This window comes from Columba livia, chromosome 1 (genome assembly GCF_036013475.1).
Source record: "Columba livia isolate bColLiv1 breed racing homer chromosome 1, bColLiv1.pat.W.v2, whole genome shotgun sequence".
In the NCBI taxonomy this organism is placed as follows: Eukaryota; Metazoa; Chordata; class Aves; order Columbiformes; family Columbidae; genus Columba; species Columba livia.
In genome coordinates, this window is record NC_088602.1 from 33,929,871 (window position 1) to 34,147,641 (window position 217,771).

The 217,771-nt window shown below is 39.5% G+C and overlaps 1 protein-coding gene across 6 annotated transcripts; it reads right to left on the reverse strand.

Moving 5' to 3' along the window:
• Positions 1 to 13,202: 13,202 nt before the first annotated feature.
• On the reverse strand, positions 13,203 to 185,694 carry DGKH (diacylglycerol kinase eta). 6 transcript variants are annotated; one of them, XM_065054598.1, is made up of 31 exons: positions 185,372 to 185,694; positions 178,053 to 178,235; positions 97,102 to 97,212; positions 94,848 to 94,928; positions 78,342 to 78,446; positions 77,881 to 78,013; positions 71,715 to 71,821; positions 70,496 to 70,621; positions 68,484 to 68,586; positions 66,642 to 66,804; positions 64,738 to 64,846; positions 64,296 to 64,435; positions 62,124 to 62,208; positions 60,510 to 60,595; positions 58,963 to 59,062; positions 57,418 to 57,694; positions 56,824 to 56,952; positions 52,361 to 52,495; positions 50,644 to 50,761; positions 49,793 to 49,903; positions 49,544 to 49,640; positions 47,026 to 47,133; positions 43,852 to 43,965; positions 43,432 to 43,566; positions 41,443 to 41,609; positions 39,410 to 39,515; positions 37,757 to 37,849; positions 31,721 to 31,840; positions 31,242 to 31,350; positions 29,713 to 29,843; positions 13,203 to 23,640 (listed from the first exon to the last, which is right to left on the reverse strand). In XM_065054598.1, the coding sequence occupies exons 1-31, from the start codon at positions 185,426 to 185,428 to the stop codon at positions 23,551 to 23,553; spliced, it is 3,729 nt and encodes a 1,242-aa protein (XP_064910670.1). In that variant the 5' UTR covers positions 185,429 to 185,694; the 3' UTR covers positions 13,203 to 23,550. The 6 variants fall into 6 exon arrangements, with proteins under 6 accessions (XP_064910670.1, XP_064910678.1, XP_064910685.1 ...); XM_065054606.1 differs by lacking the exon at positions 29,713 to 29,843 and having other exon boundaries at positions 185,372 to 185,692; XM_065054613.1 differs by lacking the exons at positions 178,053 to 178,235; positions 185,372 to 185,694 and adding an exon at positions 154,738 to 178,041.
• Between the last annotated feature and the right edge of the window lie 32,077 nt (positions 185,695 to 217,771).

The window sequence follows — 217,771 nt, forward strand, 5'->3', positions numbered from 1 at the left end:
ACAGATAAGTTCTCAGAGCCAATTTACTAGGCTTTTTAATGCAAAATGGAAAGTGTCACAAACGAACCTTATGAAAAGATGTGTTGTACTGCATAGGGATGGTTTCAGATGCAATGAGATTCTTACCCAAAGCCTTGGAAGGCTCTCTGGATTCACATCCTCTCTGTGCATTGTGTTTATTTAGAGGATGCGATAACACCGTCGCTACATTACACAAGAGTGTACAATAATAAGTGGAGCTGGCTGGGAAGCAAAATTTTTATTCTACAGGAAATTCCAGCTTGTCAATATTTTGTTTCATGGAGTGCTGGAACAAAACACATTGGCTCTGCAGCCTTTCTGGCAAAAATGGGACAATCTGTTTCTTTGCCAGCTGACAAGTCTGGGGAGCCAAGAAAGCAACTGAGCAGTCGGCATATTGCCAGGGAGCTAAATAGCTGGTCAGCTGAGCTACAGGGAGCAGCCAGCTTGCTTGGATTTCTGGCCAGCAACCACAACCAAATCGTGGCTTAAGCTTCTGTAGAAAGTTATAATGGACAATCCAGCGATTCCAATGCCAATCTGTTCAATTAGGGAATGTTCAAACACCCTCTCAATAACTGACTACTGTCAGAAAAGAATGTAACTCTACTGCACTTTGGATTCCTGATGGATTTATTCAGTTTCTGCCTTGTGATTTACGCTCACATTTATTGCTAGAATGAGGTGATTAAATCAATGATTTTTTTCTTAAGGATCAGAGATGATACCCAAGCCCATAAGGGAGTTTTCAGGGTGTCTGTCACTGGTAGTTTTATGACTATTGTTGTTTAAACAGTCTTGAATGCCAACAGTACCTAATAGTATCTGCTTGTGTATGCCTGCTAAGCAGCTGGTACAGTTACTGTAGACAGTACACTATTAGATTGAAATAAATTCTTCTGTCTGATTTCAGATAACACACAGTCTCTTTGTCTTCAGTCCGTACTTGTGAGTGAATTTAAGTTAGGATAAAATTGCCAAAAATGCAGTAATGAGGCAAATATATCTTCTGAACTAGGTAAAATATACTGATCTTTACTGGGTGTTCGATAATGTTGAGGTCAGCACCAACACAGAGAGCACCCTTCTTTGTGAGAACTAGCTGTGCTTAAGTGCTAGGTTTGCTGAATGTAACCTTAGGTATTACGGCAGAATTCTGGCATTTTTACAGTTATCTTTCCCTTTTGGTGTTTTTTGGAAAAGATATTGGACAAGTTTGTAAACAGAATTGTATCTTTGTGTTCCTGCAGTTTATGATTATGGTATTGTCATAAAAGACTGCTTTTTTTCAAATGTTTAAGTAATTTCTGTTGCAGGGTAAATCTCTTAGTTTCATAAATCTGCAGATAGTGTATACTCTGTACTCTTCTCTCATTTGTTAGCAGCCAGTTGATGCATATACTTCCTGTTTAAAGCCCAGAGATGTCATATGCCATCATTACTTCAACTGCAGTAACTCCAGGGAACAATGAATTCCCTTGTAAATGCTTAGTGGTAATTAAATTTTCTGCAACTTCATCTGTTTAAGTAGTCTCTAATACTCCTGCTGTGAAATCAGAGGAACAACAGATGCTCTACTGAGCTACGTTTCAAATCTTCTTCCTGCTGCATGTAAATAAACCTTTTATTTTCTCTCTCAAATTCAAGTACTGCAGAGATGCTACAGCAGTCTTAGTGAATCCCATCCTCTAACCATTTGGATTCCAAATGAATTTTGTGGTAGTTGCTCTGCTTTTCATTGACCTTTATGTTTTCTATGCATGGCCCAGTTTATTGCTGTTTTTACAGAGCTTACTCTTGAACTGGAAATCGTTTGCACTGTGAGTCTTTTCCTACAATGAAAATAGTTTAATGTACTGTTTGTGGTGTGCTGCTTCATTTCTGGTGGATTTGTTATGCAGTTTGCTGTGCAGTGCTGCAATGTATCTGAAAATGTGCTCTTCATCTCAGATGCAATAACTTGAGCATATGTTTAAGGTTTCAGTCAGTCTTAATCAATATATCTGTTTAGATTGCCTGGTTTTATGTTCCACACACAAGTAACTGCTGCCATGTGTCATTTAAGTCTCTCTGATTCTTAATTTCCTCAGTGTTGCCACATACTCAGAGATTACTTCATTTCCTCCCTGATTCAGTATCTAAAAGAAATGCTCTTTAAACACGAGTGCATTTTAATGAAAGTGTTATTGTCTTTTCCATCAAAATATTGAAGGGAAACTACCAAATCCTTACAAGCACTTGGTGGCATCTTTTCAGCAATAATAGAAGTATTCATAGCTTCTCCCAAACATCATTTTCAGTTCTCTCTCTCTCTCTCAAAAAAAAGAAAGAAACTAGGAGTGACGAGGAATCAGTCACTTAAGAGAAGCTGGGAGTGCCTCACTCCTCCATCCACGTGGTTGTATGGAAGTTCACTGTCTTACAAAGAGCCCCAAAAAGGCTTGTGTCATAGAGAGGGAATTATTACCTTGGGAGGCTGGCATTGTGAAAAATGGACGCTGTAACATGCCCTTTGAGGACCTCTTTGCAAATTCCTGTTTGAAGGTGGAAAATTTGGGCCAAAATGAAACAAATCATAGAAATGCCTGAAAGAAAGACTGTGAGTTCTTCCCTACTGCTGTAAGGTTTCTGACTGACTGTTTCCGAGCTACCCTTGCTGAAGGGTATTTCATTTTCCCAATAAATCTTTTCCAGGAGGAAGCTCAGAAGAGTTACCTTTACATGGCCTGTTGAGAACCAAATAAGTTAAATTTTTCAGTTGTCGCTGAAGATGATCAGAGCAGAAATGTAGAATATAAACAATGTCTGAAATGTCTTTCCAGAATACATCTTGTTTAGCTGAATGATCAGGAGTGATGATTATACCACGTACTCCTGGTGTACAGCATCTGGATTCTGTTGGGTCAATAATGAAATGGGCAGGGTAATGATAAACCACACCTGAGTCTAAAGAGGAATGATTTTTAAAAACTCTGCTTCTGGGGGTATGTGGATAATGATCACAGTAATGTCTATAATATTCTGTCATTAAGTCAAGGTGCAGCTTGAAAAAAAGCAAGCGTGGCACTTTCTGGAAGAAGTAGCTCCATGATTTTGCTTTGACCAGTAAGACATGAGCAGAATGTAGCTTCTAAGAACAAGTCTTCCTATTTCTTTTTTGCAAAAATGTGACATACAGAAAATGCATTATCTGTTGGCAGAGCAACACAAACGTTCTACACTATTAACAATAGTTATACGTCCCTTGATTATGACAGTAAATTTTCAAGAGTCAAATGTAGCTTAAAATTATACATCCTGGTAAGACCATGTACTACTGGGTACTTTAGACCATATACCAATTATCTATTCGTTATTATTTTGATTAACAAAAATAAATCTTAAGTTTGTTGAAAGTCTCTTCTTTGTGGCAACTGATGCCTTAAAGCCATGGAAATATATATATTAAAAACCTAAAATGTTTTTCAGTGCTGAAAAGGGAATAACCCATTGTCTGCTTGCTCAGTTTTAAGAAACTGCATGAGGAATATTTGAAAATGTAATAACGTCTATTAAAATTGTTTGAGTAATTTGTCATAAATTAAAACTGATAAGACACAGTGCTATCCATAAATGAACGGAAAATGAGAATTTATATTTGCTTTCAGATAATTGCCCAGGTCACATCCTGCGTAATAAAGCAGATGTGCTATAGATAAGTCAGAATTTGATCCTGAAAGCTGTATTGTAAAAGTGTTACTTTTTTTTTTTTCCTTATCTGCCCGCAAAGTTTCCAGAATTACCAGCAGCTTTTCATTTCATCAGCTTTGAATACATGGAAATGTCGAGGCCTGTCCCTGGAAGATGGTTATCTTGAGAGATTGCGGTCAAAAGGTTCCTTAAGTGTTTTCCTGCTACTAAAAGTTAGGTAAGGATTTTATGTTCTTTAGGGGCACTGAAGGTGTGGTACAGGAAGGAAAATAGTGGCTGAAACCTCTATAATTGTAATATTTCTTTGCTTTCTGCTAAAATGTCTATGATAGTCATAAGTGTAGGACCGTCTCATCCTTTACGAGCTGAAGTTAATAGTATAATAAAGTCACTGAAGGGTAAGTTACGATAATGTACTGATAATGGATTCTTTAGTAATACACCCTTTAAAACACATCATACCAAAGGAGAAAAATTGAAGTGGATTTCATTTCCCCTACAAGCCTTACTTTACCATTTTTATATCAGGAAATGCAGTTACATTAATCTGATTTAGCTTATTCATCAGCAAAATTACGTTGATTTTTCAGGGCATTGAAAGCACTTTTTTTCACTGGTGGAAAACTGTTATGAATGGTTTGTGTGGCGAAGAACTTCAATGTTTCAGAAGAATCACTGTGGAGTTTGCATGGGGCTTTTGTTAGGAAACTGGGTAATGCTTGGTTTTTCGATCCTATTTCTCTCAGGCTCTGGCAAGGCAGGTTTGGCTGAAGGGACACGTTCTTCTCCTGCCCCCTTCATCATCCACAGAGGGGGAACCCTTTGGAGCATTGCAGCTTTGAATGGCTGGTTTTCCTTATCACAAAAATAGAGGGTGTTTTATGAGGCACAAAAGTCCACTCCTGATACACCTGATAGCTAATGTGCCATGGGGAAAGAGCCTAAACCTGAGAAATGGGAAATGTGCCAGGATCTAGATTGTAGCCTCTTTTTTGTTGTTGTTTTTTAATTCAAGGCATTTATTTTGTCCCCTTCTATCTCAGGTGTGCCGGGGGAGGATAATTTTCTATGTAAGTGCACTTGAAAAGACTGCAGAAACCTGATATATATTGATGGTGTTAAGGCAGGTTTTCTAAGTTTCAGGTGTGTAGCTGCTAAGTTTTAAGATACGATTAAAAAAACTGTGATTAATATTTATAGTTAGTTTAAATAGTTAATTGGGACTCAGCATGGCTAAGTGGCATTTCTAAGGGTAGTATATATGTGCATGTGAGAGAAAAATACACACTGTGCTCGGAAGAGTCTCTCATTTGCATTAAAATAAGATAACGTGGGTATTTCCCAGTTGTGTGCTGGAAAGATAACGATGCACACTGCAGGTGAAGGAGGCTCGTCAGAGCTAGGACTGCTGCTCACATTGTTGACTGAGGAAGAGAGTACCATATAGACCGACCATTGTGGTCCCTCAGTCTTCAGAAGCATCTGGGAGAAGTCAGAAAGTAAACCTACAGAAAATGAACTTACAGAAAGTGAATTTAAAGCGACTGTGCACCGCACCTTCCTCCCTCTGTGCTCCAAAGTGCTTCAAAAATTCTCCACACGTAGTGATCTAGGGCAGTCCTGAGGTGGTGGTATACAGACCTTTCGAAAGTACGTCTTGATTCATTAGAAAGAAAAACCTGATTTAAAAATACTAATGTACTGCTAAAGGACTACTGGATCTTTTTGGACTATATTCATTATATGAAAAACTCTCCAACATTTATCTGAAGTGTGATCATGCTCGCCTCTCTTTTCATTCAACAACCTTTTACCATGGATGATACAGAACTAACGCGAGATGATCCTCAGTCAAAAGTAAAGCTCTGCCAACAGGACAAAGCATTTAGGGGCACGATTACAGATATTTTGTCCATCTTTGTACTATTTTCACCAGTCCCCAACTATGTAGTCAGTTTGACATAATAGGTCTCCAAAACACACATGCAGTAGTACGTAGTACAGTTAGCCACATTTCTCTTGAAGCATGCAAAGTTTGCTTTAAAATGCAGAGACTTTCTGTAATTTTCTGAAATTTGTGACCGAAAGAAGCTCATTTAGACCTCTTATTCTATTAAATTTCCTACCACCATGGAAATGTCAACATTTCCATGCCAGATCCAACAGTCCAGCCCATTTTCTGCCTCGGTAGTTAACAAAAGTTGTGCTTCATGAAGATGCATGTTATTCAATGAAAACCAAATATAGAAAACATTTATTTATAACTTCTGACACTTAATAATTTTCTCAAGATTTACAGTCTGAGAGACACAATTTCTACAAATGTTCTTGTTAGGGATACAGATCTGATCTTCTAGCTAGTGTTAAACTTCCTTTTTTTTTAATGAAAGTAGAAGTTCTGCAGTGTCAAATACATTGGCATCCATGCAGGGCTGAATTTAGCTATGCGATACCATATACAGGGCTGAATAGCTCAGTGTTTACAGTTCTTACATATGCACAAAAAGCACCAAACTCACCTCTCGCTTGAAATCACCAAGAGATTTATCCAATTCATCTGATGCAAAATTCAGACAGGATTGAGCATCAGCAGAGTTTAGACACACCATGAAAAGTGCCATAGGATCTTTAGTGACCACACATAGTTGGGTTTTCTCCTTCTTTCTCACTGGGAGGAGGAAGGAAAGCTCCAGCAAAATGCTGGGATGATAAGGTATCATCTTCCTGGGGCACTGGTTATGTGTCAAATCAGCTACAGAATTAGTAACATCATTCCAAGCTGTGCTTTTCAGCTTTCTTTGGAGATGTCACATTTTGGTATGGAAACTACTTAGCTCATGGGTTTTTAATAGCACTTTTAAAGGACTGAGGCTTTTTCTCTTCTCTAGCAGTGCGCTGGTATCATTTTGGAGAAGAAGTTGTCAGTGTTTCTACTTTAATTCTGTTCTTCTCTGTAGAACCAAGTGTGCAGTTTCTGCCAGCTTGCCAGGGGTGGAAGGGTAATATTGTGCTCTCTTTCACTTTTGTCATTCCTCTCTTCTCCCGGTACCACCTCCTCCTCGGGCCAGCCCTGGTGCTAGATCCTTCTGTCCCTCCTTTTAGTTCATGAACTCAGCAGATCCCTACTGCGTTGTATGTTTTGGTCGTGGACTCTTCTTGACCATGTTAGGGAGTTAACACTGGTTGGCAGAGAGGTCTGACAAAAAACAGTGCTGGAGCTAAGTCAGTAGCAGAGAGCAAGACAGAGAACAGGCGTGTGAAATCACGACCTAAAATTTCTGTCCTTTCAAGTTGCACTATAGCATAACGTATAGTATGTCTGGAAAAGCAGGTGAGCAGCTCCCTGGTTTGAAGGGAGTGCAAATGAGGGAGCAAACCAGGCTGTTTGCAGTAGGTTTCTCACTGAGATGGAGCTCTGCAAGCACTAGATGGCCTGCTTTTAAAGGGAATGAGAAATGTCATCTGTTTGTATGCAAGAGAGGATGAAAAAGTACGATTCACACAAGTTAGGCATCTGCTTTATTATAAATCATGCTATTCTGTAGTGAATTCAGGGAATATCAGTTTATTATGGTGCTGTGGAATCACATAATGTACTCACTTCATAAATATTAGAAGTGATTTGTCAGATTGTTTAGATGTAGGATCAAGTTAATAAATGAAAACTATCTGTGTACAGGCTCTTGCTGTACTTTAGTTTAAACTTCTTCTGTAGTGATGTAGTTGAATTACTTCATACTTGCTGACAGATGCAGTTACTGCAGCTCAGCTGATGTGGTATCCTGTGACCTGATCGTGAGTATGAGCCATCGGAGATTATATTTTCAACTCAACAAACAGCAATGGCAGCGGTTAAGGATTAATTCTGTATACCGAATATCATGTCTGTTTTCAAAGTGCATTTCTACATCCCCATACCCAATCCAGACTCAACACATCTGTAATATGACAGTCATATGCGTGAAGGAAGAGTCACCACCAGTGTTTGGTGTTGGATGCCCTCAAAGACACTGAGGGCCAAGATGGAATGGAAGGTAAGAGATGCAGTTGCCCTGCAAGGTGTGGTGTTATCAGCAGGTGTTTTGCTACAGTTTTATATTTGACTATGAAAAGGGGAGAGCAAGAGAAAAAGTAAAGACAGGACTCAGAAGAGAAACTGCATTTTGGCTGAGGTATATGAAAGTCCTGATAGAAGTTATGATTTTTCTTTCTCTAAAAGAGAATGGCTTTCCTTCTATGCCACTAAAAAAAGTCAACGTAAAAAGAAACACTTCAAATATTTTTTGTAGAGGTCTTTAACTGCTAAATAATAATAATAATAATAATAATAATAATAATAATAATAATAAGAAGAAGAAGAAGAAGAAGAAGAAGAAGAAGAAGAAGAAGAGGTCAGTTCCTATTGAAAGGAAACCAGGCTTTGGTGAAAGAGCAAAGGACTCTAACACAAAATTGCAACAGCATTGTTATATGCATGTTATGCTCCATGAGGTGCCAGAAGCACCCAGTGCCCAAGGCTGGGCTGCAGCAGTATTCTAGCATGGCACAGACCCTAAAATTCTCACTTTTCTCTGTTTAATGTGGGAGGTGGGAATCTGACAGCAGCAACAATTGAGTCTGGCAGCCAAAACGGGAACATTAGCGGGTTGGTAAAATGTCATGTAACATCTTTCCAGCACTGCGATTCCTCCCAGGCAAACCCCTTGTGCCAACCCAAAGGGAGCCTGACAGTCACAACGCAAGCAGGTCTGCTGCGGATATGAGTGCTCTTTAAATTGAGGGAAAATATTGTTTCCTTCCACTTCCCCAGGGATTAGTCTGGATATCAGATGCATTTGAATGAGGTATTAGATTAACAGATGTAAAAGAATCAGAAGGGTTTATGTTCCAGCCTTTTCTCCCATTTAATCCAGCAAGGGGAAAAGTCTTTATTAGAAGTCCCAGATTGACTGACCATCTGAGAAAATATAGTACATTGAATCTTGCTTTCAAGATATTTACATCTATCTCAAAATATATACATTTTGAGAGGGGATTTTGCACATAAGAAAAAATGACCTGTTATTCGTCCTGCTGGCAAACTAGCACTTCATCAAACCGTAACTGAGCTTAGTCAGCCATCAGCTATGGTTCTTATTGACTAAGAAATAAATGGTGAATGACTGGCCTGACATAATTAGTCATTATTGTATTTTTCAAGAATTTAGGCTCATTTTCCCAGGCTTCTCTTTCCACAATGTTTGGAAGATTTAATTAATATTCCTATCAATATTTTAAATAGGCTCAAGATAATGGGGATAACAGAGGAATTGTTTTCATGGCTGAGTGACCATAGGGCAATGAAATGATACTGAAAATTTTAAAACCAGAGACATTTGACTTGTAAAGCACGATATACCTTCCTAATACAACTTTGTGAAAGTTTGACATCGAAACTGTAGAATTTATGCTGTTCATTTCTCAATGCTGTTGTGGAACAGGGCTGGCACAGATATTATCTACTCCATCTCCGTTGGTTTAGTTCCTTTCTAAAATCTTTAAGGATCATATTTGATCTTTATTAATATATGTACTCAGTTATCTTCATACGAGATAATAAGATAACAAATGACAGATGTGCCTAACTGGCATCTGGACAATTTCAGATTTCAGCTGGATTTCTTGAGGCAATAGATGCTGTCTGATGCTCTCCCACCTTTAGACCTTGAGTATCCCGTGTGTACCAACACTTCCTTGTGTTTACTGTGTGCAGGTTATCTGAGAGAAGTGGCTCAAAATGTGGTGGCACAGAAGGTGAGGAGAGGAAGCGAGAGAGACCAAGTGACGGAGCAGAATAATGTAATGCTCACCTGCTTGGAGAGCCAGTGCTTAAAGACAAAAAACCCACCTCAGAACATACTGCTTCATTCAAGTGCATGGGTTCTAATTTTAGGGAAGGGTTATCTACACAATTCCAGGTAAAGGCACCCTCCTCTGAACCTGCACTTTGGCTCAGATGAGAAGTTCACCTCAGAACCCACCAGCTCCTGCCAGCGTCTGTAGAAGCTGAGAAAGGAGAAACCATTATGTACCAAGGTCTTTCTGCAGGTACTGTGAAGTAACTTATGAACCTATTATGCTTAAATAAGTGTCTTCCCCCACTCCAAACAATACTTAGAAGCAGCTCTGTGGCTGAGGGAGCTGGGTCTCTTTAGTTTGGAGAAGAGGAGACTGAGGGGTAACCTTATTAATGTTTATAAATATATAAAGGGTGAGTGCCACAAGGATGGAGCCAGGCTCTTCTCGGTGGCAAAAAATGATAGGACAAGGGGTAATGGGATCAAGCTCGAACACAAGAGGTTCCACTTAAATTTGAGAAGAAACTTCTTCTCAGCGAGGGTGCCAGAGCACTGGAACAGGCTGCCCAGGGAGGTTGTGGAGTCTCCTTCCCTGGAGACATTCAAAACCCATCAGGACATGTTCCTGTGCAACCTCACCTGGGTGTTCCTGCTCCAGCAGGGGGATTGGACTAGATGATCTTTTGAGGTCCCTTCCAATCCCAAACATACTGTGATACTGTGATCTTCAACCACTCCTGCATTCATTTTTATTCACCCGAAAATAACCCCGTAGTGTTTCTGATTGACCGAATTGATGTTTTTAAGCAAAGTTAGCTAGAAAATAAGCCAGCAAGCGTAAATCAGAAGCAGGTACTCTTGTTTTGCTTGAAGGCTCCTGCATGAACCTTTGCTGATTTGACCTTCAAGAGAACTGACGGCTTCAGCAGCAGGTTGGAGAAGATGTGGCCAGGAAGCCTCAGCAAAGTGGCATTCCCTCACCGAGAGGGAAAACACACCCTTTGTTGAATAGTTATGCCACTAGCAGATTATTTCCAGGGACAGGGTGTTAGGGGATTCAGAGGTATTAGATGTGTGATTTTTAATTAATGAACTGATTTATCCAGAGTATAGCGTGACTGCCAGGAGAATATCTATCTGCTGTTCCACTGACGTCGCTAGGCAGCAGACAGATTTTTTTTCGGAATGAAATTGAAGAAAGGAAATTGCACTTGGCAACGGGTAATTGGGAAATGACGGCAGGCACCTGAGAAGGGCTTGAAAGCTTTGAGATACGGGAGAGGCAAATAGCAGCAAAAGGGCAGAGTGGAGGAATGAGTTCAGAGGGGCAAGCGCCGGCACAGCTGCGCGCTGCCGTCACAGAAGGGAAATGGAAACTAAAGCCTGAGCAGAAACCTCGGCTGCCCCGACGAGGCATCTGCCACATCCCAGGATGTCCCATTTCATCGCCGTGACATCCATCCATCTCTCCCGCTATAAAAAGAAAGATGCACTTCCGTGTAGATCCCCTGGGTTCGCAGCTAAAAGAGCAGGACTCGGGCCAGCTGCTACTCTCACTCATCTCTCGTGCATTTGGCCGGGACCGAAACTATTGCACCCGACTTAATGTTTTGTCATGTTTAGAGGACAAATTCAATCCGTGATGTTTTCCCGTCATTCGATGGCTGGGGATAATCAAGGCCATGGTTCTGTTCACATAGGTTGTTTTATTCCCTAAAAGTATGCTTATGAATATGATGAGAATTGCAGTTACATAGCTAGAAAATAGCATGTAATAACTCCAGGGGAAATGGTACGAACATCTAAATGCACAAGCAGTTTGGGCTAACACCATACTCCCACAGCTCCTTCCAGGACAGGGGCAGATTTTAATATGAACACAAACTTCTAGTGGCCTGAATGCATAATTTTGAAATAATTTTATTTCCTACTTTTTACGATGCCCACTCTTCTCATATTCTAGTATTAAAATATTCTAATGTTAACATGAAATGAGGGAGCTGCTCATACTGCTGTCAGTTTCAGTTTTACCCTTGTAGTTTGTCACTCCATCCCAACTAAACCTCTTTGTCATTTGCTAATAGATTTTGTATTTTAGACATCCATACAGCCCTTTTTTCAAACAAACAAACAAACAACTGTTCAGGCAAGAGCTCTGTTAGATTTGCTTCTAGGGATTTGCTTTGGGACTTCTAATTTAAACTGTTTCCTGCCTACCACCACCATTTATTTGGATTTTAATGAATTTCATAATGGGAGTTAAATGTTTGTTAGTACAATTTCAAAGTCTTTATCATTAGCAATCCAGTGTCACTGCTATGAACGCATTGATTATGCACCACAAATACTAAAATATATACCATGGTATAAAGTTTGCCCATCTAACCAGACTCCTCTTAAAATTATTAAAAACTTCCCTAACTGTATCTCTCAAGTTAAGGCTTATAATGCAACCATTTTTTTTTTTTTCACATCCTTTGACTTCTTATTCACACTAATCTAACACAGGGGTAAGAAAACCTATGGGAAGCCTATCTTTTGTTAAGTCTTACTGCCAGAAGCGATTTTGGAGAGTTCACAGTATAAATATACCATAGTATTCAGTCTCCCCATATACTGCCGAGTGCCATCCCCAGCGGTGTTCCCTACTTTTACCTCATCAGCTATTTCTCCTGTCTCTCATTTAAGCCAATGCTTTATTTTAACCAGCCATTCAGATACACACTTAAAACACACCCAACTTGATCCTAAGAGATTTGTACACACCTGGAACTCATTGTGTGTTAAAACCACCCGCTCTGACCTTTAAAGAGTCTGGGTTATCCACAAAAATGCCTCTCCCACGTACAGTCACTTCAGGACAACAGGATCCCAACCACAAGATGACTGCTGTCACCAACCGGCTTAGGTTCTTATACACCATATTTTTCTTTCTGTATATGCCATGGATTATAGTTACTTTCGCATCACATCTTGTGTTGGGTACCACCCTGGTAGCTCACTGACCCACAACACTGCAGAATTGCCCTGTCTTCAGGCCCTGGCACGGAGTCAACTCAAATGAGTGTTTATCTGGGTTGGTGTTGGAGAGGTTCAGCAAATACTAGTACGGAAAAATGTGTTTGTTTTACTGCCGCGTGCTTTGGATAAAGGGGCACTACTATATCTTCTGTTTTAACGACTGTTGTTACTATGAATGCAAATATAAATCTACTTTTACATTTAATATGCCATATGCCAGCAAGACCTAGCGGAAGATCCCTGCAAATGTAAACACCTACGTGCACAGTGACCTACTTACAAGTTACGCGTGGGCTTGCACGTAGCCATATAAAGTATGTCTAAAAGCTGTATTCAAAGCCTGCAATTTGAATCCATTTTCAGGCAGTGCGTGGCAGACTGAATAGAGATGATGCCTGACAGTCATTCATCCAAGTTTTATTTAGTTTTAAGATACAGTTTTCTTTTAAGTTACAAAGGCTTACACTGTGCCAATGACTTGCCATTGTCTTGATTTCAATGGAGAATTTTGGTTTGGACTTGATGACATTGATAGCAGCCCACATTTTGAGTGGATAACATTTAAAATTCGGTGTCATGATGTTCAAGGATTTCCACTGACTTCCAGCCACAGAAAAAATTCGAGGACTTACATACATTGAATGCATTCTGTTTATTTGAGAAGGAAGATCTCATACGAGTGCCCATTATGGAAGGCATCTCATCATGTACAATAAAATCAACCATTGCTTCCAGCAGAATACAAAAATACACATCTCAGTGACTTCCATACAATAATAAATATGTAATCATGCATCCAACAATAAAAAGGCACGGAAAACTGGTCACTTAGTAGTCATAAAAATTACTAACTATATTAACAAAGCCACCCAAATTATCTGTACAAGGAAATGTAACAATATATTCCAAAGGTGAAAACACATAAAACATCTTTAAAATAGTATATGCAATAAATACCTCAATTGTTTTTTATATATTAAAAATAAAACTGTGCCATTGTAAACAGTATGTAAACAAACAAAATTCACTGTTCCTTACCATTATTACAAGTAAATAAAGCCAAAAGTTACACCCCTGCTCTGTTAGATATACTTCATTGGCAAGTTTTGTCAGGCAGTTTAAAGGTTTACTCTTTTCTGCAGCAAACAGAGCCCGCTACGTGTGTAATTGTAAGTACTAGAGCAACCACTAAGCTTCAGAACTGACTGCCCAGCATGTGACAGGTCACCAAATAGTCAGATCTGAAACTAGGAAAAGCAATTTTTGCAGTGTTATGGACAAAAGTAATTGATTTAAACTACGTACAACAGTGTCAGTAAAACTGAGCCGCTTATATACCACTGCTTTCCTATAGGTGTCGGGGGGCTGTACAAAGGTAGTAAGCATCCTTACTCCCAGGGGTGGAGAAAGTGAGGCACACAAAGGTGAACTGAGTTGCCCTCAGTCTTGCACCAGCTGCACAGCAGGAAACCAAAGGCAGAATCCAAACCTCCAGCCACTTCCTCCTCATCTCCTCACGTATCCTCTACTCATCCTGGCCTTTCCAACAAGTAACAGTGAGTCCTGAACTCCAGTCCTGATTGTAATTACAGAAAGATAACAAACATGCAAAAGGGAAGTTGTTTGCTCACTTGGGCTCCCGTCTGCTCCCACTAATAAGCACTGAAGTTTGCTGCTGACTGCACAAGAGGAGCTTTTTGACCCCAAATCTGTAATCAGATCCACAGGAGCAGACCAGCGAGCCCAGGCAGAGCCCTGTGTATCCCTCATGAGCCTATGGCTTTTCCCAACTGTTTGGTCTGTTGAGCTCAACAAGCTTTTGGAAAGTTCAACCAAGGTACATGCTTCCTTCCTTATTAGCAAGGGGAAGAGTAGAAATCGAAACATGATCCTTTCTTAAACAAAATTACAGCCAAAGACCCCTGGGACTGGTGGGCATTCTGCATGGACGTTTTCAGAAAGAGCCTCACGGGGGAGCAGGCTGGCTTGCCATTTCGTTAGCTTTTGATAACATTGGCAGAACTACCTCATTTTACAAACCCTGCTGTGTCCCTGGGATGACTACCTATGATGAATACAAACTTATCTGTTCTGGACACATATATTTCAAAGTGCAAGATAGCTCTTTTTTTTTTGAAAGTTATATTTTTAGCCTTAGATGAGGAGATTAAGATGCATCTATTTAGCTGTTTCACAGCCTTGTGTCTTTTTACAGTAAGAATATACTTAGAGCATACACAATTAAAAGATACCCTGGAAAGGGATTTAGGAAGCGCTGCATTACAGTATTTTTCCTCCCTGGTGCTATTAAAGAACTGATCCTTCTGTCCCCTAAACAAGTGATTTCTCTAATATCAAGCAGTTGTCTGATTTGCCTTACCACTTAGTATTTTCATCGTTTTATTTATCCATTAAATATTAAAAGAATCATTCTACAGACTGGCTCTGAAGATACTTCCATGACTTGATGAGAAGTTTAAAGGCATATACTACATAACTTTATTTTTTCTTTCTTCCAATAAGGTACTTTGGGATAAGATACTTCAAGTGTCTCACTCCAGACCTGCAAAGCCAGGTGAGCTGTATGAAATCAGTAGGTATACAAAATAAATGGGACTACTTCTTACTCATCAATAAATAACTCTTCATTTTCACCTGCCACACTGTGTGCCCTTCTTGTGGAGAGAGGTATGAAACGTGATCTGTTTTTAGAAGATTCTGTATTAAATCTTACAAAAGTTATTTTAGAAGGTATTTTCTTAGATATATTCAAGGATCAGACCAATGAAAAATTCTGTACATTCTCTGAGGCATATATTTCCACCTGTGTTGTAATTTGCAGGTTCTGTAGAAAAATTCAAATAGCAATTGCAGATTTCACATTGGGAAAAAATAAATACATTTCACTCATTTAAAAAAAAAAAACAACTATCACAGTAGGAAAATAGCCAGTAAACAACAGATTCGGGTGGGTTTAATCTTGGCTTCAGTGAGATCAAAGGGAGTTTTGCCAAGGATTTCAGCGAAGCCAAAATTTCACCCAGAATTGTATACAATTCTTTAGCTGACAACAATCATAAACATCCTGCAACTCCATTGTATAAGTTAAATATTAATAAGCATCTGTAAACATCCTGCAATTCATCTGATATAAAAAATATTACAATAAAAACAATGCAGCATCTCAAGCATTGTATAGTTTTAAGTTTTTTTGGTTCTACACACAAGTAGGCGTAATTATATTGGGCAAAACCAGGGTATGTATATACATATATATGTACAGGTTTGCACACAACACATACACACTACAAACTAGATACTACATATATACACACATGCACATGTGAATACTGGCAAGAGAACAACATTCATAGGTATGGCATTTGTAAGTCTACTGATGGTCAGTCTGGTGATAGCTTTTAGGCAAGGAAGAGTTACTACCTCCCCAAATCCTCTGTAGGCTTATACATAAATGCTAAAACTAAAATACATGAGCCACCTCCAAGAGGGACTAAAGCGCTGTTTGAAGCTAAGCACATGCCTCAGTCCCAACAGATCTATATGTTTGCAGACAACAAATGTTCCTGTGGAGCGAAAAGGCCCAAGGGGAAACAAAGAGCAGAAACTACTGAGTGTGCAGCAATTTTTACTTAAACCAGTACACCCCTACTACATAATTTCTTTGTCTATTGAACGTGGTTTTGAATTGAGTGGAAAATGTGTGTTTCAGCTTTTTACTACGAAATGCAATTCAGACCCGAATATACGAGTTAGGCAGAAAACTAGATGGTGCCACATCTCTGCAACTCTTCATGTGTACATTATGCATCCACTCATGCAAGAGAGTGGGTGTTACTACAGAATTAACTAACAGCCGTAATTAACCAGTTTAAGTGACAAGCCTGGCTAATGAGAGAAACCACCCATGTTGGGCTGGGATCCTCTCAGGACCTTTAAAATACCTTTAGATTAAATTTTCTTTTTTGAATGCCAAAAAAATACACTGCAAATAAATTCATGCAAGTACATAATGCTTGGCGTTTAAAGATACCCGCTTCTGGATGTATAGTTGTGACAGCGAGAAGTTTTGTTAGTACTAACTGATATGTCTGCTGTCACTGTGAATTAAGCTGCTGGTATCAGAGGTCATTAAATTATTTGTGTGTGATGACAGCAACGAAGGACCAGGTCTCTGGTGCAGAGATCAGACCCTCTTCATCTCTCAGAAGCTCCTCAATGGCTTGTCACGTCCCACCTATCGCACATCTCATCTGCTGTGAACATTATCTCGCCCTTTGATGATCCTCTCAACAGACAAGCTTCAGCAAACTCACTGACTAGGTATACCACTGGCAGCTCTAGGAGGGTCCCATGGTTTAGGTCTTTTAGGATTTAAATGACAGGATGTAAGAGAGTGGCTAATGAAACACATTTGTTCAGGACAGGTTCACAAGCTGTGCACCTTGAGGGGAAAAATAGTAATTTTTGTCATATATGGACAACTGCATTTTTCAAAGTGCAAGTTTTAAGGGGACAGAAATCCAGGACAGAAAGTATAGACACCACAAGTGAACAGATGCCTGTAGAAAATCCTCTGAAATCTGGCTAAGCAGTACAGTCCAAATGCCTATTTCAATATCTAGAGATGGCATCTTGTGAGAGGACGATGACACTAGAAACCTTCCCGGTGAGCACCCGCATGCCTGCGTGCTCGTTGTCAACCTTCACAAACTGTCCCAGGAGAAAAACCTTATATTCTGAAAGTTCTCCTCAAGAGCCCCAGGCCCCGTTTGCCAGCAGACATGCTCTCCCTCCCTGAAAAGCAAAACCGAGCAGCAGCAAGGGTTTTCCTCAACCTCTCCATTCATGTCAGAATTGACTGTAACTGCAAAGAGAATTGTTCCCAAACAGCTTACCTCAGCTAACGCAGGGAGAAAAACCACAGTCACATCTGTAACACTCTCCCTGTTGATGATATTACCACATTATTAATTAAACCAAATTTTTTTCTATGCAATTAATATTTTAGTTTAATAAAAGTAGGACTTAAAATGCTAATTCCCTTTAAATAGCCATAGCAGGGGTTTGAGGCACTGTGGGGATTTTATTTTTGGTTTTTCACACAGTTTGCATCATGAACACACACTACCCAACTTTACTTTTAGTTCATTTCTTCCTGGTTTCATCTTCCAGTTCACATGCTCTAGAATAACATAGTTATACCAGCATCAAACACAGCTTCCTAAAAGAAATCATTGTTTCCAATTAATTGCAGGGGGGATAATGGGGGGTGGAACTAATTACTTTAAACTCACAAATATATTTTTCCAATGTGTTTGTTCCATAGAATAAAATATAGACTAGTCACTTGCATACTTTACATACTTGTCCTACTAATAGCTACTGTAATTTCTAGTATTTTCAAAGTCTTACACAGCTGGTGGAGTTAGCCAAAACACCTCTCTTCCAAAGGGCATTCCACAACTCAAAATCCCCTCAAAGAGCTTTTATTAAAAGCGTTTCTTTCAGCTGGGAGACAGAGTCTTCAACTATATAAAATAAAAGTTTATAATTCTGCCATGTACGTCTATGAATTTTCTGTTGACTGCTCTGAAGGTGGAAGGTCTTTAACCACTGCAGCTAAATTCATTACAATTTGTCCAGGAATACTCTAGGGTCTGTCATTGCCAGCATTTGGCTAGTTTGCCAAAGTGTTAACAATGCTAATATTTTATTTACAGATGATGAGGGGTTGATGTTCTAAGTTTAATTCTACAGACTAAAAGAAACCCCAACCTTTCAAAACCTTTATATTTTGAGTTACAATATTGAGGACAACCACTACTAAGCCTACAGAAGTTGCTATGAATTTTGGTATTAGCTCCAACTGGCTACAGGAATAGTCTCCTGGAAGCCTCCAGATGGCTTCCAAATGGAATAGAATTTCTGAGAAACAGACTGGGCTTCTGTATGGCAGAAATGAGCATTTCAAGTACACAAGCTAACTATTAACAGAGCTATTAAACCCAATGCAACAGTAGTAGAAAAGAACTAGAATTTTTTTTTTTCTTTTTGTAAAAAAGATCATTTTCCACACTATATTCTATATATAAATACAGGAATTTATACAACCAGTAAAGATCTTCTATTGATAATTACCAAATGATGCTTTATCAATCCTGTTGACACTACCATTCATCTCTGAAGAGGCAGCAGAGATATTTTAAGTCCTGTCTCAACTCCTCAGCATCCTCAAGTCATCAAAACCTCCTCCTTTTACTTAAGACAGCAATACAGTCATGTACAGTTCCTGCAAATATTAAATCTTCGCAATTAGAATAAGCAGCATCAAACCTCGATGATATGAAAATCATACCACAAAACATACAATCTATGAAAACAAAATCAAACAAATGGGAGAGCCTGTGGTAGAAATGTGACACTCAGGACACTGCAGCTGAGAGGTACTTTTGTTCTTGGGGTGAAAAAATTATAATTATTCAATTAATTTTCTGTGGCTCTCACACAAGTGACAAGATGATTTCCTGGTTGTAAGCTAAATGTATTGGTCCAGCTCTGTTATCCTCAACAATACGTATCACTGTGACTTTACCTTTCAGAAAGACTTTTTACACTGCTAAGTATTAATTACCAGAGCTGTCAAACCTATATGCAAGAACTTAATACTCAGAGGCACAGAGAGATCAATGGAGAAACAGTAGTAAACATTAGTAATGCAATCATTAAAAGGAAGCATCAAACAAAATGAGATCACTGTGGGGGGTTTTGTCTTATATGCCCATTCTGGAATTATCACTGCATAATATGTAGTTCTATATCTATTTTTAAAGTAGGACTATGGAACATCCTCTCATACTTGCTTTATATATTAATTTTCCATTTCATGTGAAAAAGGTTCCCTGCCAGTCTTCCTGAAAGGAAGATTAGATGCACTGAAAAACACTGATAACTTTACCCTTGAAATAAGATTTGTTCATTATCAAGGCATTATGAAATTTTCTTTAAGTGAATTAGCATCGCTGAGTTCAATTAAAAAGTCAAGATTGGCAGGTTATCTATTTCTTCACAAAAGCCATAGGACTATATGAAATTGGCCATTATAAAAAATTCAATTCTTCTTGTTTGAATTACAATTATACAACATTGCAGGATGAATTTCTTTGGGCAGGGATGGAGAGAGAAAGATTATTTCTATTTATGATTTACAGGATGTTTACTCCAGTCACAGAGTAGGAAATACAGTATTGAAATAGTCTGGGAGGGTTTTTGATCACACGCTTTCCATTTAACTCTTCTTCCATGTTTAAAATATTTTTCTTTGAAAGAATGACATGTTCAGGAATAAAAATAGTGGTAACAGGGAAATACATAAAAATGTATCATAAAGAAAATTTGCAATTGACATCATATAAAATTTTGCATTTTTGAACAAGTTTTTTTTTTTTAATTTTGTAAAAAACCCCCTACAACCATGAGTTTGCCTGATTTCATTCAGTTTCTAAGAAGAAGGCATTAGGCATTATAAAAGCAATACTCGCACAACCTGATTCAGAGGTTGCTACAGCAACTGAATACAGTGAGCTGGAAAAATCCCATTTTGAAAAGGACAAAAGAGAAACATGCATTTAGCAACCTGCTGCCGTTTTAAAACACGCGTTTCTCCTCTTCCTCCTTCTGAGGTGTAGGGCATTTCATCTATGTGAATACCAGCCACTTCAAGAAAATGCTGATTGCTCTGTATTCCTCTCAGATTCCAAGGGATGCGGACTTACCACAGAAATTAAGTGTATTTGGCTACAGGAAAAAAATTCATCCAGTAAAATTTGTCTAGTGATGTTTTGTCTTGATGAATCTAGCATGTCAAATCAGGCTCCACACGATCTACTTGTTGTCTGAAAAACTTTGTACTTCTAGGGGATGTGTTTATCCTATTTTTGTTGAAATGTTGCATTGAAACACTTTAAACATCAGGAGCTGGGACTTTTACAGCATTAAGGAAAAAAGCTCAAACTTGGAAATTACAATAATCAGGAGAGAGTAACATTATTCAAAAGTCTTTCTTTAGAAAAGCCGCGTCACTAAACACAGTTACGACTCATCACCTCTGCAGAAAACCCTACAAAGTATTTTGAGCCTACTTGTCAGATGCATTTGGATTTGATAGCCAACACTAGTCTAAGGCATGGAGTTGCATAAAATTTGCTCTCCTGGGCATCTAATAAATACAGCATAAACAATGCTTACATTTTTTTTTCTACTTTCATGTTTAAAAAAATCTTCTGGTTAGGGCAAATGAAGTTAAATTCTTTGGTGGTCATTTAAAAAAAATGAACTACATAAAGACAATTGATCAGTTGTCCTATACTGAGGTAATTTGAGGAGTGCCATAAGAAAGTTGCATTACAAACAACATTTGTCCATTTTCCCTGCCTAAAAGCAGCTCCCGTTATTAATAGATGCAGCGCAGACCTCTGCAGCAACCTGAAGAGATCTCATTCCATAGCCAATCTGAATGCATTGCATATTGCAAGGCTGAAAGTTGTTAAGAGAGTGTGTCCTACAATCAGAAAAGCAACGAAAGTTCTTCCACATATGGTGTCCTTGAATCAACCAGGAAGATTAACTACATAGGCTACTGGAACACAGATATATAAGAACGCTGCCACACATTAAAATATAGCGTAGCTTACAGAGAAACAAAGAGAAAAGGAAATACAACTCGTGAAGACTTGACAGGTGCCATCTGAACATCACTAAAGGGGTGAATGTCAAGTACATTTAAAAAAAAAAGTAATCTTTCAATTGTTTGCCTAACTTCCCATTGTTTGCATATGCTTTTCATACAACATGTCACTTGGCAAAGGGATTTTAGTTTCTTTTAATGGAAAGCATAATGGAACATAGCCTTTTACTTTTGTTTGTGCACCAGGATAATCAATTATAGTATGTCTACAGAGCTCCCAGTGTGGTGCCTGTTGAACCTACAGCAGCAAGGGCACATGGTACTATAACTGGATATAAATGAAGTTTGTTTTGCTCCTTTTGATTTTCTTTTTCTTGCAATAAAACAGTGAGAGGAATAGATTTTACTTTTCAAGGGACGATTCTCATCTACCTTCCAAGGGATGACTTGCACCATACTCATGCGAAAGGGAAGGCAAAACCAGGATGCAGTACTTGACAGTGGCCCCTTTAAATGGAGAAAATAGGCTTTGGAAAAAACAAATGACACTTTACGCTGCTGCCTACAAGGAAAACATACATAGACATTAAGATACTCTTGAACCTGTAAGAAATGTCAAAGCTACTCAATTAAGTAGAAGTCAAGTGTTCCAATGACACCTTGTCAGGACCAGCAAGGAAACAGCCATTCTGTGCAAGTTTTCTGGCAGGAGATGCAATATAATCTCAAACATTTAAGTAGGGTTTTTTTGTAGATATATGCAAATTATTTTTCTACTAGATTAACATTTTTGTGAAAAATTAACCAGGAAATTCAGTTATGAAGCTATGTTTCATTTAAGTAAACTGTAAATAACCTTATAAACTCTGGTCTAATGCAACTTCTAAACAAAGATGGTTTTCATTTTTTAACCTGTTTACACTCATGGATTACTACCTTGCATGTGATTCATCTTTGCATGCATAGTGTAAAACCTTAGACTTCGTTTTTTAAATGTTTATGATCTACTGATGTAGGAGTGCTGACAAGAAGTGAATCAATGCCTTTGTAAAAAAATGCACACAGAGACTTTTTAAGTTAATAGTTAATTAGCAATGAGTGAAAGCTTACCCCACAAAAATCAAATCAGCTGCTACATTTTAAAACTCTTCTTATGTATGATAAATAAAATGAATCTTCCTGTAAAAAATTTCCATTAATCTTTCAACCTGCTTTTTGAACAATAAATAAAACATTTAGTGCCTAAAAGTTCAAATATGCTACAGATGTTTAAGGTAACTGAATAACTACATTAAAATGCACCATGAGAAAATTCTTTGTTTTCCATGCAGGAAGCCAATTGATATTTTTGTGAGGTACCAGTCTTTCAAAAATACTCATAAGTTAGTTACCTGATATATCTTCTGTACATAGTATATTTAAAAATCTGACTGTACAGTGTTTCAATCATATATAATGCATATAATCTGCTAGATATGGCACAAATGCTAAGTTTCCACACCCACACATCCTTTGCCGTAGAACACATTTTAGGCATAACACAACACTGAAGAATAGAAAAGTGCCTGAAACTGAAAAAAAAAAAAAGACGCTCAAGTAGTAATAAATTAAATCTCATTCAAACAGATATAAAAGTTGTTCAAGTGTTTATAAAGTATCGGATGTGTCATGCAACAGAACAAGAGACGATTCAGGCAGGCACACCATGCATTACAGTTCGCATTCATGGTATCACAAGGTATAACTTCTCTCCCCATTCCTGCGTGGCCGGGGAGCGCTGGTTCCCCGCGGCGCTGCTGGGCTCACCTGGGAAACCTCCAGAACCTCTCGCTCTCCTGCACAGGAGGTTTCATGAAGCTTCGCCTCGGAAGAATAACTGGACAACCTCATGCTGTACAGTGGGATCTTGCTGCAGCGTAAAGAGAGGCATACAGAGCTGCACGTAAGCAAAGCGATCATTTCTTGATTATATTTTCCAGCCAGTGCAGTTCACCATAAACTGATCAATTTACCCAAATGTGCTTATCTGAACTGGCCGAGTTTGCACACCAAGAAGACGTCTTTGCAGAACACATCACCTTTTCCTTTTTTTTTTTGGCACAAATCATTTATACTCTTGCAGCAAGCTCTTCCCCATACAAGACTTCAGAGATCCTAGCCTGTACAAACACACCAGTGCTTATCCTTCCACAGGGTAAACTACAAAGACAGCCAAGTGCCTGCAACAGCTTTGCTCCTCCAGCCACTTTCCCTTCTCTATGGAGAGCACCAGCATAATTACACTTCAGACAAAGGGGTGTTCTTGCCGAGCTCTTTAATTCCCTGCAGAATTCGCTTCATATGACCCACTTTCGTTATCCCCAGGTCCTACAGAAATTCAAAAAAAGAAAGAGAGAAAAAGAACGTTTATTTATAAAAAGGAAAAACACAACGAACCAACCAACAAACCCAGCAAAAACACCCCATTGATTGTGGTCTAGCCATGCAGCAGATGTCTAGAAACGTTTTCACTGCAGTCAACACGAAAACTGGAAAAGATTCTACGCCACTAACAAGTGTTGCCTAACAAAAAAATTTCTTAGAGCATACAATAAATCTCTTTCTTTCTCTGTCAGACAGAAAATTACTTACCTGCAATGATGACAACCCAAGGCACTGCAGTATCTGTCAAAAACATCTTTTGCTTGACTTCTAAGTACAAAAATCTTTCACAATTTCTGGCAAAAAGAACAATCTCCCCCTCCTCTCTAATATAGCAATCGAATGCTATAGTAGGATGTGATGGATTAGAGCTTCTGTCCAGCAATGTCACTTGATCTGAGGCCCTACAATGTGATGTCTGTTTTAATCAACAAACACACATATCCCCAGTTTCTCAAGGGAAAGTGGATGTAACAGCTACAGGCATGTAGGACAACTTTCCTTTAGAGAGCAATAGAAAAGGTAAGTACTTGTTTTTCATTCCAAAAAGGTTTCATCTCCTAACATGGATCTTTCTGATTAGAGAGCTGGAAGAAAAATTCTCAGAAACATGACAGTCACATCCCAAAGGAAAACGTAAAAAGCACAAGTGTAAATCTCCTTGTAGCCACCACTAAAGCAATCACGTCAGCTGAAATGTTTCTAATATAAGTTTCTGGGACCCATCTCCTTATGAGTGATGACAGACAAGAAATGTTTGCAGCAAACCTCTTCCAGCATTAGTAACAACTTTAGCAGCATCCATTTGTCAATTTTGACTGGTCCGATGGCGAGAGGAGCAGAACGGGATGCTCAGCTGCGCTAACGATCCCCAGCTGCGCTAATGAATTTTCAGCTCAGCTTGGTGAAAATCTGCTTCCCTCATCTGTACAACCCAGCTTTGAAAAATGCTTTAAAATCCTTGTGTTAATGATGTTGAGCAAGTGGCAGATTCAAGCACTAGTAATGTGTAGAATAAACCTTACGTAAACAGACTCTGATTAAATAAAAAAAAATATCTATTTTTCTATCATAGACATTCTTTCATTTTAATAGGAAGATTGTACATTACAAAGACATTAAAAGGGAGTGTAATTAAGGAGCCTGACATAGTTTTTCTCATAATGAGTGAAAAATTAAACCATACATAATATTCTGTACATACTCTACACAAAGACTGTATCTACCCTTCTACAGCCACAGAAACCTCAAAATCTGCACTTTATATTACTTAAAAGTGTTAACATGCAATTAATTTTGCATTTCTCCAAAAGAAGAAAAGGGTGGTAAGATGCCCATGAATTAATTCTTTTATTGTAAATGTAGCAAGGCACAGATTAAACAGGTGGGTTAATTTTCAGCGAGTCAAGACTGAATTCTGGTTATGTTAGAGATGAAAAAAAAAAAACTGGTTGTTTCTTCAGTTGAAAACTGTCATTACTATAAATACCTGACCAGCCTTTACAGCCCTCAGGCACAAAGGTGCCAGCATTAAAGAGTTAAAGTTTTGTTCATAAAAGTCCCCAAATCAAGCACTGTTCATAAACCCATCTGAAAAAAGCTTCTGGTTTTCCACACCACATCCATTTATATTTTGTTTCCTCTAATGGTGATCTCACTTATAAAAATATGTAGTACTAATTTTTAAGTTAAGAGAACTGATGTAGGTAGTAGTTGTTAAACTCGTCCCACAATGACAGTAATATTGTTCATTTTAAATTTGGAGAATATTTTCTTTTTTAAGCTAAATTTAATTTTTCCATTAATCCAAAATAGGCATGACTACTGAAACTACTGAAATAGCTTAGTTGCTACATGGAGAAAATTCTACGTAAGGAAAAACCCATAAGGATACTCCCCAAACCGTGAGCAGCCACACGTGTTAAAGGTTAAGAACTTGCAAATTCTTCAGAACAAACATTTTTCACAAGCAGAACTTCTGTTGGACAAGCAACACAGCGAGATGCTGCCGGACTTCAAAGATCAGAGGAAATAGTCATATTCTGAATTTCCAGAAAACTCAGACACTTTTTCCACCAACCTTTACAAAGTATTGTCAACAACGCCTACATTTCAGAGGCGATTTGTGGTTTATTTCCCTTCCAGTTGAAGCTGCTGTAATGTAGATCAGAACAGCAAGTTTCAAGAGCCTCATCACAATTTTTGGGACCCTTTTGGCCCCTCTGCCACACTCCCAGGGAAAAGAAAAACAAAATCAAACCAAACAAAAAGACCACCCAAGATAAACTCTGAATTTTTAAGCTTATGTAATAGTTTGGTTTGGAGGAAATTAAAATTTATACATTCCTGACACTGGATGCTATCTAGTACTGTCAGTTTACTACTGATGCAGCAAAGTTTGCAGAAATTCTCTCATCTCAGACTAAATCAGCAGCATATGATACATCATTCAACAACCAAGATCCTCCAAAGACCTCTGCATTTTCTGAATGCATGAGTTTCATCATGCTCTACATAATCTGTCCATATTTAATTGACAACTAATTAACAAAAATTCAGTTTGACTAAAATATAGCTTTGAGGACAAGACTCTAGCCAGAGTTTGAGGAAGCAAACAGTGCTTTTTCTCCCCAGATATGGCCTTTAGAACTACAGGATCAGCTCTTGTTCTACTCTCCCAACCTACTCTGCCATCTTTAGGCCTTTCAGCAGGTGGGGCTCAAAAAATTCTCAAAAAGAAAAAGAAAGGCTGGGCAAGAAAATTGTTGCAACGGCTTTCAGGAGTTCTTTATCTGCATTATATTATGGTGATTGCCTGTCTGCTTAACTAAGAACCCACTTATTCCAGGTTTGCCCCACAGATTTTGGCCAAGCGTACTCCCAACGCAATACTACCGAACAATTTCTATAAACACTCCTTAACATTAACATCTTCCGTTAACATCTTCTCTACCCTATGTGCATCCCCAGTGTCAAAAGTCATCTAGCACGCTTGAAGTTGAGCAAATCTTACAGAATATTTTCCCTGCAAACACACTACTGCGAAACACAGAGATGAAATGCCCCAGTCCTCAACAGAGACTTCAGCTCAGTGGGCACTGCTCATCAAGCTGACATGAGCCATGGAAGCCCTTTCTTCAAAGAAACCAACGTTGCTATGGAGCTCTAAGGAGATGTCACCCTGCCAAATCCTGGCAAATGTGTTGCAGTTCTGACTATTACTAAGTTGTGCGCATAGGAAAAAGCCAGTATTTATTTCAGAAAAATGAGAGTCTAGTTTTCAATGAGTTTGCTTGTAAAAGGTTAAAAAAAAAATCACGGCAGCCTTTCTTTCTACAATTTCTAGAGCACAGTGCAAAATTCACTGCCCAGTCTTTCCTCAAGGGAAAGATAATCACATGGGTGTAAAAGTCTAAGATTCCCCTAAATAAAATCAGGTGTAGGAGCCTGGATAAAGGGTATTATTGAAGGGGCTGGGTGGAGGGAGGTGCATGGTTCCACTTGGAGGTGCTCTCCATTTGCCAGTTGCCACACACAGAACTAACCAAGAATGGGATCCACAAGCTACACAGAAATATAATTACAGGTGTCCAATTCTTCAGGCAACATATTGATCTATTCCAGTGATGCGTGCAATGGATGAAAGTTTCATCAAATCCTTTTCTGGACTGCTTTTCATCTCTACTTTTGACCACAGAAAGACGGGCCCAGAGGATTCAATTAAAATGGGCAACGATTTTTCCCGTTGTCGACATGAGAAGTAATAGAGGTAAATGTATTGCACATGACTTGAGAGCTTGTGGATCAATGGCGAGCCCATTTAGTCTGGCAGGAGGCACAAGCCTTGCACTGGAGGAGAGGCTGTAGACAGATTATAGCCTGCGAGAGCCCCGACGACTCATCTGCACTCCTCGATAGCTAAAGGAGGAAATATTAACAGGGCGACTTGTGATGTGTTCCTCGTTTCCTAGGAGCCACATTACACACCTTGACAGCAATTCTGGTGAGAAAACTGCAGGCTGCTTGGAGCCATCCTTAACTGGTTCCCCGCACAGATGGTGCCATGGATGTAATGAATGGTGCGAGTGCTAAACTTCGCTATTTTAAATTCAGTATTTCCACACAGAGTGTAAGCCATGCTTGGCCAAAAGCCTGGCCTACCTTACAAGTGGCACTGTATGGGGCGATTCTAGAGCAAGACCTCTGCTAGCACACAGTATACTATACCCATGGCAACCGGTGCAGAGCAACTCCTCGCCCAGCTATGCTGAGCAATTTAAAACCTGTGCACGGGCTTCCAGGCAGCACTATATAGAGGGGACAGTGAAAGTCTGTCTCTGCACAGGCTCTATCTAAGACACTTTTAGATATTCCAGGGCACAGGCCTTTGTGATGGGGTTTTATTTATGCTGAATCAGCATGAGTCTTAGCAACAGGGGTAACAGGTTGATGATAACCCTGATGCAGATATTTCCTTGGTTGAAGTGTCAGTCTTCTGGGCATGTAGTCAAATTGGTACCTGTCAGATGCAAGGCACGGCCAGAAGTTTAACACTGATTTTACCTACCAACATTCATTCCAACAAATTCATCGTCTTGATTTATTTTCAAGATTTCATAACATTTTAGCAAGCCTAGGCATTGTGTGATGCTGAGTTTCCCAGCTGTCACCATTTTAAGTAGTTTTAAATCTCTTCACTGCCCTTCCAGAACAGGGACTTGCGATATCCATCACTGTAACATTGTGGTAGATTGCTTGGGGCAGTTTTCTATTTCTAAATTTTTGTAGGCAAAGACTATCCTGAAACTGTCTCTCTGCATCAGGAACTATCCTGAAAGAAAGGAATCTAACTTCCATGGAAAGAAGCTTAGGTGGTCTAATATAAAAAGGGTAAAATAATACACAAAAGTCAAAGGGATCATCTCAAACACAGCTATTTTCAGGAGCTGCATTCTACTGCAACAGTCACACAAGGCAAGCACTATCTTATAACGTCAGGATTTCATACTATATAAGAAATTCCACCAAAAAGTGGTACAGCTGTATGAAAGTGTTGCTTCTATCTGGCAATTACTGCACAGTGGCTAGAGCAATGACTTTCACTCCAAATGTAAATGTTTGCAATTTATACAACATACTATTTCCTCTCTTAGGTGCTAAAAGCAGTTGCAAAACACATTATCAAGAACTCATTACTACTGAGTTCCTGGAAAAAGTAATGTAATGAATCCCCAAAGATATAGCCTCTATTACATATAATGGACGCACTTAAGTCATTCTTGAAAAGACCAGCAAGCTCAAATAACAGCCTCAGCCTGCTAGGTAACATCTCTCCTGCAAAACTTATAAATCTGACCTCTAAGGAAGTAAGTTGTAGAATTTTTGAGACAATTTTTAAAAAAGTGCTCTTTTTTAAATCTCTACAACTGAAATCAGGCAGAGGTTGACCGGGGATGAGAAAACTTATTGCAAAGGTCTATTTCGACACACAAACGCCAATACCATGTAAGACCAATGCTGCAATTTATTAAGCTGCTTATCTCTCTCACACCCACTATATCCAATATATATACAATAAATCACCTAAAGCAGGTCAGCCCCTTGTAGCTTCTGACCTTGAAGCAGAGAGATTCAAACTTATTATCACCAATTCCAACTGATCCATACTGATCCCGTTTAATGGAAACAGTGAACTCGTGAAGATAACATTATATTACACTGATGTCAGTAAGATATCAAGCGTGCTTTTCCTATGCCTTCTGACATAAACTATAATGCTATCATTCTGAGTAAAGTGCAAAAAAAGGAAATTTCGGTTAACACAGATATTTCTGGTTGCAAGTACAAGTCAGCACTTGAGAAATTCAGGCCAAAGGACAGCGCGTATTAGTTTATTGCATATTTGCACAGTGTAAGCCAAGCTACAAGCACATAACAAGTGCAGGGAAAGAAGAAAAGTTGGTTGTTGTTTTGTCAAAGAAAATGGTCAATAGCAGAAAAGTAGCACAAAGGAAATACCTTAAGATCTCGCCTTTCCAGATGTAAAAGCTCAGAGCCTCGGATGTCATGGCTGATGAAGATTTCTTTGTACTCTCCCAAACTGAGCAGATCCAGCCAAGCAGCAACTTCATCTGTGCCCCATTTTTGAACTACCAAAGTTAAGAGCAAAACCCCCTTAATTTCTACATGCTCAAATGCATCACAAGCAAAGGTTAGGCCAAAGAGAGTGGAAAACAGAGTAGAACTGCCGTGCTAGCAAAGGGAAAGGTTAGAGGTGTAATTTCCACAAAAACTGACAATTTTCTTTTTACATGCAGGTTACAGGTTAGCAGTTAACATGAGAAAGTATCTAAACAAAGTTGGGGTTCTTTGCTTTGCAGCCATGCTTTCAGCTTTACTCCAGTTTCTTCAGTAAAGCCTTCAGTAAACCCTCATGTCCCAACAAATTCACATTAAACCATCTTAGGATCAGTGGCGCAAAGTCTAATGTTGTTCTGCTTTATATATTAATTTATTAGTATCGTCCGGGGAGAGGAGCCTGCAAAAACTAATTAATATGTAAAATTAAAATAGCAACAATACCTCTAATATAGCAATGGCAGCAAGCAAGTCTGGTTTTAATTAACAGTTTATAGAATTCTTAATTAACGCAACTTCATTCTTTAAGCTACTGTGTTACTTAGGCCATTAAGAAGCTCTCTGTAAAACATTGTTCTCTAAGGTTAGTTGCCCACATTAGTCCTAGTAAGACCATATTTATTAAAAAATGGTTATGCTACTTATTGCTACAGTTTTGCAACTTCATTCAATACTGATCAGTTTTACAACGAAGTAAAATCTAAAGTCTAATCTAAAATCTAAAGTCTGATCAACAAGTGCAAGATTTTGCAGATTTTGACCAACTGTCCATTAAAAAGAAAAAGATGTAGAAACAGTTTTAGGACCATCTGATCACTCTTTAACTCCTGGACATAATCTTAAGGAAGTAAGTTCATGGATAAGAGTGGGAAGAGAGGAGAGTGGAGTTTGTTCAACTTCTACTAATTTAAAAAAATCAATATTGACTGTCATGGCTCTTTGTTTGATTTGTCTAACTTGCTGAACTCAAAATCCATCTGAAATTTAAGAATAACTGGTTAATTAAACCAGTGTAATAAAAGCTACTGTGCACCTTCTGAAACTAACCTGAAAAACCTGAACTGGAGCTTCACGGGGGAAAAAATGTGTTTACCTACGACTTGTATTGCTACGTGTTAATCACATGTAACCACCAGCAAAGACACAGGTCGTGTCACATGACGAAACTATCTAAATATTTTCTGAGTAGTTCTTTGGTTCATTTGGAAGTCTTGGGGTCTTACTGAATGCTTTCTAAATGCACTGAAAGAAACCTTCATCCTAATGAAGACGTCAGTTAGCTCAGTTGCTTTTCACTTTGCCTACTCTTAGGTAGAACGCACCATTTCAGCTCTTAGTAAAAAAACCCAAACATAAAATCACATTTTCCCCAAACGCTACTATTTTTCTTGTAATTTCAAAACACATACCAGGCTGAGGGCTGGTCTTATGCTTCTGAACTTTTTCTTTCTTAAACTTTGGCACTATGCGAAACACTGTACTTCTATTGTTTCTTTTAGCATAATCCAGAGAGGGATCCTGCATGAAAGAAGAGGCACAGTTATATTTAATTAACAGAAAACAACAGTGACATTACATGCTTAGTTTGTAATTCATAGTTAATTGAAAAACTAATACAAAATTTTACTTTCATAAAGAGCAACGTCGGGATTTAACTCTATACTTATTTCATATATATGTTTCAAATAACCATTTGAAACTTTTACATTCACAAAAGGGAACAAAACACACAAAAATGCCCTAAGCTTAGAAGCTTGTTCACAGCAGAGAGAGGTTTCAGCATCACTACTGAAATTGTCTCTCCAGATCATGAGGGATTGTAACTTACTCTTCCCTACCAGAAAAAAATAAAGTTCAATTAGAAACAGGAACTATTAATCAAACTCACCTCATCATCATTAGGTTGAAAAACATAATAAAGCCAAGGTATCTCAGCAAGTTTTCTCAACTCTATTTCCACGCTGTGCAAAGCATCAGACAACAGCTCTTCATGGGGAGCTTCTAACTGCTGTTCATAAACAGGCCAGAAAAATAGTATCTTTAGTTTTGTTAACGTATAACATTTAAATTTGGATACGCTGTTACTATACACAAACAGATGACTACTTTGCAGTGAGTGTAAGCAAACAGTGAAAGCAAATAATCTTACCAAATTAAATTTTCCTTCAGAGACACATCAGACCACCCTGACACTACATTTAGTATGGTTCCAACCACAAAGGGATGACTGAGACAGCTGAGTCTCTCGGTCCAGACCAGCTAGACATAGCTGTCAATCACTGTCATCATTCACCACACTCCTGAGACATAGAACCATGGAATCATTTTGGTTGGAAAAGACGTTGAAGATCATTCAGTCCAACTGTTAATCTGTCAAGTCCACCTCTAAACCATGTCCCCAAGTACCTCATTTACACATCTTTTAAACACCTCCAGGGAGTCTTCAGAGAGCAGAAGGTATCACATAACACCAATACAAGAACAGACTAGAAATTGGAAGGAGCAGCACAAGGGGAGTTAAAACCTGACCAGAAAAACAAGAGCCTGGAAAAACTTTGTATGAAAAGCAGTGTGACAAAAAAAAAATTGAATAGAGGGTAGTATGCCTGAGTTATTATTTGCAAATGTCTTCATGGCTCTCTCATGGTCAAATAAGAGGAAATGGATCTTAGCAAAGATGCTCCATTCTCAAAGGCTTCCAGTGGTGACACAGTACCTGCACCACCCCTTCTAAATAGATGAGACATGGAGTGACAGCCACTGCTGCTGGCTGAGGGTGGGAAGAAAAGGGACCAGGCATGGAAGAGGGGCATGACTGCACCCCCAGATGGGAGACAGAAAGCCAAACGCATCAGTAAAGGCCAGAGGAAAAGAAAGTGGAGCACTGTAAAAAACTTAGGACTTGCTGACTTAGGGGAATTTGGCTCTATCAACGCTTTGAGGACCCCATGGGGGTGGTGCCAGTTTTCCTTAAAACCCTGGTCTGAAAACTATTCTGCAGCTGTTGTGTGAGTCAAACATGTGAGAAAAAGGTAAGGCAAACAGCTGACCCCTGGCAAAGCTGTTTTGGGCTTACCTGGGGTTGCTGAAACACCATTTTGGGGTAAAGTTTAACCATGGAACTAGTTGCTTGCAATCACTCATAAAGCAATCTGAACATCTATTTCTCTCTTTGAAGTAAAAGTAGTCCCAAAGCAGTGCAGAATATCCTTTTGAAAGGCTCTAATTAAGCTATATCCTAGTTAATGCATTTTTAAAAAGGAGTTGTAAGAGAATCTTTGATCTCTAGTGCTGGAAAAAGATTCTGACGTTGTTGGGGTTTAGAGATAAATTACAAGCCCCCATTAATTTATCCTACCTAAAAAAAAATATTTCCTTTGCTTCAATCATTTGCATATGCGACCTTCCAAAGGAGAGACCAGCTTTAGTAAGATATTGCTGTTTAGTATAGCGATACTGGAAATATAAGCTCCATCTTGTTATTCTGTTCTTTATTCTAAAGTTCACGGAATTCAGTGCCCATAAGCAGATTGATCTTTCTTTTGCCTTCCTTTTTTTTTTTCAGTTTGAACAGTTCAGTTAATTTGGAGCACAGTGGGAGACCCACTTGTCTTTGAAAAAGTTACAACTTTTCTTGTGTTTTAATTTAAAAAATATTTAAGTCACCTATTTTATATAAATGAACAAAGCAAATAATTCTCTCTTTCTCAACAAGCACTTATCTAATTGCTTGATTCTCAAAGGAAAACATTTCACATGGGGACCAAAAAACTCTTATCTGATGGTGAGGAAGTGTATACCTTGGCAATATTGCTCCTGAAGTATAAGTGACATTCTGTTAAAGGAAGAGTCAGCAATTCAGAGTAAATTCTCTTTCCACAACGCCTTGGAAAAGGTTCATATTTCCAAGGTGGAGATTAACACTATGAACGAAACAATGAAAATAAAGGATTTTTTTTTCAAATCCTTCCCAAAGGAAATTTTTAATATAAAAATATTTTGTTTCAGTGAGCTTGGATAATTTCATTCAGTTGAAATGAAACATTCTGCCATACTTCTCCCTTAAGACACTGGAAAACTGAGCTCTGTTCTAAACTGGAAGTGCTTTCTAAAAACCCAACATTGAAATAGTGTAGTTGGAAAAATATCTAGACAAAAAATAGTATGTTTTATTTTTTACAAACTGTATTTCAGCCATAACCATCTGGGAGATTCCACAAATCAGCTTCATTGTCCCCTGCCATCCTATCACTAAAAATCCTATTTATAGCTAATTCACTATTTGTTTTCATCTAGCTGTTTTATGAACTTTGTTAATCATATCTTACAGAAGGTGGCAGGAATCATAGTTCCCTTGTGTATGTATTTACATTTATTTTGTCTCCTTCAGGACCCATAATAGAAAAACTCAAGAGCCATTAAATGGCAACAAAAAAAAAAAAGCTTACCAAGTAGTATCTATAACAAAGGCATCAATTTACTGCTATCAGGAGCTTTGATCACAGAAAAGAGGGGTGAGGGAGAACTGAAGAGACAAAAAAATAAACAGGAGGATACTAAAGAATGTCTGTCTTTGTCAGATGAGAAAGATAATTTGGAGAACAGTGTATGATGGCAGCGGCTGATGCATCAAGCAAGACCTGACATTTCATGTGTCTCTGTTTTAATCAAGAAAGGGACCAACATGCATGTAGCTTCAGTATTTATAAAATACATGACAATAAGGTTAACCAGGGTGTCTTGTTATTGTGACTGTGAAATACTGTTCTAAACAAGGACAATGTCAAATGAGTGCAATGGACAACTCTGGAAGATTATCTCCTTATCTTCCAAATGGCCTTTTTACTAAAAAATGGGTTTGATGCAGACCCATGAAGACATTTGCACAAACCATAAGGAGAAGCAGAAATAGAACATGTAAAAATCAGAAATGGACAAATGATTCAAATTAAGCTTCAGAGCCTGAACAAGGGACCACCCCCCTTCTAGTACACCCCAGGATGCCATTGGACTTCCTGGCCACAAGGGCACAGTGCTGGCTCATGGTCATCCTGCTGTCCACCAGGACTCCCAGAGGTCCCTTTCCCCTACACTGCCCTCTAACAAGTCATTCCCCAACCTATACTGGAACCTGGGGTTGTTCCTGCCCAGATGCAGGACTCTACACTTGCCCTTGTTATATTTCATTAAATATTTCCCTGACCAACTCTCCAGCCTGTCCAGGTCTCTGGATGGCAGCACAGCCTTCTGGCGTGTCAGCCACTCCTCCCAGCTTGGTGTCATCAGCAAACTTGCTGATAGTACACTCTATGCCGTCATCCAAGTAATTGATGAATATATTGAATAATACTAGCCCCAGTACTGACCCTTGAGGCACTCCACTAGATACTGGCCTCCAACTAGACTTCACCCCAATGACCACAACCCTCTGTCTTCTTCCCTTCAGCCAGTTCGCAGTCCACCTCACTACCAGATCATCCAGACCACACTTCCTCAGTTTAGCAGCAAGTATGCTGTGGGAGACTGTGTCAAATGCTTTACTGAAATCAAGGCAGACCACATCCACTGCTTTGCCATCATGTATTCACCTCATGATGTCCTCGTAAAAGTCTATGAGGTTGGTTAAGCATGACTCCCCCTTGGTGAAGCCATGGTGACTGCCCCTAATGACCCTCTTATCCTTGATATGCCTTGAGATGGCACCAAGGATAAGTTGTTCCATCACTTTCCCAGGGACGGATGTGAGGCTGATTTGTCTGCAGTTACCCGGGTCCTCCTTCTTGCCCTTTTTGAAGACTGGAATGACGTTTGCTTTCCTCCTGTCCTCAGGCACCTCTTCCATTTACCAAGACGCAGCAAAGATGATGGAGAGTGGTCCAGCAATGACCTCAGCCAGCTCCCTCAGCACCCGCGGGAGCATCCCATCCAGACCCAAGGATTTATGGATGTCCAGATTGCATAACTGATCCCTAACCCAACCATCAACTAAGGCAGACTTCTCCATTGTCCTGACTTCCTCTGGGGCCTCAGGGGTACAGGGCTCCTCACGACAGCGTTCGGCAGAGTAGACAGAGACAAAGAAGGCCCTCTGCATCTTCTGTCACCAGGGCACCCATCTCATTCATCAGTGGGCCTACATTGCCTCTAGTGTTAGCTTTATCTGCCATGTATTTGAAGAAGCTCTTTCTATTGTCCTTGACCCTTATCACTAGGTTTATTTCTAAGGAGGCCTTAGCTTTCCTAGTGGCCTCTCTACACCCTCTGACAACAGCCTTATATTCTTCCCAAGTGGCCAGACCCTCCTTCTATGATCTGTAAACTATCCACTTCCACTTGAGTTTGTCCAGCAGTTCCCTGTTTAACCACGCAGGTCTCCTGGCTCCCTTCCTTGACTTCCTACGTGTTGGGATGCTCTGATCTTGTGCCTGGTAGAAACAGTCCCTGAATGCTAACCAACGATCTTGGGCCCCTTTACCTTTAAGTACCCTTGCCCATGGGACTTCCCCTAGCAATCGTTTGAAAAGGCCAAAGTTAGCCCTGCTGAAGTCCAGGGTTGCAATTCTGCTTGCTATTCTGTTCCTGCCACATGAGATCCTGAACTCCACCATCTCATGGTCGCTGCAACCCAGGCAGCCCTCAACCTTTACTGCTTCAACCAGACCCTCCTTGTTAGTGAGGATGAGGTCCAGCAGTGCACCTCTCCTAGTCGGCTCCTCCACCATTTGCATCAGGAAGCTATTGTCAAGGCACTGGAGGAATCTCCTGGACTGCGGCTGGCTGGCTGAGTAGCCCTTCCAGCAAACATCAGGGAAGTTAAAATCCCCCACAGTAACCAGGGCCTGTGACTGTGAGGCTGCTCTTGGCTGTCTGTAGAAGGCCTCATCAACTTCCTCACCCTGATCTGGTGGCCTGTAATAGACACCCACAACAGTATCACCCCTGCCAGCCTGCCCCTTAATTCTCACCCACAGACTCTCAACTTGCTCCTCATCCGCCGCTGGATAGTACTCAATACATTGTACTTGCTCTCTCACGTAAAGAGCAACTCCACCACCACGCCTGGCTGACCTGTCTTTCCTGAGAAGGACAGAGCCATCCATGACCACATTCCAGTCATGTGAGCTGTGCCACCATGCCTCTGTAATTGCCACCAGATCATAATCTCCTGCCGAAACACATGTTTCTAACTCCCTCTGCTTATTCCCCATGCTGCGTGCATTGGTGTACAGGCATTTCAGAGAGCGAGCTGAGCACACAGATTTCACCCTAGGGGTATGGGAGGCGTCCCAGTCTTCATCAATTCTAGAGTGCTTGCCCACTGGTGCAAGCCCAGCTACAGCCCCATCCCCCTTCAAATCTAGTTTAATGCTCTACAAATGAGCCCTGCTAATTCCTGCCCCAGCATCCTTTTGCCCCTGCAAGATAAACCTTTCCCACGCATCACTGTCCAGACTGATGTCTTATAAAACCAGCCGTTATCAAAGAACCCAGAGCCCTGCCTGTAGCACCAGTCTTGTAGCCAAGCATTTATAGACTGAATTCTTCTATTCCATCCCACATTGGCACCCGAAAATGGAAGGAGGGAAGAGAAAATAACTTGCGCCCCAGACTCTTCCAACAACTGTCCCAAGGCCTTGAAATCTTTCTTCATTCCCCTCAGGCTATGGGATGCAGCTTGCTCCCCACCTGTCTGGAAGATCAGTAGTGGGATAGATATCTGAAGTGAGATAAGATAGATGCCAACCTAGGACAAGAATTCATAACTCATTCCAATCCAAACCAGAAATGTAGTGCAATATCCTCCAATCGGCCTTACAGAGCTTCTTGTAGCATGTCATAAATCCTGCGCCAATTTAAAAAATCAGCAAAGAACAAATCAGATAATCTGAATGAAGAAATAAACCCATGTGTTTTGTGACCTTACCAAAGGAACTCTGCCTACTAGCAGAGATTCAGTTTCATTATGTAGGGCCTTCACATTCACAGCTATCTCCATGGCAGTGTTTCTGGTAAGGCTCTAGGGAATAAGAAACATGAAAATTATTTGAAGTGATGCAAGTCAGACTGAGAATAAGTACTCTGGGCTTACAGCACAGATCTTAAGTGTCTTAGAAGGAATACATCAATTTATCTCTACACTGACAACCTCCTCAGCACTGAGAAAACAACAAAAATGTATTATGAATTTATTGTCTTTTCCCCAACTTCATTTAATCTGACCTAATGCAATCCTGAAGATCACCAAGTGACCAGCCACCTGTGAGATGTATTCACGATTTTTATGGATGACAAAGGCCAGCAGAAAAGTTGTGGGCCTCATTTAATGACTGCTGAACCAAATTGTTCACCTTATCCTTAGCAGAAGTAAGCTGTTATCCATATTTCAAGAAGGTTAACTAATATATTTACCATATGAAAATTTAGGTTAGATATAGACAGCCTCTACCTAATTAATCTTTTTTTGTGTTCAAACCCTGAAAACACCCAAATTGTCTAGTGTGAAGAGACAATCCAGGAAACTCATTTCCTCTCATCCCCTTTGCATTCTCTGCATAGTGCCTGGATAACAATTAAGCATGAAAACTTCCACAAGAATTGACCTATATGTAGTAACATTTGTTGAGCCTCTCTCATGCCTCCACTGTGTGTTTGGGGACTTGCCCACATAGTTGTTTGCAAGCAGATGTGAACTTAGCTTACTTTGCCTATTTTTTTTGCTGTTTGCTGGCCCCAGTTTGCTTTATTCATGCTCAGAGCTACATTAGTACACCACCTCACTTGATCTGTTAAGCACTGCTGCTGTATCGCTTTGTGATGATCACCCTTGGCTGTGGACCAACGTTGCAGATGAGCTGAATTCTTGACTGCTTCCAAAAGGCAACAGACACAATCTTTCTGTGCCCCTCGTCTAAACTCCCTATCTCCCTTTGACTGCTCACTTCTCCCTGCAACAACACCCAGAAGGCCCGCATTTTAAGTGTCATTAGTGCCCCTTTCTAAAGTCCCATGTTCGCAAAAGAGAGTATCAGCTGGGGAGGACACTGATGAATGCAGAAACTGCATCTTCTGCCTTTTCAGGTATCACATTGACCTAACATCAGGAGGGGACTCTCCTCTTTAATACTCTTCTGTAAAAAGGCAATTCTCTTAACTACCGTTCCTGGTATTATTAATACATTTCAGAATGATTGAGTATGATCTCTACAAATCCATTAGCTATGGGGTGTTCCTCGGTGCATGTGAAGGGTTGAGATCCCTGTTGCTACACAGAGCAGCACCTTCAAAATCGGAACTTTCCCTTTACTTTCACCTTAGAAAGTGCCAAAAAAGGGGAGAAGATACAGCACCCATTCATCTGTTAGGCAATTTCATTTAAATTTGATCATCTGCATGTATATTTAGGAGCCTTGTTTATCAAAAATTTCAAGAATTATCATCCAACTTTTTTTAATAGGGACACAGAGAGTACAATACAGCTCCCATGTCACAAGCTTATGCAGGCAGATATTATAGCTTATTTCCTTATACAGATACTATAACTTATTTACTTATAAATAAATCTCTGTTCTTCCTTTACCTCAGGAAACCTCGGGTTGGCTTTATTTAATGCATGCGAACACGCATTAACAGCATGAGCAAGCTCCTGCTCCAAGAGGCCATGTATTTTTGCTGCTTCACAGATCCTACAAAAATATTAAAAAAAGAGAGAAATATTTCTTACTCTTTTTAAAGAAAAATTCTGAAGAGTACACAACTTTATCAGATGAGAAAATATCCAAAGATACGTTTCACAAAACACTTTCCAAAAAATACAGTGCTTTATAACAAAAGTTGAAATACAAGTATCTCTTCAAGCAACATGGCACCTCATGTAAATGATATCCATCACACAGAAGACTTATTCTGCTATGAAATACTGAGACACGTTTTTTTGTCTTAGAACACAAATGCTATACCAAAATTGTACCAAAAATGTTGGGGCTTTTAATTTAAATAAACAATAGAGGAAAATCCTGGCACATTAAGATAACTGACTTGAAGTTATTTTAAAAACCATGACACCTTTTTCACAAGGCATATCCTTCAGATGTGACAGTAAAATGGGCTGCAATTATCTGAGATTCTGGGAGGTCCATCTGTAATTACAACCTCAGGATCACCTCTAGAACAGTAAAGTTTTTAAGCTGTCTTGGCTAAACTTCACTTTGGGTAATTTAAAACCTAAATTATTCTTCTATGACTACTAAGTCACCAGTACAGTTTATGAAAAGAATATGTAGTTCTTTAACTCCTTTCTTATCAATGCAACTCAATGGATTCCTTTCAGTCTCCTTCCAGTGGTGCCCAATGATTGATAGGATGAAGGGCAACGGGCACAGACTGAAGCACAGCAGGTTCCATCTGAATATGAGGAGAAACTCCTTTACTTGGAGGGTGCCAGAGCACTGGAACAGGCTGCCCAGAGAGGTTGTGGTGTCTTCTCTGGAGACATTCAAAACCCGCCTGGACACATTCCCGTGTGATCTGCTCTGGTGAACCTGCTTTAACAGATGGGTTGGACTAGGTGATCTCCAGAGGTCCCTTCCAACCCCAACCATTCTGTGATTCTGTGACATACTCCAAGAACTGATCTTGGTGCTTAAGATAATTTGTGATCATAATGAACTGAGTAGCAGCTTTATAAAATGTTCCGATTTTTAAAAAATGCATTTCTTAAAAATTCTAGTGTTTTGTTTGGTTTTGTTTGCTTATTTGTTTGGTTGGTTTGTTCTTTGGTTTTGTTTATTTGTTTGTTGTTGTTTGGTTTTTTAATTTTGTGGGGTGTTTGGTTGGTTGGTTGGTTTTTGTTTTCCCCTGTAGAAAGTTCAAGTGTGTTCTTTATTAAAATACTTGCATCTCAGAAAGAAAGTAGTTCTTGAAAATAAGCAAAGCTGTGGGATCAGTTTTATACGATCGGCACACCATCATCACAGCCCATTTAAGTTACTGAACTGTCCAGGGACAACACAGAGATGAGTATTTTGAGCATTAGGAATGAAACAGAAAGCTGGCAATGTGGGCTCTTTAAATGTTGATGTCTTTACTGTTTACTTGTACAATATTTTAAGAAAACTTTTAGGTTCATTGAAAAATGCTCATCCTTTTGAAATTCTGAGTAACAAGGATTTAAAGAGAAATAAGGTCAGGAGAAGTTAAGGTCAGGTGGATAAATCCATACTTTTGACTTCTAAAGTTGACTTCCAAGGGTTTTTTTTTCAAGAAATATGCATTTGCTTTTGCATCAAATGAGAAGTTACAATCAAAAGCCTCTCTGCAGAGAAGTTTTCCAGTTTTCCATTTCCACTGCTCCTTCGGAAAGTTGGTTTTCATAAGAAGAAAATACGAAAACACACAAAAATAAAATTACAGAAATACCTCAGAAAAGCATACTTAAACAAGTTGAGCCTCAAAAACAAGATAAAATAAAATTGAAAAAATTAAATAACTGATAGAGTGGCTACTAAACATTAATCAGAAAATGGAAAATATACACCTCTATGTATGCATTTGCATGAATAATTCAGTCTTGGTGTACAGGCTGCCAATTCAAACTTATTAATTTTACTGTACCTGGTAATAAGTTCTTCTGCAGCTTGTGAGCACAGCTGGATCTGTGCAACTTCTTCTTCTGCAGCCAACTCAACAGCCTGCTGAGGGTACAAGGGAGATCGAATGACAGGTTTACAGGAATCATACTTCTGTTTGTCTTCCCAAGACTTCAGGGTGTTTTCAAAGGCCTAATCAAAATGAATTATACATTCAGTTCACAGCACTTGGAGTATTCTTACTTATTTTAAAAAATAATTTTATGCACATTTTAATATCTATAAGATTTTAATTAAAATTAATTTAACAAATAACTTTTTAATTTTATACAAATAATACAAGCCCTATAAATCATACAAACTCTACAAATAATGCCATGAAACTCAATATTATTGAAACTTAATATAGAGAAATAGTAACTTCTGAAAGCTCACTTTCTCTCCCTGCTTTATCCTCAGTAAGCGTCTTTCAAAACAACAAAAACACAAAGACAGTGATAACACAAGCATGGATAGTAAGATCTAAATCTGAAAGTAATAAAAGATTCAAACCTGAAAAACGGTGTGAAAAAGGTAACAAATTTACTAAATATAGTTCAAATACCATTAATTGCACCCTAAATTCAGCATCCAGTTACTGGATGGAGAACTGAGGAGCAGTTACACCTTCCACCCAGTAATCCCACACAAGCATGAACTCTCCCTGTAGCTTTTGACTGGGTTGACTGGGCTCTGCTGATGGCTCTTCTGTCTAAGACTGGGTCATGGGGGAGAGGGAGGATTAGTGGGATGGAGAGAGACACAAGAGAAATCTGCAGAAAGTCATTCTGAAAAAAGTTATAGAGCTTTGCTTTCTCTTCCTGAGAAGGAAGGAAAAGAGGGAGGGAGGCAGGAAGAGAGACAGAAGGTGAGAGAGAGAAAGAGAGGAAAAGAGAAGGAAGAGAGGAAAAGAGAAGGAAGGGAGGAAAAGAGAAGGAAGGGAGGAAAAGAGAGAGAAGGGAGGAAAAGGGAGGAAAAGGGAGGAAAAGGGAGGAAAAGGGAGGAAAAGGGAGGAAAAGGGAGGAAAAGGGAGGAAAAGGGAGGAAAAGGGAGGAAAAGGGAGGAAAAGGGAGGAAAAGGGAGGAAAAGGGAGGAAGGGAGGAAGGGAGGAAGGAAGGAAGGAAGAAAAAGAGAGAAAGAGAGAAAGAAAGAGAGAAAGAAAGAAAGAGAGAAAGAAAGAGAGAAAGAAAGAGAGAAAGAAAGAGAGAAAGAAAGAGAGAAAGAAAGAGAGAAAGAAAGAGAGAAAGAAAGAGAGAAAGAAAGAGAGAAAGAAAGAGAGAAAGAAAGAGAGAAAGAAAGAGAGAAAGAAAGAGAGAAAGAAAGAGAGAAAGAAAGAGAGAAAGAAAGAGAGAAAGAAAGAGAGAAAGAAAGAAAGAAAGAAAGAAAGAGAGAAAGAAAGAAAGAAAGAAAGAAAGAAAGAAAGAAAGAGAGAAAGAAAGAAAGAAAGAAAGAAAGAAAGAAAGAAAGAAAGAAAGAAAGAAAGAAAGAAAGAAAGAAAGAAAAAGAAAGAAAGAAAAAGAAAGAAAGAGAAAAAAGAAAAAGAAAGAAAGAAAGAAAGAAAGAAGAGAGAAAAGAGGAAGAGAGGAAGAGAGGGAGGAAGGAAGGAGGGAAGGAGAGAAGGAGGAAAGGAAGGAGGGACGGAGGGAGGGAGGGAGGGAAGGAAGGAAGGAAGAAAGAAAGGAAGGAAGGAAGGAGATAAAATCTTGACCATTCTTACTATACATTAGTAAGAATAGAGGGATAGCACTAATAAAAGTGATAAAAGCTAAGAAAGAGCTCTGTCACTTACACAAAAGAACAATTCTCTATCCAACTTATTGCAGAAATTATATAACTGTAAGTAATTATAGAAGTTATGTAAATAATTAAAAACATTTTTGTAAGCACTGTTTTTTGTTCATGTTGTAACTGAATCAAATTATTACAGAAACCAATGTTAGTGACGGTATCTCATAACACACTTTCTGCAACATACTCTGTCTCGTGTTAGCATCTGAGCTCTGTTTTTATGTATGATCTTAATAACTCCTGGGGGCTGGATCCATGCCTCTCCATCGACTTGCACTGGAACCCCTTCATCACCAAGTATGGTGATCTTCACAGACCGACACTGGAAGAGAACAAACACATTATTTTATAGAGCAATAAATATTAATGAAACTGACGGGCCACCTGAAATATCTTAATTACTAGGAGCTGTGGCTTCCCTCCAGGACTGCGTCAAGGATGAAGTGCTTTTATACTTCATTCATCATGGAAGACAATTTGTTACCCGTTAAAATTAAAACAATGTCAGCGCTTTATTAATGTATAGGGTGGTGGTCATCAAGAGTACCATTGCCAGTGTCCCAAGCTGCTGCCAACCATGTTGTGTGCTTTCAAGTCAGAGACAAACCTGAGCTATCCTGTGGTGCTGCAGTTTGATGACTCTGGACACTGCCATCTGCATGCTGCCAAATACCGCAACAACTTCCAAGATTTTATCATCGAATGATGGAGCCCCAAATATCTGAAAGGAAAAGAAAATATTCCATCTTTGATGGTTAGTCCAGTGCTTAGATTGCCTGCTCAGTGAAACACAGGTTCATTTACAATTTGTTTTCAACATTTAAATACTCTTATTTACTGCAGAATAACTACACGTCCTCTCAAAAGCCATGGGAGTGAGATGCCATAGACAGTAGGCAAATATGATTTTAAAATAGCATTTCAAATATCTGAATGACAGGGCATATTCTTATAAAGGCAGGCTGGCATGTTTCAGCGTGCAGACTAGGAAATGTTTTTCAAGAAAAGATGAAAGGCCGATTCAAATCTCCGCTTGGTTAACATCCTTCGTATCTAAGAGGTGCTTGAAGTTAAGAGGAGTAATGGTGTATTTTTTTCTCAGAAGTGCTTATCTTATATTCTGCATTCTCTGGAAACCAGCATCTGAGTCCACACTCGGCTTTGTTAAGCACAGCTTTCATACTGAAGAGGATCTTGTTTGTGCTGTATACAATTATCCACTGTAAATATGAAAACGGCTTCTGTGTGGCACAAACATCCTGATACCCAGCCAAAACACCAAATTTCCATGAGCTTACACAGAGCGCATGAAGTCTCACAAGTGCCATTGCCAGCTGGTGCCCTGTGGGGGAATTCAGCCACATCATGGGGTAAGTCTTAGGCTTGAGTTCAACTGGGTCTGGCAGGAGGTACCACTCTAAGGTCACTTGACCATTTAATCCCAATATGCAATAGGGAGCAACTAGGGAGAAAAATCATCAGGAAAAATGACTAAGATCTTATTGGGTAGAGAGATCACCTCTCTAGATGGTACTCAGACCATGTCAGCTGGCGTCATGGGCAGAGCGAGCTGCATCAGAGACACCTGAGAGAAGATTTCCTGGAGGTGAGGAATACAAGGGTGCAGATCCAGGACTGTGTAATCTAGATAGTGTCTGCAACAACGGTTCGGGGAGGGTACAGGCTGAAGGACTTTGATCCTTGCTGCCCACCAAGCCAGCAGGAGCCTTCACCTCCGTGCAGTGAGCCCTTGCTCTGGCCGGGAGGCTGAGGAGGCCTTCTCAGGGAAAGGGTTGCACAGCACAGTTGCCATAGTTTGGTGCCACATCCAGGTGGTTTCCCTTCAGAGCATCCCAGGCTTGCGCAGATAGGTCTTGAACAGATCAGTGTCAAAGAATAAAAGGGCAATTTCACTTGGTCTAGCATGTTTTGAAGCAAAAGGTTTCTCCATCTGAGTTTTTCCTATTTCCATGGAACTTTTTCCATTTTCCACATGGGGATGTGAATGTCTTAAAAAGAGCAAGATGGTGATTCTATTATTCTAAGGTACAAAGTATGGAGACTCCTTGATCCAGCTTTAGCACCTATAACTGACATCTACTGGGATAGTTCTGCATGGGTTAAGAAAAAGTAGTTGTACAATTTCATGATATTTTGTGTTTCCATTTTAGCAAAAGGATGGGCAAACCACAACACAATCTGCTGTGTCTCTCCAATAGTAAGGCATATCCGTACTGAAAAACAACCATACTATTTTTATTTATTTATTTTTTTTTTAATATAAAGCCAAATAAGTCTCTAGAGGTCAACATTTAAGAAACAATTCCCTCCTTTTCTGTTGCAGGTCATGTTTCCAGCCCGTCTTCTGGACACTAAAAAGCCATGCCTAAGCAAGCGCTGCTCGAGTTGGTCAGCATGCAACTGCCCTGCTTGGCTCAATTATGTTTCAGGAATAGTTACATCTGTCAAGGCAAGGTCTTTCTTTTGTCCTGATAAGCAGAACCAGCAGCACTTCAGATCACCACCACTTCTGATGATCAGTCACTCAAGACTACACTAAAGCAGTGAATAATGCTCCTAACTCCATCCAGAACAAATGTGTCACTTTGCTGGCACATCTGATCACCAGAAGACTAAGAATATCAGCAAATTTTCTCCAAGACACACACACTTGCTTTGTACTGGTATGACAGCTAGGATAGATCTTCTCTCTCAGTGAGACAGCCCAGGGAGAAAAATAAACTCCTGAACAGGAGCTGAGCAGACGTTAGAGATGCTTTCAAGTTATGAACATGCAGTATATAAAAACTTCAGATATCCATAGCCAAATATAAACACAACTGCCATCCCCTGACAAACACAAAAAATAAGAACAAGACATTGAGGTAAGTTTAAATATTTTTTGTGACTTTTACATATGTGTATGTCTGTGTATATATATGTATAAGGAAAGGCTAATAACTCACAAGAAACCGCAAGCATTTTGGAAAAAAAAATCCTGGATTGTCTACATTAAAATCACAAGCTAATTTGCAACTGCAGTTTTAGGTGATCCAAACCTCATACCCACTAAATCAGGACATGCAGAATTAGGATAATCTGCTAATAATTGCAATAGTCACACTGTGCGTGAAGAGGATGGCAGCAGTAAGACTTCTCCAAGTTGTAAGATATTTAGGTATCCATGTAGCATAACATTTCTTAGGAGATGCGAGGAAGAGGGGGAAAAAGATATCTTAAAATATTTTGGAAGCTCATTGAAAATAATATTTAAAAAACAGATTACCAGTCCCACTAAATTATCAGTCACTAAATGAATCATTCCTCATTTTCTGAATCATCATCCTTAAGTCCAAATCTGAAGAACAGGAGGAAAATTCAGGTATTAACCATGAGTGATTATCCTTGTCCACCTTGCTTATTGTTAGAATATAGCAAACAGAGGAATCTGTGCTTTGAGAAACCTTAGTTACAGGTATTTGTAAAACAATATAGAGAGAAACTATTTGTGTATCTTTTTATAAAATTAGTTTCTAAAAATACTGTCTCATAGAGCCAACAAAAATCATTATGTCTTATTATGAAGTGAACATGACAAAAGACAGTGAAAAACCATAGCATATATTTTCAATTAAAAAAATAAACAAGACAATACAGTTTAACCTCCCTGAATAAGAGTTGCTATCCAAACTATATGCTACTACTATTAAATGCAAAGAGCACTTAATGGTATTTATTGCTGGTTTTGCCCAGAAGGTTACTTTTCTTTAATGTTACTCACATCATCTTCTTTGGTTCCACCCCAGAAATTAGTCCCACCAGCATAGCTGGGAATGTTTAGCACAGCTATGCCCTGCAGACTTGGAAGGGGGATGTACTGTCCGTCACACTGTAATGGATAAAAGCTCATTCAGTATATAAATAATGTGATAAAAGTAATCAGCCATTTTTAACACATGAAGCTTCAACAGAACTGGCAGGGGAGGACAGAGTTGTTAATGGGTTTGACACAAGCCTATTCCACCCATGTTGTGAAGCAGCTCCAATACAAACCTCCATTTTCACATCCCTTATTGTGAAATTCCTCCTGTACTTAGACCATGTTCTGTCTATCAAGGATTAAAAATTGTTTTGCAATGAAAAAAGCTACCTCCCTGAGTGTACACAGTAAGATCACCATGGACATTACAAAAAGCTTCATTTACCCATTCAATGACTAGTTTTCCATCATATATTGGCACTCCTGAAATTGCAATACACTCATCAATTAGGTAAATCCATTGGGGGGGGTGGGGGCGGCAAAATTAAAAAAAATCGAAGACTATTTCTAGCATAGCCACAAAGACGTAGTTAAATGTGTTGTTAGCACTGTATGCTTGGCTTCCTGTAAAAATAACTTCACTCTCCTCCCAAAAGCGCAAAGGTAAATCTAGGACTGACCCCACAGCTGTTACCCTGGTTGTTACTCTGTTGTTGATTTTCTCCTATGACCAACCGTTCAGTCCTTCTTTCCTTCCACTTCATCCTCCAAAACCCATATGCAACTCCCAAATCCTGCTCAACACGATCACAGGATGCTGTAGGTCAATCTCACCCTACTTATGGCCAAGAGTAGATTTACATAATCAGTGAACTTGCTCTTGACTTCCCACAGTACCACTTCCTGCACAGGTGAGCCCAATGATCTCAAACTGCTCCCCTGGGCTAACACGTGCCATCCTGCTTGAAGCAAGTTGGAAATAAAAGGTCATAAATGCAGGCATCACTTTGGGGATCACGAATTTGCAGGTGAAGCTGCCTTTGAAGAAGATTGCTAGATGACCGCTAGTTGCCAGTCCCACAGAAGGATCTTAAAATCATACAAATGAAATGGAAATCCTCAGGAAATAAGGACAAAATCGGTAGCAATTTTATCAGGAGGAGAAAGAGATGCAAAATCATTTCCAGAGTATGCTTAGTGCTCTTTTTATGATTTAATCGCAGCAATAAGACAGAATTTAACATTTTGATAAAAATGTGACAGTATCCAAAATATGCTGTGATATTAATAGATGCTGCACAACCACTTCTATTATAGCAGAGGTCTGCCTCCAGTTCCTGAAATTGATATTTTTAATTTTCCAATACTTTGGACCTCATCACACGTTTTAGCATAAGGCTAATGCTATGCAAGGCAATTTCTACTTCCTGGTTTATTTCCAGAAATATTAAAAAATAATTATAGAAAGGTCAGATTTGAATGCTTTATTGAATCTTATTTGAATCTTAGTGAAAAGATCCTTAAATTAGAATTCTATCTGCAGCATACATAATGTTCTTTCCTGTCATTATATTTGCTAACTACTGCATAATTCTTTGATAATTACTCAATCCTTAGATAACAGCAATCTGCTGCTGCCAGAGAAAATCCTCCTAGATCTCAGAGGAGTGAGAAAGAGTTCCAGTAACTTGAAATTATTCTTCCAACTTAAAAAGCTATCTTCACATAAATATCATGAACTTCCATATGAAATACTTACGATGACATATGTTCTCTGTCAAAATCCAGCCTAGATACTCCTTGGGTGAAAATAACTGTAACTATCCCGTGGCTTTTTTTTTGCATTTGGTAATCATTTAGAGCACCTTCAAGTTCCCAGTATCATGAAGAAAACTTAGATTAAATGGCAGAACTTAAAAGACAAAACCCCCTATGTTTAGATCATTTACACTGCATTTGTAGTTGCTGTGATAAAATCTTACTTCTTTTGTGTGAATGTCTCAAACACCTACTAAAGAACGTCTCTACGGGTGTAGCTGGGCTTCTTGTGGTACACATTCAGAATCTCCTCTCTTCTGTCAGGAATTTTTGACTAAGATGACCTGTGTGTTTTCCCTATATGTGTAATCAAGTTTTCAGATAGTTTAAAGTTAACCTGAAGGATTAAGACTCCTTATCTCTTTCCTTCTGTTTAGTGTATATTTGTTTCCGCTGTCTTTAAAACCTGGTTGCCCCCTTGATGCAGTGAACATCAAGAAACATATCCTACCTAAATGTTTTTTGTTTTTTGTTTTTTTTAAACCCAGTAATTACAAGAAACATTATACTGGCTATTTTGTGATATTTAAGTACTGACATTTTACTCAAAAAAATAAAACCCACCTGGGGAACCACCTTTTACATAGCACATTTTAAAACAGTGCCTTTGAGATCAGCTTGGGTTGACACAATAACTCTGAAAGGTTTCAGGAGGAAGCCCAAATTCTTCACTACACATTGTAGAAGCAAGAAACTAATTCTGCCCATAAATGAAATTTACCTCAAGTTGAACTTTTTGTTCTAAGTTCTTGTAAGTCCTCTGCAGTAGCTCTTTTGTGCCAAGAACTCCATACCACATCATGTTTTTTGTCCGACTTCTGAAAACAAGCAAAACAAGATTCACATGTTGAAATTCAGACATTATTATGCCTTGCATTGGTAGGATGAGAAAAAGTTAAGAAATCCAAATAGAGGCAAGGAAAATAAAATAATCAAAAAGTCTTGGCTTTGTTGCTGACAATTATATTACCTGCACTTTTCAGGGTGCTCTTCTCGTTTGTTATTAAATTCTAGTGAAATTTTTGCATCTAACCCAATTCCAAAGTAGTTGTTCATGACACATTTTTCTGAATACCCCTCCCTGTTAGAAGAAAAGAGATAATTAGGTGTACAGCTGGACAGCACATGGACACACAGAGCTTCGACCAAGATTGCGGCTGGTGTCAGAACAGATACCTCAACCAAGAGATGTCAAGAGATGTTTCCTCTGAGTCTCTCTGAGGAAACCCAACAGCAGTTGAAGAAACTGCTTTAATCTTTACGGGGACACTCTCCTTCCTCCACTATGAAGTGCCCAGAACTGCTTCAACATCTTGCTGGCGGCTGAGGTTGCGTTCAGACCAGCGGTTTGGGCAGGAAAAGCCAGCTCTGAAGGACTGCTGTCCTCCTCCTCTCAGAGCCACTGGGCAACGGGCAAGTGAGCAAATGTCTCCTAAATTTGAGAAGAAACTTCTTCTCAGTGAGGGTGGCAGAGCACTGGAACAGGCTGCCCAGGGAGGTTGTGGAGTCTCCTACTCCGGAGACATTCAAAACCCACCTGGACGCCTTCCTGTGTAACCTCATCTGGGTGTTCCTGCTCCAGCAGGGGGATTGGACTGGATGATCTTTCAAGGTCCCTTCCAATTCCTGACATTCTGTGATTCTGTGATTCTGTGAATTCTGCACTACTCATAACTTAAATGGCACAATCCAGCCTGTTTTCAGAACCTGAGGTCTACTGCCAAACGACAGCAAAACAGAAACTCATAATGGAAAAAAAAAAGATTAAAAAAAGCAAACTAAAGCAAAACAGTAGATTTGGGGAAAAAAATAGTTTCTTACAGTGAATCCGGATCCGGGTCAATAAATGGTGTAGCACCAAATGGATCAATGTTTGCTAGCAACATTTTGCTAATAATTGAACTTCCTGCAATAGAAGCAGCGAGACCAGCCCTCAAGCCTGATTTAAAAGAAAAACAAACAAACAAATTTGTATTTGATAAACAGAGAAACATATTGTCGTAATATAAGCCACATACTGAGAGACACAATATTAAATCTGTACAGGGAATGATTATGATTCTATCTCAGTTTTTCTGTATATCATTTATCTTTCCAGGTCTCTGACTCTCTTGAGCAGAAAGGTGCTTAATACCACCACTGAGAAATTTAAAAAAAAAAAAAAAAAAGAAGGAAAATTCAGGATTTCAGGCCAACACTCACTGGCTGGCATAGTAACCAAATGGGTGATGTAACATCCAAAAAGATTACTGGAACTTTTTATTTAGTTTAATCTTCCTATCCAAACTGTCCGTGATTTTCCTTTGGTCCTTTCTAAGGAATACCCTCACCATTTTTACAACTGGAAGAGTCATAGTTTAACTTAATTTGTGGAAAGGTCACAGCCCTGCCATGCCTACCTTGACTAATAGCAAAACCACTCTACAAAACGCTGTGGAACACATGTAAACAAAGAAAGCACTTTCTAAAAGCTTTCACTTAAATTGACCTAAAGAAAAATATAAGCTCAGTTCGATTATGTTTTAGCTAAACTAATGAAGTTAATTAAAACAGTGGTTTACTGGTGCCTCCTAGTACTAATTGCATTTTGATAAAAGCTGATTTTTTTCAACTGTTTTTACTGCACAGCAGCTTTCTGTAGTTTCAGTTCTCCATTTACTAAGATGTGTCTACAGACTCTTCTTATTCAGATGTTTGAACCTTACATGGCTCTGTCCCTCAGCCCCTCCATAGCCTCCACCGATTAGGATCAATGATAGAACGGGGGCACCAGTGGGTGAAAACTTGGACACGAGCTGGCAGCATGTGCACGCAGCCCAGAATGCCAGCTGTATCCTGGGCTGCATCAAAAGGAGTGTGACCAGCAGGTCGAGGGAGGTGTTTCTGCCCCTCTGCTCTGCTCTGGTGAGACCCCACCTGGAGTCCTGTGTCCAGCTCTGGAGCCTCAGTACAGGAAAGACATGGACCTGTTGGAGAGGGGCCAGAGGAGGGACATGAAAATGGTCAGAGGGCTGGAACAGCTCTGCTGTGAGGACAGACTGAGAGAGTCGGGGTTGTTCAGCCTGGAGAAGGTGCCAGGGAGACCTTACTGCAGCCTTTCAAAATATTGAGCGGGAAGTTGTGCATGCCCCATCACAGGAAGTGTACAAGGTCAGGTTGGACGTAGCTGTGAGCAACCTGATAGTGGTAGGTGTCCCTGCCCAAGTCTGGGATGTTAGACTAGATGATTTTCACATGTCCCTTCCAACTCAAACCACTCTGTGATTCCATGAATCTAAGATCCTGAATTTCATTTTTCATCCTCCAGAATAGAGGAGGATGCTACAATCTGCTACACTTGGTGTTGTGCCACATGATCAGGAATCTTCTACATTCTTCTGCATTTCCTACAACACAAAGATGTGTAGATGTGTATGTCAGTTCAAAGAAATTCAGCGCTCCTGGCATGAAGTCAAAATTGCTACTTGACAGCAAGCAGGGGAAAAAGAGGCAAAATTAAAGTTGTGTGAGGAACAGTAGATTTCAACATCATAATTACCTGGACAGATAATCCTAGTGTTAAGTACTGGGAGGTTTTCTTTGCTTGCAGCCAAAGCTGGAGCAGAGAAAGAGCCTGTTTGAGAATGGATACCTCGGCTTGTACGTCGATCTGGAGATCGTGGTGCAGTTTTCGCTGTGCAGAAGTAAAAGTAATAGCACTAATTAGACCTAATGTGACATTATGAAATACATAGCTTTTATAGCCCTGACAATATTTCAAAAACATTAATTTAATCTGTTACCATTCCATGACAAATGTCCCTTCCCCTCACGCCATAGTTTCTCTTCTAAATACAGGGAAGAAAATTCAGAAACAGGTGAAATGACAAGCACAAATTAAAATGAATAAGTGTGCATGGCATTCAGTATGAGGAGTTTCAAACTTATGGTTCAAGCTACTAGGAAAAACTACCTTATATCCACCTTCAAATGCAATAGTAATCAATGCTGTAGTAAACTTCCGAAAAGCATGTTAATGAAGTAATACGAATTTAAACTTAAATTCAATCTATATTTACTTATAAATATATATATTATACAGTAGATTATTATTTACAACAATTTTAACATAGATAGCTACTCTAACCCACAGACAATGGAAATACCTGATCAACAGCCACACTAATTGCTTCAAGCAGCTAGAATGGCCCCCCTGCCTGCAGCAGGTTTCTGAAAACATCTGACAAAACTTTGGCATCTTTATCTACATCCACATTGAAAACTGCAAGGGAAGGGAAGAAGCCATGTTTGGACATACTTGCCTTCTGCAGTTCAGAGAGATTCTGGGGGACATCAGTTTCCCAGAGGAAACCCAGCAATTCCCAAAATAACTGAAATAACTTATTTGCTAAAATTCTCCAGAAGATGGATCAATAAAACCTCATGACAGATAGCAAGGTGTGGTAGCTGATGTAACTGCTATCCCTGGGGCTGCGTATGGAGGTGACGAAGAAGGACGGGCTTTGCAGAGGGCTGACCTCAGGTGCTGCAATTTACTTTCCTGGCAGACCTTGTTTCACGCAGACTGAGAGAATGAGCCAGTCCTTGCTTTAGCCTGGGGAAGTTAATCTTTGTGAAATTCAGCCCTGTCAGACGTAGCCAGAAATGGGTGCCCCAGGGAAGAAAGTTTGTGTATTAGCAAATGCTTTGCTATAGTATTTCCATGTGTATGTAGAAAGCTTTTGCACACCAGATGACCAGAGACAGACGTTTCTTGGCTACCTCTGCTCACACGTTTAAACTACTTCAGCTTAGGACAATTTCAACTTTGACCACCTGAAGAAGCTCAAAAGAAAAACGGAAATTATTTCAAAGTGATCTGATGTGTTCCTCTCAAAACCCGAAAACTAATTCAGCAAAAATAGAATGATTAGGACTAGCACCAAGAAAACAGAAGAAAAACACCACCACGAATGTGGTGGGGCAGAAAAAATATCCCTTTTTTTGTAGCAGGAGGTGACAGATCAGTTCATCCCAATCATGATAACTCAGCCTGAGAGTAACATGGCTATACTGTGCGAAGCCATTAATGGAAAGAAAATGTGGAGTGGGAAAATCTAGAGACAAAGGTAATAACAAGAACCAGGGTTTAGAAATAGTGTTCAAATCAATTCAGGCCAGGATTTGGGCATTTACTTTTTTTTTTTTTTTTTTAATGATGATAACCTAGCAAGGAACAGTCAACAAAATGGCAAATTCTTTACCCTTTTGTATCCCAGGAATAAGATTACACACCCTTCTGGATGACTTGCTTAAGGCAAACACAAACTATTAGATGCAAGACAGGACTAAGTGGGTGAAATTTTCTGGACTGTTTTATATTAAAGATTTAACAGCTGTATAACAGTCTTAGCAGTTGTCACAAAATTATGACAACCATACAACACAATGACTTGTATCTGTGCACAATAAAACACTGTAATAGTGTTAAAATATGAGAAGGAATAAAAACCACAAGTGATATCTAGCAAGAGTTATTAAATATTTAGAGGAAAGTAATTAACATATAGAAAAATATTATCTTCACCAAATGACCAGGAAGGTCCTTGGAGGGTAAAATATAATATTCAGTACAAAATTAACATCCATTTTTCATAATACTACTGAAAAGTTCACAATGCTATTCACACAGTCTGTTCTCTCTGTACTTGGGAAGAAGGCAGTTACATTAAATAGGAAAATCAACAGAACAGCTGCTCTTTATTTGACAGATGAGACTCACGGGGATAACTGCAATAAAGATAAACTTTTGCTGTTCATGCTCTGATAAAAACAACAGAGCCCTAACGAGTAAAACTGGTGTTTCATTGCAGATAATTGAATTCATGTTTCATGCTTTTTCCCTAAACACCTATCCACTGACAGCTTTAATATGCACTTTATTTCACACATATCAGATGTATGAAGAATCATACAGCTCCCAAATAAATGCAGAAATTGTATTACCAAGAAATAAGGGAGTTTTATATATTTATAAATATGAGAATACATATGTGTATATTTTTATTATATATTTATGGCAATAGGATTGGGTCATCTGTAGGACTGGCATCTTTTACGAGCTACTACTGAAAATGAGCAATATGCATCAATTCCTATAACAAAGGTAAAAGGAGAGGGGCCAAAGAAGAGACAATCATTGATAAAAATCTGAAATCCATTCCTGGAGAAAAGGAAATGTGAGATTCTGAATTAACAGAAGACCCAAGAAACTAAAGACATATTTCTAGGATAGGAGTTACCGACACAGGCATGAGCTTCAGAGCAGAGCCTCAGGAGGACATAATCTCTGGAAGACCTTGGTGTGGGTTAGGGTAACAGAAGGAGATGCAAATCCCAAACAAATTTGCCGACAGCTGCTTCTGCCACAGGAAGTTCCTTGCTAAATATCTAGAATATGGCTTTTGCTGTCCACCGGCTACCACTATTTCTCCGTGACCTGCAGTTTATCTCAAGACCTCACCTGCAGTGCATCACTGTCCAGTTGGGTAACATGGCGAAGACTGGAACTTCCACCTATAGTAAGAAACAGCTTTCCTAATGTTACTATGCAGCTTCAGACCCTTGAATAACCCTGACACGTGAACTATCACTCAGCACAAAAGGCAGCGTTGATGTTAGTGACGGGAAATACCCAAACACAGCCCTCTGGCTGGATTGGCTTGATGACAAAACCAAGCAAGGGAGGATGTAAGTGAGGGTCCTATTTAGACAAATCATCCTTCCTTCTTCTACTGCAGCCACTCACTGGCAGATTTCATAAAGGACACAAAAAGGAGAGATTTCACCCTATCATTTGAATGTGGGAATTAGTACCGTGCTATTTCAGGAGATGACTACACTCTAAATATCATTTTATGCATAGTGACTGAACACTGAATAGACAAAAAAAAAGCTACCTACCTATAAGCTGGTCTAAACTAAAATCACTCTATATTCTAACTGCTTTGTACAATCATTGATACAAATCATACAACTGATCGTTGATACAAATAATACAACTGGGTTCTTTATGTCGCATTTTAAAACCCAGCATGGGCTACCCACACACAAATGCTATTGCTTTTTTTGTGGAGGGCTACCTGCGGAGCCCAACAGTGAGGACAGAACAAGGGTCCCACAGGAAAGCAGAAGCACTCAAACAGCAGCAGCTGATAAAAGTCAATCCGACCAAGGACAGAGCAGGTAGAGGGCTCTTCAACTTGGAAAGCAAGAGCACCTTGGTATAGTGGCTTGCTACAAGGCAGCTGATAGCTGCAAGGAACCAGCTGGACTAGTGACCTGTATTTGGGAAAACAATGCAAGACATTTTTCAAGGGAAGAAGCTCTAGGATACTGAAGACTCTGGTTCAAATTTCTGCTCTGGATTAGACAAATAGAGGAGGTGACCTTAGTACTGCCACGTCTCAGGAGACTTCCATGCTCCAGTTTCTCTTACATTCTTTCCTGCTTTACACCATTCCACTTAATATAAAAGACTTAAATTTCATTCTCTTTGTTCCACTAATTGTCTTAAGGTAAGTTCCCAGCTGAGACATCAGAGTTTCATTGTCAACACAATGAATAAATATGCCTATTTCATACAATTTGAAATGACTGAAAGAAATTCCTGTAATGTACCTTAAAACACCTACGACTGAGACATACTATTGCCACCGTTACACAGGCTCTGGTCCTTGCTCAGGTTCAGGTAGGAAGCTGAATGTAACCACTGGATTAAACGCAAGAACTTCTCCCCGCAACAAATACCTTCTCAGCTTTGTAAATCCATTCTAAAAGACGGTTCATCTCATCTCCTGCATTTTTCCTTCAACTTCTATTTATCTAAAACTCTTAAAATTTATTACTAATTTCCAGTGAAACAACATGCTAGTATTTTTAATTATGGAGCGAACTATGCTCCATAACACAACTATAAGGAGACAGCATAATTTAAGATTATTTTACTCCTAATTTACTCACTTGAAGGGGACTCAAGTTCCTTTGTATCTTCCTCTTTTTCCTCTTCTTTGGATTCATCCAATTCTTTGCTATATTCTAGTGGGGACTGGTTCACTTGTTCTTCACTATGAGCATTCTGCTCATCCACAACTGCTTATTAAAAATAACCAAACAAAACCAAACCAGAACATTTCAAGATATTAAAACAAATTCTGCATAAAAGGTAAATTAGCTTTTTTTTTTTCTTTCCCCTGTAGCTTTAAGTTTAAAAATATTAGCAAAAGATTTCTATTGCCAATTCAGTGAAAGAGAGTCTAGCGATCTTTTGCCCATTGATAACAATTTGCTACCAGAAACTTTAGTTTTGTGGAGGATAATAGTTACAAAAAAAACACACATATGCACACATGTGCATACATATATATGCATATATGCAGACAATCATCAACACCCAAATATGCTGCTTGTCTTTTCCTTGCAGCTTGTAAAAAGCACATTATTTTATCTATGTAAAAATGTAGAAATCAAGCTTAAATAACGAAAATTTATGCCAGTGAAGAAAAAAACCTGCACCGTTATTCTATCAGTAAAGATCAAAATGTTGCTGATGTGCACCTTTTTCTGCTTGTTCAATGATCTGCCTCACCGCCTTCTTCAAGCTGTTTGCCCGGAGCATTAACTGCTCCCTCGGTTTGAAGAGTTTCTGGGTGGAAGACTTTGACACACACTCCACTAATTGCTCTTTACTTTCAGACAGGGATTCTTCACTTGAAAACTCCTCTGCTTCTTCTTCTACAATGGGGGGAGTGATGCCTGGGAGAATGGGAGCAGCCTGGGCTTCTGTGTGAAGAGCCTGGAGCAGTAGGTCTAGCTTCTCATTTAACTCGGTGCACTAAGACAAAGTGAAAAAGAACATAAACACACACAAAAAAAACCCACTGACCCTGTGAACATTTAATGAAATTAAGTATCAGATTATAGGGAGGGATCTAATTTCTCCATGCGGTAGGATTTAAAATTGTCTGTGTCTAATTGTTTATGTAAGATCCAAACCCAGGTTCAACATTTTGGAATATCATGAGTAGGCCTGCATTGTTTTTTGCAGATAGATCTTGTGACACCCGATGAGATGAGAGCAATCATAACAAAAATACCTCTACCCTCACACAAAAATAACACACTGTGCTAATCTCAGCCTGCCATGTAAACAGGGTACAGATTAGATCTTACTCCTCTACCAATGGCCAGCAGCACAGAAAGAACCACGACAAATTTGCCCCTACCATGCATTGTAAGAAATTATGGGTGCTCAGTACCCCAATTTGCAGAGATAACCTACGGCCTAGCTGTTCGACTGAAAACACATAGTGGTTTTGGGCTTGCTTTTTGCAACACAGCTGGACATTTAAGCAAGTGAGCTGTCACAGAGCAAAGAGGCTCAAGCCAGAACCAACCACTGTCAAATACCTCTACCCCTGACTGAGCAGTTGCTCTCTAGGTACACTGGAAGAGAGGTGATCTTCTGTCCTTAAGGGAAAGGAAAACAACACTGTTTGGCCCTGGAACAGTAAAAAAGAAAATTCATTTTCTAAAATGTGCACTGAATAAAAATGTGAACCGGGAACTGCCATTTAGCAAGTACATTTCCTGACTCTGGGATTGTTCATGAAGTTTTTTCTTCTTTTCTTTTCAGCTCACGTAAATTTTGTGCTTCATACCAGATCCTTCTGGGGCTTTTCAGTGCTTTTGCAATATGACCTCTACAATTTACAGCTTAAACCATTATTTTCAACACTGTAATCTCTCTTCCCTTTATTCTCCCAACATATTCTGTCTTCGTTATCCCATTGTTTTCCTGTAGCTCATTTAATCCCTTTCAGAGAAAAGTGTAACTCCTAATGCAAAATTTATCTCTATGTACATTACCATGTACTTTATCCTTTCTGAAGGAAAAAGAAAATGTAAACAGAGTTTATAGAGATCTTATAGTTTAAAGATAGTTTGGAAATGACTGTTCTGTGCACTATGAAGAGAAGATTTTTGAAGTCACTGGTTGAAATGGAAACCAAACTGGGTATCCTGGAGAGGTTTAAAAATTACACACCTATAAGCTATAACACAAAAACACAACTGTAAACCAGAAAATAGTCACTGTCTTACTTTAATGGCCATGGTATCAGCTTCCTCTGCATTTTCCATAGGTTTTTCATAAGTCTTCCCTATTTTGGCAACGAAGTCTTTTACAGTTTCACATAATATTCTTCAAATAAAAACAGGAGAGTGGAGAAATCAAATTAAATTAAGTAGATATATGTTTTGAATACTAAATTCTTATGGCAATTGGTTTATGTGCATATTGCAATACACTGTTCTTGTTGGAAACTGAACTCTGATCAGACTTGCAAAGCAGGTGATACTCCTTTCTATAGCTTGCCAAATTCAGGCAATAAGCTTTGAAACAAAAACCCTTTCCCCCTTCTTACTCCAGCCTTTGCACACATTGTATCTAAGTCTCCTATTTCTAAGAAATGAAATAAACACAACTAATTTTATTCATTCCCTTGCTTGTACACCTTCCAGACCAGAGTTGTTAGCAAACTTGCCTTCACTTTGTTAACTTCAAACAGAGTTTTAAAAGCTCTTGTGGGAAGATGAGGTCTAGAAACCATGGTGCAAATCTACTGACTTTAATGGAGCACATCTTAGATGAAAGCATCTGGCCACACACGTGCCATCGCGCTGCCCTCGCTTTCAAACCAGAGCTGACTACAGAGGCTGCAATGAATTTTCATTGTGTAAATCAGAGAAAGACTTGGGTCTTATTGCCTGCGCTGTAGACAGACAGTAAACTCACTAACAAGGTGTGGATAATTGCTTAGTACTGTTCATTTGGTTGGAAGTTATTTGACAGAAACGAAATAGATTTAACAAGACACAGACATAATGTTGAATTTGGAGTTATGGTAATATCCTGCAGTTTAATTTTCAACATGTGCAATCAATGTATGCTTAAAAATGAAATATTCTTAACTTGGTTTTAGCAGAAAAGAAAAAAGAGACGTGATATTCAGATGTATTTTTGAAGATACTGTCACTGGTCTTTTGCATATCACAAAACACAGAAGTTTCTTCACAGAGAAGATACACACAGAATACTTCTTATTTCAGATGATGTCCAAGATTTGCCAAATAATTATATCTGATTTTTAAGTGTTTCAGTTTTGGGGAATATAAACCTGTTTTCTGAGGCCACTATTTATTGAATTGATATAGACAGAGCTATGACAAAGCTACCTAGCTGAAGTTCTGCTTCACATTGGTAAAGTTGTTTGTCCTCTTAACTATATGGATATGCATAAAATGAAACAGAAAGCAGTTAACATTAAGTAGATACCACATTTGCATTAGTAACAATAAATTTCATATTTAAGCTGCATACTGACTTGGAGTGATTTCAACCAACTTTATATTATTACGTGATTTTAAAATAATGTTGGTGTGTTTACAGTTAACATGTCCATTACAATGGCACCACATAAAAATTCTGCAGAAAAAACATCCTCTCTAAAACATATACATCAAGATAGATTAAGCCAGGCCAGCTGGGCCAGCCATAAGAAAATCAGGCTTACACAGAAGGTTATTATGGTTATGATGTTACACAGGGGATTTATGTCACACATGGTACATAAGACCCATCAACTCACTTGGCAGATGATATGACAACTGAGTGCTGATCAGAATTGAGAATTTTTGCAAGATGAGCAGCAACTGAGTCCTCATAAGCAGATATCTGAAAACAGAGAAAAAATAACTTCAATTTCCATGCATTTCAGCAGTTCAACACCAAGTAGTAAGTTAAAATGCCTCCAAAAATAGCAGGATTTTCATTTCAGACCTAATACAAGGACAAGCGGCTGGCAATGCAGATTCTACCTGCATGCTGTATTTTATGTAGCAGATTTTTAATATTCAAAGTGCCACTGCATCTAAGGACTTGATACACAGTTCTTTTCCTTCTGTAGAGAAAACAGTAAGTTATTTCTAGGCTAAAAGTAGTCCATGAGGCAAAAAAATTCTACCTTCTTTTTAGATTTATCGCAACCAAAATTATTATAATATAATATATTTTATTTCTAAAACAAGCACGGTTTCCATGAAACTTTTTAACAGTTTTGCAATATTAGAGAACATGTAGCCTTGGTCTGACATTGGAAACTGAGCTGTGTACAATGCAACCCCATTAAAATCTCAGCCAGTGGAGCACCAGCCCCTTTGCTTCTCCATATCCAGCAAGCTGTCAAAGGTTATAACCTCTTTCCAAATTAAAATAGCCTGAATCATTAAATTATTCAAGAACTTGCTGATTAATTATTGCTTCTCAAGTATTTTTGAGCTAAAGTTGATTTACATTAACTTTCTAAAGGAATATATTATTTTCTTATCTTCAGTCAGACTTTCCATGCCAGTTAATTCGATTAAAGCATCTACTTCTGCCTCATCGGATAGTACAAGCACAAATCTAGTCTGAAAAACAGACTAAATTTTTCTTTAACGTCACTTATGCTTTTCAGCTCTCTGAAAAAACGAGAATATTGGTTGGTATCACCTGATCTAACTTTTATAAATGGCAAAAAGCTTGCTTCTCTCTCTTTTTTTTTTTCTCTCTCTTTCAGAATACAACCCTCTCCAAAATAGTAGGTTTTTTCAGTGCTTACTCCAAACTCAAGATAGCAAACATTTTGCTTTTACAGCTATTAAAGCATATTTTCATATAATTATATAATTACACTATAAGTAATAGTATCATATAATAACACAATACTCTATCATTAGATATAATAATTATATTCTTATTAAAATAATTATATAAAATACAAGATTTTGTTATATAAGAATAAAATATGATATTATGTCCTTATACATAAGATAATATATAGGCTGTTTCAAAAGATGGACCCAATCTCAGGCAGTGTGTCAATTCAAATTGGTTCCATCTTTTTGAAACATCCTGTATATTTCATATAATATAGAAACTAATATATAAGAGATATTTATATAAAAATATATATTTCAGCAAGAAGTTTTTCTGACCACTCTGCTGAAGACTCCTTACCTTCATTCATTTTTGGCAAATAGTACAGAACTGGAAACCCTGATTATTTGAGATACACACCATGAACAGATATTAACTCAGTTCAGTTAGCAGATCACAAAACATCTGTTTCTATTTTTCATGTGAGTGCTTCAATTATAAATATCATAATCCCAGAAGCTCACAGTTCAGTATATAAAGCAACAAAACAGAAGTAAAGGTTCACCTGGCATTCCTCTGACTCGTCTGCAGTCACTGGAAGAATAGAAGGCTTTGCTGGTAATTTCAGTTCATATGACATTATACTCCACCTAAAAGAAAAATAACAGCTTTAAGTTTCCAAATTATTAGTTTTATCTTTTCTCCAACATAGCAACAAAAAGAAAATTCAATGTCACACAACTGTTTAAAAAAAATAAAACAAAATAAAGCATCTGAATTTTTAATTGTAGCTAACTGAACATGGCTGAAATAATTGAGCCTAAAGATAACAATTGGTTTTATTGGTTTTTTGTTAGTGATTTGATGATGAGCCTTCTTTGTGAGCAAATTGTGGGGCATTCAGTACAGGCAACAAAGATTTTCTAGCAAAACACTGACAGTATAAAAGAATTTGTGCAAACTAATTGCAGAAGTCAAAGGAAAATATATGTATTCCTATGGAAAAAGCTCCAAGGTGACATTAGCTTTTCATCTCAACTAGGGGAGGGAGGCATGAGAACCAAGCAAATGATGAAGTATCTTCATTGACATACACAAATATATATATATATATTTTTTTTTTTCCTCTGGTAAAGGACAGTACTTGACAGCATAGACAGTATTAAACCACTAACAGCAACATCCTTCAAATCCTGCTGAAAAGAACAAGTAGTAGCTGCAGGTGGCCTTGGGAGCAAGTTACAGAAATTACAGCAAAAAAAATGACACTGAGGTCTTTTCAGTAAATAAAAAGACAAACCTGATTTAATCTATGAATCTTTCAAAATACCCAGGCCAACAATTATTTCTAAGGATCAGTAACAAGCATTTCTCTATATCTGTAGAAAAGCTCAAAATAAAACAGGACTTGTTTCTGTATTTTATAAAAACCCTAAAATAAAATCCTCTCTGATCACATTCAAGTGTTTGTACCTAGAACAAGAATAAAAAAACACTTGAGAAAAAGGAACAGAGTATGAAATACCCCTCTCAAAACCAGAGTGTTACACCTTCATTGGAATGACACAACCACCACTCCTCTGACTTTTTCAAAATTGAGATTGCTCCCTTGCTTGGTATTTATTAGTGCACATGGAGTCTGTAAAACTGCCCTAAATGGTTTTGAATCTATACAAGTTCTTAATGCTTACAACTTCTTTTAAGAGGCAGCTCTGCAACTTCATCAGTTATGCAATAAACTGTCTCCTTTTGTTCAACCTGGGGAGGAATAACCCCAGGCACCAGTACAGGTTAGGGGTGGACCTGCTGGAAAGCAGCTTTGCAGAGAAGGACTTGGGAGTTCTGGTCAACAACAGGTTGACCGTGAGTCAACAATGTGCCCTTGTGGCCAAGAAGGTCAATAGTATCCTGAGGTGCATTAAGAAGAGTGCGACCAGCAGGCCGAGAGCAGTTCTCCTCCCCGCCTACTCTGCCCTGGTGAGGCCACATCTGCAGCACTGTGTCCAGTTCTGGGCTCCCCAGTTTAAGAAGGACAAAGAATTACTGGAGGGAGTCCAGCAGAGGGCTACAAAGATGGCCAGGGGCCTGGAGCATCTTTCTGATGAGGAGAGACTGAGAGAGCTGGGTCTGTTCAGCCTGGAGAAGAGAAGACTGAGAGGGGATCTCATCAGTGTTTATAAATATCTCAAGGCTGGGTGTCAAGAGGATGGGACCAGACTCTTTTCAGTGGTGCCCAACAATAGGATGAGGGGCAACAGGTACAGAGTGAAGCACAGGAGGTTCCATCTGAATATGAGGAGAAATTTCTTTACTTTGAAGGTGCCAGAGCACTGGAACAGGCTGTCCAGAGAGGTTGTGGAGTCTCCTTCTCTGAAGACATTCAAAACCCACTTGGACACATTCCTGTGTGATCTGCTCTGGTGAACCTGCTTTAGCAGGTGGGTTGGACTGGATGATCTCCAGAGGTCCCTTCCAACCCCAACCATTCTGTGATTCTGCAATCTGTGGAGAACACACTTCCCAGTTTCACCAACCATTCTCCCCTCTGACTCTTCAGGTAAAAATGCCATTGAAGACATGTCCCCATTACTGTCTTGGCCACCCTCACAACTATCATCTGCACTCTAAAAACCAAAACTGAATGTTAAGTCTCTAGGATGGGTTTAGCCCATCAGAAACCCAGACAAACACAAATTTAATCTCATTGTACATCACGTATATGCACATTTAGGTTTACCTGTCTAACATTTTTGTGCTGGCTCGTTCTAGTTTCTCCAAAATCTGAGGAAGTTGTGTATCATCATCACAGGATCCTCCCCAACCAAGGACACGAGCAAGGTCATTTCCAGTACCAAGGGGTAACACTCCTAACTGACACTGAAACACAACACAGGCACAAATCTACTATTGAAAAGTAGAAATAAAAAGCACAAACTATTACAAATGCTTGTTAGTTCGAGCAACAAATGCTAATTATACAGCGGGTGTTTGAAGCTTTTAAATAAAACTCTACAATCCCAATACAACTTGCCCTGTTTACACCAGTGAAAATTTTCATTGAACAGTAACTGTTGAGTTTGGCCCATAGACAGATACATGACAAAGAACCAAGTCAAGGAAAAGTAAGCATACAAAAGTTTAGTCAGTATAGTCAAGGAAAGTTAAGTATACACACTTGCCTGTTTGTGCAAGCTGAGCTTATCAATTTCTGACAAGACCCAACCCACGCTCCCATCTCCACCACACACGAGAATCCTGAAGTTGTCAAACTTCTGAAATAACCGCAAACTGCAGAGAAAACACAGCCTGTTAGAGCCAGTTACATCCACTAGCGAGAGAGCAGTTAAATTCATTAGCAACCGTTACATGAAAATATGGTGCATGGCACCTTTATGGTGGTTGTTTCGTTGTTCTGGGGCATGTGGATACAACCAATTACTTAAAAAACCTATCTGCAGCCCATCAATCGCTGTATATCTCACTTATACTGACATTTCTGACAAATAACATGCCAAGTTTTACTTAAAAAAAGAATCCTTTGATATTGTTTTCAGGATTTTATTGATATTATTTTTCATATTTTATTAGTATTTTTCTAAACTTTTCTAAGCTATGAAATTGCCACTGCTCTATGCTTCCCATGTCAGACAGAAGCACAAGGCACCAATGGGGAACTTTTCATTAGAAGAGATTAGGACACCACAACAGGACGTGCTCCACAACACGGGTGGGCTTTTGCCAGCATGTGACTAACCAAATGCAAGGATAGTTGGAGGCAATTACTACACATAAGGTGATCATGACAATATAACTCCATATAAGTACTAGAATGTCACATTAGATCCTTAAAGCCATATTCTGCTTTCACTTTCTATGGCTCTTCCTCCTGTTCTCTGACTTTTAACAGCTAAAGGATACAACACTTGGGCATTACAGAAAAGAAGGACAACAGAGACAGAACAAGCAGAAAGGTGAGACACAGAGGAAAGGGGAATGAGATGTGGAGAAACAGCCAAGAGGTAAAAACAACAGGGATTTAAACTTAAAAAAAAACCAACAAAAAACTGGAAAGTAGAAACTCTTAAAATAATAAAGATATTTGTTTTTAATGCATGTTATTTTCCAGAATATGTATAATCACAGAATTATTTATAAAAAACAATGTATTACGTTCAAAAATTTTTGAGGCATTTGTATTTTTTCTAAAGAAAATAATGTCACTTGTATACGGTAGACAGATACCTATTCAGAACTAAAGATGCAGATTTTTAAGGAAAAAAATGTTGATACTAGCACAATTTCTCCTGCCCTGAGAAAAGATAGAAAACCTCTTAAAATTACATTCCCTCAAATGATCCAACTCAACTTTTCAGACCAACTAGAAAAAAGAAGGCATGAATTTGACCTTTATGAATGAGCAAGGATGCTTGGGTTGTGGCCACCACTACACAAATTTCATCCCCATCTCTCCAACAATCAAGCCTTAGATTTCGTAGAATGCCTGATGGTTTTAACTGTATTCTTGTTGCAAATATTGTGAGATACACATTTTCTTGACCATTTGCATATGTTGCCTACAACCATATTTTGAATGTAGTTTTCCGAAGATAAAAGTTTTAGTGTAGTCGTCCCTCAGCCACTGCAGACTCCTCCCCTGACATTTGTGTTCAGCATTCAAAAAGATACAGAGCACATTTAGACAACAGGTTTATTCCATAGCTATTCACAACAAAATTACAGAAAAATCTGAATTACACATATGAAATGGAAGAAAAGCACCCAGGCCATGATTTGTAATGGTTTTGAACATTACCAGATACCAGAAGTCAAAACTAAGCAGAAAAAATTTGGGCCGATGGGGTTTGGTTTTGAATTTTAAAGTGAGCTTTTCTAAAAAGAAAATATTATTCTGAAATCCCTTCACCCACCAGAATTCATCCTGAAATTGTGTTATCTATTAGATTTTAATTAAGTTAAAGCAGATATTGGTGATAGAATTATAGCAACAAGGGACAACACAACACTCTACTTTGCACTAAATTTCCTTGCAGGAATGATGGCTCAAGATTTCCAAGGTCATTACCCTAAGTGAGGTCCTCCATTCATTAAATCGAACACCTGAGCTGGATTTAACGACTGTTTGAATCGACGAAGAAACTTTACTCCCTGATTGTCTCCACTCTTTGAGTTAACAAAAACTAAAAGAGGACTGGCACAGGATGGCGGGCATGTGGCTTTCCAGAAACCTGCGAACATAGTTAGAAAGAATGAAATAAATAAGGCTTTCTAATATGGACAACACAAAAAGAAATCATGGGAAAGAGGAAGAAAGAAATGAAGGACAAAAGCAGTACATTTTATCATGCATATAATTTAAATGTAAACTGAATATTAGCCCTGCAAGGAAAAGATAATTGCTAAAGATTTACCAGTTCATTTTTCTCTCTCTGCTATTTTCAGTACCTAGCTTTAGTAAAATCCTGAAGACAATAGCTTTATTGTTTTTCTGCAGTGAAAAAGGTCAACCTTCTAGAATACTTCTCAAATCGTGTCTTCACAGATTATCACATAATTAAACATATGGTTCAATTACAAGTGTTTGGTATTTATTCTGCTTTTTCTTTAACCTTACTGGGCTGAACTGGATCATTCACGTCTCTATGAACTTTCTAAGACTACTCACAGATTGTAAAAGTTACTGTACTCAGTTGCTCCCAGCTGAGACTTTGCATGAGAATTTTTTTTTACTGAAGTCATACTATTAATTATAATAAAATCATCGAACAATAGACGTTCAGTTGTGATCCAAAGCTTATTGAAGCCAATACAGGTCTTAACTAATGACCGCAGGCTTTCTGTAAAGGCCTTAGTAAATATGGCTAATGAACACTGTTGTCATTAACTTGAGCAGCCCATGGAAGTAGTGGTTTCTTCAAAATCAGACATTACAGGAACACGTTTTGACATTTGTTTCAGGCAATAATAAAATAACCATGCTGGTTTCAGTTGCCTAAAAAAATTACTAAATCTATAAATAAAAAATTGGCATTAAAGAATGATAATTAAAATCCACATTACCATAATGTATAATTTAAAATAAGGTTTGATTATTTAAATGCCAAGAAAAATAATTTCAAATATGGAATAATCTTCCTAGCATGAATAATAAGCAGCATCATGCTCTGCTCTGAGACACCACACAGCAAGTAATGAGACATGAGTGAATACATACAGCATGAACAATCACTTTTACTAACTTCATACAATAAAATTCATTAAATTGTGTTAAAGGTGTTGGTCCACATTTACCATCAACACAAACTATAAATTAAAGCAGTCAGATTTCATGATACTCCTTATTAACTCCACTCCCTGCCTTTACACACCATCTCCCACTGCTCACACATCTCCATCCCGAGCCATCAAAGAGCACCTCCGAGTTCTGAACATTTGCTGTTTTTTTACCAGTGTGTTGCAGGATTCTTACACTGCTTCTAGTTAAAAGCAATTTTAGAGAGGCTATGGAAGCGGTTCCTCTCTTTAGCCTGGTAAAGTAGCTGTTGGATCTGAGCCATTCAGCTAGCTTACCTCTGCAAAGTTACCTATAATCTGAGAACTCCTAGAATGAGGGATGCATGCCAGACAGGCATCAGCCCACTTCATCTGAAGACTCTGGTCATTCACTTGAAAAGTCTCCAAGGGTCATAAATAAAATGGGAGAAAACTTCTAGTGCAGGAACTTCCAAAAACATTTTTAAAAATCATGTCGGTTAAATAATCCTCTAAAAAGCTATATGGAAAATTACACTTTTCTTCAAATTTGAAGACTGCATTCACCTGCTCAGCAGGAGGATTTTAGCCTTTTTTAGTTATACAGGCACTGCAAGTCCAGAGCTACCACTGAACACACTACAATACTACGTACCATCAGAGTCTATACTGTTTAGTGCTGTTGGAGGTATGATCGATACCTTACATTGGCCAAGTGGACATTTACGTGGATATAGATCTTTACAGGCAGTGTGAACCTACGAAACAAACAAAAAGTTATTTACCTACAGCGGAATTTTGATGTGGAAGTATAAGTGATACAGTATTTATGTAACAAAAATAGACTAATTCATAACATCTAGGTCTAGATGGAAGAAGAGCGAGACTGGGAAAAAAAAAAAAAAGTGTTAAACCACGAAGGCTTGTGTGCTGGTTTGACTGAAAATGAGTTAATTTTCTTCATTAAGTTAGAAACCTTTCTTTTTCATAGCTAGCACAGTCATTATTTGGACTTAGTTTGAGAACAAGAAGATAACACGCTGGAACAGAGTTGTTTTTAATTGCTCTGATCTGAGAGCCAAGCATGTTCTGAGCGCTCTGCCCACAGGGGCGAGGCATCGAGGAAGGGGGGCATGGATGGGACAGAGCTTGACTGACATCCAGACTGATCAATAAGAGTATTCCATCCCATTAGCATCATGCTTCATGTTTAAAGGGAGTCGGGATGTTCAGGGCTCTTTCTCGCTTCTTGGCCTTCTTCACTCTTTTTGTCAAAGCCAGGGGAGTTCTGTTTGGGATATTTAGTTTGGCCTTTTACAGTTTTGGAGAGGCCTCTGGGCCTTTCTGCCTTTTTCCTTTTTTCTCTCTTTGGGATCAGCTGTTTGGGACCAGGTGCTGCTTCCTGGGACTGGCTGCTCAGTGTGGATGGAGTTTGTGAGGAATTGCATTGAGTACCTTTTCTTTTATATTCTATATCTATTTTATATATATATTTACTAGTAGTGTATAAGTATTCTGTTATTTTATTAAACTGTGTTTAACTCAGTCCGTTTCTCCCTTCCCTTTCAATTCTCTCCTCTATTTGGAGGGGTGTGGAGAGGGGTGAGTGAGCAGCTATTGGGGTTGTATTGTTAAACCACGACAGCTCGTTACTCATTCCAAAAAACGTAACTTCGGAGTAGTTCACCTTCAGCTACCCCTATTGCACAATTGTCCTTACAAAGGAACCACCTCCATCCACCAGCAAGGGAGCACCAAGTTCCCAGCAGCCAACGTCTGTGCTGGGGCAGCAGGCACATTGTTCACGTGCAAAGCAACAGCCCTGTACATGCCTGGTCCACCTGGATGTTCTGGAAGATGCATCTGCACTAAAGCAAACGCACCTACCGAGCCAGACCAACCCAACAAAGGTGGGTCTCATAAACTATGTATTGGAGAGGCCTCTTCTGTAGTTACTGGAAAAACAGGCACACACAGAGGGTGCTGCATTTCACCTAAATTTCAAATCACTTCTGAAGATGCCAATCGTTTCCCACTGCCTACACATAGAGCCTAAGCAATAAAAAAACTGCTGGCGTTCCACTTCAATAGCCTAGCATATGAAACCCATCTTTTTAGACAAGTTAAAAAAATGAAGAGAAAACTGTATTTGGGGAAAACAGCAATAGCATAGCTATTATAGAATTTCAGTCAGCAACCTACAGAGTGCCCTGAAGAAGAGAACTTCAAGATTTTGCATTAATACAAACATTACTACAATAGTAACAATAAATATCAATAAATATTAATACTAATAATATTGCTAAATATTACTAAAATATTACTACAGCAATATCTATGATAAAAGAGGCATGAAAGTAACATATGATTATCAGGCATAGAGAACAGACATTTGAACCTTCAGTTATCAGTTAGGAGAAGGCAGAGAAAACGCACTGGATGACAACACCTATTAAAGAAAAGCTGCATCTGTGGGCGTATTAAAAATTAACTGAAGTCAGTATGACAGTCATGAGAAATTATGAACGTCAAAGAGATCGGAGTTTGCACAAGCTGCCTGCTCCTACTTAATCCAAAATCACAGTTATGAAATGACAAAACGAAAATAGCGGTGAGCAATACAGCTGGCAAAATCCTCGATGCTTGGACATGGTTCATTGCACCTACCATAGCTTTACACCAAAGGCACTTCCAATCTTGCAGGCGCAAAACACTGCCACAGGTCTTGTCGCAGACTGCACATTTGGCACTGACGGGCAGATTACCCTCTAACCACTGGTGAGGCATAGCTATCTGTGAAGAAAGAGTCATAAAAGTTAAATTCAGAAATAGGAATGAGAGGCTTTTGTCTCTCAAATATAGGTTGATGTAAACTATTTTCTGTAACTCTACCCTTTCACCAAAGAAGCAGGTATGGATGACCAGAGTAAGTGACACTGATGCTCGCAAGGGAACAGTTATGAAGGTGGACTATGGTGGTGTTTCATGTGCTAGGCTAAAAATGTGACAGCTGAAGAAGGGAGACACATCTTCTTCAAGTATTCAAGTTACTATGGTAGCAACTAACCACAGAAAAGGGGCAGTTAAATCTAGAGACCCCGTAATACAAATAAGTACCCATTCTCTTAACGTTGACTACATGACAGAAACCAATTAAAATAACTAAAATTCAGAAGAATAGGCAGGACAGCAGAATAACTATGCAGCTTTATGTATCCCCCCAGTCACCATGACTGGTAGGTAGGTCACTGCTTATAACGCAGTCCCTAAATGCTGTGCAAAGCTTTACTCAGTGCAACCTTTGTCCCAGTCGTACCATGGTCAACTCAGAAATAACCATCTAGGAAGAAGATTCATGCCACTGGTACACACATAGCTGTGTCTGTAAAAATAACCTATCTGTTACAATAAAGCTCTGAAAAGCTTTTGTCATTCCTCCTGTAAATTTTAAAGTTCCTGCTTTCATGAGTAAAACATACCTTCCACAGGTCAGTGAATTCCAAGCAGGCCTCCTGGGGAACAGCTATCAGTAAGGACACAAAATAAATTGCCAAAACAGCGTGGTAACACTATAAAATACCACCTTTGCTTAAGAGCAGTAGGAACTTCTAGGAGCAATTCTCCAGCTTCAGAGTTTCTCTGCATGTGGCCTTTAAAATCTTCTAACACAGCTACAATCTACTGCCCACAGATACTAAAGTTGCCTTGTGAGACAGGAGTGTAACTTTTGTTCTAAATACCATGCTAATCTTTGAAAAGTGTTCAGAAATGTAGCAACCTACCACTAATTTCAATGGATCACATGGCAATATGTTTGTGCTTAGCCTTTTTTCCCCACAAAGAAGAAACAGCTTTGTAAAATACTGTAAATATTAACAGTACTTACACCATCTTCATCTTCAATGATGTCTTTTCCAATTGAGGCTAATGTAGTCCATTTGCAGTTATTTGTTGCTCTGACAGCACACCTTTTATGTGCTTTAAACTTACACACTGGAATACATAAACATGTATACTATGTTATTCCTTGTATTTCAGTGATATGTATCTTTTAAAAAAATAAAAACAGATATTTCATAAAACAGCCAAGTACATGTCACTTACTGATGCACACACAACACAAGCCAACTAGAAGAAAATTCAGTTCATAATCGGTCCAGCTTTAATTCACTAAACTGGGTTTAGAGGCAACAGACACTATATGCAGCCTTTGTAGTTTTTCATACATGCTTCAAAATGGTTAAACATTCAAGGCTTGAGTACCTCCTCAACTTTATAGCTGAGTTACAAGTAGCCAGGCTAAGAGGCTCTGCTAGAAGAAAGGTTAGAAACTCAGCAGCTGAGAAACACACCATTTTGCTTGCTTAGCTGTAGCCCAGAGAAGAGAATGGTTCGGCTGGAAGGGACCTATGATGATCATCTGGTCCAACTGCCTAACCAATTCAGGGCTGACCACAAGTTAAAGCATGTTAAGGGCATTGTTCAAATGCCTCTTAAACAATGACAGGCTTGGGCCATCGGCCACCTCTTTTCTATTCCTCCAGTGACACAACTCAAATACCAAGTTTAAATTTGCAACAAGTTGTAAGAACATGTTTCAAAGAAGTATTTTGCTTCAGGATCTTTGCTTCTTTCCATAAAGAATCCCTTTTAGGCACCATACTATGCCTGTTTTCTCAGAAGCTGAGAAAGCAAAGAGCTGTGTAGTGATTCAGGATGCTGGTAGTTAGAACGTTTTCCAAGAGGTTACATTAAGTGAGGAAGAACCTGAATTCTTACTTGATTATTTATTAAAAATCTACTAATTGCAATATTCAGCACGTCTATAGTACCGCCAGACATTTTGACAAATCTAATAACTTTTTGTATTTTGCTCAACTCAATAAGACTAGTAAATGATATCATATTATACCAAACAGGCCGATGCATACAACTGTGGGTATTTCTCTTACTGGAAGTGCATGACATCATTCTATTTAGAGTGCATTATACAAATTATTTTGGCAAAGACCATTAAAGGTTTATGAGAACTAGCCAGCAGACCAGAAGTAGTAGTCTCTTTTCAAACAAATACTTGACAGGAAACATCCAAAGCTTTGGCCTATTGCTTGCCCACCATTAAAAACATTAAGCCATGGTACAAAAGGTCTTGCAAATCATAAAGCTCTCACCTTAATTCCACTGATACTTTGCCAGACCAATTTAAAAAGTGAACCGAGACTATGTAAGCAGCATTTGAGTTTGAGAACAATCATCCCTGTTCTGGGAGACGTGTGAAAGTATGTGCTTAGCTCGAAAAAAGAGAAGGAAACAGAAAAAGGCGTTTCGTTCCTTTTACACTAATTCCCCTGGTTATTTCAAAGAGTAGCATTCATAGACCTGAAGTGTGCAAATATCCCATATTATTCAACTAACAGGGTAGGCTTACATTTTCAAAACAGCTCAGCATCATACTGTGTGTTTGTCAACCTAAGCTGGTTCCAAACGTCTAAAGGGGTCAGCTCCCACAGAAGCATTGGCCGCATTTTCAAAAGTCTTGGGCCTTGGGCAATTTTGCCACTTGGATGTTTTGGAGAAGATATGTCGCCTTCATATTCATAAATAATATGCACTTGTCTGCCATACAGACCTAAATACAACAAATCAGAGATGCGGGGCAGTAGGAAATCCCAAATGACTACAGCACAGCAAAGTAAGGGAATTTTGAAGTCCTGTTGAGCTAAGGTTCACCTAGACCTCAGGGTCTTGTATTCAGCCTTTGGAGAATACAGAACACTCCTTTCTCCACAGGGAGAAATTCAGACCTGTGATCTGAGGAGTTGCAGCAAGCCACACCACGGATGGCAAGCAAAAGCTAATGCTTCCTTTCTGGGCACAGTATATAACTTACAAATCTTAGGTCAGACTTGCTATAGATCTGCAACACCAACACTATCAAACAACAATTCATGCAACTCTGAGCATTAAACATTATCATAAGCAATGACCTTAAGACACAGATTAAACTTTTGAGCAAAATACATAGCAGTACAGAAGAAATGGGTATAGAAAGAAAAATTTTACATCAAATCTTAACCTTAGTTACCCATACTCTCTAATTTATTTTGTCTCAGATGACACTGCATCCCATTCATGAATCAGTCTGATATCCGAAATCTTTTGAAAAGATGCTGACATACTGCATGATATCAATTGCTACTGTTTTGCCAATAAAAGTTGAAAAAAGAAAAAAAATAGCCAAACTAAATCGAGAATATTTGTAGAACATTATTTTAAATTTATGTAAATGTTTGTAGCTGGAATATCAAGCAAGTCTCCCATAAAGCTAAGAGAACAACCTGACTAGTAAACAGTTGTCACAGTTGGACCAATATCTGCTGTCAGACAGTGATTAAGTCTACAGCTACCATTATCTATAATGAAGAAAAGTCAACATAACTGAACATTATGATGCAATCTCTTGCACTGAAAATATACATATTTGTTCTAAAACACTTAAATGCATAAAAAATGTACCTTTGTTTTCACAGTGTACTGTCAAAATAAGGTTTTGATTTTATACCAATTTAAAGAATGAGGTAAGTGAAGCACAGAGAGATTAATGGCAACATTGACTACTAAGTTTGGCTGTTGATAAGACAATGAAGACTTTTTTTTTTCAATATTTTTTCTTATTTTCTTATTGCTTGACTTCACAATACTAAAATGTTCTTTCAATATTGTTTGTTTGTGCAATTCATCACAGGAGAAAGTATCTCATCTAAACTGCAATCTTCAGCTTATGTGGTATATTTGATAGTCAACAATCAGGATTCAGTCATGATAATAACACTACCTAGGGAAATGCATCTTTGAGAATAATCATGAAGGCAGTGTTCCACTGGCAATGACTTGGATAGAAATGCAATATTAGTACACAGTAATCAAGGCTAAGAGCTTTGAAGAGTTTCTGTAGATAATGATCTATAGCTCTTTACACTTCTTTGCCTAAACACTCCATATATCCCTATGTTTACCTGACAACTCCTATGATTAGATTCATAGGCATACAGCAAGCTAAGCTCTGAATAGAAGAAACCTCTGAGGAGTATCAAGAACAAAAGCCTTACTTATTACAACTGGTTTGGAACAATTTCTGAAGCAAGGCCAAAAAAGATAAGTCCTCTGTCCTAGTAAAGGACACTCTGTGGATGAATGTAGGGGAGATCAGGCCTTTAGAGCTTGCTAGAGGAAAATTTTTGTTTATCAACACAACGTACAGGTAACACTTGAAAAGTAGGTTATCATTTGAGAAGACTCAAAAGAAGGAACTAGTGGGAGGAACAGCATTGCATCTCAAAGGTGTGTATAATTAATTTTTTTTCAAGTCAATGTTTTTTTGAGCAGTAGAAAGAATGAAGCTTGCTTTGGTATGGATTTACATCTTCAGTTTGATATATGTGTCAATTCTTTTACTTATAAAAAAATGCAAGTTCACACCACAGTCTTTTTCCTCGTGAAGGCATTAACAAACCCTCTTTTTCTACTCTGGTTTCCACAAAACTTACAGGAGTATCTTCAAGGTTGCCTGCAATTAATTGGTCAATCTTTGCCAAAGGCTACTGGGAGGAAAAGGGCTCTGAAAACAGAAGGCACACACTGATCTTCTGATGTATCGGAAGCTGCAAAACATCAGCGATGGGATTTATTTCTATTTTGTTGTTACAGTCAAGAATCAGACCACAAAGAGCACAAAGACTCTAAGCTACTTTCAAGATAACTTGTTGTGCCAGTAACCCAAACCACTGAGGAAGAAGAGCTCCAGTATCTCCTGAGAAGAAGCCTGTCATGCTTTTTAATACAAGATACAATAGAGTAGCCTGGGATCAATGACCCCACACATAATTGAATTTAGTATAGATATAAATGGATTTCCAGGGTAAAGCAGTACTGGAAGTTTCAGATACCAGGCATGAATATTTAAACAGGGTTTTTAAAGATGTAATGAGAAAAAGTATCACGAAACATGTCTGGGGAATCTTAAGACTCCATATTTCCACATCGTTTCCTCAAGCAGTGTACATTGCTAACATGGGGTAAGTCGAAAAAATAGATGGTGAAATGCATTAGAAGTGCATAAGACAGAAGTGAGTAAGTATGAACTCAGTCACATAAGAAAGAAGTAGCACCAAACCAAAATACACTTCTTTTATGAAAAAACTAAGGATAGTTAAACACGGGTTTATACAGATATATAGAATCAAGGACAAAGTATGAATATTCCAGTAAAAGAGCCAAACTTGGACTGATTCAGATTAGATGCATAACTAAAGTTCTCCTTTTATTTTTAAAAATATATAAAGATATAAACTAGTAGCTAAAAAGTAAGAGTAGGTAAGCTTATTAATAGATAAAAGAATAGTATCTATATATAAACCAACCCACGTCATACACGTTTACGGAACTGTGAACCAGTGAAAGCAAATCCAAACTACCATCAAGAGCCATTTGTAAACTGCTGAAAGATCTACGGGCATCAGAAATGTAGATAATGTAGATAAAAGTTATGCAGAAAGTTGACAAAGTCCAAATCTGGAAATCAGGGAAACTTCCTCAAAGTGAAGTTAATGCCAACATCTTGGAAATTAAAACCATAGTTAGAAGAAAAATAAGACACTGAAAAAGCAGAAAACTATGAACTATGACCATTACCGCTGATAATCTTACAAGAATAATTCTCACTAAACAACCCTGTAAAATAGCTATAATATTAACTTCAGAAAGGATAAATTCTTTATGAAAAGAAAGAAGTCTTTTCTTTGCCTAAGCAAATATAACTGTATTTGTACAGAGATGCAATACAACTGCATTTTAGTTAAGCACATGATGCTTCTGTCTGCCAATATCAGACACTGAAAATACTATAGTTGCCTTAAAACTGTCCAAGCAACTGAAACACAGTGGAAAACATATACCAGAGAAGCTGGAAGCAACTATGCAATTTCTAATTTCTGTGAAACGGGTTTGTCCCGTTCCTTGGCAACTGCACCGTTAGCTACATTAAAAGCATGGACAATTCAGGACAGTGGGTTAAAGCTTCCTTTGTAAGATTTCCTTAATACACATTATTGTGCTCAGACTTCAGGTATTATAACAGTATCAATAACAGAAATGCATTTGCAGTTAGGTAGCATACATTCGAAAATCAAGTTTAGTGTAAGCAACACTAACTCTTCTCCAGATAGTTAGCTATTTTGGTAAATAAATATCTCCACATTCCATATATATATATTATAAGGTCACACTGATGCTTTATTTTCTGCTGGATTCCAACACAAGTACATTTGTTGCTGCTTTTTCTTGGAGCTCACAGCAGAAAATAAATAAGCTGTTTCAGGTTTATTATAAATACTTGTTTGCAAAAGACCACTTCTCCAGATGAGCCTAATGCTTACCTCCTTTTTCTTTGTGCTGGATTTAATCTGTTAAACCATCAAAACGCAAAGGCATCTACATTTCTACCACTTTGCTGCATGAGAGAATATTTAAAGCAATAAATCTGTCCTCATCTGTCCCACCTGTGCTACAGGATCAGGCAGCAGCAACAGAGCAAATAAGAATTGGAGGGAAAGAAACGTGCTAAACAAAGTGTTAAGAATTTTTATAGATTTTGGGCAGAAACTACCATTATTTTTTTTTCTCTTGAGGAATGCCGATTCTGCAAACCAGTGAAACTACTTTGTTTCACATCTGCATTTTTGAAAGGCAAATCAAAGAAATCCTACATTTTCTTGCAAACCTTCCCCCCAGGCACACACATTCCAAACTGGTCACTGCAGCAGAAGGAACCGTTTTATTGAGAGGAGTTAAAAAAAGGCACCCGGAGCACTAAGAAGGTGCGCTAGACCATTAACAATCCCTCTGCCCAAAAGAAAGTCACTCCAGTGAATAGATTTCTCCCTTCATGCTTTTTTCTCACTCATTATTTTCAGAGTTATTACTTGTCTTAAACTTTCAGCCATCTGTCTACATAGTCATCATTATAAACGGGGGGAAGAAAGCGTTTATTTTACCTTCGCAAGACAGGCCGTGAGAAGTGACTCCAGAGAGGCTCTCTCTACACACGTTACAGAAGGTAGGTCGGGCATGGGAGCAGGCGTACCAGTTATGCATCCCTGAGAAATGTTCCACATTAAACTGTGCGGTCTAGTAAAGGAGAAGTTAAGACAAATTTGCAAGTACAGAACACAGCTACGGTGACTGAAATTACCTACGGTTCCATCTTACTGGAGGCGACAATGCTACAATCACCAGAAGTATTTTTTCAAAGGGTATTTAGCCTGCTCTCCCTCCAAACTTCTAAAGAAAAGTGTGATAATAAGCTCTCATTTCACTAGTAAAGGTCTTAACATGAAGCTTCACTCTGGCATTAGACACACTACTCATGGTAAGGAGGGTGAATACTCCAGTTCTGTGTCCTGTAGCTTGATCTATTCAGCTAGAACAAGTGGCATCAACAGGGATGTCAACTTACCTCATAGTGTTCTCTGGACTGAACGGACTTCAGAGAGCTTATCCAGTCCTCCATTTCTTTTCTGTTCTCAGCACACAATATCAGCCTCCTAAATGGAGTGATTATCTGAAAAAGACAACACATTCCGATTAATACAGGTAATAAAAATCATTATCGACTATAATATTTAACATATTCTTTCTTCCAAGATGATGTAAAGGAATACACACCCTAGGTCACAACATATTAAACACTGAAAAATATTTTCTTTAACACACTACCAACAATGAAGGAGTTTGCTTTTCCTTTTTCAGTTCCCAAGTTCCGAATCAGGCTTCGGTATACGTCTTTCCAAGGTATATTGATCACACCTCCTCTGTCCATACACTGAGATCTACACACTCAAATAGCAAGCACTGAAACTGCTAAAACAACCGTTCTGGAAATTGCTTATTGACTAAGATTGCAATCCTATTTCATAACAGCATTACAGCAACCGCAAGGTCCATTCAAATTGCTAGAGATGAAAATAAATAAAAATCAAAACCCTGTAAGTCTTAAACAACAATAAAAGTTTTCATCATATTTCTCTATCTTGTGTATTGGTACTAAATTTACACAAATTTAAACATAAATAAATTTAAACCAGAACCTTTAAGGTAAAACTCAGTATAGAAACACATACAAAGCTTTCTAAAAAGACACAGAGAACAAAAGCAAACAGCTGAAATTATACCCTACTAGGATGCTTGAATAAATCCCTGGATCAAGTTGATGCTGGGGAGTTTTCAGTGGTCTGAAGTTAGATTCTAGAAATCTGAAAATGGTGTATCTCAGAGGTTCAGAGTATAAGCTGTTTTCCCCTCTCCCTCACCAGCAGAAAAATAATTAAAATAACAGGAAGGCACCAGAAACTATCAGCTAACTCCCACTGAAATTATTTTGAGCACTGCACTAAAATAGACAGCGCAGTTACTTACATACCAAAGAATTTAAAACAAAATCAGTACATGAAATTAAAGAGAAGTTATTTGTTTTGTCATACGAAGTCTGAAAAACAGAATTAAATTCTTTATCTTGCGCATAAATCTATTGCATAGTGGGTACCCCCCACACTTGCAAATTACTTAAGTAGAACAAAGAAAGGACCACCAAAATATGATCATTCTGAGTACTGTTTTAAAAGCTACAGGCTAGGTCTTGTAACAATTGCACGATATTAATAAACACTTATCTACAGCTGCATTTACTTACCCAATCTCTGCCGTAAATAGTCTCTAGCCTTGGTTTGTCCTACCCACTTCTTCATTAAACTGAGCTGCACTTTAACATATCTCAGAGGCAACGTAACAGAAGTGCAGCAAGCTGCAAGTCACATGGAAGAGAAGCAAAAACCCTGTGGGCTTGCCCTTTTTTTTTTTTGATGTACTCACTTCACATGGAATGGAATAATTTCTCTGTTTTCTATTTCCTTCAGTCTTGCTTAAGCTTTTTAATAAGGTTTATTAGTAGCTCTCCGCAGCTCTTCCTAAAGAACAGTTAATGCAAAGAGCAATGCTTCTTTCATTAGTTTGGAGCCAAACAGGCGCTTTATTACTTCAAAATGTTTTTTCTAGGCCAGGTCATCAAATGAAGCCCAGAAAAGCCATTAAATCATAATATAACCCTGGCTCCAATAACAATCAGCATTCTGCTGGAATTTCCAGGTTTCAGTGGACTCAGAAATCTTATTTGGGCAAATACACCCACCAGATTATTTCCTATTATATAGCATGACATTATAATACGGCTTGAGTAAGGTCAAGTCCACCCAAAACTCTGCACTTGATGTCCGTGCTTCCCCAGTCCTCATTACTGATGCCAAGCTGTAACCAGATGTTGTGAAATGCCATTAAGCAACAGCTGCATTTATTGCTGAAGACTCATGGCAATCTCAATCTTTTCAAGTAATATTTATTTATATTACTCATGTCTCTAGTACTACCAGTCACAGAAAGCCCCCATGTGTCCCCTTGACTTTCCTCTCCCAAAATCAAGGCCTTATTTCAGTTGCTGTCACATAGTTTAGTGCCAATGGAGATGCCATTTGGTATCCAAAGCACTGGTGTCGGGCAGGTAAATGTGATAGAGCAGCAGCTACAGATAAGCCAGGTTGGACACCAAAGACCATCTCAAATGGTACTACACACTCATGTACCAGCAACCAAATCACATCAGCAAACATTGTTAATTAATTCATGTAAACATATCAGGAATTCCTGTATCCCCACTTCTTATTAAATTCAGAGCATTATAAACATAATGAAGTCCAGAACATTTCAACAATCTAAAAGTTAAATTATATGCTGATGATCACATGAATGTAGGATGAATTATTATTAGTGCTCTAAAAATAAAGGGGAAATTTGAACGACATACATATTTGTAAATACAGCATCTATAACATCGTGATTAAACTACATGTTTTCTTTGATTTACAATTTTTTACAACAAACTTCAAGAAGGAATACAATAACACAAAAAAAAGACAAAATGCATTATATGCAAAAATATCAACAGTGCTTGAAAGTTTTCTTAAAGAAAAAAAAAGATAAACTAATCAGTCCATTTAGGTTCTCATCTATTTCAGTCTACAAAATCATGGAGAAGATGTACTCTCGTTATTTATTAGATATTTCATGTAACATAAGAATTCAGGGAACCCAGGAAACGATTAGCTAACAACAAGAAGTGCTTTTTCCTAAATGATACGTGTTACTTAGTCTTGAAAAGTATTCCCAAAGGATGCTGACAAGACCAGAACTATAAGCATCTAAAAAGGTATTTGACAAATTCATCATGAATAGATGCATCATATACTGTAAAACACAGTATCTGAAACCTTCAACTTAGCAAGTGCCCAAAATCCAAGAGTGAATGTTGGGACTTTATGCAAGAGGAAGAACTGCTGTACCTGCCTTGCTGCTCATACTCCTGGAGTACCTGCTACTGCTGTTATATGACTTTGATTCCGTATGGCTTTATGAGCTTTATGTGAACTCAGTATAGCTGTTCCCACTTGTCCTAAACAGAGAATGACTTCCTATACCTTCTTATTTGCATTTACACAGAAGGCATGCTTTCTTATGAATGCTTACAGGAAGTTATGATTAACCAACTTCAATGTGATGTTTCAAGTGTTTTCATTAAAGACAGTTGAACCTGTATGCAAACATATTCAAAAGTAAAATGGATTTAATTGTCCTTAAAACTATTTTAGAGTCATGTAAATTTGGATTTCACTACTAATCTTATCTCTTTGCATGCAGGCACATTTAAAATCCAGTATCTTTTCTTCTACTGACTAAAGTCAGTATCTTTTCTTCTATTACTTATTATATTTTTTTTAATTAATGCTTGCTGCCTTAAATATTATTATTTCTATGTCACTCTGAATATGCTAAAACTCTCAACAGACAAGGAGAAATTGTATAATATAATGACAAAGGAAGTGTCACAGGAACCACTGGAAGACCACTGAGGTAACGTAAGAATAAGAAAACTCTTAAATCTTGGAGAAACTCAGGTGCTAATGGTTCACACGCTGACAAAGCAGGAGACAAATCAAGAAGGATGAAGCCAGACAAAAGGCCTTAAAAATAAATAAGTCAAGCAGATTTAATTTAGAAGATTAAGTTACTTTGAAAATTTTCACTGTTGTCAAGTAGCCAAGTAGTCATTGCTGATTTTGGAAGAGAGAGTTACCAAAGCCAGATACTGCAGTATATTGAAAAATAATGAAATTGAGGTAGTGGGAATAAAAAATGCTTTTAATGCAGTAGGCATAGGGAAAGAGTGAGTATATACAGTCCTAAAAGTTGAAGGCGAGCAACACAAGTCCTAAAACATCATAGAGAATTAAGAATGTCTGTATAGGAAGAAAAATGGTCAATTACTGTGATAATGTTCCTGTTCTGTTCAGAAAAATAGGGGACTTTTTGAGTGGCGAATGAAGGAGAGAGCAAGAGGACATTGTTCAGTCTGCCACCACAGAGGTCTTGCCATAAATTGGGATTTTCACACTTGTTGACACTAGGATAATTTGTCTTCTAAAAATACACATATATTCATACATATGTACCTACATATCTGGAAATTACTTTGATGAAAATTACTCAGTCCAGTTTTGGCCCACTACTGCAACTTTTCTCTCAAACAGCACCTATTAGGAACAAGCTTAATATCTTGAAAGGAAATAAAATTGCACCCTGGGCTTTCAGAGGGGATAACTTTACTAAAAACATGCTACATGCCTTCAAACCAATGGTTTTTGATTTATGATTGTAAAATAAAATCACAGAGAGTTCTACTAAAGCCTGCATTTTTTACCATATCAGCAATATATAGGAAAATTTAGTCACCAAAGCTTGGTGGCTACATTTCTGGTTTCCTTTACTGATTTAAAAAAAAAAAATGCAGACACTATAATTGCTAATCAAGAAAATAATGGTCTCCATCTCAGCAGCAACACAGCAGCTACTGTAAAGCACCCTTCTTTCTGCAACATGATATATGCACTACGGCACCTTCTGCTGCTCTAAACTATTATCAGGCATTACACTAATAGCACTTTGTACGGCCGATCTTGAATTGACTTAGTAATGTGGAAACATCACTTAGAATCTGAAACGGGTGGGGAAATGGTCTTCCTGTTCTTTGAACAAATATTTTTAAAATATCTTTCTGGAACTAATGAAGACAGGGTGATAGAGAGAGCACCCTCACCTTAGGGACCGCACCTGATGCCTGGGGTATAAACGTAACAGATTTAATGTTTTGTAAGTTCTCTGTGTTTCTAGACGTAGGAAAGTGAGCTCTGGCAAATACCTTTGCTTTCTGTCTGACCCTCCACTGACCCTCTCCTCAAGCAGCAGGGTTCATATGAATGTGATGGATGGATGTACCTCCATCACAGGGGTGTGGGTGGACTGCTAGGGTCACTGATGTCCCCACATCTACCAGAACTTGTCTGCAAAAATCACAGTGCTAACAGTTGGGCAGCTTCCTACAGTGCTTTAATTTATTGGATCTAGGATACTAAATAAATTATAACGTTATATCACTGTCAATGGTGTAGTTGGTGCTTTATGGTGAATTGTCACTCTTATTTTTCAGGATGAGCTGAGCCAGGCAAAAGTATAAATTACAAAGGGAGCGGAGGATTTAAAAGCAAGGCAAGTAATAAATGGCTATTATATTTGCCTGAGTACAATACAGAATTTATAATCAGAACAATTAGCTCTGTCTATTCCACTAAAACGTTGCTTCCCTCTTCTTGCTGGCCTTCTCCTGTTTCACTGTTGCCAGGCTCACAAGTAATGAAGTAATGTGTGGTTTGGGCCCCCACAATAAAAAAAATCTTAGAAGGGTGAAGGAAAGGCTTAGTCCCACACAGCATCTCCTGCACCAGTACAGCAAGACAAGTGGGCTTAACTAAAAGGCAGGACAAAAGTGGTTACATCACAGAAACAGGTATAAGGTCTACTCTGATTTGACTCTGCAGCAGAATCCAGCCCAGGTAATTTAGGTGGCCGTGCCTTGGACCACATCACCAGCAAAATGAAGGAGCATCTCCCAGAATCCATCCAGGTACATGAAGGACAAGAAAGTGATGACGAGTAGTCAGCATGGATTCACCAAGGGGAAGTCATGCTTGACCAACACGATAGCCTATGATGAAATAGCTAGCTTGGTGGATGAAGGGACAGAGGTGGATATTGTCCACCTTGACTTCACTAAGTCTTTCAGCACTACCCCTTAAGATCCTCATAGAGAAGCTGAAGTATGGGCTAGATGAAAAGACAGTGAGGTGAATGTCTGGGCCCAGAGCGCAGGGATCAGTGCACAAAGTCTAACTGAAGGGCAGTAACTAGTGGTCTACCCCAAAGGCCAGTATTGGGTGCAGCTGCACAAATGACCTGGATGATGGGGCAGAGTGCACCCTCAGCAAGTTTGCTGATGACACAAAACTAGGAAGAGTGGCTGATATGCTGGAGGGCTGTGTTGTCATCCAGAGTGACCTCTGCAGGCTGGAGAAATGGGCCGACAGGAACCTCATGGAGTTGAACAAGAGCAGGGCAAAGTCCTGCACCTGCGGAGAAACAACCCCAGGCACCAGTGTATGCGGAGGGCCACCCAGCTGGAAAGCAGTTTGGCAGAAAAGGACCCGGAGGTCCTGGTGGCTAACAAGATGAAGATGAGGCAGCCATGTGCCACTTCCACAAAGAAGGTGAACGTTATCCTGGGCTGCATTAAGACAAAGCATTGGAGTCAGGCTGAGGGAGGTGATCCTTCCTCTCTGCTCAGCACTGGTGAGGCCACACCTGGAGTGTTGTGTCCAGTCCTGGGTTGCTCAGTAGAAGAGAGACATGGACATACTGGAGAGAGTATAGCAAAGGGCCACAAGGATGATTAAGGGACTTAAGCATCTGACATATGAGGAATGGCTGAGAGAGCTAGGACTGCTAGCCTGGGAAAGTCTCAGGGGGGATCTTATTTATTTTTGTAAATACTTGAAGGGATGGTGCAAAGAGTCAATGGACACAAACTGAAAGAGACTCTGTGTGAACACCAGGAAACACAGATACTGAAAAGCTCTTTGAACCTGGTCCTGAGCAGCTTGCTCTAGGTGGCCCTGCTTCAGCAGGGCCTTGGACCAGATGACCTCCAGAGGTCCCTTCCAACCCCCAAATCACTCCATGATTCTATGAAAACAGAATCCAGGTAAATCAAGTAATCCAGTTAGGACACATCCTAACTGTAAAACAGATGCAAAAATCATCCAGCAAAGGACACTCAGTATTTAAATATAGCAAAAGCAATAAATCATTCTTGTAAAGGTAAACTGGAAACTGCCACATACAGACCAAGGCCTGCACATTAAATTCTTTAAAGTCCTTACATAAAGATTTGTTAAGCACGTTATTTCAGACTGCTGTGCCCTTAGCTCCAGTTTCAGCAGCTCATTACACGTTTATCAGATGGGATGGCTGCTGTGCTTAAAGGAAAACATCTAGTTAAATATTTAATGGCTTTAAGTGCAAAGTTATATAAAATAGAACAGCAAGTGAGTATTTTCTTCTTCTGTAATAACAGATTCCTGTTTAAACATGATCCAGCTGCTGGAAGCCAGGGATCCTTGTTCACTAGAAGCAGGAAATTTATTCAAAGTTTACACCAACGTCCTTGTTTATAAAATTATCCGGTAGACAGGAACTGCACTGAGGGATGATTTTTAAGGTTTCTCCAGGTATTTTAACCACATTGAGAGCAAGAAGAGGAAGAAATGTCAGAGAATACGCAAGTGTAGAACTGCAAGAAGAACGAAATTTGGCAATCTTCTTGAAGTAATACAAAGACCAGTGCTCATGTTCCAAATACCCCAACTGCTTCATCAGTGCTTTACTATCAGTGCAGAAAAGGAAATGAAAGATATTTTAAATGCATTTACTTCTATGCAAATCTTCTTAATGTATTTCATCAATTAAAGAAACTCTCAGAAAACTAAAGGAAGAAATAGACATCTTCTCTGAACTATTTAAAAAAAAATCCTGCTTAAGCTTGAAATCTGTGGAAAACAAGAAGTGTAAACATAACTAGAACAAAAATGTACAATTTAGCTCAGAATGGTCACATTTTTAAGCATCCCCTTTTTTACCTCTTCTGAAAAGTGTTCAGCTTTCTTGTAATAGCTTAATCCCAAGCGATTTATCTATGGATTTTAGCCTCACAGCTGAAATGCTTTATTGCTTTTTCATAATGAAACTTAAAGCTTCAACGTTTCCAGACACTCTAGGGAAAGGGAGACAGCGCATCAAGTCAGAGATAAGGAGCTTAAAACTTGAAAGTCACACCCAAAGCTATTCAAAGAGCTCTCAGCTTCATTACATTTTTCTGTCACTGTCAGAGGGAGGGGGAAACGAGCAAATGCTAAATGGAGGAAAAAGAAATCTAAGTGCATCACAAGTGCACACTAATTGCTTTTGTCTCTCCATTTTTGTTCCCTGAAGCATATTAATTTGCTATTTCAGTTTTGGGGTTTTTTTTCCTAAGCTGCCTGAATATAGAAAAAAAAAAAAGGAGTTGAAAATGGAACTAAATGGAATACAAAGCACTTCCCTCCTCTTTCTGTGGTTTAGGTATTGCTCAGGCTGGGAGCATCGAAAAGCCTTCATCATTTAGAGGCTCATCAGCATCTGTATGAAACAGCAAATGGTTCACAACTAGGAGAAAACTAAAGCCAGCCCAAGACTTAGCTCTGTGTGCAAAGCTGAGTCACGCTGAGGAGCCCAGCACAGGAACTTGAACTGTTTCCAGCAATATTCTATCTCCTGGAGATGACAAGAGGCCTTGAGATCTTCAGGGATGTGGCTCCAGGACCTCTGTCAGCCCGGTGCTAGACTGCAACTGGGGCATGGGGAATGCCTGGAGATGCCATTCCCCCATCTGTGATGGTGCCATGCAATGACCCTTCTGATAACCAAGGGGAAAATTTTAAATACAGCGTATTTGAGAGTGGGATTCACCTCTCAGAGGAAGACACTCTAAGTAAAGACATCTACAAATGTGTCTGCACTCCCACCATCATCGGTGTATACCACTCCCAAAGTTAAGACACAACCAGAATGCAAAGGAAATTTCAAAGTGAAGCCAAGCCAGCCCAGGAAATTATCGTACATCTACAGGATAAATTGCAGGATAAATTTGAGGTAAAATATGCTGAGAGGAATCCTAAAGATAGCACAACAAGCAGTACTTAGCACTTCAGTAATATTTCTTCCGTTTTCCTTCACACAAATAATTTCATAATACTACTGTAAGCTCATAAATAATACCCAGATCACTAATGATAATAACAAAACCAACAATAATAGTAGATATTGTTATTATTTAGTTTAAATTAGTATGCAATTGAGTTAAGATGCACCAATAGCTGAGTTTCATGAGGTTCACACCAGACTCTCTTCAGCTGGGTAAATTTAAGGAGAAACTATTTCAAATTGGTGGTTTATGTAAGTTTATCAAGAAACAGAAGCATGTTTCCAAACACAAATCTATTATTTAGTGACCTGTGGTTTATTAAAGGAAGAAGTCAAGCAAGAGTATCTCTCTTCAAGGGAACATCAGCAGAAACTATGTGCAGAAATTTACTCAAAATACATTTTTATTAAATAAATGAAATTGCATATAGATGCATGCCAGAGTATTCGTACAGAGCAAAACCGAAGGTTTAATCACGCAGTGAAAAAAGTTTGCTTAGCAATATATGAAACCAGGGGAAACCACCCCAAGTCTGAAATAAGCCAAAGCCTTGAAGGTCATTGCTGAGCCCATGATCCTACATGATCCCAGGAGTCTCCCAACACCAGCATGGCCAGATGATTTCACCAAACTACAGAAAGAATAAAGACGGTGAAAGAGAAGCAGCAAAAAGCTCAGAAAAGGCCAGTGCAACCTTTAGGTGACTGGGCTTCCAAAAACACAGACTGAGGTAAAATAGTGACTGAAGGAGGCTTTAGGCTGTGAGTAAGGAAACCATCTCCTGATGTCCACCAAGACCAAACTGCAGTGAAGTGGATTTTGCAAACAAGCGGAACAGCATTAGAGAAATACCTCCACTGGCATCTGTAAGCATTTCTGCAGTTAAATAAAGCTCAAGACCCTGAGCTTTGGGCAAATCAAGAGTCAGTAATAAAACTGAATCGATGTTAGATTATTTAAATAGGAAAGAAACGGTATTAGGATAATTATTCCCAGCTTTGAGACTATCTCTCTCTGTCTCTGATATTCAAAAATACAGAAGACTGGAGTGCCCAAACCTAAAGATGAAAGGTTTTAAATTCCTTTGGGAAAAGGCTCTTTTCCTCTTGATGTGGCTTGGGGAAGGTTAAGCAGTTCTCACATTCCCCAAAGTTCTCATAGTCCCTGAAGAAAAGCCTCAACAACAACTCCAAAAAAAATCTGAGTGGCAAAAAAGGAAGCAAAATATGCCCAAATCCAAAGAAATTTACACTCTCTCTCCAACATACTACAAAAGTCTGGCAACACATTCTCTTTCCTGAGGCCATCATGAATATTAAAAGTTAAGTTTCTATAATCAATTAGAAGTAGCTAATCTCAACAGTGACCAGAGAGCTGACTGATGTTAGAAGCAGCAAGGCTGAAATAAGCTGCTAAAAAACAATATGCCTTCAAGCCCAGCCCTAATATTTGGGCTAATGTTGGACGTTAAAGTCCAACAAATAGCAAGAATTGAGTTTCCAGTACAACTAGACAATTTCCCATTAAAAACAGAGGCTGTACAGGAGGACGCAAAGGTTAAAAGAACTGGTTTATGCTTTAAACTGGTTCCACATAAATTATATACCAGTAAACTTTACATCCCCAGCCAAGATGTAGGATATGCTACATTCAGAAATATGGATAGGAAATAAGGTAATCAGAGTTCTGGAAGAAAACAATATAAACTGGAAGACAACAAGGCACATTTTAACCACAGTTGAAACACAGTTGCTCCAACAGATTATTTGGCCTCACTAATCTATAAGAAGTACCTAACCATCTCAAATTAATAGGTCAAAGGAAAAACAGCCAACCTAAATGTTTAGTTTTTCAAAATCTGTCCCAATTTACAGAGTATCAAGAAAATTGCAGACAACTGGATAAAGATCTTTTTTTTTTGTTTAAAAACATACTAAGCAGAACAGTCTGCTTTCAGGTCAAAGTGAATTGATAAATCTGACCAAAAAAGTGGAAATTAGAGGGAAAAAACCTTTCAACTTTTGGTAACAAAATTACACTCAGGAACTAACTAATGAAATGCTGTGCATGGTTTGTGGGTTTTTTTTCTTTTTATAATATGAAAATAATACTTTAAAACAAAATTTGATCCATTTAATTTGAACTAAGCTAAGTACTTCTGTTCAAAAAAGTTAAAACATCAGTTTGACCCACAATTATTTTTAGTTCAGTCATTGAACCAAAAAGACCGATGATTTTTATGTCCTGATCATGTGATGAGAAGAAAGCTAAAGGACCTTTAAAAAGTAAGGAGGAATAGTATGATTTTTTATATGGGGAAAGATTAATGAATCACAAGCACCTTATTATTCTCTTACAAAATTTTGGGATGAAATTCTTAAACTGGAAGAGAAGCGTAAAGTAGCAATAGGGGAACATTTACAGAAAGAACAAATTTTTGATTACTTAGTTCCCCCCTCTTGATCACCACGGTACTTCAGAATGAGCCAAGCAAGGTATTAAACAGACAGTACAGTGACTTGAAAAAGTTCAGGGTTAGTAAAAACAAAGAAACACACACCCAAGAAAAACCACAGAAGCATAGAAGAAATATTTATGAATTACAGACAGCTCTGAATTAACAGGAAAAGGAACTTGGTATCACTGCAGACGATTAAAAAATGCATAATGTGTCGCTGCTGCAGAAAACAAGCAAAATGTGGGATCCATAGGGAATGTAAATGAGTGTTAACTTAGAAAACAGTCCCGAATATCGGTAATTTGTACTCCCTGAGTGTCAAACTGGTTGCTTCACTTACAAGATGATGCTGCAGAATACTAGTCAGAAGAACTGCAATAATAGGTAAAAGTAAAGAAAAATGTTTACAAATATTGTTTACCTTGGAAAACAGTCAAACTGAAAGGAGCTAATAAAGAATATAGAATAAAGAACAGGCGGTTTATAGGTTTCTGCTGCCTTTGCCTCATAACACTATGTGAGAATACTTAATTAAAGCCTAGCACATTAATAGCTCTGCAACGAAGTATTTTTCCACAGAATAAATAATTAGACTCTAAGGTCTATATGGTCTATAGCATCACTAAAACCAAGAAATCAGCAAAAAATGATGACATTCGACATTTTTGCAAGCATACCCAGAATCCCAGTAATCAATGTTATTGGCTGGAATATAAAGTCTCACTTCCAGACAGTTTCTAATTACTAAGAACTGCAGTAGGCTTTCCAGGACAGCAGATCTGCCTACTGCAGCTTCCTTCCTGTCAAGATGACCACTTTAAGAAGACGCATATTCAACAAAAAGTACTTGATTCAGCACCTGATTCAGAAAGCTAAAAGCAGGGATCGACATTGCAGGTGCCCTGGATGACAAGGCTCCTATCACAGCTAAGACAGAGTAAGTTAATAACCAGTGGAGCCTATACTGAATTGAGCAATTACAGGAATTTACTTTAAAGAACTATTAATCTTATCCTACATATCTAAATGTAGAGGTCTATAAACCCATCACTTAATCCCAGACGAAGTTTGGGCAAGCTGAATCCCTATCATCTAGTATATTAATTCTCATGTTCCTGGATGGCAACTTCCAGAAAAACAGTGAAAGTATTTATTTCCTCTGTTACTCTCAGGTGTAATTAGGTAACAGAATGAATCTGATTTTCACTTTTCTGAATATACATGTAGTACAAAACTGAGATTACGTGGCACGTGTAAAAGCTTAAATTGGACTAGAAGTTGGCCTAATCAAAATCAAATGCCTAAAGACAAATATATGAAGTAATGCCTCAAAGTCAGTATTTCCACCCTGAAAATATTATTTTCCATCATATTTATCACAGAAGAGCATAACTGAATTAAGTGTTTCAAACATCAGTTTGGATGGACTAAACATAGGTGTGGTACATGATGCCTGTGCATTTTACGTGAGACTCTAGGACAGATTTATAATAGCCCAGAACATTTTACACATCCATGTGGCTCAGCAATTGAAAGGCAGCATGTTTAACATCTACAGAGGTTTTTCCTAGCCAAAGTGCATCAGAAGTTCTTCATCATCAAAAGCAAGGCAGAGGTAGAAACCTAAGCCGAAAGCTAACATGTCAAAATTCCCTTTGAAATCACAATTCATTATCACCCTGTTGCCCTGAGGAACTTCATTAATTGAATATGCCTGTTCAAGAATCATTTCAGTATTTAAAAAAACTTCTATCAATTAGAACAAAAGCACGCCACCAATGTTCCACATGCCCATGCCTGCATGCTGGAGAGCACTATTCAGCCTTATTCAGCCTCAAGTCTTGTTTTGAGAACAATAAAGAGATTTTTCTTAATGCACTTGAGACACCAACAAGCCATCTTTCATTCTTGCAAGCCAAAATGCATGAGGAATTACAGCTCTCAGCAGAATTGGTCACTGCCCCATCTGCTTGCGTGCAATAGGGATGGGGTCTGATTCATCCCTGAAGACATAACACGCTGTGCAACTACACTCCTCAGGACGTGCTGAGACAACATAAGCCACCAACTGAGGCCAAATCAAAGCGCTGTCAAAAAAAAAAAACCCAAAAAAACATTCAGCAGATTCCCCAGCATCATGAAGAGGACTCAGTGCTCACTCACAGCACTGAGCTGCAGGCACGGGGAGAGCAAAAGCCCCCATGTGCTCCTGGTGTGGCTGATGGAGGGGGTGATGCACATCTTCCATGGGCTGAATCGCTCTCTTGAACCTCTTCTCCCTCCCACAGGCTTCAGAGATTGGCACCTAAAAAGTCATCGGGAAGAATCTGGCCTTGAGGGTCTCATATGAAGCCTCTGAAGTCAAGGGTCTAGATGAGAATGCTCACAACTACAAAACACCCATCATCTATTAAACATCACTCTACTTGCAAGCTCCTTCACCAGGAACGATTTGCTAGCAATGAGCTCCTTGTTAATTGAAAAGCAATATCATAATCAATAAAAAACTGAAACAGATAAGCTGTTTCAAGTTTAGCAGCTTCTCATTTTAATTAGCAGATATTTATTTATCTCAGCTTTCCCCCGAACCTCAATTTGTTTGTAGTAAGAAAGGAAAAGTATTCTGGTGAGTAAACACTGGTCTTTAGTTACATAAAATACTCTGCAAGCATGTGCATTACAAATAAACTCAACCTTAAATCTGTGCGTTATGACTCATTTTAGGACTTGAGCTTTATCCAAAAAAAGAGCATGGAAAAACTTGACATGCACAGCTCTGTCTCCAAACATACAAACTACCCGGGGCAAAAGAAGGCAAACCAGTAGCTGCCACAAACTGCGGGTGGGAGATTGAGGGGGCAGGGGTAAGTGAAATGATAAAAGGATTTGGGGAAAAAAAAATGTTTAATGTAAATTTTTAAAAGTGTGTTTTCCTGGAAAGATCGTCATTTGGTTTCTATTCCATCTACATAAGTAGGTGTTAAAAATAATCTCTATTGGGACAAAAAACCCAAGAGGACTACATTAGCTACAGAAAGCTAAAGTTAAGGATTTAATTTTTGCTTTTTTAACAAAGAGAGTGTTAACAGAGCACTTATAAAGAAAAACAAGTGATTTTAAGAAAGGTCGGATTATCTTTTTTAAGATGAAAGGAAAATAAAGGAAAATGAAATGTTTCTTTTTATTTATAAGGAGTACTGTTGGAACGCTACACTCCTCCCTCAAAAGCAGTGCAGGCAAGGCCAGAGCTGGATTAACTCACTGAGCTGTGTTGCTGGGAGACTGGGTTAGGCAAACAGAAAGAAAGAAGCCAAAAGATTAAGCGAGATGATGACTATTACCATATTTCACAGTCAAATCAGATGACACTTCAATCCAGGAGAGCTATAAACCCAAATAATTCTTCAAAATTAATTTGAAGACTCCTTAGAGAAAACACTGCTAAAGCTGTAGACCCTGAGATTTTGTTCTCACTACCGTCTTCTACAGGAATCTTTGTACTGGATATAAAAAAAAGTATTTGGTGAAGAATGAGATAATGAGTGGGCCTAAAGGATTATGAAGGACACAAAACACCAAACAATGAAAAGAAGAAGAAAAAAAAAAGAAATAAAAATACCCCAAACCATGCCACTTTTCTTCCCCACAAAAAACTACACCAAGATGAACGTCTTTATTTTATGATTCAGTGATTGGTGGTAATACTTCATAGAGAAGTGTTTTCTTTATTTTCCTTTTCCCGCAGTGGAGGCTGCAGTGAGGGAAGTTTGGGTCTTTAGGGGATGCTAAGCCTTATATCCCATCTTGAACAAGAAGTGACGATCACAATCACTCATCATCTTTGTAGGCCTCATTATTCCTCAGCCATCCCAATGCCTCCACGACAGCTTTACTTCTGGCCAGGAGCAAGGCAGAAGCCGATCTTCTAAGCAACACCAAAAACATCTTTGAAAGGCAAGCTGGCACCTCACACAGCCGCCTCCACGTTTGAGACTTTCTGTCAAATCAGTCTTTTTTATTGTGTTCTTAGTCAGCAAAGAAACTTAGATTGATTTAACAAGCCGGCCTGTCCAGGCCAATGCAAACACATCTTTGAAGTGCTCTTGACTACTTCAGTAGCTGCCTGGGAGGCAGCAGAACAAGGAAGACCTGGTGATGCTTTCAGAAGACTTGCACTAGATGGCCTTGGAGAAGAACACTGGTAACACAGACCACCTGTGATCATTACAATCCTCAGGAAAATGGAAAATGCACATTTTAATAGAGAATAATGGGATTTGCAGGTTAAGAAAGGTGACACCATCGCAGTCAGTGGGATAACACGTAACTTTCGGAAGGAAAATTTTAGCCATGATCTTCCTCATAGCTAGTTCTTGTTCAAAAAAATTTACTTTTCCAGGGTTTAAGAATCAGCAGAGGAACTATGTCAGACATTATCACTTAATTACAACAAAGCAGTTGAACAATAAATGGCAAGACCTGTGTGTGAAACACACTTGTGAACACAGATTTATGAACACTCTTCATTTCTTATACCAGTGTTGGAATCAAGGTATGACTCTGGAGACAGCTTTTCCACGTGACTTGGAAACATACAGGAATATGATTGACAATGAAAACAAAAAAAAACCCACTTCAATATGTCAGAAAAGAAAAAATGTTATTATAAAAAATTAAAACAATAACACAATTACATTTTAATCAATTCAGCATATCACCCTGAAGACAAACTGCAGCATAAAAGTAAGCTGTACTAACGAGTACTAACCAAGTACTAATACTGAATTTTGATAAATTTTTAATGCCTTGTAGGCAGGCTAGCACATCTACTCTTGCAGCTTTACAGTAAATCAATACAGGTGGAAACGTCACTTTTTCTTTTTTATTTCAGAATAGAATAGAATAGAATAGAATAGAATAGAATAGAATAGAATAGAATAGAATAGAATAGAATAGAATAGAATAGAATAGAATAGAATAGAATATTTCAATTGGAAATTACCTACAATGATCATCTAGTTCAACTGCCATTGGATGCTGTACCAGCAACTTTTGAAGCAACTGTTATCTAACACTCTAAATTTTGCTAAAAAAACACAGAGACAAAATTATCAAGAGCTGATGTGATATTGTTGTGATACATAAAGCCATTTTCAAATAAAGGACATTTTATTTCCAAATAAAAATGATAAGTTATTCAGAGGATTCTTGATTTTCTTAGTAACAGTGTATCTAAAGCTTTCAAGATCAGTATTATAATGGTTCCATACCGTGAAGCTGTTGTTGACATTTTTTGTGCTCGATTCAGCTACACTGGCATCTGACAGGTCAACTTCATCAAATATTAGTGACTGTGAATGGAAAAGAACACAAAAACATTAAATATAGTCTGAGTCCACTTTCAGGTATGCTTACAGTCTGTGCTTTCATTTCCTTGTGTCCATTCCAATTGGAAAAGAAAAACAGAAAAAAAAAGTAGTGAAAAAATAGAAAACAACAATGTGATAGAACCTCCTATTACACCCCTAAACACAGTCCTATTTTCTACCTAAATGGTACATGAGAGTGTACAAAGGTGGCTCCGAAGTTATATATATCTTTAAAATCTCTTCTGATGTTGTTGCTTTTTTTTTTTAATAGATGCAGGTCTGCTTTGTAGCATAATTGTTATATCACAGAAAAGAGGTTGACACAGGAATGCGTGCAGGCAGGTTTTGAGCGTCTCCGAAGAAGGAGACTCCACAACCTCTCTGGACAGTCTGTTCCAGTGCTCTGGCACCCTCACAGTAAAGAAGTTTCTCTTCATGTTTATATAGAAGCTCCTGTGCTTCAGTCTGTGCCCGTTGCCCCTCATCCTATTGTTGGGTGCCGCTGAAAAGAGTCTGGTCCCATCCTCTTGACACTCACCCTTGAGATATTTATAACCATTGATGAGATGCCCACTCAGCCTTCTCTTCTCCAGGCTGAACAGACCCAGCTCTCAGTCTAAAAAAAAGATGTTCCAGACCAGTCATCACCTTCGTAGCCCGCCACTGGACTCCCTCCAGTAGTTCTTTGTCCTTCTTAACCTGGGGAGCCCAGAACTGGACACAAATGGATTAACTGCCTACAAATGAATTAACTAGTTTGGGGATGGAACTTTACATTCATGAAGGGGAATCTGTGATACGGCATCCATACAAGAAAATGGAGCTCAAGGGCCTGAAAAGATCCCTTCTACTCCTTCGTTTGATGTTCCAGTAAGAGTAATATATGTCTTCTTTAAACACCCCAGCCTCTGGCAAAGGATTAATTAGGTTCTGTTAAACTCACGTTGGGTCTTGAAGCACAGAAGGGAAGACCAACAAAAACGCGTCCACTTTTTTATAGCCATAGCATGTTCTTCCTCTTCCATGCCATGGGAAGGAGAATGGATGCTGGGGGAGTTTCAGCATTTCTGGATTCAACGCTACAAAGCATTTGTACAACCGCCTACATATTACACCTCCTTTTCTCATCTTCATGGCACAGATGACATTGCCATTCCAAGAGCTCTCATCTGCCATTTATTGAGTCTTTATATAAACTGCTCAGGGTAGCACCATGTGCAGAGAAGTGTGACAACAGAGGTACTTCAGTGCTGCACTCCCTGTAGAGGCGACATTTTCCCTGATTCATCGCAGTCACACTACCACATACCATACAATTTTGGTCATATAGCCCTAGAAAGAGAGGTCTCTATGCCTTAGTACTAGTTTTGTTGAGAAGATTAGGCTATAGAAGTTGACAGGGGACCTGAAGCAATTCACCTACAGCTCCCAGGAGTTGCTGCAACTCCACGGGGTAAAGAGAAGCAATGCCCACGGCTGTGAAACAGCACAATCTGAGCCAGCCCAACAAGCCAAAATGCTCCCAGTCCCTGTCCCAAGGGGGTGGGAGGAAATGCCTTTCAGCAAGAAGACAAGTATTCCCCTCTGCACACCCCCAATTTTCCCACCAAAAAATTTCACTTGTCAGAAGACAGCTTCTTCCCTTCTAAATCAGTTTCGGCAGAAAATCTTCCTGTCTTGGTTTCACATAACCATTTCCATCCCTTTAACAGCAATACGGGTATCAGACTGGAAGAGTTTTAATGGAATCCAGTCTGAGGGACTGAGGGACAGCCGAGCATTATCTACTTTTACTGGGGTTTTTTTATGTTAGATTTGACTGCCTGAGAGCCACCCTGAAAACAAATAAACAAACAAACAAACAAAAACAAAACAACAGCAAAACTACAAGCCACATGCAACTCCTTAAGACTAATTTATTATTTGTCTGAATAGTCCAAAAGGTTAAAGTAATTGTGATAAACTTCACTAAAAAATAGGGAAAGCACTAGTCCTCCTTAGTTAAAGTTAATCTAACATACTATATTTTATATACAGTAGTTTTTAAACAAGACAATCACTAATAAATTGTTACTTTATAATTATTGCACTTAAAAATCTAAACAAAATTGACGTTACAAGCATATGGTGTTGGACGCTATAAGCATAGAATTACCTTTGAATCCTTAGCATAGTAAAGAGTACGTCCTCGAAGTTTGAAATAACGTTTTTTCCACCTCTGAAAAGAACTGGTTTGCTTCAGTAGTAATCCTTCTTTTATACTTGTCTGAAAAATATTAAAATACAGAAGACAAAGTAAATACACATCTAAATAGCTACACATAGAGATGAACATTATGTTTTTAATAATTGATGTTACACCTCATGTAACCATGAATTTACATTGGTTTCTATTTGCATTAAATTGAGACATTCTCTGGACAACTAGAATTTGCATTGCTAGTTTTTAATCAATTACAGTGTTGGCAAAATGCTAATTTTACAACTAAAATGAAAAGGCAGTCGAGAGGCATATAACTGTTGTGAAGATGAACACAAAATAATGCGATTGTTTGGACAGCTGCAAACCCACAAATATTACAGTAAGCAACAACTGATGGCGGCACAATTCAGAAAAGAAAAATCTAAAACCCATCTACACAAGGTCATTTCCAGTCCAGAATCTAATTATGTTGGGGAGAAAAACAATTTCCACATAGGCACTAATTCAAAAAGGTACTTAAATGCGTGTCTGATTCAAGCACATGAATTATGCCTTTGAAGCTGAGGGAATGATCCAGTATGATGCAAGTCATGCACAACTACAAATGCGCTGCAGAATTGAAGCCTTCAGCATGAAATCAGCTTAAAAATAAGAATAATTATTATACGGAAAGTGTGAGAAAAGTACCAGCTACGGATATTTTTACCAGGCAAATATTTTTAGTCAAAAAACGATTTGCTGATCCAAACCTTTCCACTGCAGACTGAACCCTGCCTACATAAAGACCATTTCTTGAAATGAGTAAGACACAAATTAGTATATTTTAAACGTGTATGCTGCTTGTGCCAGCATGTGTGGGATTCATCCAACCCATTACAGAAATTCTCCACTTAATCATATGAAACGACATGACATAGCATACTAATTGTATGAATCTCAAAATTCATTTTCTTCAGCTTTGAAGCACACGAAGGGTATGAGAAAAAAGCAAGAACATTTGGATATTATATTCCAAAATGGTCTCTAGTATTCCAGAATATTTACAATTTGTAGTGTAATAACGAGATGCAAAACATGTAACACAATTTCTAGACAATGTGATATAAACATTTGAAGTTACGCTAGACATTTAGGTCTTGGCTTAACCAAGACCTGACCTAAAGCTCATAAATATAATCTTCTGTTATCAGATGTCCTTAAGTTTAATGAAAGTAATAAAAATACAGAAAAAGCAGAAAGCACTACAATGTTCCTACCGCTCCCCTGAAATTAGAAACATGGCTGTTACATATGCACATCTCACCCTTCACTGAGATACTCGTAACGTCACAGACTAAGAATATGGTGCAACGCTCACAAAGTGATTGAATTAGTGTTCTCAGAAAAGCAGCCAGCTCAGAGGAAACATCACAGCTGAAAGTTTGGAGCTATCTCATTTCCCTTCACATGCTGACAACCCAGAGCAGTGCATAAGGCAAGTGTGGAGTTTTGCATCTGGGCAGGAACAACCCCAGGTTCCAGTATAAGTTGGGGAACGACCTGTTCGACAGCAGCGTAAGGGAAAGGGACCTGCGGGTCCTGGTGGACAGCAGGATGTGCCAGCACTGTGCCCTTGTGGCCAGGAAGGCCAATGGCATCCTGGGGTGTATTAGAAGGGGGGTGGTTAGTAGGTCGAGAGAGGTTCTCCTTCCCATCTACTCTGCCCTGGTGAGACCGCACCTGGAATATTGTGTCCAGTTCTGGGCCCCTCAGTTCCAGAAGGACAGGGAACTGCTGGAGAGAGTCCAGCGCAGGGCAACCAAGATGATTAAGGGAGTGGAGCATCTCCCTTATGAGGAAATGCTGAGGGAGCTGGGTCTCTTTAGCTTGGAGGAGACTGAGGGGTGACCTTATTAATGTTTATAAATATATAAAGGGTGAGTGTCACGAGGATGGAGCCAGGCTCTTCTCAGTGACAACCAATGACAGGACAAGGGGCAATGGGTTCAAACTGGAACACAGGAGGTTCCACTTAAATATGAGAAGAAACTTCTTCTCAGTGAGGGTGCCAGAGCACTGGAACAGGCTGCCCAGGGGGTTTGTGGAATCTCCTTCTCTGGAGACATTCAAAACCTGCCTGGACGCCTTCCTGGGTGTTCCTGCTCTGGCGGGCGGATTGGACTGGATGATCTTTCAGGGTCCCTTCCAATCCCTGACATTCTGTGATTTGATCAGCACCCCTGCTCTAGCTAAGGGGGTAGCACTTCCCAGTGGAAAGGTGCTGTTCAGCACATACCATTTTACTATTACTTGTAATTTTCTGACCAGACCCTAAGAAAAGCTAGTTTTACATGCCATAAATAGATTTAATCAGTTAGTAAATGCATGCACTTATTCAAAACTCGTTGCAGTAGTCAGGCGGCATTTCTGTTTCACAGCACTCTCTTGAGATTTCAGGAGCTCATATACAGAATGGGAGTAAATGACTTGTGTGTTATCAAGGGTCAGAAGACGTAAGAGCAGAGAAAATCAGTTCCAAGGAGACAGTACTTATTCCACATACATGATGGGCAATGACTTATTGGAAAAATTTCCAGAGTGGAAGGGAATCAACATTCCCTAAAATGTACTCTATGTACTAGGAATCTCAGAACATAACTTATACTGAATATTTTCAGGGATTTTAAAATCTGTTCGAAGAACATAAATCTCCCCAAACCTTGAGCTATTACCCACTAAAGAAGAAATTAAGTCTTTCATGTCATTTTCATGCCTATGTAAGCCATTTCCCCCTATTTCTGCTCACTCCTTAAAACACCAGTACCCCTAAAATCAAACCAATAAATTCAAAACTAAATCTATCTTGGAAGTCAGTCCCTTAACACTAACTCCCTAAAGTTGGCAGCAAATAACCATGCAGGCTCTATGGAATGTATTTTTGTATCAAAAGCTTAGAAACAGACTAGGTTAGTAAACATTCCCCCAAGAAATGTAATCACTTCATGAAGTATACATCTGAAGTTTACATTTTACCACCCATAGATATACTGGGCTGAGGTTTCAGCATCTTAAATAGGCAACTCCATGGCTGCAGACATCAAAATTGAGCATGAAGCTTCAGTCCAGCATCCTTAATTAACTTCATTTAGCCTTTAAAATATGCAGAAAACTTCCAGCTGCCAACTGAGTCATTAGATAATCTGCTAATAATGCTTTTCCTGAGTCTACACACAAGTCGCAGCACTTATAGTAATTTGAGATTGGAAGGGACCTCTCCAGTTGAGTTTGGGTCCACATTACTGACTACAACCAGGTCACAGGAAGTTTTTTAAAAACATTGTTCAGGCTATAACTGCACCTTAAGAAAGCAACCAGTACCTTTTCCTTTCCCAACAGCAGTTAAGACAGTGCTCCAAGATCTTGCTGTTCTGAGAAACCTTCTCCTAATTAATCTCAGCTGGACATTAAATCTCAAGCATAAGCAATAATCACTGCCAGTTATATTAACTACTTTCCTACTGTAATTTCAGAGAAACAAAAAGTGCACATCCCACAATCGCATGCTGCTTCTCACACTTACAGAAACACCTCTCATCTGCTTGCCAAAAACTCTGACTTCCCCATACAGCATCTTGTATCACCTAGTAATACAACAACCCTCTGGAAGTACGTGACTATAATGAGAATAGAATAGAATAGAATAGAATAGAATAGAATAGAATAGAATAGAATAGAATAGAATAGAATAGAATAGAATAGAATAGAATAGAATAGAATAGAATAGAATAGAATAGAATAGAATAGAATAGAATAGAATCACTATTATAGAATCACTAGTATAGCATCCCTAACAATCTTCACTACTTTAGCCATTAACAACTAGGAAAATTATTCATAATATTATAATCACAACATCACGGTGCTCCAGAGTGGTATATTTTCCTGAAGAAATCTAATTATAAAAATCACAAACACGTTTCATAAATTAAGAAGGTGTACGTATGTGTTAAATTATCCAAGAATGTTGAATACAACTCTACATCACCATAATCTACATGACAAAAATAAAAGGGATATGTAGCTATTTTGATAACTAAAAAGTGAGAGGCATCTTCTTTTATATCAGATTTTAAAATATTCAGTATATAACACCTGAAAATTCAAAACTAACAGTTTTAATTTCAAAGACAACCAACCCCACTGCCTTACTTCTAATTCAGTCAGTTCATAAAGTCCCACATTTGCACAGAAGTCAATTTTTTTACTTCTGCTGCTACTAAAAAGATCAAAAGAAAGGAGAAAATATTCTGAATCTAGGAAAGTGCCTACAGACGCTTTGCCATTGCCATTATTGGCAATGGCAAACTAAAACATTGAATGATTATTGATAAAACTCTCCCCTCTACTCCTTTTCAGGTATAGAAATGGATGTGTTGCTCAAAATGTGTCAGGAAAGTGAGTGAAGAACACCAGGAAATTTCTGAAAGTGACGAGAATGAAAATGGGATCACGAAAGCCCATAAAACAGGGCACGTCAAATGTAAACAGGAAATTAAGAGGGTGAAGAAGCAATTTAAGATACCTTGCAATGGATGCTCATGCTGAGACTAAAATGTTCTTTAAACACCTTCAAAGATGAAAGACTGCTAGGGGTTTGGTAGGATCATTTTTCAACAGAGGTATGAAAAAGATACTCAAGGATGAGAAGATCACAGCAAAGCAGCTCATAAAATTCTTGACACCTCTCTTTTCCAGTGAGGATGATGAGATGGTATCTCACACAACATGGTCTTCCTAACATCAGAACAGCTACATCAATGTGAAGCTATACATGAAGCTATGAAGATATACAGGAAGTACTAGACTGGCCGAATCACTGTCATGTGGACCTGATGGCACTGACTTCAGGGCCCTGAAGGTCCTGAAAGGACCACTGACACTAACTTTCAATCCTGGTGAGACAGCAGAGTCCACATAAAGGAATAAGATTGCTGACCCCATACACATCCAGTGGGAAAAAGTCAACAGAGCTTTTCCAAAGGAAAGTTCTGCCTTGCTACCTGCAGGGAGTTCAGGGCCTGGAGACAAAGCATGAGGATAAATGAACATCCAGTGGATTTGGATTTTCAGAAAGTGTTTGACAAGGCTTCCCACCGAAAACCACTGAAGAAATTAAGATAGAATGGAATTGGAAAAAAGTTGCTTTCTGTGGACTGGAAGTTGCTTGAGGGATAGGAAGAGCAAGTAGGCCTTAACAGGCACTCTCTCTTCTGGATGAAAAAGTCATAGCAGCAGGGTTCCCAAGGAATCAGTTTCATTCAAATTCAGTGACTCAAAAGAAGGATTACACAATGAAATCTTCATATTTGCTGAAGATACTAAGCTCTTTCAAGGAGTCAAATTCTATGCCAATGGCAAGGAACTCAAAGGATGTTATAAAACTGAACAGGAGCTCAAAGAGGCGGAAGACGAGCTTCAGCCCAGGTAAGATGCTCTGCTTTGGGGAAAACATCTAAACCTCACTAACATTCTCAGATCAACTTTGAACAGAGAAGAGATGTGGGAGTCACAGTTCACAGTTCTCTGTGCTCAACCACGGCCAAAAAAGCCAAAAAACTCTGGCTGTCACCAAGAAAAGTAGCAAAACCAAGGCAGAGGATGTCATTTTGCTACTATATAAAACACTGGTGCAGCAGAAAGTTCTGGTCTCTTCAACTCAAGAAACAGGATTAAGAGAAGGCACAGAGAAGGACGACTCAAATGATTCAGAGTACAGAGCAGCTGCCTTAAAAAGAGACTAAAAAGGCTGGAACTCTGCAGTTTGAAGAGCAGAAGATCGAGGGGATAATAAGATCAAAGTTTATTAAAGCAGAATATGGTGAATGCAGAACTATTTTTCCACCAAATCCCACAATATCTGAACAAGGAGGCATGTGATGAAGCTATATTGAGATTAGCTCAACAAAGCTATAAAGCAGCACATCTTTACACAGCAGGTAGTGACTTTATGAAGGTTGGCTGTCATGAGAGACTGGAGAGGCAGACAGTGTCAGCGAGTACAAAAAAAGGATTAGACAACTGAAGAACAACCACCTCTGTATGTGGCCCTTTTCAATACGCCGTGGAGAAATACTGGAGCACTGAAGGGCAGCCAAGCTCATGTCCTGCTCCTGAGCAGCCTTTCCTGTTCCACTGCTGAGGATGGATTATTGTCTGAATCAGCGAAAAAAAATATAAATCATAGGGTGGATTTTTCCTGCTACATTGACAGTACCACTTTTGCTCTAAAGTCTGATGTTTGTGGTTTTAAATGGATCTAGGCCTTCATTTACCAAAATAATTAATGTTTGGATTGTCGACAGACTGGGCCATTAAAGAAAAAAAAAATTTAAAAAGACTATAGTATTTGATATTGTCTAACGCCCTCCTGTGACTCTTCCTATTCATGTAACTTTATGCAGTGTAGTACCGAAATAAAACCAACCCTCCACTTTTAAGTATTGTGGAAAGTTTGATACATATTCACCAGCTGCAGGGGTATGGCTTTAGGCAGACAGACCCTTCATTACATTACAAGGTAAAGTCTCACAGCTCATATTAACTCAGAGCCCCTCATAATATTCCATGTGTTCAGTAGACTGAAAACTCCTTTTATTATTAAAAAAATCTGACGACCAACCTCCTGGTTTTGATTAAAATTGTGACCTGGGAATTCCAAGTTTGTGATTTTCTTGACAATCTCTGTATAGCAGCTTCCATTACTGTCACTTACGCTGAGGGATTTTTCATTACTTACATCAAAATAAAAATAGATTTTTATCTATCAAGAATAAAAATTTCATCAGCTGCTCAGTGCCAGGTTACATTTTTATTGAATATTCCTGATCATAGTGAAGGGAGCCTGACATCTGAAAATTAAAAGCAAACCAAGAACTACGTTAAACCTATGAATTTATACAGCTAAAAATGGTCAAAATAAATTTGAAAAGCAGGATCATCTTGTTGACTGTGTAACACTGCTTTAATTTCAATAAAGTCTTAATAAAAACAAGTACCATCAAGAAGCGATCGCTTAGTGTAACACATTCAGTGTAACATGATATATTGTGGGGTACATAAAGCACCGTGTTTGCCCCAGACTGCTGCTGCTAGCACATCCTCCACGTTACAAGTACCATTAGTGACAGAGAAATCACCATCAGTAGCAAGCTGCATATGCTCAGTCTGTCATTGGTGATGACAGTTCTCTTTAACTCATTAAAAGAAAAATGTCTAGCTAGCTATGAGAAAACAGCTTCCAAAATCTCAGAATGAAAGTCAGCCACACTGCCCCCACTCCCTACCACAACACTAACCTGTGGTTAAACATCATCATTTTTGTGTAGTAATAAAACAGTATGTTCTTCCAAAGTTATTCTGATATAGCATAATTTTGGGGTCCTTTGTATGGATGAACTCTAGCCTAAATGAAACTGTAATACAAATAAATGCAATTATATGGCTTATGCAGTGCATTTTTTCCTCAGCCTTGTTCTTCCCTATGTTCCCTTCCAGCCTGTGCTGAGGAAACAGATTTTACATTACTGATGTTAAAATAATTACTGCTTCCTCTACATGGAATATATGGCAGTGTAGTAAAACATGCAGCAAATATGAAACTGCAGAGACGTTGCCATAACAAAAATATCTTGGTGGTAAGGTGAAGTCCAATTAGCAGATTGATTTAAAAATAGAGGTTATAACACATACCAAAAATGAATAGGATAGTGATATAAACTTGATACAAGACTGATGGAACAGGCTGCCCAGAGAAGCTGTGGATGCCCCATCCCTGGAAATGTTCAAGGCCAGATTGGATGGGACTTTGAGCAACCTGATCTAGTGGAAGGTGTCCCTGCCCATGGCAGGGGGTGTGGAACTAGATGATCTTTAAGGTCCATTCCAACCCAAACCATTCTATGATCCTATGTTCTCACTCTGTGTTCTCATTAATCAGGGCATGAAACAGCTGTAATACACTGAAAAAGGATAAAACACTTCACAGGACTGTGACTTGGTACCAAAGACTTAAGGGTCTTGGCCTGTATTGTACAACTCTGCCAACTTAGCATTTTACAGCCTCCATTTAGAGCTTCAGTAGGTCTTCTTTTTAAACTACACATGCTTTGAGAAGAGATTTAAAACAACTAAGCCTAACTGATTTTGAAACAGAAGAAAGAAAGGAAGAAAGAAAAAAAAAAGAAAAAAACAAACCCCATGATAAACAGTCAAAGCATTCAGCCGGCAAGATTTTTTTCTTTACCAGACTTCCTTAGGTCTTGGTCTCAACTAAATAAGAAGAGCACTCAGCACACTTCCTAGTCTCTAAAGTATGTGTAGTATAGGTCCAAACCAAATAATTTTGCTGCCTCACACGGCAAAATGTAAAAAAAAAATGCCATTACATTTCCACAGAGAAGACAAAACTGTTCCTCTAGTTCTATCCAGCATTGATATGAAAATTACAATTGATCGGTTACTTAAGGAAATTACAAAATCAGCATATAACAAAAATATATTAAACACCACTACAAACTTTTAAGTAATCCTTTCTTGAAAACAAATTATAAGTTAAACTTGTCATAACAAACCTTCTGTGTTTTACTTCTTCCAGTTCTAATTTTTGCCCCTCCGAGAATGTTTAAACAAATTCCAGTGATGCTGTCAGACGTTGCAGGAGCTACCCTGGGCACAAGAGAGCCTACGCAGAGCAACTTCAAGCTTGCGACTCTCCAGGGAAAACTGGGGAACAACTCATTTCCCTCTGGCTGGCTTTTTCCACACCTCTGCCTTTCACCAATCAAGTTAGGAATGAGAAAAAGCTTTTAACAACAGAATTCACACAAGGCCAGGAATAGTTGTAGAGTAGAGTAGAGTAGAGTAGAGTAGAGTAGAGTAGAGTAGAGTAGAGTAGAGTGTAATGGAATAGAAATAGGAAAGGATAGGATAGGACGGCATGGGACGGCATGGGACGGCATGGGACGGCATGGGACGGGACGGGACGGGACGGGACGGGACGGGACGGGACGGGACGGGAAGGGAAGGGAAGGGAAGGGAAGGAAGGGAAGGGAAGGGAAGGGAAGGGAAGGGAAGGGAAGGGAAGGGAAGGGAAGGGAAGGGAAGGGAAGGGAAGGGAAGGGAAGGGAAGGGAAGGGAAGGGAAGGGAAGGGAAGGGAAGGGAAGGGACGGGAAGGGAAGGGACGGGAAGGAAGGGACGGGAAGGGAAGGGAAGGGAAGGGAAGGGAAGGGAAGGAAGGGAAGGGAAGGGAAGGGAAGGGAAGGGAAGGGAAGGGAAGGGAAGGGAAGGGAAGGGAAGGGAAGGGAAGGAGAAGAGAAGAGAAGAGAAGAGAAGAGAAGAGAAGAGAAGAGAAGAGAAGAGAAGAGAAGAGAAGAGAAGAGAAGAGAAGAGAAGAGAAGAAGAGAAGAGAAGAGAAGAGAAGAGAAGAGAAGAGAAGAGAAGAGAAGAGAAGAGAAGAGAAGAGAAGAGAAGAGAAGAGAAGAGAAGAGAAGAGAAGAGAAGAGAAGAGAAGAGAAGAGAAGAGAAGAGAAGAGAAGAGAAGAGAATAACAGTTCAATTGGAAGAGACCTACAAGCATCACCTACTCCCAAACCTTCAGATTGTAAACAATTTCAGGAAATCACAATATCACACAAACGTGCTTAAAAAGAGCAAGTTCTTAGAATCTTCATATTTATTCACTTATTTGAACAGATGAAAAACGTAAAAATACCATCCCATCCATTCACTTTCTTCACTAAACTACCAGTTATTGTTAGAAAGTGATCCATCATTGCAGTTTTTATCTTACTCAATACTCAAGTCTATAGAAACAAATGGACACCAATTTCACAGACGCTGTAGCCCTGTGATACTCAGATTCCTGATATGTTTACAATTATAGAGAAGTTTATTAACTGAATATCCAAGCATTCTTGAATTTTTATAGTTTTTCTGATTGCTGCAGATACAGAGATTACACGGTTTAATCTAATTCAGTGGCTGCACTCCATTGTAAGTTTATATTGGCCCCAATTTTGTTTTACTGGATGGCAAATAAAATCCTGGATACGCATTAATCATGTTTTGAATTACATTTTCTAGTATTTTTCCACTAACAGTCTTAGCTTAATATTCTACTTTTAGAACAATCACACTAATAAAACCTTTCATTCCATAACAACTCAAAAGCAAGGATCTCTCGCTTACCTATACAGCTTTTTGGGCCTGGAGAGACAAATAGTACTATATTTCCCACTACCATGAAATTAATCTTTAAGTGAGAAGGCTGGGAATCTCATTTGAGTAACGATGGTTAAATTACTACTGAAATAATGCAACAAGGCAAAAAAAAGCAGTTCACAGCAACAGATACTTAGAATAGCTAATGTATTACAGATAGTGAAAAATCCTTTTGATTATCACCAAAGTTATGTAGAGAAAGCAGAGTGGTAGAGAGTGCCACAGAGTGGAAATCTATTCCCAGTCTGACTGCAGATTTTATGTGCGACCTGGGGCAAATCAGCTAATGGGTATTCTTTGGTTTTCACACTTTATTCTCCTTCACAAGAGCCTGGCTGTGATTTCTCACCATTTCATTAAGTGTTTCACTAGAACTGGCAGAAGGCTGGTCCTACTAGTAAAGACCAAGCTGTCAGGGAATAGGTGTGCCTTAGCTTATTGAATTATTAGGTATATTGCTTCTTATCTTGGCCTTCTCCACATTCTTTAGCACCAGGTCCTCTGCCTCAGCAGCAGGCACAGGTTTGCCCCAGTCTTCTTTTCTCTGCCGACGTACCTGTAGAAGACCTTCTTGTTGGCCTTCACATCCTTTCTAGATTCAACTCCAGGTGGGCTTTGGCTTTCCTAACCCCATTCCTGCATGATTGTCTCTCTAAATTCCTTCTGGGTCACCTGCCCCTGCTCCCACCTTTTGTACGCTCCATTCTTATGTCTGAATTTCTTCAGAAGTGCCTTGTTCACCCACACAGACTGCTCGTAAGGTTGCAGGACTATCACAAACAGCCAGATTCCAACTCTCTGTTTTTCACTCTACCTTGTGTTAGTTCTAAAAGTGAAATTTCCTGTAGCAAAAACGCATCTTTTTCCGACATTTGTTTTTTCTGTAATTCCTTACAAACACTATTGAGTTACCCCTTGTACAATTTCTCCCAATCAGGATTTTCTTATACAAAAATCCAGCCGTTCTAGACAACGTCTGGAGCCCAAACTGGCATGAAAAATCCCAGTTCCAGTTACTATATTTTACATAATATGTAGTTTTAAATTTAGTAAGTAACTATTTGATAGCTTGGTGCATCTTGGAGGAGAAAAAAAAAATCCACAAAACACAGATTGTGAGATGTACTATAAAATATACTATATAGCCAAACAGATCTGTACTTTACTTTCCAGGCCACTAACCGTTCTCATAACCTCTGGTAGGTGACTTATTCATTGTATCTCAGCTCTGAACAGGCAGAAAAGGAATAACACTTCTTCACCTCAAAGAGATGCAATGCTCATACATTCACTTGTTTGTGCAGCTACATATAAATATTGCCTGTGTACCTACTGAACCAGCATAACTTTAGTAAAAAGATTATTATTGCAAGAGTACTGCCAAATTCCCCCAAACAGCAAGGCACTTTTAGTAAAGGACAGGGTCTCAGCTGCTTCTTATGCGTCTCATGGTAAAATCCCATTTTCCTTCCCAGTCTTCAGCAGCAACCCCAGTGGAAGCAGAATTCTCACATTACAATCAGAGGAGGAAATTCTCTCTTTTGAGATGAGGAGACTGGAGAGCAGAAGAATAACACACATCGGACCCTCCCTTCCCTCTGTTTACTGATGGGAAATGAGAGTCTGTAATTACTTTTGAATTCAAGTTCCCTTTGTGAGAAGGCTCATTCATGCACATGCTATTTTCTCTCATTCAGAAAACACAACAACGCTGCTTCTCTCCAAACACAAGTCTCTGACCAGAGAGCCACAGATCAGCAATTCTCAGAGTTTAACACAGCCTGGCTTGTGCTTGTCCATCCATCAAGCAACCTCTGGCTCTATAAAGTCTCCAGCTTTTACTCCGTATCCAAACCCTTGAGTTGTGGAATACAACACAACGCCTCACTTTGGTCCAGGGCAAAATCAGGGAGTGAGTCCTCCTCAAACATATTTCTGGGCATGTTCAGGAGAAGGAGGTGACTGGACACAGTTTGCATGGACTTACCAAAGGTAAATCATTCCTGAACATCAAGGAATCTTTTCTAAGACCCCTGCATCAGACAACAGCATTGCACGCACCATTCCACTTGCTATTCAACAGCTCTTATTGCTAAAATATAACAGTTGTAACAGTCACTTGCTATACTTCTTTCCGTGAGTTGAGCACTAAGTATAGACTTGGCCTTTTTAGATTCAAATACCTTGATGGTAATTTTTTCCATTTAAACAAGGTAAGTGGCTATTAACAAAACAGCCCTAGTATAAAACCAAGTAAAAGAAGAAGCATGGAAATAAATGCTCTAGAATAAAACTTTACTATAGTTGTCATTGTGGCATTTTGTTGTTGTTTTGGCTTTTGTTGGTTTTTTGTTTGGTTTTGTCTGGTTTTTGGTTTGGTTTTTGGTTACTGAGAAGAGTAGTTCCCTTATAAATGAGTTCTCAGTTTTATAAAACCTGTCACTTTACATATCCATTGTGTAAGTAGATTTGGCACCTTGAAGGTAGGAGCATTTACATGTTTTACAGAGCGCTTGCTTTCAGATCGTGATGCAAAACCTGCTTTCCAGGGGAGTTAAAAAAGGCAAATCCTATTTCAGCTTAAATAAAACCTCAAAAATATTCTGAAATCTTTGTCTAACAACATATCCTCCATACCCACTAACAAAATCAGAAACTCATAAAGGACCTAGAAGATGCATGAAAAGGTGTCTCTCCTCCAAGGTAATACTAACTGGACACAGATTGCAGAAACAGGTTATCTACCATCTTATTCAGGTGCCCCATTTTTTCACTGGAATTCTTTTTTCTGGCCCATTTGTTGGCAAAAATGCCACTATCATCTAACACCTGCATTAGAAGGAAGAAACACACGAGCAAGGATATGCTGCATCTCATAAGCCTGCTTCATCGCTTCTGTAGAGTTAATCTTCACGTGTTCAGCTCCCAGTCACAGAATCCCTAGACAGAATGATGGGGATCTAAAATCTGGCTTTTCAAATGACCTAACTGTCATTACAAAAATACACCATCCTTCTTTCCTTGCTATTTAAGTGAGGTCTGCATCTGCCTTTGTCAGCCATCCTTAGACTATTCCCATAAGACATTTGCCTAAGATGTTCTTAAAGACCCAAGTTACAGAAATCTTCTACCACTAAAATGTTTTCCCTTGTGTAAAACTCCTTTGTTGCACTTTAAACCCATAAATAGCTGATGTAGGACAATAATATAGATGTAAAATGTCAATAAATGAATTCAAAACTCAAAGGCCATTGCTAATTCATAGTACTTTGTAAGGAGAGATGAAGAACTGCAATCATTTGATAGGATGATTGATTCACTCTTCACTTGGCATGCCCCATCTTTCTTTTGTTAAAAACACACTAACCTTTCATCGGGAGAAAATATTATGAATATGCATATTATTACATGAATAATATGAACGTTATTAAATGAGTCACAAGGTTGTTCTGCTTTTTGACCAAACTAACAAATTTACATCTAGAAGTATTTTTAAACAGAATAAACATGGGGAATCGTAGATGTTTTCCCACAAAGAATCTAGTTTATGAAAATTTTATATCCTGCTATATACTAAGATCAGGTTTAGCAAACAGTCCTCAAGGTAGATATGATGTTGCTGTGTGAAACCTCTCAAGGAAGCACCATTTTCAAGAACATTCAGGAGTGAGAAGCTCTGCTCTCCTCTGGGATGCAGATGGAGTGTCCTGTGTATTTCGCTGGCCTTTCACATAAAAGTGGAAAGCATGGAAAACAGGTTTTAAAAATAGATGTGGTTAATCAGATTTCCTCTTATGTTTCCTTATCATGTTTCTTTGGTATCTACTCTCTTCTTTTTAAAATACTTTTCTTCTCGTAATTGCTTACTTGTGTTTAACATAGGTGCTATAAACTTTTGAGATTCATCCCATTTCGAAGCATTAAGTACTGAAGGAATGTCTGCAGTTGTTATCTTTTCCCTGTGATAAGAGCTTGAGTTTGCCAGGTAAACCCCAGAAAATCTTGCCCGTGCCGCCTGCTGTGCTGTGACAATCACAGAAGGGAAGATGCAGCCACACTTGAGGGCACGGCGCAGCATCTCGGGTTAAGCAGCCAACAACATGAAATCTGAGTTGACACAACAAATTAGGATCTTCAATGACGGAGTCACATGCAACATGTTTCCAGGCCAGTGATTTGGAACAGAAAGGCAGGGTGGCTGTTCATAAGAACCAAAACCACCAAAACATCTGAGCCAGAGCATCCCGTCTCCTTTGCACACTATGGCTGGAGGCTGAGCTACCATAGAACTTTCTCCATGCACGGACTAAGTCGTAGAAAACAAGCCAGAAAGCATTAAAAATGTATTAATCAGATCTAAGCTGCATGATGAAAATTTTAAATCTACAGGATGATCTTCAGTCTCCTTTCAAACTCACTAGGCTTCAAAGAAAAGTCAAAGTAATTATAGCCTTATCCTGTCTTTATTGCATGAAAAATAATTCTAGCTATTTGTTATAATGCTTTACCTTATAAAAAATGAAAACCCCTTTAGATTAAATATTTTAAGAAAAAATAATTAGTCCAAAATCTCATTTGCACAAAGACATCATGAGTTTATTAATTGCTTCCAGACAGTAGCTGGAGGTGCTGATCAGAAGGACCTAGATGAGAGAAAGGTGACAACAAAGTCAAAGTACCTACATCAAGAAAAATTTCTGAGTCATCTGAACTTATCACTCTTCTTTCAACCAGATTCCCGATATGGTCACCTACTAGCAAGAAGTCTGGGAATAAATGTGATTAATACTCCTTTTTTCCTTCCTTTTTTTCATTTTTTTTTTAATTTATTATTATTATTATTTTACACCGAACAGTTTTTATCTGTACACTAAGAATCTAAGGCAAGTTTCAAATCAGTTGTGTTCTCCTTTAGCATCACAGCTACTAGCTGATTTTCAGGTTGCCAGCCGAAAGGTGATTGATAAGTGAGGCTGGTTAACAGCAACCAGAGATTTCAAGAGGCCATTTGATCCAGCTCCATTGAGCAGCAGCCTCTGAGGGTGCTCATTTGCTCTAGAGTTGCTCAAACCAATGGAGGATTACTCATCTAATGACCTTGTAGTTGCTGCTTTCAAAGTGTCATTCAAGACATCAAACAGGTTTTCCAAACACAATATGCACATAGAGTAAAAATGGAAAGCATTTTAACTACACAGGAGAAAATATTTCTCACCAGATTTTCATCTGTAAACTACAAATCGGAATTGCTAAACCCTCGGAGAATTTCACTTGCACTTCAGGAGACTGAGGGGTGACTTCATTAATGTTTATAAATATATAAAGGGTGAGTGTCACGAGGATGGAGCCAGGCTCCATCCAATGATAGGACAAGGGGCAATGGGTATAAACTGGAACACAGGAGGTTCCGCTTAAATATGAGAAGAAACTTCTTCTCAGTGAGGGTGCCAGAGCACTGGAACAGGCTGCCCAGGGAGGTTGTGGAGTCTCCCTCTCTGGAGACATTCAAAACCCGCCTGGACACATTCCTGTGTAACCTCATCTGGGTGTTCCTGCTCCGGCGGGGGGATTGGACTGGATGATCTTTCAAGGTCCCTTCCAATCCCTGACATTCTGTGATTCTGTTATTCAAAATGTAGCTCCATACCCTGAGAAATGGCAGAATACATCAAGGCACGTTCCCTGCCATTAGCAGACATGGTAAATGGCCTGTCAACAGAACACCATGGGTGCCATCACCAACAACAGCCTTAAACCTCTTTATTCTCCACTGGAAGTCACCGTTTAATTTATATACCTGTTAGTTAATGAAGGTCTTAAACTCGCAAGAGAAGCCCGTGGGGGAAAACTCTGGGACAGGCGCTGACAAGCTAACAGATGATGGGAACGGCAGGAGGCCTTGAGGTGGGTTAGTTATTGAAGGCTAATGGCCTCCTCCATCTTCCTCATGCCTGGCCCGTCCAGCTGAACACAGCACCAACCCCTTTAATTAATGGGCCCTGCTAGGAACCAGGTCTTTTGCTTTTTTTTTCTGCTTTAGGAACGGGTTGGGTTATAATTCAGAATGAAAAGGCAGAAGGTTTCTTCATGTGTTTTCTAATATACTTTAAGGATGATGGAATGATTTTTTTTCTGTATTTTTTAAAAATTGGCTGTCCAGTTTTGAGACACAGGTCAAGGTTGCTGTACATTTTTACATTTCTAATACAGGCCATCTTTTATTATTATTATTATTATTATCATCATGATTATTATTATTATTAGTATATTACTCTACCACCTATTTTAAGACTCAACTTGAATGGGGTGGCAGCTCACTGAAAAACCTAACTAAAAATAAATACTCTGACACATAAAGCACAGTGACTGGAGGGAGAAAAGTGTTTTCTTTGGAGGTTGGGGGTTTTTTTTCAAGAAGTTTTATAGTAGTTTTACATCCTGCTGCCTTAATCACCAAAGAGGAATGCAGAGCCTGCTGTGCCTTGGAGCATCTTTTTGGTGCCATTTATATTTGGACCAAAAAGGGGCTGAATCTGGTTCAGGGCATAAAACAAGGAGTTACTATCCCAAAGAGCCTGCAGCTTTAAACAATGAAGATACAAAAGGACGCACTCAGACACCTTATGGAAGGAATACATTAGTTTTTAACTAAGCAGAAACAAAATTTATATTAGTTTGAATACCAAAAGGAGATGAAGGCATTTAAATGGAGGGAGACAAGCGGTGTGATATGTGTGAAATGAGAAAAAGGAACCTTAAAGCAGCACTGGTACAAAGAAAGAACGAGGAAATAAAAATAATTATTAAGTCTAGTATCATTGCCAATGCTGGGAGAAGTCACACAAATCAGCAAGGTTCCCTTGCAGTGTGAGCTTTACATCCTCTGATTTACGGTAACCATTCATATATATTTTAGATAATCAAGGATTATGCACATAAATAATCATACTCATTATGAATAATCAAGGACTGAGAAAAGCTATACTTTGCTACTCTTGTTGAGAAAATGTGCACCAGCATTACCATCAAGAGAGAAGATATCTTTCTGGATAAGCAAATCCCAGCAGTATAGGACAGGAGAGTAATATACAGTACAGCTCACACCTATTGGTAAGCAAAGCAGAATATTCTTATTCTAAGGATATCCAGAAACTGGAAAGCCACCAAAAAACAGTATAATTATAACCAATTTTTAAATTACACTAGCATTTATCTAGTATGAAAGAGAAATAATCTATCAGTAAAGTCCAACTAAAGTATAATTGGATACGTTATCAGAAGAGATATGGGGTAATATGGGTACAGCTTTTTTTTCTTTTCTGTCCTTAAAAATGATTGATGTATTGTTATCTACAAACTAGGAATCTGAATAATAAATGATGGCCACTCACCGCCTTTTTGTGTTTAGTGATGATCGAGACAGGTGCTAGAAACAGATGCACTGGCCTGGCATACCACATGATGCTAAATTATACATACAAGATGCAAGAGAGACTGCCAATTAAATAATCCCAGAAATTACTTGCTATAATTGCACCAACAGCAAGGAAAAAGACAATATGAAAGCTATCTGTATGAAGGAATCACATATTACCTTTCCATGGGACCCACATATAGGTAAGAATATACAATTCCAGTAAGCGAATGAGCTAGTTTTCAATGCAAGACACAAAGACAGCTCCACTAACAACTTGGTACTAATTTTAAGGAATTCTGATAGAATTCAAATGGAATTTAGAATTTAGATATGTCAGTGATGATTTTTACTTTAAAGGTATATCATGAGCCTCCACAAAAATAATTTAATCCTTTAGAGGTTCATTATGAAGCAATAAATCATTATGAAGCAAAGGTTTCCTACAACATTTCAAAAAACCCCACTGTAATTATTTCTGAAATTTATTACGTATTGTCATTACAATAAATTAGGAAACAATACCTTTTTTTCTATCTAATGTGAGCATTTCACACTCTACATAATTAATACTTGGCTATGTATTTTTTCTGAAAAAAGATAATAAGCTGGTTTATAATTAGCGATTTTGCTTTCTACAATGAATAGACAAGTAATACAAATAGTATTTCCACAACTTCCTAGAAGTTATTTGTTGCTTTGAACCAAGCATTTATTTCATTAATGTCTCTGCGTACTTTTCTGGTACTCCTGTTCTTCACAGTGCTCTTTTACACAGCAGGATGTCATGGACACTTCCAAAGCATAGACTGTTTCTGGACATAGAAACTAGTTTGGAAATAAATACAAATATTTTAATACAAAATAGCTGATGCCAAAGAAATCTCATGTTAATCTTTGTATATGTTCCATTTTATGTTTTTCAGGTTACTAAAATGATTGTAGATGCTATACGTGAAATACATAGCTGTTGTTTTTCTAGTCAAGCCGTAAAAGCTGTTGGAAAAGCTAGTTCTTATAGGAACTTCCTAAGTTATCAGCAACCTCGTCACTATACTATGTGAAAAGAAGAACACATTTTGATTTTTATCATCTTCAATACCCTACATCTAATGTCTTGAACAAACATTAAGATAAAAGACAAGCACAGTGTCCTTCCAAAAAGGTAATTTTCTTCTAAATGAAAATAATCCCTGAAAGCTTGCATTCCTTTTTATAAAAATTGGATTATAGCTCATGACCACGTGGGGGTAGTAGCGGGACAGTAATGCTCAGGTACAGTGTCTTGTGCCCAGCAGCACCCAGCAAGGCAAAGTGGCTGTACGGAATAAATGCATTTCTGCAGTGGGTTCTGGATTATTTATAACATACCTACTTTATAGGACATACATACATGTGGCAAACTGCAGGATCAAAATCTGAAATTTGGTAGACTCAGGGAAGATGTGTTTTAAGGCATCCTCTCCTTCTACAATGGATTTGTTTTGGAAAACCAAAACAGTCACAAATTAACATTTAGTGAGAAAACACATAAGACTTTCGGCAGTCACTTACTGAAAGCTGACATTTTCCATCCATAAGTTACAGAGGAGTAAACATTTTTGCCAAGACAAGTCGGTAAATTATCAGTGGTTAGTCACTTCTGGCCTTCAATATAGTTTTGAATTTTATATATGTTAAAAAAGATGCTCAGGCTTTACGCTTATAAAAAGAAAAGTTAATTCCTATTCGCTTTTTAGTGTAAAATAAGGGCAATCTTTTTTCTGATAGTTACATCAGCCGGTATCATAAATAACTCACAAGAGTTGGTCCTGAGAAAGTCCCTTGCCTTTTTTAAGATAGGTATATAAATATTTATTAGATTTGTACTGCACACAAACATAATAGAGGAGAAAAAAAGGCAAAAGTGTTTATTTGCTATATAAGTAGCTATAAGTACATGCAAGATCATACAGTACAGCTAAGCATTATAATAAATTGTGCCATATGATTTGTTCTTACCCCGGCTATGCTGATTCACAGGCTTTTTATTATTTTACTTACATATGTCCTATTTTTGATATGTAGCAACATACATTACAAATATAGATTATTGTTACACATGTAAGGGTCCCAAATGCATTTGATAGCATTCTTATACATGGTTACAGACTGCCAAGAGAATACAAGCAAGAAAAGAGTCTTGAAGTTGGCAAGCCAAGCTGAGCTATAGGCCACCAATTTGTTCCTCTCCAACCTTTTTTTTTCCCCAATGCTTTTGCACATAATACGTCTCAAAGTCAATAAACACCAGCCTTCCTACCGTCTATGTACAGGCAGTGTTTGTACTAAAGTCAAAATAAGTATTGTTAAGGGCTTGCCCAGACTTGAAAGTCGATGCAGATTACGGGAGTGTTTGACACTAAGGCGTAATAGTTGGTCCATAACCCAATGTGCAGTCACTCTCACCCGCAAGCAAAAGCATCACATTCCTGTTTTGCTTAATCCTCAGCTAAAGAACTTCTTTGCTGTCAGGATGATTCATTAAATCAACAGCTATGTCTGAAATAATTCTTCAACAGAGCAAATTCAGCTCTGACAACCCAAGAAAAACACAGGAAGAAAAGAAAAGAAAAAAAGGGTCAGAATGGGGCAAAGCATCTCATGGTAAAAACAGATCAAGTCAGGGTGGACAAGTCAGGGCAGCATCATCTTCAGCAGTTACCGTTAAACATGACAAAATTCAAGAGCATGAAACTTATTCATCACACCAACTCTCTCTGAAGAGGAGGAGGTTGCTTTCCAACAGAATCTTCAACTGCCTGGTTATTACGATGTCATCTCACTTTATCTGAATAATTAAATCATTTTATTATAATAAAATAATTAATATTAATCTATATGATATAACATCACCATTGTAATACATAAGGGTTTCATTTGTTAGTTAATACCCTTTTTCCCAAGCCAGATGCGATAAGCAGTTTGCGTTGGCACAAACATGTAGGTGATTAAAATGCCTGTGTTAAACAGGCTTAAAATGACCATAATTAAAGGGGATTAGAAGCTATCCTTGTTTTTACTTTGTGTGTTTGCTAAATCTTTTACAAAACAGTTGCTTTAATTATAAAATATGGTAAAGAGTCAATTCTTCCCCTTCGTAAAGCTCTCCACAATGCAGCAGCAAAAGACATTCCAAAACAGTAATGAAACAGGAAAAATGCAATTTAAAAGAACAATCTAACAAACAAACAAAACACACCAAAAAACCTCACCACAGAGTGTTTTAAGAATATGACAAGCATCAAAAATGTCTTTGAATTATTTACAGTACTTCTGCCCTTTCATTTGCAACAGTCAAAGCTTGCAGGCGGCAAAAGAAGGTAAGAGGAATAGTGTATTTTTAGGCTGAGCTGCTGCTGTGTAGAAAACTTAACTGACTTGCGTAAGGTCACGGTGAGTCAGCACCAACAGAACAGTGAACTGAAATCCTAATCCCATTCTCAAACTACTGGATTGACTCATTTCCCACATCCAGTTACTCTGCTTATAGTTTATGCAATACCCCGCTCAAATCATGAAGTTGCTTCGGTCAATGGAATTTTTCGTGTTACAGCCCACTCTTGTAAATCAATCAATGAAACATTTCATTACTTTTTAATGAATTTCTGTGATCTCACTCCCCATGTCATATTGTGTATCCTTGCTTAATGCTAGATAAATGAGTCAAGCTGGGCATTCCGCGTGACTAATATAAAAGAGTTTTAATGCATCTTCTTAAGAATATGTACAGGAATATGTCTCTACAAAAAAACCCTGATCACAAAATAAATGAGTCAAAACCCAGATATCATCATATATGTAAAGCAATGCACAATATTGTTCAGGAATCAGCTGCTCTGCCTTAGGGGAAAAAACGAAGAAGTCTGGAAGAAAACCAGCTTAGCCTGGATGTGATTGCTCAAAGCTCCAGTGTTATCTGCTATCCCGTTTCCCCAAAAACAAGACAGAGTCTTATATTAATTTTTGCTCCAAAAGATGCGTTAGGCACTTATTTTCAGAGCCTGTATTATTTTTCCATGAACAGCAATCTACATTTATTCTTGAACAAAAAAAATCAACATTTATTCAAATGTAGTCATGTCACCGCATTCCAGAACATCACCATAACTCTCCAAACCCTGAATTCCATCAAGAATTTCTTGTGACTCTATTTCCTTTTTCCATGTACAGCAATCAACGTTTACTGATATTTATGAACAAAAATCAATATTTATTCAAATACATTCTACTGCCAATTAATATTACTGTTTTACATGTATAACTGCCTGGACACTATTTAAATCGACTTTTTTTATGAATTGCAACTAGGGCTTCTTTTTGGAGCAGGACTTATATTTCAAGCACCCTCAAAAATCATGCTAGGTCTTCTTTTCGGGGAAACAGGGTAACAACGGGGCAGCATCTTACTCTCACACAACCTCCAGCTGTTTTGGACAACATGGATCAAGAGGCTACACAAACACCAAGGGCTTCTCTTCTGCACTTTAGATAAATCTCTAAACTTGCTTGTTTTGAACTTCGTTGAGAGGGGCAAGAGCTGTTTTCCTTGTCAAAAGCTTCAAGGGAGTCAAGAAGAGTGTCATAAATCCATTTCTGTACAGCAAAAGCCACGGAGGTGTCAGGGCCGGGTGAAGGCAACTCCATGGGGTTGGTAGGAACCCAAAGGCCATGCCCAGCCAGGGTAACAAGAACCCAAAGCTTCTCTCTGAAGGGCACCAGGGGGTCAAGCAGCCTTTTCTGGCATTACCTCAAATGCTGGCACTTGCCAGCCATGATCCAGTTTCAAAATTCTCTTTCATCTCTTCCAGAATGAACCAGAAGGAAGGGACACAAAACTCAGTTGTTAATATATTAACTGCTGCATATAGGAAATAGGTGAATTTCTTATCGTTCTGTTGCAATTTCCATAAACCTCCCAAGGCTGTGGCAGCACAGACTATCAGTCACATTATGGGAAGTAGGAAAGATGTGAAATTCTACCCGGAGATAGTCATCACACAAAGATTTCTTAAGCCATACGTTACATTTCTAAAGCAAAAGTCAGATGCACCTGGTTGTGTTAAGCAGTCTGGAAGCTACGTGTGAAGAGCACCCTCATGAATGTGAGGGTCTCTAAAGTACCTGAAAGAGTACAATAACATAGCTAATACGTGTTATTTATTTATCTAATATATTCTAAAATATTTAAAGCGAACCTAGTATGTAAGAAAATTCAAACATACATAAAAGCAAAGAAAGGTAAATAATACAAAAGTTGGAATAGAGAAGAGCAGACAGTGGTTTTGAGGCCACTGGATGCCCTTCCCATACATCACCTCTTCGCTCCTCTGAAGCCACCAAAGTGAAACTTTCTGTTACCAGCTGGAAAATGAGATGCTACCTGAGAGCACACGAGGTATGACGGGCTACTCCTTGAGAAAGGCTGTTAACATATGGAAACTGCAGCAGAAAACATTCAAAATCCAGAAGAAAGAAGAGAAACAGAAGAAAAATGTACTGACAGTTTCCACCAAGGTTTTCAGACAGCGATCTCAAAACCACTCTGGTTTAGTTGCATTAGAAGGTGGTAGAGCTGCCATGACACACGTCTGTATGACAACAGGCTTTCACAGATGCTGTGCAAGTCAGACACATCTATTAGCAAACCGAATTTTTGGCAGCGGAAGTTTTATCAGCTATCTGATGAAGAATAAGCTGTGCTAGGAAAGTATTTCAACAAACTGTACTAGAAAGCTTTTGGTGGTTTAGGTACAGGTTTAGATTCCTGAGGCAAAAATAACAAGAGTAATCCCGCTCCAGCCGCAGGCTCACAATGACACCAGTTTCTCTTGGGTTTCACAGATCCCAAACCTCTGTGCAGATGCACAAACACTGGCTGAACGGATCCTGCAAGAGCACTTGTCTAACCCTAAGTCTGAAGCAATCAAGAAAGTTTTTCTGAACTGTCAAATTCTACAAACTCATGTCAAATCTATGGTAAAGAGATGGTCAGACTGCATACTCCACTCACTTCGTAAAGCTGGACAGAAGGAAGGGTTTCAATTAGTTTAAGCTAGTATCCAAATTTAAGATGTCTATGTTGCATTTCCAGGAGAAAACAACTCAAATGTCAACTGTCCACAAATCTTTAAGAAATGCAATATATTTAACACAAGAATGTGGAAATAATTAACTCTATAAAATGCCAGCCCTGGCTGTGCTCTTTCATGCTGCTTTCTGACACACAGATAGAAACTGAATTAAAGACTACATTATTTAATATAGTGGTAAAACACTCCTTTTGCTTAGCAAATATATGCCTGTTTTAAAAAATAAAGTCACTCAGAGCAGAAAATACCAGTAAACCAAGTATTGATCTGATTACACAATTAATTGTTTGGGCAAGTGTGAAACAAGTCTAAAAATTTATTTATTTCTAATTATGTATCTTGGATTAAAGAAATGTTGGGATTTTTTTTAGAAAATGAAAACTAGGATCAAGATTTACAGATTCAAAAACCCTCCCCACTAAGTAACCTTGGAAAGGCCTTTAACATCTTCCAGCAGCCAAGCTTCCCATAATAAAAAGGGCAGCCAAGGCCTCTGCCACCAGAGAAAGTGAGGAAGTATTAATATTTAGCCTTCGTGTACAGTTGATGTCCACATGTTTTACAGTATGTCAGGTTATTTTCAATGCATCCTGCAATGGATATAACCAAATGATCATTACTCAGAAATTACTACTTTTTGCTTATTAGAAGACCCAGCTTTACAGTCATGACCTCCAGAAGCAGAAGTATTTTCCTTATAACTTCTCCTTCTATGCTTTTCTAACACAGAACACTACCATATATTTTTAAAGGAATGTTCTAAAAATGGGACTATTTGAACCACGAGACTGGTGTGTTTCACAAAGTAATGGAAGATCAGTTTAGTAAGTAGAAAAAAAATCTGACAATATGAGAAGTTTGGGGGTTTTTTTAACTGAAAGGAAATAATTTCAGGAGGATGTAGAAGTGTGATGCAGTGATCACAGTGTAATTTTAATATCTCACTTGTGCAAAATCTCCATGTTCTGGCATATCTCATGTAAAAAGGCTTTTGCACAGTTTTTTTGCTCTTGTTTCTCAGGTACTTCAATAAAGTAGAACCCTGCGCTAGGTAAGGCCAGTTAATAAAAGCCTTCAAGCACGTAGAGAATAGTTTTATTTACACTGATGTGTCATGTCTCAAACTGTAGGATATACAAATCAGTATATTCTATTAACTGCCATGAGAAATTTGCATCTCCATCTACACAACAAAATTATAGGTGCAATACCTTCTTTGCTAAATCGCTTCCTCCAGCTCTGCTTGATCCAGCATAGAGCTAAATCTACTTTTCTCTGCCGAAATAATATCTTCTCAGTTTATCCACTGTCTCTCTCTGCAAGTGAAATGAATGCTAATTTGCAAGGGAAAGGCAGAGGACAACTCCAAGCACATCACATCACTTCATATGAAGTTTGCTGAAAGTATTTTCCAGCAAAGATGACAAGAACAAGGAGAAACTACATTTGAAGTAATTTCACTTTCTCAAATTGCTACGTTACTCATAACAGTAATTTGGAACAGCAGTTCCCTAACACTGCTTTTGCAGATTTTATAAAACTATGTGCCTATGGCACTTGAGGAACCTAAGGACGGATATTACAGGAGCCTACAAATTACAGTCATATTGCAATGCAAAAGACACTTGACAACCACATCCACTGAGCCCTCTCCCGTTGCCTTAGAAAACAGAAAAACAGATGCATGTACTTCCTCTCCTCATGCAAAAACTAACACAGAACCACTCCCTGCTTTACAAACATTTTTTTTGCTGATTAGTTGAGCCAGAGCACACCCAAACTGCAGCCACGCTCCCCCTGGCAGCGCGACCTCTCACAACCTTCCTGGTAGGCTTATGCAACTGGGAAACCAAAAGCAATTCTGTGTAACTTGGCTAATTTCTCCCCATCAGGACATTTTAAATTAAAAGCAAATAACTGTCACCAAATTTAGAATCGGCAGGAAAAAGTGATTCGGAAAATGAGCATAAAAGCACACTGAGAATTCTGAGGGCTCCGACTTTTCTTCCTATTTTTCAAATTCACAAAAGCGATTTGTTTTATTTTAGTTAACTGCTCTTTTCCAGTTGTGAAATAGAGAATACAAGAATTCAGTAAGCTGTTAAAAATGGAAAGGTCTGGATATTAGATGTGCATTTCTGTCACAATTTCAAATGAAACTTTCACCGCACACTTGCATTAATCAGATACTTTATGCCAAATTATGACTTCAATAAACCTTCAGAAATTGCATTTCATTAGTTTTACTTCAACTTCAGAATATCCTTCATCAGAAGACTACTTAAAAGTTAATGTTGTAATAGCTTCCTAAGGAAATACAGTCCTTTTGAACATTTACACCCAGACTCAAAGGCTTAAGTAAAATTCTTATGTATACATGAGGTGAATACAGAGATTAGTTTCAAGCGTCACTGAACTGCAAAAGACGTGGTTTTCGTATGGATCTGTGAGCATGAGCTCTTGGGCACCAGTGACACACATAATGCTTACAAAAATCTTCTAAGCTGCAAACACATCTGCATACAGAGAGGCCACATCTCCATCTCCTCCTTTGTAGGTGGCATCAGGTGACCAGATTTCTTCTAGCATGCTAAAATAATACCTTTGTCACACCTGTCCTTGTCTGGGATCAGCAGATTAAAATCATCCACATAAAGAAGCAGCTGTGGGAATAGGGACAAAAATCATCATCTGTAGACAACTTCATGGGAAGCTTGACAAATTTCATGGACGCTTGAGGAATTTGTAGACAACTTCATGAGATGTTTGAAGAACTGCACACCCTGTACATGTCACTGCTACAGAAAGCAGGGAAATTATGTTTTTAAGGAAGGGATGAAGGGAAAAATCAGAGCCAGAACATTCCTCATCATATCACACACATTGATCCCTCTTCCAAAAAAGCAGATGAACAGGTGAGTACAGTGAGTTTTCTACAGAGCCTAGAAGGCGGAGAATGAAAAGAAAAAGAAAGGCCATCATCTGACTGATTCTAGATAAGTTGATCTCCCCAGGGTAAGAGATAAGATCTCTGGCAAACAGCTAGATTTTGCTATATTTTGCTAAAAATACCAGCTCATTTGAAGCATTGCACAGCTGAAAAATCAAAATGTACTGTGTTTTAAAGTGGAGGTAACTCCAGATACAAGAAACTTTGCTTCACCGCAGTCTGGTTTACTTTATGTCTCCATCTGCTGGTACATCCCATTGCCATGTTAGGTAATTTGGTATTTTAAAATGTTCATTAAAATGTCTTTAAAAATATAATAGGTTGGTGAGCTTTAATTAGGATCAGCAGAATTACAGCTGAAAGTGGGTGGGAAAAGAAGTCCATTAAAGGTTTCACCTCTACAACTGCATTCAACATCACTTCAAATAGAACACTCAAGGATGGATGCCCAGAGCTGAAACAAATACACGGTCTCCAAATGGTTCATTTTTATCACATTTAAGTAATGCTTTATTCTAAAAAGACTAATGAACATGATTTCCTTTGGCCTTAAGAAAAGCTTTCACTTTTGCCATCATTTCTAGTCTGCTATTATTTTCTCACATAGCTCAAAATGATTTAAAGAAAATCCTCACGCTTATACAGCGAATTATCAGAGAATAACGAAACTGAAACTTTTATACACACATACAAAGTAATTGTTTGAAGAGTGACTACGAAGCAACTACGGCTCACTGCTTTACTGTTACCTTAGTACTCGAAAGACAAATAGAAATCCCTGGCTGGTCCCCAAATTGCTCTGTACTCCCACACAAGCTTTGCAAAATCAAACTTATGTCATAAACCTGTTCATAAGCAAGTTCCTGATGGTGTTAAACTGACCTTAGATTCATTGCATCTGAATTTATCGAGCACCTATTTTTGTCATGACCACATTTATAATAATCATATCAGGTTATGGGAGGACAATACATCAGGGGAAAAGGAAAAAGAAATCAATACACTCAATAGATCACATTAATTTATTCAAGGTACCCACTGGAAGCAATGCCAGCTTGCCATAAGCTTTCAGTTGAAGCTGCAACTCCAAAGTTATTAAAAATAACGTTTTCCTTTGGAAAAATTCATTTTCATTTACAAGTAAGTTACTGTAGTTTTGCATTAATACAATTGTTTTACTTCAAATTACTGAAAGACAATATAGGAGGATAATTATTTGGAAACAGACAGAAAGCTAGGCAATTTGTATTTAATATAGTGAAATAACTGGAAATTAAAAAAAAAAAAAAATTTATCTAAATTTGCCTTATCTATATTCAGCTTCTTGTCAGGTTGTAAGATTTGGTTCAATAGTCTTCCTATTAAAAAGGAACTGCAAAGAGGAAAGGGGATTTTAAAGGTCCCATCCTTGAAATATAAGAAGAAAAACATCTATTAAGATAATAATGCATATTATTTCGAACCACACTGAGTGACAAGATAGACAAATAGAGCATCCATTTTTATATTGGAGCCCTCAGTACAGGAAAGACATAGATCTGTTGGAGGGGGTCCAGAGGAGGCCACAAAAATGATCAGAGGGCTGGAACAGCTCTGCTGTGAGGACAGGCTGAGAGAGTTGGGGTTGTTCAGCCTGGAGAAGAGAAGCCTCCAGGGAGATCTTATTGTGGTCTTTCAGTACTTAAAAGGGGCCTGTAAGAAAGACGGGGACAGACTTTTTAGAAGGGCCTGTTATGACAGGACAAGGGGTAATGGTTTTAAGCTAAACAAGGGGAGATTCAGGCTAGATGTGAGGAAGAAATTTTTTACACTGAGGGTGGTGAAACACCAGCCCAGGTTGCCCAGAGAGGTGGCAGATGCCCCATCCCTGGAGACATTCCAGGCCAGGCTGGATGGGGCTCTGAGTCACCTGATCTAGTTGAAGATGCCCCTGGTCATTACAGGGAGCTGGACTAGATGACCTTTGAAGATCCCTTCTAACCCAAACTATTCTATAACTCCATGATATTTTTAAAATAAAATACCCTGTTTCAGTTTCTCCCCAACTAGGCAACAAACAGCTGCTGAAGCCTTTGGAAAAGGCTGATGACATTTAGCTGGACACATTCTTCTCAAAGCACAGCCCAGGGCCAGAGAGGGAAGCATGTGAAAAAACTTTTTTTCTTCTATTTTGTGGTATTTTTAAAGAAACTGAGGCAGGAGGTAGTTTTATTTTAAGATGTGGATCAATCACTCAGTTGGTGAGCTAAAATTTACCAAACCACGAGGCTGCTCATCACCCACCACACAATTTGGATACCCACTTTGCCATCCAGACCCAGCTCACTCAAGCAGTGGTGGGTCCTTCTTTGGTCACAATAAAGTATTTGTGTTCGAAGAGAAAAATGTTTCTTAGCTTCCCCTGCCCCTTTCCCAACATCCCTGCAAGAGTGTACACCAAGACAGGAAAGCCACCTCTGACCAACATCCCAGTTTCTTATCCAATTCTGCGGAAAAGAGGCTTCTGAAGACTAAATATCCCCCCTTGTAAAACAGGGCTTGGAACCAAAAGCTGGGCAAAACCACTTATTCCATCAAGCAGAAGCCACTTTACTGAATTTTTGCAATGCAAATTTCTTATTTCCATCCCATTTACCCAGGAAAAACACCTGCAAGGAAGCCCTGGCTCTATCACGTTGCCACAGCTTTCAGTAGACAAATCAGACAGACAGCAGCCCCTCCACTTTCTCATGTGGGAATGGGAAACTAAAAGTGACTGTTGCTACCCATGCTGAAATTCAGAGGGCTCTGCTTAGCATTAGCTGTCTGCTGCAGAAAACACAATAAGAAGTATAATTGTATTGATTCCTACTCAACTAAAATGCGTACCCTCTGGTAGCTTTACATTAAAAACATGTTACGCCAAAACGTCCGTAGAAGCTTTATAGGGCCAGATTCTTCAAACGTGACTTTCCCTTTTGCAGATATATCTGAGTATGTAGCACATCCACATTTTTTTATTTATGTTTGCAATATTACGGATACAAAGAAAAATAGCAGGTTTACTCTTTGTGTTCAAGCATCAGACTTTTGGTGGCTTGAGGGAAAAATGTGAAAATCTCCAAGTAATTTCTAAAGGGATTCTCGCAAGTAATAACCTCGACAAAAAAAAAAAAAGCCTTATTTCTGAGCATGCATTATGACTTGGTAAAATTAATTACTTTCCTTTTTAACCCGTTAATCATCTGGTTTTCATTCCGGAGGAAGCCCGGAGTTTCATCTTCCTTTGTACTACGACATTAAATCATGAAAATTGCCAGTGGCAAAATAAACACCATAATGCTTCATGTAAGGTTTCCAAGATTCTGGTGGGAGCTCTGTACAGAAGTATTTCTGTACTCTGGGTTACAACATTCTGTTATTTAAATATTAATAAAACAGTGATGTAAACTGCATTAGAAAAGAAAACAAATCTTTTCAATTAAGTTTATTTTTAGAACAGGCCCTAGGATTCCGAATACAGCAGCATTTTCTGAACGCAGTATTTTTCCCTTAAGATTTCTCACTGGCAAGACTCCATAATCTACCCGGTTCGGTGGTGGGAGGTGAACTTTTGTAGAGAGAACAAAGGCAGTTCCAAGGACACCTCAGAACACTTCTAAATGGACAGTCAACACACTCAATAGCTGCTACAAATGTTTAATGCAATGGAAACGGTGATTAGAAGTAAAACTTAAAATTCTCCATGGCATGAAACACAGAGTTATAAGGACTTTTTTCAAGAGCATTTAGTAAACTGAACTCTGACGGATACAACAAAGAATATTAGCTCACAGCACAAGAGAAATGGGGATAAGTGGTGCTCTAACAAACCTAATTTATTCACACGACTGATGCCATCTGGCCTCGACCAGATTGTATTGTCACATCTCTCAATGGAAAAAAGAAATTCAAAAGCTGTTATTTTTAGGGGGAAAAAAAACGTTTCTTTAACGTTTTTGGATAATAGCCAGCAGTACAGGGCTATGTCAAGATGATGGAATAACCCAACCTTACATCTCTGAGCATCATGGTCACAGGAAACAGAGGCCAAGGCTAAAATGTGACCTGTTGTGGGAGGATTTAGTTTAATCTCAGGCTTTAAATTTCTTTTCTTTTTTTTTTTTTGGGGGGGGGGGGCGGATGGGGGGCAAAAAATCGATAGTTAAATACACGGGTCACCACTATATTTGTTTAGTAACCATATATCCACTCACACTCTCCATGCCACATTTCCAGGAGGGGAAGGATGCGCACCTCTCGCATGTGTTCCCCCAACAGATCAGTCAGAAGCGAGATGCAACTTTAAACTTGGTTACCCAAGAAGAGCAAACACCCCCAAGAAACCACCACTCTGTCCATGACCAATTGGCAAAGGCTCTACTGTCGATTTCTTAGAAAGGGGATTTTTTCACTCCTTTGAAAACAACTGCTGCTGACGGACAGCTGGCATTTTAATGTAAGTATTAGTAATGCTTCAAGCTTAATACCAAGCTTTTCAACAGAGGACCTGAAAGTGCATTTACAAATTCATTTAGCACAGGATATGGGGGAGTAGGAACCCCACGGTGTAATTAAGAGAAACTACTGAGTTTGTGCCCCTCGTAGGGTTAAGGTGGAAGGCTGGCAGCTGCCCAAACCCCCACTTCTCCATCCCTCCTCAGCAGCGATGCCTCCGCGCCACTCCCAGTGCCCTGGTAAGCGAAGGTGCACACATGGACAAGCACAAACAGAACGTGGCTTCGTAAGGGGAACCATAAATACTGAGTTCCCAAGGAATGCACAGCGTGTCTAAATACTTCAAAATAAAACCAATCTGTCATTAGCAATCACAAAGTCACAGAATGTCTGGGATTGGAAGGGACCTCGAAAGACCATCTTGTCGAATCCCCCTGCTGGAGCAGGAACACCCAGATGAGGTTACACAGGAAGGCGTCCAGGTGGGTTTTGAATGTCTGCAGAGTAGGAGACTCCACAACCCCCCTGGGCAGCCTGTTCCAGTGCTCTGGCACCCTCACTGAGAAGAAGTTTCTTCTCATATTTAAGTGGAACCTCCTGTGTTCCGGTTTGTACCCATTGCCCCTTGTCTTATCACTGGTTATCACCGAGAAGAGCCTGGCTCCATCCTCCTGACACCCACCCTTTACATATTTATAAACATTAATGAGGTCACCCCTCAGTCTCCTCCAAACTAAAGAGCCCCAGCTCCCTCAGCCTTTCCTCATAAGGGAGATGCTCCACTCCCTTAATCATCTTTGTTGCCCTGCGCTGGACCCTGTCCAGCAGTTCCCTGTCCTTCTGGAACTGAGGGGCCCAGAACTGGACACAATATTCCAGATGTGGTCTCACCAGGGCAGAGTAGAGGGGAAGGAGAACCTCTCTTGACCCACTGACCACCCCCGTTGTAATACACCCCAGGATGCCATTGGCCTTCCTGGCCACAAGGGCACAGTGCTGGCTCATGGTCATCCTGCTGTCCACCAGGATCCCCACGTCCCTTTCCCTTACGCTGCTCTCCAACAGGTCGTTCCCCAAATTATACTGGAACCTGGGGTTGTTCCTACCCAGATGCAAGACTCCGCACTTGCCCTTGTTATATTTCATTACATTTTTCCCTGCCCAACTCTCCAGAATGTAGAGAAGTTTCCTAGCAGACACAATTCTGACATTCTTAAGGGTCAAGCAGGCAAAATGCCAGAGGTGAAGTGAAATAAAGGAAAAATAATTAGAAAAAAAAAAAACAAATCTACCCCCAAATCCCTAAGCACCTCTTAAGTCTATGCAATGCTCATGATTCACATAATCATGCTTCTAATAATAGTGACATGCTGAGGTTTTCTTTCTCAAGTGATAAACTGGGAAAATTATTGGTTCTGGTTACTGTGCACTGGGAAATCCAAGCATGAAAAACAGGTACATAGGGACCTATTGAAAGAATTCATCTTAATGTGGACCTTTTCTTTTTGTGGGTGTACAAATAAAAGGGGAGTTGAACGAAGAGTCAAATTTTTTATAAACAAATTACTTCAGTAAATAAAAATACAGAAAAACCTCATATTTAACAAAACAGAGTGTAATATTCAGGTACCTCACTTGAGGACACTTCTTCCAGGAATTCCAGTTGTCCCACACAGATATATCTGGAAACATTACATCAGTAAAGAGCCGCAGTATTTAACAAGAATCACAATAGTAATAGTAATCCCATTTTGTAAAGGCTAAAGATAGGGATAAATGTCAAAAACAATAACAAACCTAACTTTTATTCATAGGAACTATATAGAAGCAGCGGGATACAGACCACATACCTTAAATGCATACATAACTCTAAGGGGAAGGAAAATAGCAACAGACAAGATACTGGACTTCATCACAGGTCTGGAAGATAAGTGAATAACTAACAAATGTGGGAATATCCAAGAAGGAAGGAGAATTAATATCTCCTCAAAACAATGCCAAAGGCAAGAGCAAAGTTCATATAATTATACTGCAAACAGTCCAAGTCTGGAACACGCTTTAAGACAAACCTCATGTACAGATGACTCCTAAATATTAAAAACTTGAGTGAAGCACTGACTGTCCACCATTAACATTAACTTCAAGACATCCATGTAATAGTCTTCCATATAGTAACACCACAGAAAAGATAACCTGGAGGATCTGAATCTTATACAAGTCTTCAACCTGCAGATGAGTAATAGCCTGAATAACTATGCTATTAAAACAAAAAAAAAAAGAGTATGAGAAAAAAAGAAAGAGTACAGAAAGATGTAAGAGTCCACTGTATGGGTCTGCACTGCCACCCATCCCAATGACATGATTCACCACAGCACAAGAGCAGGTAATGGGGACAAGCAAATTCCACGGCTTCATGACAAACTAGGGAACCATTCTGGAAGGCAAATGAGTTAAGTTCCAGAAGTATTATTTATTTAAATTTCTTAATAGCATAGCAAGAGCACAAGAAGTAAAAAAATATATTTTTACAGTTGTTGAAAGTGTACCTGCTACCTTAACATTTCTATAAATACCACAACTGATGCAGTTACTGTTCTGCACTTTGCAGAGTACAGTGCCTGCTTGCAGTTCCCACCATCAACCAGCACTGAAGATAAATATAGAACACATCCCTACAGATTTTAAATCCCCTTACCCTAAGCACCATACATTTCTAAAATCTATCCATTAAAACACACTGTCCCACACAAGTTTTAATCAATGCCTTCCCTCTGCCCCGCTCACCTCCATCCAGCATGGAGAGGGACATACGAAAGCAAACCCCTCTGAACAGAAACTGCGCTTTTAGGGGAAAGGTACCCAAGAAGTGAAAGCTCTTCTCCCAAGAAAACCAAAACCAAACCCAGAGCATGATCCTGATGAATGAGAAACACCTGCCATAGACATTTAAGCTGACAGAGTAGAAGCTGATTTCTCTGGTTTGGGACAAACCATTTCTGTGAAGTATTTAAGCTCCAAAGCATGGCTGCAAAAAACCAGCACCTGGTTCTTCAGGCTCCTCAGTCTCCAAATAATAAAATACTGTATAGGGGGCTAAAGCTCTGTTTCTACAAGCGTCCAGATTGGGCCCCACTTTCGCAGCAGTGAGTAGTTCAGATGCAACGACACATCAAAACATACTTGGGTTTCTCATAATACCCCACGAGTGTCTGATCTGGCAGGTGCTGTCAACATAAATGTGTGTAAAACCTACACCACACCACCAGGAAAGAGGTTTTCATAAAAGAGCCATCACAATCTCTTCTGCTGAGGAACATACAAAAAGGTTGATGGTCCAAGTAGGTCACAGCTTAAAGTGTTAGCCCACGATGCAAGAAACCTATAACTGCATCCCATTCTTCAGCTGGAAGGGGCCCAAACCCATATATGTCCCTTTTGAAGACAATAACTTCACTAGAAGCTATTCAGCCATGAAACAATGCCATACTTATCTTGCTGAAGGTGCATCGCTTTGCAAAATATAACTAGCAACATTCAAAGGGCTTCCAAAAAACCATGATTCCATGCACCACCAGATACTCCCCCAGAAAGCATCAGACCTAGGTTCTGACCTCTGCTCCGTCAACCATTTATGAAGTCTCTGTCATACAGTCACTGGATAAACACTGCTATCTATTTTTTTTCATTAGATGCATCACTTTGTGGATTTAATACTATGATTTTCAGGCCATAACATTTTAATTATATCTTTTGCCACTTAGCTCTTGCAGGAAGTGAGCATGATGTCTGAAACACAACCAGAGCAAACTCTTAAACCAAAATCTGCATCTCTGACGTTATAAGAAAGCCAGTAATTTCTGCTGGCTTTGTCCTTACTTTCCTTCTATTTCTGCAGAAATATGACCTTGGACTGTATTTTCTATCCAGAATTGGTGGGGCAGTGTTGTAGTACATCCAGACATGCTATTTGACCTCTATTGAATCCACAAACTTTCGCTCTGAAAAAAACAAAAAGCACAGTTTAATTTCCAGAAAAAGAATAATAAAATCTAGTTTTATAGATGTATTTAGACCACAAAATGTTGCAAATTAGCATCTCATTTTTACATCTGTACCTTTTTGAGTCCCCTCTCATTACTGTTCATACGCTGTCAAGAAGCCAATTACCTTAAAATAACCACCAGTACCCAAAAATAACTGGTTTTGAACGTGCAATGCTATATTTGACACTCATTTGCCAATTAATATTCTGGTTTTAGCACATCAGTTTACAACTTTTCAAGTTTATTTTAAGCTCTACAAGTACTTTGGTTGCTGAAATTTCGATTTACTTAAAATTAACTAACACAGAAGTAAACCAAACCCCCTTCTACACAGTTAACGCTCTAATGTCTTGGCTGCAGATAATCCCAGATAGATGCTTCCACGAGTTACTGAGTCACAGCAAGTGAGAGGATTACGTTTGCTCAAGACACAACAAAAGCACATGATATCCTGTGCTATACATCCGGCTACTACAGTTATGAACAGAGAAGCAATTCTGCGTACGGCTGCCAAATGATGCTTTTTTCCAGCATGAGCTCCCAAAAGGTAGCACAGCTTCTTCCTTTCCTGCATCGGTACAGCAGTCCCAAAGGCAAACACGGCAACCTGTTATGCCCAGATCTGATTTAAGGTCCCCTCTCAGGTTAAAAGCAAAAATCCCTTTGTTTTTGATGGAAGGAGGATAAGTTCCCAAAGCACTTGCAGTTCAGCTTCTCTTGTAAGTACCTTTTCAGCCCAGGTCCTACATGGCTTTTCACAGCATCCTATCTCATCTTCCCACTCCCTATCCTCAGCTCAGCTGTACGAACAGAAAAATCCCCAGGCAAAGAGAAAAATCTCCATGCATGTTTGTAATTAAATAGGGTGTGTACTTCATTTAGATGCAAATTTGGGAGCACTCCAGAACTTTATGCTAACTCAGACACACATGAAGAACTAACTGCCTGTGTTACCCCATCTGTTGCCAACTGTACTTTAAAGGAGACCAGAACACTGTTTGGCACATCTCATTTTCTTGTCACCTGAAGTCAGAATCTTTTTTGTTGTTGTTGTTGTTGTTACAAAAAAAAGGCCAAGAGACTAAAACTGTCCATTTGTCTATACTTTGGGACAGGGACTGCTGTTTCAGACAATGGCACAAACATGGGTTTCTTGGCAACTTACTGGTTTGCAAATAGCATTTGTTAAATTATTTGCAGTCTGCAAGAACGGAATCAAAAGGAAGTGTTATGCATTAGACCAATTAATAAATGTAAAAATAACCGTATTTTAAAATAACTTTTTTTACTTTCTTTAAATAAAAGGAGACAGACACACCACACTGTATATTTAATAGTTTACATGTGTTAACTCTTAAGAAGCAAAGTAGTATCTATCTCCTGAAATACATTTTAGTTACTTCTAAACAGTAAGCAACCAAGACTGAAATGTCAATCATAAATATTCTGTAAACACGACTATTCGTTACGTTACTTCATTAACACTTCTGACAGAAAGAAGAAAAAAAAATTAGCACCAAAATACAGTGATACCATTTCGGATGGTGGCATCTTGGCTCTCACTGATATTGTAGACAATAAAATAATGCTCAGAATCAGACTTGATCCAACAGCCCATGAGAATGTCAAACATTTATATGCTATGGCATTTGGTCTTAAAGAACAAACATTTCAAAAACATCCTGTGCAAAATCTAGATTAAGGTTTCAAATTTTGCATCAAGAATTGACTGCAAGTGCAAATAAGGCTTCTGTATTTCACACCTATTTTTCTTATCTTGTGTTCATCACAGTACTTCTAAAAACAATACCTCTTACAAATGCTCACAAGAGCAGCTACATTAGAGTCAGTCTAGGGGTTTCGATGACTCTTCGCTACGTCATCTCACAAAAGAAGAACCTGAAAGACACAGTGGATGAAAATGCAATTTCTACCCTGTCCAATCTTATGTCAAAACTGAAAGTAAATTAACAAGCACAGACTTCTTACGGAATACAGACAGTACTAAAAAACTTATGATTTTTACAAAACACTATAAGACGTCCAGGAAAAACAGTGTGGCAAAGGCGTGACTTGTGAATCAGGGATGGGGACTCAGTGCCCACCTCCCAGAGACTTCCTGATGATTTCACCAGGCAAGTTTCCACTTCTCTTTTATGCCTTCATTTCACAGTTGGAAATAGCAAAAATACTTTTTATTCATAGAAGAGGGAAAAGATACACTTAGTTATTTGGATGATTCATTCAGACACAATAGGCATGAGAGTCATTCTAATATGTCAGAGTAAGTTAGACAGGAAGGAGTTATTGGCAGAAGTTTCAAATAATGCCTATGCAATATCAAATTGTACTGCAATCTATTGGACACTTAGAAGGGAACCATCTATTCTTTTAAAGAGCATTCATATAGGGTTTCCAGAGAAGTGAAAGAACTGTATGGCGTGATGAATTTAACACAGTGTTAATTAAATAGTAATTTGTCCTATTAAATGCTTTTAATATACATCTTCCTAAATAATTTAAGAAAGAGGTTTTATATTTTCTGGAAGCATCTAGAGTCAGTTCAATGCCTGCACAGATGACAACAGCTTCTTAATTTACTTCACCAGCCTACCAATGTGGGAGCATTGCTTACCTTTATGCAAGGGAGAGAGTATGGGACTTTCCAGAGTAGAATACACAGTTTATTTCTAAATATAAAACCTTTCTCTGGGTATGTTTAAAAAACTTTACACAAAGCAGACAATTTTCATCTGAACAGTTTAGACGAAGAGCATGATTTTAGCTGCAGAAACCCTAGAAATAATGTTTTGAGACTGTTTAGATTAATACTTGATAAATTGTTCAAGTCTAATCAGAAATTAAAAGTCATAACGAGTCCAGATAATCTAACCTAGGTAACAAATGGAAGGAAGGTCAGATAGACAGAATCTCAGAACAGAGTTTTAATCCTAAGTAAAGCATCAAGTAACTGATTTAGGGATGTTCCCAGTAGTACTTACAGTTTGAAATAGAGGGCTATCTACAGTTCAAAAGTATGAACACAATCATGCAATTTAACCTGCAACACAGTCATTTGAATTTACTTTTTTTTTTTTTTTTTTACTATAAAACATTGGATTGGATAAAACAGATGTCGTTATATCAATTTTGAAAGCGTATTTTGACACTGAAGGACCTTTGCTGACAATTTCAGCAAAGTAAACGTGTCTGTCTATCTGTCCTCAAGCAACAGTTGGCTATCTGTCGAGTCCTTCAACTATTCATCCTCATACATTTCTGGCTATGTGGACATCCCAGCTTTTTATCTGAATATCACAAAAGTTAGAGAATTTATGAATCATGTTAGGCCATCATGGACCCAACATCAGCTTGCAATTTAAATGCGAGCACAGAATCCGTGACGATTTATAATGCAGAATTCATACACATTGTTGTACTTTTTATTATCTGAGTATTTATTATTTTTATTATCTGAGTTTTTATTATCTGAGCCTTTCGACCACCATGCCATTGGGAAGAAGTGTTTGAAAGTCCATCTGTATTCTGTCCTACTGTGTTGATAAACCTCCAGATCACTGTGTAGGACCAGAGTACTGAAGTGCAGCTCCATGTCAGTAGTTTTCAACCTCTTTTTTACCTGAAGGCCATAAAAACAAAGGTATAGGCATCTCAATACTGTACTACTTTTTAGAAGCTTGTGTCCCTAGACACAAAAATGCCGTTTTTTGAGAAACGCACTACAACAACTAGAAGATAACATTCCAGTTTCCAATATAGCTCTTGAGGCTGCAGTATCTATGAGACAATATACTGTAAAAACATCTCACTGCTCGACCCCCATGTTTTCTGGGAAATTCCCCATCAGTGACAACAACAACAGTAAGATTCTTGGATCTTATCACCAAGGAAAAAAAAAGAGACATAAATCCATGAAGGCCATAAATACAAATGCAAACGCTGGATGATACAACACAGTAGCAGGGGATGAGACTGCGAGGCAGACCATTCATAAAGTTCACACATCAGGCCAAGCGCACTTCTTAACAGTCACCAAACTAATGCCGTAGGATTCTGATTCCATTTTTTAATGAAACCAACTCCAAGTCATGATGTCAGACACTCTCCTGAGAACCAGCATTTCTCTTCTCATAAGACAGGCAGGTGCAAGTAGAATCGGTTTCCAGCTCTCTGTTTCTTTTCCCTACAGATACTGGCCCTTTCTTAAAATCAGGTAAATCATCCATGAAGAATCAAACATGTTCAAAGAATTTATGGGATCTCCAGGGAAGGAGAGAAACTTTGAACAGATGGGTTCCCAAAGCAGAGATAAAAGAACAGATAAGGAGAGATAAGTTAAGGAGAAACAAAAGAACAGATGATTCTCACAGACAGGATTTTTGGAAATGGAGGAGCTTGGCTAACAAGAATATCACATCACTAATAATTGTCACATTCTTTATATGTACTCTTGCAGTCTTGGGTATTTCGATGCTTCTGAGGTATCAGGTATGTCCCTTAATGCTCTCCAAACAAGTCGTCTTCTACAGCTGTGGAAAATAAGAGATTCTCTTTACCCCCTTAGTGCAATCCTGCATTCTTTCAGCACTTTTCCCATTCACAGAAGGCTTTGCCATCATGGATCTAACAGCCACTATATTAGTATATCGACTGTGTGTATTTGGTTTGCATGGCAAGGTTTTGGTGGCAGGGAGCCTACAGGGCTGGCTTCTGTGAGAAGCTGCTAGAAGCTTCCTCCATGTCCCATAGAGCCAATGCCAGCCGCCTCCAAGGTGGACTTGCCGCTGGCCAAGGCTGAGCCCATCAGCAATGGTGGTAGCACCTCTTGGATAACATAGTTAAGAAGGATCAAAAAAACCTGTGCAACTGCAGCCAGAAGAGATGAGCTAGAATATGTGTGAGAGACAACTCTGCAGATGCCGAGGTTGGTGAAGAAGGCGGCAGGAGGTGCTCCAGGCATTGGAGCAGAGGTTCCCCTGCAGCCCATGGTGAAGACCATGGAGGTCAATGGTGGAGCAGATACACACCTGCAGCCTGGGAGGACTCTATGCTGGAGCAGGTTTGCTGGCAGGACTTGTGAACCTGTGGGGAACCCACGCTGGAGCAGTCTGTTCCTGAAGGACTGCAGGCCGTGGAAGAGACTCGTGGCTGGAGAAGCTCATGAAGAACTGTGTAAGTCTCATCTAAAGCATTCCAACTTCACACAATGCACAGGCCAGCAGGGGCAGTGTCGCCAACAAAGCTTCACACACAAGCGAAGCCAGATGTTTCCTGGCATGTGATCCTCAGAAAGAGTCCCTCTGGCTGCTCAAAACATCCACTGAATAGTTCATCACGCTACCCATCTCTCCCAATATGCACAGGCTTGTATTCCTTGCTCTCAGAAAAGCCCTACCAAACCAGAACAAAAAAAACGAAGGCATCCAGGGAAAGGCAGATATTATCCCTCTCTTTAGAGCATGGCCACCAGATACCACAGTTCCCTTTTCAGTTTTGCAAATGTACATTCTGTTCTCATTCCATAACCACTCGTAAAATAGCTGCAGCACCTTTCTCCCACCCATGTGTCCTCCCGAAAAGGCTACAGAAGCAAAATTCTGTACCTACAAGAGAAATCTAAACCACTCAAAGGTTTCACCTTGAGATTCCTTTCCAGGAAAAGACAGGCTGATGGTGCCAATAGACTTCTGTGACAACATGTGTGAGGTTTACACTTTACTACCAACAACCCCCACTTGCTACTCAAGAACAGACAACTGAAAAGGTCTATTGGAAGTCTACACACAGACACAATAAAGAAACTCAGCTTAAAGTGTTCAGCACTATCCAAGTGAAATCAATTAAAAGACAGGCATTCTATACACATGCTCTGGGCTTGAAGTTATCTATTTCAAACTCAATTAAGCTACCAGTATCTCCATTTTCAAATATTTGTCTGTCATTGCCCTTTATTCATGTAATTCTGAGGAAAATCTGCTTTAGTTGATATTTATCCTGGCTAAAAATAAGTGAGCACTTACTTCTCAGCTGTTTCAACCTCTAATTAAAACCAGTTCTACAGCCAGACACAGACACTACGCTAAGAAGAAACAGCCCCAAGTAACACAATTTTCATTGTTAAAGAAAGTGGTTCAAAAGCAATTATATCTTGTCAGCTCTAACAGTTAAACTAACCTCTTCAATGACACCCAGTTATTTTCACACTCAGCATCCTGCTACGAACCAGTAATTACGGCCTATACTTGCTGTCTCCACTGACACTGATTTCCAGCCTACAGAGACATAGGCAAATGAGTTTATAACCTTAAGATAACCAAAGGACACTAAAGAGGTTATTTTTTGCAACATGACATTTATTCCCGAACTTGTTTGACCATTAAACAACAATCATTTCGTCGTTTAATCTGATTCTAAGCAAGACGCTCCTTCAAATGGAAAGTTTTTTCCACTGTATCATTCTTTTCTATTTGCAGCAAGTCATTAAAACAAAATTAATACATGATGAAAAAACTGCAATGAAGGAAAAACAAAAACCTGTAGATCTTATTTTCCTCCAGGGAGATTAAGATTTCTCTTGCTAGAGAAGGCAGAGGAGGGAAAATTAAAGCAGCAGTTGCACAAGTACAGACTCCAAACCCCTTCTCCCACCTTCCCAAAACTGACTGGCAAAAGACATCGGTTCTCAACGCTTCATTGCAGTCTGACAGAATTCACGCCAGAACATCAGCAATCACCTCTGAGAAACGAGGGAGTCAGGGAAGTCTGAATACACCTCAGAAAGACCAAAGATAAAAACATCATCCTTTGAAAAGAGATTAGAGGAAGAGCCAAAGAAAAAATGGCCAGAGTATTTTTTCTAGGAAAAGAGTGAAAAATACAACAGAGTAACAAACCTGCGGGTACAGCAGAAGCAACATGTTCTAAAACTTTTTGACAATCCCTCATGACTTTCTCATCACAAGATACAAAGTTAGTCTTGCATGGTTGTAAAAGTGGCTGGAAAACTTTACTTGGAGAAAATATATATGGAAACACGACATTTAAAAAAAGTAATATAGGTTATTTACAAACTTTATTAAACTGAAGGTCATAATTCAAATACGTGCTCTCACAATAGCAAGCATCAGTGGGCATTTCAACAGATTTTTGAATTAAACATTGCAATTTCAGTAGTAAGTATAAGCAAAATACACTATAGGGTATATAATTCTACGGATTTGCCTGAGAACACAAGGTATTATACAAGCTATGCTTGCAGAGACTGCAATGGAACTTAAGGATAAAAGACTAAAAGAAGGAACTGAAGAGATCGCATGATCCTATTCACGGGCTACGTACAGTTGATTCTTCAGAGACTTGGTGTATTGCATCAACAAAATGTGATACATCACCTGTGATCTGAACTGTTTCCTTTGATGTCCTCTCCTATTTACAGCTGATAACCCAAGCCACGATACAGCTGATTTTACCAAGAACGAGGCTTTTAGTAGTTATTCAAGTGGGAGATTGTTACAGCTACTTTGCACGTCATGTCTGGTCCAGCAATTTTGCCTGAGCAGGATACATTTTCAAAAACTTTGCATCAGGTTATTGGCTAAAAGTTTCATGTGTGTTTGTCGTGTGTATCAAATTTAACACATGTAACTGTTATCAACAGAAGTCTGAAGCCTGTACACTGGAACAAGTTAAGCACTACAGGAATTTTGTGTTCTTGTGGAACAGATCTTCCTGATTTGTCATAAAATCAATTAATTTTATTTTAAAAGAGCTGAAAAATTTGAATAAAGTCCTCCCAATAGGTTACGGTTACCTAAGTTTTCCTGATGCAGCCTTCTATACGAGAGGTCAGGTTATTAAGGAACGAAGGAAAATGTAGAATATTACTAAACAAAAGAAAGCTCTAGGACATCATCTTCGTCCAAAACATATCTCATTAATACACTTGTCTTTTTTCTGTGGCTCAGTGATGTTACCAAGAGTTCAGTTCCAAAGGACCAGCTCCCTTGGTTACCAAACTGCAAGCTCTAAAACTTTTCTGTTCTATCTTTTTGTTTTCCTTTCCCACATCCACACTCTGTAGTTTGCCAACTGCCCTTCAGTGCCCAAATTTCCATTGAAAGGAAGTTCTAACTCAGCCAAGAGAACCGAAAGAATCTGGAGGCTGCACAGATGGGAAATCATTACATGAAAACCGTTAAAGAGAATGACATTAATTGCTCTCTCACTTCCTCTTACAATGAGGATCTCTTCCAGTGTTCAGTTAAGGTGTCACAGACAAGGGCACATCTAAAGAATCAAATTATATTTTAAAACAGATTAAAATGCACTTATCCTCTCAATACAATGTAAAACATACAATTAAACAAAAAATAAACCACCAAGGAAATCAAGAGCCATAAAGACAATATTCCCCTCCCCCACCTGCATCTTTAGGCTTATTATCATTCTTACTACATAATAAGTAACTAAACTCTGAGATACTTATAAACAAATTTAGCCTAATCAAACAATAATCAGCGGTTCAGCAGTCACATAGGTTTGGATATCCATGGAGAACTGCCTCAGAGAACAATTATTCACAGGGCAATGTCCCAAAGAAAGAGATTTCACTAGAAGAGCAGAAAGTGAATTAAATCAGAGCGTGATTTCAAGTACTGAACATCTTTTCCCTTCCATAGAAATTTTCTTTTCTTTTGCTAAGAAAAGAGTTATTTTCTAAGAATAAACTAAACGCAGAGAGAAGAGATGAAACCCACAATACAGGGCACACTCTGGAAAACTAATGACAGCAGTCACATTCTCCAGAAAACTGAGAGTAAAGAGGTCATGATTTTATAACTGGAAGCTGCTCGTCCCTACTAGCAGCAAAGAGTGCTTTTTCTCCCAAGTATTCACCTCAAAACAGGTAATGTCTTCTCAGAACAAACAGGAGATTAAAAGTCTGCTTAAACATTCACTGTATTGTGCGTAGAGTTATTAAGCAGCCTGTATAAGGAATACTTTGGTAGACGTATTTTCCTTCGTTCCTAAAGCTCTCTAGGAACATAACAACAAAAAAACACAGGAGTATAAACAGAGAGCTGAGCTATAAATAGAATTTTTTCCTACTAAAATTATTACTAGACTTTCTTGGTAAACAGCTTTAGCTGAAAGAAGCCTGAGAGAAAGTTTGATACGATCCCCTTGCAACCCGCAAAATATCCACTTCTAGGCAGAGTTTATACAAAACCAGATAGAGAAGCTGCTGCCTGGAATAAGACGGGCCAGCAAAGACATCTAATTATGCTCTGTAACACTTTGCTGTTTACACAAACCAACAACAAACAAAAGAAAAACCCACTCCCATTTTTCATACAGGAAATTAAAAGCCCTAATTATACAATCAGCAACGCAAACATTACTATTCAGAGCTTGATAAGCATTTTACAATCACAGGGAGAAAGAAGAGGAATAAAGAAACAAATATTTATACTGCCTCTATCTTTATTTCAAAAATGTGATCACATTACATTCATTGAACACTTTTTTAAGTGATAAAGTCAAGTACCCAGAAACTAACTACAACCAGAATAGTTTGGCTGAGCGATCATAATTTAGCTCTGTAAATCACATACATATTTTTACAGACTGCAATTACAAAATTATATGCTATTTCTTTCCACTGGAGCCTCACTCCAGGCAGGTGAGGCAGTGAGCAGGATATAACACTTCTGTTCAAAGACCAAGAAAATTGTGTATTTATTTTTATCCTGATGATCTGGGGGTGCCACACCACCCAGTCTTTATGTTGGCTTCAGAACTGTTCATTTCCTTTTAATAAGACACTTTTCACCATCATGTCATTCAACCATCAGTGCATATTATCTTCTCATCTGCCCTGTGAAGTAAGAACATAGTACCTTTCTCCTTTTGTAAATAAGGACAGTGAATCACTGACAGAGCTGAGGGCAAAACTTCAGAACTTGTCTCCAGTCGCAGATTCGCAAATTGCTCGTTCCTGTAGGTCACAGATGGACTTGGATTTTAATGTTCCCATGGACCTCAGGAGAAGCGATGAGTGCAGTTCTGCCATAAATAGAGTCCCTCATCCTCAACAAACTTCTTGAGCCCTGCCCATCTGTTAACCATGTATTATTAAATAAAAAACCTGCCCTTCTCAGAGCTGCTGCTTCGTGGTGTTACCAATTCCGTCCCTCCTTCCCAGTAAAGCACCATGTGCTGCTTACAGTGCTGTGGGACCACATTTTGATAAGAGTATTTGTGCTCAGGCAGTGTTTTGACAAGCTGCCAAAATTCTGCAGACAACAAAAGCAACAACAGAAAAAGAATATCTGTTTTCCATCTTTTGTAACTGAGCTAAAAAACACTCCAGGATTTCAAGCTACAAAGAAAAAGCACTTTTTTTTTTTGGCTTTGTGATTATCTCTGCTGAATTCCAAAGACCTGCAGTAAATACGAGACTTAATAGAATGTCTTTTAAAAAATAACAGAGGTACAAAAATCTTTTATAATGAAAAGTGTTAAGCAACCTAGCCTAGAATAAAAGGAGATCAACCACAGACTCTTGGTGCCCTTAAAACATAATTAAAAGTGCAGCTCCTCAGACAGCAGCAGTAGCCAAGGGCTAGATAATGTGCAAATCCCAAATTCACCTCCGTGTAATGATACGCTCCATGCAACACTGACCTCGTTTCTCCCTTTCCCATCCCACACTCTTACTGGTCTACCAACTATGTGCAATTAAAACAACGTCGCCTGAGGCCGTACCACTTCTTCCATAGGTTTGTTTTTTTCCAAAGACAAGGTAGGGAAACAACAGAGAACTGGCTGGGAACTCAAATTCAGAAGAGAAGAGAGAGGCAATCTCTGAATGGGCAGCTACCGAAAGTGCAGCCCCTGCCACAGTAAACCAGCACAAGTTTAATCCTTAAGTGTTGAACGACAAAGTAAACTGTACAAAGAAATCTGCATGGACGTTTCTATGGAAAATATTCTACAATGCAGCTTCAAACAGCTGGGGAGGGGGAGTGGAAACAAAGTCCCCAAACTCTGTGTAACATACAACACTGACATCTCCTTGTTGTGGTGCTCAAAACATTAAACCCAGTGAAAAAGCAGCCTGCCTTCTTCAGCAGAACTACAGCAAGGAGTGTTGTAAAAGTCTAAAAATGTGCACTATACACAATTATGACTGTTTCAAAGCTGTGTGAGCGACTTAGTTTACAGTGATCTTGTCAAATCATCCTCTTGTCATTCGCAAAACAGCCACATAGAGGCATCTTTCTTCAAAACTCTCATTATTTAAATTCATTCAACGGGTTTGATTTGGCTCTGAATTGCAGGAGATTCATTGCTCTGAAACATCAATATACCATTAGATTGCCCTAAACCAGCCAGCACTGTGTTGCTAATGACTCAACAGGGAAATTACAACTGCGTTGCTCTGCACATCCAGTCTTCTCTTGATACGAGGACAAAATGCCTAGAAACTCCTTCTTGAAATTCAAGCACTTTCCCCGCAATGTCCGATTAGCTACTAGAATGAAATTTATTTTGCTAAGCACAGACAGCAGGCAGTCTCTGATACAGCTATGACTTGGTCCATTAACCTCTTTGAGAACTTCAATCAAGTTCTCAGCTCTGCCTAAAAACCAACTGGGGATGTGATAGGAATTGCAGACCACAGATGTGACACAGCTGGATGCAGACACAACGTGGACATCAAGAACTGCTATATAGCTGTTCTCCCTACGGCAATCAGTGCCTCACGTGTTAATGGTGGCAAAAAAGGGGACTAGTATGTCCACTGCCCTCCTCATAAATCTTCCCCAGCAGCTGTAGAGGAAAGAAAAGCTCCCCGATACTACACAAGAGAAAACCACCTCCCATCCCTCAAATCAAGGACAGGAATAATTTAGTCAATAGATTATTCAGTCACCAAAAAAGAAGGTTCTTTCTCTAGTCTAAAACAATCAAGAAAAAAAAATGGGTGATGTTTAACATGCTTTCAGCATGGTCTTGGTAAACACACTGGATCCTCTTTTGGAAGGATGGGGTGAACTCTACTAACAAGACGAAGCTGGAAAACATTATTTCACCCTCTGTCATCACTTCATTAGGTTTCTCCCTATTGTTGAAGGCTATGAGGCTTTTTCCTCTAATGAGTTTCATTTTGTGGGTCATTAGGCTGCTTCCTTTTTAAGTCAGAATCCTACCTGTGATTATACCACAAGCTTGACTTCAAGCAACACGGTAAAAATCCTCTGTGAGCAAAACATCTTTTTTGATACCCTTTTGTTATCCTTTCAAAAGCTGATGCAAGCAGCAGGCAGTCCTGCGGGATCCATCCCAGCCAGTGCCCCCAGCCTGCCGGGGCAGACAGTGGAGAAGAGGTTTTTGTACCATTTGATGTGCTTTATCCTGAAGAAGGCACCTAAACCAGGCCAGACATCAACACAAACATGCCCATTTCCCTCCACTGATTATAAGGTAGAAGTGACTGGCTCAATATTAGGTAAGATGAATATTAGCTCTGTCATTTTTCCTTGTCTAGATTCATTTCTGCTTTGCCTTTTTTTCCCTGTTACTGAATAGCATAACCTGTACACTTCTAACTTCTGTTTGCTCTTCTTTGCCAGTTGTCTCTCTGAGTTACAAGCTCCCATCTCTATTTTCCACCACCACAGATGTGTTCTTAACAAATGTCAATTGCATTCTCTTCATGAAAAATACTGTATCTTAGTTTAAAAAAAAAGCAAACAAAACCAACCAAAATACAAACCACCACCACCCCAACCCAACTAATGAACAAAAAAGCTAATTATAAATGTGACATTTGGATCCAAGGTTTTGGCTGCAGGAAAACTTCAGGATTTGCTTTGATCAAGGCAGATGAAAGCCAAACCTGACAGTGAAAACCCAAACAGATGACTTGTTTTTGCAGAATCCTGTCTGCATACAAATTGCCAAAGTTTGATGATGTACCCAATGCAGGGATGACAGTCACTGCAAAAGGGTGATAAACAGATAAAGACCTACACTTTACTTATTACTACCCACTGTAGGTTTTTATTATTATCTTTCATACTCCTGGGATTTTTGCATGTAAGTTACACATGTGTATCACCATGTTCATCCCTCTTTTGCTGCCAGTTTGCCTGGATAGTTCCTCCCTTTGGAGAGGAATAAGGAAAATGCTCCATAGGGAAGATCAGGCTCAAACCAGTTATTTTTCACATCATGCTTTCTGAATAAAGTGCATTAAGATTAAGACAAGCAGCTGAAAGAGTCTTTATATGTATCTCAGCAGCAGATTGCTAACAACAACTCTAAGTTGCTGTTTTATCTGAGGTATTCACAGTTTCAGAAGGGAGGGACAATGTCAGTTCACACGTGATGGTTAATGGTAAAAACAGAGAGAACAGGAAGAGGTGAATATCATGGTCACCCACAAAAACACATACACAGAATTAACAGGGATAAATTAGACCTTTCTGAAGAGTATTTTATGCTGTTCTACATATGCTTCAGTGCTTAAATCAAATATTTCTGAATTACTTTTAAGAAGAAAAAAGTTATCCACTATAAAAATCTTAAGACCAATAATTCTGAAGAACTAGAAATCTCAGATTAACTTGGCCAGTTATAAAAAAAAACAACTCTGATTTTTTGCACTTTATCTGCATTAGAAATATATCATGAACCAAACAAATAAGCTGATGGATTAACTACTTAAAGCAATGTGATTTTAAACTCCGTTCAAAGCATAGAGGCATATGTCTAATGAAATCAAGAATGTCAAATACTCCCTCTGTTTGGGACACTCAGCCTTTAATTTCATGCTTAAGATCACTGCAGGCAAGTTTAGGAAATCTGTCAGCCTTCACATACCCGCACAAGGTGGAAATACGGTCATACACCCTAAAGAAAAGGAATCTGGACATTCAGCATATGAGAGCAACAAGGAGACGCACATAAAGAATCTCAGTCCGGCTCACTTGGTAACCGAGTTGCATCCAGCAGGATGTTTAAAAATGAAGCGTTTGTTCCTCAAAGTAAATCACCGAAACATTAAAGCGGAGTTTTAAACATAGTTTTTTCTATCATTTGAGAATTTACATTTTTATGTCATTCTGTATTTACAAGCAGCTTCTCTACCCAAACATCAATTTGACATTAAAAAAACCCCACACATATCAAAGGAATTATATGCAAAATAATTGCTGAGCATCAGTGAGCAGAAGCTAATTTTAAAAATAAGCCTGTTTGACTAGATTAATCTAGCAATTTAAATGTGTACTTTTTCTTAGAAAAAAAGTAACATTAATAGTACATGGATCACTTTCCTCCAGATGCTACCAATTGTTAGGTAAAAGTATCTGTTGCTGTACGTATATGAACACAACAGAGAAGACACAAAACTAACATAGAAATAACTGAGACATAGGTAATTTATTAAGCTGTTGTACCCAAAGTCCATTTTCAAACTTCACAGAGTTGTTCTAATGCAGTCTAGTGACCAAAAATTCACATATAAAGAGATTTATGGCTAACACTTTCCTGTCCAATTCACTTTCTAATTAACTTGTCTAATTTCACTTTTAGTAGAAATGTTAAACATCAAGTCCTACGAATTAAAAACTGAGATAGTGGGTTCCAGCACTTCTAGGGAAAATGGGAGATATAAAAAAATAAGTTATTACTGAAAATGTTAACCCAAGCTTTCTCCAAGTAACAAATAACTGTGCCGCTTATTAACTCATTTCATTCAGAAGGATTAAGGGTAACTGGCGATACAGCCCTACATTATAAAAAAACTCTGAGGCTGAAGAATGAAGTGGAGGGAGAGCAACTTACTTTCACTTTAAGATGTGGAAGCTACTAGAGGGAGGAAATGTTAACAGGTTTTTTTTTAAATCATTGAAAGTTTTCAACTATATTTCAGCAATGAATTCCAATTTGAGTAAACTGCAAAATGATTTGAGACTAAACAATTCCAAAATTCATGGTTATTAAAGGTACACCTTTGGTTTTTTTCTACCTAAGACAAACATGTCTTAATTTCAGTCTCGGTGCATAAAAGCTCCCTAGCAAGGCAAACAGAGAATTATAAAACTCCATTAGCTGTTCAGCAGAAGTTTAGATTAAATACAGAACTTCAGATGTAAAAATTGCAAAAACTAGGTGAACCATCTCCAACTAATGCTAAAAGTGTATATGCTGCCTTACGGTTCTTAATACAGCACTACAAAAAGCAAACAAAACCAGGTGCTGATAAACCCAAGGTTTTAAAGGCTTCTTTCTCTAAAAATTATCAAGGTAGATTATGAGCAAAATAAATAAGCCAAATCAAGGTAAATCATAAGCAACATTGTTTTAGATTATAAGCAAAATAAAATTAAATGTTATGATCAAAAACATACCAGACAAATTATCTTCTTGCACCATCCAGAATACATTGCACAACAAATTTAAGTTTAAGTCTGAGCTACAGACCAGACCAAGGTTTGCATACCCTTTAACGCAGCACACAACCAGTGGGCTGGAGGTAAAGGCATTTCAGATGGAAAGCAGGCACAATGCAAAACTATAAAGAATAGGTACACTGGATGGATTATGGTGGAACACTGCACTAAAAAACTGAGAAAAATACTACAGGAAAGGCTTACAGTGTTTAAAATCATATATTTTCAAATTATTTGAGACACCTAAACAGGTAGATAAATGAAAAGGAAACATCCTTTTATCAGTCTGATTATCCTACCTCACTAACCCCTTCTTTGAATCCCATATAGGTTTTCATCAGCAGATTGTTTAAGAAAAGGCATTTGCTCTCAGACCTTTTTACATGATTTTGATATTTTCTTACAATGAACTCACAGCATTCCAGTTAATACAGTAAGAGCATTTAAATCCCTGATTTTGTTTATTTTTCTCTATCAGACTTGAAAGGAAAAGTTAGTCCTTGGTTTTCATATTAACATATGTAACTAGCCATGCAACCCCCCAAAAATATGGAAAATGGGTTATTTCTGAGTAGTATCTAAGCAGATACTTACATACAAAATATATAGACATCTACAAACAAAATGAATAATCTTTGTGGACAGTTACACTGCTACTAACTCAGTCCTAAACACATAAAAAAAAAAAAAAAAGGCAAATTAAATTAAATAAAAGAGAAGACACTGGAAATGGATAATTAGAAAACAATCATGATCCAGAAGATCCTGCCAGCTTGCAGCTGTAGTGACTAACAGAATATTGATAGAAAGCAGCTAAGCCTATTCACCAATTACACATCTGTTTAAGAACTGCAATGAAGATACAGCCTTTCAAACCAACATTAATGTCCAAAAAATCTTCTTCTCTTTGAGATAAAGCAGGGATGCTACTACATGTTTATTCATCTCAGTGGTTTGGGGGGTGAAAAAGCCTGGAGAAAACATGAAACAAAAACAAACAGATGCTCCCTTGCCAGGAAAACAACCCCCTAAACTCCCTAAAAATTTCCATGTGTCTAACATATATATAATGTGCACAGGCATATTTACACACACACACACACACAGATAGATACATATGTACATGTCTGTATACAGTGTATGCACAAAAATAACTCTGTATGTATAAAAACAAAATCTTTAAAATATGCAAATATATATAAACTATGTATATTTGTGTATATGTTTCCGTATCTGTTAATATGCATATACGTAAATATATTTATATATGTGCACACACACACACAAAATCTCAGCTATGTCTCTTTCTCAAAATTTGTATTCCAAGAGTAAGATTGAGTTTGCTTGAAGGGAACTAGATAATAAATAATGTATTATTTATTGTTACCTAGATAATAAATAATGCATTATTTATTAATATATAATTAATATAACTTGGACTGTTACCTGTTTCCACAGGAGAGTGCATTAACCACTCTTACTTGCAGTCCTCTTTTTTGCATTGCTGCTCTGTACTGACAAGCCTGGAAAAGAGGAGAGCTACTACACAGTATTCCTTTCCCCAAAGGCACTAAGTAATTCATAGACCATAGCTTAGGAATTTATGAAAGTGAGTATCTGACACTTACTTGAAGCAAAGGAAAAACTCTTCCTTTTTCAACTTTTAAGAATCACACACTGGCCTCTTTTACATTTCTGAGCCAACCTCTATATTATATTACTTCATTCAACTGTTAAATTTATTTAAAGCTATCAAACCATATGAGAAAAAATGTCAAAAATGAAAGTGCTTACAAAACAAGGAACATCAGCTTTAAGTATTACTTACAGCCAGAGGAAATTAAGCTCTCAGACTCTACCCCTATATCACACTCCCCACAGCATCCTTTAAAATCATCTATTTCTTGAAACCATGGGTTTCTTATTCCACATTTCAAGTGCTGACCCCCTGCTTTTCATCATGAAGAAGTTGTAGGTGAAGCAGATGAGCAAACGAAGAGCATAAATAAACTATTAAAAAAAAAAAAAAAAAGGAAAATATGCAGTGGATTTGGGGAAAGGGTGTAGTACCAGGTTATCTCCAATTCACTTAGACCACCCCATCTGTCGCCTTTCCAAAGCGCTCCCACCCTGCGGGCAGACGGAAGGGTTATCATCGCCATTGCACAGATGTGGAGTTTCATCCAGCTGTGTAACGCACCAAGGGAAGCTGAGCAGAGTCTGGGGGCTTCATCTGACTCCTTCCCCAAGGTTTCCAGTGATTGCACAGGGACTTTATTTACTGAAGCTGAACAAAAAATTCACAACAGAACTGGCAAAATGTAACAATGGGTTTGTTCTCATCAACTTAACATCTGGTTTCTGAATTAACATGGAAGGAGTTATAATTATTAAAGCAGAGTAATCACAACAAATAGCAAGAGCTCCCTGTCTCCAGAGTGACTGACCCTATTTGCTTGCATCCATTTATTACTTTTTTTTTTTTACAGATTATAAACAGTCTCAATGACATCTCAAGCAATCTGTGTTTCTTGTTTTTATTGATCAGCACTGTCAATTGGCTCAGTTCCGTGCGTCAGAATTTTATATACTGTAAAATGCCTCAGTACAGTGCAAATTTTAGGTACAGTTATCGTATATATGGTCCCATGCATACAGGTGTTCTCCTTCTGGATGAATAAGCAAACACTCCTTGGTAATCTGGTTAGGACAAGTTTTGAATTTAAAACAAAATCTCATGAGAAATAAAATATCCCAGTCCCCAAACATCATCTGCTTAATATGTAACAGTCATCTAATCTGTATTTTTTGCTCAATTAGTTTAGTTTGACAATTGTTCTCCTGAACAGTATGCCAATATCCTATAAAAAATGGATAAATGAAACTTTCTTCAAAAGTAGTTGTCTGAAAGAATTAGAGATATTAAAACTGTTGGCAAAAATTCTTCCTCTTTTTTTTTTTTTTAAGTCAAAACCTGTTTGCATTTATACAAGCAGAACTGAACCTAGTGGTGAACACTGATTGTACTACCAAGACCCCCAAAATAAGAAGGTGTGCTTATTCTTATTAAACTGTGAATTAAATTAACAACAGAACTCAAGATACTGCAATCTATGCCATTGCCAAAATACTACATTATTTGGATGGAAATTCTAACTTCATCTTTGCTCGAGTGATGAGCAGGACGGCAGTTAAACCAGGCTTGGGATAAACGAAGTGGAAAGATTGGACTTGATTCCCCTTCCCACACAATTCATGCTCTACAAATAGTTGTTTCTCACATCCTGGTGCACGGCAGTTCTGTCCCAACTTGCTCAGTTATAGTAGCCAACATTGGCAGGGCAGATCATGCCTTTCCCTCTTACTCATTCCATCTAATCTTCTGCCCTTTCAACAAACTATGTTTACTTTTTTTTCACCCCAATCTCATTTCAAAACAGATTGTTTCTTCTCTAACTGACCCTTTTTAATTAGGTTTAATAATTGAAGAAAGTACTTCTTAGCACAAGTGGGGAGAAAATGTTATATCTAGAGGAAAACATTTGCCTGGACAGAAAAAAAAAAAACAGATTACAAAAAGGCATGCAAAAAGCATAAGAAACAGAATTAAACTGTTTGCTCTGGTGATGTAGTTGTACAGGCGTCATGAAATCTCCATTTAATTTCCCATTTACCAAATTCCAATCACTCAACTGGACACAGGCTGTTTTAAGCTGAGCCGGCATGAAAATGATAGATCCACAGACACAGCCAAGAGTCCCTGAGCAAACATTGTGGCTTTTTTTCCTCACTCGGTTCTGCTTCCCAGTTCTTTCCCGATCATTTCTGAGCCAGATCAAGTTCACCACATGGGCTGCACAAACCTCCCTCTTCCTTTCCCCATTTCCTCTCTACTTTTAAACTAACAGACTGACGTAGCTCGTCTCCTCTGTTAAAACACTGTGTTTATCCCCAGTTTAACATAATTCTTCTTTTTTTAAAAAAAAAAATTAATCTCCAGCACGCTCAACGGAAGTTTTCCACATGTTCTACTTGGATGAGCATGTATTAGTTAGTGGGTCCTATTTTTAGCTGTTTTGCCTTACTTTACAGTTTATTTCCTTAAATAGCAATCTGGATATCGACACAGAGCTACGCAGATGAAAAATAAAACATATTCCCTGTTTCACATACATTTAGGGCCATGGAATTTTAAGCTTATAAATAGCAATATCTGAACCAAGGAGGACTGAAATTTAGCATCGTAAGGTTAAACTAAAAACTTGATTATTATGACTTGCTAACTTATACAGATTTTTTTCATGGGAAATCAATCCACTTAATTTTAGATCTTATTTTTTTTTTTAACAATGGAGCAGCAGCAGCTGCTACAGAATTTACTGGTAATCTTAATTATACTATAAGCTTTACTCTGAATCCCCTTTAAAGTTGAGGCACCTCAACGGAGGTGGACAGGATCTCCCTCTGGAGGCCTTCAGAGGCATCTTCCTCCCTCTCCTGCCAAGGTAGGAAACTTCACTTGGTTGCACAACGGGTTGGCTCCCGCATGCAAACTCAGCCCAAAGATGCTCATTTTCTCCTTCCCGTTTCCCCATCACCCACATACTGACCTGCATTTCACCCCCCTGTCAACGATGTTGATGGAACCCGGATCAATGAAACGACTGAGGTAAAAACAAAAATAAATTCTTTTTAAAAGAAGATCATGTCAAAAATCTCATTCACAGAGCGAACCAAAGAATTGCACCAGCAGAATGAAGAGAAGCAAATGGCAACACCACGAAAAAAAAGAAGCCCACAAAAGGAGACCACTGTGGGAAGCAGAAATTTCTTAAAGGGGTTTCAACTCTGAATGGTGATACCAATAGTGAATAGAATCAGTCTGCCTTCACCATACTGGTGGTAGTTTGAGTACAAAACACTGCAATGAAGTCACAAAAGAAAAAAAAAAAACTTGTAAAGCCTCACTTCAAATCAGAGGAAAGTGCAACTTCTCATGGTTTTGCAAAGCTCTGCCCAAACTAGGGAAAAATGGTAAGCTTTCTGATTAAAGTCTCCTGTTCAGTGAAGTTGAGCTGAAAGAAAATCAGACGGTATTTTCAAACGTGTCCACAAGTCAGGTAACCACGTTATTTAATAACACAGGAGTTACCTTCTCTTGCAAGGCAGATGTGTCAAACACGGGACCAGGAGGAGCGCCAGCATATAATGGAGCTTGCTGGTTTTCATAGCTTTGGTACAAATTTGAATTAACCAAAAGCCCCTTCCACAAACAATGCAATGCATTTACCCGTACACTTTTTTGACTGGTTCGTTCCAAGTTTTTCAAGTCTCTTCCTTCTCTGTATTTTCACTTTACAACCTGGTAAGGTCATCTTCCATATCCACCTAAGCAGCCCAGTGACAAATCTTGCATTAATCTACCTTAATCTTTGAGAAATCTGTCCTGTCTTCTATATGATAACATATGACAAGATATGATCATACAAAATAACCCCCTTCTCCTGTGGGGATACTTCTGTGCTGCCAATAACCTCCAGAACATCCTCGCTGACTCCAAATGGGCTTCCCATTTCTACAGTATCTTTTATAGCACTTAAATGGGAAACTTAATTAGTCAAGACGGAGACTGGAATATTTTGTATTTAACTTAATTCTGTATTTTATATATACAGCTTTCTACTAGAACCATTTAATGAAATGAACGATTTAAAGAAGATGTTTTTGATGATGGTGATATCCAGAGCACACTTCTGCAGACAGCGCGATATGAATTATAATAGAAACATGAATAAATCAAACATATTAAAGTGTTTAATACTATACAATGCTAAAAGTTGTCATTTAATAGTCACATGTTAAAGTATTTAAGTAAAAGAAGAAAGAAGCTGTGTGTTCAACAGGCGACTGTTCTCTTGCTTCTTTGTGCGTTGAAAAGAAGGCATTTTAAACTATCAGTTTATCTACTAGCACATATCAATAAGTATTCAGCAACCCAGTATAATGCCCTCCTTGATAGGTTCTAAATTTCTGTTCCTGCAATGTCGAGTACATAGTTATTTTAGTAAAGTACGATTCCCAAGCATCTGTCTTTTGAGTTAAAAGCTTCAAGAGGAAGCTGATGATCTAGCTGTTGCCAAAATGTATTTTTTTAAATTGACATTATAATTAACAAAATTAGCACGAAAGCAGTCACAAATCACAGAGCATTTCCCTTGTAATAACTCATTATACAATGTTTTACTCTAAGTGTTCGTAACTAATCATTTTCATCTTCACAGTAATGGGGACCAAAATAAAACCAGGATAATATTTTTGTACCTCCAGCAGCAACACAAAATCCTAAATTTAATTCCTGCACATCAATATTCTGAATCTTTGCTATTGTCAGTGAATGTGAAAAGTTTGAGAAGAAAAGACTAGGGTGGTTTCAAGTAAGTGACATTTATATACCAGGTATCTACTGCATATTATTAAAATAAACCAGCTACAGGTAAGAGAATATATTACAAAGAGAGACATAGCTGTAGATTAATTTTTAAATTATCATTGAAAATGAAACAAAATATAAAGCATAAATAGAAACAAGACCAGAAGGCACTGAGAAATACTAAGACCAACACAATTTCCTCCAATATACTCAAGATTATAAAACAAATCTATTTTAGAAGAAATGGTGCTCACTGCACAAGTTTACTAAACTTAAATGCTACTGCTGAAATTAGCTCAGTTAAAATCCATCATTCACAGACACACTTGCCTTTACACAGAAATCCAGTTTTACAGATGTACACTTATAGCTCGCAGGCTTAATTTCCTTACAATACTTACTGCTCCACTGATTCTCTAGAACTATGTCTTCGACAAAACCCAGAGCCTAGTCTAACTCTTATTTCCCAGGAGTTTCCTCACAAATCAGCTAAATACAAGATTTCGAGTATGTACCGTGGCTATTCTGTGTCTCAAGGTTTTTATATGCCACTGCCCTCTGTCAGATTTATTACTCCCCCATAATCTAATATAGAAAGAATTCACCCGATTGGCTAAACTGCACAGTGAAATGTTTCTATATAAAGCAATATTTTGAGCTTCCCGGTTGGGATGTTCCATGAGCGTGACACTTTGAAGGAAAAGAAAATTTCCATCTACGAGTAAATAGAAAGCTACACTCCAAACATTTTCAGCTATTTGAGATATTTTTAAACATCTGCGTTTCTTATCAGTATCTATGCAGTTCAAACTGCAGAGAATCATAGAATAGAGTCGTAGAATAATTTTGGTTGGAGGAGGATCATTGAGTCCAACCATAACCTAACTCTAACACTAAACCATGTCCCTAAGAACCTCATCTAAATGGCTTTTAAACACCTCCAGGGATGGTGACTCTACCACCTCCCTGGGCAGCCTGTTCCAATGCCTGACAACCCTTTCTGTGAATAAATTCTTCCTAATATCCAATCTAAACCTCCCCAGGTGCAACTTGAGTCCATTTCCTCTCATCCTATCACTTGCTACCTGGGAGAAGAGACCAACACCCCCCGTGCTACAACCTCCTTTCAGGTACTTGTAGACAGAGATCAGGTCTCCCCTCAGCCTCCTTTTCTCCAGGCTGAACAGCCCCAGTTCCCTCAGCAGCTCAGAAACATGAGATGGAACCAGCCAGGAGCTCCAAGAAGGGGGCAGCCATTCCTTCTGCTCCTCCTTGTTGCCTGCTCAGGGTCAGGTAAGAGATGGGGGCTATGAAGATCAGAAAGGAAACACAAGAAAGAAAGCACTCCTGCTCAACTCCCAGCACCCTTCACATCCACACAACAGCCTTCTTGCAGTGGATGGCCTCTATCCTATGGGCAATTTAAGGATGGATACAATGGCACAGGTGACTTAAATGCAAAAACACTGGAATGAGGGAGAAAAAAGACAGAGAAGCAGAAATACTGGAACTTTTACTAAAGCCCCCTGACTCCCAAGGTGACCTCAGCCAGTTGACACCTGAGACCTTGAGTCATCTATACATCCTAAAAACTTCCACTAACATCTTTTAACTAACACCTATATTTAAAAAATCATTTTTCCTTGTCTAAAACAGCAGTTGATTAAAGCAGTCTTCTAATAAAGAATATTCCAGCATCAAAGAGCTGCCCTTGCCTTTGTTCTCATTAAATGAACCTCATCTACACGTATTATCTATTTACTTATCTATAAGGGAAGTGAAACGGCTCAGGTGTTCGTTACAAGATGCATTTTCCCCATTTTGCAAGCATCCTTTTTTAATGCCTGTCACACAGTCTGTGCACTCCTGCAAAAGTCAGCTGAGCTCCTAAGCCTTGTGTAGACTCAATCCACCAATATACTTAGTAAATGAAAATACAATTCTGTTTCCCGTGCTGTTTTGATTCATACTTTCCATGAAGATATTAACAAAATCAATCATGAAACGTTTGACACTTTGTATTTCTACACAGCAGTCTTAAACTGGTAGAACTGCCCTACTGAAAGTCGTTTTCATGTAGTGGAAAAGGGCACGGGAAAGATTAGATCTGGGAGATTTGCCTTGAGCAGTGAGTGAAACCATGACCATGAGCATTCAGAACGTTATTTGTGAGCGAATTGTTCCTGGCATCCAAATACAAGGCTATCTTGTTTGGGTTCTTATTGAACCCGCTCTTCTAAGGTGATTAACACAGCATTTCCTCAGGTGACCTAAATGCAAGGTAAGAGGTGGTAACTCCCTTCTGAGCACCAACACAGCCACCTTTTTGGGAGCAGAGCAGATCCCCTCCAAGTCTCTGGAGAAAGTATGTATATTACAGCAGAAGAGAATGAATGAAGGAATGCACCCCAAAATGGCTAATGCACACCTGAAAACTAAATTTCTGGGAAGAGGGAGGAGAAGGGAAGTCACAAAATCCTACAGAAACCCCTGGCACACGTTAGCCTTCATGTCAGCAAGTCTCGTTGCTGACTGATTGTCATGTGGATAAAGTAAAGTCTGACCAGGTAAAAGAAACTGATAAAAAAGAAAAGGGATGCCCAAAAGATGGGGTGGGAAACGGGATAAATTGCTTTGGAGAGGCACATTTTTCCTTCCACTGGCTATAGAGGGAGTTCACATGATAAGGTAGATGACTAACCTTGGCATCAGTGAAATGAAGCAACATGAATCCCACCTTACCTACTCCTTTCAGAGGTTATAAAAGAAAGTTGCATTCACAATACGAAAGCTAAATTTCCCTCTGTTACGCTGTTAGCATTGCATAATTTTTATGTAAAAAGCTTTGGTTCAGCAAAGTAGGTTTTTAATTAATTTTTCATATGGCTTTTCTGACAATCTATTTTCACCTCAAAAAGCACTACGGTTTTATATTCAGTCTAATGGTTAAAAGCATTTCAGATGACAAATGTAATCTATATTTATTTGCATCATAAAGCAGTTTCTTGAAGGCAAAGCATGATAAAAGAAGTATGAATTCTCTAATGAAAAAGACATTAACATTTGTACTCGTGAAATTCTAAGTCTTTAAAAGTAATTATTCAAAGATTACTTGAGAAATGTTGCATGGACATGATACGTGGACAACGGGAACTGAAGTGGCAAAAAGATCTACCTAGAAAATTATATCCATATCAAACACCAAAGACCACTTTTCCTCAAAAAACTACGTAATTTAGACTCTTTTTCTATGTTGTCTGTAACAAAACAGATGAAGATCAGTCCATTATTACCAGACACTTTTCCAGATACATCTGCTGTACCTCAACTCTGAAGTTTATTAGTTCATTACTTTATTAGAGAAGCCTAAGAGTAACCAGGTAAATGGAACGCAGTTCATTAGCAGCTCTGAACAGAATACACACTAATTCGGTGTTGCAACATGCAAAGTGAATGGAATTAAGGAAAGCAATTTTAGATAATGAAATTTAAAATACTTTATATTCTATTAAGTTCCTTCCAGACTCCATTGGACAAAAGACAGACAGACAGAATCAGCTACAGAGCTAATTATCCCTCTTTTAGATCTTCCTAGTGAAATAGCCTGTTCTATTGATAAATTGATTCCCCAAGCTAATACTGAGGTTTAAAACAAAAAAGTTCATTGAACTGCTGAATTATGGCTGCATAGCTTTTTCTGAGAAAACTTATGGTACTGGCTTTGATAAAATTGTTGGACATAATAGCTACAAAGTGTAAAAAAAAAGGTGGTGTGACGCATCTTATTTCAAGATCATCCACGGGTTTTTATTGCCATCCAGTCCCTGCAACCATTGACACATTCACTGGGAAAAAATGCTGGGCACTGCCAAAGCATATTGTTTATTGGCATAGAGACCAAGAGCTCAAATGAGTAGTTCCATCAGGTATGCATTGAGCATAAACCAAACATCACTCGCAACGAGATGATGTAACGAATGTAAAAGCGAAAAGAAAATGAAGCTGCGGAAGAGGAGCAAGGGCGGCAGTCCCAGCAGCGCAGGGATGGAAGGAGGTGATTAGGGCACTAACCCTGGGAACAGCAATAAAATACTGCATGTGAAGCCCACCGCTGTTTCTTGAGTCGTTGTTTTTCTTGACATTGTCAGATGTCGGCTGGCACCCGTTCCCGACAGGTGCAGGAAGCCACGGCCGATGCCAGGCCGGCCCGGCTGACTCACTGCGGCAGGTGCTGCCCATCAATTCCCCCTCAGAAAAGGGAAGGTGACCCCTCCAGCCGTGCCACCCGTAGCCGAGAAACAGAGAGAAACCCAAAGTGCCCGGTGGGTGCCCAGCCCATGTGCCACAGCCAAAGGTCATTCTCCGGGGTCACCGTCTTGAAAATTCACCGACAGCTTCTGTGCGTCCTTTTGTTCTGGTTAAAGATGTGCAGTAAGAAAAGGTGTCTGTGGATGCATAACCAGGACTGCGGACATTTCGCAAGCCCCACGGTAAAGTACTACTTCAGCAACTGAGCTTTCAAAAAGGAGAGACAGTTCTTACTCTGGTACAATAGAACATTTAATTCTGCTGCCTTTGTTTGCAAAATCAAAGTTCTCTTAGAGGCAACTATGCTCATGTAACAGAAGCGATGTTTTTTTAATTGGTTTTTCAATTAATAGGTTTCCAAGGCTTTCGTAATTTCCTGCAAGGATAAAAGGGCCATATTCTCTGTCATATCCAAGATTTTGCTCAGAATAAGAACTTCCATTTACTTCATTCACTAAACTCATGAGAAACTGTTTCAGAGCAAGAATTAAAGCTTTGGGGTTTGAATCACCAGGGCAGATCTACCGAGGTCTTTTGCTGGGAGTCTGGGAGCTCAAAACAGAATAGAAACTGCCCCGACACCCTTCCCAGCAAGAAGTCTTTTGATCATCCTCCCATGTAGTTCAGAAGCTGCAGCAATGAGGCAGAGAAGGCCTCTCTTCATTCCACATCAAAACCCATGCACATTTGGCTACTTCTCCCCCTCCCAAGGGCTTCCATCCTGCCTCCAGTTTCTCTCACAAATCATCAGATAAGCCAGGCTTGTCCATGCACCAATGGGAAAACCGACAATTGTTCCATGTAATAGTTTCCTAACAGCCTCTCCAGACATGCTGTTCTCTCTTTTGGAGAATAGTTTCTCTCTAGAAGGGGATCCAGGTGGTCCTTTGGGACTCCCAAGTCTGTCATAGCTGCTTCCTCTTGCCTGGGAATGGAAAAGCTTTTGCTCTTAGCCTAAGCAGTCATAAGCTGAGGTTTGGTGGTGTGTCAGAGCCATTAGCCATCTAGCCTCTACATTCTTTCCGTTTTGGTGGGCACAGCAAAAGGCACCAAACAATTCAGAACCCTGGAACTAATACTTTATTATAACATCTAATATACCTATGAATAGCGAAAATTCGGAACTGCCAAGTCAAACATTTGAAAGCTTTGTATACAAACCTCTCCCTAACTACCTACAGCATTAGAGGCCAAGTCTCTGCTTTGTAGACCAGCAGTTCTGTCTTTTCCTCAATTGAACATGTTCTTCAGAAGCCCCTCTGGGCTTCTAAGAAGCCTCTCCTTCCACCACTGCTATGAGTCCCCTGTCCTCCTGCAAATTCCCAAAAGCTAAAAGTACCAACTCCCCTGCCCTCTTCTTCCTTGCAAGAGACAGAAAATGGTAAGCAAGTTGTCTTCTACACTGTTTCCCACATTCTTGTTCATCTGAAATAAAAATCGATAACATTGATACAGGTAACTATGAATAAACCAGTTTAAATACTTCTACCATCTGTCACAGTGTTTCTTGTTTCCTAAAGCAATGAATGATCTGAAAACCTGGTACGAGGTACAGTTGGCTCTTCCTAGAGGTCCAGAAACTACTTGTGAGAACAGAGCAGAGATTCTGCAGAACAGGTGTTACAACGGATGGTAAGTCTCCCAAAGCAGTAAGTCTTGTACCTCCATTTTCACAGCAATCAAAATCTCAGCTCCTAAGAAATCGCTGCTTTTTGGCAGCCTATATATTAGCAGGATGTGTATATTGGCCTCGTCCTTGAATTCACATTTCTGTTTACGAGAAAATAAAGTTAGCCAGGCCCTTTGTTTTATTTTCCAACTTCTGCTCTGTTCATAATAAGAGACTGCTTTAAACACCATCAGATTTTCAAGAGCATTCAGCATCAACAACTCCCATTCAGGCATGTAAATAAGTCACTTTGGATTTGCTGGATGCTGAGTGCTCTTGAAGAGCTGCCCCATCTACTACTTCTGTACCACTTCACATACTACTCACTGGATTTAAAGATGACATTGACAGACAGACAGTGCACTACCCAGGAGTAACTTTGATCATTAGATACGCAGGGAGAACAGCTCTGTCGTGTTGCAGAAACGCATTTCAAAACAACACACTCTTCCTCATATCCCTGTACCCAAGTGTTTAAATTACGTACTTTGTACAGATGTCAACAATGAAAACAAAATGAACTTCCCAAGTACCCTCATTTTTCAAACAATTGCACAATTCATCCTAGGTTGTAGCAAGTGATCACAAAACAGAGACTTCTCTCAGTGCACATGCATACACGCATTTTAATTGGGCTCTTTTGAAACTTTCTTGATACTAAAACACTTACGAGAGGCCATTATTGAATGGCTGAAGGGAATATGCCATGATTAAAACTGCACAGCTTTTGCTTCCAGGCCTTTCATTAGGAAGGTAAGAATTCATATTCTTCTGAAAACTGAAGAGGAGGCATGGACATTCCCAGTTGTTGTCATGGATACAGCTGCCGAGAAAAATGTCATTGTACCCCTGCAGATAAACGCATGTGCCAACTGCTTGGAATACACAGCGGCGAAACCACCGCAGACGTTAAACATTCTCACATAGCCATCAGGTTCCTCTTGAAATCTACACTACATGCAAAAAGAAAAAAAAACTAAAAAGTTATTTTTAAATATAAAGGTTATGGCATGAAGGAAGAAAAGGCTAGGCAGTTAAAAAAAAATGTTGGCACTTTCATAGTTCATGATGTCATGGAGGAAAAAATATTATGGAACAATAGCATGAGTAAAGGATCAAGTGTCAGCCCAACTTAGAGTTATCTGGATTTTGTCAGTGTGTGTTATAACAGTATTGTTAACTACAATAACTGTATTTCTTAGGTCAATGGACAATTAAAGAAACCAAACAAATTTAAAAAAAAAAAAAGTAACAAACACACGTTGGAAAATTCTGAACCAGGGAAGCTCTGATCCTGATTAGACCACCTCATAGTGTCGGCATTTTTGCTTGGACTAGGACACTCCAAATCTCTTTTCACTTCAGCTTTACATTAACTATTTACTGGGGACACAGATCACAAAAAATGAAGAGTTTGAAAACATGAGACTGTTCTTCCTCGTACCATTTTCCACATCCACTGCTGGGACAGGTGCTTGAATGAAGTGAGGCAATTACCAGGATGTTCCTGGAGTTTTGCTGCACATCGCGCAGTGGTATTTCATTGCGCCAAGCAGGTGCGAAAAAGCAAATACTGTCCCCACAGAGAGCGGGCAAGGTTTTGGATTCTCCTCCCCCGGTGGAGTGAAAGGACACAACTCCCTCTCCCTCCTCAGGTAACCCTTCAGATATCAGCTGCTAAACAAGCCCAGAGGGAAGGGAAGGGAAGGCAAGTGGCTCCAGGGCAATCGTTACCTGCAAATTGGCAAAGCATGAGGGCTGGCCAAGATGTGAAAAGGTGAGTTTGGTGGTGAAGCACACAATCAAGAAAAGACTGGCTCCCCACCTGCAAAAAGAGGCCTTCAGGAGCACGGAAGAAACCATCCCAAACTGAGGAGCTAATTCACCGCTGTGCAAAGACCAAAGAAATAAGGAAGCAGAACTGAGCACCCTGTTATAAATCTCTCCTCATAAGTACTTCGGGACAGGCCCAAACAATACAATGCCGTGTTTTGCAGAGATATGTGAGCTATCGCTAAGTGAAGCACGTTGGAACTGGAAGCAAGATAACTGCTTGAGCATGATGTAACACCCCAGCTAATTAGCTCCGTTAGCAACAAAGCCTGAGAGGGCTGCACTGCATCCAGAAGACAAGCAAGTCCATTTAGGACTAGCTAAGGCACCTCAGTACTGCACGACGGTCTTCCAGGTAGACACCTGTGTGATGTATCAGCTGAAATTGTAAATCGTGATACAATAAAAATAATAATCATCATCACCACAGGAAGAGGCACAGTTTCATTGGAAAGTAGTTGTAAAGTACATGTGGTAAAAAACAAAGGTGAGAACATCCAATTACACCCCAAAACATCAGCTATTTTACCAAAGCTGGAAGGGAACTCCTCTGTTTGAGGAACAGGCAGAGCACAGATCCTGTGTTAGCACAGATTCTGACACTGCTGCTTTCCGAATAGGTCATGATGCTTATCCCAGCCAAGAAAATAGCTGTTGATCGGCGTTCTGCCGTATCTAATCATCGCTATGGCCCAGCACCTCACCCTGGTGTCCACTGCAACACAAAAAGTCCTTTGAAGCTATCCAGTTGTTTTAGAAAAGAAAAACCACAAGAACAGAAAACAACTTGAAACAGCTCACACATGGCAGTCACCCCCCTTCCCATCACTGTAACCAACAGACCTCACAGGCATTTGGTGTAATGGCTAAGTGCTGCACAATTCAACTGGAGAAAAAATTAAAAGGCGTTTTAAACAAGTGTTTCAATAGATTCTATAGTAGTCATCCCAGCTTAGAAGTTGTTAACTTCCTCTTCAGGAATTAAAATGTTTTCTGAAGAACCTCCAAGCTCATTTGAGACAGGAAACAAACAAACAAACATACAAGAAAAAAAAAATCTGGTCTTTCTCGTTTGACAGATAGGCTTTAAAACATAAGTTCACAAACACAAGTACAGATAATTATGGCATGAGAATACACGTTTTAGAATGCACATGCCTTGCAAAATGAAAATTTCTTAATAGTTACAGAAGGACTTCCAGTACTTGCACCCACAACCCCTGTCCTTTGATCCCACTAGCCTACTACACCTCCCACGCTTGTGTAGCAGACAATTAGGGAAATTAATGTTTTTAAATTAAAATAATTTCTTATCCTTAGAATACATACAAGGTTTAGAACATCATTATTTCACTCCTGAAAGACGGAAAGGTTTAGCTGGATTTTTGAGGAGGCAGGCAGTCTTGTTTTACTATTTAGACTATTTACTATTTAGCAATTAAAAATATACTCTTAACTGAAATGACATGAATTCATGGGTAGGAACCCACCTGGGGAGAAATGAGGAAAACAAAAAATGCATTGCATCAGGAGCTACACATTATAGAAAAAATCAAGAAAAAATTCATAGGTTGGATGCTGCCCACCAGGCAACATCCTCCCTTTTATGAACTAACCATGTCCCATAAGCATCACTGCCTTCCAGGAGAAAAACTGTTACGAAGCCATTACAACAAGTAACACCTGACACAGTGCTAGAGGTGGAACACCCACAGGTCACCTTCCTGACCAAGCTGCCCCACAATATTTCTAGGCACACGTGCAGCAGTCAGCACAACCTACAAGCACTTAAATCCTGTTTCTTGTTTGCTATAAATGCCATCAGTGTGATCTGCTTACTATGAAAGCAGAAGGTCAGGTGCATACTAAGCACACTGCACAAAGCGTTAAAATCACATACACTCTCACTCCTACTCCAGAGATATTCCTTATTTCTCTGTGTCTGGTTCTCTGTCTGGAGCAGGAGCTTACACACAAGTGGATCATAGAATCATAGAATAGTTTGGGTTGGAAGGGACATTCAAAGCTCATCTAGTCCAACCCCCTTGGAATGAGCAGGGACATCTTCAACTAGATCAGGTTGCTCAGAGCCCCGTCCAGCCTGGCCTGGAATGTCCCCAGGGATGGGGCATCTGCCACCTCTCTGGGCAACCTGGGCCAGTGGTTTATCACCACCATTGTAAAAAATTTCTTCCTCATGTCTAGCCTGAGTCTCTCCTCTATTTAGTTTAAAACCATTACCCCTTGTCCTATTGTAACAGGCCCTGCTAAAAAGTCTGTCCCCATCTTTCTTGTAGGCCACTTTTAAGTACTGAAAGGCCTCAATGAGGTCTCCCTGAAGCCTCCTCTTCTCCAGGCTGAATAACCCCAACTCTCTCAGCCTGTCCTCACAAGAGACATGTTCCAGGATCAAGTACTATGTCCTTCCTTGCTGATGCACTAAACACCCTCTCCTCCACCGAGTCTTCATTTAAGCCTCTGTTGGCTGTGACAACACATGAAGGGAGGAAGTTCAGGTTGGATATTAGGAAAAGGCTCTTCACCCTGAGGGTGTTGGAGCACTGGAACAGGCTCCCCAGGGAGGTGTTACAGGCCCAAGCCTGACAGTGTTCAAGAAGAGACTGGACAACACCCTCAGACACATGGTGAGAACTGTGGGGTTGTCCTGTGCAGGGACAGGAGTTGGACTCGATGATCCTTGTGGGTCCCTTCCAACTCAGGACATTCTATGATTCTGTGGTTCTATAAAAACACCTTTAGAAGCTACAACAGTCCTATTCATTGACAACATTATGCCCATGTCCAGGCCAAAACAACAGACTTAGAGGTCACTGAAAGAGACAGTCAACTTCAGCATCTACTGGGATGTGTAGTCCCAGGTCTCCAAGACATTGCCCAAAAAGCTGCTGCCATGTTACTTTGCTGTTTGCAAATGATCCTCTGCCTCTGCTTTGATCCAGCTTCAGAAGGAACCTGTCCCATACACTATGCCATTTAAACTGCACTGACGAAATGCACCGGCTGCCCTCTCCACCCTCTGCTCTCTCACACAGAAGCCTTTAGGAACACTAAGCACATCCATCCCCGTTGTCCAAAGCCCAGGATGCTGACATTTCAAATCACACTCTCCTCTATGCAACTCATGAAAATAACAATGCTCAGGCAGCTGCTTGCCTGTATGCAATGAACCCGGCACAGGTTGCCAAGAGACTGCAATGATGAGCAGCATTTATTCCTGAATGCTCTCAAATGGGCTTTCACTATATGTTATTTCTAAGCCATAAAACATCAAGACCACATTCTTGTTTCAGTTTAGAATTAGTTTTTACAGCCGATACATAAAAAGAGGTAGTTGTAATAGACATGCTATGATGTTCTTAGCTGGAACTATATAAACAGTGCTTCTATAATAGGCACTACTCTGAACTTTATCAGGGAACTGCCTGAACTTCAGGCTTCATGCCTGGCACTGCTTTTCCTGAATTTTAAACCTGGAAGAAACATCTGCAAAGATGAGAAAAACCAAGCTATACAAAATGGTGAAGGAAAAAGTAAAAAAATCTGAGAATAAGCAGTTTTCAGATAGTGTGTATAGAAATTCTCCCCGTAAGGTCCATTCCCTAGGGTAAAAATTAAGTGCAGATTCAGTCAAATTCAGTAGGGTCCAAAGAACAAAAAAACTCAGCCTATTATACCACTTAACAAGATACTGCTAGCGATTTTCAGCCTTTCAATCTAAAAATAAGGTAATTTTGCAATTAAAAGCCACCACTAAACCTTAGGTGTCAGAACATTTTTCCCATTTATACCTATAAAGATTAATAACAATTTTATACACTGTGTAGCTACCTAGAGAACAAAAGTTCTATCACATGTGTTTCTAATACTGCCTTGCACATATTTTTAGGCTTTAATAACTGATCGATTTTTTTCAAGCAAAATTCAGCACTATCAACTATTTTTCTTCTGTGGATACTGCATATTGTTTTTGTCATAAAGCTAAGTATAAATTTCTTTTTGTTTAAGTTACATTACACATCTCCCCAATAAAGGAAAAAAACACAGAAGTGCTTTTCTGTACCTGACAAAATTCTGCACACATCGAGAATGAGAGGTTTAGTATTGCATAACACCTTGGAGAGAGGAGTTGGCATCAGTATTTCTCTGTCACTATATGCTGCGGTAAAATGGATTAGTGGTATTAGTGACAACTGACAAAGTTTAAGTGGTCCAAGATCAAGTGAAATGGAAGACCAAGCTTGGGCTCAAACAGGACACCTACAGTCTTTCGACCACACTGCACAGTTGGATAAGTTTTATAATCACGTCCATGACAAGCAGTTTACCAGAGGAAAAGCATTAAAAGCATGCCCAGGATACAAACAGCCAAGAAGTCTCCATTTTATCACGCCTCTGTGCCAAGCATTTCCTTGCTGCATTTCAGTGGGTCTTTTTCTGCACCATACTCATGACCTGTGAGCTATCTGTCACCACCTGCAAGAGGTGCAGAATCACCCGCAGTGACGCGGGAAGGATGGTGCAGCACCACCCCGGCACCCTCAACCACATCGTGACCAACCCAGCTCATCAAACGTGATGCAGAATGACACCCGCAACAAAAGAAAAATGTGGAAATAACTTCAGTTCTTGCAATTTACTTTTGTAGGAAATTTTTGTTTAGTTTAGTTCCCAATTCCCCTGAGCACCTCTCAAAATTCTAGCTTTCAAATTTTAACTGCAGCAGCATACAAACAGTCTTACAGCAAATAAATCACAGGTATAATAGTAAGCAGAGTATTTGAAAACAGCAATCTGTCCAGGGAGTTTTCATTTAAAGGCAGAAGAAAGACTTTAGACCTTGATAAGGCATGACATGATTCCATGCCATTGATCTGTAATCACACAGCTTTATCTGTAATGCAAACAAAAAGTTATTTAGAACACTCCTAATTAGGTATAATAAATGTACACTGGCACACTACTGAATCTATAAATAGACAGCAACCACACCATCTTTCCCCTGCTCCATTTTATAAGGTATGGGAGACGGGGGGGAGAAGAACAGCACTTTCCTTTTTTTAAGACGTTTCTTAAAGTCGTACCATTGAAAATAAGTTATTCTTTTTCTTCTGAAGGTATTAAACCTCAGCAGACATAGGCTGTCTTTGACACTTGTGGAAAAGGAAGAGAGAGAATACTTAATTAGAAATAAATCAGGAACCATATTCTAGCAATCTGTAAGATACTCAGAGAGACACAGCTCCAGACAACCCAATGTTGCTTCGAAAATGTCCCTCCTCTTAGCACGGAGCTGGGACCAGATGACCTCCCAAAGTGTCTTCCAACCCAAACTACAATTATGATTCATAAATATTTTTTTCCTAGAAAAAAGTCCCTCTCTAAAACCTCTCACACCTACACACAGTAATTTAAACTGTGGATTAGCTATAAATAACCTTGGTGTACATTTCAAAGAAAAGGTATAATCATCCTTGGCATAAAATTCAGCAGAAGCTCATTTGCCTCTTGCCATGGCTGTGACTCGTTTTATTTTTTTCTTACTTCAATAGAAAAATATAAGATTTCCCAGTAATTTCCAGCTCCTCGCTGTAAAACTGCCTCCCAGGGACACAGGTTTATCACGGGCTCAAAGGGTAATTTGAAATAGGAGCCCTTTGTAAAACTGTTGGCAGCAGATCCCTGGCTGAAGAAGGGTGGGGAAGGAGTAGAACCTGTGATTTTAACTCCTTTTATCTCCTCCTCAGCGGTGCACACAATGACCAGGCGAAAAATTGATTTTTTTTTTAATTTATTTTTTTTTTACCTTAAGCAGGTAAGCAAAAAAAAGTCCTGGTTCACATTCACACATACATATGCACAGAACTACCGGTCTCTTTATGCAAGAAGTAAGAAATCTAAAGTGTACATATAATCGGAACTATGGAAAAAATGCAAAGCTTAAAGAAACTGGAATAAAGATTATGCATTCTTTAAAAAAACAAAAAAAAATGAAAAAAAGTACTATTCACTGCTGTTGCATTTAGCTGGCAACACCAAGTAACGTGAGATAATACATAAAAGCAATGATGGGTTTTTAAGCATACAGCTTGACATTGCCAGGACATTTAATAGTTCACTTTTGACAAGAGCTCTTCAGGAGTTCTGTACTTTTTAGGATCTTCTTTTCCCTAGAAATGCTGAAGAAGCAGCAGAACACAGTTTTACAATGCAGCATCAGGGGCACAGGTAGAAATCTGACAACCTTCTGAAGCCCAGAGTATTTGTTTTAATGTACCAAGTATAGCAAGGGAAAAAGCTTGTCACCTAGTAGACAGGATGCAATCACAGCCTCTAAGTTTTGTAATTGCCTTTGAATGTTTGAAAGCTTAGTTGCCAGTGGATCAGGGAAGATTGGAGACCATGAGCCTAAGCAGTAAAGTGTCTCAAGTATAAAGGGTAACTTGCCTGCACGTAGTTTTGAGGTACACTGACAAAAATGTTATCTCTTCAAAATGTTAACTAGTGGACTCAATACAGGTAAAAGTCCTCTCTGTGCTTCCATGAGCAGGCAAGAAGCTGCATACAGATACGTGTATTAGCCCAACACTCATTCACAACCAAAAAAAAGAACACCAAAAACCACAAACAAATAAAAAACAAACAAACCAAGATGCAGTCAACTGAGCTACATGAAAAAGTTTTCTTAAATTATTTTTCCCCCCTACAAAAACATGATAATGAAAACTTCTAGGTTATATGCAAAGTTTGCTTAAACAAGTTCACTCACTCAGAAAGAAAATCAAGTTTGACAACATCAGATGGATGGCTCTGAAGGTTATTCCTGTTTGTCTGTAATGAGAAGCTGTGTAAATATCATTTTTTTATTATTATTTCCATAAAAGACCAGGTTTAATCACAAATATTGGCTCTTCATTTCACACCCAAGTAACTCACTTAACACTATCTCCCTGTGGCAGATCTGCATCCTCCCAGCATTCTTCCCAGGCAGAATCCACATATTATAAATATATCAAGTTAATATACAATAGTAAGGATTACTGTTTATACCATGAACACCACCACATTCTTTCAGTGATGGGATCCTTGTCTCACCAAACCTCATTTTACCCTTCTCGCTCTCTCTTTTTGCACTTTAACAGACCTCTGAGCCCGAGGCCAATCAACGTTTGTCTACAGAGTAACTCGTGTGAAGATATTAGGCAAAAAATGACAATAGCTGGAAAAGTCACCAAAAAGGGTGCATTAGTTTTCAAGTCCATAGCTGCCCAGTGAACCATCTGCTCCCAGTGCCACAGAAGGAGGAGGCAGCGCAGTGACACTATCCAGAGGAGCAACCACGTACATCTGCACCCTCTCTAACACTCCATGCCCAAACTTTTTGGTCATGGTCAGCTCCCCTCTTTATGGGCATTATTGGGAGAAACCTGGCAGAGGCACAGGCTGAAAGGAAAAGCGATGTCACCCTTTCTCTGTTCAAACTCCTGAAGAAACCGTGACAGCGGCAGGCGGGAAAGGAGGGAGAGAACGAGAAGCAAGATGTCTCTATGGGAGCATTAAAACAAACACAGAAGTATGTGCCCGTCCTCATCATCAACAGCGAGCGTGCACAGCGAGGGAAGAAGCCTCTGCCCGACGGGCGGCCGGCACTGCTGGTTATCCATGCTGGTCCGTTCCAACACCCTTAGCTGAACCAGAACAAGCCACCCTGCTCACCAAGAGCTGGGGAGACATCCAGCTCCCTCTCGCTCCAGAGCATCGCAGCGGCTACAAGGACAACCAGCTGTCAAGCTGAAGGCAGCCAAACTCGGTTGCTAAATTTAAGCGACCGCACAACAGGACATAACTGACCAGAGCAGCGTGACAGCCCTTTAGATCCACTTAAATCTCCACAGGCACGAAAAACCTCGGCGGATCTTCCCAGCACGAATCTATGCCAGAAGTGCAAAACGACACCGAGGGCACGGCCGGCTCTCCTAGAAAGACCTTGGCATGGCTGGACACGCATCCTCCCGGCGGCTGCCGACTCGGCAAGCACCCGGGGAGACTCACCACCCACAAGCACTATTCAGCTTCAAAACCCTATTAAGGTTGCTAAGTGACAATAATGTAGCGCGATCTCACACCATTTGCAACCCCCAGATGTTTAAAGGCGAGGAAATGAACAGTTCAGATCATCATAAATATCACGCCGCCCATCGAATAAACAAATAAATTCTCATTAAGTGTAAAACCTTGCTGAATTCATTACAATAACGCTAACTCTCCCAGGAGTGCAGCTCAGGTTTTTCCTATTGTGCTTTCAGTATCTAAGTGGTGAAATATTCCTAAACAGGAACATTAGTCAAACGAAAAACTTAGCTGGAAAAAAAAATTATTTGCTCTTTCTTCATAATTGTGCAATATATCAGGATAATTCCTACACAGTAAAAGTTTTATAAATCAACTACATTCTGACTTCACATATGAAATTTTTATGGCCCGCATCCAATGAGCACTTAAGGGCCGGCTTAATTTTAAGAAGTAATTAATCATATAAAAGTGTACAGGACTGAAGTGTTTCAGTATGTGCTTAAATGTTTTACTAGATTAAATTTCTTGTTTTATTTTAAATAGCTTCCAACGCAGTAGTCTTATTTTTTACCACACGAATTAAATAATATTTATTTTCAGTCAGCATTAAGCTTGTTTGCTGTGATAAACGCAATGCTTACATTAAGAAGAAATGAAGCTTCTTTTTATCATTATGTAGAAGATGTAAGTTATGGATGCTCCCAAGCCAGGCTTTTTTTTGCCATTGCTAGAAAACTGAGAGTTGTGGCTTGAACTTGGGATAGCAGAGCTACGGTTCCTGCACTGCTATTTACTAGCTTGTTCTTAGGTTTTTAGAGGAAGATTTCAGACAATGCAACTTACTTTTTGGAGGCATGAGAGGAAAGGATAAAACAGTAATGTAAGAAGGTGCCAAATACAAAAGTGAAAGAAAGAGTTCTCTCTTTGCATAAAAGTCCAAGTACCAACGTATCAAACTGAAAAAAATTAACAAAGCTAGCCACACTGTCAATAATTTTATAGCATCATATCCACCTACATTACAAATACCTATGTAGAATCTCAAAAACTTAATGGCCAGCCAGAACAAAATATTGGTCTTGTGGGTCCTCCACCAGTGAGCTACCGAGCTACCTTCACAAGACACCAAACTACGTCTTAATTATCCCTATCCCAGAAAAACATCCAAAATAGCAGAACGACTACAGAAACATTATTTTGTAGCCAAAACTCCATGTCCTGAGCTTCAATGAATACACACACAAACACACAACACTTTACATTATCTTCTTCTTGAACTTAGATTTTGAGGTCTCCAGACTTCTTGTTCTATAGATCCCTTACCAGAAGCATGGTTGGTCAGAGTTCAAAGAAAATGACAGTAACATTAGTTTTGTTTTGGTTTTTTTAAGTTAACCTTTTGGAGCATTCCAGAGCAAGATTATTAGTCTAAACTGCCTTTTATCATCTTCAGCCAGTCAAGAGGCCTCAATGCTTCCCTTCAGATAAAGACTTTGTGATGGACAGACAGTCTATTCTTTTGATCACTGCTTCAATTACAAAATCACTGTAATTCTACATATTCAGCTACAGATACCCAGACTAACTTGGCTAGTCCAGCTAGTCATACAGTAGTCATACAGCAGTCTTGCATCTTGGATTCTGATGTAACTGCTGGAAACAATTCAAAATGTCCACAAATTATCTATATAGCTTTACATGGATAAAGACCCCACTACAGAACAGTCCTTTCTTGAGTGAGCTCTGACGTGGCTGTTATGTGTCTTCAGGACTGTGCGCATGAAGTTCACAAGATAAGGCATCTCAGAAAGGGTTTCCCAGTTGTCACTCGTTCTTCAATTAGTCTCTTCTTGTGACTCTTAAAATGAGGGATTTTCTCTAAGCTACACAACAAACTCGGTGTGTTTCACCTGATCTTTTTGTCAGAAAAGCATTCCTCAGCTCCTTTGGGAAAAGAAACCACAAAACAAACAAAATCTCTTACATTAAAGGATGGAGAGTGTGATTATCTTGTCTTTTTCCACATTCACAGCTGACCAGCTGGCTGGCACAGGGTGGGGGTGAGGGGAAGTATAATTCACTTATCTTTCAATACAAAGTAGCATTAATCCTTCAAAGAGTCTAGAAAAGGAAAGGAAAAATACAAAACAAAACACCAAAAGTAACATTTTCTTCCAAGATGTGCTTCCAAATATCTACTAAAAAACGTTACAAGCCCCGCCTTTCTGGTACTTAGCTAGCAATTTAAGCTTTGCCAATACATGCATCACTAAAATGCCTTAGCAGATTTCATTTCAGTTTTATACAAACATGTGTCAGAATTTGGAGTGGTAATGACCACTGTGCCTTAAATAGTGTAACTCTTTCCACTCTAAGTCTGCTCGCCTCTACATAGTGTGTTCAGTCATCTTTAACTTTCCAAAACTCCTATATCTTTGGCTAAAATTTTCCATTAATGGACCCTTTTTTGAAAGCTTAGGTAGAGACACAGCAAGTATGAGAAGCAACAAATACTGCACACCATTTCGCGCTAAAACCTGGTTTGCTTCTTCCAGGCATACTCTAGAACGGAATAATATCTATATATGTATACGAAACCTTAAATATATTACTCTGTGCATGAGTGCATTTGTCTGCATGTATCAGGAGGATATACTGATGAACTGAGTCTGAAGAGGGAATCAAATTTGCCAGATCTTTTACAGCAGTTGTGAAAAAAAGTTGGTGAAACATTTCACTAAGGATGGATATACAGTGCATGCACTCATCCACCAATTGAACTGCAGAGTGAATATTAGGGAAAATAGAAACACCGCAGACAGATACCCTGCAGCACCTTTCCACCTTTTCTGTAGGCACGACCAGCGCCAAGAACTTGAGGATGAGTGCTGTGCATTTGGTCGCTTCTGTTCTGCTCCACGCTGTGTAAACACAATGGTAAAGTTTGGTGACGCTACATGTGTGACTGCAATCGAAAAATAAGCTGCAAATTACAATGCATGTTGAAGTTATGCAGATTCAGACAATCGTAACGCACACTCAGGTTCCCCATTAGGGATAAATTTGTTGCTGTGGCATTTTCCTGGGAACTTCTGGTACATAAAATCAGGTTTCCTTAACCAGAAAGGAATCAAACACTATTCAGCTGAGTAAACCAGGAATTAGCAAATAACAAAAGCTACAAAAAGCAGATTACATTGCGGAGAATGGTGTTTGTGAAGCCCAAGGCTGGTATCAACCACAGCACTTTACATTTAGGTGAATTAACAAGCTATAGCAATCGCACAGAAATGTGCACCAAAAACAAACAGGAAGTGACTACTGGGACTTGGCACCATCAAATGTCACCATATGGAAAAGGTTAGAAACTTTTTGTAGGCTGTTCCTAAATGGCTGGTGTTATCCACTAAGGCAAATAAAAACACAGTGGGGAATTTAATTAATTTAGTTTTATTACTCCATAAATACTTAGGATACCTAAAAAATATATATAAAGATAATTCTAGTAACAGCTCATTCCATTTAACTAAGCAACACTGTCATCTCCATCAACTATAAGACATCCGTGTTTCTGAACGTCTCCCACACCACAGCAATTTCATTATTAACAAAAACCACTGGGGGTGAAGGAGAGGAAGAAACTATTCTCCCAAATACATTACAAGTGTATTTATCTCATTTAATACACCCTATTTTCTTGCATTTCCTGATTTATATTTTCTGCTCCAGAATGTCTGCTTCATCCAAAAATAAACCCAGGTCAGACACCCAATCACAGATTTGAGAGCAAAACACATACCCAGCAGAGCTTTCCGATTAACTGCACGTGGACCCATTAAAGCAGGAAGCCAGGTCAGCAATGCAAGTGCTATTCTTCATATCCACTTTTTAGCAGAGAATATTCAAGACCAGAGAAGGAACTACGACCGTGCACATCTGACAACTCTACTTCCAAGTATCCAGGGACTGTTTCATTTATTAATGTTGTGCTCGGCCCTAAGATGAGCAGAATTTTAAAAGTGTCAACTCTAATTTGATCCTTCCCTTCTCGACAGGCCCCAGCTATCAAGAACTGAAGCAAGACCATCTTTGTAAGGAACATATTTTGCACTACAGCGATTAATTTTAAAGAAACTACAATCCCACTCATGACAGGCAGAGCTTTCAGGCTGCAACCCCAGAGAACCAAAGTCATCTGTTTCATTTAAGAAAGGCATCAACGCTGCTTGTCTTAACCAGCATCTTTAAAAGTTAAGAAGACAAATTTCACATAGACGCATGAAGAACTTCGCACAACTTAAATCCCTAATATAACACTGTACAGCATCATATATGCTACCGCAAAACTGGCTAGTTTTCCAAAGTCCTTGTAAAAACAAAATACATATTTCAAAAGTCTTTTTTACCAAAAAATTTTATGCACTAAATATTCAGGTCTCCCAGAGGGAGGGAAATTGTGGGTAGACATCATGAAGTCAATAATTGTTCCAACGCTGTCCATTGGGGATTTCAGCTCAACTGCTTGAATTTCACAAGGTACCTGCCACCTGTTTTATTCCCTTGCATTTCCTCCGGGAACACATAGGAGCTCCACAGATGCAACAGCTTCCAGGGTGAGGTTTGAAGAAGATGGCTTTAACCTCCCAAAAGTGCTAATTAATTTTGGTCCTGACTCCCCTAACAACACCTTCTGCTACAGAGTCACTCAAAACCACATACAGAGCTTGAGCAAACAGGTCATAGGTACAAACAAGGTGTTGGCCCAGAGAATAGTTTAGTCCTCTGCACCACAACTCCTTCTCAGGTTTGCAGACACCAAAACATGTTGCTCTCAAAGTTTTCTGTTCAAGGAAATTAATAATGGCCATATTTTGAGACAGACATGCCTTTAGAGTACTCTAAAAATGTGAGGAGTACATACACATAAACCAAAAATACAGCCAGAATAGAAGTGACATACACGTCCAGCTCTATCAGCTACCTGTTTCTCATAGCAATTTAGGGTAAAATTTAGGGTAAAAGAAATCAAGTTAGCAGTTTGCAGAGGAAGTTGCTCTCCAGTGTGGGCAAGTTACAGCAAAACTGAACAACAGACTTCTAAGTAGAACTGTGAGCATACAACCAGCTTATCACAAACAAGCAATTAACTCAGTGTAATTATATCTGCCAATATAGTATTCTTTCATTTTCCCATTCCATTTTTCATCACCTGGCCTCAGTCAAATAATTAAATTGTTTTTATTTAGGAAGAAGGCAAAGTTTAAAAACTCCCTTTGAGCACTACAGGTGTTACAAATCTTAGAGACTTACATTTGTGCTAGCAAAAGGGCTTTGCTTTCATACATACATTTGCTAAATCTAATACACACGTTAAAAAAAATCCACTCCTGAATGATTCTGTCAGCAAAGTATCACCATATGGTGGCTTTCACAAATGATCAACTGTACCAAAACATCTAAAAATAACATCTTCCTTAAGTAAAATAAAAACAATTACCAGCAGAGACTTTTGGGTACAGTTCTGGGCTAAGGAATCAATACCACGTTGCTGAAATGCTTCAAGTAAGTATATGGGCAACCTCTAGAGAAAAACAGAGCATTCAGCAGCCCACAGGCATCAATGATAAATGCAATATACATGTTTTGGGTTCTTCCAAAAGTCTATTTTATGTAAGACAAACCAAATCCATTTAATTAAAATCTTAGCTTACAAACACATTCACGGAGTAAGTGAAGCTTAACAAATCTAATTTGAATGAAAGGGACTAGCTGCGTAAAAGAGCAGCTCCCTGATGTTCCTTGCTCTAGTGGTTTCATGTAACCACTGATCACCAACTACTACAACAGCAAACATACAACACCCTGAACTAAATGGGAGTTGTCTGTCTAAATATAGCCACTTTTAAATAATGCATTGCGAGTTATAAAATAAAGTGCTACTGAATTATTTAATATGGGTCTCATCTTTAGCAAAGATATATCACTTTTAATTAAATGGAAAGAAAGATATTTATATTCGATGTTGCATATTGTTGTAAGTTGCAACCAGTAAAGCAGCATTTTATGACTCCAATTATGTCAGCAGTCAGTTTTTCCTATATATATCTGATTCACAGAAATAGAACTGAGACACAAACTAAGATAAGCAAAAGCATCACTTGTAGAGCTGCTTAGAACTTCAGGCGATCCCAGCTTTGCATTCACTCACAGCCCTCAGACACAGAATATCCCACCAACCTGTAACAGTTGGTAAGAATTGGCTGGGATCTAATGCTCACAAACCTGCTTCAATAACCTTCATAATCCACATTTTCCTTACACAAGTATCAATCTCCATGAGAGCAAACCCTTGAACACACTTAACACCACTACAGCTAATAAAGCATCATATTCTGTCACTTTTAAAACATTTTGAAGACCGCCACACAGAAGTGGTATTAAAGCTGAAAGTTTGTGTAGGACTATGTTTCCAACATGATGCAATAGTCATATATTATTTACTATAATAACCCTTCAGTCAGGCCTAATATCTGCAAATGCAAAATTAACATTTAGCAATAAAACAGGATGACACGTCACATTTAGGAGGCTCCAGGAAAAAATGGCTTTTCACCTTGCATAATGGGATAATACTACTGTTGAACAACACATACTTTCTGTTTAAAGGTGGCTGCCTCTTGGATGTATGTGGCGTGTGAAGCAAAAGCTCAAAGGAAGAATGGCCTCAATCTGACAGGACTCCACAAACAACCCCTTAATAACTTTAATGGGTGCTCTGTAAAGGAAACACCACCACATGACCTATTGTGTAGAAACCAAAATGTAAGTGTGATCTGCCTGGGCTTGCATGGAGTCAAACAGCAAAACAATTGATCTTGATGTCACTGCACCCAATGGGGCTTTGTGCAGACCCCATCACGGAACGTGGACCACGCTTTGCAGAAAGTCACGGGATCCTTCTATACAAAGAGTAAGTCAGGTCTCGTTATTTTTATACTTTTAAATGCATGCTTGTTGAAGAGCATTTTACGGGGAAAAAAAAAAAAAAAAGTGATGTAAATACATCATCCATCAAAAAGTCAACTCAACCAGGACCACTTCAGCCAGAAAAAAAAAAAAAACCTGCATTAACCTGACATTTTGACAGCTGCTTTACGTCTCCAGCCCCGCCAGCCAGGAGGATGCAGAGCAGTTCGCTCCCGTCCCGCCAGGTGCCTTTCGAACTGGAAACCGCGTTGCCTCCCCCGCGGCGCTCCCGCTCCCGAACGGGATGGAACCCGATGTGGCACCGCGGAGCGCACGGCGGCCGCCCCCCGGGGCCGGGGGGGAAGAAGATGAGCGGGCAGGGGAGCGGGGGGAAAGGAAAGTTGGTGAGGAAGGGCTGGCTGAAGCAGCCCCCCCGCGCTGTGAGGCAGGGCGGGATCCCCGCGGTAGCGGTGCCCGCCGCCGAGGAAGAGGAGCCGGAGGGGAGGCAGCCCCGCCGCTTCCCCCCACACCCAGGACGCCAGGCAGGGCAGGGCGGCTGCCGGGGCAGGCGGCTTCCCCTCCGGCCCCGCGGAGCTGCGCCGCCCCGGGGGGCTCTTCCTGCCAGACGGGGACAGATGTGGACGCAACAGCTGGACGGGGAGGAGGGGAGAGGGAAGGAAGGAAGAGGCACGGCCGCCTCACCGCTCCCCCCCTCCCGCCGCCGCCGCTCCCGGGGATGCGGGCGGGATGCAGCGGCCGCCCCCGGCTCCGGGCTGCCCCCGCTCAAGGATGGGGATGGAGAAACTTGCCCCGGAGGCAGCGGGGCTCGCCGGCTCCTGCCCCCCTTACCTTGCTGCGGATCTGGCCCGAGGTGGACACTTTCCGGATGAGTTTCTGGGGGCCCTCGTGCTCCCCTTCGCTGTCCGACGACTCGTCCGCCGGTCCCGCCGCCGCCGGGGGTTGGGGCTGGGGCTGCTGCGGGATCCCGGCGCCGCTCATCCCGGCCTCGGCCCCGGCCATCTTCCCGGACTCCTGCCGAGAGAAAGCACACGAGTCCGGCTCAGCCAGGGCAGCCGCTGCCGCTCCCCTCCCCGGGGAGGAGGAGGCGGTGCGGGAGGGTGGGGAAAGAGGCGGCGCGGGGGGGAGGAGACGGAGGCGGCGGGGACAGAGCCGAGCGCTGGGGGAGCGGAGCGGACCGCCCGGCCGCCATCTTCCGCCGCCCCCTGTGACGGGGAAGGGCTGCGCTCCCGCCTCGGCCACGGCGGCCGCCGCTGCCCTCTCGCAGGGCGCCGGGGCGCCGCCACCCGCCGGCGGGCGGAGCCGGGGCGGACGGGCCCGGCCCCCCGCACCCCTGCGGCCGGGGAGCCGAGCGGCCGGCGGCTGCAGGGGGCGCCGAGCGGCGGCGGGTGGCGGTGGTGCCCCGCTGGCCGGGCCGGCTCGGGGCAGGGGGACCCGCCAAAGGTGAGCGGCGGTGCCGGGGGATGATGAGTCCGAGAAGCGAAACAGGCGAAGGCGGGTGGGGAGGGTCCCCGCTGCCCCCCGCACCTGCCCGGGCGTCCCCGCGTGTTTCGGGGGACGGGACGAGGCACGGGCAGAGAGCCGCCCGCTGGCATCCCAGCGTCTCCCGATCGCACCGCTGGCGAACCCCACCGCCTGGCTTATGGAACCGGGTGGCGGCGGAAAGCCAAGCTGTGAACGTTTCACACAAGCACAGCGCAACCATCCGGCTCTGGACACGGGTGGGCTTCCCACGCTTTGTCCGGTCACGGCGTCGCCCGCCCTTGGGAGCTCAGGGTTTCTTCTGGCGACTGGATGGACAGTGCCTAAAGCAATGGGTTTCTTATGCACACCTCCAACGCGGCAATCCCGCGGTGTCCTCCAGCGTTGGACAATTTTGGCAAATGCATACATTGCTTTCCAGCTGTTTTCTCCTCTTTGTTTAATTTTCTTATTACTCTACTTGTTTCTGCCTTTGTAAAAGAGAAGCTTTTCCTTTTGAGGAAATAAAGGGTCATTTTTCCCTTTTAATCTCAGATCTGGCAGCTCACACGATCTCGAAATGTCACCACGTGTTCTGAATTGTGGGACTTCAAAATTACTGTGGCTTGTATGTAGTCAGTGTTCAAAATAAGCATTTAAATCACAGCAATACTAAATAAAACACACAGCTCCTAGCTGCATGGACCGGATTAAACATAAGAAAGCAATCAATACTTGTGGCTTCTATATTCCCACAATTCTATTTATATTTCTAGAAAGGGAACTGACATCTCTTAATATGCTAACATAATGCTGCAGTACCCAAATACAAAGCAGTTCATGAGAAACAAAAACAAACCCATAGTGTACAACCTATCCTACACCACAGACACCTTGCCATGATCTTAATTTCATACGTTCTGGAGCATTCAATTTATTTTATTGGGACTTTTATTCATAGTAGGGGAAATATTTCCATGAAGCCTTGCAGCTCTTGTGGCTTAATTCTGCGTTACTGCACCAGGTACTTCAAGTGTGATTCTACTACCTTCCTCCACGTAGGATCGCTTCTATTAAGTTAGATTTTTTAAATGGTCAAAATTTCTATTATGTTATATTTTAAAGGAATTTTGATCATATTACCTACATTCCCTATTAGAATAATAATAGGGCCTAAATCCTGCCATTAATACCACATCTCAAAATAGATGAAGTTCTCATATAGTGCCCTCTCATTACAGGTTAATTGTGAAACTAAAGGATGACTGTCTTGTCTCACTCCTCACCTGAGGGAGTTTTCCTTGTGCAAAAACATGGGATCAAATTTGGGCAAGCACAAGTATGTACTGCTCTCAGTGAATTAATTTAGGGCATGGGTAGGAAGAAAGACAGGTTAAGAGCAAAGTTTATGGACATTTGTTCTTTCCATCCTCCTTTCCTCCCCTTCTCCACATTAATTTCAGGAATAGCAAATTACACCAGAACATGTCTCTCTGCAGTTCCTGGAGTCTTTTGAAGGTGAATGACAAATGAATATTGCAAGAGGATGACAAGACAGAGTTTGCTAATTAACGCCAACATGTATTATATGTAATTGTGACTGTGATTTGAGGAACACTTAGTGCTAACAGAACGCCAGCAAGACTAACTCCATTTAATTCAACTGATTTAAACGGCACTAGCTGAACAACACTAGTTACTGTTAGAACTGTTCCCATACTAAAAAAGCATTCAAAAGATCGGTGCATGTGACTGCCATGTATTCGTATCACATCCTGTGTGAAGTTACACGCAAAACTGTTTTCAAGTAGACCTTTCAACCACAGAGGATACCTTTCCAAATTCAGTTGAAAAGGAGAGATGAGACAGTGAGGGGAAAAGGCACACAAAGACAGCATATTACTCAAGTGTATAGTTTAAGATTGGTACATTTGAACTCGGGGAGATAATGAAGTTGATTCTATTGGTGAACCAAAATTTACACCTTTGGTGTTTGTTTGTTTGTTTGTTTTTAATAAAACATCATCTGGTTGCTTGTTTCTTAAATATTTAGACCTCAATCCTAAAAACTGTAGGTGGTTCAAGTGTATTTCCAAAAACAGCCTTCCATTGAAGTTTTGAAACAACAAACATACTGCACCAGTGTCTTCCAGACTGAGACACTAATCTGGTTTTCAAACAGCTTTTACAATTGGTTACACTGCAAGCCAATTTAAAAACTCATCTTGAATTTTATAAATTCAAATGAATTTATAAATTCAAACTTAGCAATGGATGTAAATGCTTTGTTTTATCATATATTACATGGAAAAACAGAAACAAGTTAATAATTTGGGTTTTAAATATAACAATTCCCATGACGTCCAGTGGCAGGCAGAGGAGCTGGACATCTCTTTAGGTACCTGTACAGACACGTCGTATTTCCTTCACTAGATTTCATGTCAAATACATAAAAACTGGTAAAAGTCTATCTGTACGTGAAATGGGGAAGAAATACAACTCTTCAACTTCTGTTCATTCAGAGTTTAACTATCGGCCCCAGCTTCTGCACCATACAGAGAGCATCACATGTCCTCATGTGGGCTACCCCATTGTGATCGTCCTCTCTCCTGACTGCCCGAACAAAAAGATTGGGTTACAAGGAGGGAACACACCAGCCTTTCACTTCCAAGTGAGTCTCCTTCATCATATCTTGATAAACATCAGAGCACTATGAAAAAAAAATTAAAAATTAAGTACTAGTTATGTTCTCTCAGGTCACTGGATATTGTGAAGGTTTTAGTAGTAATGACCTAAATCTGCAAATGATAGGAAATGTCCCACAAGTATGGTTCAATGAGAATATGGTTTCTGCAAAGTCTGTAGTGGAATCTGCAAAATTACAGGCTCTAAAATCTGTAATCAGCTAATATGTACAGAGTTCTTCAAAATGGAGAAACAAAACAAATGTTAACAATTGCTGACAGTACCCAAGTTATTCATTCATGTTAGCATAGAAATTTGTTTCTACAAATATATACGTAGTCCATGCATGAAGACAGCTTTAAAGATATCAACATTTCCACATGTTCTGCTTTCTAAAGGCGTTAATAGATAATCAGGGTCCAGTTCCAGCCTCTACCAAGGTAAAGCTGCCTAAAACAATGATGAAACTTTGCCTCAGTAAGGACTGCCAACTTGACTTGCATCTCTTCATCTCACAGCTGAAATTCTCCCAGGTGGTCGATGTCAGATTCAGCATGAGAAATATTGAATAGCACATTTCAGCCCAGTGAATACGGCTATGGATACTGTGGTACAAAAGGGTACCACTAGACTGCTGCAAGTCAGGGTCTTGAAGAATTTGGGGCTATATGCAGCCATTAAAAAAACCCAAGTAAAGTATTTGCATGTGCTGTGTCTTTCATTTAACATACTCAGTTTCACGCTTCTTAGTAATTGCCTTAAGTTTCCTAAATGAAACAAGGGACACTTGGTGAAAAGCGTAAAGAAATGTTCCATTTAAAGGGAGGTGCTCAACTGATACAAAAACAGCTCTGCTGACATCATTTGTGCTATGGCAATTGATATCAGCTGATGATCTGCCCTTTATATTCAAAGAAGCTCAAAGTGCTGGGTAAATATATGCACTGTGAGAACGCTTTAACTCGACCACATCCAGTCCCAATAATAGAATATGTGTCACCAAAACGCATATGCAATGTAGAAAAAACTCCGAATACACAAGCACTCTAGCTGAGCTGGAGATTATAGTTTATAATGCAGATTAACGCACTGTTTGATTCCAGGAACATAAATGATTCCAGCTCTAATATCGATCCCTTTGTAACAAGCATATTTACCTCTTTTTCTCCAGGTCACTTTGGCATTTATAAACTGAAGGGTAACACTTTTTCTTCCTCCACCTCAAAAAGTTGTTCTGAAGGGATCTGGATGAACAGTGGTATGTGTGACAGGTTAACAATGCATTATTCATCATGTTTAAAGGACTTTATTGAATCTTTCCTAATTTTGGTGGTTAATGATAACTATAGTTTTTAACTGGGCTCTCCAGACTGAGGAAATTAATTTCAGGTCTGCCTGTCTGAACTCCCTCTGCAGATCAAGTTAGTGATGGTAACACTTCTTGCCTTCCTTACTTACCAAAGTGGAAGTCAAAATCTAACAAAATGTATGCATATCACTGTTAAAAAGAGTTACTACCTGTAGGTTACAAAAAACGTGCTGAATGCTTCAGAGTGAAAAGGTGTCAAACTGTCGAGGTCACCAAAATAAAGAGTCAGTTTGCAAATGTGTTAGGACCCATCTATGCATTTCAAGGGAAAGGTAAAGTCAAGACTCAAGTCTCATACAAATTATGAAAATCAGGTCTAGAACTTTGCAAAACATATATCATGTATATTTTGAGTACAAAGCCACCAAATCTCTCTTGGAAGAATGCAGGATGAGCCTTACATTTTCTGTTACTTTTATTTAGCTCCATCACAGAGGGCCTAATGCAGATCTTAGTGGAGTGAGGAAGAGGTTTTCCATTCAAAAGTGATATGTGAATTAAAGAAAGGATTTTATAGAAATTAGAAGCTGCACACGAACAAGTCCAACCCTGAAAGTCAAAGGAGAAGTTGTGGCTCCATTTGATGTCAGTTATCAGTTATTTCTCCAAACAGCCATCGGAACAGCACTTCCCAATGACTTCTGACCATTTGCACAGATAATTAACTTGTACAGATTCAAAACCTGCAAGAAATAGTTTCCCCTATCCTGCGGCTCTTTTTCTGTGTTTGAAGAGGGAGGAAGAGGTCTGGGTGCTTTTTTTTCCCCCTCATCATGCAGTTCTTCACTTGAATCTCCCTTTGCCCCCATTGTCATAAAAAGCCTGCTAATGAGTAGATACAAAGAAGAACAATGTGGCTTCTGCCACGGAGACTATTTATTTTACAAGCAGGTTACCAGGTAAAGGATTGAGTGGTTTTGCTGAAATGACAGTCTTGTAAAGGAAATCAGTGCAGGGGTTAACCTTAAAACTGCATTCATGTCTGTACTCTTCAACAAATGCAGCAACGAAATGACAGACGTGACCCAAATCTTGTCCCTTAATGGGGAAGGGGGAGATGGAGGGGGAAAAAAAAGAAGAAAAAAAAAAAGAAGATGTGTGTTCCTTGTTTATCTGAGCCCTGCACACAGAAGGAAATGGGTTTGGATACTTCAGCCAGGACTCCACATTTCCAAGCAGAGGGACTGCGATCCATCTGCCTCCAGAGTTTCAGCTGAGTTTTGGATGACGGCAGCCAATTTAAATGGCACTGTTTAACAGGATAACAACACATTTGCGGGAATCAGCTTCCCCGCCTTCCTCTCATGATGTCTTCATCTCTCCAGGCAAAAATCTCGGGTTTCCCTTGCCTGATCCTTTCGGTGTCAGCTCCATGTTACTGGAACACTCATACAGCTGTTTTCCCTATCACAGCTGCATCTCCAGCAGCAGCTTCAGGGCTTGAGGACTGCAGAGGGCACTGAAATGGGATGTTCAACTTCACAACAAAAATGGGGCTAATAAAAATGTATTTGGGAGGGTTACAAATCTCAACAGGGAAGAAGGTGAACTTAGTTCACTGTGGGTATCCCCAAGGCTGGGCTGCCGCTGTCCCGGGAACAGGGAGACCCAGCCACCCAAACAAGAGCTCTCTCCCAGCTGCTCGTTAAAACTGGCTTTACAAGTAAAACCCAGGGGCCCTGGATCAACACAAGGAGTTGGCAAAACATGGCACAGCCATCTAAACGGGAGCTTGGCAATGACGTGGTTCTGTGCTTCGCATCGCCTCACCAAGTTCAGGGCCAGAGACAGCCTAGCCTTGACCTCTCAGATAGCGTTGAAATCTCCCAAGCAGCTACCCGAAGTCTATTTTTAGCCCTGCCTGATGTGTGTGTGTGTGTGTTTGCACAATGGAGGAAAGCCTAACGGCAGCACCAGACGGCCCTGAAAAGGGAAATCTGATTTTATCACCTGCTGGGGATGATGGTGACTCTATTTCCTCTGCTTTGGAAGGAGTGTCCCCGAGCTGCTTAAACAAACAGCAAAGCCACCGAACCGCAGCTTCCCTCCTGGCCAGTTTAAACAACCCTCTCCCTTCCTAGCCGCTGAAAGGCACCCAGCTCCCCCGCACCCCACAAAGCAGCGGGGTACCCCGGCCCTGGCCCGCTTTGCCACTGCGCCGTGACGGGGGTGATTCTCAGCCTGGCTACACAAGAAGGGGAAAAAAAGTGTCTCTTTCTGGAAACCGCCTCCCAACACCGGACACGTTGCTTTTGCTCTGCTGAGAGCGTTTAACGGTATCAACATCCAGCCCCCCCCCCGCCCCCGGCAAAGTTGGAGGCAAGGCTCTCGGTGCTAATCCTAGGCTTTCCACCCGGGCAGTGAAACTCAGAAAGGGCAATGAACTCCCCCTTCCCCAGAGGGACGAGCCCGCCAGCAAATGGCTGGACACGGCGGGGGCGAAAGGCTCCCACCCCGCGGGGAGAGGACGAGAGCCGGCGGGCAGGCTCCGGTGCGGAGCGGGGTCGGGAGAAGGGAAGGGGCGGGGGGGAGAGGGGCACCGATAAGGATGACAGCCCGACCCCCCGGCTGAACAATACAGGCAGGAAAAAGGGTAGGAAATGCCTATGCAACTGCAAGGCACGCATGTACCTACCAGTTCCTCCCAGGCGGGGCTGCGGGCGCTACAGCAAGGGTACCCATGCTCTTCCATCCCCCCGCAGCAGGTCCCCTGCCCCCGCGAGGAGAGCGCCCACGGGCAGCGGAGCGGGTCCCGCCGGGCTGCGCTCCCTCCTGCCGCTACTCCGGCTGACAGCGCTTCCCCAGCGCCGCTCGTCCTCCTCCCTCACCCCCGGCCCTGCTCCTCCCTTTTTCTCCCCCGGCCTCGTCCAGGCCCCCTCCTCCCTCCTCGCCCGGCTCTCCTCCCTCCCACAGCCACCGGGCTCAGCCCCGGCTCCCGGGGGAGCCGGCCTGCAGCTGCCGCGCCGCTCACATCATCACCGCCGCCGTGTCCTCCGGTGCACGGCGCCGAGCCCGCCCCCGCCGCCCCCTGCCCGCCCGCGGCACCGCCCCGGGGGCTCCCCGGACGACGTGCACACCCGCCTTCCCCGCTCCCGCCCCCGGGAAACCCAGCGGATTACGGGCAAATCGCCTTGGCCCTAAGGCGGTTTACAGCCGCTTCGGCTGCCGGCGACGCGGCGAGGCCGGCGGGCGAGGATGCTCCCCGCGGCGCGGTGGGGGGAAGCCCCCTTCGGTGCGCCGGGAGCCGCTCCGGCCCCGCCGGGGTTATGTCCCCAGCCGTCTCCCCCGGCCCGTGGTGTGGGGGAGGAGAGCGGGGTCTGCGGCCCCGGCGGGCCCCGCTGGGTGTCCCGGGGCGCCCCGAGGGGAGCGCGCAGTGCTTCTCCTCGCACCGCTCTGCTCCGAGCTGAGCGCCGCCAGCGGGCAGGAGGCGTCGAGGTCAAGGTCCTGGGGCTGGGGCTGCCCTCTGACCCCGCACCAAGGCTGTGAGAGTGCGATACCACACATTTTAAGCCCCTTTGGGCAGCCTTTTTCCGCCACAGAGGTGATGGGTGGCCCCACACGTACCACACGTACAAGCAGGTGCCATTGTGGAGAAGACGGTGTGGATGTATAGGCCACGTCTGACGCGGGGTGCCTTTCATTTCCAGGGCCACCACAGCTGCCTTAGGGAGTAGCAGGATTTCTCTACCCTCCATCACACCTTTTATTAATACACAGTGTGTATAGTTCAGTCTTCTCAGTTTACTGCTTACCAGCATATCCTTGAACATGTATCCACTGTATTACGTCTCTTCAAGTGAATGTTTTATCTCCTACAAACAGCATTTTCACTCATTTGTTCCTCCCCATTGTTGCAGAATAGCGGGAGATGTGAAAGAGTAGGACTAGAGGAGAGAGTGAGAAAATGCAGCTCAGTCACGGTCCGAAATAGTAGTGTTCTTCACTCCATTTCTTCTGTATGCCTTTTCATTCCAGCCTGCTCTTCTGAATTTGCAGCTGTCATGCTTGATCACCAAAAGTAATGTCTGGATCATCTACGTGATAAGTGTGAACATCAGTCACATGAGTCTCCTTCTCTGGAGACATTCAAAACCCACCTGGACGCCTTCCTGTGTAACCTCATCTGGGTGTTCCTGCTCCAGCAGGGGGATTGGACTGGATGATCTTTTGAGGTCCCTTCCAATCCCTGACATTCTGTGATTCTGTGATCAGAAAAGAAGTTGGATCTCAGAAGAAATAAGAAATTCAGTTGTATTTATAATAGGTTTTAATTATATATTTGTTTTCTTTGTGTTTTAGAGCTTTTTTGTACCTGAGCTCTATGTTTCACAAAATACATCAGCAATTTACAAACAGTAGCACTATTGCCAAATAAAAGGTGAAGTCTTACCTATACATTTAACTAAGCCTATAGAAAAATGCCATTAAGTTAAGATGGTGTACCTGCAAGTCAGGCCCAAAGAAGGACCACGGTGGCACAGCTCCTTTGAGGAACTGAAATTGCTACATTTCTTTCAGCAGTAGAAACAGGAACTGTTTTTGTCGATAATAAGTTTATCAGTGGTCTGTTGATGGACTGCTTTGATGGTAAGAGTGTAACCTCAGAAGGAAGCAAACGATGTATTTTGCATTTTGGAAAGCGGCTTTCACAAGCCAGTGATGAGCAAGAGTTGTCCAAGGATGTCTGGTCTCCTTCCCCTTGTCTCCTGAGTGTGAGATACTGCTGAGGAATGTCAGTAAAGGGCTTTACACTAAGAATGAGTGTCAGAGTACTATTAGTCAGCTCCTCTCCTTTCCTCATGATGTATCGGAAGATCTCACATGATGGTTGTTTATACCTCTCAACATTTAGCCTCTTTAGCCTTGGCCACACTGGGACTTTGTGGCAAAAAATGGGCTGCCATTAAATATATGTCATGCTAGCACCCTGCATTTCCTTGCTTGCTGAGCCACAAAAAGTGAAAACCCATAGACAAGAGCTTTAAGCAACTTGAAGTTAGTTCTTCAGCTCGAGCACTATACATAATATTTTGCCCTGAAATTGAGAGATGTTTCCCATGTCTGCAGCCCCATTTGCTGTTTCTTGTGCCCTGAATCTTATACCTGTGACTAGACACGCAATTACATTCACCTCATTTCATCCCCTGGAGTTCAAAGCTTGATTTCCATAGGTGGAAAGCTACTATAGGCCCCAGAAGATTACAACAGCCTACTTAGGCTGAAGGTACATTTCAAGGGCTTGTTGGATAAGGAGGACAGACATCAACCGCTGCTCCGACACTGCTAGGTCTAAATGAAACCTGTATAAAACTGTCAAAGCTGACATGGAATTTGAGGATAGATGTCAGAATCACAGCATTTTTTAATATTATTATTCAGGAGCTTGCTTCCACGTTTACAGAGGAGCAAGGGAACTGAAGTCAGGCCCAAGGCAAGGATAAGCTTCATTAGCGAAGGGGTAGAGGAGCTGCCTACTAAAACAAGGAGTGACCAACTGTCCCCTTGAGAAGATGGGGATGTTGGGCTAGGAGAAGAGCTCACTGGAGCCAAGTCCTAGCAACTGGCTTGGGAACAGACAGTGATTCTTCTAGCTGGTCTCCCAAACTGCATCAAAACACCAACACAGCCTGGGGGTTGGTTTCAATTCGTTTGGATTTTTTTTTATTTTGTTCCAAGTCATGTTGGTTATTTGGTCATTTGTTTTGGTTTTGATTTTTTTTTTCTTTTCAAGTTTTTCCACTTAGTCTAGACATTGGGGGTTTAATTTCTCAGTAGTCTGTTCTATCTGCTGTGTTCAAAGATGCCTTATCTCCCTCTGCCTCTTGTGTTCCCTGCCCTTAATGACTCAGTGAAAACTGGATCAACAAAGTGAATGTTTCATTATTGACATTTTTTTTACATGAAGCACGTTGAAAATAGTAACACATGCCTGCCTTTTCTAAGCAAAATATTTTGGATATATTTGACACACTGAAACATACAAATTCAGACATTCACAAGAAATCCCCAACCTCCATAAGTATTTCCCTTCCTTGGGGGAAGGAGAAGGAACTTTCACTTTTTTTTTCCTTAATTTGAAGTAGAAAGACATTAAAAGGATAAGATTTTTACAGTTGTCTGTATTTTCCACCAGCATTGTCTTTAGCATACATCACATAAAGAGTATACACTAATTTTCATCAATTTATGCAAACATGAAACTTCCTCCTTTTCTTGGCACCCAGTATACAAGCCTGATTTGAGTAAATTCTTCAAGGAAATGTCATTCTTCATTCTCTTCATTGTAAACATGCTAGTTGGCCTCTTTTTTTTCCTGTTAAATAATTTTGTATAACATGTGAAGGTAGGATGTCCTCAACATGGTAGCTGTGTAGTTCCTGCCAGACAGACAGGTAGTAGCAACCCACAGTAGGTCATCAAAATTATAAATGTATTAAAAGTAGAACAAAACACACATAACTCCTCAATCTGGTAACCCTTCAGGTAGAATGAGTAACAGAATGAGTTAAGAAAAACATTTAAAAAATAAAGGTATGTTTTTTCAGTAACATTTATATGCAAAATCCTGATAGCTGCCTTGAAACTGACTATTTTCTGTCTGTGAGAGCATCCAAACTATTGTAGAAATTCTGCATTTCTCTCACTTTACAGTGTCTGTTGCTTGGGACTGTCTCACACGTGGCACCTGAGAAATGTTTTTAGCCTACAGTTTTTGTTCATAGACTTTATGTACCATGTGCTTTCTCTCTTCATCATTATTATTCCTTGTTACTCTAATAGCTGCTTCTGCACATACCTGTAAGAGACATGATGCTTTTAAACAGTTCCCTGGAGCTCCGGATTTCACAAGGGGGAAATTATTTATGCACCTAGCAGACATTTGTCTATTTTCTAAACAAAGAGCTTTAGGAAGAAAGAAATCACAGTGAGAATAAAGCTTTGGGGAAAAGTGTTTTACTGGAGAAGCAGCAGAGCTGTGGACTGCCCTCCCACCAGTTTTATTTCCCCTCCCCCGATTTCCCCCCACCTAGTGTCAGCATCTCCTGCTGCTTCTGCTGGCATGGGTGACCACCTCAGTGCCTCCTCCTGGGTGGCACCATCAGGGGCTAATGGCGCCAGTGACCACCTCAGTGCCTCCTCCTGGGTGGCACCATCAGGGGCTAATGGCGCCAGTGACCACCTCAGTGCCTCCTCCTGGGTGGCACCATCAGGGGCTAATGGCGCCAGTGTGTTTTCCCTTATGGACTTAATTCAGAGATGTCTGTGTGGAGTGTGTTTGTCATCCCACCCCTTTGGCCACCCTGACCTGCCTCTGTAGTTACAACAGGTACCCTGAAAGTCAGCAGAAAGATGACGTGAAAGCATAGATGGCTGCAGGTGGCGATTTCTTAAACTGCTGCTAAACGTCACTAAAGACCTCCACCAGTGCCCCTGGCTGATGGCATGTACTAATACTTTTGCTTAAGGATACTGCTGAACCAGATTTAAGGCATTCTAACTTGCCATGGATGGTTTTAGACAAAATACCTTCGGAAAGAGTAATTCACTCCAATCTCTTGGCCCAAGGCAACACCAACTGTATCGAAACTGCCCTCAACAGGCATTGCCTGTTCAAACTCTTATGACCAGAGCTTTATATCCTTCCTAGAGGATGTAGTTAGTGAACGATATAAATCTGCTGTCCTACAACCTTCATCTCATCCCCCATGAATACAGAGAACCCATTCCTTGCTTCTTCAGTGATAACTTTTGGGGCATTTGGAGGCTTTTGTCACCCATTCCTACCCTAAACCAGCCTGATTTCATTCTCATCACTGACTTCTCAGCTCACACTTCCAAAGGTGCTGCCTGTGCCTTGCTTGACATCGGGCACCACGCTCCAGCTGAGGCCTCACCTTAAATAACATCAGCCTGGGTTTGTCCAGGCATGATGAACACGCTCCTTGGTCGGTCATCCTGACCATTAATGAGGATATTGAAACATCCTTCCAGCTCATACATGAAGCAGGGCTTCCTCCTGATGGCGTGTCATTGGATCTGTGAGCGCCAGGCAGTCTTTCACCTGAATGGTTTCCGAGGAAAATGTCACACAAGTGACATAAGTCGCGTAAGTCACAAAGTACATGGTGTCTATCCTATCCACAGGCCCGATTTGTTTAACATTATTTGCTCTTGAAAAACTTGTATATTTCACACCCCTCCCCTATTTTCTTCTAAGTACTTACAAACGGTTTATTGTTATTTGGGGGAGAATTTAAGTTTGTGTGATGGATCAGTAATTCCCGAGTTCCTCCTTTTCAAAACTTTCACTTCATAATACAAGAACTGAACCAATTAAACACAAGATGTATCTTCACCTCATTTTTACTTACGAGCCTAATACCTCTGGTAGAGTTTTGCATTTGTGGTTACAGACTTTGGGAAGCCTGGCGTGGACTTAAGTATCTGCTTATTTGAATTCCTTCAGACCTTGCAGATGCAACTTTTTTGGACCAACATTTATTCTAAAAGAGAAAGAGAAATAAATAGTAAAGCATAAGGGTTACTAATGTCATACTTTAAAAAAATGTACAAATTAATAAATATATTCTTTCTGAAATGCTCAGAACAAGGGTAAACATTTTATTTAAAGAAACACTAAATGACTAAAGGTTTATGATACCAAAATTGGGGTGAGGGGAAAAGAGATTTGCCTCCATCCTGACTCTTAAAAAGGAGAAAAGAGATGGCAAAATTATTTGTGTGGAAAATTGAAAGAATTTAGCCCACCCAATGACCTGACACTGAGATGGAGCCATTCCTTTTTCCTTTTTATGTGTTCTACCAAATACAATATTTAGGAGCTTTCCAATTACAGCAGATCAATACGTAAAATTCCTATTTTGACCATTTTTCTTCTTGTAGTCTATCATGGTGCAGGTTCGATGAAAAATTAAAACATATATTTTTAACAAAAAATACCCTCCTTACTAGACGAAAGAGAAAGAGACAGACTTATCCCAGTGGACTTTTAATTGCTTGCACAAGTGAAAGGAAGAAGCAACAAGATGTGCGTGTAGTGGTGGGGGAATATAAATGCAGCCTCATGGTCATTGTGAATAAATAAGACGGATTTGTCAGCATGGTCCTGATCTACTTTGAAGACGAGCTAAAGAATGCTGAGACAAATATTGTTGTCATAGCAAAAAAAAAAACCCAAAAAATCAGTTTTCACAAGAGTGCGTGGGTGCAGTGCTGAAAATCACAGAGCATTTTTGTGGCCAAGACAGTGAGGTACAGGCTTACTTTTAAGCACACAGTTTGTCCCATTTATTTCACTTCCAGCACATGCTGAAAGCACATACTCTCAATAGGGAACCTTGCAAACTGACAGATTTAAGAAGATAAATATTTGATCTATAGAGAAAGCATGGAAGGAAGAGAGATAGCTATGAGAAACACAGCAGAGAATTGTCTGTTCACTTCTCTAAGATGATGCATTTTTCTGATAGTAGCAAATAAGTCAGTAAATCCACAAATACCAATACTAAGTAAAAGTGACACTTTTAGTAATTGAGCCAAGTATAACAAGATTAAATTAATTCTTATAATACTATAATTCCTGTGATTTAAATTCAGTTATCTCAGGGACAAATTGCTCTGCAAAGTTTTTCATAGAGTCTATTAACATGGTGTTGAAATTCTGGCATTGCTCTAATAGTGTTCTCATGTTAGTTTAAAGGGATCCCATCAGATGGTTTGCATAGCTATTTTTATTTTTTAATGAAGAGAGGATGCCGCATGACTTACCAGAAAAGAAAGTACATTTTTGCTCCTTTAACCTCGTTTAAATTGCATTTCTAATTTAAAGAAAAAGTCTTAATTCATGAAACAGCCATAGTGTATGGGAGAGCTTTAAAGTAACATTGGCTAGATATAGCCAAGCCTAGTTTAGGTAAATGTGAAAGTAAATAAAAGGGACATTTCTGTGCATTTTAGATTACTAAAGCTGAAATATGCAGGGAAGGCTCATGTTAAAAAAAAATATTCTTAAGTTGGCCATCATCTTGTCATTTACCATGGAAGTCACATGTGAATAATGTTTCTCTTTGTTTTTAGAAAAACAAACAAACAAACAAAAGTATTGTCTTACTGAAGTTAAAATTTTCATGTTATTAGTACAACAACAAGTTGTAATGAACAAGTGTGTATTGCTACAAGGGATTACAGGTGTAAGTAGTTTATTAGTACAATTTACCAGTCTACATTACTACTTCCAAATGAAAGCATATCCAGGCATATATACTTCTCCCTCTTCCTTGGTATTTTAGGACCAACAAAATTCTAAGAAATTTGGTCCTAAAATCTTACTTCACAGGGACCTGAAGTAAGATGCGTCAGATTTTTCCTACTAATAATGGAAATCTCTCATTGCAGGATGGAAGAAACCCTGTGCCTGCTGGGGGTCCTGCCAGCCCCATGCACAGGGCTACGGGGTGGCGGGGAAGGTGTTTGGGTTCCCCATTTGCTGGGAGTGTGGTACAGCTGGGATGCTGTGCAGCTGAGATACAGGTCTGTTTGCTTGTGTCACTGTGAACGGATGCACCGGGCTGTGAAATGCCCAAGGAGCTGATTCTTCCCTCGCCAGGAAGGGTGAAGCAAGGCAACAGTGACCAGCGAACACATTTTTGAATAGATGAATAGCAAAAGGGTAAATTAAGGACAAAGTTTGAAGATGCCTTTTTGCTTTATGGTTGGTTTTATTTTTTTTGCACTCATACAGTGTAAGAACAGGGATGTGATTTACAACCAACCTTTTTTCCTGCGTGAGGTTTGTGAAACTTAAAAGGGGTTTCATGTTTGTGGCCTGTGGGTGAAGCTATGCTGGGAGGAAAGGTTTGTGGTTTGAATGGAAAAGTACAAACCTGGTGAACCTTAGAGAGATGGAGCCATTCCTGGTCAACCAGATTTATTAGGCACCAGTTTCTAAGATGGAAGCATCTGAATCCCGTAGAAACAAACCAAGAAGGAATCAGAGACAGACAGCCTTTGAGTAATAATATTTGCAGATGTCATGAAGATGAAGGGGATGGTAAATCATGAAAAGGATAGATCATTGAAATATATTATTTGGATTGGCTGGTGAGATGAACATACACAAATATATTTCTGAAAAGCCAAATGCAAAGCTGTGCACTTAAAAACAAAGTCTGTGGGAAACACCTTCGTGAAGGATTCTTTAAGGGATGCCTTGATTTTAAAAAGTTCTTAGGGGTTATGGTGATTAACCAGCTGTGTATGATCTACAGCCAGAATTGAATGGTAAATCGGATTTATGAGTAGAGTTGGATCGATGAACGGAAGAATTTCTGATACTTGTAAATGAGTGATGTTGCTTCTGTGCTTGGTACTGAGGTACAGGCTGTTGCAGTACAGCACCTGGTGATGTTGTCCACACTCCAAAACAGATGATTATTGTTTAGGAAAGGTGCGAGGACGAGCCCGCAAAGCAAAGAAAGACCAGAAAGACCAGAAAACATTCTTTATAGCTAAAGACTCTGGGAGTTTGTTGTGATTAACAAGAGAAGTTGAGAAACAAGTTAAAGCTTCTAAGTCCCAGAACAGGAATGAGGTCAAGGGGTTCCTCAGCTCTACATATGAGCTATCAGAAACTCTCCCTGCTATAAGTTTAAAATTGGGGCTAGAAAAAAGGGTAGATTTTAAGATAAGGATTAATTCATCATTGGAATAACATACCGTGGTTTGTGGTTCACAATTTTTAGACAAAAGACTGAGTATTGTCTTAAAAGAAGTACTCATTCAAACTCAGGTGTATCTTATGGTTTGTTCTATGGAGAACAAAATAATCAACCACAACTATTCTATGCAGGTAAATTCTTCTATAGTATATGTAGTGTATAAACTCTACTGACTAGAAAATCACCAGGCAATCTTCTGAGTTTATAATCATGGAAATACGATACATCTTCTGTAGATTAGAAAAAGATCTATTTTACTATAGCAAGTAGGGGCATACATTGCCTCAAAAGCAATATTTTCTGTTATTAGAAGAGGTCTGTGTCACTATAAAAAACAGAGCATTAAGAATCCTACAGCTGAGGCACATTTTCTGCATCTTCCATCTTGTCCTCCTGACTTCCTAGATGGTGATGATTGAAACTGTCTATCTATTAGATATGACAGCTTCCACTGACAAGGGTGTTTGTAATTCTAAGTGAAGAGCAGATTCTAGGATGAAATGTCTTTCATTTTCTAACCACAGAGTTGTTGCTTTGGTAGACTACTGAGACAGCAGTTCTGTGATCACTTAATACCAGCTCTATGTGGTTGTACACTGTGTGGCAGTACAAATTTGATAAAAATCAAGCAAGGGCATATGATTCCATTTTGTTTGGTTTAACCAGAGCACACAGCACAGTGTTTCCGTTCACTTTATAATTTTATGTTGAATTTATTCTGGCTGCAGGACAGCATGAAGTTAGAGTTGCTTAGACAGAGAATGCTTGCTCTATATTAAATCTGCTGGAAGAAAAATCCTCCCTTCAACATAGTGTTAAAAAATTTGAATCAATGGAGAGTCTCTATAGCAGTATATTGCATTCTTATGATTACAGTGGCTTTGGGATCTTACACTAAGTGCCCCAAAAACAGATTTACTGTCTTGTCAAACTACAGCTTGAGAGCTAAGCTGAACTGGGAGTTAAAACAGAAACACCAAAGAGTAATCTCATTCTGCCTGCCCTCCAACCACACATGGTAGTACTGCCAAGCCCTGTGAGACCTTTGAAATTGCCAGTGATTCCTGAAAAGAAAAAAACCAAGCAAACAAAAAGCTCCAGTCAAAACAGGAACACTTTCAGGAAAATAGCCGGAGGTAAGGATGGTTTACTTTGAACTTCCTGTTTCAAAGTCAAGTTGTGTCTCTTTAGATGTAGACCATTATTTGGAGGAGGTTAAACTCCCTCATGTTTGACCTACATTGAGTTCTGAGATTTGGGAGGGTGCTGTGTGAGCTGGGCATGCCAATTCATTTTAAAGATGGTAGTAGTTGTAGTAAATAAATGATCTGCAAGAATGAATAACTTCTTCGTCAACTGGCTGAACAATTTTAGAAACCATAAAGGTGAGTTGGTCGGAGGTTGGGCCACAATCGTCATATTATTTTTCAGAGCTGAAAGGAGGAGCAGTGACAAAGAGGCACTTTGAAATTAGCTTGGGAGGGACTATTCCATAAAACCCACCAATAAAGGCGTCAGTATAGAGATGAATTCTGGTGGACTGATTTGTAAGGATGAATGCCTTGGACAGTCTGGAATTTCAACATTAGAATTCACAATGTAGGTAGCATGAGAAACAAGGACTTCAGGAAGTCTGGACAGGTAGTGAGTGCAGTCTTTGTGGTGAAAAACTGGAATGGCACCACCGATCTTCATGGCAGTAGATGAACTTGCCCCTGTGAAAGCCAGATTAGGCTCCACCTCATTATTCTACTTTTTGAAAATGTAGAATTAATTTTAAAAACATGCTTCAGAAAATGGGTGAGCCAGTCCTCCCAGAGAGGAGACTATCACCTTCTGATCTGTTGAAAGCCTTGTGAAGTCTTTTAACCTGTGAATCCACAAAGACCCAAGCCTTTGTGAAGAAGCATTAACTTCCATGTAGCTAGAACAGTCGTGTGCCAGGCCCTCAAAGCACAAAATTCCCAACATTATGGGGTAGTTTTTGTAGTATCATTTTGAAGACCTCTGAAAGCGCCACTTAATAAAAATATGCAGTAAGTCTCACGGTCTTTTTCTTCTGTTATGGTGAGGTCTGAGGGCTCCCATTCTCGTGTAGTTTCAGAATTCAGAGTCTTTCATACAGTCATACAGTTCATATGATACATCTTGCCTATTTTTTTTCCCTTTGGCTTATTTTCACCCCGCACTGAGCAAATACATAGCTAAAACATAACACAGCTAAAAATACTTCAGGATGCTTTCTAGGGAATACCAGCCATGTGTCCCTCAAGAGACTCTTCTTTAACATTCCTTAACCCACATGGTATTCAGCATTTCCAATGACAGACTGTGCCTCCATAAATAAATTGCATAAGTTCCTTATACGAGCTGTGCATTGCATATGGTGGAATAATTGCCTTAAAATAATGTTGAGGATACAAAAGGAAGCAGTCATAGAGGTAAGAAATGTGAAAATGAAGGTAATCTGTGCAAACTCAGTATGGTGCTGTTGTGCAAGTGCCCAGTCTGAGCCAGTCTCTCATTACGGCCTATTTTTTCCTTGTGATTCATTCCAACTACAACATACCTGTTATTCAACAGATGGGAAGCTAATTGATATTTCTTTTTTCTTTCTTCATTCATAGTAAACCTGCTCAGTGGCTTGACATATTACCTTTTACTTCCCACTCATACGGACTAGAAGTAAGTCAGTTGGCATGGATGTGACTTAGTTCATGAACCATGTTGGTTCTGATCCTTTGATCCTCTGTGCATGCTTTCCCTCTCTGGTGTGAAAAAGCTGTATTCAGATCTTCACGGGACACACAAAGTAATTAATCTGTATTTTTAAGGAATTTCCCTGCTGTGTTTCCAAACACCTCCTTTCAAACAACAAGACCCTGGTATCCCTACCAGCAGAAAGCATTATGCAGGCCAAGCCTAGAGATGCTACCAGGTCTTTTTCTGCCTCACATGGCTTCACCCTCATGACTACCATAGGAAGGAAAACTTGTTCCATACATCAACAGTGTCTGTTCATGAGCCATACACCTTTGAACTACTGGGTGGAGTACAAAATCCTGCTTCCTGATGCACTGAAGCTCTTCAGTGAGTATCCCTCCTTTCTTCATCCTTGTTGGTTTCAGAGAACCACATCCCATAGTGTTGGTCCCAGGAAGAAGCAGACTTTCACACCAATGCCAGGTCTGCATTTTTTCCATGAGCAGGCATCTATCAGTACCAGGCTGCAGAGAAAAATCCCATCATCCAAACCCTTTGAACAGGGAAGACAATACATTCTGTTTGAGAGATTGTTGGAAAACCAGGTATCTTAAGGGGTGCAGATCATTGCTGCTGCTATTATTGATGCAATGATTATTGCAAATATCTGGGATACAGCTAACCCTTTTCATCCACTCATCTAGGTGTATAAACAGAACTTATAGGATTTGACTTCTTCCTAAAAGCCACACACAGCCTATTTTGCATTGGGTTACAACACCAGATTCAGAGACAAATATAACACTGACATGCAGAACTTTGCAGAACCTCCCTTATCATTAAAACAGGCAAAAAAAACCCACCAAACTCTAGGTTAATGGGAAAAAAATAGCACCATAGCTCCCAGCAGCCCTCAGGCACTTTGCTCTGGTTGTGGAAATCTTGTTTGGCTGCTAGGAGGGCACAGGAGCCCTTAATCACATCTTCTGGGGAGGAGTGAAGACGACGAGCCCTACCCAGCTTCTGGAAGTCCAGTGCCTGCGAGAGAAGGGAGGCTCCTGGGAGCAGGGAAGCAGAGCTGCCCGCTTTGCCTTGAGCTGATGTTTTCTATGTAATGTTACTAAATGGGGCTTCAAACAGGGCTGTGCAGAAGCTGTGAGATGATATTTTTCCCGCTGCTTTCATAAGTTGATTGTTTACTGTGAGATCAAACATGCTGCTTGCTTGCATCTTACTGTCATCTCAGATAAGACTCCTTTGAAGTGGACCTGTCTAAAAAGGTTATCCACATGTGTCCATAGCCTCCACTTTCTTGGGGAGCCTCAGTAATCCGCATTTACAGGGATAAGATCAGCTCCCTCTGAGATCATGGGCTAAAAGCATGCAGAGCCTGCTTAGTGTTGATATCCATTTTACATGTTGAATTGCTGCAGCTGCCAAAAAAATATTATGGCACCACATGGACCCAGGAAAAGTCTTGTTTAGCAAATGAAATGAAGACAAACAGCAAAAGAGAGGAACTTCATTACTGATTTTATCAGCTAACTTTCCCTCAAAGGTGATCGAGTTTCCTTTTATTTTTTTTTCAGCTAGTTCTCCTGTTGAGTGTCGAAGGGAGGAGAAGTCCAAGACCTCAGTCATCCATTCAAAGATGGTTCACACCATAGTTGTGCGTGAGGAGATCAGTCCCATCACACCAAGAGTTACGGAGACTGACCAGCCCCTGGTTTGCCATGGGAAGGCAGACTTCAGTGTTCTCACATTCTGTCCTCGGGCAGAGTGGCATCTCCTCTCGTACTTCCTCCTGCTTCCACATCGTCAGTGGTTCTGAGGCCTCCAGGGCAAAGTCTGTGCCTGAGCCAGTGGGAGTTATCACAGCGGACTGGGACTACAACGTCAAAGTGGCCGAGGCACACACTCGTTCAGCTATATTTATCCCTTATGAGGAGGGAAGTGGATGTAATAAGGAGAGGTGTGTTGGTGGAACTGAGCAGCAGGAAGGAAATGACATTTCAAAGGAGGGAAAATGCAAATGGGAATCTAATAAAGGCCAGTTCTAGGGAAGGGAATAGAGGAGGAGCATACACATCCAACAGTCATCGTGCCGTCTACACATACGTGTCATACTCTGTGTGCCTCTGCATTGCCTTCCCACCAGCAAAGGACTGAAAAGAGTATAGAGGTTTCTTTTTCGTGTACAGCTTTCTAATTCACTCAGCCATACTGACTACATATTCCTTTCCACCTCAAGTAAGCAAGTGGATACAAGAAGACAGAAATAAATGAGAATGTAAGAAAGACACACTCTTTCACACTCTTACTATCATCAGACTGAATGTATCATTTCTGCAGCTCCATGTGAGGCAATGAAAATGAAATTAGTTCTTCATGCATGGAGTACAGTATTGCATACTGATTTTTAGGCATCCATAAAATGCAGTATAAATAGTTTGTGCTCAGTCCTAAGGTGAGGTGTTTCATTTGTTTACTTCTGTTAGAGCATGGTTATTTTGCAAGCTCAAGGAAATATCTGATTTAAAATTTTAGTGCAAATGAGCTAGTTATTTTGGAAAAAGGGCAGAAAAGAGCTGCAGAGTGATAAAATGAAAGTCAAAAAGTACCTCCATTTGAAGAAAGCTGGAAAAAAATAGTTTAGAAAAATACAGTAGAGGTGTGTAAGCCCAGAAACTACAGGAAAAAAACCCAAAACAAGCAAAGTTATTATACCCATTCTTATTTGTTCAAGACAGAAGAAAATGAGAGAGACATGAAAGGCAGCAGAGGGATCATACCAGACAACTTTCTGATGGATAATGGCCAATCCAATCTTGTTATTTTGTGTTCTTTCTTTACCTGTGCCTAGCATCCGCCTGTTAAGTTTGGCTGCACATCACATCCACATCTTGAACACAATCTCAGATGGACTCAATTCTCACATTTTCTTCCTGAAGGAATAAAAAGTTCGTTGAGGTGGAGGAGAATTGGAAGTCAGTAACCTTTAACATAGAACAGACTACAAATTCAGGTTGTGTCATAAAAAGTAATTAACAACAACAACAACAACAACAAAGTAAAAAAATCAGATTAGCAGGACAGAAACATAAACATTGAATAGAATAATAACTTATTTAAATTAAACATAAGTACATGAGGAGGCTAAACCTTTCAGTCACAATCTGTTGTGCTAGAGCACAGATATACAGACTAGTGAATTCTGTTGTTTCTGGTTCTTCAGGAATAAATGTCACTTTGTGTCCCCTGACTGCATCTGAAGTCAATAAATCCATCTGCTGCCTTTCATGCATGTAGAATGCATTTACATCCCCTCCAAGCCATGCTCATTGACCAGCCTGATATAATTAAACGGTCTGCATGACACATTCAGATCATTTAATTTAAGCTATTAATTTAAGTATGCATATCGCAGTCTCTCCCAGCTACAGGAGGAAAGGGGAGCACAAATAGCAATAGTCCTAAGGTGCGTCCCTTGCCATAATAGGTTGTCAAGTGTGATGCTAAGATACGTGACAAACAGTAAGTAAAAATAGCAGCTATTTCCAAAAAGTGCAGCCTATTTTGATTTCTTTTTGTAAAACCCTCTCAGTGTTCTTGGTACTGCCTCTGCAGAATGAAGTGAGTGTGGAGAATAACATATATCTCCTCCTGTTCAATGAAGGTAACACCGTTATTCAATGGCAATATGTTAACTCGTCAAAACTCGTCATTCTCATGCTACGCAATAAAATGTTCCTTAATGCAACACAGTACTATGTTGTTACCTACCTCACCTAGAAGGAAAATTCCACATAAAGTATTTTGTACCATCTGTTGCTTTGCCTAAGCAAGATTTCCCTTTAGAAAAGAATCCTGTGAGATGTTAATTAACATCTTGTTTGGAAAAAGTCTGAATAAACCTCTTGCATCGAACCAGCCTTAACATACTAAATTATTTTTTATCATTCCCTGTCTACGTCTTTCTTTTGACCCAAAGCATATCTTCTCTTTTTGTCAGAGACACTTGAATTTCACTTAAATTTTGGGAAAATGCAAGCCAATAAATATTGCCCCATCTTATTAAAGACTAGAACTAAAGAGAATTAGCATTCTTTGGATATTGCTCCCACAAATAGTACGGTTGCTTTTCATCAGTTCATGTGGATGCAACTTGTTTTTTTTGAATAACACCATTGCTAAGGTACCTACACAACTCCACTCCTGAAGTGACGAATCACAGAATGGTTTGGGTGGGGAGGAACTTTGAAGATCATCTAGTTCCAACCCTCTGCCATGGGCAGGGACACCTTCCACTAGATCAGGTCGCTCAAAGCCCCCTCCAACCCGACCCTGAACACTTCCAGGGATGGGGCATCCACCGCTTCTCTGGGCAGCCTGTTCCAGTGCCTCACCACCCTCACAATAAAGAATTTCTTCCTAATATCTAATCTAAGTCTACCCTCTTTCAGTTTAAAACCATTACAAATCCATAACTTATGTTTTGTATCAGGTTGTTTGGGACAGAAGCAGAATTAAAACCCTTCGGATGAGAGAGTGTTTTTAAGAGAAAAAGTGCTTTTCTCAATCAGAAGCAACCTAGATACATTTGTGCTGCATGACTGAAGGTTTGTCTCCTTGTTCACATTTTTTTGGCTAGGTCTGGCATATCCCTTATGAGAAACTGTGGATCTCAAGGGAAAGAAGAAAGGAAGAGACTGCAACCTATTATTCACCTGGGTGTTACAAAAATATCTTTAATGTGTCAAGTGGTGCAATGTAGGTGGTATAATTTGACATTAACCTGCATTGCTACTCATCACCACACTTTTTAAAACTATCTCTGTCATTGGCATAGTGTCTACACACAAAGCCATTGCACCTTTTTGCCTTGCTGCAAAAAAACCCCTCCTGATTTCAATACCAGAAGCAGCTCAGAATAGGACTACCCCCTCGAAAATTTACATACCTGTATATAAATATACATATGAAATACAATTTCAAAGTTTTTATTTTGTAGGACTTTATAGAAAGAGAGGTTTCTATTTTATAGTTTATTATCCCAATAAATTACTTTGCAAGTCCTTGCAACGAGGGTTTAAAGCAAACCCATGCAGTAAGATGGAACTGAATTCTGAGGTTTAAGTTAGATTATTAGCAGAATTGACTATTTTACAATCTACTTGGGAAAGTAGTAGGCAAAAAGGTTTCATGGCACTCTGCCTTTCCGTGACCCGTGTAGCAATATGGGCTCTGGTTACTTGGGCAACGGATCAACATCTTCACCTTGGCTGTAAATGCAATGCTGGAAAGAGATTAAGAAAAGGAAACACAAAGAGGGAGCTAATTTAAACAGAAAAAAAAATAATGCCTGTGATCATGAGCAGGGAAGTTTAGTTGTTCAAAAGTACAAGAAAATGACCCAGTTCTTACAACATGACAGTAAATTGTTAGGTGTCATTTAAAGAAGAGGTGCCAGGACAGTTTCAGAGCCTTTTCCCATCAAGTCTTAAAGAAAATGCCAGATTCTAGTTACACAGAGGATAAAGAATGAAGGGAATACTTCGTACAAGTACAAAATAAAACACATACATATTATCCTCTCCTGGCAGTAAGAAAACCTGGAACTTGAGAAGGTCGATGTTGCTTCTCTGGCAAACACCTTACTATTGTGAAAATAGATAGTATTTATTCGAAAACTACTTGATAACATTGGACTACAAGCTGGTTTTTCCACCTTATAATAGTGGCTGTATGATTCAAAGGGACTGGATACACATACATTATATATTTAACTCGAATATTATCAAAATTGTATAGATTAGGGACACAATTCTATTTCAATTTCTTGTTGTATTTTGTCTCCATGCCACACAGTCTGCATTTTCTGTGTTTTCCTAGGAAAGTTTTAGGGCAGCAATGTACAAAACAGTACTTTGAAGAACAAAGCAAAGCATCTGAGGTCATGGAAGCTTGAGGCTGAACATATGCTCTGAGCCTGATCCTCTTAGTAAGGGTGGGCACAATCTTTACTGTATAATAGGAAACTGTATTATCCCTGACATTGCTGCAACTGTTACTGTAATACAGTGGCCAGCCCTGACACTGTAAGCGTCCAGTAAAGAGTCACCAAAAAAAAAAAAGGATCAAAAGGTTACAAAGCTTACAAACCCATCTTAATAAATTGTTCCACCATCTAACCAAGTTAGCCTTTATTTCTGATCACTGGAATTTCTTGCACCTTTGTCTGTTGGAACGATGACTCCTCCATAACTAAATCACTGTTCTATATCACAGGAATTAGAAATTGTGATCAAGCTAAATGAAACTTTTGCTTAGCTAAGAAGATTGAGCCCACAGCTCTATTTTACTGCAATGCCTATTTTTTAATCTCTCGATCAATCTATGTGCTTTCTGTACGCTCTTAGTTTCTGTGGGAGGTAGAAGCGTTGAGGGGCTCTTTTCCGATGTTTTTTTGGCTACAGTTGATGCAAAAGGATCTCTTTGTGTCCTGAGCAAGGAGGAAAACTGTGACAAAAAGGTGGGGCCTGTTGCTTAAAATACTGCTTATATGTTTCTTTCCAGTCTTATTAATCCCAGTATTTCAGTGGCTGTGCTCTCAGACGTGATCAGACATCTGACCTCAAACTAAGGTTTATGCACGAATTCGACTTCATGCCCTGCAAGTTCAGAGACAAGATGTTTCTGCTGAGTAACACCAAGTAAATGTTGTTCTTTGAGCCCAAATTTCCCGTTGTCTCTCTGCAGAGAGGAGAATGCAATTGCAAATACTGGTATCGACTTTAAAAAGCTCGCAATATCTCAAGGTCAGCTTTGTCCCTTCTGCAGAGATTAGTTAGGAAGTTTTTCTCAGTTTGCGTTTTTTGCGTGTGTGGCTTTGTTTGGTTTTGTTTTAGTTGTGGCTTTTTGTTTGTTTGAGTTTTTTGTGTTTTGTTTTATTTTGTTTTTCAAACTAAGCACTGAGGGCAAAACTCACTCCTTTGAGGAACCTAAAGCATGGAGTTGATTTCTGCTGATCTCCTGCTCTGAAGCTGAGGAAACTTCAGGGCATGGACACAAAGCATCGTCAGCTGAGAGCTCATCTGCAGGATCCTCTCTCATTTTTAACTCTGCTTAATTCTCTGCATGAAATAAGGACAACAGGGTCTATTTTTGGTTTTAAATGTAATTTATTACTTATTTGTTGCTTGGTAAATGAGTTTAAGTGGCATACAATACTACAGAATTTCAACCTTACTTTAAAACCTGTCTTACAAATCAGTGTCATGTTGCTACTGGTTTAAGATCAGTGCTGTCAAATATTAACAAAATACAGGAAATATGTCCTTCTTTTTCAGGAAATGCTTGTACCATTGAGTCAGTAAAACTGTTTCAGCTCAAGAGAATCAGATTTAAATGCTACTTACAGACATGCCTAACTTCTTATAACAGCAATAAATATTACTGGTGTATTAAGTGTTTGCTTAAATTCAGAAGCTAACAGATGAACTAATTCTGTGTTAGTTCTTCCTCTTCCTGTATGTAACATGATAAAACAGCTTGATGAAGCATTTGCTATTAAAACATTTCTGAAAATATTTTCAGGAAATGTACTTTCTCTGTGACACACCGATTTTGGGTCTTGTGCAATACTGCACAGAATATACGTATCTTCTTAATATATTGCAGGTATGTATTCATTGATAGCTGAAGGGAGGAAAATCGAGAAAAATGTGCTTTTTTATCAGGGATAAACAACACTTTCGTTTTCACTAACAGAATTGATGCTATTTGGTTTTGAATCCCAAATCACTTTATTTTAAATGTAACTTTATTTAAATTTCAAGTGAAAATATATGCGCTAGCACTAAACTGATGAAACTTCTGATCATAACTCTGTACCTCAACTTTTCCTCCATTTTCCTGTCTTGTAACTGGAGCCTGGTTATAAGATACAGGCTGGATTCCTCATTACAACTCAGCTTTGCTTCAGGGAAGGGGTTAATGGGAATGCCACACTTTTAGTTCCCACCATTAAGCCCACAAATTATTTGCTCTAACTGCTTTTCTACTTTGTCCTTCCTGCCATGGTCTAAAGAATGATTCTGGTCCCACTTCCCACTGACAGCTTCCAGCCCATTTACACCTAGAAAAATATGAGAAAAAGAAATAAAGAACAACAATGCTGGATCTATGGCAGCCAGGGAGCTTTCTTTATGCTCCAGCCACTTCTTGGAGACTGGTGCAATTACCTTTATTGGCCCAGCAGGTCTTTTCCAGACCGAGTGTATAACATTTCATGTCCTTCTCCTGCTTTGTAGAACCTCAACAGTAAATTTCCAAACATTATTCCCCACTTGCATCTGTCTGTCGTTTTGTCTCTCTCTCTCTTCCAGTTTATTTCACATATTCTGACACGATCCAAGAAAATAACAGATGGCAACTTCATCCAAGTGGGTGTTATCCACGAGGGACTGCAAAATAAGAGCTTGTTTTCCAATAACTTCCTGCCTTTCAGGTTAAACGTTTCAGAAGCTACTGCAATTCTCTAATGTGAGTCTCAAAAGTGAGTTAGGACAGAATAGTTGGTTTAGGTGGGGAAAAATCTGCTGTTGCCTTCAGTGAGCTGGGATTGAGACCTGCCCTCAAACAAAAATTTGAATCCAAACTCTGTTGATTAGATTTGGATGTGGGATTTCTAATGTGCAAAGCATGAGCAGTGTTGATAATACAGTCCAGCAGGAGAAACTGAGGTAACAGAAAGAAAAGTAAAGAATGAGAAGTTGGGTGGTTATGCGAGAAACATCTGCTGAAAACGGTAGGCAGATTAAAAGGCTTGGGAGAGAAGGGAAAGAGGAAAGGAAGAATGAAGGAGGGAAGGGGATGGGACAAAGGAGGGAAGGAGAAAAGAGAGAAAGAAGGAGGGAAGGAAGGGAGGAAGGAAGGTAAGGAGGAAAGGTATAAAACATAGGAGGGCATATTTAGTCATGCACTGGTTTTGCTGAGCTCCTCCCGAGCACAGCTCCAATTCTTCAAAACTTTAGGGCTTCCCGTTGTGCCGAAAGACCCCAATGAAAATAAATGCTGTAAAAGAGTTACAAACAATGAAACAGATTTTTATTAGATCTCTTTCAGTAGAAATGGGATAATATCTGTATCTTGTCCCGACAATAAAGCAAGGAAAAGTTTTCTTTCCATTCCTCAACAAAAACTATCCTTTTAATCAGGAAAGAGGATGGAGTGCGAATACTCTGGGATACATATGGTGATTAGCTATGAAATGGGGAAGTAAGCATATGAAGCATGAGAAACTTTAGTTCAGGTCACAGATGAAGTTTTAGCTTTTCCTTTTTTTTTGCTCAGCCTACGGCTTAAGCAGCACAGCAGGCTCTAACTAATATAATTAATAGCTGTTGCTGAAGAAAAGGGTACATATTTTTAAAAATAGTGTCAGAACACATTAAAAATACTGAGAATACAAAAGCAAAAGTAAGGGATTATCTTTAATTCTGGGATAAAGGGGAACACAACTGAATCAGAACACAGGAGATCACTGAAGAGGTTTCAAAAGGCACACAAAAAGGAGCAATTCAAATCAGATAAATACACAAGAAGTTACTTGGCTTTGTCTCACATGCCTTTGGGTGTGTGAAGTAACCCATTCACACCCGAGCTAGTGAAGCAAAGTTTGCATTAGAAAGAAATAGATGTTTCAAGAGAACAATTTATCTGAACATAAATACTTGCTTTTGGTCAAGATGAATTGCCCTTTCAGGGTGTCTGTTTTTTTTCTCTGACTATAAGGTAGACCTTCTGTTGACTGAGGTTGTTGAGGTACCAGAGAGAGTTCAGAGAAGGGCGACAAACTGGTGAGGGGCCTGGAGCACAAGTCTGATGAGCAGCAGTTGAGGGAACTGGGGCTGTTCAGCCTGGAGAAAAGGAGGCTGAGGGGAGACCTGATCGGGGTCTACAACTACCTGAAAGGAGGTTGTAGCATGGAGGGTGTTGGTCTCTTCTCGCAAATGACAAGTGATAGGATGAGAGGAAATGGCCTCCGGTTGCTCCAAGGAAGGTTTAGATTGGATATTAGGAAGGATTTTTTCATGGAAAGGGTTGTCAGGCATTGGAACAGGCTGCCCAGGGAGGTGGTAGAGTCACCATCCCTGGAGGTGTTTAAAAGGCATTCTTACAAGGTTCTTAGGGACATGGTTTAGTGTTAGAGTTAGGTTATGGTTGGACTCAATGATCCTGAGGGTCTCTTCCAACCAAAATGATTCTGTGGTCAAACTTGGTGACTGATTTCTATTTGCTAAGGTTAGAGCAATTCAAGGCAACCCAGGACATAAACCGTCACCAAATAAAGCACCAAGAACTTTGTTGAGAAGAGGAAGACTTTTGTACTGGGTTTGGAAGGACCATGGTAGGTTGACCCTGGCCAACAGGCAAACACCCACACAGCCACTCACTCACTCCCATCTTGTAGAAGGCAGAGAATGAGCAACCATCTATGTGAGTGTTGGCTGTTGGATGGGGTCAATGTGCTACAACTTTATGTGTTAGTCAGTCTTGTACTAAAATCCTTTATCTTGCCTATTTGTCAGGAAGACTTTATATGTTGGTCAATCTTGTTGAATTAAAAGATTGCAAAATAATTGTTTACAAACCCCTGGAACTATAAAAGCAATCTGAAATACAGCTATCATTAAACATATTTTGCACTTTCAAGAAACAGTAGGAATCTAAATGATGGCTCTTTCACATGGACTTGCTAATAACGAGAAATCTTGCCAGTAGCAAGAAATATGGTTTTTGAAATACAGATATCATATTTTTAGCAGCAACATTTTGCCTGAGCTAACACACTTAGAAATACATTCAAATTAAAATCTAGATTTCCTGATACCAACAAGGAAGTACGAAGAGTAAGAATGGTGAGTGAATTACTTATTTAAAAAAAATATAGAGATTACTGTGTTTAACTGTATACACTCTTCCTATTTTTTCCATTTCATTTTTTCTGTGATTTCAGTGCAATGGTTTTTTCCATTTGTCTCCCTCTAGTGGATTACCCCTTCTGTGTGTCAGCAGAGTTTTTAATCTTTATTTTTTCTTTTTTTCTTCACTTGTACTGCGTGGCTACAATTTTATTATTATAATTGAAAAATCTATATGCAGCAATGCCTCTATTCCATCCCTGATGACTGCATCTTTCAAGCTTGTATTTGTTCCTATTGCCCCACGTATCAGCTCTATGGGCTAAAATTCATGCAAAATATTCTCAATCCTCTTCTCCCTTTAAAGAGATATAATTATACCATATCAGTTTTCTGTCATTCTTCTGTCTCACAAATCAGTCCAGAGACTGGCTCAGAAGGGAGGTGTGAGTAAAGCAGCCCTTTCAGTTGTCTAAATTAGGACCCGGTGAAACGAAGTAAAGCTAAGCACAGTTAAATCATGTCTCAAATATGGAATGCCTTTTCTAAAACCTCCAGCAAGTATAATCTTTCAGCAACATAGATATATTCTAGTGCTCAATGGATAAAAGATAACATGGTCTGCTCTGTTTTTCAAAGGAGCCCTCTGTAATTTGGGCAAAAAATATTTTTAATTATAACAAACATAGAATCTGTATTGGGCATATTTGTATTAGCTGTATTATGATCTTAGAGATTCTGTGGTGGATCAGAGCCCTTCTGCGTTTAACACCTATGAACCACCACAAAAAGGCTGTTTCCTGTCCCAAAGACCTTAAGCTACAAAGGCAGGGCAGCCAAAGGAGTGGACTCAGCAAGCAGAATATGGGAATGGAAGGTGATAATAAGAACTGACAGTGGCTGCTGAATATTATTACTATTAGCATGGGCTGCCAAACATGTTTGTGACTGCAGTATTTTATAGGCAGAGGAAAGGTTTCAGGTTTACAAATGAGGATCTGAGGAAGGAAAAGCTCATGACCCCTGGTACTGCTATGTCTGAAGGGAAAAACCTCTTCCAGAGCACAGGTTTTTTCATGTGAATACACTCAAATTGCGCTGTTGATTTTCTTGCCTTTTGTGCTCATTCCAGATGGCACTGCTGTTCAAGGAGGACATTAAATAGATTCTGTTGTAATTAAGCAATTAGCTGCACAATTAAATCTGATGTTAGATAAATGCTGTGAACCGCACTCAGTAACTCCTTGTGAAGTGACACCCAGGTCGTTTGTTCCCTGTTCACCGGATTCTCACCTTCTTCTCTTCTTCAAATCCCGTCTGGTACTAATGGGAATAATAATTAAGAACAATAACAATAAAACTCACTGATAAGTTCCTGCATACAGAGTTACTGAGCCAGCACACTTTTACTTGGGTGAGCTGATTTATCTTGTACCAGAGCAAAGAGTGGAGAGAGGAGCTCATACCTCAGTCCACTCCCCTTCGTACGTCTACCTAGGAAGTGATTTCAGGTGTTGATTTAGCATTATAAATAGTGTAAGAGGGCACTAGTACCTACCCCTCATTACCTACTGTACTGCCTGCTTCCATACCACACAATGTAACAGTGGCTGGGCTGGCAGCCACTCTTTGTGCGACCTAAATTAAGTCCAAGCACACTCAAGTCTTACAAAAAAATTCCTCCCTCCCATGAACTCATTTATTGTTCTGCATGGACCCGTTCTGCTAATGTCTATCCACTTGAATAACTGTACTCGTTCTTGGAAACCAAAGTATGACTGACCACTTGCATGCAAACTGGGTTAAGCCCTTAAATTCTGAGTTGACGTGCGTTGCAGTGCTCTTGAACTACTTCAGCATACTATGAAGTGAGAAAATAAAAGTAGAACCCAAGACAAAGCTTTCAAGATGTCCTTAACCTGACCCTCAGACAAAACCAATGCTGAACACTGAGAAAGGAATTGTGAATGAAGAAGAACGGTGTCCCAAGTGTAAACGAAAGCTCCACAATCCCATTTAAGCATTCTTAGAACATTAATCCATTTAAGATATTGGGACAGCAAAGGACCATTGTTCAGGACAGCAAGTGAAAGTCGAGATGGGCTGGGTTACTCCTTCCAACAAAGAGAGATACAATATTTCAATTCTTAAAAGATATTCAGAGGAATTTGAGACATTTTATTAATTAAGAGACTCCATTGTTCATTTTTAAATGCAAAAACCCTACAGCCACTCGTAAAAGAAAGAAAAAATATTCATGCCCTAATGTATAAGCTAAATGTACCAAATTACTTTAATCTCCTCATAATTATAATTTTCACATTTCTTTCACTTGTCATAAAGTTGAATCTTCCCAGACAGACTGTTGGATAAAATTATATGGTTAGCTACAGTACATCAAAGAGAGCAGGTGAAAGGAAGCTGCATATTCACACACACTGAAGTTCTGGTTGACCTAAAAAGAAAGAGGTTTTCGTACCTCCTGCTTATTCTTTTGCAATCTGTCCTCACTTAATGCACTTAGTGTTTCTAATTTTCAATTTGAACTGTTTCATCTGAACACACTGGAGAGGCAAAAGAAGAAGGTGAAACAATGAGATTGTATAAGGTTTGTCTTTGCCTAGTTCATAAAAGACAATGCTGCTCTACTGAAAACTTCAAGAGAATTCTAATCAAGTCATAGTTTCCCTGGAGAACTTGTGTTATATAGTCTTGTCCTGAGAAAGTAAAGATTGTACTTCACTTCAGATATGGACTTTAGGTGAGATGAATATCAAACATTTTCAAGGTCTTGTCTTTTAGAAAGAAAAGCCCATTATGTCTTCATGACAGCTGGGTGGGTTTTTTTTTGTTTTGCTTTGTTTTTTTGTTTTGTTTCTTAAAGATTTTTTAGGTCATTCTTCAAATACAGATTTAATCTATTTTCAGTTTAAAATTCCTGTAAAAAAATAATCTCATTCATTCTAATTTATATTAAACACAAGAGATTATTATATCAATGCAACTCTGTGTGGGATTTCAAATCTCAGACTGGGTCATTTAGAGCTATTTGAAATCCGTACTTTCGTGCATGTGTAGCCCGCGAAGGTTTTCATTTGGTGTTCGTGATGGGCAGGCTGTAACGCCTCTTCCCACAGATGACAGCACAGAAGGCCCGGTTTTCTGTATTTCATTTACATTGACAAGGTCGAGGGGTCAGGCTGCTGCCGCTGAACTCAGCTGTTAGGCAGACCCAGACCATATGCCAGCAGGGGAGTCACTGGCAGCTCCCTCGAGTAAGGATTTAGGATATTAGTGTCTAAATAGAACAGTTGGGTGCTCACCTCAGCCTTCATTCTGGGCTAAATCTTTCACTGTGCATCACCCACAGCTCTACCCCATGGCCGGCCAGGCAGGTTGATGATTTTTCATGAAAGTAATGCCCAAAGAGAGTTCAAAGGTTCAGGAATGAAGCAATAAGTATTTTCATCTTTGGGGATTGTGTAAGCCCCACAAACGGCCTCAGGCCCTACTGAACTAATGTTGCAAGTTCCGCAGCTAGGGTAAGTAAAAGTTTTGTTCGTTAACAGTAAACATGAGCTTGTGAGATTGCCTCACAGTTTATTGAAATGTAAAAAATGTTGGTGATATGTGGAATTAGCCTGTGCTTAACAATGACGACACTGAATATAAGGGGGTAAGATTAATCCTCTCTTCAGGAACTTGGGCATTTTACTGATGATGTTGCGTTGCCAGAACATGCTGCTTGTGACCCTTTAGAGATTATTCTGTGCAATACTCTGTAGACAGATAGCAAAACGCAATCCATCGTGACAAATACTAGGAAAAGCCTGAGTGTTTGTAACCTAAGAATAAAGGAAACTGACCATTTAAACATTAAAACAGATAGAGATTTCAGGTGATCTTTGATCAGGTATTTTGCTTAGTTCTTAAGGTAACAGCTCTACTAACATTTTGTGGCTGCCTTTGAGTTGTGGGCTGGGTCTGGAAAAGCTTTAGGGTATGGGCACATAGGACTGGGATGGAACTACCATCTGGAACTACCAGATACTACCCATCCACTCTTTGTGTACAGCTGTAGCCTATCCCAGTTATAAAGTAAAACACTAAATACAAACCACTGAAGTTTATTTAGTAGAAATTTTACATTAGTGTTGGGGTGGGTGAAGAGCATACAAGAGTTGTTTTAGAGGATCATGACAACCATGAAGGACACAGGAAAGGACACCAGGAATCTTTGCCAATGAGAATATGTTTGATGCAAGTACAGCTAAATCAAATAAGCCACAAGTGAGCTGATAGCCTATATTGCTGATTAATCTGTATCAGAACTAGTGTGGCCAGCAGAACTAGGGCAGTGATCATCCCCCTGTACTCAGCACTGGGGAGGCCCCACCTTGAATCCTGTGTTCAGTTTTGGGCCCCTCACTACAGGAAAGACATTGAGGTGCTGGAGAGAGTTCAGAGAAGGGCAATGAAGCTGGTGAGGGGTCTGGAGCACAAGTCTGGTGAGGAGCAGCTGAGGGAACTGGGGCTGTTCAGCCTGGAGAAAAGGAGGCTGAGGGGAGACCTGATCGCTGTCTACAACTACCTGAAAGGAGGCTGTAGCATGGAGGGGGTTGGTCTCTTCTCCCAAATAACAAGTGATAGGAGGAAAGGAAACGGCCTCAGGTTGCGCCAGGGGAGGTTTAGATTGGATGTTGGGAAGAATTTCTTCACTGAAAGTGGTGGAGTTACCACCCCTGGAAATGTTTACAAGACATGTAGATGTGGTGCCTAGGGACATGGTTTAGTGGCAGACTTGGCAGTGCCAGGTTAACAGACACACACGATGATCTTAAAGGTCTTTTCCAACTTAAACAATTCTATGATTCTAAAAGACACATTCCTGAGTTTCTCACATTGAAGTAGTCCCTGCCCAGGTGCTGTCCTCTTCAGCAGCAGGGACAAAATCTCACATGGATTTTCTTTCTCTCTCTTCTTGATGGGGTCATTGTCTTTTCTAGTGTTAACACTATGCTATGTATTCCCTAACTCCATTTGCTCCTACATACACATTGTTAATACACACTAAGCTTTATCAGGCTATGAATATATGTGAAGCCAATGAAATCACTGTTTCTGATCATGTCACTAATCTTGTATGAAAATTTCTGTATCAACAGCAGCTTAATTTCAATAACCTAACAATACCATTTTTGCATTTAATTCCTGAATATTTTAGTTCATGCCATTCTGAAATCACTAAACTGCTATATTAGTTTACTGGAATATTTCATATTTTTCTAGAGTTAAAAGAAATATCAGTTATTAAAATCAAACAGAAACAACCCTCTTGCCCCAGAGTCAAAACAACACATCAGCAGGACATCAGAGATCCCCTCACCACACAGACCAACAGCACAAATGAACCAGGTCAGTATATTTTCAGTGGGTTTCACAACTATTTCAGTCAGCAGCAGAATACTGGAGGTTCCGGTGTTGTCCAGGACTCACAAAACATAGTGGTCATGGTGCTCTCAGCCCCTGTCTGAACCTCATCCTTCATTACTTGAGTTCATGCAGCTTTGTACTGTCAGGCTACATCCATCTAGTGACTTTTCCCTCTCCCTCACTTCCCCTTTGGGTTCCTTGTGCTCAATTCACCCTTTTCTAACTGTCCCTTCAGGGCTGGCTCCTCATCCCTCTGCTTCCTCAGCCTGGGGAAAGGAGGAGCACTGAAGGCACATCAGAGACTGTCTTTGTCTAAAGTGCTCCCTGTCCTTGAAGGAGAAATATTAATAAGTGGGGGTAGTCTGGCTCAGCCAATGCGGTCTTATCCTAGGTCATACTTCATACAAACAGAATATAAGTTAGCAAGTACACTATAATACATTTCCCCAGTTTTCAGAAATTTGTGATTAAGCAAAAAATCAGGGTCATCAAAAAGCACCTTTCCGAAAACAGAAGGACTCTCTTGGCAGAATTCTAGCTCTGGTTCTAAAGCTTGGAAACAGTGCAGCTCCTAGTTTAAGAATTGTTTTCATGTGGGTAAAACCAGATGCAGATTTATCAAGCAGGATGGAGGTTTAAATCTCCTTTAGTCTCTCCTCGGCTCTCTAGAAGCACCAAGGAAGGTAGTAAGCATTTCCCTCATGTGATACAGCAGCTCCGTTGTGTAGCCTTCCCAGTCACATAAGGGTTATAGCTGCTCTTGAGTAAAGCCCTCCTTTTTCTTTTCTGAAAAGTGGCTAAGCTATTTTTGTTCAAGCTTTCAAAAGAAGTTTTCAGCCTGAGGCAGAAATTCAGCATGTGAAATTTCTGCCCAAATTACTAAAGAATGCTGAAGTTATGAACTACTGAAAACAGATGGAGTTTGGCATAAGAAATTGCAGATGCCACAACTTATGGCCTTCATACTCTCTGAGCATTTATATTGTAACACATATATGAATGTGAATATGCAGTACCATTCAGCAGTGTACTTTTTTTTTTTTTTTAAAAAAACTATGTTCCCTTTTTTAAAAAAAAAAAAACAAACAGGGTTTATGGCAACAATAATGATCTCCAAGAAATGTACTTCCAAGTAGCTAGAGACTGCTAGGTCGACCTTCCAATGAGCAATCAGATGGCAAGAACCTCCTTACCTTGATGTCATTATTTCTTACAAAATCAGTAATGACTGTATCCTTACTTGTTGTTTCAGTTCAGTGTAACAGTGCAAACAATACAGAATAACACGGAAGGGTTTGAACAGATACTAAGGAAGCTAATGGAGTCCACATCAATTTCTTGAAAGAAGTTGTAATACAGAGAACAAAAACCTTTCAGCCCTTAATTAAAAAGGCAATAATCAGTTCTTCTGGGGTGGTAAATCTATTATAAACACCATTTGTAGAACAAAACCTAGCTTTGACTCTTGCCTATTTTATAATAGTGCAGAAGGAAGAGGTAGATATTTAAATAATCATATAGATGCAAATAAATAAATTATGAATGAAAGACAGTTTAGCAAGAACCAGGAGATAAGACAGTTTACATAAGAACCTTGGGATTTTATTGGTGGATCCATTTTTTAAACCAACTCAGATTAAAATAGGGGATAAATTTAGGTTTTGTGTCAAAAAAGGAACAGATGTGCATTTTAATTTTTATTTGATTTATATTGTTCCCAATCAATTCCATACAAGAGAAGCACCTTCTGGTATTACAAAGACTCATTATAGGGAATTAGATTGGCTCCATGGAAATCAGTACTTATGTTTGTTCAAAATTGATCCATAGTACAAGAAAACAAGCCAGACACTCTCTACATCTAGTTTTGAAAGCAAGCCATCAGTGGCTACAGATAATTTGAGAAAACAACTATAAATTTTAAACCAAAGAAACTAATTTTGCCTAACTGAAAAAGGATACGAAAGTAACCTCTTGATGTCAGGAAGTAAAATTATTGGTAAGCACAGCCAGCCGCTATGGCTTGACTTTCTCTATTAGTACCATCAGAAGGAACCCACACCACTGGGGAATTGTATAAATTCGAATAGGCTCCCTTTTTTGCCTATTCACACTTTCTGGACATAGTTTAAAATAAGTTTAATGTTAGACCTACGCTCTAGACAAAGACTGAACAGTAAATGAAGGCTGACTTGCTCCTATTACTGCAGTTCAGCCAGAACATTTGGGTAAAACTCAGGTCTTGCTACATTCAGTATGAGACTTCCTACTAACTTCAGATGAAGCCAGGATTTAATGTCAGCTGTCTTCTCTGTTCTTGTGTAGGAGAACTGAGTGGCAGAGATGATCCATTGTTCTTTACAGTCTGCACCTGTGTCTAATTTAGTCTTGCAGCTAGAGCTACACAGCAAAATAGTTGACAGCTACTAGAGAGAAGAGTCTGGAAACTGTCAACTCACAGAGATGCTTTTTTAGCTCTTGCTCTTTGGAATAAGTTCTTCTCTGTTTAATCAAAGGGAAAGTATTTTTGTTAAGAAACTTCACGTTCCAAATAAGAATGCTGTTAAGCCAGGGAATGAAAATACGAAATAGCTGTTTGTTACCAGTGCTGTAAATCATCTGTGAAAGCCTTCACAAACACACCAGATGCAGACTGCTAAATCCTTCCACTTCATGACAGCACTGAAGCACTGACAGAATTGTGCTTTCCATAGAGAGCAGTGAGAAAGTACCAGATATGTAAAGCATATATGCATCAGTTATGATTAGCAAGTGAAGCAGATGCCATATTCAAGAAATATTGTAATACTGTATAGCCAGATAAAAATTCACATATGGGTATACACATGCATATACAAAGAAGAGTAGGTTCTATACATTCACTTTATTAAATTATATTAAATTTTGAGTGGTGTCATGACTGACAGCGTAGCATAAAAACAATGCCATACTCAAGTTGAGCATCTAATTATTTATGTATATGTGTAAACATGTATATATTCAACAAAATTTCCCTCTACATAATTATGCACAGAGACAACGTTGCCATTATAAGTTCTCAGCAATGGTCTGAAAATAAGTAAATATAGTTTTGCTGCAAAGTTGGAGGCTGAACTCAAAGCTGAATTTAAAGTTTTGGAGAAGTTGACTAATTCAGAATTTTAAGATGCTCTAAAAAGCAAAACATTTCATAGATACATGACTCATAAAGGGCTAAACTTCAAGCATTTAGCTTTATAGCTGTAAGTACGTACATGCACAGAGGTAAAAGGAAGCTTTGTATATTCACAGTGTGAAATTACCGTGAGTCTGTACAAAATTTTGAAATGTCTCATTATTTCCAGCATAGCATAAGATCTATTCATATTCAGGTTATGGATTCAACTGGTTGTATATCTGTTGCAATTTATTACTATTTATTTTTTTTCTATAGATATGACAAGAGGATCAGTGTAATATTCTAATTTAATATCCCAGATTGGCAATATACATTCATAAAGGACTCCATTGTTATTTTGCCTCATTGGCCTTTACTCTGTTCCGCCAGACCTTGTTACTTAGCCTGTCCTTAGCCTACATCATTCGCAATCTTTAGCTTACAAGAAATTAGGGCAATATCCATAAAAGGATGTTTCAATTTAGTTTACCCTGCCTTAGACCCAGAAAGCAGGTTCATAGACCTATATTAAGTACTAAGAATAGAATTTATACCCAGCCAACACGCTAGCCAACGGGAAACGCTTAAGGTCATGAAATTTTACCTCTCTTAATTGTTTAAAGCACCTAATACTGAGCTGCAGGAACGCATCTAGGATTTCATCAACACTCATAACTCATAATATAATTTGGGGGCTTAGAAGTCAAAGTTGTGTATGCTACAACAGATTAATTAATGGCTGTCCTCTGGGATAACTGTTCAATGCTAAAAACATGCAGGAATTAGGAGATTTACCGGAGAGAAATTCTCCCAGCCCCACAGACACTGAGATACCTAAAACCTGAAGTACATGTGATAAAGATGGTGACTTGACTGTGGCTTCTACCTTCTGCTGAACTCCCTCACTATCTTTTTACAGGTGCTGAGATCCAAGCCTCAATGGGAGTTTCCTTGAAACTAGGCTTAGTTTGTTACTGTGAAAGCTTCAGCCTTTCACAAATTGTTCTGAAATTTACTCCCAAGCTTTTACACACATCCAAGAACAGTAACTTTAACTGAATGAGCCAGTTTTGAAATCC

Coding starts and splice junctions, on each gene's coding strand:
- DGKH (XM_065054598.1), bottom strand. CDS start 185,428: ATGGAAGAGCATGGGTACCCTTGCTGTAGCGCCCGCAGCCCCGCCTGG. Junction 71,822..77,880: donor TCACGGCCTGTCTTGCGAAG/GTAAAATAAACG, acceptor TATGTATTCCAG/TGTGTAAGTTTAAAGCACAT. Junction 31,841..37,756: donor TAGTAGGCAGAGTTCCTTTG/GTAAGGTCACAA, acceptor GTTTATGAACAG/CAGTTAGAAGCTCCCCATGA.